Genomic DNA, 288,358 nt, shown 5'->3' with positions numbered 1-288,358 from the left:
AATAACAGAAATATCGATTTGCAAAAGCTTGGCATTTCGTTATACTTTTGAAAAAATACACATATATTTTCCTGGTTCTGAAGAAATTATCCAGTTCTCTTGTAAGTGCTACTTCAAACTTCTACTACAACAAAAGGAAGTCAGACTTCTTTCACACCACGACTGGAGCTGTACTGAGATCTAACAGTGTGAACAGCTGCCTCCAGGACAGCATTTTAAAAAAGTGCATATTTCGCAAATTTGATGTGCACATGTGGGGCGGTCTTTATTTCCACGTATGTAGAAACTCTCGTACTTTAAAGTAACACCCAAATAGAAAATAGGTAAAACCTTATTAATGCAGCACCATTTAATGAAATACAGACCAAATAGTGCTTCACAATAAACACCAAACAGGAAATGTGAATCAAAAGCATATTTTAAAAAACTGCTTTTGCTGATCTCAGCACAAAAGCCACGGAAGTAAAGGCTTTGTCTCCATTTGTTTTCAGTTTGTTCTGGGGGACTGTCGGCAGAAGCCGAATTCGGGATGGAAAAGTTCTCTGATGCCCATGAAGATCTCTCCAGGTAAGAACAAGAATCCTAACATGCACTCTGAAATGAATCAGGAGCCACTGTAGTTGCATTAGCAGTTGAGTCACATGTGAGCCGAGTAGTTGCCTTATGACAACCTGCATTCAGTCTAGGGGGGGTTTGGTCAGACGTGTTAATTCATTATCATAATCTAGACATAACGCACAAAAGCCATATTCTAGTTCAGGGTGAGAAACAGTGGAGCTAAATAGTTTGGTAATTACCTTATAACCCTTCTTAGATTGACAGAGGGCAACAATTGCTTTTCTGAGTTATTTGTTGCTGTTTTTCAGCCTTGGTATTGTTGAAGCATAAATGTGTGCTTTTAGAGAGGTAGGTATTGACATTATTGGGAGCTTTCATTTTCCCCATTCTGTAAGTATTTTTGAAGGGGAAAAAACCCCCAAAACTTTTTGCTGTTGTTGGAAAAAGAGAAAGCGGAGACCCATTTCTGTTAAAGATCTCACTGTAGACCCTTTGATTTCGTCTACTTCATGCAAAAACAGAATAAGCAGTTTAGAGCAGAGGAGCTTGTGCCGCTCCCCTTATCTGCCGTCGATGCCTCTGATGACTCTTGATTGAAATGCCAGCTCTGAAGTTCTGTGCTCAGCCACACGTGTAAACGCCACATCAAAATGTAACTTATTCCCTCAAAGCGCTTGTTTTCTCTCCCCAGGCAGCTGCAGATTAGTTGCTTCAAATTCTGAACGAGTGCCTTTGTGAAGAAAGCTGTTTTTCCAGGAGATGCGTGTGGAAAAATTGGCAAGCGAGCATTACTATGTATAATTAATTTTGTTGTTATCCACATATTTGAGCAGCGACGGGGGACGCACAGACTGAATTCGGAGCTCGTAGAAAACCAGGGACAGCATGTGGATCACTTTTAACATTTACATTCCAATTCAATTTACTCAGCTGGAATTATCTGGTTCCCCTTCATGGCTGAGATTAATTCAGCTTCCTTGTTGTTCATTTCTAGGTTTAATAACTTAACCCGAAGGTATTCTTGTTTCATTGAACAGAGGACGTTTTCTGCGCTGTCTTCGCAGTTGTTTTTGTTTCTTTCCGATTTCAAATTTGTCCGTTTTCCCTGTGCACCAATACATTAACAGTCTTCTGAATATCACAGCTTTCACATCTCAGCAGGGCACCAGAACTTCACAAGACAATCGGGCTTTGTAGAAAGTTAAACATCACTTCTCACAATTTATTTTTAGAGGTCTTTAGGTTCATTCCCATATACAGTACTGCGTAAAAGTCTTAAGCCCATTACAGTTTCTTTATATTTAGCTTCTAAGTAGCTGGACTTTGTTAAACTCTTTTAAAGTTGTCTTGATCAATAGATTGCCGTGGTTTGCATCTTCCTTCCTTGTGTTCATCCCTGGAGAAATGACAGAGACCACTACTGTGGTGTGTTTATGGTTATTTAGTTTATACTTGTCATGTTAGGTTTTTTGATTCAAATGGCATTTTATGTTATAATCCCAACGCATGTTTGCTGTGTTCCCTGTAAGGCTTGTGGAAAACTTTAAGCTGGACTCATGGCTTATAGCTTCCGTTCAACAATGACTTTCTTCTTGTCACAGTAATAAAGATGGCTGGTACGATTGCTGGTTGTCCTCAGAATAGTTCTCTTAGACAGTGCGCCATGGCATATAAAGCTTGGAAAATTGTTTTATAAACAAATCCCTGTTTTAAACTTCTTCCTACCTGTATTCCTGATCTATCAGCTGTGTCCATTGGTCTTCATCACAATGTTTCTTCACAAATGTTCTCCAACAAACCTGAGGCCTTGAAAGAAAAGCTGGATTTGTCACTGACACATTACACACAAGTTTGCTCTATTTTCAGAGAACATGTTTGCACTGGATTTTATTGAAATGCCTCAGACTGAAGAGGGCTGAACATCAGTACATTAAACACCCCATTTTTTAAATCAAATTTTCCCTCAATTTCTAATGACGCTCGATTTGTCTTCTCCATATTGGCACAACTTTGTATAAAATAGGATTAAGATGCGCTGAGGTTTGTGCCTGGAATCCAATAACACGTTAAAAAGTTCAGAAAGTTTGAATATTTGAATAACTCTGCAAGTAAAACTACATGCAAGACATATTCATAAAATTGGAAATCACAGAACAAATTATAAGCAGAAACTAGGACATCTGTTCATTCATGTCTTCTCAGAGAGGAACGATGTGACAGCTGCTTGTTGCACTATGCTACCTCAAAGGACTTCTTGGTAAGTGCACACAGCCCGTTTCCAGGTGTCTGGAGGCCTCGGAAGAAGTCGTCATTTGTTTCATAGGTGGTGCGAAGCACGTCGGGGTCGCTGGCCCCTTCTCTGCCACCCCCTCATTAAGATAATTAAACTTTCTCAGCCTGCTGCACACAAATGGAGAATTTCAGCAGCCCCTCCAAGTTGTAGAGATAGTCTGCAAATTGCCTCTGATTCGCCACCTGATTGTGCTATGATTATGTTGTCACTGGATGCTGTGATTATGATGGCCTGTAATTGCTGGTGTGCATTAGCTGCTGCACGACAACCCACCTTCCCCGATCCTTCTGTCGACCTGTCTCTCTATCTATTGACTTGGTCTCAGTCCATAAATCTTAGGATTTTTCGCCTCACTCTGTCAAGACTTTTGGGATTTTTTTTTTTTTTTTTTGTCGTCCTAAACTAATTCAAACAAACACACAACGATTCAAGTTGTGGATCACTTTGATGTTCTTTCATGCAGGGCTGCATGCTCTTCTAAGAAGCTGTTTGAAATTTGCACTTCTCAGTGCACCGTCAGTCCTCTGTTGATTTCAGAGCTTTTGCCACAGGACAAGATTAATCTACTTTATTTATTTATGTATTTTTTTCATTTTCCATTTCTATTTGAATTGCACTTTATGATTAAACATCTTGTTGTTTCTTTTAATCAGCATATTTGCTTTTTAGAACTCATGAATCTTACCTGAGTTACATAATGACTCAGCTTGAGGAGTGTCAACTTTTTTTTCAATGAAGTGTCATTTCGGGTCTTGATTTACAAGATGTAAATCAACGCACGTGTGCCACTGATGCGTATGCCAACCAAGTGCTTCCTCGTGGCGCAGAATGTTCATTTTCATGAAAATTATTAAGTCACCTGCAGCAAGCCAACGAAATGTGCCAGATCTTGGCGCAAGGGAAGCTATTTGTTTGGAGAGCTGTTTGCTTCAGCTTGTTGGACTGACAATGCCCCCCCTCCTCCCCGCCTGAGCAACGCTTGAGCTGTCAGCTTCTGAAAAAATAGGGACTAATTTGCATCCCATTAATCCCACCTTCCCCACCAGACCTTCTTTCTTTTTCTGTCTCTTTGAGCTCTTACTCTGTTTTGTAGCACATTACCGTCCTGAGTCAAGTTCATTAAAGGACTCCACTTTTCTTCAATTCAGAATTGTCTTAACTGTTCTCACTAAATGACTGATGGAGATCTGTTTTTTTTTTCTTCTTTCTTTTACTCTGTTCAGGTTTAGAAGTGCTTAATTAAAGCTATGACTTGTACCCTCGATGAGCATATGGATTAAAAGCGCTCAGTGATTGTCCGGCTATTCCACCCACTCTAATTGAAAGCCTAATGTGCGCCAACCACATATTAATTAAAAGCAGAGGTTATAGGCCCTTGGGGCACACTGTTTAGGTCTCTCATTAAAAATTAATAACCTCAGTTAATTATTATTGTGGTGTTGTGAATCACATCGGCAAATAAATACGACAATGAAGTCATCTTGCTTTGGACCCCCACCCCTAGCATTTTAGTTGGATGGGTACCAGACAGCTCAGTTTTCAATCAGAGAATATTTACCTTTAATGACAATGGTCTTCAAGCTTTCAGCTCCAAATCGATGACACAAATTACAGCATGAATTGAAAAGTCAATCCAGAAGTCCACTCAATGTAGAGTGTAGAATAACGTGGAGTAAGTAATGATGCTCCCAGAATGTAATACAGCTCCATTGTCACCCAAACAGCTTGCTATCCTGGCTGCATTGGCTCAGATGGGAGGCTGCTAACTGGATTAGCCAGGCTGTTAACTGGATTAGCTACGATGGTCTCCACTACACTTTCGAGTGATGAGTAGAATAATACTTCCTCACACTCCAAAAATAAAGTTTACCAAGAAAAAGCGATAACAGTTTATGACGCGAATGTTGCACTGGGAGAAGGATTTTACTGACATTAAAGGAGCTACATTAAGCTAGAAATTGTTGCGCACACAGAGAATGCAGAGAGTTACAAGACATGCTGTGCTTGAGGAGTGAGGAAAAAATGAGTTTAAACTTGTCTGGAAAACGTTTGGATAATACCTCTTATGGATCCCAGTTTTAACAGTGAGATGGCATGTGGCAGGAAGGATTTCCTGCCACATGCCATCTCACTGTACAATAAAAGCTAAATCATTGTTCTGCACTAATCAGTCCAATTTTGCACAACTGCACTGTGGCACACTTGCTGTACATATATTTACATATACATATCTGCATTTTTTGAATCTTTTTATATTAACAGCATTTTATATTTTTACAATTTATAGCATTTTATATTTTATTTTTTATTTTATCTACAACTACTACTAAGTGGTAGTTGTTATTGTGTCTTGTCTTTATGCTGTAACTGCGAAGTAATTTCCCTGCTGGGATGAATAAAGTACTTCTATTCTATTCTATTCTATAATATAATTTGTGACTTTCAACCAAAGAATGATGAATTTCTTAAGGTTAATGAGAAATGTGACTTGCTATCTTGTTCTCCACTGTTTGAGAGATTGTTAAAGGGTTCCTTCAGAGTTTCAGCTCATCTGCATCGTTTGTTGTTTAAAGAGATTTGCACCAACTCCTTAAAACTGTTCTACTGTGGGTACAATGCATTTACGGCTATAGCTGTGGGGGGGGGGGTGTTACAGTGGCTTTTTTGTTGCCACACTTCTGTAAAGACCAGATTTGTAGAGTGCACTAGCTTTCCTGTGGATATCCGAGTTGAGGATCTTTGAAGCTTCTTGAGGGTAACCATCAGCCTGTCTCTTTGTAGGTTTACAGTTGTGTCATACCTAGTTCTTTTCTGCTCCACAACTCACCTGTCTGCTGTATTCCTAGGGATTCCTGAAAGTTTGTGGTTGTAACAAAATGTGGAGAACTTTCAAGGAGCAATAAATCTTTTACAAGGTATTGTAATTCGTAACAGGGCTGCACAGTTATGTTGAATTATCACAAAAAATTATGGGTTTGTGATAGTACACCTACTTATACTGACAATGGTCAGCAATTTCATAGTTGTAGTTCTATTTGCGCGTGGGTTCTCTCGGGGTACTCCGGCTTCCTCCCACGGTCCAAAAACATGACTGTTAGGTAAATTGGTCTCTCTAAATTCTCCCTAGGTGTGAGTGTGTGAGTGCATGGTTGTTTGTCCTGTCTGACTCTGTGTTGCCCTGCGACAGACTGGCGACCTGTCCATGGTGTACCCTGCCTTTCGCCCGAAACATTTGCTGGAGATAGACACCAGTACGACCCCACTAGGGACAAGGGTGTACAGAAAATGGATGAATGGATGGATAGTTCTGTTTGCATGAAATAAACTGTGTGTACAGCAACAGACCTCCGAAACATGTGTATATTTCAGCGCGCATCTTTGGCATTGCCATGACTCTGCACTTTTATTTCTAGAACCAGCTCAAATTGATTGATTTTTTCTTGCTTTTTTTTCTTTCTCGCATATCACTCAGTGCTGATATTTTATTCATGTAGATTGTGGATCTGTGTTAGAGGCACAGTCTTGTTGTTACACTCTACAAGTTCCGTATTAGATCTGGGTGAAAAAAAAACACACCTATTTTCACTTCAGTTATTTTATTCCCTCCCACTTGAGGTTAACCTGTGGCGGAACGGCAGGATGATTTCCATGCATCTATATATGATTAATGATGTGCCGACATCACTGTCAAGTCCAATGCCACTCAGCACTGCCTGTAAAATAATAAAAAATAAAAAGATTATCTTCACCTTGCCACAGATGATAAAAAACATGGAAAATGAGTGGAACCATTTGTTGCGCTCCATTTAATTATTTTAGCCTTATTTTATATAGTCATTAATCTCCCTTTCTCTGTGAATAATGATCACCTCACTTACCGGCATCATCAAACCTGTCAGCCTTTTTGCCTGCCTATGATGTTCAAAGCGGGCCAGCACAAAGCATCTGTTTACGCGTTTCTTTTCTAAGAGATCAAAGACACAAACAAGTTCAGCAGATGACAAAAGGTGCCAAATGTTTCCTTGGCATCGGATGGGCTTGCATTTTGCATTCAGGGCCAAACCTTCCAAACGGCAACACGAGAATTTCCCTCGAGGATCCTCTGCCTCTATTCATAGTCGGGAAACATCCTCGGGTCGAGAGAGGACCATGTCACGTGAAGCTAAACGATTTTGAAGAATTCCAATCACAACATTTGAGTGTTGCGAAACAACACCCCCACTCAAAAAACGTAAAAAAAAAAAAAAGAAATTGAAGGAAAGGGAATGGAAAAGATGATACAAATTATGGCACAATGGTGGAGATGCTGTCGGACTCCTCATAAGTATTATTCAAGGAGAAATAGCACCTGGCCTGGGGGAAATCACCACCGCCTTCAGCCGTATTACTTCTGGCACAATCCGGACACAGTCTTGTTTGAAGTCCCCCGCCCATCCGTCTTGTATGTAGTCTTTTATCTCACTCTAAAGTAATATAGTCTTCACTGAAATTCAATAATGGCCCGGCCGAGCCTGTCAGGCTGCGTTTGCCCGTTATCTCACAAAGGCCTGTCCACTCCAGCAACGAGCCACCCGATATTCGCGAGTGGGCGTGTGCGTGGGGGTGTGTGTGTGTGTGCGTGTTCACGCCTACACGCACTTCGTGCTTGTGTATGTGAATGTGAGTATGAAAGACAGAGAAAGAGGGAAGAGAGATGCCAAATCAATTGATGTGTGTCTGCACCATGTGGCAGACATGGGGTAGGGTGGGGGGAGTTGCGGGTAGAGACAGACGGTCTATTTATCCTTCAGTGTGTTTGTATGTGTGTTTTGACCGGTTATCCTACTTGAGATCTAAATTAAGAAATAGTGCGGGTGATGGGGCAGATGCTGTGGCCAGCACCTGTGTGCGTGGGTGTGTGTGTGTGTGTGTGTGTGTGTGTAGCTGCATCCTGTCAGCACAAGTGAAGGGTTTTAACTCATTTCCTAATTGGATGAAAGGAGCAGATATGGCCCGGTGTGACCCAAGCCTTGCTGCAGGACAGTAGGAACCACAGTAATTTACCCACAGAGTGACAACCACTCTGATGTGCTCAGGTTTCCGCTGCTGGATTCAGGACATCAGCGCATCAGATGGCTGCGCGGGTGAAAGATTGACTGACTGGGACAAAACACCATTCCGTGAAGGTTTTTATCCTGATAGGTTGACATTAGGCATGGGCTTCTATGGGATTCTGACAGTCTTATAACTCATCAGATAAATTCACAATGGTTATGATGTTAAATTGTGCTAAAGTTGCTGAAATTAAAGTAATGACAGTAGCCTCTGTCAGCCATGCCAGTAGTTTCTATCATGTCATTAAAAGCATTTTAAGCTTTGTGAAGGGTTTGATGAAGACAGTTTCCAGTTTTAAAACTAACTTTTTAAGACTGTGTTGTGCTTCGACACTGTAACCTATGCAAGGTTGATTTGCGGTTAAACAGAATGTATGAAGCAATCAAGAGGGCGAAAAATACCTAAAATATGTGGATATCTATCTCCCTAATGTCGGGTGCTTCTTTGTCTCCATCTGCATAAGCAAGCAGCTTTCATTTACCTCACAGTCATGAGGCATCGTGTCCCACAGCTCATTCAGTGCATGCTAATATATGGCTGCGCAGGCCTCCCCATCATAATCACCCATAACACTAAAATGAGATGCATGACAGTAAATTGCAGTCGAGCCTTACAAAGACCATTTGGCATGGGAATGATTTTTGTTGCTAGCAAACACTTGAGATGCCAATAAATAAGACAGATTTCTTTGATATATGAAGCTGCTTCTTTTATAGTCCTGCTTGGGCACAGTTCACGCATGCAAATAGACATGTATTTACAGTACATACGGATGTGAGGAGGGAGGGCGTGAGAGAGAAATGCAGTTCCGGGAGTCAGATTGCAAATGGTGTGATTTGTTTTTTTGCAATATAAAGCAAGAGTTTGATTTAAGAACTGCATAAAAAAACAAAGCATAATTGAGCAAATAGCAATTTGAAAATGGGGCTACGCGTTCTACATTATTGTTCATTCAGTTTAACATAACTGAATCCCCACATGATCGTATCATGCATGCTAATGGTCAGTTCACACACCAGAACCTAACAGCATTGTTTGTTTTGTCAAGATGGTCTGCGAGCATTAACGTTGTCTCCTGATACACGCTTGTATTATTTAACATACCAAACATGAAGCAGCCATATGTGCACAGTGTGAGACACGTGGCAAGGGTCTGCATATAGAGCTCACTTGTGCAAGCATCTGCACGAAGCTGCACAACGGAAACACCCCACTGATGTCGGGGGTTCTGAAGGGTCAGCTAGACTTAATTGCACTGAGGGAACATGTGTGCCAGTCCAAGCTGGCAGAGTCACTCGGTAAGGGGGTCAGCCATCTGCCACCCTGCACCTTCAAAGTCTAAAGAGTTTTGTTTTAGTAAAAGGAAACGACAGAATTATCAAAGAGCAGAATGTCATTGCTTGTAGAAAAAGACTTGATGGCGTGGGTTACATTTGAAACACATTTCAGACTCTACAAAACAGAAAGCAAGAAACTTCTTTCTCATTTCCATAAATATTGTAAATAGCTTTTTTGATTATACAAAGGATATAAACTAAGTAATATTTTAACCATACCTGTAAAGTCTCCTGTTTTTTGGGGAAACTACCATATTTTACCTCCCTCTCCCACTGTCCTCCCGTATTCGTATTTGATTTGTGTTACCCCCCGCTCTCACTTTAACTTCTCTCCCTCCCCGCGTTTAAGGAAGTCTAGTACCCTCTTGTACATTACTTGCCCCCTCCTGCCCCCCACCCCCAACCCGCTCTTACGGTAGTATCCCCCCACTGATAATAGCACCGAATGGTTCCCGTATTCTCAAGTCCAACACTTGACAGGTATGATCTTAACATAGGCATGGGAAGTTGCCTAAGGAATGATTGTAACTTCTAATGGCTAGTTCACACGGTGTGTATGTTCCTTAAATACATGCCGAGTTTTGTCCCAATTTTTCACTTCCTTTTATCGTAAGGACTATTAAGGATTATTGGGACGGCTGTTAAGATAATCTTAAGAGATATTCTTGCCATGTGTGGTGTACTAAGAGTGATCTGGTCTGCTTGGAAAGATGTCAGGACTGTGCCCATCTAAAATCAGGCATATTCAACATGTTAGATTGTGTTGGCCTGAAATCGCAGTGTGTGGTGGTCTCCGCGGACAAACGAGAACGCAGTCCATTGAATGTGAAGTGTAGCCAATCAGAAAGCGAGGTGATGGAAACACGGAGAGAAATTTTCAATAAAGAAGATATAGCAACTACCATGCTGCACCAGAAAGTCTGGCGGACGTCTGAGACATTTTTTCTTTTATAATTATTCTTTTTAACACGCTCCACAAACTATTGCCATTGCTTCTTCACAGTCGGCCATATTTGTTTGAACTCCTGTTTGGTTTTGAGGTTTTGCAAGTTTTTCCGTCCAACACCTGAGTGAAATTATTTCGTGTGTGGTGTGCTGCTCCTGCCATGTGGCACTGTACTACCAAATCCGGTTTCTTTAACATCAGCATTAAAGAATGCTGATTCTGTTTTAAAAGGTTGTGTGAACTAGGCATTAGTCAGCAATGTCTCTTCCCCAGCCTGTCTCCAGAATCTCCATGGTAACCAACTGCTATAGTGTACAGATCTATAGTTCTAATTGCATTGGTTAGTATTACAGAAGCTTGTCACAGAACCAATGTGTTTTTCCTGCTTCAAAAGGTGTTAACTGACAATATATCCAGCTGGATTCTGAACCACCAGTGACAAACACTGCTGTCTATTATTTGCTGGTGCAGAATCCATCTTATTAGCATCATGGTGATCATTAGAAGGAAAAAATGCCAAAGTAGCTTCATGCATATCTATGCCTCACTTGGCATAGATCGTGACTTGGTCTACTCAGTCAGCTGACCAACCAACCAGCAGTTTACATTAACAAAATGTTTATATTATTTTCATTGCTGAAGGTTACCTCTTTCCATAATGATGTAGAGAATTGTTTAAAGCCAGAGATCAAATTTTAAGGGAAGAACTGAACTGGTTCCATTGCTAGAACAAGGCTGAGTAAGAATTAGGAAAACACACCAACAACAGCCAATTGATACATCTTTTGACCACTATACATACACTGTATGTTTCATCTTTTTACATTGAAAACAGCAACAACATTGAAGCACATTGTTCAAAACAAAAACAAGTCAATATATTATCTTACCTGGGTATTTGATTTCATTGTCTCTTAAAACTGTCCAAAGGTGATTGCCTTTAAACATACCAATACACTCAGTGAGAAGATGACTCAGAGCCTTCAGCAGCTTGGCAGAGATTGAATTTTTCAACATGATATTGATCCACATCACACTGCCAAATATTATACTTCTAAAGCAGGGAAAACTATGGCCCATCTCACCTGATCTGAATTCATGAGAGCACTTTTTATTGCTTTTAAAAGAGCAATGTAGAGCAAAACAACCCCAGCAAGATGTCAAACTGAACATCTCTCCAGAAATTTGGATAACATTCTGTGTGCTGAGAATGATTGAGTATCCCCATAAAAACAAAAATAAACAACTTTAAAGTATTTAAAAATATGTATAAGTTATTGCATTGAGATTTGTGTTTTGTAACTCAGCTAGTTAATTTGTCTCTGATTTTTATAATCTACTTTTCCACTTGGACGTAATGCGTCGTTAAGGTTAAAACCATAAGGGGGGGATATGATATTGTATGCATCGCACACTGTCACCTGCTATCTTTAGCTGATCACAGACCCAGCATTTCCTATGTGTGTCCTTGTAGACTTGTGTTTGCCTCTCTGTATGCTGCAAAACATGTCTCCTAAAATAAACTTCAACAAGCTAAAGATAACCGTTTGGACACAAAAAGACACAGCTATGTGAACTGATAAGAGGTGCAAGTCTCCAACTGTCAATGCCACTGTAGCCTGTTAAAGCTCACATTCTGACTGTGTGTCTTTGTGTCTATTTTTGTTCTGCACCCTATTCATTAGGGCTGATGACTGATAGGCTACTTTGTTGGCAGCAGGAGTCCATAGCATGATGCAGTCACCTTGGGTCTGAGTTAGGGTGACTGGCTTCTAAATAAAGAGATGGTTGCCTCTCAGTGGATCTGCCTATTGTGCAGCACTCAAGCACAATTATCTAGGTAATGCCACATGCTGATGAATGCATGAATACTGGTGGTTGCATCAGTGATGGGACTGAAGAAAGCCAAACTGACAAGAATTTAACAAATGCAATGGAATGCTGTTCTCTTTATCACTAGGCATTAATTAAACCCTTCAACATATTGCTGTTACGCACAAATCCATATTGAGATAAAGTCCGATTTTAATACAAAATTTTGACTACTTCAACATACAGTACATATGTGAAATCGCTCATCTTACAATGAGGATTGTTTTTTAAATTCTTTTTGCATTTGGGTCTAAACATCTATGGACAATTTTCAAATTTCATACCAACAGCATTCAGTTTATTATGGAGCCACCGACTTTTAATTTCAGAATTCAAACTTCATGGGATGTTTGAGATGCTTTTGACAACCTGGAATCAGAAATCCCAAATTCTTGTAAAAACGGGATTCACAGGTGTAAATGTTTTTCTTAGCATTTCATGTGGTCAAGCAACACAAAGTGCTGATTGCACTTTGTTCTGAAAGTCGTGAACCTGGATTCTGACTGTGAAAGCTAAACGTTAGAACACAGTTATATTAAAGGGGGGTATTATGTCAAATTTACATTTTGAAGAATTTTATCAGAATTTTAACGTTATTCCATCATCAAAAACATGCCTCAAGTTTTGCTTTGATTCTTTCATAATGTTTGAGAAAGCCTTTAGGCTCATATGACAAATTGGAGATTCATGATAACCCCTGAAGCGAGTGCCATTGGAGATTCACAAACTGTTGCACATCACAGAGCACCCCCAGGTCAACCCCACCAGACTAGCAGCAGCAGCAATTAGCAAACATCTATTGAAACTGTGAGTAGGCTGAGCTTGTTATACAAGCTACTTCTCAGGCCGGAACCCCTAACTATGGTTGTGATGGCGTGCTGATGGCGGAGTGTTGGAAAGCGTTTAGTTCAACTAAAATAAATAATTGTCATGTTTACAACAAAATAGCTGTCTGGTGTTGGTAGAAATGTGGCTCTTATCAGTCACATAAACACCACCCTCCTGCCAGATTGTTGGTCCCTTTTCACATAAATGAGTCATTTTCAACTTTGAAAACCAGGTTTCATCAGAAACTAAGTGACACAAATGGCATATGTAGAGAATATTAGTCACTCCTTAATTAATCCACTCTAACTCGTTGAACTTGCATGTAATATTGACGATGCATCTTATTGAGGAAAAACATATGTTAAGATCTGATTGCGCTAAGGCTGCAGAGCATTGCAGCACTGAAACCAATTCAGAGCCTAAGATGGTCTTTGGCAGCCTAACAAACTTTCAACATTCTGTTGCTTCTTGTGGATAATGTTCACCATAATGTTTAGAAAAAGGTCCAAAGCATAAAGACCAGCTACATAAGAACAAACAAGAATAGTCTTCATTTCATTTTATTCTACACATTTCTATGGCAGCCTAAATATCTAAACATTCCACATGGAAAACCATGAATAGCACCATGCAGAGAGGCAGCAAGACTTTTGGACTATATTTAGAGGTTATGACATTTGCATTGGGACGTTTTTAATAGGTATAGTTGAAAACTGTTGAGCATTTTTGGAATACTTTTGCTTTTTTAATCATTGTTAATAACAGTAACAGCAGACAGCAGATGCAGAAAATAGGGCAGGGAACTGAGGTCGCATAACTTGCCCTTTTTCTGCCAGTTCTAGTGAGCTCTAAATAAAAAAAAAATCTTCTGACTGCTCACAGCAGTTACATCAGCACAGCAGCTGAATGATTGCTTTTCCTGCCCTGGTTCTGCTAAACTAATTTGCATGCTGAAATTACTATCAAACTGACAACTTGCAGTTAGACTGCTGGTTTAGATATTATCCAGATAAGACATGCAGAAAAAGATGATATTGTTTAGAGTGCAGCTGTGAGTGCAGCTTTGTTATTTAATCTGAATGTGTCCGTTATGTTAAATAAAGCCGCAAAGGGGAAACGGAGCAGGTCTGGGTAAAGCTGCTGCTCTTCTGCATTGAAAGACCTCAGTTGAGGTTTTTCTGACTGTGTAGAATCCCTTCTGTAGTGTCGCCTTTTGGAGGTTTTATGGGTAGATTGCACTGGTAGGTGTTTTCCACCAATGTTGTTCGGAACCAGTTCTGCCCGTAATTGAGTTTTGTTTTTTTTGTAACTGTGAATATTCTTCATACTTATTGTATTCTCCACATCCATACTGTTGGCTAGAATATTTACTCCAGCGGTTCTCATTTTTGTGAGTTTCCAGTCTTGTACTTTTATGTCCAGCAATCAGGTACAACACCTTGCATGACTGCACAGATTGCACTCAGAGAAAGGGGAGTTTTAACCAAAGGGACCCTTAGCGTTAATATCTGTTTTGAACTGGGGAGGAAAGACTTAGGAATGAAAGCTTTCACTCATATAACATCGCTGCCCTCCCACTTCTCCATTTCCACTCAGATTTCCCTGACGATCCATAAAGACACATCCATTTGAGAGGGTGCATTGATTTTCAGGAATATCTGGTGATAAAATGCACTTGTGCACCCATAGCCCCTTTAACTACTCAATTTGAGGGCCCCTGATTTGGCTGGGCCATGCAGGAACAGTAAACAAAGCCACGGATTGGAAGGGAATACTGTAGACAGGAAGTCAAGACAATGTTGCTATTGAAGATGCTTACAGGCAGGGATGTGTTTATAGATTTCAAAATTTTTTAGAGTTGATGGAATGATAGTTAGAACAAAAATAGTTCTTCTCATCATTAACTTGTAAATTTGCTTCTAACCTCCCAAGAAGATTTGGGAAACAGGGGGGGAAGTTGTCCATTCTACCAAACTAAAGTGACTGCATGTCAGCCATATCTGAAAAAAGATGTGTAGTCGACCGTATTGAGCCGAAGGTAAGAAAAAGTGGTTTTGGTTCAAAAAAGCTCTGAATCTAGCATCCCTTTCTGGCTATTAATGAAGCGCCATCCCGGTCGAGCCACTTTATCATGATCAATGAATCTCTGATTTTGATGCAATAGAAAACCAATCACTGGCAGCAGTCTCCAGGCAAAGCATTACTCATCATGTCTTTGACACCACCTACGAATTGGGTCATTCTTTTAAATTAAAAGGGCTCATTTGTAAATATACACTTGCAGCCAAAAAAAGGAGAGAAAACACTATATTCTTATTTTGATGTATGAAAGACTAAAGCAAAGGGCTCAGGTGAATTAATGCCTTTCCAGAATGGTGTGCCGCTTACTTCACCTGGGCATTAAAACTAGAAGGGATGGGTGTGCAGATGATCGAGCACTTTTGTATAAATCTGGCATTTCTGAATTTATGCTGTTTATTAGAGTTATTTGTCTAAGCTAGTGCATCCTACTCACCATGTCAAAGGGAACATTAATGATAAAGTGCTGTGAGATGTCAATAAGATGCCAATATATGTTCCCTCTACATCCATCTTTGTCTCATTTCTCCATTAGGTCTCTCTCCTCAACAATAGTCGGGTATAAATCTTTGTTCTCAGCTGGAGAGGCTCAAGTCAGGAGACTGAATCGTCGTTGCTCAATAGAGAGCCTCTGTCGTCTCATAGGGTCTGACTGTTATTGAGCACCTGGGGTGTATTCAATAAACTCAAAGTTTGTGCCTACTTTAGCCCAATAAAGGAGCCCTCTGTATCAATTTGCCAGTGAAATATGGCACACATAATTTGTAATGATGTCTTCGAAGATAAAGGCATGTTTTTTAGCTTCATGGAACGAGCTGAATAAAGGAGATTTGCAGTCAGTGGCTTCTAAATAATATCTATTAGGTATGATTTTCTTTTTTTAAGGTACTCATGTGTCGATGCTTTTTTGCTTAGATTTATCTGTTTTCAGGACAGAGTCACTGATGACGACCTTGGAAAACTTATTGCTCCTCTTAAGTCAATGTGTTCACTTTTTCCCACAGAAAGTACTTCTGGTTCAGAACTTCTGAGTTTAACTGTGTCTCTCCTGCTGGATGGAGCCACTAATATTTTACAAAAACATCTTCTCATCATGTCACAAGTACAGACTTCTCTCTGATATCTAGACTTTCACAAAACCGCAATCAAGAACACAAAAACACACATGAAAGCCTTCAAAAAATGAAGCTAGCATCACAGCACCAAATAATTGTTGGACATCATCTACCCTGGTGACATGTGACTACATATTAGTTACTGTTACTAAAGAAACTACTCATAATCCAGGGATCTCTTCTAGACTTCAACTCGTTTCTTGTGTGGCAAATTAAAATAAATTATGTGCTTTATACGGTCTCTATACATTTTAGTATTTTTGTAAACCAGGGTGTCAAAATGAAGAATCCATCATTTCTAAATCAAACCCCAAAGCCATGTTGCCATCTAATCCTCTCATAAACTAGCCATTATGTAGGTTGATACTACTTCACCTTCTCAGAGGAATAACAGTTGCAGGTTGCCTTCAACCACCATTGCAATCCCAGTTTTGCAAAAAGAAAAATTAAAAAAAGAGGTTTATGCACTTTCTTCGTCTATTTTTCATAGAAAATAATCCTGCCTCACTGTTTGTGCTTATGATTGTTTGTCTTTTCCTCGAGCAACTAACAAAGTTACTGCTGTCATTAACCATGTGTACTCTGTTCTCTTCCCCATAGAAAGTATGACTAGAGAAGTGCTTCTTTATTTTCTCACTTCTTCTTCTTCCTTTTACCCTGAGCTAATCATGGTAGTTAGTTGCTGGTTTTAATGAGTTTACTGTTACCCCATGGTTAGTCAGGATTACCACAATGAAGCCAAATTTGAGTTTTGTAATTAAGTGCCTTTAGATGACAATAGTTGTAAGGTCAACTGAAGAAGACTAACATAAATCTGATTTTGATCATAACTTTAAAAAAATATAGTCAGCCAACAGATTTCTTCACCATAGCGGTTAAATCTCAATCTGAAACTCAGAGCTGTCATTTATCCTTCCACAAGTGGTCCAATCCATCTCAACACCAAGTGCTTTGGCTTATCCACACTTCCCAGACCCAATGTCAGACTAATCAGGTTATTTCCTCTCGATCAATGTCGCAGTGCTGCCCTGGCACAACTATCATCAGGACTTGTGTCATTGAACGTGGGGGAAAAGCCCCAGACCTTGAGGGTTAGTCCCCACTTGAGTGTGGTGAGTGCCGTAAGATTGTCACAAGTTCAGCTGTTGTGTATCATGTTGGTGGTGAGACCAGCAGCCACAAGAAAACGAAACACGCAAAGATGGAAGGAAAGGAGGGGAAAAAAGGCCATTACAGCCCTCTGACAATTATTCCATACCGAACAGGCTTTTTGCTCAATCCAATAAGGTTGCTCCAGGATAGCTTCGAGTGAGAGTAACAGTGATATTTGTTGGGCTCATTATTGGCAGTGGTTGGCAGGAATGGCTGTATGAAAGAATACATAAGTGAAAACGAATGGCAAACTATTGTGGTGCTGTACAGTATGAGGGAGTTGGGGAGTTAGCTGTGGAATGCTAATAAGCCTTCTGGGGCGTTGAGCTGCAGCAAATCAACTCCTCAGAGCGCATCATGGCCCGGACTGACATTAAAACCCCCTTCCCTTCACCCCCATGAAACACACATTCTCATCTTACTACAGTCACACAAGGAGACAGGGTGGTGAAGGAAAGAGGGAAGGAATATGAAGGTTTATGAGTGTGTATGGGTGTGTGAGGTGTGTGATAGGGATCCAAACAGTTAAGAGAGGAAGAAGGAAGGTGAGAGAGCACAAAAAAAGCAGCAGAGAAAAAGAGAATACAAAACAAAGCAACAAAGTTTGGGGAATTTAGAAGAAAACAGCTCAAGTCGGAGCAAACATTTTGGGCATTTCTTATGGCCCACTGCATTTCAACTACCCATTTGCTGTCTTTTATGTGCTTTTCACTCAACTATTCAGTTTTCAGTGTGTGCATGGCTCATTTGGTGTCACATAAGATTGGTTACTATTCAAAATTGGTGAGTAGCAAAACTCTGACCCTCAGTTTCAGTAAAACTACTGTTTTACTTTGCTTGCTAATTAAACTATTCCTTTTTTTATCAGCATACATATCCAAATTTGCAGCTGACAAAAGTCCATCTGACAGAATACTGTTGAATCAATCCTCTGAAAATAGAGCTAGTTACTTCAAACCTACCAAGACATGGATATCCACCTAAATGTAGGAGAGCTTTAATCGAAGTAGCAGCCGAGAGCTTCAAGGTAATTCTTGAAGAGCTGCAGAGATCCACTGAATTGTTGAAGAGATCACTATTAGTTGGCAACTCCACAAATCTGTCCTCGGGGGATAACTTTATAGGAGAAAGGAGTTGGTGAAACATGGCCAATAATTCCCATTTGCAGATTGCCCAAAGCCAAAGATGCTCTGGTCAGTCAGTCTGGCCAAAATGGGACATTTTATATGTGGAGAAAAACTTATGTTTTGCTTGCTTTTCATGAGAAAAACATGTTTCACAGGCCTGTGGAGCATGCTTGAAGAAAGTCAGGGAAGATGCTTGAATTGATGGAGCTAGCTATATCGTATCTTAGGAAGAAAACCCAAGTTGCAACAGATTGGAGACTGCTGCTCAGATTCACTTTTAGCAGGACAATAACCCTAAACACACAGCCTGCAACAAAGTGGTTTAGATTAAAGAATATTAATGTATGAGAATCGTTCAGACCGAGGTCTAGTTGAAGAGTTTTGGCAAAACTTGAAAATGTTAGTACACTAATGATTCCCATCCAATCTGACTGGCTTTCTGCAAATACTGAGGCGTCTAAATATGCAAAACTGATAGAGACATGGACCAAAAGCACTATTAGCCACATCCCAGAATTTCCTTCCACTTCACAGTTATGCTCTACTTTTTATTACTCTGTCACCTAAATTACCAATAGAATCTATCATTTCTGGTTGCAATGTGACAAAATGTGGAAAAACTTGAAAACATGTTGGTACTTTTGAAAGTAATCGTTTGACTGCACTGTCCTGGTGACTGTTTTGCTAGTGGTCAATCACCTAATGGTTTTATAATTCTAGCCTCTGTTCCCATAGTTTGAAGGGCATTCATTTTCCAAAGCAGTTCCTTTTGTTTATTTTATGTGTTTAGGAGGTTTTTTATTATCATTTTCTGTTTTAGTCAAAGAAAAAGATATTTAGAATGGAGGATCAAAATAACCTGTTCTGGGATCTGAGCCAAGGAAGGTCAGCACACAAACAGGGCAGCAGACAAGACATTTTATTATCATTTTTAGTCCATTGCAATAATTGTACAATGATTTTATGTCAAATTCACCAAATTCTGTTTAAAAGTCCACAAAACGTCTTATCTGGTGGCTGACATTTCCCTGATAGCTATCAAATACTCCAAACCCCTTCTGATGAGTTTGAAAGATTGCATCAGGTTTTGTCCTCTAGGTAACTCCATACCTGCACAGTCATATGTGAGTGACAAAATGGGCGATTGCGCCATTCTTGAACGCCTGCATGAATCCATGCGAATTTGCCGACAATCAAAGACAATGACACACAAACAAATTGCTTCGCTGTGTTCTGCTCTTTTTAGAAGACATGCCTGCATCAGCATGCTGAGCCCACAGCATCCCTTCTCACCTGGGAGCTGTGTCGGACCATTGAGGTGTGCTAAGATACTACACGCTCCAGGGCGTCCATGACCTTTGCAGTACAGCCATCAGAAACTCTGGATGTGTAGGGGAGGGAGACAGAAAGAAAGCCATGCAATAAAAGGAACAGAAGGTTGTGTTGCACCAATTCCACTGACAAGTTAATGTTGCAAATGACTCCCTCCAAAAAGCCCCTCCATCAACCAGCATAAAAATCATGTGTTTATAGCTGCCTCCAAAGCATCAGTGCTCTTACGTGTAAGGGTGCTCAGCGCCCTTTTCTGAACCATAATCATGTTCGTACACCGTATACTGATCCCATTTATGTCCAAGACTCCGGGGACTGTAACATTGTAGTGGCTCTATCTCTTTGTAGTGTTAAAGTACCTTACAAGGGCTGTTACTTTAACAATGACATAAAGGGAATGTTATGCTGATTATTTAGACAGTGTTCTTTGAAACAGCGTTCCACAATTCTTTTCATTGAGGTGGTGTAGAACAAGTGTCTAGGAAGTTGGTGGGTAGACCGCATCAGCAGTAAATTTGTGTTTCATGTTGGTGGAATTTATTCAATGACATCTTCATTTCTGCCTTTGTTGATGAGAAGGAAAATGATGCATACTTGGTGTCTTACAATTTTCCCTCTTAAGCTCTTAAAATAAGATTTCAAACATGATTTGACTGAACTGGAAATGAATAAAATGGATCAAATAAAGTCTTGGTCTGTTCACGAGTACAACTCTAGAGTATGTATAAAACTCCAATAACAGGGAATTTCACATTACCATGCAACTTACAAAATACCTGTACTTGTGAATGGTCATGACACGACCGGAAATAAGTCTTCCTGTGGGTGTTTTGAGTCATTTATAGACTCTCAATGTATGGATTCTAAACTTTCCAGTGATGTCAAACACATTTTAATACAACAAAAGGAAGAAGATATGGCAATTTGAATATTGGTGCTCTGCAAACACGATCAGGGAGAAAGCAGCCCACAAAATAACTGTCCCCAAACCTGATCAGCTACCTGGTGGTGTTAATGGAGGCTGTTCATTCACATCATTTATCAATAGCCCCACCCCTTAGCATTGACTGTCAACAGGCATAACTGGGAAGGCGTGCAGACAAAAGTGAGCTTTTAGGGCAGGCACGGAGGGAGGGTGCGCTCTGTGGGGCGGGAGAACAGCAGGGGAGATTCAAAGATTCCTCAAACATGCATGTATCAGTCAAAGCAGCACTCCAGGTATGTTTTGGATGAGTGAATAACACTATTACGTGATATAAAGCACAAAAAAGTCGATTTGGCATAATACCCCCCACACACACATGCTCCCCTTTATGAGGCAACAAAATTAATCGTAGAGGTGCCAGTTGTTTACAGAAATGCATAATGCAAACATTTTATTCATGTGACGGCGCTATTGTAATAAATGAACCTCCCTTTAGTTTTTTCCTAGAGATACATTTATCGTCTTCATTTGACAAGCAAACGTTTGCTTTTAAGAATTCATCTTAAGCAAGAAAACCTGAACATTCTTACCTGAATGCATTCACTTTGTCAATAACTGAACAAGGCAAATAAATTTTCTCCTTCTAAGACCCATCAGCGTGCAACATAAAAACACAAATCTGTCCCCCCCCCCTGTTTTCTTTAAAAAGGTGGTGCTGCGAGGTTCCCTGAAAATACTCAATGTTTTGTTACTCCCACGCACACAACAGCAGCGACCGTCTCCCTTATGATGGAAAGCAATCTGATATCTCTAAGCCTGCTTCATTTAAAATATAGTAGTGTGCTGCTTCGCTTCTGAGAGATGCTCCCTGTCTTGTGCATGCGTATGTTTGTGTGTGCCTAAGACTCTGAGATGATGCATAGACTCTGACAGTTTGACAGATGAACAGATTTAGAGAGCTCGAAGGACCCCGCCTGTTCAATGTAGGCAGGAGCAATAGTGTATCTGTGTGTGCGCGTGCGGGCGTGTGCGTGTGTTTACACTAAGTTTTGCTAAAGGTGCATTTTATGCATTTCATTGATACAAAAAATTTAATAGCTAGACATATGGAGGAGTTTTACCTACTCCTACTGCGCTACAAAATATGTAGTTAATGCAGACATGAAGGTGAGCAAGGTTTTTAGGATGGACCAGCCAAAATTAACTTGACTTTTTTATGGAATGATTCTAGAACAAAACACTTCCTATAAGCATATGTTGCTGCCGGTAATGTTGAAAGGCTTGACACAAATTCATCTTTTGTTGCGCTGTCACAATACAATAATAATGGTAGGTTTCTGTTAAATGTAGCATGACAAAAACTGTTCAATTTCAACCATTCAAAACAAAACTTTTTGACAAATACGCTTTGCTCTTCTGTCCAGTTAGCTGGATTTTGATGTAATCAAAATCAAACTTAATTTACTCATTAGTGTGGCTCTCTCAAAATGATGTTCTTGTTTTTAAAAATAATTCATATTTTTCTGAACTATTACTGAACCATTTTCATTATATAGAAAGCATTCCTGTGACTAGGGTCAATGTTGAGTCATTCTAAGAAGCCATAATGAGAAGTTTGTTTTTTACGCGATATGATATCGTCTCTCTTGGCCACTTGTTGGCATAAAAAAACCAAAATCTGCTCCTGATTAGCTGATCAGTGCCTTCTGAGAACTCTTCTCCCGAAAACTGGAAACTGGAATCTATTTTGTGTCGTGAGGCACACAGAGAACTGGACTTACTAGAAACCAGACTCATTAGGCCCCAGCGACAAGCGTTTGGCATTATAAGCTCTGCTAGTCTGAGTGACTCTGTTTTATTTTCAAGTCACTGAGGTGTGTATAAATCTTCAGTAATATTTCAAAGCTACTTTAATTATTTATGAATCCAAAAGGAGGAGCCTTCGGACATCTAAACATTCAGTCCCGAATAGAAACACTCCACTGCAAAGGTGACCTGCCGGCTGAGCAGCTACTTTATCTAGAAAAAGGTTTTGCATCCTGAAATCGAATGTGTGAAAAAATCGATGTGGTTCCAAAATGAGAGAGGAACAGGTGATGGACCAAAGTAAGGCATCTTTTTCTAATTTATCCCTGACATCTTCTGATAAATCTATTGGCAGCAATGAGCTATAGAAACCGACTGGGATACATTTAACCAAAACATAAACACATTGCATCTTTCAGTAATATATTGTCCTAAACTGTGAGTAAATTTGTCTGGTCAAAATAACATGGTTGTATTTTCTAATATGCATTATAATTATTAATTCTCTTATACTTCTTGTTTTATTTTCAGTTCTTTTAATTGAAATATACTTGAGTTCATTATGTTTAATCATTTATTTTAAGGGAATATTTTACAAAACGGTTTCAGGATCAATTTTATGTTCAGGGTAATTCATTGTTCTTCAAGTGCAGAAAATGTATATTTTCTCAAAATGTAAGTTTGAGTTTTAAATAACTGATTTCGGTCTCAACCAAAACACATTTTCCCCATAAATGAACAACTCTAAACACTGGGGCCTAATTAATACCATGAGCAGGTGGTATTAGTTTTATTGATGAATTACAAGACTGGTATATTTCTAAATAACGTGACTGAGATTTAAGCACTAATATCATTAAAAGTTGCTGATTTCTGCCACTTGAGTTTAGTTGCTGCATCTTTCAGCCAACACAAGGAAGAGGAATGGAGGCCGCCTACTTCATTTATTTAGTTTCTGCAATGTGCAACCTTCAGCAGGCATTACACACAGAGAACAGAGATTCTCATTTCCTTTACGATAAAAACGCTATTTACGTGCATTTACTTTGTCATAGCAAATGGGACTTAAAGCTTACAGTTGTGTTTAAATATGCATTTCTGTGTTTTTAGTTTCTCTCCACATTTAGTCCTAGGAATTATTCATTCTACATGGAAAAATACACCTCGGATGATCAAAGCGGGAAACCTAGGCATAATATCTTCTTACCCTTTTCCTGCAGAGGGGAAAAATATTGTAGATACACAGTAAAATGCTTACGACTGCTGTCTGCTTCAGCTCCTCCCAAACCTTTATAATATTGCAGCTTGTGGGAGTGTTTCCTCACAAAACATTTTCATGTGTCCAAAAGGATCACAGTTGTTCAATGCTGTATGACAGATAACATTTGAAGGCGTGGTATTAGTGTCTGCCCGTAAGGACAACCGAAGTTGTATTCTTCCAAATTCCCAAATCCCAGAGACATTGACACAGTTATCTGACACACAAGTACTAACAAAATATTTTGGAATTTAAGAAGAAAATGTCTTGCATTAATGAGTCATCAGGCCTACTTTGCGCCCCCCTCCCCCACCCTCGTCTATTCCTCCCCTCCTCTCAGCTTATCATGCTCAAGTCCCAGCGTCCTCATCCGGACACAATGTTCCTCCTGTCAAAAACTGCAAGACACAAACAAAACGCTCACTTTGTCTGGCTAAGCAAATAATTACTCCGATTAATTAGCCATGCCGCAGATAGCTGGAGGCAAAACTTCCATTTAAGTGAAATAATTAAATAAATAAGAAAAGAAAAAAAAGAGTTAAAATACTGCAGAAAACAGCCGCAGCATCACCACTGGAGGGTGCACTCTGGTGCCCTTCTCTGACAAAGCCTGGGAAAGCAGATGATGTATGGTATGGGCTTTGTTCAAGCAGGGAGCTCTTTACCTACATTTTTTAAGTTGACTTTTTGTTGCTGTATGTCTCCGAAGGGTTTGTTCTGAGTGAATTATTGGAGAGAGGAAAGTATATAAGATGAATGAATGTTTTTGTTTTATGAACAATGTTCATTCAAATAATAGTCTTTTTTTCATTTCCTGTAATCTCATTTAGATTGCAGCTCTTAGTAAGCGTCTAACATTTAAACCATGTTAAAGTTTTAATTAGAGCAGGGTGCCTTTATTTAAATAGTTTATTATTTAGTTTCCGTCAGAAGCTACTTGGCTAGTAGAAGTTATTGGCAACCATGAAATATCGTAGTGGCAACATAATAATTTGGAAATGCCTGCATTGAGCATGGATAGGGAAGATGGCTGGAGCTAAATATGTTTTTCATGTTATTACGTGAACAACAAGAGGTGGGGGGATTTCAAGGTTTGTAAACATTTGTTGAAAGTGCTGTAAATATGCAAACTTTCTGTCATAACTAATGCACTTATATAAAAACTGGATGTGAGCATATTCTGCTTCTTTCTGTACGCAAGATTATCAGAAACATTAAAAAAAAGCATAGTGCAGAGTGAATACTCATACTTCTGATTTCAGTTTCATGGCAGGGAATCCACTCAGAGAGACATCTGCGGTCATAAAAAGCTGCTTCAGTTAGGTTTCCAGTAAATGTGCAGCATATAAATTCATAGTTGTGCAGTTTTTTTTGGGGGGGGGGGGGTTCTTATTGCTAGGTTTCTATTACATGCTTTGCTGTACTTCGGTGGGTTGTCTCTCTGTGTTTGCTGCAGAAGAGAAATCCCAACTTTGTGACTGTGTGTGTGCACACTATCCCTTCAAATACAGTGTTTTATTTGCTCGTATAAAATGTTTCACTTCTTTTTATTATTATTTGTTGTTGTTGTTGTCTTTCTGTGATCTTGTGTCACCCTTTGGCTCCATTAGCTGATTTAATACTAATAACTCTTGCAAATGCATATTTGCAACAAAGAAACCATTGGATTCTGACTGGGATGATGCACCAAAAACTTTGCTGCACCAACGCATGGATTCATACTTGGAAAAACAGCAATATGATACACTATTGTTTGTTTGTTTAAAACATTCAGTCACATTAAACAGAAATCTCTTCCTTTTTCGTATCTAGTTTGTCCATCTAATATTTTGCCTAAATCGGAGATAAAATGCTGATTTGAAGTGGAAGATTTCACAGTCCAGAAGAGGATCAAAAGCTTGATTTTATTTTCTTTGGGATCTTTGGGACCCACTACTTTACACCTCCTAGTGGATCTTTAAAGAAGCTCAGTCTGTTTCACTAACCTGAAATGTGCTTTCTCCCCCTCTGGCTGGTAATCCTAAGAAGTTTGTGATTTTGATTATTGTGACAACTAATTCACTCCACTAACTAAAATGTATCTAATTTCACTTTGAAACGCTGCATTGAACTCTTTAGCTTTTCAGTCCACCTGCTACATGTAGTTTCTGTTTCCTTAATTTTGCTTTTTCATCATCACCAATATTCCAAAGATAATCCTCAGAGCTTGAGACGCCAGCTTTCCACTCGCAGTTCACATCACACTTACAAATGAAGGATTGAAATGTATATTTCAGTTATTCTGATGATGCTCTCACACCACCAGGTTAATCTGTAAGGAGGCATATTACCGTTTCTGTGTCCCAGCATAGGTGGGTGGATAATCGAACCAAACATATTTGCGGTATTAAGACGCCTGGTAACCCTGTCATGGCTGTGGCAAACATAATTTAGAGCTCTAACAGGTGTGACAGAGAGAGCTGTGCATATGTGTGCGTATGCACTTGTTGATGTATAACCCAAGTTGAAATGAAAGTCTTCTCACATAACGATGCATGACCCAACATCCAGATTCCTATATGTTGCATATTGCCTGTGGTCAAATAGTTGTACTGTATCTTCTCTCCAGAGATGCATCTGGAATTGGTAAGGACAATTTTAAGTAAAGTATCTTCAGTCCCTTGCAAAAATGTTCATGCTACTTTTTTATATTAAAGCCAATAAGTGAGAAGCAGATTTGCTGTAATTCCATTTGTTTTGGGGGTATGTAGGTGTCTGCCAAATTTTCACATCTAGAGATTTGAATTTTTTGCCTGAGTTTAAGACTAAATAGAGAGTATCTGAGATCATCAAAAGACTTGCTATAGACACTCATTGTGGATTTAGGCCTTGACTTGGACTATACCATTTAATCACATAAATATTTTGTAAGACCATTGCATCATAGCTTAGGTTCAATAGGCTGCATGATGTCACCATCAAAGTCTCAAGTCTCTGCAGTCTCAAACAGGTTGTCCTGTATTTGATTTCCTTTGTGTCCCTCGGCCATAAACAGCAGTTCTGCATGGAGTGGAGCTAGAAGTTGTCCTGTCAAGAGATTATCCTGCGTTAGTTGCGGATCTCTGTAGCTCCTTTGGCGTTTCCGTTCCTGTTTCTCTGATTAAAATCTGTCTGTTTAGGTGGATGGATGTGTCGTGGTAGATTTGCAGTTGTACCAGGCACTTCTTGCTTTTCATGCTGTTTTTTCTCATGTTTTCTCAAACACTTCCTTTTGAGATCTTCGCAGAACAGCTGAAATTATATTAAGATTACAGGTAGTCCCTATTTATTAATTATGGGACGTCTGAGGAGTGTTGGCTGCAATGGATTTTATTTAGAGCTTTGAAAGTGGTGTGAGTACTTATACTCGCCATGCTTTTTAGATTTTTAACAAAAGGAAGGATTTCTTATTATTCTACTTCCCATTTGCGTACTAGTACTACTGTTTTGATTTATCACATGACTCATAGCAGAATCTAAAAAAACACCAAGAAGTGTAAATACTTTTTTAAAGGCCCTGTATATTCACATTAAGAATGGCTCTTCACTCTCAACTTTTGTCTCTGAGACAAGCAGCGAGCAGCATTCGTCTTTCTGACTTTGCAAAGAGACTTCATGCTCATCTCCCGCGCCCCCCACCTCTCCAAAATCTCTCTACCCCCACGTCAGGCATCTCGTCTTGATCCAATAGATGGACCGCTTCTAGCACCCCCCAGGAAACAGCAGAAGCCATCTTGATAAAATCTGTCATCTATTTTATTTTTTCCTTATTCTTATTTTTCAATTTGGCGGCTGGGGAAAGGTCAGGATTAGTTATCGACGTGACTGTGTCTAAGCCAGAGACAGGAAGCTACAACCGCTGCTGTGGGCCCCTAGAGCCATTTTCCTCAGCCTCAGCAGTAGCCCTATTCTGTGTAGTTGTGTCAGGACATGATTGTCCTAGCACCTGTGGGTTTGTGGTTACAGTTTTTGTTGTTTTGTTTGCACTTAAGATGAGTACTTGTGTATTTAATTGGAATCATACTTTCATCTGTTCTTATTCTGCTCTTGATGCTGCTTTCTTGTCCAAGCCGGGTATTACTTGTATGTTTCAGCACAACAAAACTGAGGAAAGCCATTCGTCGCCATCCGTCATTAATCTCAAGTGCCTCTCAAACGCTGTTGTTTATTATTTAAAATCAGCGTATGGACTCAATTGCTGATTTGTGTCAAAGGTTCCTTAAAGTGGCACCATTCTGCTGGCCAAAACTGATTACATTTCCACTTTCTTGCAACATCCCACTTTTCTCCTTTTACCTTCTGCCATCCATCCCGAAACGAGCGGCGATTCCCAGAGTGAACGGCTGCTGTCTCACAGTCCCAGACCTGTGAAATGATGATGGAGGAGCAGGGGGTCCTCACCCATCAGTCTTTATTTCTGTTTTTCGCCCTCCCTCCCCACCATGTCCACACCCACCCATACCTAAAGTATGCCACACTGTGCTCTGGTTGTGGTCACTCCGACGGTGACAGATGTTCCTGGTCGCACAGTTTTGGACACCCATCCTCCCCGAGAATCCACCCAGACCCTATTTTGACCTGCTGGCCTGATCCCCCTGGCATGGCATCTCTAGGTCAGAGGTGAGAAAGAGAAGACAGCAAACATTATTCGGAGCAGAAGACTTGCATTCGCCTCCTTTCTCTTCCTCAGATTTGAAGCTACCGCCATAGTAATTCGTCTCTTGCTACCAATTTGTTTCGAGCAGAGCATTGCATTATTTAGACGATGCTTATCTCGCCCTCAAAATCGCTATCTTGTCGAGACCGGTGCAAAACGCCGTCCGTATCTGTGGCGCTCATCATCTCATTTATTAACTAAAAGGAAATCTGAGTAGAGGCAGATATGCAAGAGTGATTAGACATTCAAAAATGTTGATGCTATCTGTCTGCAATTGGTTTTTTCTTCATCTCTCAGCGACTGGTGGATTTTAAAAGACATTAGCCACATACTGTAAGAAATAAATCAAACAAATGGATTAGCAGAGCTAAATAGTTGTCAGGAGCCTCAAAAGGCCTTATGAAGACAGATCTGCCTCTTATGGAGGCAATCAGGTATGGAACTTATCATAACAGAAATTAGGACTGGGGCCCATTTTTTATTCAACAACCCAAGGCTACATTTCCATAAAAAAAACTAATGGCCAAGTATATTATTCAGCTAAGTCGAGCTACTGCTGGCTCCCTTATATTTTTAAACGCACACACTCTCATATGTATATATGGTATGATATGATGATGGTCTTTTAACTAAATGTTGTTAGCAGGCCTGATGAAAAGTCTTAACTCCAGAACTATATCTCTCCTGATTCAAAATGAGACATGGATACTGGTTGTCATCAATCGCCTTAACTGAAGAATCAAACTGTTTATTAGATCATTATGGAATTATTATATTACATATAACCACATAAAACAAATGTATACGTGCTGACAGTTTACAATTGCTACATATTTAAAATTCCAATAAAAAATATTTGTCTTCCAGTAAATTCAAGTCTAAATGAGATTCTGTACGCGATTCCGACGCCAGAAGAGCTGTCGTAGTCCAACCATCGCACCGCAAAATTCAACAATCCTTTTTTCTCCCACAAACCCTCACAAAACGCCGCACAATTCAACACCGTGCTGCTAGCGCTTCACAACAACTCATTGGCGGAAGAAAGAGCGTTGCCCACCACAAACAATCATCCGGCCAGAACACGGTGCGCTACATAATAAAACGTAATTTCACAAAGCTTCGAGGCAAATAAATTTTCCTCGAGGAATTTTAATAATCGAGGTACTCGAATCATTCGAGGAATCGTTTCAGCCCTAGTAAGTTTTTATATTTTGTGAAAAAGACGTTTCTTAGAAGTTGAATTAGAATTTTTATTAAAACTACTATGACCAAAAGACAAACGCAAGAAGGATTTTGCGAAAAGCATTCTTGTTTACTCTGTACTGCTTGAATTAATTGAAAAAATATATTAAAAATTCATTTCTTTATTTCTTAAGCAGATGCTAAATTAGGTGCAGATTTGGATATTTATAGTTGATATGCACACAACTTTAACTTTCTAGTAGAAAAGTGTCTCTAATGTAATTCTTGGTGTTTGCACAATATGTGTCAGTTGGCATGAAGGAAATACCTATGTCACCTTCCCTTCTTTAAGACAAGTAGTGATGTGAAACAAACTAACAATAGTCTATGGTGGGTAAAAGCACTCAAGTTAATTTCCAGGGCTCCGAACAAGGCCTATACTTACAGTACATTCCAATAAAGAAGCAGCATACTGACTATAACTGGACAGTCTTCACTTTGAAAAGATATATCATTTTAGTCTCATTACACCTCATACTCCACATATCTTTAAGTCATTATTCAAGCTTTTCCACTGTTTTGCCAAATTGAGGTTTAGGATAAAGTAGGCTTTTGATTCTGAACTTCTTGGTTTATGCAGACCTGCCCGTGATTGCTCCTAAACTACAGAGCAAGGAGTCTTTAGTTCAGGAACCTGTTTCCATTCAAGCGTCATGCATTCGTAACTTGGAAGATTGTTTTTAGAGTTAAACTCCGACATTCAGACAACTGGCATGTGAAAATGTCATCACTGCCCCCACATGAAAATGGGAAGAGAAGGGAGGTAAACCAAAAGGCTATTAAAATCTGTGATCATTTATTTCCACTCCTTCGTCTAATCCATCTCTCTGGGGAATGGTTCTGTCCTTATCCACCCAAGGCTACCAATCTATTCTCCTGTCTGTATCCATGCATCAAAATGAACCTGTGAAACACTCAGATGTTCTCCTTTTTTTTCTTCTTCTTCAACCCTTTCTTGTCTTCCGTCTCTGTCTCCGGATGGCTCAGCTTTCCTGTTCTGGTTACTCCCCCCCCTCTCTTTCTCTCTCTCCTCCTTTTCATTCACCGGGTTTCTGTTGGGCTCTTTGTCTTTCTGTTCTCACCTTTTCTCTCCTCAGCGCTCGTTCTCCCTTTCTCTCTCTCACCCTCTTTCCATTTCATCGTGTCAAAAATGTCTTCGCAAATCCAATCCAAATCGTATCCCAACAAAAAGGGAGCAACGATGACACTTTGTCAATGCCAATTTAATCCGCGGAGAGCAAGGTGTATGTAATGCTGTGCGTGTTCCGGGAAGCTGTCCGATTGCATTTGGATTTGTGCAGATCTGGTACCTGTTCAGATAAAGAGAGAGGAAAATTACACATACCAGGCTCATTTTTCATAATGTACCTTTATTTTCTTCTTCTTCTTATGCATAATTTTAGAGACGTATCTTTGTGCGAGTTTTGATAGATTTGTTTTCCTGGAAGATATCGGAGCACTTGAGGGCATCGGCGTGGAGGAGGAGGCGGCTTCCCTCCCTGACTAACCTTGTATTTTGGGATGATAAGAGTAAGAGGTCTGAGGCGTGCGGCTCATCATTCAACACCTCACCAGTCATGAAACGGCAGAGGATAAAAGCGTTGCCTCAAAACCAAGGTCCAACTCCCCATCAGGTTCGGATCCCCAAGGTTAGCCACACCATTGCGCTGTCACGTCAGGAAATAAAAAAGTACCGCCTGGCTTTTTGTCCAACACAAAATCCTTTCGCTAATGCCTGCCACAAAGTCCCAATAAACACTCTGTGAATATTTATAGACCATTAATAACCTATGTGTAAACCGCTAGTGTCACCAAACGGGTGAAGCGGATGGTGGGGAAAGACTGCGAGAGCCTTAATGTCGACCGAGGCTATCCTGAAGGTAGATAAATGAGCCTCGGTGTCTCGGAATCGCGCGCACGTGGGATCAGTTGCCAGGAATCCCAGACGGAGAGGTCTGTGATCTGCGCCGGTCCAAACTCCAGCAATATAATTGGCGAAATTGTGTGATGAATTGCAGCCATTTAGCTTTTCTTTTACTATCTGCAAGCTTCAGCAAGTTTCCTGACTAATGTACAGCCAGCTGGGTTTCTAAGGGTAGAGTTGGGAGAGGACTGGGGCGATGTTAAATATGTACAATTGGGCAAGTAATTAGATTAATAAGGCCCTAAATGAGCAGTGGACCAGGAACTGAAATCCAAAAATCCCTCATCCTTTGAGAGACCGGAGCACAACTTATTGCAGTATCTGCTAAAAATTTAAATAGAACATTTTTTAAAAAGTTTGGGTTTTTTATGTTGTTTCTCCTCTCTGGTTTTGAGTTCTCCACTGCTAATCTCTCTGCTCCATCAGACTAAGAAAGAGATGTTCAAGTCTCAAGCAATAATGAAGCAAAACCTGTGAAGCCTTTCAGGGTAAGAAGAAAACAAGTCATTTTAAGATGATTTGCATTTAATTTATCACTAGCTGCTCAAGGTTTGTGTAGGATCATGTCTGGTTTTACTTATTTACAGTACATTATAGATTCCTTCAGTACTTGGGGGATTTTATTGACTGAAATGCATATAGAGTGTTTATACTGAATGCAGAGATTTACTGCGATGGGGAGGCTGCACTGTTTGTTTCAAATTGCTTAAGTTAATCTGCCAATGCTAAATAGTCTGTATTTAACCGGTGTCTGAACAGTTTGTTTGAATTTAAACTTTTATTTTAGATTCAATACACAAAGAGTGATGCATTTCAAAAATGTGTTCATATAAATATGGCTTAGAGCTAATGAAGCCCGAAGTTCAGATTCAAAGATAAACTTAACACAATATCAGTAATGTAGAAATTACATTTAATAGCCACATAATTGCAGACACAATAATAGGAAAGACATGACTTGACAGTTGTCCAGCAGTCACTGATATTGTCCACAGGGAGTAAAAGTCACAAAGGATGATTGAAGAGTTGGCTGGTCAGATTGCTATACCAAAGCATAATGATACAAAGTTGGGTGGAAGGAAGAAGTGTGGTAGTCATGAGATATCATTAGGAATCATTCCTTGCCCTAACTCAGAGCGATATCTTACCTAGACTAAAGAAATGAAGGACTGTACTTAGTTTCACAGTTTCACAGTCAATGATGATTTTAGGAGCCATGTTTGTGTCAGAGTCTTGGGTTGTTTTGGGTTCTTAGTTCTGATTTGTTTCCCTTTATTATTCTGATTAGATCAGCCTGTTTCTGTTTTGCTTTGGTTCAGTCCTTTCGTAGTTACTCTAGTTTTATTGGGGCCTGCCATGCAAAGCAATGGCAGGAACCTATTACTATTGTCGGAGAGAAGCGTCTCTTTAATCTTTATTTTTCTTCCGTAACCGTTAATGCGGCTCATACCGCTGGGTGCACACCTACAAATGAGGTATCAAAACGTGCAGAAAATTCACGCCATTGGAGCTATTACTTCTGGTGGGATTTGGGCTTAACGTGGCGACATAATTCGCAAAAAACTACGAAAAAAACCCCATTATAACTCAATGGGAAAAATCCTAGAAATACCCTATTTTTGAGGATTTGCTGTGTCGTCACAAATTCACCTAGAAATGCCATTCAAATTTCATTTTGTAGATACGTCTGTGATCTCTTCGAAAGTGAAGACGGCTCGTCGATACCAGTTACGGTTTGTCCACAATTTGCCTCTAAGCGACCCAAACTTTCTCATTTTTGCTCAAATTACAGTGACAGCCGATCTCGGTTCAGATCTGGGCACAACATTTCTTTCTCTCATCGCTGTAAATGTTCTGAGTGAGGTACAGATATGAATCTCGGGACTATCGCAGAAGACACATTGAACTGTCATACGCTTAAAACGCTTTTCGAATATGTATTACGGTTCCCGAACAGGAAGGATTTGTTTCCAATGCTTCTTTTCAGTAAAACGTGTTTGCTCAAACACACAATTGTGTGTTTGAGAGCTCAGAGCTCAGAGCTCACACCCTGCTGAGACCATTATTTGCCATAGCAACGGATCTCAAGAGGCTATTGGCTGCTGGTTTGGACTACAAATACGCATCATTGTAGTTCTATCTATAGTGGAACCCTCAGTTGAAACAGAGGTTGACTGAACTGGCCTTTACAACTAATTGCTGCTATGGGCTGTATATAACTGATTTAACTCAGTAACTGTTACACATGGGATTAGTTTTGAACTTTAAAATTAAGCATACTGAAAATTTCAAAATAAAAGCCTTGAATATTTTACATGACGTAATTGCTCTTTTTGGCCGTATATGACTTTTTCATCCAAAGCAATGTTACACATGGGATTAGTTTGGAACTTTAAAATTAAGCATACTGAAAATTTCAAAATAAAAGCCTTGAATATTTTACATGACGTAATTGCTCTTTTTGGCCGTATATGACTTTTTCATCCAAAGCAATGTTACACATGGGATTAGTTCGGAACTTTAAAATGGAGCATAATAATAATTTCAAAATAAAAGCCTTGAATATTTTTACATCAGGCAATTGCTGTTTTTGGCTTTATGTGACTTTTTCATCCAAAGCACTGTTACACATGGTATTAGTTCAGAACTTTAAAATGAAGCGTAATGAAAATTTCAAAATAAAAGCCTTGAATATTTTTAAATCATGTAATTGCTGTTTTTGGCTTTGTGTGACTTTTTCATCCAAAGCACTGTTACACATGGGATTAGTTTGGAACTTTAAAATGGAGCATAATAATAATTTCAAAATAAAAGCCTTGAATATTTTTACATGAGGTAATAGCTCTTTTTGGCTTTTTTTGACTTTTTCATCCAAAGCACTCTTACACGTGGTATTAGTTCGGAACTTAAAAATGAAGCATACTGAAAATTTCAAAATAAAAGCCTTGCATTTTTTTACATCAGCTACTTGTGTTTTGAGCATTATATAACTATTTTAACCCAAGGACTATTACGCATGGGATTAGTTTGGCCCTTTGAAATGAAGTTTAACAAAACTTCCAAAATAAAAGCCTTGACAACATTTTAAATCGTACCGAATGGTGCACGTCCGCCTCACTTAACGTTCTTGCGGTTCTCCGCGTGCCACTGATTACGTCACGGCGTTCTTTAGCGTCGACGCCGATTTGTGGCGTGACGACGCCGGGCCCGAACCCCACGGGCGCGCCTTGGCAGGCCCCGGCTAAATTTCTTCCGAAATTTTCTAGTTAGGTTTTAATTTTCCAACAATCTTGTATCAAAGCAGGAACGCAATGGGACAAATAGAGCCAGGGCAGGATTTAGAAACATGAAAGTGCTCCAGTTCCTTGGGGGCCCCAGGTTTTCTTTATGAATGTGAAACAATATTCGCGGACTAACATGGGGCGAGAGCAGCAGTCATCAAAGGTACCCCATACTTCCGCTCATTTCCCGTATCCCCAAACCCTCCTTCTCCGCCAGTCTTCTTACTTTTCAGAACTGACATGGATTAATTACATCGCGGCACAATTTACACACCGCTGGAAGTGCGGCAGAGAGTAAAGAATGGTTGAAATGTGAGCCCGGTGACACAGCGTTACAATGCTAAATTGCTCTGTGTGCCGTCCATGTTTCGCCTCTATTGCTTTTGCGGGGAGCGTGTTTACGAGGCCTGACTCGGAGGTAAACATCGGGGCTATACAGTTAAAAAAAAAAAAAAAAAAACTCCCTCGCTTATATCAAGACAGCCGCAGTGTTTTATGTCCGCGCTGGATCTTGAGCTATTTTTGTTTTTCACATGCTGGAAACTGCTCTATTGCTTCATTCAAATTACAGCATGCATCAAGTAAGAAAAAAAAAATCCAACATTTCAGATTTCTGCCTGTATTACAAGTATTTATATGTGCGCTTATTGGTAAGAAAGCTCTAGAGGAAAGCTCCTCCAGTGCCAGCATGGAGCTGCCTCAGAGGTGTCAGGAGCAACTGGCGAAGTGGGCTTCCTGCCAGCTCCCCTGGCTGCCCTGCCTATGAATGGTTCTTTTGTCAAAGGTGGCAGTGAGGACACTTCAGCAGGCAGCAATTAACACCACCTAAAATTAGAACACATGACCAGTGCATCTGGTGCTTAAAAAAAAAAACTAAAACAAAAAAGAAAAAAATTATTTTTCTGAATACAAATCATTTAGGACATTAAAAACGAGCTCTGTTGCTGACACGAATGTGATCTGAGCCGTGTAAATGGGGGCAATCGCATGTCGAAGGCCAGAGGGCCAAAGCCCCTGGGTAGACTCACCGAGTTCAGTCAGGTGAACTGAGAGAAAGCAAGCGACACAAGCGAACGCAACTCTGTTTAAAGTGACCGCTGGATCAATGTGCTAAAAGACAATGTCAAAGGTCAGACTGCTCTGACGGTGGTTGCTAAGGGAATTACTGTGACAGCCACCAAGATGGAAAAATGCGTTCTCTTTCTAGTGACCACACGTATAGATTTATGTATAAAAAAATTCCTTTTACAACTCTTGAGATTTTCCTATGAAGTGTTAAACATGCAGAATACAGACAAAACCAGTATAAAAGTATGAAATTATGAAAATCTTACTAAACCTTTCCTGTGTTTTTGTCAGATAGGACTATTAAAAATAATTGCACTTAATTAAATTTTGGAAAGAATCAAGATCCAATTTAACAAAAATGTTAAATATGATAACCGTCATTTTGGAAATAGCAGATGTTGTCTTGGCTTTGCCAACTTCTGATTGGCGAATTCAATATGCTGAAGTTATTTGACAGAACAGTTGAGATATATTTTAATGCAACTCAAAATGTGTTACCTACTAACCCTACCTGCTGGTGTGGATTGATGGGGAAAATAAAAAAACAATAATGTTCTCAAGATTTCATGTAAAGAATTGTAGATTTCCACAATTCTCTTGGTTCATCGTTGGGAACAATTTCCAGATGTTTAAAAATGTGAGGTTTACATATGCACACAAATAAATATATGCAGATATAAAAAGGATGGCAATGTCCAGGTATGGACATGTTTTGGTGAAAAATGTGTGCATAGAACAACAGCAAATGTGAAAATGCTGAGATAAGAAGAGTGTCATTATCCACTGTGGAACCAGTCCTGTCCTGAAAAGCCTCTCTGAGAGGAAGAATATATTATTCTAAAAGTAACAAGAGAAGTCAATATTCAGTTTACAAATGCACTCCGTGGCACAGCTTTAATATTTACAGAAATGTTCAGAGTCAAGAAGGTTGATGAAGCTGAAATTCAAGTATTTGAACACTATGGCTGCCATTATTTTGTGGAAACAGGAGAAGCTTGTAAACCTAAAACAAGCTTCACACCCAAAATGTGAATTATTTGGAGTATTTGTAGATGTGACATCATTTGATTTGATTTGATTTGAAAGAACTTCTTCTCTGATCAGCTGTAATTCAAAACAGACAGTAGGCAGAGGGGACAAATATGATCAATTTAAGATCTGGCATGCTGGCAGTCTTGGATCAAATAAAACTGAATGTTGAAATTGAATCCAAACATGATTTTTTTTTTAATAGAGGTTTGGAAATCATTTATTTTAGTATACATTTATGTTTTAAAAGTCTTAAATTTTACCATCGGTTTGTGTATCTTTACTTTGGCTTTAAACATACCTTAATAAGTAGTATTGATACCTTATCTAGTGAAAGCCTTATGTTTTTCTGAGCTCATATGAGAAAGATAAAACTACTTCATCTGAGTGGCAGTCCTCACCAAGAACAGCAGCACTGATTGTAGGCAAACAGAGAAGGGAACATTTGGTCAATGAGATTCACATGCTAAGAAGAGGAAACGGTAATCCTTTAACTTATAGTTATTGCTGCATATTTGAGTCCTCGTCGTCTTCTCTTTTTTTTTTATTGTTACATTCTCTTTCATCATTTAGTCTTTGATTTTTCCCTTCATTTCCTAATTTCGTTCTCCATATGTCTGCAATCTTTTCCCTTATTCTTCTCCTCAGCAGACTGATATAAAACTCCTTCATAAATTAACTGAATTATGTTTGTGTGGCAGGCAGTGAGACGCAGCTACAGTGCGAAATAAACAAGATGCCCGTGGAATTGAAAAGAAGGACGCTTTCCTGCTGTGCATTCAAATTGCTCTGTGCGTTCTGACAGGCCGCTGTCTCCAGCACGTCTGGGATATTGGCCGTTGTGGAGATGCTGTTTATTTGTGTCCGTTCAGTCTCAGGATATCTTCAGGTTTGTCCACAGCTTATCGTCCCCTTCCTTGGCAGGTGCTATCATGCGGCTGTGCTTTCAGTATACTGTGTTGCTCCTAGAATGCCTTAACCCTTGAGTCATGCTTTGTTCTAGTTCGTTTTTATTCCATTTTTGCCGTAAAACAGTAGTTTGTCATTGCCTTATTTTGAATCATAATGGTGTTTAATAATATCTAAGTGCTCACCTACTATATTTTTGTTTGCAAAGGTCAGCCAGTGAAATATTAAATCGCGTAACTACACAAAAAATAACCAAGTGTCTTAATCTATCTCCTGTTTCGAATTGTGCTGCAGAAACACGGAATTGCCCCGCTTCGAACAGCCTCTATTATCCCCGGAATCGCCGGACGACAGAACAGGCAAGAAAAATGACCGGCGCGCTCTAGCTATTCCCCGGAGAAGTGAGTCCTACACATAGGGATGCAGCTATTACTTATCATCATCAAAAAGTGCTTGTTTGCTGATAATAAGGGCCTGGGATAGATATCTCAGCTAAAGCGAGGGAGGGGAACTACCTGAAGTAGGAGCTGAGGAATCCTTCCCCTGCTTACTCCAGCAGTTTCTGTCTTCCTGCAAAACGGAGGGCCAGCTCTAAGACCCGGCTTAGCCCTCAAATAGAGGAAGATAGGGAAACCTGCTATTAGCCACGGTTAAAAGGACAAAATAAGATAAAGAATGTCCAAAAACAACTTCAAATGTGCTTACTGTGCAGGAGACAATCGCCACGGAATGTATGGGAAAGGTATACAAAAGCATGAGGTCGTAGAACCTTGTCTGCAATGGTAAATGGTGAAGAAATAGGCACTGAAAGGCAAGCTGGCACATCTTTACAGTTGCAGTAGCTAGCTTTTATTAAAAAAAATATTTTTTTGTATGTTTAACATGCTGTCACAAAGTTATAAAGGAAGACAGATAATCTGTGAAAAAAAATCAAGTTTCTCTGTCTTCTCCCTGTGGTTCTACTGCTATCTGCAGAAATGCACCGCTTCGGGTCAGAAACCAGCAATCAGAGCCAGGAGGAGGGTCTTACCGCTGTCAATAATCCCTGTGAACGCACTGCTCACACCTTCCCCTCTCCGCTCTCTACGACGCAACAGCAGCAACAAATTTAGGATCTTTTTTCATGTGTTGTTGGAGATTCCAACTCAAAAACACATTTTGTTCTTACTCTATCAAAGTGTGTGTGCTGCTCTGGGCTCCCAAAGCACTAACAGGCAGCCCAGTCCTCATGCAGCAGTCCCATCCAGCTGCAATCAGCTGAAGTGATAGTCCCTTTGCATCTACACTGCTGGGGGATTGCACATGTTATCGCTGACTGATTCACTTACCTTTAGTACAGGACGTAAATGCAAGGTTTTCTTGCGTTTACGTCAGTTCAAAAAACTTTATTTATCCCTAGTTAAAGCACACGCTCAGCATGCATATGTAGGATTTGAACTCAGGAGCTATCATACAGTCAACATGCAGGAAATGTTGCATTTCCTGTTTGAGTTGCACTGGATTTTAACTTTATATCAGCTGATACTATTAGTAAGAACATTCTCAGCAGTAGTCCCTGCATCCTAATTACCTTCTTCTGCAAGCCCCGCACGTTCCTTGTTTGTTTTTTATCTGTCGCCATTCAGCTATTTGAGTTTGACATTGGGTTCATGACCACTTCAATTCACATCCCGCTATCTGATGATTCCGTCGCTCACACTCCTCTAATGTATTCTGAGGAGAGAGGGGATACATGTTGGAGAGAAAGAGGGAAAAGAAAGCCCCACGTTTCATCTGATTGCAAGGTCTGCTGCGATGAATCATGCTGCTGTGGACATCTTTTGGTTTTATCAAAGAGTGCTTTCCACCTCCCTAGCGTGATTAATCAGAATGGGACTTTACTGTTGCCATAAAAAGTCCCTGTAAGACTCATTAAAGTGGGTGTTTATGCACTCTGCAGATGAAACTGAGAGCTGAGTATAATGGAACAATTTGTAAAACCCAATGATTTCAAAGTGCGAAGTCAATGTTGAGGAATAATTTTAGCAAGTTTGAAACAGAAGAGAAAGCAGGGTTCATTATATATATATATATTTATATATAATGTGAGAAAATGTTGCAAGATCATATATATATATATATATATATATATATACTGTATATCTCCTTCTATCCTTCATTTTTCCTCTTGCCTTCCCTTCCCTCCAATCATCCGTCTGCCGTTCTTCCTTATTTTCTATCCTCCGTCCTTTGTTGCTTTTTTCCTCCTTCATGTCTTTCCTTCCTTTTCCTCTTCCTTTCCATCTTTTGATCCTCCATTATTGCCTTTTTTAAATCTTCATTTTCCCCTTTCTTCCTTCATTCTCTCTTTCCACCCTTCCTTGCTTGCTTCTTTTTCTGTCTTTTCTTCCATCATTTGCTCTTGCCCTTCGTCTTTGCCTGCTTCTTTCTTTCCTTCCTCCTATTTGCTCATCTTCCCTTTTAGACGATCCTTAATTTTTCACTCCTTAGCTTCTCAATTTGCTCTTTCCTTGCTCTTTTACTATTCATCCTTCATATTTTTCTCCCTATCTTTCTTTCTTGCTTGCCTCTTTTTTAATTCAACCTTCCTTACTTGCTCCTTCCTTCAACACCTCTTCTTTCCTTTGTTCCTTCCCTCAATCCTTTTTTTTTTCCTTCCTGGTTTACATCCTTCCATCCTCCATTTATTCCTTCCTTCCTCTACCACATGCTTCCTTAATTCTTTCCTCTCACTCTCAAACTCTTAATTTTCCCTCCTTGCCTTTCCTCCGTTAAATAAATGTGTGGAAATCCTTGGAAAGATGAGAGGGAATGATTCAAATTCATTGAAATGGAAGAAATAATTGTAAAACATTGATGGAAATTCCTTCCAAGCTGAGCTTTTCTGTTGTGTTTCGATTTTCCCACTAGTTGGAAGCAGAAAGAAATACCTGTAGGACCGAAGGGATGAGGAGGAAAAAAAGAAAAATTGAATGAACGAAATAAATATCTACTTAAAAATAGCCTCTCAGCATGGCAAGGAGAGATTTGGAGATATTATCCTCAAAGGCTGCTGTGAGTGAGGCTGGCAGACAGGAAAGCTGTCTACAGTGAAATATGAAAAGCACATACTCCCTGACAGCCTATGGCTTTTCCTGATACTGCCAACACCAGCCCACTGGAGTGATCCATAGACCCTTTGTGGAAACTTGTGATATAAATGCTGAGGGCTAGATGTTAAAGATCCTTCGCTTGCTGCAGCCCCACCCTCCCTCGTCATCCTTTCCCGTCGCCTCGCTCGCGCAGCATGGGAGGAATTTGTTATGTGTTCTCTCTCGTCCCGCTGCCTCAAAAATATCACAGGTACGGACAGAGAGAAAGTCAACTGACTTGTCCTTGTCCCTTTTCAATTTGACAAGGCAAGCAGCCTTGGGGACTTTCCAGTCTATTTTCAAATTGACCATTTATAATCAGTTTTCTAAAGGAGACAGAGAAGGGGCGGAGGAGTCGGGCTCGGCCCTCTAACGCTGAGGACGGTTTAGAGCTGGGGGTTGGTGGACGACAATACAGCACCATGTTGTCAGATGTGTCAGCAGGCAAGATGAATGAAAATGGGGAGTGAATGCATAAAGGAGAAAGCACAGCGGGGAATTGACCTACTAAAAAAAAAAAGAGCGAGAAGACGTCTATATCCTTAAGCATACTGTGGCTTGCAAAACTATTCATGCCCCTTGAACTTTTTCATATTTTCTTATATGACAACCACAACGTTAAATGTAGTGATTGAGATTTTGGGTTATAGACCAACACTATAGGATGCATAATTGTAAAGTAAAAGAAAAATATATATCAAAATGTAAAATTTTGACAGTTATCATGCGGCATTGATTGGTACCAACTTTAGACATCTAGAGACAGCAATTCTTAACCATTCTCAATTGGATTGCATGGAGAGAATCTGTGAACAACAAATTTTCTGTCTTGTTAAAGATTCTCAATTGGATTAAGATTTGGGCCAGATGGGCTGATGTTTATCTCCTTCAAAATAGTTCAAAATAGATTATAAAGCGGACTTGATAACTGGAACCTTCTTTAGGCGTCTCCACAGCATTATGCCTAAATTCATGTTTTTCTTGGTCTTCATGACGATGCTTGTTCACTCAATGTTCACTATCTCACACCCAGACAGGACAGAACACCTAGATTCATCCGTATTACACAAAGTACCTCTCTGTTCCGATTTCCATATGTAAATAAACATACTGAAAAGTTTGAATACTTTTATAAGCCACTGTATAAAACCTCACATTGAAATATGCAGCACCTTTCCATGAACCCAAAAGAGAGGGAAAAAAAAGATGCACCGGTGGTAGCTAAAAACCTTCACAGAAAGACGACACGACCGTTGTCCATTTGTTGAAACCAATGTGGTTGCATACATCAGCACCTGCAAGGTCAGGCCAAGTCGGGCGTGCCGAGCACGGCGAGGGTCCCGTCCCCGGAGACGCTACGGTATTCTGTCACACTGCTTGCTCCATCACCACCACACGATGACATTTCCACAAGATAGCTCTTCTGAATTATGCGGCCCAGCGGAAGGGTAAGAAGAGAAAGGTGGACGGGGGAGTAAGCTCATTTTCTGGATGTCTGCTCCCGACCTAAAACCGCCACTTGTTTTCATCAGCGCCTTTTGCTGCTTATGCAAAGTGGCGTGCGGGGCAATAGGGGAACGATCGAGCCGGCCCACTGTTCTTATTCTGTGTGCCACATTTGGCTCTCTCTCTCTGAGCTGTAATGACAGAGAGTCACCTCTACGCTGGCCCTCACCCACCCCATATTAATCCCAATTTGGCCATCGAGCAAAGGCCCCTTCAAAGGTGCAGGGGATGGGTAATTGACATTCTCAGGTGCATGAGTTTTGTTTATGTAGCAACAGTAAGCCAAGGCCTTTCACTTTGGATGACAAGCAGACCGAGTTTGCATACGCCGCTTGATTTGAGAGCTCTGCATGAGTGACTGCTCAGTCGCCCATGGCTCCGTGGCATTTCAGCAGAGGACGTTCCGGTAAAGATCGCCTCAGGTGTCAAGTGGCTCGGAAGGTGCGGGAGGCAGCTGGAGGTCGTTTGTCCAGCACATTGATTCCATCGTGACCCCGTCGCTCTCTATAGCTATTGATCCATCCCCCTGGACCCCTGCATAATGCCCATTGCACACCAGGGACTAGGATCCCCGGCATCCATGTGGCCTTCGCTTAAAGAAAAGAGCGGCATTCTCAATAGGATGTCACACATCACTATAGGAAATGGGCATTGCTGTAATCACTTATCTCTAAGGTCGTTGAGACAGAAGTCCATTTTGGTTATTGGGATTCTATGAAAGAAGGGCGAGAGGAGTTTATAAACAGAAGAGCATACTTTTAAGGGGAATTGACAGTAAGTCATTACAGCTTCCTGGGGTGTGTGTATGGACTATGGGGGTTTTGGCAGTCATTTGTGGAATACCCTTCCCTAAATGTGTCATGGGCTGATATCCCATGCCTTTTAGCATGTCACCCAGGCCCATGAATCACTATTTCAGCACAAACATATTTACCTGGGAACCTTGCAGACTTTTTCATTAGAGTAAAAGGGAACCTAGGCAGGGACAGGGTTGCAAAAAGAGATCGGCTGTGTTTGTGAGAGGGAGGGTCAGGGGGCTTGGGGAGAGTGGGTTAATTACAATAACAATGGGGAGGCCAAAAAATAGAGAAAGGAGGAGGAGGAGAGGGGGAGAGAAAGCGAGGGGGGAAAAAAAAGGGAACTGGAGTCATGGCAGGGCTGAGCTGTTCTCATTTGTTTCAATAAGCTAAATTGATTCTTATGTCCTTTGGTTCCATTTGCATCGCATCCATTTTGTGCACACTACTGGTCCCGGTCTCCTCCCCTTCTATTCAGTTCGTATGTGGAGGGCACAGCAGCTTCGATGGTCTGGCATTGATTTTCCAGAACACCAGACTCAAAAAAACAGACAGATCCACACAGTTCAAGTGTACATATACAATCTTATTTTGTCGGATTCTTAAAAACATGGAACACACATTATAACTTTACAGAGGCATTTCAAAATTAAAAATTTGGACCACTCCCATAATTAAATATATACAGTACTTCTCACCAGTGTGTTCCCATTTCACCAGTTGGGTGCTTTCTTAAAACGAATCAAATTTCTTTTGTTGAGTTTTTTCATAAGACAACCCAGTACAGGATAGACTTATGATCATCCATGTATTGATTTTATATAGCAGTGGTGAATTGTTAATACACTTAGCAATACGTTTATACGCAGTGAACCCCGGCCTATTTGCAGTTCAGTATTTGTATATTTTCCTGTGGAGCATGACTCCAAATTATTCACAGAAAATCTGCCCATTTGCAGATTGTCTTCGGAAAGCCATTTCTAAAATATTCAAATAAAATGGAGCGTGTGAAACTGAAATATCCGGGATAATATTCCTTGACATGAATAAAGCAGCCAATCCTAGAGCACCTTTTTTTTCAGGTGCTGATTGGCTGTACCTCAACGGCCAAGATAAGTAAAACTAAAGATGTTAGCTTTTGTGATTCTGCCAAGATGGTTTCCACTCTGCATACCAATACATATTAAGGTTTATTTGATGTTTGAACTATTAAATTAGGCTGTTATAAGGATTTTTAGAGGGTCTCCCAAGTATTCACAGATCTTAGTTCCTTGCAGATGACTGGTGAATAGCAGGGATATACTTTACTTTGGTTCTTCCATCTCTTGATGGAAAAGGTTCTAAGCCACTGATTTATGTCTCAGAAATATGACATGCAGTATTTCTATTCTGGTGTTATTGTCATCTTGTTCATGTAACAACTGATCCATCAGGTCAAGACTGCTGTCCTTGTGATGCTCAGTGACTCCAGTGTGGCTCACAGCCATGGTCAGTGAACACGGCTAACCAAGCCCACAGTCAGGGTGGTATCTTTCTTCCCTCTCTTCCTCTTTGGTGTAACACACTCGTCTGCTTTTAGCACACACGCCCCTCCATTCCCCACTCCGGTCATCAGTCACCGTCGGGCCAGATAGGAGCAGCCATCAGGCGTTTGAGTGACGACTGGATCCGTTACCTGAATGTCTGCATGACAATGGGCCTGTGCTAGAGAGAAGCTGCACCTCCAAAACACGCACAGATGATGCAACATTCTGGCAGCTCTTCGTTGTTTGCTGTGTAGGTAGCTGTAAACAGCTGATGTAAAGATGCTTCGTGCAGTGCACCTGCCCTGGTAACATGTAACTGAATGCTGTATACCTGCCTCTACACAAGCAACAAAACTTTTCACCTGTAATGTTTTGACATTGAAGACACACACAAGAACTATAATATGCGCACCTCTTGAGGTTTTTCACGCTTTGTTGCCTTACAGCCACAAACTGGAGAGTATTCTGTTGGGTTTATATGCGACAGACCACCGCAAAGCAGAGTGAAAATAAATTGACATTATGGCTTTCAAAATCATTTACACATGAGATTCTAAAACTGTGGCATGCATTTGTTTTCAGATATCTAAATACAATCCAGTGCAAGCAATTGGCACAAAGCAATATGCCATGCTTACAATATTTCATAAAGTACTGCTCAATTCATCATCCACAAATGGAAACAGCTCCCCCAAAACAATTCGGTTAAAGTTTGTCAAAGGTCATGAAGAGGACATGGCCAACAATTAGGAAGGAGGAAAGTGCTCTCAGTAGATGAAACTAGTGCGTATTTTTTGGGCATACGTTTAAAACCCTGCAAGTGGAAGAAAACTACCGTGGTACATTACCCTAAACACACCATCCCCACTCTGACGTGGGGTGCTTTTCTCCAGCAAGAATGAGGATGAAGTCAGAGTTGATGGAAATAATGATGGAGCTAAATACAGGGCAATCCTGGAAGAAAACCTACTAGAGGCAGCAAAAATACATAAAACTGTTGCGGATGTTTACCTTCTAGCAAGACAGAAACCCCAAACATTCATTGTAGCCAGAGCTACAATGGAATGGTTTAGATCAAATCATATTCATGTGTGTTAAATTCCAGACCTGCATCCAATAGAGAATTTGTGGCAAGACTTTAAAAATTTTAAATGTTGGTCTCTATATGTGCAAAGCTGGTAGAGACATGCTTGCAGCTTTAAATGCATTGAAAGGAGGTTTTACAAGGTACTAACCAAGGGGGCTGAATACAAATGCATGCAACAATTTGCAGATTTTCTACTGTCACAAATGTTGAAAACCATGTATTGTTTGATTTGCACTTCATGGCTTTGCACTCCTTTACGTTTATCTACTAGCTATTACTTCTTATTATCACCACAGCTGTAGAATATAGTATTTAATTCATATTTGAATAGGTAAAATGTAGCACAAACACACCTTCTAATTAGAAATAGCCTAGTTGTATGTTTGCTATGTGCCTCATCCAAACAAATCCAGAATAGTTTTGAACTGTTTGAAAAAGTCAAGTCTAAACATGTCCTTTAATCTTGAGAACAGGTGGTGGGAGGTTGCAGACCTGGAGGTACTGACCCTCAGAAGCTTCATTTGTGCGTTTATACATCAAATATTGCTCTCAGGATAGAATTAAGCATTCTAAGCACACCAGAGGATTTACAACAATGAAAGTCTTCCCAAAAGGCACCAAAATGCACATATTATTTCATACGTTCCCTTGAACTGGAGCTGATCTGCTATTTGTTACCTGAAGCATTTGGCAAAACACAAGAAAATAGGTGCAGCCCTAAGACGTGAAAAGCTTTACTACTAATGTCTCCCACTAGTGCAGTGCTGTCTGGCTGAGAAACATCATCACAACAAAACTGAAAATACCTTGATCCAATTAGAAACGCAGGCTTATTTGGTTGAGTATGAATGCTTAAATCAGTGATACCAGCAGGTAATTATCAAATTTTCCCCCAACCCACCCCCTGCGGCGTGTTTGTATGGCTCTGACTGAGCGCAGCAGGTCGGTCTTGTGTTTGAACACCAGCGGATGATGATTATGCTAATTTAACAATTCCAAAACACTATTGTACGTCGCAGACTTTTGTTGCAGCCCCCGTGACCTTATTAACCTTCTTAATCCTCAGCTGAGTTTTCATGATAAGGGACTTTGAACCACACATAGAAGCATTCATAGACTTCAGAAGCCCCGTCCTGCACACCTGAGATTCTCTGCACATTATCAACAGAAGCCCTGAAGTAATCCAAGACAATTAACACCACCTAAGATCAACAGTGGGGCGGGGAAGCAAGTGGATAGTGATGCTTGGAGCAAGGGGTTCTCCCAGGGTGGGCACATGAGAAATCAGGTCTGATTGGTATTAAGTGGTAAGATTAAAAAGCCAATCTTACAGGTCAGGTCGGCCAGCGTTCATTTGAATGCGTTACCAGCTTCTGAGTCTAGATAATTCTCTCATTAGTGCCACTCACACCCTGAGTGACAACACGGGTGAGAAAGGAGCATGTCTTACAACACTTTGAGTTAATTAGTCCACACACTCTGTTGTTCCCTCTCCCATGCCGCTACTCTAAGCTCATCCTCTTCAAATGGCCTTAACTTGAAGCATTTTTTTTTTTTCAAGGGAACCACTTGTTGTTTGAGGGGGACTTTAAAAATTAGCTTGTTTCAAGAACAGGCTAAATTCGCCACGATGATGAGCAATCCTTGTAATGTGAAAGGCCTTTAGGTAAATGCATTGTTTTTTGCAGGAGAATAATCTCATCTTGAGGTATTTCTATAATGATTCTTTAAGTTTATAGCCATTCCCAGTACTTCCTGTTTCTCCAGTAGAACTAAAATCATGTGACACAGATTTTACTTTTAACCACTCTTCAAAATGGGAAAAACACTGGTTGATCAGGAGGCATGCTTTAGGGTGGAGGGGGGGGGTACATTTTTATTTTACTCATCAATTTAATGTGTACATTGATGAGGTTTTACTATGAATCAGATTTTTCAGCAACAAACACTCCATGTGAATCTGGCATGAAACAAATAAACATTTGGGAAAAGGGCCAAATTTCAAGTGAAGTAAAAGATATGTGATGCTATGGGCCTGTTTCTCTAGCAAAGTTTCTGACTTTGGAGAAAATGGCTTAACTAACTTTTTGAAGGACCAGAATATTTTAAATAAGTGAGTGGATAATGATCCAAAGCATATTGCCAAATGCCTCACCAAACTCGAATTACCCAGAAATCCATCCTACAGAAAACATGAGTGAGCTGAAGAGAAGAGGGATTTAAATGGAATCCAGGACAAAAATTGAATGGGACTTGTGAGAAAACTGAAAACTTGAACAAGCACACCTTACAGGTCCCTCCTGGATGCTCTCTACTGCACTGCATCTTTCCCTGCACTCCAGAACTCCAGAAATGGACAGATTTCCTGTAACATTAAGTTATTTCTGCAGGTGGCTGTAGGGCCACAAGGAGGAAGCAGAGGTGACTGAATTTTTCACAGCTTATCTGTCTTACATAATGTCACAACGTAGTGAGCGTTTTAACGACATAGTGACAGTTTAACGGCTTTAAAATACAGATTGGGTATTTTCTTAAATTTATGAAAATGTTAGTCTTTATTGATGATTTTCTGTATTTGGGGTTTGGGAGCATGGAGGAATGTCCACGCCATGAGTCTCTCTGCTTGCGTCCAAATCTGTTAACCATCCAGTCTAATAGGTATGTTCACCTCAGCTCTAAAGGTTTTATAAAGTGTCTCGTTGCTTCCCTGCTTTTGCACGCATATACGCTCCTGAAGTTTTCCCATGAAACACAGCATTAGGATGAATGGTCACCACAACACACACACACACACACCGCTCAGAGGGGGGGTTCTCCATTGCTACCACTGCTGAGTTTACCCACCATGCACATTTCCCACCCAGAATACCAATCTCTGCATCTGCACCCCCAGCGGAGCGCCCAAGGAGGGCTGAATATTCCAGGAGCTTTCAATTTTTCAGGCAGGTCTGTGAACCCCCTCCCACAGCGCAGCACCATCACACTCAAGGGAGTTGGGAGTTTTGACAGTCATTAGCAGGGTCATCTGCTCTCCCTGAGGGAGGGGACTTAAAACAAAGGACTTAAATTGTCTTCCTTTCCGTTTATTCTCTCTGCTTCTACAAGGCTCTCAGTATGGGACTGGCATTAGGTCTTCGAGGCCTGCTAGCTTTAACCCCCCCCTCAGTTTTGTCTCTGCCACCAAAATCCATCAATCACGAAAAGGTCTCTCTCCCACAGCATCTTCTTATAACTCCAATGTCATGCTTCTTACACCACTGCAGGAAGTGGCGACAACGCTCCGAAGTGTCGGCTGTGCCACTGTAAGGCGTTTATCCACTTGTATAATGTGCTGTTAGTGGTGGGGGCACAAATTCAGGATGCGAGGAAAATGGCCTCCAGCTGAAAGAGAAAGACGAGAGTTTTTGAGGAAGACATAAGAAGCAGTGGGGGGAAAAGAGAAACATTTTTTCTTCAGACTTTTTCTTTTGGCTAATGTGAATTCCCAGAGAAATGTCTGGCAAAGTAGGTCAATGGGATTTAAAAAGTTTGTGCTCTTTTTTTTTTCTTTTTTTTTTCCACCCCTCTCCATCTCATTCTCACTTGTCAATGGGAAATGAGCAATGCGATTAGGAGAGGGGAAGATGATGAGTTGAAGAGTGGAAGAAAAACAGCAAGAGAGAAGGGGGGAGGGAAGAGACGCAAGGATGGGCTGAGTGGTGGTTTGGGGGCTCTCGCAGGTCCCTCACCAGCTGACTGAGAGACCGAGACAAAGGAGAAGAGGGAAGAGATTTGTATCTGTGCTCCAGAGAAAGGGAGTGGCACACATCTCATCATCTGGATATTGAAGCAACAATCTAATTATAGCATTCCTCAGGGGGATCCACATAAGAGAGTAATCAGTAAATAGAAAAAGGGGCAATTATTTTCTAAAACTTGCACACTTTGCACCTGTAAGTTCTGCACCCACACATCAGTCGGCACCGTTCCCAACGACAGTAGTTGATTATTACAAATTAACCTAATAATATTGGTCCTGACTCAATGAATTCTCCAGTTATTGAATATTTCATAGTGTCTGCCAAACCATAATGAGTTAAGTTTGGTCAAATACAAATGAGCCCCCTCAGTGTTTTTCAGGGGGGAGAGAGATCTCCGCCGGCGAATGTGATTGAACGTTGCAATTAAACGTGCCAATTTATTGTCAAGGGCAGCACATCTATACACGTGATATATCTGACATTTAATTGGAGAGCACATTTGGAAACGGCTCGTTCTGCGCCTTTCTTCATCACGGCCTATAATCAGGGTAAATTTCGCCGGAACGTAATGAATTGAAGTCGAACGTTCACATTTGGGCTGTTAGAAGACACTCTAAGTGTGAATTATTTAAATGCTAATTAATGTTTTAAGCTCTCAGAGTAGCAATAGGCACATATTATTCTCCAGCTCCTTTTCAAATGACTAATTTTCAACATTCGCTAAGTGCGGGGTAACTTCTCGCTCATATTTCATCCAATCAATTCAGCAGCAGTTGAGGTTCTTCTACCTATGGCAGGTGCTTCTACGCAGTGATAGAAGATGGAATCCATCAACACTGGGAGACAGCTGCTGGAATTACTAATCAACTCCTAGCTGGGAATTCAGAAGAGCTGGAAGAATGAGTCAAGGGAAGCCTGATTCAAAGCTACTTGACTTATGATGTTGATTCTGATGCATTTTTTTATTATTCCTTCCAGTTTTTTCAGCTTTTAGATCACATAATGCTAATCTTTGTAGTTGTGCAGTTCACACATTCTCAAAGGTCCTACTCTTGTGCTTTAAAGAAATATTTGCTGTATTTTGTTCCCATTCTTTGTTTTACTAAACATGATGCTTGTGAAAGCTATTAGATACAAGAAAAAGTGGAAGTTTTTTAGCTTTTATACAGAAATCATATCATTAGAAACAACAGATTTCTAAAATATTTTGTATATCGCCTGTCACTCCAAGTGTTAAAATTATTTCAGTTTTATTTGGCTTTCTGTTACTCAAATAGAATCTATAAAGGTACCTCATGTGCCTTTTTAAGATACTGCAAATAAATGTAAAACATGCAATACATTCAAGTTACTCACACACATTTAGAAAGATACAGATACTTTCTGATCCTTCAGAAAAATATCTAGAGTCTTTAGATTTGTCACGCAATTTAGAAATCAAACGAAAGCAATCTATTGTAGGAAGCAGTTTTAGGCATTTTTTCAAACCTTGAAAAAAAAACATTACAGTTGATCGACTCCCTCACAAGATCAGGTTTCAGGTGTACTAATTAGTGCTGAAAGACTGCATGTGGCTCAACTCTGTCCTCAAGTCATCCTGCAAAGAAATCATGATGCACACAGCAGCACCCGCATTATTCATGTTTCCACTATAAGCTTGTTATTCATCACAAGACAAAAGAGATTCTCACTTGTCTTGACGTAGATGGAAACGGGGCACGAGGGTATTATTCACATCTGTTGAAAACGATGAGCACAGCCAACTGGATGTCACGATACACACCACGCTTATTAATGCAAACAGAGCCCCCGTCCCCTCTACTCAGAATATAAATGGCATTTTCCTTCACATTGAAGCCCTAATATTAATTGTGGTAACTGTGAGATGTATTGTGGTAAGAGAGCTACTTCACTTGTGTATTGTTTATCCAACATGTCATAAATCACCACATCATGTCACACAATACTGTCGATTGTGACACAAGGAGTTGAGGGGTTGAATTCTGAGCTGTACTTCCTGTTTGAACCACAAGGTGGCAGTGTAGCCTCACAGATGCCATCCACGTCCTGATTTCTATAAAAGCTCTTACTCTTTCTTACTAAATATGTCCTTAAATGCATCATCATCTCAGTCTTTATGGCAAATAGATACAGCAGGCTCTTAAATCTCCAAGGGAAAAGCATGTTGATTCTTCTATATTGTTGGATTTACCAGGTTTTAGAAAATTAACTAATCTTGTTTAGATTCGCTTGGGTGTATGTCCATGACCCTGCAAGTATAAGTGGGTATAACCAATAAATATAAGTCTGCAAGACTATTATTAATTTGGGGATTTTAAATATTTCTTTCAACCATTTTGTTCGTTTTTTGTTGTTTTTTTTTTTAGACTTTCTTAAAAACTAACATTTATGTTAATTATAATATAACATAAATTATAATATGTTAAAAATGTATGTTAAAGTTATAATTTGTTAAAAATTACACATAAAATCTCAAATATATACATAGACCCCCAATAATACCAGGATAGATCTCCAAAATCAAAAAGTTTTAAGGTGGAATCATATGAGCTCAACAAATCTTTACTTTCTGTACCTTAAACTCCTCACTTACAAAATGCTTCTTGTATTTTTTTAATCACCCCGCTGTAATAGTCAGCTTTAAAAAAAAACAAAAAAAACATCCACTTTGCCAACTTCTTCTCATGTGGGTCAGACAGATTTGTATTTTGAGATGATCTTCGCATATTCCCTCCCAGACTGGTAAATGGTTCGTCTCAGCTCGGGATCGGAAATGTCGACATGGAACAGGCCGAAACGAACGCTGAATCCATCTGCCCATTCAAAGTTGTCCATCAGTGACCATGCAAAATACCCACGGACGTTGACCTCATCCTCTTCTATAGCTAAACACAAAACATAAGAAGGACATGAAATATGGGACTTTTTAATTTTTATATTCTTTGATTAAATATTCACTCATCGGTTTAAACAAGTCAGAAGACTATCACCATGCAGTTTTAGGATATATATATAACAGGAATATATATAATTACTTAGATAATTATATGCAGAGAGCATGCTGGGAAGTTTTATAATATACAGAGTTGCATGATATTCTGAAATTATGTAATTGCAATGTTACTGTTGCATATTGCCACTGGACTGTACCACAGCTTTCTCAAAAGGCTGTGGTACATTTGCAGCTCTAAACTTGTTTTATTTAGCTGGTCTGAGGGCAAAATGGCTCTTTGGACTGTAGACGATGCTTACCCCTGGACTAGGCACAGGCCAGTTACTGGCATCAAGCTTAATTCTTCTGTTCCACAACCTCATAAATGTATTGCTTATTCAAGAAATTCTGTTTAAAAGAAAATGTAGAACTCCACCTAAAGAAAACCTTCGATAAACTGCTGCAGAGGGAAGAACAAGTACTGTCAAGGTAAAAAGAAGAAACACCCCCCCAAAAATCTAAATGTGTTTAAAACTTTGTTCCAAATTTCTTTTTTTTAAGAAGTACTTTGTCTTTACTTAATAAAGACAAAGGGGTTTACACTTGAAATTAGATCCAAATATGGTGAGGTGAAGACCAAAGCAATGATGCATAAAAGGGTGTACTTTTTTTGTTCTTTTATGATTGTATAGATCTAAACATCTTATAGTTATGGATCAAAAGCGAATAAAAAAACAAATATACTGACCATTGGCTGCCCTAATTTCAATAAATCAGCACAAGACATTGAAAAAATGTAATCATGTGAATTCTGGGTGTTGCTAAAGAAGTATGCTAAGATCTTCAGCTTTCAACAAAAACTAAAACTAAACTGAGTTCAAGTATACTGTTACTACAGTGTGTAAGCACTTACTGGGGAATACTTGAAAAGTCTGTGCAAGATTTACTCTGAAACATAATTTCCATGTTGGACAACCACAACCTAAACTCCTCCAATTCACTTTTTTTTTCACTGGTTTGAAAAATGTTTTCTTCACTGCAGAGCAATTGTCAATACTACCTTTAGCCACTTCCAAAATGGTGCTTTTGTAAAACTTGCATCGTTCAACATCCTCAATTTGCAGCCGGCCGACCTGAGCGAAACCATTCTCCGTAATGTAGATTGTCGGGTTGTTGAAGACATCCTGGAAAGTCACAGGGTAAATGTTTTTGTCAAGCAAGTCATCATGGTTGTCAGGCATTCAGAGGAGACAGATTGGCTGCTTTTAACAGCACCAGGTTCAAGCTAATGGCCTGTGACGAGCCACAACTGCAGGAAATTGCTCGTTTGCAAACACTTTTTTCCAACAAAGTAACCGTTTCACACGATGTGACAGCACTAATGAGGCATCATTGTGCTTCTGGAGGTGATTATTGAAAGGGATGAAGTTTTATTTTACCTTTATATATTTAAGAAGTTTCCTTAAGCCATTTGGAACAACAGCCAACCATGACACCCCACAAATGGGCCAGGATGGATCTAAAACCTCTTCTGCATCCAAGTCCCTCTTCATACTCAACATCTGATCGTTGCATCCGCCTGACTTGACCTTCCGGGATGTGTAATAGTTCAGTGCAAAGAAGTCAGCAGTTCCTAAAATGGGAGGGTCATCGATTGAAAACCTGGGGAGCCTCAAGTCATCACTGTATCCCATCATCTTGGACTGAGTTTCTATGGAAAATCTCATCAATTCTGGATAATCTCCGGTAACAAACACAGGCCAGGCAAACCACCCCAGAGTGAAGATGAGGTCACGTTCAGCAGAGGTGATGTCCTCACTACGACCTGGCTCTAAAGGCTCAAGCCAGTCGCTGTTGAGGGCCAAAGACACTGCACCATTCTGCGTTATCCTGTACGTGGAGTTGTAGCTGTGCCAAGCCATGGCGTGAGCTCGCAGCATGTTGTGCCCCACCAGGTAAGCAGCGGTGCCTTTTTCTTTCAGCCCCGGGGCATGGATACCAACTTCGTGACCTAGTTTGGCACAAACTTGTGGCTCATTGATGGTGATCCAGAGTTTGACCCGATCCCCAAACGTCTGGAAGCAAAACTTGGCGTAGTTATCGAAGAGAGTTGCTATACCAGGTGATTTCCATCCTCCAAGGTCTTGAATTGCTTGGGGCAGGTCAAAGTGGTACAGAGTGACCATTGGGGATACATTGCATGCCAGCAAGTCATCTATCACTCTGTTGTAGTACTGCACGCCTGTTGGAGAAACAGTTATAATGAAATCATCCTCTTTAGAGTTGGGTTTTATTCTGCTATCAGTCTTTTAAGAGTATGGTATTACCTCTCTGGTTGACATTTCGCGTCGTCCCATCAGGCAGGAGGCGTGCCCAAGACAGAGACAGGCGATAGTGCGTCAGGCCAAGCTGTTGGATGCATTCCAGGTCTTTCTCCCACAGCTCATAGCTGTTACAGGCCACATCTCCATTTTGATTTCCAAAAACTCGACCTTTTTCATGACAAAATGTGTCCCAAATGCTTGGTCCCTTTCCATCAGTTTGCCATCCACCTAAACCAGAACATATATGTAAACAGAAGAAGGGACTGAAGGTACTAACATGAAAAGAAACTACTTCTAAAAGTGTTTATATATATATATATATATGACACCATATATATATATATATATATATATATATATATATATATATATATATATATATATATATATATATATATACACACTAAATTGAATATGATTATAGCCAAAATAAAATCTGGTACTGAACTGAAATAAAATGGAACTGAACTGAGTTTTAATGACTGAACATATATGATTTTATATTTCTGTACATTGTTTCATCTGTTGGTCCTATAAAGCAGCTTGCAATTGCAATTATTTGAATTTACCTGGAAAACTTAGATGCAGTTTGACATTTCGGTTTAATGTTTTTAATGTCCACTTTTATTTTATTCACAAAACTACTTTAAAACTTAGAATTTTACATAATAAAATTAAACTTTATTAAAATACAAAATAAGGCCATTATCTTATAAGACAAAATTTGTGGTTTTATTTTATGAACAATAATTTTATATTAAAAACTAGCTGTCTCCAATCATTGCTGTGAACCACGTCGTGCAACATGCTTTTTTTTTTTAAGTGCATCATAAATAAAGTAGACTCTTCCTCGACTCTGATGATTCTATTGCAACTGTAATGTTGTTACAGACTGCAATAGATTGGTTAGATCATTTTGCACTCTTCCGACCAGTTCTGTAAGACAAGATATTAGTTGGTAATCGTATACAACCCATGAAATTCATTAATTTAATACTCCTTTTAATAAGTTGAATGTACTGTATATCAGCCTGTGTATAAAGACCTACATGCATTTAGCTTCCTGTATTTGCTTAAACTGAACTTAAATGAGACATGCATTCTCACAAAACCTAATCAGCTAGAACAAAGTTAAAGTCTCGTGGCTGTGTTTACCTTCTATTTGGTACGCAGATGTTGCCGCTCCCCACGCAAAGTCTCGCGGGAACATGCTTTCTTAGCTGCCGTACTCTCTCTATCTCGCTGGTTTATATAGTTTAAAACCGAATATATCTCTCAGTAATATACGTAGAAAGGTGTCGTATATCCTTCATTGTCTGTTGGAGAATACCATGCTGGTCTCAATCGGACAATGCAGTCGTTTTTGTCACAGGAAGAGCTCTGTGTCGTCCGTGGCCGAGCCGGCTTTTTGTGCTTACTCTTTCGGGTGAACGATGAGATCCGAAGGTCCTCTGAATGCTTGTCTGCTACAGCGTTGCATTTGTTCACTATAGTTTATTATTTAGTGTATGGCGTCTTGTCTTTCTCTCATTCTGAGCTGGAAAGATTGCAGTCTTACTAAGTAAATATCTTACGGAACTTTTTGTGAAGTTTTATCACAAACATGCCCCAAGAAACGTAGGAAACAATAGCAAAGGATGAGCTGGAATAGTAAATTATTTAAAATTTCAAACCACAAAATCATGTTCAGAAACCAGGATGCTACCATCAGATTAAACGGTTAACTGTTTTTGCTGAGGTGCATCGAATGATACGGATCATATAAAGACTCAAAATTCCCATAGGGGGTGTGGTCACAAAGTTACATGGAGAAATATAAATGAGACTGATCCCAATTACACGTGGTAGACTTAACTCGATAAGATTTATCATTTATCCCCCCCAAAAATCCTAAAAAATAAGTTATTTTGTCACAGTTCCATATAACTTTATTTACGCAAGTTTTGAATTTTACTTTTAAACCGTATTTACAGCCATAAAATTCAGCGAGTTTTGAATCAGTAAAATTGCAGTCAATTATCAATTTAATAAAATGCCATTAAATTAACTGTCATTAAATACTAATAAAGAATAAACAGTAGAGGTCACCGGTACTTGCAATAGCAACCTCTGCCCACAAGGGGACACGCCAGGTTTCATATTAATTTACTTTTACTCTTTTTTTTGCAGCAGCAATACTGCAATCAGTCAGTCTAAAATAGTGCGCCTAATATTTGTACGTAATTATTTTTTTCTGAATATATAAAAGAATAGAAGATCTCAAAGACCATTTCATCTTAATTATATTCAGTTTATTTGCATTGTCTACAACTAAAGTCACGTCAGAACATTTTGGAAGGCTACAAACTCAGTTTAAGCATTTAAGATTATATTAAATAAATCAGTTAAGTCCAACAGTGTTCAAATTTTAAAAAAATCTATCTACAGAGTGAATCAATTGCAACAACTGTTTAATTTTGTTTAATATTCGGTTCAACCTCCAACTGAGCTGGTAATAAGAAAAAAACAGTTTTAACAGAGTGAGGTACATCAAAGCCAGATGCTTGAGAGGGAGCGAGTAAGGGACCACAAACCAATTTCTGTTAGCAATTTGACTTGAGCCATGTATTAAAACTTCTTTACCCTGGACATCCCCTTGCCAACATGAAACATGGTGGTGGCAGCATCATGCTGTGGGGGTGAGTTTCTATGGCAGAGGCAGAGATGCTATACATGGTTGCATGGAGACTGGGACAGAGGTTCACCTTTCAGCATGTCAACAGTCTTAAACAACAAGCCTGTGTTTGTGCTTCAGAATGACTCAGTCAAAGTCCACACACCTTTAAGATTGTGTGGCAATTGATAGTGTCCATTAAACCTGACAAGTGTGCAAATCTGGTAGAGGCACACCTTCAAGTAACTTGTAGTTGCAGCAAATGATGGTTTTACAAATTGAAAGAACAAAAATATACCTTGCAATTCTTGGATTTCCATTTCCTAATAAATCTGAAAACAACCAGGTGTCATTTCCCTTCCACCATATGCACTACTCTGTGCTGTTTACTACATAAAAGTCCAATGCAGTACACAGAATTTTGTGGTTGTTAAGTGAGAACATTTTAATTAGGCTAGAGGCATATAAATACTTCAATAAGGTACAGTTTATACTGTCACATTGTGTGATCAAAGCTGATTCTTCAGCCTCACACATCCTGCAAAGTTGAAAGTATCGGTTCAGTATTGTCCACTTGTTTGCATTTCTGTGGATTTAACGATCAACTAAGCATGAGCATAACAAAAGAAACTACACAGTGCAAAAAAAAAAAAGCCTGAACTATCAAAACCGTATCAGTTAATGTTTCTCCTCCCCTATTCTTTGCATTCAGAGTTTGGGATTTTAAGACCCCATGTGACTTCATCTGTCATGGCGACAGCAGGCTAGACAGAACCTGTTTTTGCACTCAGACAAAAGGGAGGAGCAGGGGTAGATAAAGAATCAGTTGTTCAAGTCGAGGCACCAAAAAGAAAAGCATGAAAATTCCTTCTAGTAGAGTGAAAGTCCAGAAAGTTGGCCTCAAACACGGAGAGAGTCGTCTACAGAGTTTTATGAACTGGTTAAAGAGGAGTTTAGATGTGGACAGTTACTCCTGGCTTTTTTCTTTTTTTAAAGCATGGTTTCATTTATTAAAAGACATTGTCTGTTACAATCTGCCTCAATATACAAAATGTAACAGTCCATGTTTAATTAAATCATAATTTAACTGGGCTTAACCACATTTTCTGGAGAGCTGGTTTAGATTTTACAATCCTTACTATGAGGAACTTACTCCAAGGTCACTAGAATCCAGATCTTAAGCAGAACTGATCTAAAAAAACCACACAGCACTGCAATATTTAAAAGCAACAAATAGCAAATACTTTACTAAAGATACATTCAAATTTAATTTATTTTTATCTCCCTACATCATTTCCAAATCCAACAGATTTTCTTTCAGTCGTAATCTTTTTAAATTAACAACCAGTTAGCTAGCTTTAACTAGTTAGCTTTAACAAATTGTCAATTGTTTAACAAGTAGTTTTCTTAGTGAAATCTTACAAAGGATTGTATTATAACAAGCAAACACATCTGTATCATATTCAGTTATTGTTTTTTGGTTCAATAAAAATAAAAATAATAAAAATTATATATATACTGTATATCCAAACTCTGAATTTAAACATAATTCCAGTTTTTACTTGAGAAATATCACAAATAATGTCAGCAAAAGTATAAAAAAAATGAAGATAAGTTATATCAGCGTTACAGCAGAAAGCAGGTATGTGCTTTAAAACAACAAACGTAACCTTTTCTATGTCTGACACAAGCTTAAGCTAAAACTGTCCTCTTTTAGGCTGGTTAGGATTAATAAAATTATTTGATTAATTTTTTCAATTTATTTATTTATTTGTTAAATGGAAAATTACTTTCTAAAAACTTTCTTCAAACACAAAAAATTACATATTTTTCTTCAGTATCCTGCCATTGTCTCAAACGTACTGATATTTACATTTACTTTCCCCTTTGCCTCGGAATTCTCTTCTCTTTGTTAAGAGCTTGGCATACTGGCACCTGTGGTCGGAGTTCATCCTACAATCGGTAGGTTGCCAGTTTGGTCCCTGCACTGCTAAAGGGCCCGGTGGCCCCAGTGAATGGCAGACTGATCTTTGTCATACTGCCCCAGGGCAACTGTGGTTACGACCCAGTAGCCTACAAACATCCACATGCGAATGACTGAATGTAGTGTCAAGGGCTTTGGAAACCTGGTAAAGCGCTATAAAAGTGCAAACCATTTAACATCCAGATTTTTTGTGGCTATTCCGGATGGTGTAATTTTTCATCAGTCTTGTATTACAAATTTACGGAAGAGAATTAGGGCCACCGGAAAAAAAAAAAAGAATTCTGAGTTTAAAGTCAGAAATCTGACTTTTTTTCCCCGGCGGCCCTAATCCTTTTCCGTACAAATTTAACGAGAAACTTCTTTTTTTATTATTGAATTGAAATCAAAATTTGTTACGAATCTTTGCACCGGAAGCTTATTTGTAACGGACAATCTAGTTCCACTCCTGCTTTTACGCTGAAAGGCCGACCGGATATAGTTTGGAATCTGACTGTGATTGATCACAGTGGAACACCGAGACAGGACGAAGAAGAGATAAGGACCGAACTTTGTGTGGGCGACTCATTTCAAACAATTATATCGACTTGACTTTGTTTTAAAAGCAGTTTTTTAGCGTTTTGTTTTTTCCTTAAAACTATCCGGGAGTTAAAGAACTTGTCCAAGTCTGCTGTCGGATTATTTTCCTGTTGTTCAAAGTAAACGCTGACTTAGTATTTTGATTAGAAAGCTAACCAAGCCGCTTGGAAGTTGATGCGAGTTTTTTTTTTTTTTTTTTTAAACTACGAAGACATTTCCTGAGTGGATAACCTGGAATGTGTGTTCAGCTGCTTCCCCTGGAAAAGACAGCACTCTGACCTGGACACAGGCTGTATGGGTAACAAAGAGGAGCTCTAACGTGCGAGAATGTTCCTTTTACCAGGTTGTCTGGCTTTTTACAGTCAAAATAAAATGACCGCCACACCAGGATGGGATGGGAATTATAAATGAGGCTGCCCCCCTCCCTTCAAACAAAGAAGCACACCTCTGTCGGATTGGAGCAGCGTCGAGCGAAGAGGGAAAACCTTGCGGGAAATGGAGCAGGAAGGCTCGTTGGAGCCAAACAACACACAGGCTGAGGTTTCTGTATTGTTAGCCCCGTCCGAGCTGCTCCTTCGCCCTGTTTAGTACCAGAGCATTCCTCCTCGTTACCAAATGCAGCAGCCGGGTTTCCACTAGTCGTGTGTGGGGGTTAAAGAAATAAGAAATGAGGCTGGACTGGCTGCAGTTGGTAGTGGTTTTGCTGCTGAGTGGCCTCCGTGGCTCCGCGGTGCCGTTCGCCTGCAAAACCTCCGACGAAGGGCCGAAGAGCGGAGGGAAAATCCCGGCATCCGACAGGAAGGTGGTCTGCAGCAACATGGAGCTCCATCAGGTGTTGCCTGCGGACTCCTTCCCCAACAGAACAGTCATACTGTGAGTTTCAGTCACTGTAAAACACCCACACACTTCAGTTGTAGTCGTTGTTGATCTGTAAAACATGTTATCGATACACTTTTTACAATTAAAATGGTAAAAGTGTCGCTTTGTCAGCCTCTTTCACTGTTAACACTTTCAAATGTAACGAGTGCACCCAGCCTTCTCCATGAGCAAGCTAATTAGTAAATACGGTCCACCTGTGTGTAATTTAATTTCAGTGTGAATGCAGCTGCTCTGTCATGGTCGTAGGGTTTATTAGAGAACCTTTAGTGAGTAAAAAGCATCATGAAAAAAGAGGGAACACCGTAGATAGTAAAGTGCTAAAGTTGTAAAAGAACATTATTCTGGGAAGAGTCCCAGAACAACTATTAGCTCTGCATGTCACAAGTTTGGCTCTTATGAAGAATGCCAAGGGAAAGTTAGTTAATGAGGAAAAATGTATTAAACTTTTAAAAGCCTAAAAATAATTTAAAAACAGTTGATAGATTCACCTTCCAAAGGGACAACAGCACCAAACATTCAAGCGGGGCGTGATAAGTTTAGATTGGTACATATCAGTCTTTGAATGGCCAAGTCAAAGGTCAGATCAAAATTCAATTGAGAATGCGTGGTTCAGAGTTGAAATGTCATCCAATCCAATTTGACCGAACTCCATCTCTCTTACACAAATGGTTGGCAAACATTTCAGCCTCTAGATGTGCAAACCTGCTAGAGACATTCATCAAAAAGACTTTCAGCTATAATTGCAGTAATTGGTTCTTCAAACTATTGATGCAGAGGAGATTTCTTAGTATAAAACACTGAAAACCATGTATTGTTTTATGTCCGCTACACAAATATGCACTATTTTGTGTCTGTCTCATCAAATCTCAAGAAATGGGTTGAAAACAGAAGATATGGAGAAATTCAGGTAGTGCAAAAACTTTTCATCAACGTACTGTCTCTCCAGTCATGCTACTGAATTCATGTGACACCCCATCTATGAGGCATTTACAAGAGCTTACAAGTCATGAATTAAGCCTTGTGGGGATTTTACATCAGGATGTGACTCAGTCTATGATGGGATTATTTTTCAGATTTAGCTCTTGACAGCACACACCTGAGTAAGCAGCATGCTTATACTCCTTTAGAGCAGTACTAAGTCTTGTTTTTACTTTCATTTTCCATGATGTTTTATTGGCTGTGGGCTTAAAATACACACTGTACACACTTCATATATATTGGTATTTGAACTCATGTTATGGTTTTGTGTTGTATTTCATGGATTCCAAATAAGTTGACAGAACCAGTCAGGATTTCTTAGATGACTTTTTCTAATTGCTGCTAAGTGATCTTTGTTGTGTGTAACCAGCGTACACACATTGTAGATTTTTAATTCTGCACAGAAGCAGTGAATTAATGTTTTTGCAGGAACACTGACACTTACCAATTAGACTGGTGCCTGAAGCCACTTTTTCCTTCCTCTGGAACCGAACATAAGCTGGAATAGGCTCACTCTGGTGTGAACCTGGGTGGAGCTGATCACCTGGCCTGTCTATAAAACAGACTTTATACTTTTTCAGTGCGACTACCTTCCTCTGTCGCTGCCACGAGGGTTTTCTTTGGTGTTTAACAGTGTTAAACATTCATTAACAAGTCACCTCAAAGTGCTGCTTGTGTTTGCATTGACTACATTTTGTAAACTTTTATTTCTGGGAAACAATCTGACTTTATTGTAGGACACAGTTTTGTGTATTGGGAGCCTAGATTTGCTGTTGGTGCTTCATTCCACCAGAAATGGTTTTCTTTAATTCAAAATTTCAACTCGCGTCAAGCTCCTGAACTTCAGTGCAGCTCAAATATCTTGTTCTTTTTACTTGTGTTTACCTAAGTAAATTTAATCATCTAGTTACTATGGAAACAGATTGACGTGTAGAGTTCCTGGTTTACCATGCTTGACCGTGGCTTGGATACCGTTGTGTGTTTGAACTTTGCATAAAAGTCAAGGCTGTCGTGGAAACCTTGAAAATGGTCTGTCGTTGCTTTTCTGTCTCACACTATGAAGTTTTTTTCACTTTGTCTGTGGATATAAACTCACTATGTAGTTTTTTGTTTTCTAGACACTAGAAAATTATTGTTGAGTATTGGGTAGAGATAATTTAAAATTAAGCCTTGACTTCAGCATGTGCCTTTTTTTTGTAAACTATTGTTTTGTAAAATACCGTCTCATTTTGCTTTCTTTTCTTGTAACTTGGCAAATTGATCAAAATATAATCTGATCTAAAAATACTCTTCCTAACTTTTTTCCTCCATCATGACAATACCCCCATCACTTTTTGTGAACTTTAGTATCTTAACCATTAAAAATATACATTAATTTTTTACTTTTTATTTGGCCATAAATATTTATACAGCATGCCTGAAGTATATTCCAGTTTCAAAAGTTGCAGACGTGATATTGATGTCGATTATGGCACAATATCTTGTGGAGCTCTAGTTGATGTATTTTGCAAACCATTGACTATCATGTTGGAAATTGGGAGATTTTGTTGTTCAAAAAGACGCTTCATTTTAATTATTGTTTCCACAGATCTGGGAAACACAGTGATTTGATCGTTGACCAAGAAAAAAAATCATTTGTTGATAAATGCTCAATTAAGTCTTAATTTCATACTCTTGCTAATTTTTGATTAGTCATAAAAAACATGAATAAATTTAAGTGGGAGATTATTTTGCCGATTATAAAATGAGGTTATTGATGCAGTGCTCTATGGATTTGAGACCAATTTTACTACCCATGTGATGAATTGGGGCGATGCTTCCCGTTCTTTAAATATTTGGAATTGCTTTTCAATTAACTGTGCATAAATGGATAGGAAACCAACAGTTCTTGTTTTTTTCTGATAAGCTGCTGTGCATTTGGCATCACCTTTTGAACGACAGATTTTATCTTTGCCGTCAATGAGCTCAGTCACAGAAATCTCTGCTTTGACTCTCCGTAGAGAGGCCTGACCGTAAAGAGGGTAAAAATTTATGTCTCAAAACCTTCTCAGTTGAGGCGACTGGGAAGCATGAATCCCGCCTCAGAGCTTACATTCTTGGTGTAAACAGAGACCCGTTCATTAGCCGTGGGCACACATCTCACAGACGATTTCCTGTTTTCACTTATCAGGCGTTCCACTTTTAACAAACAACCAGCAGACTTCTTGAGTTGTGCCACAAAACCTGCAAATCTATCCGTGCGAGTTTGTACCTGTGCAGTTGCAAAAATGCTCAACGTAAAGGACTGATGGAGTGGCTTTACCCTGACATTTGGTGTGTGAAGTTGTTGACTGCAGTTCAGCTTTGGAATCAGAGACAAAACATAGAGAAAAACCCGAGTAATGCATTCCCTGAACTCGACCGCCTTAGTAATCCGAGAGGAAATGACACAAATGTGTTTACAGCTGGTCTGTCCACCCATGCCAGAGGAGGCCCTCTGCTAAGTTACGAGTGCTCCAATTTGGCCTTTAGCTCTTGAGAGTCGAAAAGTTTGAGTGGGCGGGTGTGTGCGCAGGAGTTCTTATTTCACCCTCCATAACCTCTCACACAGGAACTGACTGATCCAGCTTATATTTCTTTTCAGGACTGGTTTTGTGTATTCAAGATCTCTTCCCCTAGAGCAACCGGGTTGGAGCTTTGTGAATAAGTGCTCCTGGTTTTATCTCCTGCAGAGCAGTGCAGGATTTATGTGAGAAACATCCCTGGGAAATGTGTGCTTAGCGCAATGGCTCATCAGGGTGCTATAAACTAACTGGTTTCACTGTCCAAACTGGGGATAACAACTGTTTCTTTTTGGGTTCCACGTAGTTCACCTATAAAACTGACAGTACTCAGATCTGTGTAGAGTTGGACCGTTCTTCGTGTCCGTGATCTCTTTGATTTGCTTCGTTGTTCCAAATGTCTTTGAAGTATTTGTGCAAAGGGAACACAGGCGCTTTCAGTCTCGTATTTGTTTTGTAGGAGCGTTTCTGCCATGCTTTTGGTGCACACTAATGGAATGTCCCCTTGTGGTGTTCTTAAGTGGTTTTGCAGGGTTTGCAATGGAAAGCCAAAAAGTCCTGAAGATGAGGCCCTGACAGCTGCATATCCATTCAGTTTTCAGACCAACTGAGCTTTTATTTTGTAGGGTCGTCATTCTCTCCGTCCCGCCCCTTTGAAAGCAGATTCGTCCAGTGTCCAGACTTTACTTGGCTTACAATTGTATATTTTGCATCAGTTTTTTCCCCCCCCTCAAAACCAAAATGCGAATCTAACTTTTAGGTTATTTTTATATATTTAAAAGAAGATGATACAGTTTTGTAATTTAACAGAATTTGTTTTTGTTTTTAACCAGACCCTAACTGAGGTAAATCAATAGTCCTTTTAATATAGTGTCCTAGAGTTCTAGTTTATTCTTGTTCGTCACAGTTTTAGTTGTGATAAACTAGAGATGGGAAGTTTTAATAAATATATTTGTTTCATTCCACTTTGTAGCTTGTGTTCAAAAGCTGCTCTTTTAGTCACTAGTCACTTAATGTTGTCTGGCTCAAATTTCAGATCCTAGGTTCTCGATCATATCTAATCATCTCTTTTTAATGTTAGTGTATTATATAATTTTATTTTTTTACACAGACGCTAAATACGATAGGCAATTGTATTTGCTTCTCATTTATAGCTTGTTTTTGCAGATATATTCCCAATCAAATGTGTCTTTATTTGAATGTGCACAGCCATTTTCAGCTTTTTGGATCTGAACAGGTCAAAAGTCACATAATCCAACAGTTTGGATTATGTGAATAGTTGGATATTGACTTGACATTTAATGTCGCATTAAAGGAGTAAAGATATTGCAAGGGATCAAGAACAATTTCTAAATATTTATATATATGTCGTGTATTAACTCTAAACCTTAAGCTGAAATGCAGCTGGAAGTATTTTGAAAATCTGCTGAATCAGAAGATGCAACAGACGCTCATACTTGTGGACATTTATACATCAAAAGAATGAAGAAAATGTTGCATGAATTTTTAATTGCTTTCTACTTATAGATGTCACCCAAAACCATAAATTATGTTATGTAAAACCAATTGGGACTTTTATTTGCACTTATCCTAGGCTTTAAGCTAAGATAAAATCCAGGCTAAATTAATCTGTAGGGGAAATTGCACATTTAAAGATAACATATTTGATAAACATCATTAAGATTGACAAAATCTGTAGAAGTAAACACAGGATGTGAGTGTCGGCAGGATCATTTAGCAGATTTTTCTTGGCATAAAAACAAGCATGTTTTACTTAATATAAATGCCTGAAGACTCTTCTCTGCTGTTAGAGGGCTGACCTGGAAAAAACTTCCCTTCACTATGAACAGGGTCTGGAGACGTCAGGCTGGCGTGCAGAGACAGGTCCGTAGAGAAGTAGATGAATAGAGTGCAGACTTCCTTTCCACAGATTCTGAGTCAAATGGGTGGTATTTTTTTTATTTTTTCACTTTGCTTTATTGATAAAAATCAGACACGAGACTTGCCATAAAAACTTTCTTCTTTCTGCAGTCAAAGCAGAGCCCAGCATTCTGTTGTCACTACCCTGTCATGAGGAACAGTGTTGGATAAGGTGGCGTGCAAAGACTTAACGAGTGGAGATGGAAAGAAGCCAACACAAGGCCGCATGACTTTTTGGAAATCTCCCATTATTAAATGTAAAGAAACTTCGGAATCACCAGACATTGCATGTCCACTTGATCTTTGATTAGAATAACATAATCTAGTCCCTAGACTTTTTTTTTTTCTTTTTACTTCTTTCTTTGAAGATTAAAGAAAGACGTTTGGTAATATTAAACAGCTTCCATCAATTTATTTGCATTTGAGTTTTGTAGATGTCAAGAGAATCAATACATACTACTGCCAAATGTTGGTGGATTTAACAGTCAAATTCTATGTTTGTTCCCACGGAGAAAAATAGAAAACCTTAATCAAGTCTCCTCTGTCCAACACCGGTAATGAAACCCCTTCAACACCCTGTAATAGCTCCAGGATTGCCTCAGGTTGTGGGTGCAGCTGACATGCATGTCACTAACCAGCATGTTCCCTCCCTGCAGGCCAGAAACAAACTCTGACCACAAATCCCTGCTGTGGATTTCTAGCCTATTGGTTTTTAACACCCTTCAGGGTGAAGTTTAAAAAGAGACTGAGCAGAACACAAAGTTTGGTTTGTTGTACGTCAGCATTGCTGAAGCAAATTATTTTGTAGAATCCAGTTAGTCATCCAAAAAAAACGTGTAGATTTTTAAAAAAGATTTCCTCTTAGTTGGAAATGAAATAAAATTAAGAGGTATTTAGTCCCTTACTTGGGGTGTAATGAACAAGTAACGCAACAGTAAAAGATTTGTTCAGTTTGTCACCGTCGCTATCTGTCATTCCAACTGGAAGCCCAAAATGACTTAAGAATAGTAGAGAAATGTTTTACAGCTACAGTGAGGTGAAGCCATGTTGACTGCAACTAGCCAGAGCTCAAGAAATATTGTGATGCCTTAGCAATGTGAGATTTCATTGTTACATCCTAGTGGTTACATATCACATGGAACAGTCGATGTTCCACATGATGTAATGTGTTCAAATGAGCATGATAAAGGCAGCCATCCTTCCACCATTTGATAAAAGACACTGCATCCCTTTTGAATCCACTTTCATACACACATTCACTGTCTGTGTCCGGTTGGCTCAGAGGAAACATTTGTTTTCCTGCAGCTAATGAGTTGAACATTATGTGTGATTATTTTGACTGAAATTCTTGCAGCATAATATACCAGGAACGCACATCTGAGACTTGCATCCTTTTTTTCCAAAGTCAGCTGTGTTTTAATTGCCTTTCTTGCTTAGTAATTTCCATCTTTGTTGTCTCCGCAGAATTCTAAACAACAACAAGATTCAGGAACTGAGAAATGGAGCCTTCTCTGGATTGTCTACGTTGGAAAAGTTGTAAGTACGGCTGCCGAGTAAAATTAATTCACTTGAATCATAATCTGCTTTTTGAATGTCTCTGCAAAGCAGAATAGTTGTAGTAATGGACTCCAACTAAAGATCACAGTTGGTTTACTTTCAGTGTGTTTCAATATGTGCTCAATGCAGCCACTTCTGCATCTTCGCTAGCATCTCATTAAGGAACTTTAAACCATGTAAAAGTTGTGACGGAAAGTTTTTTGCAAATTTAAACCCATCGTTTTTGTAGAACTTGCCTGCAGGCACATACTGAAAATAGTAAAGGGAGTCTGCTACTAAAATAGCAGCATGGTGTCTTGTTTGTAATATTTACTAGCAAATTAAACTAGATGTTGTGTTTACAAGAGTTTTATATTTGAGCCGTCAGACAGCGTAACGGCTCCAGTGAGAACATGTCTACACACTCCATCCTAAAATGAGAATTTTTATGTCTAATCTAATCTTTGCTTATTCATGAAGCAATCGTATTCAGCCTAATGCAATCAGTGGAGGCTGCTTACATGGCAGCCGCTTTTTAAACTTAATCATGTAGGGCACTTGAACTTAGCCAAAAGGTTAGATTTTAAAGTGAAAGAGAAGATGTAAAAGTAAAGTGGGAAATAATGAAGAATGGTACAGTACAACAACATGTACTTGACCTGTATGTGAGGTGATAAGAAGTAATTTAGTTTTGTTTAGAAATGTTGATGTGAAACCTGTCGTTTCTGTTCCTAAAATGTATTTTTCAACATACTTGTTTTGTATATAAGATTATTCCAGAAAACTTAAGACTTTTTGTGGAAAACATTTTTAAACCTTACCCAACAGATAACACATTTTTATTGTCAAAGCCTTAAATTTCATCCAAAAGCGCATCAGCAGAAGTAATCCATCCCTCCACAAGAAAAGCTTTGGCATGCAGAATGGAGGGATTCACAAAACACAAGCTGGGATCCTGCCAATGGAATATGAAAGACCCAAAAAATATGAAGCACCCAGCAGCTCTGAGGTTCAGTCAGTCAGGGCTGTCTGTCTATTCTGGAAGACTGGAGGTCGTAGTAGAAAGGGGCTAATTATAGGAAGTGTTGTCTGCCTGGTGACAAGCTCTTGACAAACAGCTGCTTGGATATTCCTGGGATTCCATTATTTGATAATGGGAAGTGGGTGCCCTGAGGATTAGTCAAAGTGCAAAAGAATAATTTCTATATTGGCCATTCAAGGTAGCATGAACTTTATGCACAAATTTTACAGAACAACTTAAAATGGTTTTCGCAAACAAAAACCATTGTTTGCGAATGGCTTTTACCGTTTAGTAACATGAAGTTTAACACTAAATGTTACCGTTTAGTGTCAAACATTGCTTTCATCTCGCAGGTTCTGCTTTCGAGAGACCTGATGAAATGGGAAGTTAAATAAGAAGAGAGCTTCTTATTTAAGAACCTTCACCAACATGAAGGTGATTGGTCAGATTTGCGGGAAAGTTGTGATGACAGGTGAAAATAGCAATTTGTGCAAAATTTGTGAATGATTGATGAATTTGCATTCACAGTTGCGATCGCAACATTGAACTTCCTGGAGGGAATGGTTGAAGCAGCCAACAGGGCCACAGTTAACTCTGGGGGAGCAGCAGAGAACCACAGCTCAGGTTGACAGAGCTTGGACTATTTTGCGAAAAATATTGGGATCAAGTTTACAGGAGACTCTGAAAGACTGAAAATTGTTCTGATAAATGTTTTTGAAAACCATGCATCATTTTCTTTCCACTTCACAACTATGCAGTGCGTTGCGGTTGGTATTCATAAAATTTGTTGCTGCAATGCTCCATTTGCTTTCTTGACTTCCCCAAGAGACTCATATAAGACCTAAACCAACGCAGGGTGGTTTCTGACATATCTGTCGGTTTTTCTCTTGGCTCCCTTTACTGATTGAGAAACATCATCCGTGTCATCCGACTCTGCTGCTGCGGCCTGGAATGTTACAATCCGTACTTCCTTCCTACACAGAGATTCAGAACGTGGCTCCGGGCCTGAGCATATGGGCCACCAGTGATTTATCACTCGGGAATGGCTTCATGCAGATAAAATAACCAGACCATTAATGGCCCCACTTTTACCCAAGGCTACAATAACACATGAGCTCATTGATATGGAATTTTAAGTGCACAATCCTCCTCGCTTTAAGCTCAGGCTGCCAAGAAAACGAGCAAAAACTGACTGCTGTTCTCCCTGTTTTAGGGAGACTTTCACTATGAGCACTATAAATTACATAAGTCATATTCTTCCAAATTCTTGCTCATTATTTGTTCCTCCTGAATCGCATATTTACAGAGCGGCCTTGATTATTTCCTGTGTAGCCGAACGGCTCTCCTGGGGGCGAGTGGTTAGTTTTCAAAGCTCAGACCTTGAGGATAAAACGGAAGATCTGCTCCGAATGTGTGAAATAAAAATCTTTGATCTTTCTTAAGGAAAGCCTTGTTAGGCTCTCGTAAGTGATGTTTGTGAATAGCCAGCTATTCTGCCCGTCTTTGTCTCATTGCAACCCCCTCCCAGCCAACCTACTGCAGTCCATCTGCAGACAGAGAACTGAGCCTGCTCGATGGTTTGCTTGCTTTTGTGATTATAATGAGGCCAAGCCGAGGGCAGAGGTGACAGCCGTGAGATTCCCACACACACTGAGCATGCTCCGAAACGGCACTCCTGCCTAAAATCTAAAACTCCATCACTTTGTGGGTCGAGTGGTGGGTCGCTTCACTTTCACCCTCTGTTTTTTTTTCTTTTTTTCGTGTCTACAACGAAGTGCTCCCTCATTTAGAGTGACTAAATGCAGACTGAGACAGAGAGGGGTGGAGAATTGATTTCTGTCTGCACCGCTCTCTGCGTGAAATTGAAAAGTAACTCTAGAGGCCCCTGTTTCTGCTGGGGGCCAAAGATGCCACTGCTTGTTTTTATAAACCACTCAGAATCCCTCCTGTTGCCCCCGGACTCTCTGGAAGCAATGCTATTGAGGACAGATTATTAGATGGATGAGAAGGACCCTGAACGAAAAGGCAATTTGTGTTGCTGTAAATAATACATTGATGGAGTTTTCCGTATATATTTTACTTTGACAGAAAAAGTGTTTAATCTGTGGGAATATTGTGATACTGTTCAGCTTTAAAAAACACAACAGGTTCAGATAGTAAATCAGAGAGTAGATCTGCTAAATATCCCGAATGGTATTCTGCATTCAGAATGCACAATATATGACATATTTATAGTCACAGCATCAGTTTAAAAAATAATTGTGTGGAGCGCAATAATTATTAGCTATAATATTCCAAGTGTTACAAGCTTGTATTTACAGGCTAATGTTATATTTAGCTGTTGGACAGAGGCCCAAGGGAACAGCCGTTCCCATCGGACACAAAAGACGTCGTCCGAAAGATCAAAGGTCATAGAGTGATGGATGCCCAGATGAGAGAGAAAATATCACATCTCATACTGTATCATTGTCACGATATTGGCATGCGCTGTGGAATAATCTTTTTATGACTTTTCACAAAAAATAAAAGAAATATGATCCAATGTTGCTGCCAATTTTTGGCCCAACATATTAATTTGTATATATGGGATGGGAAAAAAAACAGCTTTTTGTCTGGGTGTACTTAGGAGTCTTAATCAATAAATAAAATAACAATTTATAAATAATATAATTTAGCTATCTGTTTATCACAACCCATAGCAACATTTACCAACATTATCACACATCAGATGTTTTCCTGATATTATGCAGTGTTATCACACAAAATATTGGCTATTGACAATTAACGGCAGTATTAATATCTGATATCAAATAAGCCCAAAACTTTTCATATTGGTGCATTGTCACAGTAAATCTAAATTTTTATTTAAAATTAAACATAGGGTAACATTACCATATGTGACCCTCATGACTCTAGAAATCTACTTTCCAGAGGTTAGAAATTTGACTTATTGATACATTTACAGTTTTCCTTTTTAATTGGAGGCTTAAACTGGCTCTGTCTACTTGGATATATAACTCTGAGAGTCTTAGACTCTTGTCCTTCTTTTCTAATCGGAATGAAGTGAACAATTACATAAAAGCGACCTGATGTGTAACAACTGAATTTTGTGCATCAACACACATGCTGTAGATTGTTACCGTGCCAAGACACTGATTTAAAGAAATGAGCTTCAGGTCATCTTTTTGTCAGTAAAACATTATTTTAATGAGAGGAACATAGTTAAAAACCAATAGCAGTTGCTGAAATACTATTATGTATGGAGATAGTTCAAAAACACTTTTGAAACACAGCTTTAATGCTCTGCCAGCTGTTTCAAAGCGAGAATGTCCAGAAAAGCTGCATTTTCTCTGTGCAAATAGGCTTAAAAGGTGCCAGGTCATGTGCAGTCTTCAGTCTTTGAAAAATCAAGAGTGCAGTTAGGAGTGGTTCAACATAGTTTTTCTTAACCTCATTTTAAAAAATGTTTTAAAAATCCAAGTTCATTTGCATTTTTTTGGTTTGTTGCATCTGGTTTAATTTTATGTGTATTTCAGATTCCTTAAAATTGCAACAAATGCAAAGTCTAAACAGAACAGCAACTTCTTTCAAAATGTCCTTTTACAATGGCTCTAATCTAAAACTGGTTCTGACTTGGCTACGAGGATCTTCTAAAAATTATTAGCAATTTCTTCATCCCCTCGTCTCATTTCTCACTCAGCACCTCTTTGTGGGAAGACCATCTCTGCTTGCTCACATCAAAAGTTTTCTCGAGCAATAGATGTTTTTGTCTACCGCTCGTTTGTGGTCTGGAACCCACATGTAGTTGACAGCCCGTCGACATCAAACGGGCAGAGTTACCCAGCGGTGTATTGTGTGGGTTCAGGTGGCGAGTAGAGAGCCTCTTCTACCTCCGCTTTAATGAGTGACGAGGCAGTGCTGGCGCAGGTGAGCGCCGCGGGAATTCTGTGACCTCAGTCCTTTGAACCCCGGGAGAAGCAGGTGTGTGTGTGTGGGCGTGTGTGTGTGAGAGAGAGAGAGAGCCAGAGTACGACTTTGAGGGTCGGGTCATGACAACAGTTGTGTAATGATGATAAGCGTTTGAGTTTGGAGGGAGGTCTGGTTGCTGCTGGATTAAAGTGCAAAACTTTTTTTTTCCTGCTCTCCTTTAATTATAGGCATCTGTTTCTGCACCCTTTAAGTAGGAATTTTCCAAGATTGGTCTGAACTCATTTCCCTTCGCATTTTTCTGCTAATGTCTGTAAAAACCATGAAACTGTGGTTGACACGTTTTGAAAGTGTCAAAAGAAAGCTCTGGAACTTAATTAGATCCTAGTATTATAGAGTTTTTTTGTCAAGAATTATTGATACTACTGTTGTGTAATAACTTTCTTCTTTTTGGTTTTTAGCTTCAATCAGTCAAAGGAAAAAAGTGCAACAACAACAAAATGGTCATTACATCTATTTTCCCCCATCCTGCTGTACAAAGATTTCGTTATAGGGCCAGATAATTTTCTTTAGATGGAATACATACAAAATTGTTGTTTGAAAAGTGAAATGAAATGCAAAGTATAAAGTATTGTATAGTTTGTTGATGCGTTGTGATCCTATTTAATCAAATAATAACTGTGGGATTTTGCTGTCAAATTAAGAGATTAACAATTAAGAAGCAGGGAAACCCAGTCCTTATTGGTCATTGCAGCTGTGCTTGTGTGTGTTTGGTGACCTGTTCAGCTGGGACTCCTTGCCTCAACACAGCTGTTATTAAATTTGCAGTTTAGTCAGTAAATGGTAGAAATAAATGACAGTGATTTGTTCAGAATCAGATTAAAGTGCTTTTTTTGTTTTGCCTGACACGATTTCTATAAAAAAGCTGTGGCAACAAGGTGCTTTCTTTTTTTTTTACCACTGGGAGCAGCTGTAGTCTGTAGCTGGGTTTCTCAGCATATCAGAATCAGTATTTGAGCAGTTGTAAGGAGTTCATTTATGATCTTGTTGAAGCGATTTACTTAAATGATTAACTAACTACAGTACAGACCAAATGTTTGGACACACCTTCTAATTCAATGGGTTTTCTTTATTTTCATGACTATTTATAAGGCAAGAAATCCAACTTATTAACCTGACAGGGCTCACCTATGAAGTGAAAACCATTTCAGGTGACTACCTCTTGAAGCTCATCAAGAAAATGCAGAGTGTGTGCAAAGCAGTAATCACAGCAAAAGGTTGCTACTTTGAAGAAACTAGAATATAAGGGGTATTTTCAGTTGTTTTACACTTTTTTGTTTAGTGCATATTTCCACATGTGTTATTCATAGTTTTGATGCCTTCAGTGTGAATCTACAATGTCAATAGTCATGAAAATAAAGGAAACTCATTGAATTAAAAGGTGTGTCCAAACTTTTGGTCTGTACTGTATGTCATTGCTGTTTCTACTCCTTCCAACCTAATGGGGGGAAAACATTTTTTCTTTCTCTCTACAGGGACCTGCGGAACAACTTGATCAGTCGTATTGAGCCGGGAGCTTTCCTGGGATTGAAAACTCTGAAGAAACTGTGAGTATCGGAGCATCTGCTGTTACTTTGTTGACTAGTTAGTCAAATGTTTTGTACTGTGTACTCCACATTTGAGCTGATCAGACTTTAAAGCTTTAAAGCTTTTGAGAATTGTATCTTATCTTAAAGAAAATATTTTGTATATTTTTATTTTCCCTAAAGTCAGACTTCATACAAAGAGTTAAGCACCAAGAAGGAGGCCTGATTGGCACATAGTGTGTATGGCACACAGACCAGTGACGGTCTGGGTATGTAAATAATTAAAATTGCAGGATGCTGAAATTCAGACTATAATCAAAATTATTGTCATACCCTGGTATGACACCCCCCCTTGTGAACGCATAAACATCACATACCAAGCTGTTGAATGATGTGACCACTCGGCCTCCTGCAGACCGGTGATCGTTACCCAATGTTTTTAATGCAAAAGCTGTCTGTAACTCATTACACCACAACTTGAATCCTTTCCTGCCTGTTCTAGATGTTTCCAGCTACTTGCAAATCAAATTGTTTCTATTATCTGGTTTGAATCAAACAAACTGGTTCCCCCTAAAATATGTTGTTTGCTGCAAAAATAAATGTTTTTTTGAATCTTTGCAGTTCCATCATCAAATGGACTTATAAATTTACTCACTGGAAAAATAACATTCATTCCCTGGTCCATTTCCATAAAGATGAGAATTTATAAGAATGAGTTGCTCTTAAAATTTAAAGTGCGAGTAATCCATGTCATATAGTGCCACCTTACTGTTTTCATCATGAAGCCTGGAGACTTGAGGCTTCACCATGCTACAGAGAAGCACATAGGAATTGACTTTTGATTTTACTTTTTTTTTTTTTTTTTTTTACCCCTCCAGGGGGTCTTTTGTGAGCTCTAGTCCCTTATATGAAAGTAGGCTGACAGGAAAGGGAAGGAGAACGGGGAAGACATGCAGCAAATATCGTCGGGTCCAGGAGTCGAACCCGCAACGGCCGCGTCAAGGACTCAAGGCCTCCAAACATGGGTCGCGCTAACCGCTACGCCACCACAGCACGCCCCATTTGATTTTATGTTTGATCAGTCCGTCAAATCAGAATCTGCTCAAATCTGTATGAAAGGGTTGGACAGAATGAGTGATTAGAAATTAGCCTAAAAATCTGTGATTGGTTCATTTGTACAAGCATAGAAAATGTATGCTCACACCTTCCAGAACACATTTTGGAGATAAAGAACTGGCAATGACATTGGAGAACTTTTGCTGTATTAAGACTGTCTCTCTTTGACATCTTTTTTTTAATTATTCATTCATTTTTAAAGCTTGGCCACTGTAGAAACATCTGAACCCCATTTATAGAGTCTGATATCTTAAAAATGCCAAAAAAAATATATATTTTTAAATAAAAGTGGGGCACGAACCCCATATGAATCACCTTTTCTTTTTAGTTGCCCTTTGTGATGGGCTGCATGGGAATTTTTCAGGATAAAGGTGCATCATGAAGCAGAAGTCTATTGCCAGCCTTTTGTTTTCTTTGGCCTTCTTCCAGAGGTGTTCAGTCTTTGATAAAGTTAAGAGGACTTGACTGTATTTATGTCCGGATCTTATTCAAATGTGGAAATCTAATCTTAGGTGGCGTGCAGCTGTTCTCGTTGTGACTCGTGGGTGTAAAGCTGTGCATCTGAGTCTGTTGCATGAGACTGAGGTGGAACACAGCTTGAGTTGGATTCATCAGATAGTAGCCAGCGCCTGCCAACACAAACTTTAGCTTGGCTGCTGCTGTGGAACAATAAAGAGCTCAACATGAAGGCAGTCGACTCCCTGGTTCAGACTTGCTCTCATTTCCTGTCCAATTCTTCTTCTCAATATTCACGCTCTGTTCTCAGATCAGCAGTGACTAAAACTTTTTGTCTTGTTTAGTTTAGTTGTTTAGTTGTTTAGCTGTGCAGATGCAACACCTTACATGGAGGCGCTCGCTAAGAATGAGGTCCGATTTTTACCTAAAAATAACTGCTTTTTAATCGTACCCCCAGTACGTCTCAGTTCATTTACAAGGATGGATCAAAATCAAAAATTGGAACACGCGTCTTCAAGTTTTTGGAAAAATTTAAAGGACTTAATTGGCAATGATGAAAAATTCCCCAGCTTCTAAGTAGCTCATGATGTTTGCCAAAGTTTATACCGTCCAGAAAGTCTTGGAAAAGCTTGAAAATTTTGCTCATAATGTTTTTGCTTTTTCTCTCGGCTCAAGCTGGTTTTTAATTCCCCCATCTGTCCCTCTCCTTCAGCAGTTCTTTAATTAAAATTACCTCTGCTTTGAGTGTGCTGGCAAAGGCCATTGAAAAGGAGATTTAAAGTAAAAGCTGCTGAGGTTTTGGATTTCAGCTTTTCTGCACACAGTATGTATAGAATGATTTCCAAACATGCCCTGCATTTGCAAATTATAGGAGGGAATTATCAAGTTTCAGATTTTTCTAAACTTTGTGCAGTACTCTTTAACTCCTCTTATATTCTGTTTAAACTATTACATCACACATTCTTAGCACCCCAAAAATTTTGTGTTTATCATTTCTAAAATAAGTCTTTCTCCTCATTTTCCCCCGTTTTTTGCCTTAAGCGTCAATCATTTAAAAATTAAAATTAAGGAAGGCAAAAAGTGAACTGATGTGTAAATGGTTTGGGTTTTTTTCCAGGTATTGAATCTAGATTGAAAGTATATAAATTCAATATGTTATCATACTAAGATTAAACTAAAATGAGATTGAAAACACAAACTGCAAACCAAATACCCCCAAGGGGGTAATATGGGTGTACTTCCTTGTCATCATGATTGTGTTTTTTACCTTCCGTTACCCACAGCTGATACGGTTTCCTCAGTTTGAAATGTTTGAATCCATTTTAACACCCTTACTTTGCTCAGCAGTGGATCCTTCTGGCTGCAGCCCCTTTTTAATGTGCATTCCTCCAACAGCTGAACAGGCTCTGCTCAGACCTAATCACATTAGGCTATTTTTGCTTCTCCTCAGCATGTCATACGCAGCAGCTGATGTGCTCTGCTGAATCCATCCTTCATGCTCTTAATTTGCTATATTGCAATGTCTAAAAGCAGTGATTAAAATGTTCTGGGAACCCGGTCTGGTTTGCACATTCCCAACATAGTGGCTGATTATGGTAACTATGATCTCCCGTCTTGTGTGAAGTTTGTTTAACTTTCTTTATAATATGAATCAAGGCAATAAAAAAAAGAACTGAAGGGGGAAAGCCCTTCTCTTTCAAACCTCCACTTTTCCATCCCCTGCTCTGTCCTTACCGCGGCGCACAATACTCGCTCAAATTGGCAAGCCAGCAACAGGCTGTTATTCATTCTCTGTCAAGTGGAACTAATGACCTCACACTGTGAATTCCCCGCCTGCTACCTTGAAGACAAACACCAATAATAAAAATAATAAACACTTTGAAGTTGGCACATGACGACCAGCCAGTTTCCAGGTATAACTTTACGCTTCTCAAGCACTCCAAGGTGTAATTCAGCTGCTGGGTAGATGGCTGTTCTTGCATCATCTCTTAATTTTTTTCTTGGCACAATTCTAAAATTCAATCATTACTGGAGGAATATTTATTTATTAATGTGGTCCCGAGACTATTACATTTTACAGTTTTAAATTTAGTCTCTTGCAACTTTTTCTTCTATTTTCTGTATCTTCTCCGTGGTTGTAGCCAGAGGTGTTGGTGGGACGGTGCCCGCCTCCAGCAGGTGATTGGGCTGGAAGAGGTTTTTGCAAGACGCAATGATTTTAAATGCCAACAAGAAATACAATTCTATACAAGACTATTTAAGGTTTGTTTTATTTACTTGTCAAGAGCAAGTGACACTGAAACCAATTTAATAAATCAATGTACAACAAACCACACGCACTGGTATTTGTGATAAAACAGTTGTTTGAATTTTTTTAACTTAGTCTTTATTTGAGGAATAAGTTGGAATTGGTGCTCTTGTTTATTGCTAAAATAGTTGTTTGCTTTGAATTGCCATGTTGCTGAAATGTGCTGTACAAATAAAGTTGCCTTGCCTACAAGATGGTATATTCTAAATTTGTACTTTCACGCAAAATGTTTTAAGTATGATTCTGCTGTTTGTAAATGGTAGTTTAAAAGAAGGAGGGCTTTTTACACACATGCACACACACCCACACACACACCCCGACTGTACTAAAGGTTGCCGTGGAGGTGATTGTGGGTGAATGTTGACTTTCCTCGAGGTTCTAAACGATAGAGACATAGCTAACTGACAGTAGCAGCAACATCCATCTTCTTTGCGTGTTCATCTCGAGATTCATCCGGTATTCCTCCCATGAGGTGTGTTGGACACTTCTCTCTGATGTTTTCCTGAGACGTCGTGTCCCGTCACATCCAAAGTTGAAGAAAACAGACACTTTTGATGCGTTTGACATTAATCATAGATGATTAATCACCACCCACCGTGCCGCTTCACCTTTTAAAGTTTCGAATCCCCCTGCAGGCCCACACAGACATTATCTAGTACCGTCTTGGAAGTTGTTAACAAGTCTGCTGAATGCTAGACATCCCTGTCCCAACCTGCCTGCTAAACTTGGTGTTTTTACTTTTTAAATGGAATTTCTTTTTCTTTCACTAACTTTCCCTTTATTTTGTTATAAAGAAATCTGTTTATTGCTCTTTTTTTTTCTCCCTTCTCTCCATGTTTTACAGGGACCTGTCCAACAACAGCATTAGCTGTCTTAACGGGGACGTCTTTAAGGGCCTGGAGAGCCTGAGTCGACTGTAAGTACTTTGTGTTATCCTGAATATAATGAGTATAATTGGTGAAGGGCTGACATCAGCTGTGTTTTTCTGCAGAATCCTTTCAGGAAACATGTTCTCCTCATTGGCTCAGGGAATGTTTGACAGGCTGGTGTCTCTGAAGGCGTTGTAAGTATGCTAAGGAGATAATTCTCATCTGTTTTGCTCAATTTATCCATCATGCATTCATCCAGTAAAAGCCGTGTTACAGACATCATGCTCGTTGTTGATTACAGAGAGTTTCAGACACCTTACCTGCTCTGTGACTGTAACCTTCTGTGGCTGCTGCGTTGGATCAAAGACCGTAATGTTTCTGTGAAGAACACAAAGTGCTCATACCCTCAGTCACTCCAGGGTCAGCTCATAACGTCTCTGAGGCCAGAGCTCCTTACATGCGGTAAGGACACAAACTGGAGCTACACAAAATCAGACTTTTCTGTTCAAATGCCCTCACATTGGCCTGGCCATAAAGATGTTGGCTTTTGTTTTAAAAGCAGCCAATCCGTGAGTGCCATTTGTTTTTCTTGGCATCTTAAGCCTTTTTGTCTTTGCCATCAGGGGTCATGACAAAAATTTATATGAAAGCTTTATTGTAGGGTTTATAGGGCTGCGGTCTTAGACATCTAACAACCCTATGAACAGTTCAAATGCAGTTTTTAATAAACTTGGTTATGAGCCTTGCAAGTTCTTCAGTTTAATTGGCACAGATTTTGTTGTCAAAATGGTTCGCTTTGTGTATTTGTGGAAGCGGGGCTTGTGCAATGACACGTCAGATAAGATGTAGCTTGCCCAGGCCGGCGCTGCCTTTGTTTGTACCTGCTCATGTCTTATCAGTTTGGCTCTCGCCTCCTTCTGGGATTATAAAACATGACACAGATTTACAAGGAACTCGTTTCCTGACATGAATTATAAGTAGCTTTAAAATGCACACAAATTCAGCTTCATTTTCCTTTCATTCTTTTTGTCTTTTGTTTGCCCAAACTAAGACATTTTTTTAAAATATTATTTTGGTGTTTTTCAGCCCTAGATGTGTTCACGTTTGTCCGACCGTTCCTCCCTCTCTTACATTTTCCACATATACAGCAAGAATCTGCTGTAAATTTATAGTGGACTTTTGCATTTATGCTTAAAAAAAAAGAGTCTGGAGTTGTCTGCTATGTTGATATGAAAAATGTGTGGAAAGCCTTTAAATATCACACTGATTTACTAGCCGGCTCCTTGCTTCTTTCCAGATGCTCCGCTGGAGCTGCCCTCCTTCCAGCTAACTCCGTCCCAGCGTCAGGTGGTCTTCCAGGGCGACAGCCTGCCGTTCCAGTGTCAGGCTTCGCTCGTGGCCGAGGACATGCAGGTCCTCTGGTACCAGAACGGCCGCATGGTCAAGCCAGATGCCACTCAGGGCATTTTCATAGAGAAGCGCATTGTGCAGAACTGCTCCCTCATCGCCAGGTAAGACTCGCGGCCACGTTTGCCAAGCATTTGTAAGTCAAATGAACATCTAATTTCCGTTCCCATTTTTCCAATCAGTGCCTTAACCATCTCAAACATCCAGCCTGGTTTCACGGGGAATTGGGAGTGTCGGGTCCGGACCAGCCGGGGGAACACAACCAGGGCTGTGCACATTGTGGTGCTGCAAAGTTCTGCCAAGTACTGCGCTCCTGAACGCATCTCCAACAACAAAGGAGAATTCAGGTGGATATTGAAAAGTCACGCTGTCACAAACTTGAATTTAATGTTGAACTACAAAGATGGCATTATCTGTCCAATACAGTTTTGTGGCTTTTACTGAATTATTTGAACTGTTCCATTTTAGGGAGAAATGATTATACAATTTACAGCTTCAGTTATGAATCAAGTCATCATGGGACCCAACTTATCAAAAATGATAAACATTTTTAGAAAAAATAAATAAATAAATAAAACATGACAACCAGGACTGTATCAAAAATGTTTATTTTTGGTAAATTGTGCGTCTTTTAATTTGACTTTTTACCAGCATGAAAATCACTCTTGGAACTGGCTAATACTAAGATCAATGTGAAAGTCCAAGGAGCTCAATGAAGAACTAAGATGGAAAATTGTAGATTTGTACAGACTTTGAGTTGCTTAGCTCAAAGTCTTTGAGCTAAGCAATTTTAGATTGAAGTACAAGTTATTCAGAAACATCACCACTTGGCAAAGGGCTTGGAGACAAACAATGAACTCCTGATGAAAAGACATTGGTTAGGATGTTTGGTAGCAACCCAGCAACCACACAGCTCTTTTGTAAACTGCAGTGCCTCTGTCCCCAAAGAAGTCAATTTTAAATTAAAAAGCGTCTTGTTTAAAAAGCAGTGTCTTCAATCTTGACTCAAACATTTAGTTTCCCACATGGATCTGGTAAAGCCCTTCTGGAGCTCAGTATTATGGTCAGATGAGGCAAAGATTAACCTGAATGTCCATAAAAACAGGAAGAATGTTTGGAGGAGTGAAGGTGATACTTTGAGTTGTAATAAAAAGTATAGAAGTAGCTTCTATCATTTTCCAGTCCTTGATAAGTTTGGAGCAAAGAAAACTGACTGTAATTTTCCAGACACTATTCTTTTTCTGTTTTTTTCTTAACTTTTTATCTCTGATTTTCCTAGTTATTGTCCAACCCATTGACTCTTAGCTCCAGAAAGCACAAAGATGAATTTCACTACCTTTGGGTTCTAGATCAGGTTTTTGAATTTGAATCTGTGTTCAAAGTGATCAAGATCACAGACTGCATTTTAAAGAATATTAAATAAATGTAATTGGTCCCAAATCTGTAGATTTGTAAACATGGTGGTCTAATTTAATCAAGATGCCCAGAGTAAAATTAACAAAAGCATGAGGAAATGCTTTAAATATGATTAAAGGTGTCTGTTGTAGTCGTTCATCTTGGAAAGGAACTGCTCAGGTTCATTGAAAGCCCAGAATAAGAATTTACTGCTAAGAAAAAAACTGATTAATCGAGGTTCAAGTTTAATAGTCAAGTCGAGTTCAAAATACATTTGAATGCATTTATATCAAAGCATAGACATGTTGCTGTATGAGTTCATCTTTGTTGCTTTGCCAGCAGTGCCACCTGGTGGCTGAATGTGAAAATGACAATTGCATTATACACACATTGAAATGTAATTTAAACGAGGGTTAGAAAGAGCAAATTGAAAACGTTACACAGATAAGTTTGACTAGAGTTTAATTTATCCAGGTGGCCCCGCACTCTGGCAGGAATCAAAGCCTACCTTCCCTGCAACTTACCGACGTCCAGCGCACGTGCTTACTCAGGCATCCTGAGTGAAGAACGACAGGCATGGCGTCACTGCAGCCCCGAGGGGCTGTGGACAGAGGGCGACTACTCCCAGTGTCAGTTTCAAAAAGAGGTCACCAGGGGTCTCTACGTCATCAACCAGGTTTGTATCCTACTGTTATTTTTCTTTCCCTTTTCTTTTGTTTTTTTGTTTACACAAAAAAACTTTCTTTTTGTGTTTCTGACAGATGCCTCTAAACGAGACCAATGTTGTAATCAAAGCTCAAAGCCTGTTGGTGTACACGATCGATGCTGCCAACCTGTCAGACAAGATGGACATCATCTTCATGGCTGAAATGATTGAGAAGCTTGGCGAGTTTGTGGAGAAGTTTAAAGATGTAAGTTGATGACAAGATTTGATCAAAGCAGCTGTTTGTTGTAAGTCAGCTGGAGGTCAAAAACACTGAAAAGCTTTTTTTAAAGCTGGTTAGACTTTCTAACGTCGAGCCTGTTTTGACATGACAAGTCTCTTGTGAACTTTTTCCGTCTCATCTTTAGACATTTGAAATGGTAGTACGTCATTGTGAAGTGGAAATAAACAACAGCTTAGCCTCAGTCTTACTGGACAATTAAAAAAAAAAAACTTTATTTATCCCAAATGGAAAATAAATCTTGTCATAACATCCGAGTATCTTCGAACAGTTGTGGATGATAATGCTGTGGGAAGAACAGGGGACTCAATTTACCTGTTAGATGACTTCTGAAGGTAGTTGATTGTACTGGATTTTGTTAGCGTTTTGATAACACTTCACAAATATCCACCACTTTGTTTTTGCCTATTATATAAAACCCAACTAAATGATGTAAAACTATTTGAATGGATTGTGTCACAGTGAAAAGGTTTGATTGTGTTCTTGATGAGATTTATAGTTTCTCCTCTTCACTTTCCCAGCTGGGTGAGGTGATGGTCAACATGGCCAGCAACCTGATGCTGGCTGACGAGAGAGTGCTGTGGATGGCCCAGCGTGAAGCCATGGCATGCAGCCGCATCATCGCATCCCTGCAGAAAATATCCGCCTACCGTCTGTCCACGGCGCAAGCTTTCTCCCTGGTTGGCCTCACTCGCGAGCACTAAAACAGTCACCAGGTTTTTGTTGATGGAGACGAGCATTTAGTTTTTCCTGTCGTCCTCTCAGACGTCCCCCAACATTGCGCTGGAGGCCCACACGGTCAGGGTCAACGACTGGAACGGCATGACCTGCATACTGTTTCAGAGGCCCAGCCCGGAGCGGCTGCCAGGCCACGATCGCCAGCTCACGTTCAAATGCAACACCACCAGCTCCTTCGCCTCTGGCCTCTACAAGGTCAGCTTCCAGCAGAAATATCCACAGTGTTTGCGTCCAATCGGGCGTCCTAGACGGCCAGGACGGGGCGCGTTCTGTAAAATATGTTTGTGTCCAAACAGAGCACCATAGTGGAGGCTTCGCTGCAGCTCCCGCGGTCTCTCTTCAGTCAGGCTGCTACTCCTGGGCAGACGGACGATAACGTTTACAAGCTCTACCTGCTCGGCTTCCGCAACGGCAAGTTCTTCCCCTCCACCTGGAACACCTCCCTTCTGGCTGACGGAGGGAGGAAGAGGAGCGTGGCCACGCCTGTCATCATGGCAAAGATGGGCAAGTCCTGTATATACAGTCTTGGGGGACTTTAAAATCATGTATCATCTAAAACGGACAATTTTGACCCCGTAAATCTCTCCGCCATCAGACGGCATCTCTCTGCGTTCCCTGAAGACCCCCATCAACATCACCCTGCGGCGCTTCGCTCGCGGCTCCGATGCCGTCTCTGCCCGCTGGAATTTCAGCCTGGCTGGGGATCAGGGAGGGTGGAGGAGTGAGGGCTGCCGCATCCTGGAGAACCACGACAACTTCACCACCATGTCCTGCAACTCTCTGGGCAATTACGGTCTGCTCATGGTAGGTGGAGCTGCCCCCATGTCGTTTTAAATGTTTAAAAGAAGCAGAGTCACTCATAATTTTATACAATTGTCTCGCCCTCTAGTGGCCATTGATAGTTAGTGCTAGAATAGCCTCTAGGGTTCATACACAGTGTGAATGAAAGCTGAAGCTTCTCCATATTTCTCTGTTTTAGGACTTGAACACTGTTGAACAGTTCTCTCCAAGCATCCAGCCGCTGCATCCAGTCATTTACGCTACAAGTGTCATCCTCCTCCTCTGCCTGTTCACAATCATCATCAGTTACATCTACTATTACAGGTAAACACCAAAATAAGTTTGTAATGGTTAATTTAGTTGTGCAGAAATATTTAAAGGTTTGTTGTGGTTGTAATGTGAAAAAGTGTGCAAACATTCAGAGCATATAAAATTGGATGCTTCTGGGGGTTTTTTTGCAGGTCTGTTCGTGTGAGTCGCAAGTTTTGGCACATGCTGGTCAACCTCTGCTTTCACATGGCGCTCACCTGTGGGATTTTTGTAGGCGGCATCAATCAGACACGATATGCCAGTGTCTGCCAAGCAGTAAGTGGGAATCGTCCTTCCCTCTGCACTTCGAACTCCAACTCTCAGGTGTTCCTCTTTCAAGCTTCGTGGTCGACAGTAATAAAAGAACCAGGGATTTAGATGTTTTCTGGGAGGGAAAGAAAATGCCGTTGGCTAAGATAACTGATCTTGTGAAACATGGGGAATTCAGTAAGAGATGCGTTTTCTTGGCTTGAGGTGAGCCTGTGCATCTTTTCAAAGTGCGTTATTACTATTTCACTTCTACAAAACCATATATGTTCTTCTAAAAATGAAACAGAGCAGACTGTTAATTTAAACAGCTGCATTTACTGGGCTCCTCTGTTTTTTAGGTTATTTGTCAAAGAGTATTTATTAGCAGCTCTTTTTTACTAGTAACCCATCAGCTTTAGGCATTTGAACCTTTTCTGTTTGGTCAGGTTTTGAATCAGAGACCCAATGAAAATATGGGCAAGTTTTGGCCATTAGCCATCTTGTTGTCACTTTTTATTGACATAATGTAAATCTATACAAATCTGCCTGACCTAAACATGGTTTTTATTGTCTTCCCCAGTTTGAAGTGCTTATAAAAGTTGCGCTGAATAAATAAACTCAACTTAAATTTTGAATTTCACAAATTTTTTTATTGTGAGCTTATTTCTGCTGTCTCTATTTAGAGTTGAGGCACTGATTGTTGAATTTACTGTGATGTCATAAATTCACAGAGCTGCTTTGCCCACACATGACACTGCAGTCTAATCTCTTTCAGGTGGGTATTCTGTTGCACTACTCCACTCTGGCTACCGCCCTGTGGGTGGGCGTGACGGCACGCAACATTTACAAGCAACTTACACGCAAAGCCAAACGCTACGAGGAGCTGGACGAGCCGCCGCCACCCCCTCGACCGATGCTCAGGTTTGTTTCTAACTTCTATAAATGATGAAAGCAGAGTTTCTGGGCAGGATGGGAAAGTCTGGAATTTCACTATTTTCGTGTTCTGGAAAAGTATTTTGTTTTTCAGACTGTATTCCCCTTTCCCATGTCGGTCTATTTGTCCATATTTCCGCCAAACCATTCAATTCTGAAGCCACTGTACAAGTTCAGTGGGAATATTTTCCTTTATACGTACATTTCGGAAGAATTTTTACCAAGAATTTAAAATTTGAGTCTTGTGCAGAACTCCTGGGTATGTGTTTAATAATCCAACTGCATTTATATAAGTGTAATTTATATAACTTTAACATGTTTTCTGGTTTATTAGTAAAGGGTTGAAACATAACTGACCTGTTATGAAAATCCGAACACTGAAATGTTCCTTCTTGGCTTTATTTTCCAGGTTCTACCTGATCGGTGGAGGAATACCCATCATTGTCTGTGGAATCACTGCTGCAGCGAACATAAAAAACTACGGCAGCCAAAGATATTCACCATAGTGAGTAGGATCTCTCACTCTGCAATTAAAAATTCCCAGCTAGTGCTTATGGAAATGCTGCCATTAAATCTGGACATCAGCATTTAGTAAGGAAGCTCTTCAAACCACAATTCCTCTAGAGATCTATTATTAGGACAACCACGACTGCATTGTTTTTGAGAATAATGCAGATTTTTATATGAGGTAGGGAGAACGTTATTCCCCCAAGTTCCGATTATGGAATCCTGTTAATGATATGTGCATTCAGGCAACACGCCACTGCTCCCTGTTGTGGCAGCTGTTCCGATCAGGCACCATGGCTGACTAATTGAGAAATCTGTCCTGGAGTCTTTAGAGTTTAATTAATTTCTTGCGTGCGAAAGACTTTCAGCTCTTGTCATTAAATGTGACGGGATAATACCTGCAAAGAGTTGGAGGCAAAGCTTGCATAGAAAAAAAAAAGCTAGGCACTTGAATTATTTATTAGATCTGTAGTTTGGACTTTATTTGGCAACTTGTTCATTTGATGTGCACTCTGTATTTAAATAATAATAAAAGAAATTGACAGGTGTCTAAGTCTTGCCGGTCGTCTTCTCTTTTAGTTGCTGGATGGCCTGGGAGCCGAGCATTGGCGCTTTCTACGGACCAGCTGGGTTCATCGTCTTTGTGGACTGCATGTACTTCCTCAGCATCCTGCTGCAGGTGCACCGACACCCTGAGCGGCGCTATGAGCTGAAGGAGTCCAGTGAAGAGCAGCAACATCTGGCTTCAGCCGACAGTGAGGTCACGCCTGAGGGTCCCAGCAGCCTCTCCCACCCCCTCACCGTGCAGCTTCAGCCGAACGAGGCGTTGTCCTCCGTGGGGTCGGCTCCCCACGCCGTGCCCCTCTCGGCCCTGGAGAACGAGCACACCTTCACCGCCCAGCTTATCGGGGCAGTGGGGGCTTTAGGTTTGTATTCAGGCCTGTGGGTGTTCGGCGCCATGGCGGTATCACAGGATCATCCTTTCGACATGGCGTTCACCTGCCTCTTCGGGTTGACTGCGCTGGCGCTCGGGGCGTTCATGATGGCGCACCACTGCGTCAACAGACAGGACATGAGGCGGTTCTGGTTGCAGGTCTATTGCTCCAGAAGGCGGGTGTACTCAGCGCAGGAGGAGGTCCTTCTGCCTCAGACAGGCATCGCTGTGACGGTGACGGCTGAGAAGGCCGACGACAAGTCAGTAAAATGCAGCCACAGCAGCGCAGATTCTTCGTACACCAACAGGAGCGCCCCGACGAGCATTCGCAACTGCGGCCACGGCAGCAAGCTGACCAACCTGCACGCGGAGGCGGCTCAGTGCAAGGCAGCCTCGGCCCCAGCGACGGCCAACGGCACGGCTGTTCTGGACAACAGTCTGACCGAGCATTCGTTAGACAATGAAATTAAAATGCACGTCGCACCGGTGGAGGTGCAGTTCCGCCCTTTGAGCAACATTAGCAATCCGGCAGCTAACGGAAGCACAAGCAGACATCAGAAGAACAGAGCGCGAGCGCACAGGGCAAGCCGGCTGACTGTGCTGCGAGAGTACGCCTATGACGTGCCCACCAGCGTGGAGGGCAGCGTGCAGAGCGCCCCCAGCAGGCGGCACCACTACTACGACATGGCGGCGCGCAACAGTCGCCGCGCAGCGTACATGGCCTACAGGGAGCGTCATCAGAGCCAGCTGCAGCAGGACAGCAGCGACAGCGCCAGTCTGCCGCGCCGCTCTCGCTTCTCCGAGAAAGGAAGCAGCACTCTGCTCGAGAACGGTACCGCCGTGAGCGTAGAGGCAGAGCAGGCGGCTCCCGCCGGGTCACCAGCTGCCAGTAAAGACACCGTAGTGCCGCCAGGGAGCTCAGAATCAGAAAACAAAAGCAGCAAGTGGTACGGACTCAACCTTGTCACTCAGAACAATGGCATGCTAAGAAAAAACGGACAAGCGATGCCTTTAGTGAACGGTGACGGCGCCTGCATAAAAACAGGTCTGTGGAAACATGAAACTACTGTATAGCAACAGTTTCCCTCCTGAGGACTGCATAAATAAAACTCTCATGCCTTGAAACTGTGAAATATCTCTCATGTTGACTTTTTTCAGAGAAAATATTGGAAATTAGCAGGAAAACTGCCACTGAGCTGTCCTTGTAGATATGCTTTTGTAAATGTTTCATTTTTTTATAACTTTTAATCCAACACTGTTGATTTGAGAGTTCTGTAAGTGAGATTGTATGTCTTTCCCCTCACGCTTTTTGCTTCCTGGATTAGTAATAAAATGGTTTTGTTTACCCATTTAAAAGTTTTTTTTATTCCTGCAGCATCACAAACATTCATCTTTTGTCCCTCTGGGACTCGGAGCTCTTCTGCTCTCCTCCCATCAGGACATTGACAAGCTGGTAATTGGGTTCCTCGCTGACCTTCAGGTGGCCTCGGGTTCCCGTCTCCGCAGCGATGCAGCACTTTAATTGCGACCAGCAGCGACGTTGGCCATCCGTAGGTGTTTTCTTTTGCCTGCTGACGGAGCCGATGAGATCGCCGCGCGTTCTGGGCTCCAGCCGACTTCATTTCCCCTCAGGATGTGATTGACAGCTGACTCTCTGGGGCAGGGAAAGGCTGCAGGGAAAAGAGGAGATAATGAGAGACGAGCCGTCTTCCTTCTCCTGCAGCTCATTCCAAGTGTCTTCCGCAGCAGCAGGCCTGCTGAACCTGGGTCCCGCGCGCTCAAATGAGACACGGCAGAGCATTTGACAGGAATCAGCGTCACTTTTTGCTGTGGGAGCGCCGTGTTCCTGATTTACTGTTCCAACAGCAGCTAATTTAAATCTCATGCTGAATACAGCCAATTCTGGTCAGGTGGTTGAATGCATAAATTTAAGGGGTGAAATGCCATCGGTTTTATGATTTTCATGATTTATTTGAACAGCTTTGTTTTCCAGGGTGGAGTGATTAACAACCTGTGGCATCATTTCAGCTAAACTGGTTGTTTTTCTGACAGAGACCATGGAGCTGACTTGATTTTCAACACCACTGGAGGTCAGCTGTCTTTGTTCTGACCATCCTAGACAGAGGGAAGGCAACCACCTGTTAACCGATGTCATGGTGGCAATGTTTCAGCCTTATGAACCAAACTGTCTCTCTCACATGAACCAGGTAATAATAAAAGCTTTTGCTGATCGAAACTGGAAAACGCTGAAACTCAAGTGCTTGTCGATCAGTGAAGTTTGTAAGACTTTGAAGTTTTATAAACAACCATGTAAAAAAAAAAAAAAATGTTGGTAAAATTACACATCCACAATTTCCTATTTTAAAGAAAACCTTTTTTTTTTTTTTTTTTTTTTTTAGTAAATGCCAATTGAGCCTTTTCAATTTTTGTTTAAATTAAAAAAGAAAATAACTTTTTTGGTCTTTTGATCAAAAAACACAAAGGCAAAACTATCAATAAGAGTAATGGCAGATTCACAATATAAGACCAGGATGAGCAGGACCATTTAGAAAGACATACAAAATGTTTACATGTATATTTGTGCTTAAAATCCGACAGACGAGTGGAAATGGAGAAGAACTGGAAATAACGGCAGATATGTGAAGAATTAAGTTGGGAGCAGTGGTGATTCTAGCAGCAGCTGCGAGGAGGGATCTTTGATAACGCTGCTTTGTGCACATAGGATGCAACAGTTCTGCAACAGCTTCATGCATGGGAGGGTGAGAGACACTGTCCAAGACTGAACATGTTGGCATAAAGAAAACAGAACTGCTAAAATTCCTTAATGTCTTTAGTTTTTGAAAGAATGACTAATTTCTTGGCTGATGGATCTCCCAAAGATGACTTCCACCTCGTCGGAAAAACATGACTAGGTCTGGAAAAACTCCTTAAAAGTCTAGACGTATTCTGCTGCAGATCCTGCTTTTGACCAAATTCTCATCAACCTCCTAGCCTAAGACTCAAAGGTCAGGCTGATGTTCACGCCCATGTGAAACCTGATCAGCCGCCACTGCTGATTTTAGTCACAGCAGACACGCAAACGCATCACGGCTCCTGTAGCTTCAATTTTTCATTAAGGACACATTAATAAAACACATATTTCACCCTGGCAAAGATTTATCGCCCAGCCATCCTAGACGCGACAAGCCATAATAAGACTTTTGAATTATGAAAAGCGCAGTTAACACCTTGGTTAGTGACGGCCTCGTTGATTCCCTCTAGGCATCAAGAAGCGTTCTTCAGATTATCGCCAGGATTCTGACGCTCCACCATCTGTTGCGTTTGTCCAAAGCTTGACAAGCGGAGAGGCCATGACAACCTGGAGGCTTTTGTGCCTGAAAGTAGTGAAAGGACTTGCGATCATCTGATAAAATAATCACTTGGAATACTGGGATTAATGGGGAAAATAGATTTTTGAAGAAGTTAAATTTCAACAAATTTTTACTGTTTTTTTTTTCTTAAAGGCACTGAGATGAATACAGTTACCTGCATCCTGGTCATGATGTCTGGAGGCAACATGTGTCTTTGATGTAGAAATAAACCTTTGCAAGGAAGAACATGAATCTCACGCTGCAGATTGTAACTTGGGAGCTCTATGTCTCCAGGACATACCGACTATTTTTAGTTTCATCTGTGTTAACGAGGGAAAAAAGTAGAGCTTACAGAACTGACATATGGAGTAAAGCTTTTAATTAGCTTTCAATGTTTGCGGACTTTTAAGCGACCGTCTGCTGAGATAATTGGTGAGTTTTCAGATGGGGAGGGTTTATTTGCAAATTAGTCAAAGGCTTTTTCAAACATTTAACCACAAAAACTTAAAACACATGGTAATATCTGACTTCAAACTGGATTTGTGTGCCTTTAAAGTAGGGAGGAAAACATTGTGAAATACAATTATTCACACTGATGTCTTCCTCATGGGGGATAGAAGCATTTAAAGGGGGAAATAAGCATGCTTCATTTTTCAGATATGGCTAAATCATAGCCATATCTGTCGAACACAAACTGTCCCGGTTTGTGTTCGACGGTGCATGTGAGGCGTTTGTGCTGAAAGGCTGCTTTTGGTTTTCTCCAGAAATGGATCCAGGAGAAATGACCAAATATGGATATCGGTCTCATCTGTTTAAAGTTCTTGTTCTTGAAACCTTGTGGTTCATTTAGATGTTTTGCAAACCTCAGCCATACTGCTCATTTCATTAGACTTCAGGATGCTTTTTAATGTTAGACTAAAGACATTTAAAATATTTGAAATTCAAACATTCTGACAGTAACATTGTTTATGTTATTTCCATAATGGCGGTGCTAAGGAGCATGTAATGGAATCAAGTTACTCAGAAATAGACATTTCCCAGCACTTACTCTATTGTATTTGCATCAAAGCTGCTTCTCAAAAGTTGTTTGTTGCATTTCATAGGCAGTTGTGTGGGATAAAGAAAACATTTAACCATAACTCTTTAAAGAAAGTACATCTCTTTTAAGTCTGACTTCACATATCTGGCTTTAAACAGATTCTAAAAACAAAATTTCAATCTAACCTCAGCTGTACAAAAATACATTCATCACACTGTCGTTGTGATTTAGTTTCTTATAGGGGAAAAACACCATTAGCAGCAATAAACCAAACCAATGTTGAGAATTTTTTGGTCTCTTTTTGTTGTTCTGCATTTTCATTAATTGCATGATCCAGATTCATCCAAGTTTGGAGCTTGTGTTCAACTTAATGACTGCAAAAATTAGCCCACATCACTACCCCTCCACCACTGTGGAGGTAGTTTGTTTACTGTTTTTCAGTTCCTTTGAGCACTGCAAAACAATCAATGTCGATCAACGTCGATTTAATGTTTCATACTTGTGAATAATCCCTCTCACTGCAGATTGATGGACTTCAAACAACCAAACCCCTCGCAGACTAATGGGCGATCAAAACTGCCAAAACATTTTTGGTTGATTTAATTTTGTTGCATCGCCTCCGACAAAATTAAATCAAGTTAGAATTTAATCATTTCAGAACCTGGTAGGTTATGCCTTGATATGTAAAACCCTAGAAGTGAATCGGTATGCTTTCGTTTTACCGCGACTTTACTTGTGGAGGACGTTCCCTGCATTATGACAGTATAAATGACTTCTGTGATCACTCTCAGCTGTGAGCTCTTATGAGATTAATGCCCTAACCGTCTTGTCTGATTCCATTCAGGCTGATTAATTCATCAGAAGGACTTATTAGCAGGAAAGCTGTCTGTAAGTGCCATGTTGAGTAATGGAATCTTCCAGGCTTCGGTTGTAAATCGCGTGTCCTCCTATCATCCGTCATGCCTGACCGTAAAATCACCTTATCATGGCCTTTCCTCCAATCTAATGCCGGAACTTATTTATTTATTTTTTCCAAAAACTTTTCATAAAGGTATTTTGCGTTCGTATTCTATCTGTGCTCTGTGATGAATCAAAGTTATTCATGCTAATATCAGCACAGTCTCCTCATTAAATACACTGCAGAGGCCTTGTGCAAGCCCAAATATATCATGATTAAACTTAGGACACCGTCACAGCTGAGGACAGAAATAGATGCTCATTTGGTGATCTCGCAGGCGGGGGGTTCTGCTTCTAGTATGGTCATTAGATCCAAATTATGCTTGCGTATATGCAGGACTGTAGAGTCCAGGACATTTTAAATGCAAATTGTTTACAGTGAGACGGCTAAAAAAAGCATTTCACTACAAAAATAGGCTCCAAAATTTCACTTGACCTAAATATGTAAGCTGTTTTTATTGCATTGAAGTTCACTTTCAAGTGCAAGTGTAACCCAAATACACACACACACACAGCCTTGAAATTATGACATGAAGCCATCTGCTAATCTCTCATCGCCATGTGTCCTCATTAATGTCCTTCTATTGCCATTATTCTACCTGTGCCAGTCTGTCTGGAGATGTTTGGCTTCATTTTTCTGTCCAGGTGCTCAGATATTTATAGTAATCTCAACAGAAATACGAGTGACAGCTGCCGACAATAATATCCCTTTCTCATCGACACACATCTAATAAACTGAAAGTTGTCTCTTTAAATTAGGTCTCATCTGAAATGTTTGATCTTAAGTGTAAAAAAGTCACTTCATGACCTTTTTTAATACCAAAGGATCAAAGATTCCAGCAAAGAGAACTTTATTATAGATTTTCTTTGGTTTTGTGGCATTCATCAAGGTCATTACAAATCGCCAAATGTATTGGTCTACAAATAAATTTGTTTCTTTACTTCCAAGTGTTGCTGGAGTCTTCACCTCACCTGATTATATGAAGCAAATGAGTTCTAGAGGCACACTTCACATTCTCTTATCTGCATATGAGAGAGCATATTCCAGAAATAAATGTCTAAAAATTACTTTCAGAGGCTGAAACGCACATCAAGGCCAGAACAAGGATGAAGCTACAGTTTTATGATTTTATTTTAGAAACGTCAGCCGTTTCCACTTGGATCTGCTGAATAAATAGCTTCCTGTTTGTCCAAAGCCGTCTACTGTGTTTAATTGAACAGAGGAAGTTTTACTGTCTGACGGAAACCTCTCTTGTTTTGTGGTACTTTGGGGAGACAGAGCTAAACAATCATTTGCATTTGCTGTTTTTGGCTGCCAAGACGGATATGTGCAGTGTTCATGAAAAATGTTTTGATCATTAGATCAGCTGATTTGCCACGAAGCACGCCAGGCTTGACTTTCCATAGTAACGTTTTATTCTTTGCTGTTTCGAGCAGATGTTAAGTCTTTTTTCCATCAACTTACGTAATTGGTTGCTTATAACACTATGTGTGTGCTCGCACGTTTTTGTAGTACCTTGTGGGGACCATTTTCCTGACGCATACTACGTTGTGGGGACCCACTGCTCCTTGTGGGGTCCGAAGCACTGTTTTTGGCTCAGGGGTCAGATTTAGGACTAAGGTGTGAATTGAGTTTTGGTTAGGGTTAGGTATGTAATGGTTAAGGTTAGGATAAGGGTAAGGTTTAGGCTGTAGAAATGAATGGAAGTCAATGGAAAGTCCCCACAAAGATAGCCACGCAAACATTTGTGCGTGTGTGGGTGGATGTGTGTGTGTATACAGGAAAAAGCCAGTGAGATTACTAAGCACTGACTGTGCATGACCTGTATCAACTGTTATGCAGAATCCAGAATCCCCTCTTCGGTGGGCGGCACCCAGAGGAATTGTTTGGTGCAGAATTATATAACCCTTGAAACCAGTGGTATATCGAGAAGGCTTCTAAAGATTTATGATGAAAACACAGTTAAAAGACCCCTTTGGTGGTCTCAGAAGCATGGTTTGGCTTTATTACAGCCTGCAGCATGCCAAACAAACACCACAATAGATATGCATGTGTTTAATACTGTATATTGCAATGGATACAACTGTTTTGGACAGTTTCAGCAAGGAGCACCTTTCAGGAATAAACTTGAATGGGAAAGTGATGCAGAACATTGAGACCAAACATTGCTGAAGAAGAAGTAAATTCAAAGCAGAGAGTAAATGCATCTCTTCTTTTCGCCACGGAAAATAATTACAGAAGTTTATGGAAACTGGCTGCAGGCAGCACAAAGTATTCATATGTCTTGAGCTTTTAAACTATCAGATTAAAATCTCAACAGATTTCCAATATTTTATTTGGATTTTACATGATACTGTTGGGTAGCAGAGAATTGATATGTGCAGTTTTCATTTTTCCACAAATAATTTAAAAGTGTGATATGTATTTGTATCCAACCCAAATCACATGCAAAAGTGCCTTCAGAAGTTCCACGTCATTTGTGAACAGAGCAAACCAAAACTGTAATTTTTAAGGACAATATTTTAACTGAACTTTCAAAGAAGATGCAGTCAAACAAATCTTAAAATTGAAAACAAAACAAAAAAATCCCGGTATAACACAAGCTATTTGTCTTTTATTTATCAGATGTTGGGGGTTTGGAAAAGAAGATGTGACCTGTGTCAGTTCTTGTTGCTTATAATTGACTAAATAATGATTCTATCTAGACTAAGAAAATTGAGAACAGTGGACCCAAAAAGTTTAGATTTCCTTTTTTATTTTAAGACAAACATGTCTGACATTCCAGCCAGTACTTGGATGATTTTGGTCAAAGTGGCAAAATCCAGGGGTGTCCAAAACTTTTGTCACAGGTGCCAAGGTCGTCAAGTAAAGCACTCACAGACCAAAAGTTTTTTGTTTGTTTGTTTAACCATAATTTATGGGGTGTGAGGGTGAAATAGCAACACATTTAGCTTATTCATAATAGTTACAGAATTTTGGTAACTCTTTATAACACAACACAAATACGTTTCCATTATGGAAAATATTAGAAGCTTCCATCTGCATTAATTTGTGCTGGTGGGTCAAATTTGTGTCTTTTTGGAACTGGACCCAGGAGCCACTCAGAATCAGTTCAGGAGCTGCAAATGGTCAACGACCCCACACTATGAACTCTCTTGGTTTAGGCACAGCTGTAATACAGATCAAATCATATTCATGAGTTAAGTGAGTCAAAATATGTGACAATGCTTGAAAATTGACGTCTTCATACAACACTGCGCTTTATTTATCTTGCAAATTAGGAATTGGAATGCGTTTTAGTTTCTAGATGTGGAGAGCTGGTAGACATACTTCTCTTGCACCTGTAATTTAAAGTTAAAAGCGGTTTTTACAATGTTTTCACTCACAGTTGACTAAGAACGCGAGTCTACGGTCCAACCAACGTCAACGTCGTCACCTTCCAACGTACACGCCTACCTGTACGTGTCGTGTCTGAGAGAACCGCGTGCACGAACATGCGCCCCTCAACGAAACTTGAGTTAAGAACGAGCAGCAAGTCCTCGTCTCTCATCCGCTCCCTCAGTTTCAGCTTGGTTAAAGCCCCCGTGGCTTAGAAACAAAACATTTTCGACTGGAACCAGTTCCTCTCCTGTCTGGAATGGATGCAAAGAGAGTGGTGACAGTTTCTGCCCGTGTGGATGCTGCGGTTTCATCTACTGGTAGGACAGATGTGGCATGTTTTAACCCCTTTGCCATTGTTATGAATATTATTTATTAATTTATGATCCGTCTGCTGGCTCTAGGCATGCAGTTGGTTTGACATAAACGCCTGTCAGACACCAGTCACTTTAATATTGCCTCGTGTAAGAAGATCCGTTGTGGGAAAGTTTTTTTTTTTTTTAAAGAATTGGAATTTATAAACTCATTTAAAGTACATGTTTTTAATATAAGGTAATTTTCTGACAGGCAATATTAAATTGACCTTTTTGTTTATGTTTTGCTCAGGTTTATTTGCTTCTTAAATTTCGGTTTATTTTTCTTTTTTCAATCAATTTTTGTCATGTCTGGACTTTTGCCTTCTCTGAAGAAATAAATACACAATGACGCATGTTAAATTTATGAAGCTTCATGAACTGACTTCAAAAAAAATCTGGGAGTTGGGTTGAAGCGGGAAGGACACAGGTGTAAGTAATAACGTTAATTAGGAGATGACGCGCCAACAATATGAGCAGCTTGATTGGAGAAGCCATAAAGTGCCACCAGCACAGAGAAGCGAACACCCTCAGTGTGCTTATACAACAGTATTTTTAAAATAATTACATGCTTAAATAGCCTATCATGTTATCTGTTATGTGTCTGTTAAGCAGATTCATTTTTGGTCTTATAGGTGCATCTTAATGGGTTAAAATACTGGTGAACATTTAATTCCTGTATTTCTTGTAAATAGAATAGAAATATCCTGTATTGTCCCATAGTGGGTAACAGCTTGAATTTACAAGTGGTTAGACAACTTTTTTATGTTGTATAACGGCATAGGCTGCAGGACTGCAGTATTTTTGTTACAACTCGTGAAAAAATTCTACAGTTGTAATTTTATTGTGTCATAGCACTGATGCATGATCCAGTTTCTTATTGTACAACAGAAAAAAGTATTTTTGAGAACTTATTTCTCTTTATTTAAACTGAGGTGCTCAGGGCGTGATCTGCTGCACTCCACAGAATCCTACTTCAAAAATACAACTAATCATAAACGTGACAGTTGTTTTGCACTAATAGTTAATTTCTCAGCTTTGTACAAATGACCTCTAGGTTCTTTTGTATTTAAGAGACATCTTGATCTTGAAGTTTTTATTAAGGGAACATGTTTAAGTAAACATGGAATATGAGTAGAAATAGAAACATAAATGAAAATGTGAATTAGAAGAAATTATAATCCTCATAAAGCCTAATTTTAGTTCACAATCAAGACAGAATAGGGTCTGTTTATTTACATGGCTTCATAAACATCATCTCTGTGTCTGACTTTTCTCTTGTTTGCATAATAAAATGCAGAGATGGGTCCACAGTGTCCCAGAAACTCATTAATGTTAAAGTAATAATAAAAAAAAACAGGCCCAGCAGCAGAACCCATTTTTTAGGTAAAATTCAGCTTTAATATGAACACTTCTGTGCTTCTCTACGATAATCGAAAGCAACGCTAAACTGCAAAAGAATGTTGTTTTTCATATTTATTTGCTACTGCAACTCAATAATGACATCCTATGTCATATAAAATATGAAACATCCTTGTTTCATATTTTATCATTGTTATTGTAATGTTTTATATAGTTTGACTATCTTTTAATCTCGGCAAATTATTTGGATATGAACGAGTTTGAAAGTACTTTTTCTGTATATGTGCACACATAATTTGCATTAATTCTCTGATGGTTTCCCCTCTCTGCAGTACTTGGCTTTCATTCAGAAAAATGATGGCTCAGTTAGAGTCCATAGCTTTCCCTCAGGCTCCTCAGTTGTTTCACATAAGCCAGAAGGTAGTTAACTCCCAATTATGCCTGACTCAGGAAAATGTTTATTTGCTCACCTAACTGACTTCTCATTATCTTGTGTTAAAGATAAGAATTACAGATTCAGCATTTGTACCTGATTTGACATTTATTTTGTGCTCTTAGATCTTTTTCAGAGTCATTATTGGGAAATGGCGTGTTCTCATTACCAGCAATTACCATACATGTTGTAAAAATGAGAAACAATACTCATTGCATCCACAGATCTAAGTGCCGTTAAGGAGTAAAGCTCTGCAGACTAATGCATTAGTCATGAAGGGATAAATAATCCAGACTGTAAATGTGCACAGTACGATCACAGAGTTGGAGGAAATGAAGACGTCTTGCATTTTGTCGTTTGTTGTGGTTAAATATATTTTGGGTGAATTTATGATTATCTAAGTTTTTTTCCCTTGAATATCTGTAGTCATTATTACAAAGTTTGCCTCCTTTAGTATGGCCTGCATCGCTTTTTGCTCTTATTCTATTTTCTGTTTGTGTTTCTTATAATTTAGGTGGGAGGAATATCATGAGCACTACAAACTTAGGGTTAAAAACATGAGAAGATGTTTGCGTTTTCTTTTCTAAATCATTGTGATTCCTCAATTCCTTAGCATTTACTCTTCAATATGTCCCACATGGTATAATGGGATAATTTTTTTATGCCTTACAACCACCACCTATTAAGATTATTGTTGATCTGCTGAGCCATGAGGTTTGTTACTAACAGCTGCTTCTTTGGTGCAACAGTTCTTTGCATCACTGCCTTGACACTCTTTTAAATCATTATCATAACTTTCATAACATCTTTGCAAGGCATTTCCCTTTTCTGCTGCAAAGTACTGTAATCTGCATCACTCATGATCTCCATGTTCTGTCCTTCATGGCAAACTGTTATCAGTGACTTTCTTTACATATAAATATTTCTTTTTTGTTTGTCTTGTGGCTTTAACGTTCTTTGATTGAAAAGTTTGTATTGGCAAACTGGGCTGCACAGTGGTGCAGTCAGAAAGAAGGCCCTGGGTTTGAATGGTCTTTCTGCATGGAGTTTGTAGGTTCTCCCTATGCATGCATGAGTTCTCTCCATGTACTCCAACTTCCTGCTGCAGTTCAGGAAACATGACCAAGATTAATTGATCTCTTTAAGTTGTCTAGTTATGAGTGTGTGTCCATGGTTTAGTCCTTTATGTCTCTGCATTTCCCTGTGATGAACTGGCATCCAGAGTGAGCCCTGGGTCTCACGTAATGGTTGCTGGAGATGGGCACCAGGTTTTGCTTTATTTATGGTAGTTATCCTGTTGAGTAGTGGACCTCTGCCTCTGTCCTGTGTCCTTTCCATTCATGTTTTCATAAACCTTAATTACACACAGGTGTACTTTAGGCTGTTGACTAATTAAGAGAGTTTTGAAGCACAGTTTCTGCAGTGGATTTGTTGTAACAGGTAACACAGTAAAGGGGGCTAAATACAGATGGTCACTACACTTTTTGTATCATTTTACTGTATATTGAGTCAGAGTTCTCTGTTCTGTTGTTAATCTTGTCCCTTTTACACTAAAGATGCTTTGTCATCTTATTTCAAAGTCTTTCTTTGATATTTGCTGGTCTTCTGCTGGGAAGCAGATTTTGTTTGCTTTGCTTCCAGCCTTTGTTTGTTCCGTCATGTGGATTGGGTGGAGAGCATCTGCTTGTAAGGACCATCTGCCTTGGGAATCAAGCCATAAAACAATAAGGGAATAAGTAGTCCAAAGTAAAGAGGGTGGACGCAGAGACAAGAAAGGGAGACATGGAGCTGAATATATGAACACAAGCTGGGTGACTGGGATGTAGAACAGATCTGCGAAAGACATCATGGTGATTTTTGTTGCTATAAATGCTCTGAGGTGTGTGAACACTGAAAAAAGTGGACAATCTCAAATGTTTGTTTCCACCCACTGGCTTGTTTATGCCACAGATCCACTCTATTTGCCGACTTTGTATAGAGTGCCAAAAAGTTGGTGCCAACTGGGTAGAAATGCTTAGACACAGCTTGAAAATGTGTTTCTTTTCTGTTGCCAAGGTCATGTTATAGATGGACTACATTCACTTTGGAAACAAAAAAAGAAAACATAACACATTGTTACCCATTTATTTTTGTCCTGTCAACTAAAAGGCATCTCTAAAACTAGACAGCTACTTCTTAAAATAGATATTAGTGTTTAAAAAAGTCCATACCCTTCCATCTCAAGCTATCCACATTAGTTGTAACATGATTGGTCTAACAGAAAGGTGTCTCTTTTTTCTTCTCAAATTTGTTGCCATCTTTCTCAGTACAGATGGTGTCAAGAAAAACTTGGGTCGTCATCCAGCTTTCTTTTTCATAGTGTCCAATGTTAAGCTTCTTGATTTTTTTCTTTGACATGTGAGTTTAGTCAAGCAGCTATTTTCTGGTAGTTGATTCCTGAATTTCTTGGATCAATGCATTTCTGACTCATTTGAAAAACATGTTCTTTTGTCTTTTGTAGTTTGAAGTGTGGATAAGAAAAATAGTGCTCTATGTTAGAGGAATGTATAAACTTGTGGGGCTTTTTACACAAGTTTATACTTTCCTTGTGTAAAGAGTTTACGAAGAGTGCAGTTTTTGTGAAGGGTGATGTATATCTTAGTATTTCTTCTGCATGGTAATTCAGGACTCATATTTGTATTTGTCCAAAGCAGCCTTCTTTAGGTTTGGGGAAAATGGCTTACAGTAATGTTATTATTTATTATTGAGGTTATATGATCTTTATGAGTGCAGCATAATGACCACTTTTAGCCAGAACTGATAAGAATATTTTGTTTGTAAGAAAATATATTGAGATTATTTGAACATCTGGTCCCTACATTAAGTGCAACATTTTCCTTGAATGCTTTCCAATGTGGAAAAGTATGAAAAAGTACATTTGTATATCCAGACTCTCTTCTATGTTCTAATTTATGAAAACATTTTAGAGAATTAGAATCTAAAATAAACAGTTTTTATTTGCTGAATCAAAGTAAAAGATGTAATTGAAATGTTTGAGTTAATAGATTAGACTTCAAGTATGTTTGTTTGAGGATCTGTGCTATTTTGGAGAACAGGGAAAACTGTACATATTCTAAAAAGGAGCTCACTAGTTGACTGTAAATGTTAAAGGTTTTGGAGCTCTGATGTAAATAAATCGATGGGTCTATTTTAAATATTAAATTGTACTTCTACTAAGCTATTTCTAACTAAAGTGGGGTTTTCTAACTTGTGTGCATCAAGAATAGAAAGTACTTGTCAGTGCTAAGTGGTGCTTTGTCAACTTATTTTAAAGTATTTCTTTGATATTTGCTGGTCTTCTGCTGGGAAGCAGATTTTGTTTTGTTTTATTGTCTGTGAAAAGATAATGAAAGTATAGCCTGCTGTTCTTAACATACAAAAGCAGAAATTGGCTGTCATTTAGCTTTTCGACAAGAAAATCTGTTTGTAGATCATCTTAGTTTTTTACGTTTTCAAACCAATAGAACAACTTGACCAAGAACTCCTTCATGAAATGAAATGGTGTCATTGCTGAACATCATGCAGGCCATATGTGGAGTCATGAGCGGCCAACTGAAGGGTCCGTCTGTCTCGTCCCAGTAGACGGGTGGCTCATAATCCTTTTCTGGAAACTGGTTTCTCCCAAAGTCCATGTCCTACAAGGTGGCTGCCAATGCTTAATATAGATGGCCAACAGCACAATAATAAACATATCTTTGAATCCATCTGGAGACTATGACATGTGGAGCACACAAACATGTGCAGTCATAATGAGTCTGTCTTAATAATTAGGGTTAGTCTAAAAATAACTCAGAAGAAAAGCAGCAAAATGCATCAGTTAATGAAACTCGAATACATTTTTTTTACACGATCGGTAGACTAAATCAGATCTGTGAAAATAAAACACCTAGTAAAAAAGCAAGGTAAAGAATTATCTGCTGTACGTTTTTTCTATTCAGTGTGCAAGGCTGCCACCATGTGGTTGATTGTGGAAATACAATAAAGTATAAAGAGTTCTCTTTTTGTTTCTGTTCCTTTTATGGATTCTCTCACCAAGTGCTTTTTATGTTTTTTTTTATATATCTTCAAAATTGTGGGTAATTCACTGACATGGTACCTGTTAAAGAAAGCATCTTTCTTTAACAGAAAGAAAAATGCTTCTTTCTTAGCATCAAAAATAATCATCTCATCTTCTAATTAGCTTTGTCATTTGTTATGATTGTTGGTTTGGATTGGCTTTTATGTAAAATCAAGCTGAAATTAATTATTTAAAACTGGTTTAATTTGGAAACAAAATATAGAGTTCTGTTCAGCCATTCTAGTTTATTATTTTCTCCCAGTTCAACTCTGAACAGGGAAGAAGTGCTTTAGGGTATGGTAGGGTGCAATCGACTTCACTGTGAAGCAGCCAAGGCTTCCTGTTATGCCAGATGCTGTTTGTGGTGTTCATGCACTGGATTTAGAGGGTGTATGGGTAGAGACTGTGCACATCTTGTGCTTTTTGCACATTATACACCATCTGCTGAAATCAGCTGGTGAGCAGAATCGGACAATCAGACTTAGCAATTGGTCTGAAATTCAAAAATCAGATCTTTTTCAAATTAGCAATATATATAACCACTGCCACGTTTAACTGGTCGAAGCACTGTAGGGTATGGGTACAGTTACTAAGCAGAGATGACTTGTTGTCTGCCATTATAGTATCAGTCAGGTGCTTGAAAATGAAGTTAAATGAAGAGACAAGATATAAGAAGAAGTCGACATCTGAAATTTATTGTTGCTGAAGGAGAGTCGGAGTGAGCGAGACTTTAAGTAGATGCAAAAAAGGCTGACCAGTACAGTTACTCTATTTTATCCGGGGGTTTTATGACCCGTCTGTCAAAAAACACACTGGATTTGGCAGCATTTCAGAAATCTGAAATACAGACACTGCTGGTTTAGTAATTCTTACTATGCTAGTCCCCAATGTAAGATGCAAGACATTTTAAAATGTCAGCCTTTTGTCATTGATTAAATTATTTACAGCACAGCACATGTTCGCACAGATAGTTTGACTTTGTCTTTTTAATGACTATTTGTAGCAGAAAGGTTTGAATGAATGCTATTCCAGTATTGTCTCATTAGAAAATGGGCATTCAAGATTGTAATCTTTGCATCTCTAAATGATGCAGCTTTGTTGGCCTATTTGTGTTACCCAAGTGAGTTGATCTCGATTAGCAGAAAACCAAAATGGATGTTATAGTGTACAGAGTTTAATTCAATACATCGAAACATAATTACTTTTTACTGCAACTTTGCACTTTTAACTTTGCTTTGTTGAGTGGGTACTTGAGCAAGTTAAATAAACTTGAAATTCTGCATTAGTTGCTTGTATAGTGCTTTATGGTACTCCAAACAATTAGAAATGGTAGGCAACTATCCTGATAAGCCTGCATGCAGTGAGAAACAACTCACCCCTTTTGTTTAATGACCTGAAAATTAAGTGTGTCTCCTGAGAAAATGAAAGTGACCTTACAACATAAACCTCTGGATACGATAGGTCCTTTTGTCTGCTTGACTACCACACTGACACGCATCCTTTCACAGAAAGTGGCCCCGATTCCCTCTAGACACTTGTATAGCCTGTGTACACACTGACCGATAAAGACTCACCGTTATCTTCAGATGGCAGACGCTGTGGTTCAATAATTTATGGAGACATTCCAACACATTTTTTACAGAGAAATCTGCACACACTTTGCATACATGTCACCATTTCACTTCAATATTTGTGCTGTATGTAAAACTATGTGGTAATGTTTAACTTGTCTCTTTTATGTAGTCTAAATTAGGTTGTTACATTTGCTATAGTATTAGTATACTTTGTATAATATACCAAAATAAGGCTTTTTTTTAAAAATTGCAGAAGAAATAAAATAAACCTATATTTACTTCCCCCAAATACAGATGTTTTATTCAAAAGAAGATGAACTGAGTTTTGAATGTCATCAAGTCATTTTTTAATTGAAATCACAATAAACCACCAGTAAATAGGATTATATTTACCAACTGAAGGCCCCTTCCCTGAACTACTGCATTACAGTTTCCTTAATCCCTCAGGCTGCCTCCCTCATGTATTCTAATTTTAGCTTCATCGTCATAGGACAAGGGCACGGTCAGTGTGTGAGAAATCAGGAAGAAACAGGTGTGTGTTTGCTGAAATATCTTTCTCTGACTGCTAGCTGACCCAGTAACTTTGAACCACAGGGGCTCTACCCACCTTCACATTGGAACTAGGAAGTTTCATAGAAAGGAGCAGCTTGCTTCAAGTAATTGTAGAAGAGAATAACGAGCGCTCTGGTTTATGGCTCCCAACTGTGCTGGGTGTTCTGCAGTCTCTGTGTAATTCATGTGGATTTTATAAAAATTTATAAAAGGCTCGGAAAGATAAAGCAGCAGTTTTTAAAAGTTTGCAAATTCATTACTTGTTCATCTGTTCTGTCAGATGTTGTCAGTTTACATTGCAAAGAGCAAAATGTTTAAAGCTCCAGTAGGTAACTTTTATAAACAATATGTTTTTTTTTTACATATTGTCTATTTTCTATGTCTTGACTGTATAAGAGAAAGATAATCTGTGGAAAAAATCAAGCTCCCCTGCCTGCCTTTACCGTTTTTCATACAGGTAAGTTGTCGCTATTAGCACATTGAGTAGCAAGTACACAAGCATGATTGACAGTGGTGATCTTTCTCCTTGCTCTGATTGGTTGTTTCTGACTGGGAGCAGATGGCAATAGGAGCATCAGAAGGAGGTGGAGCAGCTTGATCTTCAGGTATTAAGAAATTGAAATTAGGGCATGCCGTGGTGGCGTAGTGGTTAGCTCGACCCATATTTGGAGGCCTTGAGTCCTCGACGCGGCTGTCTCGGGTTCGACTCCCGGACCCGACGATATTTGCCGCATGTCTTCCCCCCTCTCCTTCCCAGTTTCCTGTCAGCCTACTGTCGTATAAGGGACACTTGGAGCCCACAAAAAGACCCTCTGGAGGGGTAAAAAAAAAAAAGAAATTGAAATTAGACCCAAAGTCTAAGTTTCAGAGACACTGACAGAAATTTCGATCCAGCTGACTTTCTAATCGGGCAATGACGCCAAGAAAGCTCAGTCTCAGTTAATTTTTTAATTTTCCTTTTTGTTTCTATTTTTTCTTAAATAATTGCTAAAATATGATATTCACTCTTACATCAGTTGCCAACTTTATATTTACCACCAAACTATGCTCAGACTGAAAGTTATTTCAAAGACAAATATCTGTGCAATTTACTGGATGGGTCATATATTAGCCTACTACTATTACTGAAGCAGTACAAACATTTGACCAGGAACATTAATAAAACTCAACTTTTTAGTAAAATGAGCACCACAGATGCCCTGGCACAAGCCAAGGAAATTACATCCATATTTATATCCAACCCAATCTTACTTCAACTTTCTGACAAATTAAATTTTCTGGGGATTTTTATTAGGCCAAAATAAAAGTTTACTTCCCAGAACCCCAAAAATTTTGTTTCACTGATCCATAAAATTCCTTACTATTCAGATAATGAGTAAAAGAAGCTAACTATGTTCAGTAAAGTTTTCAGTGGTCGTTAAAGATAATAGAGGTGAGCATGTTTATTTCAGTGGACACTTTTTGGTTTTTCTGTCGGTAATGGCCTCTGTAATGAGCCTGTTCTTTATCCTGGATGACTCTCGAAATGCACTGCTTGTTTTAAACAAATACCTTTGTCTTTTGTCTGCGTTTTCCATTCTTTACAATATTCTACATTATTAATATTCTCCAAATCCATATGTGGATTCTGAGGTTTAGAATCCCTTTAAATCCTTACAAATATTTAGAGGTTAACAGAAAGAACTATAACAAGACTCATAGTATGATGTTACTTTAGATTACTTGTTTCTTCTGGAAGATGTTTCTAGTGTTTATACTTTTCCTCAGTACTCTGAGAATGCTTTTTAACAAGGTGAACTGCAGTTTCAATCAGCATAGAAAATGTGCTAGATTGTTTTTTTCCCCTTTACATTCCCTGCTGTTTATGCATAGATATATCTAGAGCTTTCATATAGAACACAAACATTTCCATTACGCATGAGCTGCATGAATTGATTTTAAGATCAATCTTGTAGGTGGATGTCTGTATTAGAGAGGCAGTGGAAAAGTGTGGAGGAGATCCAAAGCTTCACTCTTATTTCTCTTACACAAACCACAAAGCATCTTAAAGACTGCTGTTAGCATCTAATGTATGTGGATTATATTTCAGGAATTTTTCATTGGGCATCTTGAGCAGGACAGACAATCAAATCTGAGAGGATGACTTGTGATTAGGGCTCCACCCCACTTACATATTTGTAGTCCATTTTAGTCTGCATGAAATATGCTGGATGTGCTGTATTGCTTTCTGGTTCAGCATGTAATCTTTCAACCAAGCCTGGTTTTAATACTCATCTGTTCTGTTGAGAGTTTTTAATGGCTTCATTTTGGCAGCAGGCTCTGGTGATTGTTTACCACTTATTATCTTATTGGAGTTAACAGGTTTCATTACTGAGAGTCTAATTTCCACATCTCTTCTGTGGTTTAGGTACTCACTGATGAGTCTGTGCTGGCACTAATTATCTCCATTTGTGTTGAAAATGTATAGAAAATATGCATTTTAAGTATATCACCCTTGATTTTTTTCAGTTTAATACAAAATGCATGTCTTTAAATAGTAGAGGTGTGAAGACAAATCCAGCTTACTGAAAGATATGATACACAATAAAAAAATTACGTTAGCAATATTTTCTTAAAACTAAGAATACCTTATTTTTATTTATATTTTTACATTGTGAGTTGGAGTTTGAAAATCACTCATTTGTACATAAAATCCATAGCTGTTGTAGAATAATCAAATTTAGGTTTGACTGGTCTATTACTGTCCTTATGAATGTCTAATACAGAAGTGGTCCTTTTGTCAGTCAGGATTTGAAAATGCTCTTTTTCTGATATTACTAATTATTTAAATATTTACTTTATTTTAAGCTGAATGTAAGCTAGAGATGAACAAACACACACTCATAAAAAAAATTAAATAATAGCATCATTGGTGGTTTACAGTTACAAATGTCTTTTTTTCTGTCAGATGCCCAAGATGTTGCTAGATAAATTATTTAAATTGGACTTATTCAATGCTTTTTGTAAGAATATACTGTTGGGTAGAACTTAGTAGTTTACTGCTTCACAACAAAGCGGCCCAAAAACTACTTCCTGTTTTTCCTCAAAATAAGAGTTTCACATGTGGATGTAACATGACGCCAGGCTGAAAGCACTCGCCTTCATATCCTGAGCTCATAATAACAGTTTAGACTTGCCCTCAGGGCATTCCCGGAAAGCTTTGAGTTGTGGGCAGACAGAGCCCATGAATATTACTGGTATGCAACATTAAAAACTAGTAGTGTTGTTCAGATATGTTTTAAGTCAATTTCATAAAATAATATACTGATCATCACTAGGATTATTTTTTCAAAAGTAAAAATAATTTGAATTTTGTAGTCCTTTGTCTCTTAATTTCTGGTCTGAATATGTGATTCTGGTATGATTTTTAAATGGAGCCAAGAATTGTTGACATGCATTCAGAATGGGTTATTATGAAACAATTTTTTTATTTTTCTAAAATTTATACATAAAGACCATGCATATTGCATAGTTTGATTGCCAGTGTGGGGTATAGGAAATTTCTAGGATAAGTATTGATCTAATAATTACTACCAAAGCTAGATCAATCTACAATGAACCTTTCACAAAGGGCTTAAATCTCATAGTTTAAAGAGATTCACTAAATCCATTGTTGGAAATGAGAAACCAAGGGAAACATTGTACAACATTTTGCAGTTTCATGTTAGGACATTCTTAAAGTTGTCAAAACAGACACAGCTACAACCCACTGCGCATTCCAAATAAACTTTACTAAACATTACTTTGTATAGAAAAAAATGACATTGCTATTGAGTTTGAATGTCTGGACTTGAGAGTAAAAGATACCTGGTTTACAGTTGATATGTTGTGAGCTTGGGTGGTCTTAAATATCAGTGAGCTGATATCAGCTGATGCTTGTACATAAATAATTCAGCATTTGGCACTAAGCTGTCCAGGCCTTTTCAATGCCAGTTTATCTTACACGTTACGACACAATGAACAAAATATCTGTACATACATTCATCAGCCCACATCCCACAACAAGGGACCAATCTGTTCAGTCTTGAGCATGTCTTGTCCTGCTGATAAACTGTGGCTGCATTCCCGATTCCCTGTTCAGGTTCCCCCCCACCGTCTTCTCAGGTACAGAACATCCCTTGATCCACTCAGTGGAAGCAATTAGAGAATCCTGCTGTATCCTGTTAAGCTTAACTATTTATCAATGTACAGGATCTGATGTTTGTGAATTCATATACACTCAATGCCATCAAACAGTCATAATTGTATTGCTTACAAGCACAAAAAAGAATGTGAGAAAACTGGTTACATGATCACTTCACTGGTTTATTATTAAAATATTTTAAAGAAAGGATGTGGTAGAATATTGCTTTTTAAATCACAGGTTTTTAAGATCCGTTATGTGTTTTCTGGAAACTGATCGTCTAGTTTCAGTGACTTACTTTGTTTGGTGCCACTGTTAATGAAGTTTCTTTCAGCTGTGAGTTTTAGTAAAGGTAAGATTGTATTTCTGCCCAAGCACCCATACTCCCATACTTTATCTATTACACTCTTTAGAATATTGCATTTCTACGGGTTTGATCAGTCCTTCCATCGTTTACAGGTTGTTAGAAATGCTGCATTTTGCTCCTTGAAGATGTGCAAAAACGTAAGCTAATAACACTGGTGTTGGCTTTTTATAGGATCATTTCAAGCTTCTCTTAGTCTTCAAGACTCTTCATGGTCTGGAACCATCTTTTTGCTGTGACCTTTAACAATCTGCAGAACCCTAGGGCCAAATAACCAAATTTATTTGGGCAGCTGGCACTGTTCTCTATATCAACCTACCTCTTCATATTAATTTGTTCAGGGCATCAATCACTTTAAGAAACTCTCAAGACCATTTTTACTCATTGACTTTGAACCCTAGTTGATATTGATAATCGGATTTTGCTTTTCAACCTTTCATATGTGTTTAATGTATTTCACAGTCTTTTGATCCTTTGTCTTCTCTTTGCCATCTATATTGCTTGCTGTAAATCACTTTGGTGCAGCCCTGGTTGTTATAAAGTGCTATATAAATACAATTGACATTGACATTGAAATTGATGCCACTCTCCTCTGTATGCTGCCAACCCAGTAACAAACCACCTGCCTTGCTACTGAAGTTTTGTTAATTGCTCAAAAAACAACTGGGGAACTCCCAAACATTAATTGTACAAACACTACTGATGTGCTACCTGATTATCAATGTCATATCCTGACCTTAATCAGGTGTAAAAAACAAAAAATAAAAGTTTTATGCTAAGAAAAATATTTATTTCAGAAATGTGATGCTATTTTGTACAATCTGACAAGTGTGACCCTGAAAGTCCTGCAGATAAACACAGTTCCTGATAACAGTTCCAGATAAATTGGCCAACAAATTAATTGCATAGAATTGAAAGTATTTTAGCATAAAAAATATCAGTGTTAGTTACGTCAAAGAATAAACTACAGACCATTGCTGATCTGTTTCAGTAAAATTTACAATTTTGTGACCCTAATGTATTGGAGGGAGCTCAGGGACTCAAGAGGGATGATCGAAGACTTTTCCTGTCAATGGAGCTTCCAGACACTCTGAATATCACCTCTAACTTGTAGCCACAGTGTCCTTTAGGAAGTGTATCACTCTCTCTTCCATTCATTGATGCTGTTTTATTGTACAGCCCCCACTCTCCTCTTCCTCCTCCTCCTTCCACCCGCTTTACACTCTGTTGATCAGCTCAGGAAAGGGAAAAAGCTTGTGTGAAACCTGAGGATCACTTGCAGACCTAAGAAAGCAGAAGAAACACACACTCTCTCTTTTACCTCAAGGTAAGGCAATGCCTGAAGGAACAGCTGATAGTTGCTTGATCTAAATTTCTTTGCATAGAATGATGCTAATCTCTGATCTGAGGGAACCGAGCAAAAAGCTCTGCAGTTGGAGCAGCTGAGTGATCAGTGATGTTTGGATTTAACTTCTGTTTGTGTAATTGGACCTTCAGGGTGATGCATTCATGGCTCATCCAAGGCTGGGTGTCATTTGATCGTGTTTTATTTAGCATTGTTTTCATTCTTGATGTATTATTTTTCTTCCTTCTGATCATGTCAAACATATTTGCTGCTATTATTTAAAAATTCGATGTTGTCAAGCAAGACGTAAGCAAGAGGGTATTGCTTGCTTTATTTATGTCTTCTAATCCAATGTGAAAACATTAAAACAAAAATGTATCTTCTTGAAGCTACAGCTCAGTACACATGAGATAAGGAATTATTTTTCTTAGAAAGGGCACACTGCAATGTTTTGCACTTTATTATGCTTGTGTATAACTGGAGGGTGAAGCATCCTAAAATTAGCATCTCTCCCAGTAGAGGCACATCTGGCTCTGGAGAATTCGGTGAAATGAGATTTTAACTATTTTGGGGAAAACCTAATGTTTTGATTTGCCTAGAGTAAATCTTTACAAATCATAAACTGGCTTTAAGGAACCTTAAATAAGGGGTGTAAAAGAATTGTGGACATGTTTGACTTGTTCACATGTTGTAGATTCTTGTCTAATTTTGTAGTAGAAACGAAACTGAACCTGCTCCTTGTTTTGTATTTGTCGCTAGAACAAAATTTCATGGATTGCAAACAGTGTGCCAAATCTGTTCAGAGAATAATCCAGTTCAGGTTTCATCAGTCTAAGCATTTTAGTTTCTGATCTAAAGATGATTAAATGCAAGCTGGACTCATTAAAAACTGTGGAAAAGCTCTTACAATCCTGATTATTTTGGCATCCAATAGAAACTAAAAATCAGATGCCATCTTTATCATCATTAGCAGCTTATGGTTTGCCAAACATTAAACTTTCACAGTGCTTACAAAAGCCAATGAAAAGTGGCTCAAAAACATTAGCTGATCCTTTTTGTGTTTTGCATGAATAAAATAGAATAGAGATTTAATAAATCTCAAGCTGTTTTTTATGATTATCCAGTTTCTTGTTGAAGTGTAAAAGGGAATATATATATATAACTAGTAAATAGCCTTTTAGATTAGCACTAATTAAAAAAATGCTCTAAAGTAAGACTGCACTGTATTAGGCAAACCCATGAGATGTTTTGCATATTGATGTAATAACTATTATGATAATAATTGTTGATGATTTAGGAAATTAGGACAGAAGTTATTTGTGTTAACATGTTAAAAATGAAGTTACAAACAGATACTGTCTTTAGCGTCAGTGGCTAACTGTTAGCCAGATTTGCATATTCACCATGCTTAAAAATGGTCTAATATGGCTTCTGACTCAACTAATTTGAAAATGCTCCTTTTTACTTTCCATAAATAGAAAATGTTTTATAAATCTTATACTGTATTCAGTCTGGAATTAGTGTTTACCCTTTAATTTAGCATTAACAAATAGGTCCCGAAGAGACACTACTGGTTAACCATTAGCTTTGTGGCACAGACTTCATTTTGACAAAAGAATATCGGGCTGTTTTAGTAATTCACAATATTAAGGTATGAGATCTTGTAACACCCTTGGTTTCAAGGCATAGTTAAAGTACCAGGTATAGTACTGGTACATTAACTTATAACTATTTTTGGAAACCACCTTGGTAGGAGCTGTTTGTGTTCTTATTAGCCAGTGTAAATGGTAAATGTTTGATTAAGCTTTCTGATGATTACTTTTCTTGCAGAAAATTCACAGAAATCTGTTTGAATGCACTTTTTGCATGCTTTTTATATAAAGCTGTGTATTTTGTTTCCACTGATACATTAGTGAGCTGTGAGGCATGTGTTCACCAACCAAGGGGACCCAGTGGATGGAAGACCAGCTGCACTTACGTAAGAACCATGGCTTCTCCAAGAAAGTCCTGCTTAATTGTTGGTTGGTGCGCCGCATCGTAACCTGGGCCTCTCCAAACCCTAAAGGTATTATAGCAACAAATTAATCAAGATAAGAATGATAATACAGATGTAAAAAGGTGAAAACCTTTTTGATAATTAACCTATTTGCAGTTTTGTGTTTTTGGATTTTTCTGTAGAACATCAAATCACAGAAATTTGCCAATTTACTGATGTTTTGTCAGAGCAAGACGAAAGAGTCATGCATGGGCACAATGCTATTTGACACACTGTTGGCTGGCATTGGCAAAGAAATCATTAGCATAAAGTAGTTCATTTATTAATTGACAGTTTTAACCTGAAATTAACAGCAACAGAATTTCAGATCCAACAGCTAAATCTAAATTAAAAAAATCCCTCTGCTTGTTTCATTGTAAAGGATCACCAGTGAAATATGACTAGAACTGATGGTGCCTTGAACAGGTCCTGTGAATTACTTTCGTTTGTATCTCATTCTGTATTGATTCCTTGCCAGGACATATAATCTCAACAGACCTCTGACATTTTCTGCCGAAAAAGGGTATTATGAAGAAACCCTTCAGTACAGAATTAAAGCCTTTGTCTTTTATGAAAAAAAGACAAATCTTTTCTGCTGTGATCTTGTTTTTAAAAGTCAATTTTATAAATTGATTTGTATTTAAACTTTAAATGAGTTGTTTAATTCACTGACAATCGTAGATGCATTACTTTTTAAACATACAAATCAAATTGTTACCGTAGCGTTAAACCCAAAAAGATTTAATTGATGTATGCAGATTTATTTGTCTCCTAAAAAAATAGCAATTTTTCTTTCTACTTTAACTTTATTGCTGGCCACTAGTGTAGTCAGAAAAAAAATAGATAGTTGGAGAAGGCAGTTTTGTCCTCATCAATCTAGTCGCTTCCTTGGATTTGCTGTGTATATCAGCTGCATTTCTGACATTACCATAAAACGTGGAGACAGATGTTCTCCAATTCTGTTGTGCCTTGTCAGTTGTTATGATAAACGAGTTGAGTTTGGCTTTAATTTAGCATGCTAATAGACTGTGATGAATATTACTGTAGGGAATCCTAAAGCACATCTGTGATTATTTGTTTCCCTGCAGAGGAAGGAAAATGACAAAAAGCCATTTTCTTGTCTTGATTATTTGTAGTTGGTGCTGATTAAGTTTATGTCAACAGGGCAGGTGCAGTTTGTAGACCACATAATCAACCTTTTCTTGTTGTTGTGTATATACTCCATTTTTGTGTGTAGCTGTGAAGTTGTCATTTGAATCTTTATTTCTATTCATATTAGACAGGCACCTGGAACTGCAGCAGGGTCCAGGTGTTGCTGCTAGCTTTGTTGATATTAGACTTTCTTTTCTTACTTATTGGAAATGAATTCTTCTATCCCAAAGCAGGCTGCTTTTCTTTGACTGTGCTATGCTGTTGTAGTTATAGGTAGCTGCAAGAAACTGTGACAAACCACTGCAACTTTTGTCAAAGGTATTCATACCTCTTAAAGTTTACAACATTTTGTCACATTACTGCCATAAAGCTTAATGCATTTAATTGTGCTTTATGACTAACCCAACACAAAGAGGCAAATAAGTGTGAAGAAGAAGGAAAATAATACATAGTTATTTTTTTCTGCAGTTTTTATTTTGAACTTAATTTTAATTGTGGGGTGTGCATATATTTTTATAAATAAATTTGTATTTGTAGGAAATGTATTAAACATTTTTCTTATTATTTTCAACTTTAATGTTCACAATATTCACTATTTTGTGTTGATCTATTCAAAGAAACCAAAGTTTATGTTTGTAAGTCAAAGATATAAGGGGTACAAAAATTTTTTAAGGTTCTTTATTTTTCCACAGGTCACTATGAAATCATTGCATAATTAATTTTTTTCTCCAGTTTTCCATGTAATGGAGACATGTTTTTGAGCTGCGCCTCACAATTTTCCCGCTTGTTCACACAACATATGGGTCTCTTGTCTCTTCTCATTAGGTGGTGTCTTATATTAATGATATCTTCCCTCCTGTGTCGCTCAAAATAACCTCTCAGCAGGCAAATGATCATGCTATAAACCTGCCAGGTGGCAGTAGTACCCTCTGGATGTTCTGGCTCCCGAACATGGCCATGTTCAATAGAGCGTCCAGGAATAAGCAAACCCCATGTTGTTTTCTCGTGCTTGAAGAGGAGATTTAATGAATCACTGCTGTCACTTCAATGCAGGCTTACATAAGAACTGTAATATTTTGGGTTAAAGACTGTCTGAATTCTGATATTCATGTGTGACATCACAAGAACTGTATACTTATTAGTTAACCAAAACATTTTTCTTTTCATTTGAAATGAATCAGTTGCACAGTACAGTTCAGTGCATTGGTGATTTAAACTCAGATAAAAAATGTTTTTCAATGTTAGATATTTTGCATATATACATGTATTTATGTAAAGAATTATTAGATAAAATGCAATTAATTTATTAAAATTTATTCAAATGCAATGAAAGATAATAGGAAAAGGAACAACTTTCAACTTGTTTTAGTCCAGATTATTTCAATGAACTTACTGTGATGATAGGGCAGGTTAAATTACTTTGCATACTGGCTGAATTGAAGTTGCTTTAAGATATAGTGGTGCTTGAAATAATTGTTTTCCTCAACTCGAAAATATTGAAAAGTGACTTCACTGGTGCTATTGATATTTCAACCCATTAAACCATTTATCAAGTCATTGAGAACTTGAGATTTTTTTTAACATGGAGTGACATGTCATAAGGCAAAAATGACAAATAAGTGGCTCAGGGATCAATATTTACATTTTTATGGTCTGAAAACTTTCCACATCTTCAAAGCATAAAGAAACTGTGGTTTGTCCCCAAAAAACAGTTGCACAACAAAACCCAGGCATGTGAAAGATGTTCCCTGGGCAAACTGCAGAAGTCTCAAAATGGAAAGGTCAACACTATGAATATGTATTCTTTACATAAACATTTCAAAATTAAAGCCTGTGAAATTATTATGGAACTTCATTATTCCATAGAACTTTCTAGAAAAGATGAAGCTGTTATAAAACTGCAAATCTTGTGAAAAATAATGTTTCTGTGTGACTGTATGCTTGAGACTCTTTCATTGCCACCAGTGGTAGATATACATTCATGCTCATAATCTCAGCTGCCAGGAGATGGCAGCAGAGCACATGTAATTTTGCCAGCAACTGCATTCAGAATTGATTGCGAGCTTAATTTACTAATTTAACTCATAAAGTATAATATAGAGTAATTGTTATACATGTCTGTAATTTGCTGCACACACATTAAAACAAAATTTAAAACTCACCAAGTATGCACTACATGTATGTTTGTGTCCACATAGAATCACTGTGGATAGAATATCAATATCATTGCTGTGCAACAAAATTTAATTCACCAGCTCTGCAGGATGAGACCCTCCCCAATATCATAACAGCCCCTCCAACAGTCTGGTTCTGAAACTGTCATAAATTTTCTAAGTCGCTGCACTGCACCAGTAACTCAGTGGCTCTAAAAGCTCCCCCTGTTGCAGTGAATAGTGATTCAGCCCAGAATTTTATTATGAAGATCAGGAGATGCAAATAAGGGTACTATTCTGCATTCTGCTATGCCTGGACATCCATAACAAAGGACCATTAGCTTTGATTCATGGTACTTAACTGCTTTATGGAGCATTCAACATATTAAAACATGGTTTGCCTAACATCCTTTAAAAGATTTATTTAACCTGAAATTTCATCCATGTTGCATCTTAATCCCACTTTTTTAAATAGCTTTTTCACCTTTTAAACAATGTGGCCAGTATTACACAGATCAATAAAACACTTCAGACGTGCAGGCTTTGACACGCTGTTCTGCAGACACAGAGTATGTGCAGGCTGTAGTTCACTCTGGAGGGGTGTGCTGCAGAATACGTTCACCTTCAGGCTGCGGCTGAGGGTCGTGTCCTTCAGGGAGCAGGGGGAGTGGGCAAATTGATTTATTTCTGCTTCAACCAATTTGAGGTTAATGAATCCACATGAGAAAGTACATGTGGTACTCTAATATCTTCAGCATTGTCCAATTCAAATCCCACAGTTAGCTGAGAATAAGTTGAAATGAGCTGCGGAGAATTTACAGCCCCATCCACAAGTTGGAATATCAGATGCCTACAAGACCCTTGAACCTTGAGATCCAATGCTACATTATGCAGAACCTGTAAGCCTTTATTAAAAGACTCCTGGGAAGTTTGTCCTTGATTAGCATATTTATGCCCACTGACACAGTGGGAGTGAGGGAGACCCACAAACCGCAAAAGCAAATCTCTTGCTGCAGGGAAGCAACATTTTTCCATTTTAATCTTTTTCCCACTTGGTCAAGAGTCCAGGCCTCTGTAGGGCCAAGGTGGAAATTGAAAGAGGCAGTGATGAATTGGAGGAGAAGTTGAGGCAGCATGCAGCCTCTCAGTTTGGAGTGTAGGAGAAAGAAGAGCGATTGCCAGGGGGGACCGCTGGCCGGCCGAGATGCACACATCAGGCTGTTATTTGATTCATGTGTTGGGAAAAATTACATCTGGGGAAAGAGTGAAGGGGATCCAAAGGTGATACTTTTTCTCTGACGTTGGTGTTATTTATAGAGCTGGCTTATGCAGTTAATAGCCAGAGATGGGATGTTACATCAATGAGGAAAAGAAATAGTTGTTGAAATACCGTCTCTGCATTCTTGTATCCAGAGATGCATAAATATCAATCAACTGATCCGCCGTTGTTTAAAAATAAATTTTTAACAACCGTTCAGACTTAAGTTTAGACTTATAAAACTTAGTCTCATTTCTTTGAATAGCTCCAATACAAACTTTTTTTGTTCAATTGCAAAAGGTAGCTTAAAGGAGGAAGACAAGCTTTGAATTTATTTATTTTGGTTTAATTTATAAAATTAGAAATATTTGGCATTTATTATGGGTTATTTTGGAAAATAATTGCTAGCAATTGTTTGATTCTGATGATACACGCTTAAAACTTTACAAATGAACAGCTTTTAGAAGCTACAAAATTCAGGATTCAAGAAGGACTTTCAACAAAGTTGCACGTGAATGAGCCCTCTGATTCTTTACTGGCATCACCTTCAACCTTCACGTTTCTGTAGATAAATGGGGATTAGCAGCCAACAGCAGGGATTAGCAGGGAACGGGCAACTATTTGCTTTTTTTGGCACCTTAACTAGCATGTTGACAGACGAAAACTCTCGCACTTTATCCTGTCGATTGAGTTTAGAAACTGAGATGCTTTTCAACACAAAGACAGTCCACTGGCATTGGCTGAAACCAATCTGGGTCTTATTGTCCAGGTCATTTGAGGAGCTCACTGTTCATCATTAAAGATGCATTTCCTGCTACACGCTGTTCATTTTGCACAAACCGGGTTTTATTTAATTCAAAGAGTGGTCAATTAGTGCTTTGTAGGTTCTTTGTTTTCTTAAATAGCCTTTAAGTTGCTATTTAAAATACTGAAAATAGTTATAATTGTGAATCTGGCTTTCTGACTTAAAATAATAAATATAGGAGCAGAGCAGAATAAATGAATCACAATTTATACTTAATGCTCTACATTGTATCAGTTATCTATTGAACCATTGCAAGTTGAGCTCTAACCAAAACAATCATGATAAATCTTAAAATAATTTTGGAAAATAAGATTTTCTCTGTAAACTATTAATTCATTAAGTGGAACAACACAAAATCTTCAGAGATTTGAATGTTCTGCATCTATTTAGAGCCTGCAAGAATCTATAGAAGTTGGTACTAAGCTAAAACTCATTAATCATCAGCTGCTTCAGCAAAACTGAATATAAACTTTGTGACTTTCTTTTCCACATTTATACAGGTGATAAAGTCTTTTGCCGGTAACCTACTTCAGTCAACTTTTTGTAGCGCCGTCCTGGGCCATCTATAAATAGACTCTCCTGATTAGTTCCAGGCACAGTGAAACCATGCAAGACTTTGGTTGCTGCAGGGCAAAACTGACTTTCGTCTCCATGCATCACTCTGCTGTGAAACACCTGTGTCTATTACGGCCTAATTTATCTCCCTTGCTCTGGTCAGGCACCAGTGCAGAAGCAGGCCCAAGTTTACCACCAGGCCTCAGAGAGCGGGTTGCTTCCCTTTCCGACCTGGTCGTTCCCCCCCCGAGATGGTGTATATTAAGAAGTGATGTATTTAATGTGCAACACTGCTGATGAGTGTCCCTGGCCAAAGTTAATTAGGTATTTCAGAATGAGGGTTAGGTGATCCACTCTAAATATCATATGACTGTTGCGTGGGATACAATTACAAGCTGAATCACACCCACACGTTTGGGTGAGCATACATGATAAGTGGTGCATCCTGCTACAGCTCATTTATAATTCCATGTCGGTTTGTTCTGCTCTTGTTTGGAGCACGTTATCTCCTTCACATCAGAAAATGAGTGGAGAGGGTGACATATTTCTGCTGCAATGGCAGTCCATGCATCACATGTAAAGTAACGAAGCAAAACTTTATTAATAAAGAACATTTTAAGATAAAAATTACTAAGTGCTTCAACGACCAGGTAATATAAACTTAAGATACAGGAAACATAAGCAGATTTATAGATTACTTTTAGAGAAAGTCACCGAGTCTGTTGATCTCTTACAGAGATTTTATGTTTAAGTGTGAGGTTTTTATTCTGTTTGAGAAGAGAATAGATAAATTATTCTGAATTAAGTACCACAGATAACGGTTATTTTATTCATTAACACTGCTTTAACAGTATGAATTGCTCAACTAGCTGTTGTATAGTTTCTAAAACCAACATGGTCTCAGTAAAATGAATTGATTTTGGTTTTAAACGAAGTCCTAAATGCAATCCTACTGAGGTTAAAATATTAACATGATATTGATTTTTTTTTTCTGAAAGAGGAGCCTTTGTTTTATTATGTCAGTCCTCTTCATCCTGTACTCTGATCTCAAAACAACAGATTAAGTATACATTTTTTATTATTTCAGTGTTCTGTTCAAGTATCCTGCAGTAAAAATTTTGATGTTCTCATCTTCATGTTGACCACTGCACCAGAGAAAGACATGTGAGGCATTATGTGATATAGAGAAAAGAATAGAAGACTTAAAGGACTACATTTGAGACAATGGAGCGGATGGGAGGAAGGGTCGAATAAATAGGAGGAGTGGGCGGATTGGATAATGGAGCAGCACAGAGTGTAAAAAGAGACAGATGGCTGAAGGTGGATGCTCTGTCCAAAGTGGGACAGGAAAGTGATATTTTATGGGGGGAAATTGGATGATTCCCAAATTCCTTTTGGCCGAAAACTTGGCATACAGTAGGTTAGTGCATTCCAGCCCTGGTCATCAAGGCATACTGCTCTGCATGTTTCCGATGTTTTCCTGTTTTAACACACCTGATTCAGATGATTACAGTTCAATAAAATCCTGTTTATCGCCCATCAATTGAAATTGGATGTGAAGAAGCAGGGAATCGCCTCAGACATTGGCTTGAGGACCAGGGTTGGGTTGCAGGAGACGATCAAGTGAAGTTCTTGTTGTATTAACTTTCCACTTGTTCATCTTCACCATTTTCAAAGACACTTTACAGTTTCACATTAAACATAGCAGTTTTCCATTAATGCAACGACACATTAAGGACGTCCTCTGTCTGTTTCTGCTCTCTTAACGCCACCTATCCTATTTTCTTTCACTTGAGGGGGGAAACCTGGAGTGCCGGTGCTCCCAGCAGGCGAGGCCCATCTTTCTCAAGTAACCATTGTGGCTTATGCATGTCGGTCTGTAGCAGAAGCACGCCCTGTTGAAATTAGGTCAACAGACCACACCAGGCCTGCTGCGGGACACCAAACAAAATGAGGTCATGGAAAAAGACGATTCCCTGTTGGCCTGCGGAGCTTTTTAGCATGGCACAATATATTCTTTGTTATGACAGTTAAGTCCATCTCAACACTAACACGACGGCTCACCAGAATAAATTGCCTACGAGTTCTCTTTGTGTTTGACATTGTTAGACCTCTTAAAATAACAGTAGCTATTATAGAATACTAATACTTCCTCATTACACCCAGAATAAAGTACACAAGTCAGGAGTTAAATCTCTAAACGTCTCTTCATTGATTGAATAGCTGTGTTACACATGAAAACCTTTGCATATCACAGTGAAACTGAAATTGCTAATGCTGTTTACAAGACATGGTGTTATAACAGCTAAATGCGTGTTTGGTAGCACATTAGCCCACCACATATCTAAGCATTTCCTTCTAGTTCTTAAGAGTGTTACTGGCAGTACACTCCTACAGATGAATTTCGAACATGATGGCCCCCCCAGTAATTATAGCACTAATGATCATTTGTACTGCATGGTGGCGGGTGTAATTTGACCATTCCCTTGGCGGCAACTAAGTTATTTTATTTTTCTCATTTTGAAGGCAGTCATTCAGTAAATAGCCCCTTGGATGAGAAATTACAGTTTTGCCCTAAAGTGACAAAAGGGTTCAAAGAAGACACTTTGGTTGCGGCTATAGTGAATTAAAAGTTTGTTGATGGGATGTGTGTCTTACTTTAACTGGGAGCCGCAATCCAATTTAGGGTTACTTTTTTCTTTTTTGAGACTAGATAGTATGAACAGCAGCTGCATGGCTTCCAGCTATAAATTAGATAATCAAACAAATAAGGAAATGTCTGACCCATTTCTCCTTCAGCGCTAATATGGTAGCCCGCAAGTAAATAAGCTGCAATATTACCCTTTAATCAGATATTAGTCTCTCTCACTACAAATTCCCTCTACATACCTAACAGCATGCATACATTATTGGAGCAAATGGCTCACTGTGCCTAAAGTAGCTGCTGAACACTAGTGCTGCTTAGCTGCACATGTTAAAGTGATGGACGAAAACAAGTTGAGTCAGCTTTATGTTTCAAGAAAGGATCAAATTGATTTGTTGGGAGTAAAGTGTTCCTCTTGGTAGAGGTGCGGCAGACAGTATTTACGGTCTGTTACACCCACCTCTGGGCTCATGTTTATCTATAAATAGCCACAGATGGGTACAGGGCCACATCTGGCAGAGAGAGGCTGCGGGCCACCATTTTACAGACGTGTCATGTAATCAGAAATGTTTACTTCCTTCACACTTACTCAGGCAATTCTACTGTTTAACACTATGCAGATCAAACTATTGCAAGCAAGACGTATTGCTATGGCAAACCTAATTAATCGGCCTGTTCTTTGTTTTTATGTTCCCAAACACTTGCGTAGCTAATTAACTGTAGTTTGACTATTTTGCTCTACTGCTATGTTAAAAATAACAGTATGTTTAAAAATTTTGCTAATATCAAAACTCATGTAGCTTATATTTTCATACTAATTACTATTTTATCACTCTCCACAGAAAGTAAGGAAAAATGCAGGGTCTTCCCTAGAAGACTTCTCGAAGAATGCACTCTTCCCTTACATATTATGGGCTGTGACGCTCCTATAATTTTGAACATTTTTTAGAACATAAATGGTGATATTGTTTGTTGTAGTGGTGGCAGAAGATAAGAGTAAAGAGCAGCACTGGTCACAGTGGCATCGTGCCAGTGATCACTCCCAAACTGCATGTACAGCTCTTGGCACAGTTGCTGTGTTCATTGCATTGCACCACACCTGTAGGTGGAACAAATACAGTACAGTCTAAGCAAGAAGCTAACAAACCTGCATCAATCATGTCAATGAGTAAAGTAACGCAATAAGTCCCTTGTTCAAAGAACATTTCCAATAGTTATTTCTAATACTTGTTAGTGCAATGACTTAAAAAATTAATTCTCATTTGTGTTTGTAGGAGCTTTCTATGTATTTTTAAGGGTGATGCCATTAAAAATAAAAGGCAATCTTAGATTGCACAGCTGCTTATTTCTGTGTAATGTAATTTTTATCATGTGTACTATTCCTCAAGGGTTGCAAAAAGAGAGGAGGATGATTTGAAAAACATGCACAAAAACATTTTCTTGTTTGCTCCAAGATGCTAACACAGTCCTCTGTGGCATTTTGGTTCTTTTCATTTGGTGAAAAAAAAAATCTGTTAAAACTTTAAATAAAAAATATATAATTAACTCTCTTTGGTTCTACAATATCTCTAACTTCAGGTCCATCACAAAGTGTAAACAACTGTTGTGGGTTTGAAGGAGTTAATGAAATAACATCCTGATTTTTGTCCATTCTTTAATGAATTAACTATTCCAGGCACGCACTTATTGATAATTTCATTGAAAAAACCCCCCAAACCTCAAGCTGCAGTGGAAAGTGTTTTTGTTCTTCAAAGCAATAAAGGATGAAGAAAACAGAGTTGCTTCATGCGAGGCTGTTTATTCTTTTATTTTTTCCAAAATGGGGGGAAAAAATATCTCCTTTCTTCTCTTGCAGCGCAAAGTAATTTTCTCTCTGTATTAGAACGCTGTGTGTAGCTCCTTTTGCTCTGGGCTGGTTAATTATAAAAGGGACCATTCACCAAATTCTAGTTGTTCCCTGGAGACCTCCAGACTTTGATTATTAAGCAAGGTTGTTTCACCACCCTTACTGTAAATATTAAGAACACATTTATACCTCAGATGGGGCTGAACACTAGTCTGTGAAGTAAAAAGCAGATGTGTATGTACACATCTAAAGAAACTATGCACAAGTGTCGACCTATCTCAAAGATTAAATATTTTTAAAATGTTTGAGAATAGTTAGATTTGATGTTTTAGTAAAAAAAATTCCAGGTTTGAGTTTTGTCATGCAAGTTTCCTGTGACAAGTGTCATAGATATGGATGTAATAACCAGTAATATGTGATTTATAAACAAGAACAGGGTGCAAAAGTTTGAAATTATTCATTTCTTTAATCACTCAAAATCATGCAAAAATTACTGTTATGGCAACATGACATCCACATTTTATTTAAATTTATAAAAACTCAACAACCAGAAGTAATTTTACTGTTTTTACATCTGAAATAAATGTTTCTGAAATATAGTCTATTGTTACAACTTAGCTTGGAGCCCTTCAGATTTCTTGGCACCTGTCCTGTCAAGCCAAGTCTGTGAATTTCCTTTAGGATTGAGGCCATTGCAGTAGCTTAATTGTATCCATTCATATATTGGTTTTGATTTCTGCATGAAACTGGTCAAACATCCATTTGTCTTCAAAATACAATTTTACCATTTAGTTTAAGAATTTTGAGGTGCTGATCCCTTATCATTTACTGTGTAGTGTACCTGCATCACCAGTAGGTAAACATAGCATAGTGTTGCTACCACATTGCCTGATCTACTAAAAAGCTTAAAGAAAACATTAGCTGTTCAGCCTTTGTAAGACCTTTGCCAAAATTGAAATATGTGAAATATTCAAGATTTTTTGCAAAAGAAAAAAGAATGAAATCCTGAATATGTTGATGATCATTTGGTCATTTAGAGGAAATTTGTCAATACGAAATGTATTTTATTCCCACACTTCTTAAGAAAATGTTAAGAGACATGCAACACAAATAAAAATAAGAAAATGATGAGTTGGCTATTGAGGTGTTGCTGTGAAGCAGTAAACCTTCAGCTTTGTTCTCTTTTCTCCTCTCCGTCGAGGCTCGAGGCTGCGTCTGCTACATTATTAGAGAGCCATCCAAAAGGTGGCCTTGGTGAGTTTGCTCCAGCAGACAATAGTTCTTATCAATGATTTAGAGTTTCAGGATTAATGTTCTCACTCGAGCCTAATGTCCAATCTATCCTGTGCTTCAGCGACTCCAAGCTTTGCAGGAAATCTGTTGTTAAAGGCCATACAAGGAGGAAAATGTCGCTATAAACAAAAGCTGCTTGGAGTATGCAGTCCTTCACCAAGGCCCGTGCCTTGTCTTCCAGTTTTAGAGACTGATCTGAATCTGAACCAAAATGTAATTGGTTCTGCTTGCTCCACCTCTGCACGCTCCCCCTCCACTCTCCTTCCCCCAGCTGTGAAATGTGGTTCGGGGCTGAAGCTTTTTTTTTTCTGTGCTATCTTGCTGACAAACACACAAACACCTCTGACAACACATCTCTTCCTTTCTATGCAGCAGGATGCAGCACTTTCCTGGTTGTTGTACCAATATGAATTCTGTGCATGTAAAGTTGTACTTTTACAGGTGTTCATCCACATACGACCAATTTCATAACAAAAAGCCTCTGTTTTGCCCCACATTCAAAGCTCTGGAGAGTTTTAGTAAGACCAATTCACTTTTAATCAGTTCTGTCACATAACAAACTTCATTATAAAACCATGAAATTATTTGTTTTTCATTACCTAAAAGTAGGAAGATATAAAACATGTTAATTCAGTCCTAAAGGACAGAAGTATTTTCTTCTAGAAAAGCGAAATTGAGTTCAACCTCCCTGATCAGTTTCCTTGGCCAGAATATCAAGATCAGTGCCCTAGAAAATCTTTGATTTTATTCACATCCTATATTTGGACATGTTTTCACTTAATTCCACACACGCAGCAACATTTTTGAACTTTCCTGGGCTGTAAATAAAAATACTGAGATTAAGCTGTTTTCCTATGCATCATAATTGATTATGCTGTCAGTGAAGGGCAAACCTAATGCATCATCCTCATTTCAGATAAAAGCAGCAGCAGCAGCAGCAGCATAAAGCCCTTAAATTTAAATGTCATTTGCATTTACCTGGTGTCCTTTTCGCCCCATTGTGTCTCTGAACGTCCTTTGAAATTGCAAATGTTTCTCTTTTTAGTTTGCCAATCTAAAGAGGTGGTGGGCATCAGCTCTGTAAACATGAGGTGCTGGCAGTTTTAGGATCACTGTTAACATGCGCAGTCAGAATGAGTGAGATTGTGAAAAGGAGGTTGAAGTTTATTAGTTCGTCAATGAATTATTGCAAGTTTTCTCACTTTTTAAAAAGTTTTTCTTAAATTTTTTTGTTTGCACTACCTTAGTATTAAACAAACCCCACCAAGTAAAATATAAGATTGGTACAGCAGTACTTTTTTGAATGCTGAAAAGCCGGTGTAACGTTTTGAGAATTGTTCTAGGTGCTCTTCACTTGTAAATAATGTAGCAGATGCAGTCATCTCTCATTCACACCTTGGTTTCTCTTCTTGCTATACACCTAATCTAAGTAACACTGACAGAAGATCACCTCACAGAGGAAAGGCTGATGGTTTGTGATCTGGTTACTTCACCCTGTGTTACTGTGGCTAGGTTTCCTCAACAGTTCATTCAAAACCTCTGCAGCATTGTTTGTGCTAGAGCAGGGGTGTCAAACTCCAGTCCTCAAGGGCCTCTGTCCTCCAGTTTTTAGATGTGCCACAGGTACAAAACACTGAAATGAAATTCTTAATTACCTCCTCCTTGTGTAGATCAGTTCTCCAGAGCCTTGCTAATGACCTAATTATTCTATTCAGGTGTGGTGCAGCAGAGGCACATCTAAAAGTCGCAGGGCAGTGACGCTCCAGGACTGGAGTTTTACACCTGTGTGCTAGAGATTTTGATAACTAAACTTTGTTCTAGAGTGGGGCTTCTGTTCTGTTGAACACTAATATTTGGATTTGGTATTACATACTTGATGTCATCATTCACCAGCAACTTTTCCTGATCAAATCCCTTAAGCAAACTCAGACACTTGACCTCTAATTGTCATTTTGAGATAATTTTTAATCTGCGATCCATGTGTTTTTGTTTTTTACACTTTGTTTTTTTACCCCGATAAAGAATGGGGATAGAAGTTATTACTGTGCTCAGGAGATGCCTACTACATCACTGTGTGATGTAGCGATGAATGGCTGCAGATGTCGATAAAGTACATAGTGTGCACAGAGCAGAGGCACATTATGATCCACCAGAGTCCAGCTGATCTGTTGCTTTGGAGATAACATGCTAGTAGTACAAACAACTTTCTTTGTATTTTAGGCACTGAGCGGATTTGAAAAGCTTGCATGGGGATCATTAGGCAACGTGTTTCTCTTTCTGCATTGCTGAATGCAATGAGTTGTAAGTCTTTGTTTCTGCAGGCTCTGCAACATGCTGTGAAAGCACACACTGGCCATGCTTTTGACAAATCAACTTTTGTGATGTTAAAGAACAAACTGATCCGTAAATTTGGAATTTTTTTCTGTTTATTTCAAAACAAGGATCTCAAGAGAGTCTCTGTGTTATTGGTGAGATATTCCGTAAAAGGCAAATCTTGGGTGGTAATGACCATTCACACTCGCAAGAGTTATTATCCAACGCCAGACATTAACCAAAGGGTGGTCATTGGTTTCTTTCTTTTTTTATTTGCATACACTGTTCACAGAAAGTTAGGGATAGCGGCCGCCACATCAGTTCCAGTTTGATGACAACGTCTCTTGCTGTTCGCAAGTCTTATTTTTTGCTGAGGCATTGCATCCCACTCAGGTCACTGAGGGTTTTGGGGTACAGAGCTACAAGCAGCTTTGTATTGACTAGACAATACAAGTCTAGTCAACACACTTATTTATTACCACACTTGGGCCAATTTTTCTGTCTGCTTGAAATCTTTGTTGGTGCCAAGTCTTACCTAAATTGTGGTCTCCTAAAACGTAGCTAGTAGAATAATAAAGAGCGTAAGGCTTACAGAAGGAGGGATAGCAGAGTGTTGAATCTTGAAAGTATCCTCAGTAAGCCTTCAAGCACAATCCAAAGGAGTTTAATTTTGACTGCCCAGTATTTTGAAAAGTATGAAAAGAAATGGGACAAAGGTGAAAGTGATTTCAGTGTTTCTGCACATTTTAAGAGCCTTAGGGTTTGTACCCAACAAAAGAAAAATTGCTGGTTGATATTGCACATCTAACCCTTGCAAGCCCTACTGGCTAGTATGCTGAGTTCACAGTGTGTGTAATGGAAAAATGTGATCCCAACAGTGAATGTGAATTGGGCATTAACCCTCGCAGTGCAAAAAGTAGCTTTTGTCAGCAGCCAGTAATATAAGACCTAATGCCCCTTGGAAAAGAGCAGGAAGTTAAGTTTGCCATTTCAAAGCCAATCAAAATGCCAGCAGGAGGAAATAAAGCATTCATCTTTAAAGAGGTGTCTTATCCTGTTCCGGGCTGAAATTTCTCTGAATGGAAGAGTTTTCCAGTCGGACTCCTTTTCTTTTTTTTAAGCTCTGTGTGAGGGGACACAAAGTACAAAGCAAGTCACCGTTATCTGCGTCTCGTTCAAGGGCCTTCATCTCCCCAAATAGCCCTGCAAGATATCACAGTGTAGATAAAATGTCTGCTGTGAGTCTGAGTAGTAATGACAGAGATATACAGCGGCGTGTTCTCACTGGAACGAAGTGGAGATAGCATTTCAGGTTTCAGGTGCCGTTCTGAGTATCCCATCAGCAGATTTATAATGAAGGGGATTACATTAGGTTCCCATAATGACCTTTTTAAAAGCAAACTAAAGTCTAAAAGAATGGTCTTGAATGCCAATGAAGACGGATCGCTGTAAATATCTTTACAAGCACATGTATAAAGCAATTTTTAAGCTGTCATACATTTATAATGATAATGTATCATTCTTAAAGCAGAATACATACAGTTAGTGTTTTTGTAAAGTTAATAGGAAAGTAAGGGGCATGTCATAAGCTTTTCACGGATGCCGAAAAGAGCAGTCAGGCTAACATTAGTACGCTGATGTCATAAGCAATTCATTACTGTCTTCAGATATCGACCAGGTTCTTATCTCCTGAAACATTCTGCATTTTCACTGCTACTGTTAACCTTTTGTACAAGAAAAGCTACAAATGGATGTGTTCAACATTTGTAAATGACTTCAGAATTTCCTGGAGGTGAATTTATTCACGTTAGCTGCCTTTTTTAAATAAATTGTCACTGTCCAGTGGAGTGGCTTTAAGAAAACCCATTCATTTAATTCTTACATCTATTCTTGTTTTGATAAACTATCAGTGCTTTATTCTTCAATGCCAGTTCTTCATGTTTTACACACCTACAGCCTGATTAATAAAGATTGCAGTGGACCTTATGTTAATGGTTATGCTTTCATAGTTTTTGCATTAGGTTTGTGCTCCATCAGTTTCTCGTTGACAAAATCAATAATGAGGATTATATTAAGTCCACCATACCTGAGCAACCCATCATGGATAAAAGGGAAAGACGGATAACATGGTTCCTACAGTGAAATCCATATCCCGACTAGCAAATTGGAGGCATACTCTTTTTATGTGTTCCTTTGTATTTTATTCTCCCAGTTTTCAGGAGACTAAATGTTTCACACAGAAAGACTTGCTCTTTGATCATTTCAAACTTTTTGCTTAAATGAAGATAAATAAGGTAAACATTTCTTGAAATGCATGGAAAGCAAGATGTATATGTTACTCAACTGCTTCATAGCACAGAGATAAAGGCTACTTGGTAATGCAATTTAATTCACACATCTTTCCCTGCAAAAGCTTTGAGAATGTGTCAGATCCTTCTGTTTCAGATGCCCAGGCCTCCAATCCGTTACTGCAGGGGTTTTAAACTCCAGTACTCGGTGGCTGGTAGATGGATATCTGGTCCAATGCAACTGAATCAAATGGATGAATCACCACCTCAGCATGCGGCCATTTTTGCGGGCATTTGTATTTAAAAGTGGCAGGACACTCTCCCTGAGGATGTATTCTGAGACTCCCGCGTTCATAAATTATGCGCTTGCTTTGTAGTTGAAAATATTACTCAGACAAAAAAACAGAACTTTTTTTTTTTTTTTTACTTTGGCTTCTCAAATTTAAAGAAAAAAACTATAATGATGGAAGATGCTGTCTGTCTTATATTAAAAATATTGAGTCAAATTAAATAATTTTTATTGTTCTGTTTTGTCTTATGCAGTAAAGAGCAACAATTATTTGTCATGAATCATTGGTGATTTACTTTTATACTGTCTACCACCTGTACTGGTTTGTCATTGTTGCCTTCAAATTAATCCCCTGAAGATGTTAAGCAGCAAAATACAGCAGCTAGTAATCTGGTTTTATTTGACTGTTTATATTCTGAAGCCCATCTTTCTTCTTAATATGCATAAACAAATTGACTCATTTTTTCCCCTAATCACATTTTAACAAAGTGAATCAGTTGTGTTCCTTTTTCGCTGTGCTTGGAATGATGATTTTATATTTGTCTGTGTTTTCTCGTCTGTACAGTCCAAATGCTGAGTGTAAAGTGAGTTAAGCCTTGCATGCTGCAATACATTGCAGCTTGGATCATTGACTATTAAATTGAAGCTGTTTTGTGCTGCAGTATCAATGCTAAAGACGTGTGTACTTAAACGTCAGAGCACCTCACAACCTTTCATCTAATGTAATATTTTTCCGGTTGTATAATCAGAGATGTGGTTGAATTATAGTTTCTAAATGTTTGACTGCATTGATGTCGCAGAGGTTAAGTTGTTTGTGTGTGTGCGTGCGTGTGTGTGCGTGTGTAGGTGTGTGCAGTGCAGGGCTGGGAGGATATCATTTTTTCTTGTTTTACTGTCATCGTGTGTCTGGTGATGATGCATCATATAACCACCTTATTTTTAAAATGATGTGTACTCGGTAAGCACATCTGGGCAGGAAGCCCAGACCTAACTGTTCTATTAGGAACTGAATGAATCCCCGGGGGCCTACAGTATATCCACTCTGTCCAGTCATATTTTTCCTCTTTTAGTACTAAAATTGTCTGCAGACAGGTCTGATGATTTGTTTTGAAATAAAACAGAAAAGTAAAAGTGCAGATTTCCAGCCCTTGTGTACGCAGCAGAATACCAAAGGTTGAGGTATGCTTTTACCATTTAGGTGACTTTTTAAGGTTGGATTGTATTTAGTAGTATCGGGGAAAAGAGGATGAATTCCTCCTGTATTTATTTCCATCTATCTGCAATTTGACTCAGACCAGCTTCCCTTTCCCTCCTGGAGAAAAAGCCACAGAAAATGACACTAGGTTTTATTGTGGGAAACCTTCACAAAGTACTGAGTTTAGGAGCTTAAGACCACAAAAAGGTCAAAATGTTGTTTTTTTTGACAAGTTATTTTAGGATATTTGTGAAACACTTGATCTCTTCTGGGATACAGTTAAAAGTTTGCATGAAGATTTGAACACGTTTGTCTGTGAACACTTTGCCATCTGGTTGTTTCACAGATTTCCATTTTCTGCTGTTGGCATATTGGCGTTCATTTTGTTTATCAAAACTCAGCTTTTCTGAGCTGCAGAAGACATTTTCCTCTTTCAGCAATCTGGAGTTGAGCGATAGGTCTAGGAGCTGGAAGACTTTAGGCTTGATGCCTGTCCAGTGACAGCCTGCACTTATTGTTGCTGCAGGGTTGAGTTTAGCTTTTCTGTGAGGTTTCCTCTGTCATTTATGTGTGGAAGAAAATTTGAATTGTCTTCATTTTTCATATCTAGTAGTTTTGCAAATGTTATTTACAGATGGTGTAAAAAAATCTACAGTAGTCTAGGAATCTGAAGTAAAGATTTTCAGTTTTGTAAAATTTCTGTTTACATACGATGTTTTTTATCCTCCGTCTTCAATCTGGAAGATGTCTACTCTGAATATCTGTTTGAAAAAATAGGTTCTTCAAACTATTTTCATAATCTTAATCCAAACTTCATTTCTATCGGTCTTAAGCTTTTTATAGTTTCTTTTCAGTGTCCTACTTATCAATTGACTTATTTCCAAGACCAACTCGATAACTGCTTAGCAAATTTCAGAATCATATTTAATATCAAAGATACAAAATGCATTGAGAAGAGGTGGATAGTGAGGAGATCAGGGCTCAGAAGCATTTTTTGCGCTATTGCCAGGCAAACCTGGTGAACAGGTGGAGCTGTTTTCGAAGCTCATTAAGTCCCACTTGGTGATAGATTTGCTGTTTAACTCACTGCAATGTCATTCCTTATGGTCAGTTTTCTGACCACTTTGCCTAAATGTACCTGTTTCTTTCCAGTTCTGAATTTCTATTGTGTGCCATTTAGCCATTTTATGAGCAGTTTTCCTCTTTATTGCCATTAAAATAATTTAAGGTCGAGCATCTGTGGGTTTGAGCTGAGGTAACGCGCCGCATGACAAGCTACTCACTGCAGTGTTTTCCAGGAAGGTAAGCTGCTATGACATAGTGGGAGAAACAAAGCCTCTGTGGTAATCATGGTTGCCACCGCAGGGCACCTGGAGTTTGGGTTTTCTAGGTGGATCAATATATCTGTCAAGTTCTCCTTGAATGGCACCTATTTTATGTTCGTTCAGTCACTGCTGCAGAGTGCAACGCTGAAGCCTCATGTCTTGCAAGTCTGCAGGAAATAAAAGGTTTCTTTTGGGCTTCATAAAGATTATTTGATTTTTGAGTGTTGTGGAACAATTAAAGTAATCATTTTATTCTCCTCTTTTATCTCGCTTCAAAGAACCGGCAAAGACACACTGGTATAGTTAATGTTAGATATGCAAAACAACTTTTACATTAGGTAATTTTCTGCAGGAAAAGAAACATCATTCCTCTTTATTCCATCAGGAGAGTTGTTAAACACCGCTTAAAGGCATTTTTCGGATTTTATGTTCTGTTACGTCAGCAATCAGATACAGTTCACTAGCTGTATCTGTCTATACAGCTGAAATTAAAGTGGTTATCTTAAACTGAAGATGATATGTTTGAGCAAAACCCCGAAGGCTGCGTATGCAGCAAAACTGAAGATGAGGCTATTTTTTAATACTGATATGGTTTAGAGGGCAGTTAAGTTTTCAATTTCACTGAAAAACAATTCAGATTCTTTTGATCAAATTGCAAAGCACACTGTAACCTGTGAACTGCAGAGTTTTCTTTATACACACCACTTCATATGGTGTCATAGGAACATCAATTCTCTTAACATGAGGAGGCTATGGTCTGGCTTTGGTTTCTGTCCATTTATCTAAATGCCTCACAGCATATGTGATCATACCTCAGAGATAAAAAAGAATAAAAGCACTTTGAATGTCCTCAGGATCACAGATTTTATTAAAGCAGGGTCTTATGCACAGAGATGGAACCTTTTTTATACGAGGTTTGAAATTGAAACAAACCTTAACCAGTCCCAGATTTTAACTGACTGTAATGTTAATGTTTGTGGACTACCCATGAATCAATAGGAAGATTTCTCATCCGTTAAATTAGCAATGTGGGTCCATTGTGATTTAGAGTTGGGATCATCCAGATGGTCTGGCTGACTTGATTTTCCTCAGATCCAGTTCCTGTAAGCAAATATTTTTAAACATAAGCTCCTTATTTACCTAAATGAGACAATTACAGTTTTTGCCTTTAGAACCTACTTAAATCTATCAGCTTCATAACTTTGATGTCACTTTTTATTCCGACCCTACTTATTAATCCAAAGAGGATCCCCACTGAGTTTTTCTTTATGACTATATTTGGGCTTGGAATACTGTGATTTGTTCCACACTTAACACTTTCCACCCAACAAGGAGGCTGGGAAGGCCTTGAGAGTGATCTCCTAGTTACCTTTAGACTTGGAAAATAACACACTTTCTAGTTTAAGTAGAGTGTTTGTCAGCAACATAGTGTACCTGAACGCTGTGTTTTGGTCAGAGTGTGTGTTTGCCACTGCAGCGCCCCAGGCCATCTGTTCAGCTCAGAAATAGTGAGGCGACAAACCTCACTGAACTCAATTTGTCATGAACACATTTGGTGTTTTTTATTCTCATTGTTTGACCTGAAAATGCTTCAGTGTCGCTGCTGCAGAGCGTCTCTGTGGACATTAGAGACTCCGGGGATGTGTGTGTTTAATGGGAACCCGGATAGAAATGGAGTCTAGGGGACTGTGTGACAGGTGATGGACTTGCTCAGATATTAAAATTAGGTTTTTATTTTCCCTGGGGCTAATAGGTGGGTGGGCTGAAATCAGATGCAAGCTGATGTCTTGCAATGAATGACTTAAAATTTAGTTTAGTATTTAGCATTTAGTTTTGACACAGAATACCAGAATAAATGTATGATGATGATAATTACACTTTTGCAGTAGAGCTCCACTATGTTAGGAAAGTGGGGCATTTAAATATTGTTGCTGGATTTTGCAGCATGATATTAATTACAATTACCCCACCTTTTTCTCAGTAGGCTCTCTTTTCAGTCCTCACCACTCTCCCTAGGCTTTGAGTCACTGTGATCTACAGCAGTTGTGGGTATAAAGGACAGTAAAAATTGATCCAAGAAGCAATATAAGTTATCGGAAGCAAAGTTTTACTGCATGGAAGCTGAACTTTTTAAATGGTTGAAAATATGGATTTTAATCAGTCCGACTATGCAATTGCAGTATTTGGGATAATGAAATTGAGAGAAATATTGTAATTTTATTAATTGTTTAGCTCCTTCTGAAGTATTGCGTGTTACTTAGCAGAATATTCTGTTTTTTCTCCAATTTAACTCCTTACAAAGTGAAACTGGAAAACATGAAATACTGAGAAGCAAACTTTAGGAGATGAATACATTTTTGTTCACAGACTTAATCAGGGTCATGACAAAACAACAGCTTATACTTGGGTAGAAATGGTGTAATTCTGCAATAAAACACTTACAGGGAGACCAGTAAGCATGTAAGGGGTTGGAATTGACACTAAATGGTCATATAAAGAAGCAAACAATTGAAAACATAAAAAGAAGATAAAACAAATCACAAACACATTGATTTAGAGATCCATATTCTATAAATGGCTGGCAGGAGGAAAAACTCTTGACTGTCTTAAATCTTACTAAGAAAAATGAATTACAACAACGTTGATTAAAAGACGGTAAACTTGGATTCCTAAACTTTCTTAAACAATGGTACATTTTTAGCCAGAAGCTGACTTAAGTTTAATTTACTTTCTGAGGTGGCATAGTAATACAAAAGCTGCGTAACTTCTCAAACCTTAACATTACTTTATGTTCAGACTAATGAAAAGTTCTATAATATTTGGTTCATTGTTGGATTATAGATACTAATTTAAAGTTTCACTTGTTAATTATCACTGTCTAAACTCTCTGGATTATGAAATGAATCTTCTGGAAAAAAGATGGAACTCCTCTTACTAGATTTCAGAAATATGGCATTGAGGACTTAGAGTTAAAAATTCATGGACTTTCAAAACAAAATCAAATGAAAGATGAGGCTCTTTTAGAAAAAATATATGTATATATTATGTATCTTTTTTCATATCAGTGCCATTTCCTTATGTCAATTAAAATAAGTTCAACCACAAAAACTCTTCATCTCGCCACAGGTACCTCGTAAATTATTCACCCAGTGGAGACGTTGTACTACTTTCCTGTGGCACTCTGGCCCAGCAAAAAAGTTTCATACATTATTTCAAGTTCTTGAAATGTGTATTTTTCTCCAAGCACGCATTCACTTTTTTTTTTACTCCTGCCTATGGAGAAAATCCCTTGCTGCTCGTTTTGGGTCTGTAAAATGTGTGCAGTTACAAACCTTGGAAAAACTCCAAGGTCAGAATCTGCAGAGTCTCTGCACTAAAATAGAACAATGCCTCTGTCTGGTGACCCATTGAGTCTTAGACCCATTTTACCAGATGTTTGGGCTCAATAAATTTCACAGCTAAGTAAAGAGATCCTTCATATTTTACATGTCAAATTTCCATCCATTTTTGGACTTAAATTATCAGTGTTCACTCCTTCCTCAGCTTATTCTTAGTGTAAATAAACCAATTATTATAGGTGGTAAATAAGTGAATAATGGAATGAATCTCTGACAAATGGGTGGATGAATAATGGGGAAACCACGCATTGACGATTGGATGGATTCTGGACAAAAGCTTGGATGGAAGGACTGATGATTGAATGATTGGATTTAACTTTTCAGAAAATAAAAAATCAGGAAAAATAAATATTTTTCCATTTTGTAGGTTTTTTTATATTTACCTAACTTTTTCAGTTGTTGTAAGAACCATGGGAATCTTCAGTGTGGTCAGGTGATACCGAGATGATGTTTCACGCTTTGTTTCTGCAATAGTTTCACTTCACCAACACTTAAGGACTTCACTTAATGACCATCATTTCAGCTGGGAGAGGTTGGCATTGATGGATGAGCACAACTGAGGTACAGTGTAGACTAATTAGTGGTGATGATGTTGCTCTTGGCTCTTCCTAGCGCCATCACAGATGTTAGGTGTGGCCTGTCAGTCATTATTTGCTGACCTTGATGTTGGAAGGCAGGGGCTCTAAAACCTCGCTGCTTCGTTCTCTCCATCTCCTGGCTTTTAAATTTATGGACACAGTTTCTCATCTTTTGAGTGTCACTATAGTCCCTGCTGCGATGGTACAATTGTCCATTACTGTCACCCATTGAAAAAAATGTCCAGTTACACATCACACAACAGGGCTATAATGTACTGTCAGTGCTGATTCATTGAAGTGGACACTTTCCCCTTAATTCTCCTTTATTTCTCTCCGTCTCCTGGCGTACCTTCTATCTCTCCCTTCTCCTCCTCCTCCTCTTCAGCTTGAGCCAATCAGGCCACACCTCCATGGCAACCGTCAGCGAGGGTAAAACATCCACAGATGGTGTTGAGTAGAGCGAGCAGCAGGCTCACTACGAGATCAAGTGTGGGTGTGTGTATTTGTATGTGAGAGACGGCAAGGGAGAGACCCACTGTGTTGTAAAGCCAACAGGATAGTTTCTTGTTTGAGCAGGGGAAAAGTGTGAAGAGGAGGTGAGAGTTTTGGAGGAAAAGAAAACAGAGAATCTTCTTTTTATCTTCTGACGGGTAGAGAGCTGGAAAAGCAAACATTAATGACCTGACAAAAGACCACACTGCTTCACGGTGTTGATCAGCCAGGCATACCGTGGAGCTGAACTCGGACACCTTTACACCCTAGCCCCCACCACCCGCTGCCCTCCACTCACTGATGAGCATCTCTCCAGCTGCAGGCGGACTCAGGGGCCACACTGACACAGCCAGAAGTCTGGAGGATAGAAGTGGACACTTGCCCTTTTGTGGCAACTAGTCTTCCCTGGATAATTCTCTCCTTTTAACTTGACGGCTGAGTTCTGGTTTTGTGCTGGCCCCTTCAAACATCCCCCTTCCTCTAGGAGCAAAGATGAGCTGCAGGAAACGGTGCAAGCGTGAGATCTTCAAATTCGCACAGTACCTGTTCAGACTTATCACAGGCACGCTCAACACCGGTAAGACTTTGTGTTGCCATTTTTTAATTAGATCTGCTGAGGTTTTGTCCAAGTTCATCAGTCTTGAACGAGATTTAAAATATGAGTGCCTGCAAAGCCTGCTTGTGAACTTTGAGGATGTCCAGAGTTGGATTTATGACTCAGGATGTATTGTGGAAGACTTCTAAATCTAGACATATCATGAAACATACTGCACATCTCATTTACAGTAATCAGGGTATTAGCATTTCAAGATATCCGCAGACGTAAAAGTTTTCACTTTTTTGTAAATTGTTAATGCATTGTATCATGTTAAAAGTTCAGTACAAAATGAGAAAAATGTAATAAGAATAAAAAGTTGTTTTCTCCTTAATTATTAAAACTTGAGCAAGTTAGACAATTAACATTAGAAAATAGGAGTCAGAATCAATTACTGCTCCAGTGCAGAGCAGTGTTGTGTTGAATAGTTTGATCCCCACAACTGTGACAGTATAGTTGACATCCTGCATGAGAAGATGAATATAACATAAGTACTAATGCTAATGTAAAATGCAAAATCAACACCAAACACCACAATCTAAAACTGTCACCTGGATAAGAACATGCATAAGATGATTAATACAGAGAAAAATTCTGGCAAAATAGATGAGTCAACATATTTTTACCTGTATAAATATAGTTCCACCTCTCAAAGTTTGTTATTCTTTTAATTAAACCTTCAGATTCATTACATACATTGCTAAACATATTTTACATAATTACAAACCTTCCAGAAGCATAATGTATTAGATATGAAACACAAAACTCAAGAAAGCCAGTTTGGTTTATATTTAAATTATCCAAGGAATATATCACTTTTGTAAAATCAGATATCTTTACCCAATTATTCCTTCAGGCTATAAAAAGTTTAAATAATTATGTAACAAAGCCACATTCATCTGGAGACAAGTTATTCTACAACCTTAAAGACTTGATCCTTTTTACTTCTTCTTTGTGTAGGAAATGAACCCAGCATGAGCAAGTTTTCTTTAGTTAAGCGGACAGCAGAAGAGGTTCCAGTTTTGTAATGTTTTCTTTACTTGGAAAAAAACAGTGTGAGGGATGTTGCGTATGAATCCAGAGTTGGAATAAAAAAATTACTCCAAAATAATAAACACTAAGTGGATGTAGAGGAGGATACAAATTCTTGGCTAATGCTGGAGTGTGTTTCAGCTGGGCTGTAATCATTGTTTCCGTTTCACTGGAATAAAGGTAAAGGTGATTATCAGTGATTATCAGCCTGCCCTTTATCAGAGAGCAGCAGCGGATCAAGTTGGATAATTTATTCATCTGCTCTGGGTTAAGACACAATTGAATATATCTGGTATGAAATAGGAAACTGATATAAACAATCATTTTAAGCCCATCCCTGAGGAGAAAGTTCCCAATCATAAAATGTGTGTTGGTCTGATGCAGCAAACTGTAAGAGACATTGGGAGTTTTCTAATAAGACATGTAGTGAATCAACAGCTTTAAAAATAAACCTTGGATTATGGAGGATTATAGGTAGATTGGTTTCAATAAAGAATAAGGGTTAACATCTACTGAGCTACAGTTCTTATTAGTTATTGAACATTATACATTAAGTTTGCAGCAACCATTTATGCTTATACTGAACATGCAAAAAGTGATTTTTTTGCTGCTTCTTATTGTGGAATTTTGTGTTTGTGAGAGGCTACATATGTGGCCTTTCTCTTGCCATTTAAATGTCTTTTTTTATTCAAGTTGACTTTGGACAGTATTACAAAGATGTGATCAGAGTTTTATGGCCAAATTTCCATCCTCTGGAATGTTATTTACTTTGACCTGTCACTTTTATCCAACTCGTATTTTCAAAATATTTATTTCTAGTCATTCTGGTGTAGCCTTGTCTCTCCTTATCACTGTGAAACATTGTGTTTCTATTTAAAAAAAGACAATATCGTTTTAAATTGACACTTTTAAAAGTGTGTTTAGGGTTAGGGCTTTATATTTGCACATTTAACATGGTTAGCATTACGAGATTAGTCTGTATTTATAGTCCATGTAGAGAATGTAGGTCCATCCCTTAATTTTCAGGCTGCCTATGTAACATAACACATATTTTAAAGCAGAACCACTTTGCTCTAAAATGTTCACATTGCTATCTTCAGAACTTGTCTAAAGATTGCATATCAATATTTTGTGACACACAGCTTTTTGTCTTTCCAAAAAGTCTGGAACAAAATGACCAGAATCCAGTAACTCTCCGTTGTGTCAGTTTCAGTGAAACGCCCCAACATGCTTCTGTGTAAAATAGATTTATTTTAAACATTGTATAACTGTTTTTGTACTTCTTGTCATTTTTAAATGTTTTCCTGATACTGCAAATAGATTAACTTATCACACAGCAACATCTTCTACACTGAAGAGTGTTTTTAACACAATCTGGTAAATGTCTTGTTGCATCTCTTCTCAATTGCATCATGTATATGAATTGTACCTGTCTGTAAAGATGTTGGAGAGTACATTTGTTGTAGTTTTAGCTCTAAATAAATTGAACCAAATTAAGATGTGGTTTTGATTATTTTAGATGCAGAGATTTAAAAGATTTTTATCTAAGGCTGCCTCCTCCATCAACATTGTTTTGATTGCAGAACTAATCTAAAGTGAGTCAGGTTTTTTGAACTCAACTGTGACCTATTTTCTTAAGTCTCTTTGACCTCAGAGATGGGGAGGAATAGCAGAGGATAAAATAAGTTCCCACAAGTGGACAGTCTGACAAAATGAATACAAGGTCTCTGATCATATTAATGTAGCAAGGCTCAAAATAAATTGTTCACTACATATTCCTCATAGCTTGTTTTCATGGATATCAGCAAGTCATTTTGAGTCATATTGAAAGTCCCAACAGATAAAATAATTTTTGTGTTCTGCACTAATTTATATGGATAATTTCAAACCTCCTGTTGTGAAATGTGAAATTAGTTTGTCCTTCTTCTGTGCTTTCTTGGAAATTTCATTAGATATTAATTATTGATCCTGTAATATATGAGACTGGACAACATTTCCCCTAGGACTAACGCTGTTCAAGGCATGAGTCAGAAAAATATACTTTCTTCTGGGGGATTGTATTTCTCTAAAACAATCAAATATCCGTCAGAGTTGATTGTGTCCCAAAGTACCAAACTTTAAAGGACTGCAGAATCTTATTTAAAATGATTTGATGTAGATTAAAGCTGGATTTGACATAAAATGGATTTCTCTTCTATATTATAACTTTGGATCAAAAACCTGAATTCATATGTGCTTGTGCTGCTCAGTTGCTTGTGGCTAACCAAGTAGAAGTGGGACATTCAGATTTAATAAAAATAACTGAGACACTTTTAAATATTTCTCATGAATCGGGCAGGAGTGAGAATGAGATTTTCACAACCCATCTGTAGGAGGGGAGAGATACTAGAGTTATGTGCTTAACATGAACGCACCCCTGGTTGCTGAAAAAGAAAGCAAACACTGATATGAGTTCCCGCTGCAGAATCTGCTTATTGACTTGATTATGAATTTACATCCATCCTAGGTTTTCTATGTGAAGAAAACAAAACCTCTACTAATCAAAAATTCTTTATTCTTATATTCTTTAAGGTTTTTTCACTGTGATCAGACAGAAAAACAGGTTATGAGAGAGAGGGGGAAGACATGCAGCAAAGGTCAATGGGTCGGGACTCGAACCCGTGAGAGGTCCTTCACAGGCTAATACATTTGTATATGGGTTTACCCGTGTACCATCCCTGTGCCCATAATTCGAAGATTCTGATCTATTTTGCTGCATATTTACATTTTTGACTAAACATTTTTAATAAATGTTGAATCTCTCTTACTTAGATTCAGTTTATATAGCACCAAATTAAAACTAATTTTATTTCAATGTACTTTACAAGATAACTGGTTCCAATTAATATCCAAACATAATATAAATATTTAATTTAAGTTGTGGTGTTACAGTAGACTGGATGCCTCATGCCCAGAGGGTTTTTTGGGAACATTCAGGACTAATGTGGCGTCATTTAGCCACTTCTGACTCAAAAAATACTAGGGCCCCTTATTTACAGTAAATAAAGGGCCCTATTTACTGGGCTAACCAACGGTTGCCATTTGGTTTTTAGGGCAACCAAAAAATATAATTAATCTTATTTTAATACTATACTGTAGTCAAATTCAAGTATATAGTATAGAGTCCAATATGATTCTGATGTATGTAAAGGTGCTTTAGAATAACATTTCTGTGGGGAAATGTTCAAACCCAGCACCTCTCATTTACTTTATGGTCTTCAATAGGGTAGTTTCATTTATCTATAAAACATCTTTTTTTTTTACCCATTATAAGTTGCAGATTAATATAAATGGAGTTTGATCAGAGTGAAGCAGGAATGGTTGTATCTGGGTGACCAATGGACAAGAATAATAGATGAAGTAGGTTACCAGACTGGACGGGGGGATTAATTACAGTGTTCACTGTCCTAGAACATCCCTATTACTTTCATTGATCAATTAGTGTTCAAACCCAGTAGACACACATTCAAGACCAGATTTAGTTTGTCTATCACATTTGTGCCACCATGTCTCCTCCTTGTACTTAAACACATATGAACAACGTGTGTGTTAAATGTTTGCTCCTGTCATTGTTATTCTTGTGTGCACAGTCATCATCCTGGTATAAAATCAATAGGATATAAAATCAATAGGAAGAATTCGCCAGATATCTTCACTGAGCACAGGAAATCACTTAATGATGAAAACAGATTTACAGAAAAGCCGATTAATAAAGACTACATTAGGAAATCATTGGTATTCATCCCAGTGCTGCAGCACAGGCGGACCTTGAAGTTTTTGAATGTTGAGGAGTGGGGAAGCAAATTACAGATGCGCATGTTTCCAGGTTATAAATCCAAACAGCAGTGTCAGCACATTTTCAGCCCTTTTGAAAAGCAGAAAGTGATTGGCTGCACACACCAAGACAAATTTTCATCATCTCCAACATCTGCAGCATGGCCACTGTGATATATGAGCAGTTAGAGCTGCGGGCATCCATCAAGATCATGTCGATCTCCTAAAGCTTGGCTATCTTAAGACCCTTTTCAGCGTCAGTTTGTGATTCAATCAATACCTTTTGGTTGTTCAATGCGTTGCTTTTAAACATTTTTTCACTACTAAGTATGGCATTTACTCTGGGTTAATAGGATTCTTTTCTTTAAGTCTTTCACCACCTCTTTACACTTTGCTTCCTCCCCCAGGAGCCTAGCTGTCAAATGCCTAAACATCTGCAATGCATCATTCTTCTCCTCTCATCAGGACCAGCTTACACACATGTACAGGCAAAATATTTTAGATAACAGGACTTGCTCTCCTAAATGTATCCCATTACTCGTTTTTAAAATAAAAACTAGTGAAGGTTTGTTGTTGCTGCACTAACTAAGCTTTGCTAAGCCTTTAAAGCCTTCATTGATCCTGTTTCGTTCAACTTGTCTTTGTTTGGTGTTCACTGCAGCTGAATCATTTGTTGGCTGTGTTCTTCATAATTAAACAATGTTGGACTATTACAATGTTTAGCATTCAAATGCCTGCATATTGGGTGCAATGGCCCGCAGTAAATCCTAAGCAACTTTTTCACACTGCTTTTTCTCAAGATGCTTTATTGCCAAGTCAGCTCAATTGGATTTCGTTTCCACATACTGCTTCTTGTTATTTTTCTAAAATCCATTTGTCCGTGAGTTAATTGACAGCTCAGCTGCTTGATGTTCCTTATGTGCAAAGACAGAGCTCGAAGTATCTGCATAAATAATTTCCTAAGAGAAAAGAGGTTGTACATCAGCAACGTATAAATTAGTGTCTTGATAATGCTTCAGAAAATGGTCAGTTGCACAAATATTTCCATCAGTAACCATGTGTCTCTTACAAATCTGATGTTCTCTTAAAGCCAACAAAAAGCAACACTGAAAAATGTGCAATGCTTCCATGCACAAAATTGCCCCAAGTAAAGCAGGTTTAAAGTGCAGATGGCAAAAAGTGTCTATGGATCATCTTTACCCACTTGACCATGCAGGTTTTCAGAGGGGTTGTGGGCTTAGAGACACCAATTTACCTAATAGTCATGTTTTTAGACTGTTTTAGGAAGCCAGAGTACCTAGAGAGAGCCCATCTATGTGCAGGGAGAACATACAAATTTCATGCAGAAGGCCTGAAAAATTTCAGGCCTTCTGAAAACTCATGGATTGGCCAAGAGTTCAATTTATGACCACTTTGCTTCAAGGCAACAGTGCTGTCCAACTTCATCACCTTGAGGTATATAGGCTGAATTTGAAACGTAAAAACATTGGTGCAAATGCTACCATGCTTCTGTAAGCACTGGTATAATCACTTGGCTTATGAGCTCAGATAAAAATGCCCTAGAAAGAGGGCCTATGCTCCTTCACATTAAAAGGAGTCTTCTAAGATTGTTTGGGCAGGTGCTCAAGATTCCTCCAGGGCAATTTCCTTTGGAGGTTTTCTGAGCACGCTCCAGAGGGAAGGAGACCCTGGAGCAGTCCTCTCTGCTGGACAGGAGCTCAGCTGGGAACTGAAGCTCCAAGGCTGTGACTAGATGGTGCATTGTATGAGCAGGCGCTAAGGCATCTCCAAATGGCTGCCAAAGGTAGCTAGAGAAACCTCAAGCTTTAATTTTCAGCTCTAAAATTGGGTTTCCAATTCTGTTTCTTGTTCAATTGCAAATACAAGTTTTTAAATGTTTTAATCCAGGAACACCAAGAAGCAACTTGCCAAAGAAAAATGGCTTTCCACTTTAACTTTTATCAGCTTCTTAAATGTGGGATTATCCTCATTAACAATTCACAGCAGGAAGTTTTCTTATATTCTTGACGGTTTGTGTTCAAAGTCTTTGAAAAATGTTGTTGAAAGGCCAACTATGTTTTCAATTTTGTTTGGTAAATCTTAGAAACTGAACTTTGTCATATTAAGAAATTGTAAAATATCTCAGTCTCCTATGAGAAAGTAGTCTTGTGCTTTTAGTGCCATGACATGTTAAGTTACTCATCCAGTATACCGCTATATAAAAAAAGCATTCACTTACTCCTCAGCCAGCACTTGTGAGCGTCTGTGTGTGCACAATGACGCTAGAGCCCGTCTTTGTTTCCCTCTCTTTGGTTTCCTGATAGCTATTAGCAGTTCATGTTCCACCTGTCCCATGAGGACAGCACGTTCAAAGCCCACAATCCCCAGCCAAACACTGAATATTTGATACCTGGAGGCAGCTAAGGTTGGCAATCAAGTCTGCCAAACAATACCTTCTTTCTGGACGTTATAAGCAGTGCGGTTTTATGCCGCACACAGCATTTATGGCCAGTGGTTTATAGGTAGATTGTTCTTTTAGTACAGAGTCTGTGAATATTGATTCATTCAGTCAGCAGTAAGGCATTGTACTCAGCGATTTAATTTGAGCCATTCTTCGAAATCCATATACATAAATTATTTCATGGAACCTTAAGACCTTTGATTAAAATGATTTTAAAGTAAAAATCGCTTTTAATGCCGTGTAATAAACCAGTGCATCTCTGTGTGATACCTGAACTTTTCTCTTCTCTTGCTTGGATAAGCAAAACTGCAGCAGATGGTAATCTGTGTTGCGTAACATTTCCTTTCTAGTTCAGTGTACCAAGATCAGATCTTCCTCACTTCCTTTAATATACCCCAATCTAAGTATATTAAGATCAGAAGTTAAATGTTTGTGCTCCTGCTGGTGCACATTCAGCTAACTTGGAATGCAATATGTTTTAAGTAAACCCGTGACTCTGAAACTATCCCCAAATAAATCAAATATAGTGCCTTGCAAAAGTAGCATTTTTGCATTCTGTCATGGTACAACCACAACCTTTAGAGTGTTTGTTTTTTATGTGAATCGATTAGAACACACATGGAAAGTTAGGCTTGAATTTATTTTTTATTTTTTTCCCCCACCTTTTCCCTCTGGATTATTATCCCTGAATAAAAATCTAGTGCAACCAGTCCCATTCAGAAGTCACCTAATTGGTAAATAGAGACAAAAGAACAAAGGAGAACAATATTCCAAACTTTGAACATCTACCAGAGAACTTCTTGGTAGATGAAAAATGGAAAGAACATAGCATGATCTTAAACATAGTAAGAAAAGCTGTTCATTTAATCTAGCTATTGAAGGCAAGGATAGCATTAATCAGAGAAGTCAACTCTGGAGGAGCTGCAGAGAAAATAAAGATTTCAGGTGCCAATCTGCGACATCAAAGTACAGCTATTGAGTCTCTTGCAAAATGGAAAAAAGGACAGTATCGGTGTCAACTGGAAACAGAATTGTTTTAGCTTCTCCCCTTAACCTTTCACCATGACTCCCTTTTCCAGCTTGACCGCCTTTGTCGGCCGCAGAATGATGACTGTGATATGTGTAACTGAATCGGCCTCTTCACAGGTTCGTTCGCTGTCTCTGTTTCAGCCTCCCTGGTTTCTGGTTTCTGCTTCCAAACCAGAGGTGCACAGATTCTTTAGCTCTCCTCCACTCGGCTGCATCGCAGATTTTATTGAAACTTGCTACTGATTTTGCTTAGAAACCAAACTTCCACACGGTGGTTGCTTTGTCTGAACCACTGGTTGTCATGCTGGCTTAAATACATTTGTTCTTGTGCTGTATCAAACAGTAATAGAAGAAAAGAAAATAAATCATCCACTTAATTGCCCATCTAACACTATTTTCTCTGCCGCAGTCAAACTCTTCTATTGCAGAAGTTTGCGTCCTTCAGCAGCCCTCTAATTATAAACCTTATTAATTACCAGAAGCAATTAGCTAATGATTAGCTTGTCACTTAAGTGTCACCATCAAAATTGAAAAAGGTGATTACAGTTTTACACGTCCAGGGACTCCTCTCAGGAAATTTGTGTACAGTACAATCTCATACATTAACAGCAGTTGCTGAAATGAATGCCCTTCTCTTCGTTCTCCAAATCTGCCATCTTGTTTTGATTTGGCTGGGTTTTTCTCATATCTTATTTTTTTGTTTTGTTTTTTTTTTTTCTCATGGTTGTGCTCCGAGCCCACTGTGCTGTCAAGCTGATCTTATTGAAATGAATGAGGGGGTTGTGGCTGCACAGGTACTCAGCCACAGGAGTCGTGTTTGTTTGCACTTGTATCAATTGGCTCCATGTCGCCGCCGCAGCTTCCAGCGATCCTTCAGATACCCTTGGTGGCATTTCTGCACTTTTGCCTGGATTTGCATTCATCCCCAGCCTGTGGGGTTGTCTCTCTCTTATCTTTTTTTTCACTGCCCATTTGATTCATCCCTGGCCGGGGCACATAATCAGTTTTCCCATTTGCTCTAATGTTTGTAAACGAGAGTCCCTTTGAGTGGAAGGAATGGCGGGGTTATTTTTAGTCGGGTGTTCATCTGTTGAGATGTGAGCTCTGGTGTTCAAAGAAATCACTCTTGACTGATTTCAGGATAAAATTTGAGGTTTTAACCTTTAACCAACCTTGTTTACATACATTTACTTTAAAAAAATACTTGAATCAATACATATTGCACCTTTTATTAATTCATTCATTAATCAGTACACCAAGTATCTGCTCTGTTCAAGCCAGTTAGTTTAAAGTTGCATTTAAGAAAACTTCAACCATGTCACATCACTGAGCTAGCCAGTAATTTTCTTCAATTTCCTAGTTGTTTTCTTTTTCATCTCTTTCACTTTGAGCTGCTCAAAAGAATATAAAGCATAGCTCCTACTGGTTAGTTTAGATCTGTAGCCTAAATGGGAGAAGTTACACTACTCTGACAGCAGAGAACAAAGAAAAGGGTATAGAACGATGTTAAAACGAAAGCAGTTTTAAATATATCAGGTTTTCTTTGGACTCTGCCCTCTAAAAAGAGTTAATTAGTTGGGTTTCACTTTTGGCTCAATCCACTGTTCAGTGGTCAATGCATTGGGGGGTATACAAAAACTACTAAAGTCTGAAACTCCTCAAAGTCTGAACATTTCCTGATTAGGAATGCAATACATTCTAAAATGAAGAGTAGCTCCTAGAAAGGAAATTTAAAAAAATAATTGGGGTGGTTTATATCTTTTGCAGCTCTACATGTAATACGAGATGTAGTTCCTTATTTGCTAGACTGGATGAGTTGCATGAATATTTTTGTTGAAACCTATGATTATACCAATCACAACCAACACCAATCAGCTAGATCACAAGCTCCTGTTGTAATTACTTGTATAAAAGGACAGAGGACTGAAATATGGCCTTAATTTAACTGAAAAATGTAAATAAAACTGGATTGCTTCTTAGTTTATTATTGCAGTTTGCACTCTCATTCTTAGTCCACTGCTCAATACTGTTCTCGTTCTCATGCAATCATTTTCAGGTCTGTGTGTGCTCAGTGTACCCTACTGTCAATCGTATTTCCATGAGAACATCCTTTTTGCACCATGAGCTGTTAGTTATTGTAAATATTCAGCGAGTTTCACCAGTTTATATTAATTTAGTCATGCATAGATGCTGCACATTCTTGGTAGTTTTAATAAAGTTCAGAAATATTTGTTGAAAATGATATTGAACATCAAATGTTTTATTGAAACACTTTTCTTGCTGCAGTCCAACAAGAACTCTGGTTCCTGTATTTTTTTCTTCTTCTTTCATATTTTATTTTCCTCGGGCACTGCTTGGATCCGTGGATGAAAATGACTCCTCTGAAAATGGTTTCCATGTTCTCGGTGATTGGTTGCAGATTGAAAATTTCTAAAAGATCAATCTTCCTTAAAAGAAAAGGAGGGGCTTTGTGAAAAAATGTCAAACGGTTGGATAAACATCTGGAATGAAGAGATGGACAAGAGGTGGATATAAATGACAGGCTGTTGTTTCCTCATATGAGACTTTTTGACATTTACGCTATGCCACACTGCTGCTTTGACACAGTGACTGAAGCTGTAGCCAGGAAATGATGTTTAAGGCCAAGACTTTATTTTACAAGAATCTGCAAAATGCAGGTTAAGGCTCCCTTACACAGGTATTCATACCATTTGAAATATATTATGTTTAGTAATAGTTGCAATCTTCAATGAAATTTACTGGGGTTTCAGTTGACAAACCAGCACAAAGTAGTCCATATTTTAAGTGTAAGGAAAATCCTAAATGTTTCTCAAAGCTTTACAAATAAATTAGCATGTTTTTTTTAAAATTTTATTAAGCCCTCCTCAGTTAGCACTAAAACCACATTTTGTTTCAATTACAACTTTATTGTTTCTAGTTATATCTCTACCCGCCTGGCAAATTTGAACAGTTTTTTGTCCATTCTTCTCTGTAAAAAAATTAAAATAAATAAAAAGACATGTTGTGATGGACAGCAGCTGTGAACATGCATTTTTCAGATAACTCCAGCCATTTTAACACTTGACTCAGCTTTGATGAAAACCATTTCAGCTATCACTTTATGTTTGTGTCCTGCTGGAAGGTAAACTTCAACCACAATCCTCTGCAGTTTCACAACTTTTTCTGGATTTCTTTCTATTTACCTCTATCCATCTTTGCATCAACTCTGCCAGCTTTCCTCTGTGTTATGAAACATCATCCTCACAGCATGATCCTTCCGACACCTTGTTTCACCATGGGGGTAGGGTGTTCTGTGTAGATTCTGCCATCTAATCTGTGGATCTCTGCAGTTTCTCCAGAGTTACTGTGGGCCTCTTGGCTGCTTCTCTAATGAATGCCTACACTGCCAGAAGCAAGGTGGTTGTTTTTGTAGGTTTTGGAGTTGTGCTATGCTTGTTAAACTTTATGATGATGGCTTGAACAGCACTTTGTTTTATGTTCAAAGCTTGAGATACTGATTTAAAACCTAACCCTGCCTTAAACTTCTCCACAACTTTATCTATGACATGTCTGCTGTGTTCCTTGCTCTTCATGATGCTATTTGTTAATGCATTTAACATTCTCTAACCAACCCCGGAGGCCTTCACAGAACAGCTGGAGTAATACTGAGATCAAATTAGACACAAAATTAAATTGGGCGTCTTCTGAACACAATTTGCCGCTCCAAATTTTATTTTGGAGGGATAAGAGTGAAAGCAGCCGAACCCAAATACTGTGATACAGTTTTGATTTGCAGGCTGGCCACAGACAGAGCATGTGTGCTCCTTCCTGTGTCAGTTCTGTTAAGAACTAATCTAATCTCAGATTTTGAATGTGTGCATAGATTTTTCTGTCACGCCTCGCCTTGTGTTTTAGTTTAGGTGTGACTCTGCTCTCTATAATTAAATGATTCTCTTGATTGTAATTGCATTTGAGTAACCGCAGATGCTCTGGAGGTCAAACAGAGAAAATAAACTCCCTATGTAACTGTTTGATTGTGCTATCTCTCCAAGAGAGGGTGTAAGAAATAAATTGTGTGAACAGAATATTTTCATCCTATCCTATCCTCTCTCAGCGGATCCATGATCTCCACATTTTAAGCTTTAAGTCAAGGGCACTAAAACCCTGTAGGCTCATATTTGCAGGAGTATGTTTCTGCACATCATCTCTTCACACCTTTGCTATAAACCAGTGTAATCTCCTCCGCTCTCCTGCAGAGGTTGTCCTGAATGGCTATGTGGGAAATAAAGCCCCGTTTCCATTTCTCCACACATTGACCCTTGGCCTCATCTCTTACATGACTGGCTCTGTGTATCACACCAGGGAGGTAAAAGCTGAGGGAATCATCTGTGGTCAGAGTTGAAGCCTAGTACAGAAGCACAAATGCCTTAATTGAAACAATGCAAATTAACTAATTTCTCATCCTATTCATCCTCATCACCACTACAAAATCTGCCTTATTGTTTCTATAGATTTAAATTTTCATGATTTGTTGTTCTGTATATCTGTCTTATACTGTGTTGCTCTAACTGTTCCATCAGAGAGACAATGTATTGTCTCCTGGCATTGCATTCAACTTGAGCTTGACATTTAATATTTGGTCCTCCAAATGTTGTACAAAGCTGTAGATCAATCCACATTTACTCCTAAATTCAGAATGTGCAAAGCTTTTTGCTTGTTTTGCTTCTTCACTCAATCTTGCTGGTGCCACAGGATGCCAAGCTGTTCCCTAGGGGTATGACGGTGGAAAATAATTTTAAAACAGATTGAAGCTGTTAATGTAGCGACAAGGACTGGATGTGATGCATCATGCTCTGAGCAGCAGCAGCAGCATCCACCATGGAAGCAAGGTGTCATTTGAAATTTTATCTATGCTGTGTTTTTTATGCACTGCTGCAACCATAGTATATTCAATTTAAATGCAAAGCAACAGAGGAGGAGGTTTTTTGTTTGTCATTTACAGTAGGTCTGCCTCAGCAATCCTCCAAGCTTTGGCCCATATAGAAAATGTCCATCTGCTTTTATACCATACCACAGATCACCCTGACCAGTCAATTGCCCCTGACTGGCTGCTCAATTTATTAGATCTCGACCTAATAAGGATGGATCACCCTTTTGGTCTTCTTCTTCCTTTCAGGTGTCTCAGCCTATTTTTCCGTTTGACATATTCTGTGATTAAATGGTGCCTCCAGAGGAAATCCATGGCTTTTGCTCAATCTTTTATTCTTTTTCACCTCTCTTTGCATGCTGGATTGGCACAGATTTGCACTAAATAGGTCTGGGATTGATGAATTTCTAAGTCATTGATTTGGATGACTTAGAAAAACAAATTCCTAAATGTCTCAAAATTGCAATATTTAAATTTGCATTCTTTTGTGTGGCCTGGGCATAAAGGTGGAGGACAAACCAAAGAGATCCCAGAGAGTTGAATAATCTCCATATATTCTGAAATATCAAAGGCCCACTGTGTCCTCAGAAATCCTGAACATTTCTTGAACACCTTCGACTCACCAGGTTCATCATGGCCCCCACTGTGTCCTCACAATCATTTTCATTAAATGCAAGACAAATGTTTTCTGTTTGACAAACACCTGAAGCAAAAAGTCAGTAAGTCTTCTTTCATTGAATATTGCTGTTGACTCTAAATGTCACATCAGATTAGACCACAGTCTCTCAGGGCAGGTCAGGTCAGTGTGAAGGTGGTGTGAAATTTTGTGATGAGATCTTTGACAAAAGCTAAACAGTGTGATGTGTTAAAGGCCACCTAGACCAAAACACGTCTGGTTCAATTTGGGAGTTGTTCCGTCACTTTTTAGTAAAGCAGTAAAATGCAGTTTTGTAGAACTAACCCACTGCTGACTTCACCTCATACCATGAGTAGGTACAATGGTGGAATGATTTTTGTTTTGTTCAGAGATTCAGCAGTGTGATCATATTACTGTCACACTGTTGTGTATCTGCCTTTCCTTTCATTGGCTCACCCATCAATTTATTATGTATTTGAGACCAAAGTATCCACACTTGAAGCCACAAATAACCCAGGTTAGAGTGGATGTTTTATTAAAATGCCACATGAGCCCTGAAGGTCCAACATGCCGTGTGACAAAGATCCAATAAGAAAATTATTATTAATCTGGACACTCCAACATGACAATGGCCCAGAAACTGACCAGTGAGTCCACAAAGACCAGATGAAAGCTGAGGAATGGAAAATCTTGATCATTGGGATTTAGTGCACTAACATAAAAAAGGGCTGTACCTGAAGAGAAATCCCCCAAACATCTCACTGCCAAAGGTGAAGAGTAAAACTTTCCTCTGGTGGATGTCAGAGTCCAGTAGGCAGTTACAAGAATTGAGTAGTACAGTGTCTTAACTTTTCTTCTGCTAAAGAATGTTTTTTTTATCTCACTTTTCCTAGATACAAATTTATGTTCCTCAAAAACACCTTCACTTCCTTACATTTACATCCGTGCAACACAAGTTGTTTAATACATCAACTTAATGTTGTAGATCAAAAAACAGTTCTTGTAGCTGCATGATGCCAACGCTTCACATGGTTAATTTTTAAGCCAAGAATGTCATCTCAAAATGACTTGCTGTGCAATGAGCTGCATTATTTAACCACGACAGGTGAGATAAAAAAAAAAGAAAAGATAAACCATTTGTGATGATTTTATGTACAAAATGCACTTTTTTGGGCTTAAGTTTGACAAAGCTATGCTCAGTTTGGCTTTGTTTGAATATTTTTCTATCTTTTTATATAAAAATGTAGAATGACAAACTTTGAACTGTAAGAACAGAGTGACTTAATATTTTAAAATCTTTGTGTTTCTGGTAAACGGGTCTGTAGCTTCATGCTTATGCTAGTGACTCCATGAACCAATTGAAAGGCAAAATGCTACATCACAGCTAATATGACAAAAATAGATTGGCGAGCTTTTTAAGACTGAAGTATAAGAAACTGATGGAAAATGAACTTGGAGAACATCTCCGGTAAATGCTCCGCAGTAATAAATATCATATATAGTGGAGAATCGCATTTTCCTTGAAAATTCTTCTAATCTCCTACAGACGGTGCAGAGACAGCCCAGTTATTGAACAAAAAGACATGTGGTAAAAAGAGGGAAATGAGTAATTTGAGCTTTGTTGGAGTAAACAGAATGGAATCGCTGCAGTGGAAAAAGCAGAGATACAAGCAAAGCCTTTATTTCCATTCTTGTCGTTTTTGTAAAATGTTTCGTTTCATGAGTGTGAGCCAGCAGGCTGTTTTCAGAGTTGCCCATTTTGTAGTAGCAGGTATCGGTTTCTTTTTGTAAAGTTAACAAAAAAATAAACCCATAAAAGATCAAATATTTTCTGTACTTCAAATTTTATTTTCTTTAGCTTCAGACAAAAAGAGAACAATAAAACAAATATAGTATCTTATGTAAGTTTGTAATGAGCAAGTTGGAGTTTAGGGTCTCATGAGATATTCTGATATTTAATAATGGCAGAAAATCCTTGGAGACAGAAGAAGTGATGGAAGGACGATCCAAAGATAATTTAAATAAATTTCTAACTAGAAAAAGATCAAACTGAAAGCATTTTAAACAAGTGTTTCACATCCCACATAAAGTTTCATATAGAGCAGAATCTAGAAGGTTTGTAAGATCTTCTACAAATTTTCAGGCTGCAAATAGTTACATTTTGAAAATGTGTGAAATGTAAACAAGCGAGGGGAGGGGGAAAAGTCAGCACAAAGACTGCAAGAAAGCAACCAAAAGTTCAAGAAGGGATGATATTATGTTTGAAATGCAAAACTCTGGTGTCAAAGCAGAGAGCGATGTTTACCCAAGACAAAAAGGTGTCCAGCTTTGATTTGAGTTCATAAATTAAACATTTATGAGGTAATTACAGAAGAAGACTGGATATATCTTGTCTGTGAGGAGTAGCTTAGAGAGCTAACCTTATAGAGGGAATTAAAAATACTCTCTGGTCATTTCAACCTGCTTGTAATACACAACAGCCAAAAATGAACATGCATTACAAAAACAGAAATTCAAACTTCTACACCTCTGGCACCATCCAGATCAGTTGATAATGCATTTTGTTTAGATATAGTTTTATTTTAAGGTCTTAAATAATTTTAATTTCTTCCCCATATCTCTTAACCTCATTTTACCTAATTATTTATCTGTTTGATTTGAATATTCTCATTTCTGTTAAATTAAATGATTTTGTCAAACTTGTTTTGTTTTTTTTGCCATGTAAAACAAAGAAAACGTTGGCACAAATGTAGGTCCTAAAATTGTGTTTATTTCACCTAAATGTCTGGGCTGGATAAATTTCTTGATTTGTTCAGTGAATAAATGTTTATCTCTGAAAAGGTGAATATTATCTGAGAAATAAACAAGAGCAACATTTCAGTTTGGTTGCATATATATATATAGACTTGGTGACTTTAGATATTAACCTTCTTCATAATGCTGTGCCCGTCTGTCCCAAAGTTTGCATGTCACATATTGTTATAAGATTTCTTTTTCTTTGAACACCAATAATCCTACCTGATGCTGCTTGATGATAAATGTCCACAATGTAGAGTGTTGCATGCATTTATGCTTGTGTCTGATGTAAGCATTTGAGTGACTCCTCTAATACTTGGCAGAATAATGAACAATACTTTAAATTTAAATTATATATTAAGGTGCTTCAATCACATTAGCATTACTTTCCCACTTTTACCTTCTTTGGCTGCAGATTAGCCTTTTATGAATTTTTATTAGTTCTTTTTTTACGCTTTGATTAGCTTTTTGATTTAGTGTCTGTCACTTCACTCTGGCTGACTGATGAGCGATGACTTCATACATAAAAGGCACATATTAAATGCTGATGTTCTTTCATTGGCTGGAGCTGAAACTGTGTGATGATGGGAAGTGCATTAAAGACGAGGTCCTCTTGAGGATCGCTGATATTGTCTGTTATAGAGAGAGAGGCAAAGATGTATGATTTCATCATGGAACAGGAGGAGACTGGACCTCATGTTGGACATTGGTATGGTCGATTATGAATTTATGTTTAACATTATGTACAATAGCTTGACCTCATGGTGTTATTCATTATATCTACCCAGCTTTGATACATTTTAGAAGTGTTCAGAGGGATATAGAAGCTGCTATACTGGGGAAAAAATAAAAACAATTGTCTGATTTAAAAGGCCTAATTTAAGCTTCATGCAATCTCTTGAAGTTACTTGAAGTCTAATATCATTCTACTTGACACTGCGTAGGTCCGTGGGTACTTGAGGTGAATCAAAACAGATGTCTGCTGGATACGTCAGACAAATGTCAGTTTTTACTCCCACACACTGTCACACAGCAAACTGTTCAGTGGTAAACTGAGGAAAGTTATGGCACATGTATACATTGATTTATTATATGCATTTTTTCAACAATTATTGGTTTAATGTATTATCTAGTGTATTATCTAAGTTGCCATAATTATGGTGACTTATTTTTATTATCTGAGTCCAAGTTGAAACCTTGGAGTTTCCTGCATGTAATTTTAAAAGTGGAGTAGTAGCTTTCTTTTTTTATGTTCACATTCTCTGCTCTGCTAACTTTAAAGTAAATTTCAATCAACATAAAAGAAACATCAATAGTTTCTTTACAAAACAAGTACAAATGCTTTGAATACCAGATATAGTGCTGAGTACAAATGTCTCGATCCGCCTGCATGTACCTCTGTTGTTCCTTCCTTTTAAGGTTTTAAGGGTCACCTCACTGGGACCGGACTGGAGAGACACCTTATCCTTTCTAGCCTGGGAACATCTGAGGATCCCGGAGGATGAGCTGGACAGAGGGATATCTGGATTTCCATCTCTGACTTGTTACTCCTTGATCTAACAAAAGCAGTGGCTTGATTCTTGTGCAGACAGTGATCATAGCAGGTTGCACAGCATGGAACTTGTACTGCGGAGCATTTTTATGCAATCACTGCAAGCTGAACAGATCCAAAGTTTAACAAAGAAATGCAGGTTTAAAACAGACTCAATTAGTTAAGCTTTATTAACCTGGGACAAAATAATATCTGTATCGGTGTATCCCTAGTTCTTAGTTTGTCTTCAGCAGTTGCACACATCTAGTTTCTTAATTTCCTTTATAGTAAGGTTTTAAGATGTCTTTGGTTAAACCGGTACTGATATGAGCTTTACTGCTTTTACAGCTTTCGGGCCACATGCTGTAAAATATTTGTGATTTAATATAAGCAGCCATTTTATTCAAGCTTCTTTTTTTTTTCTTAGAATGAAACTTTACCCTTTTGCCATAATTTTCCACAGAAAATCTTCTTTTGTAGCATCTGCTGCTGGTTTGTATAAGCGATGGCGCCAAGCTAAATGATAGTACCTCCTGGTTCATGTTTAATGGAGGACCCTATTACAGATGAAAAATGGCCCCTGTGCCGTAATGGCTGAATAAATCCAGGCCCTGGAGCAGCCACACAAGATGCTCTTAAGAGTCACGATGCAGCATAGTGAGGTGAAGATTTCTCTACTGAAGATACTGCCCAATATTTTCTGATGAGCCTTTGTAAGAATGCATTTTCAGATGCTGCCACGCTGAATATTACCCACTCTAAATGTTGTAGTTTTTTTATTGGAGAGAAAGACCAACGGGCTGTGTGAAATTTAATTCATCCTGCAAAAGATGAGCTCTTTATGGATTTTTCATGGTGCAGAAGTGCAAGGTTAGCATCGGCATATTGACGGATACCTTTATAAGATTCTGCTGGTTTGATACAGGTTATTTGTTTAGATGAGGTGAGGTTTGAAATCTGTGTTGATTACTGACTATAAATAAAAGAAACTGAGGAAGAGTCTATTGACTTTTTACTCTCATACTTCTGAAATTACATGATCATTTTTTAAAGATTGTTGCCAGTCAGTCTGGGAAGTTTAATAAGAGAATTTATGCAAAATTTTAACACCATCATTCCACTGTAGGGGAGGATTATTCACAAGTGTGAAATATTGATTAAGGTTGCCCAAAATGAGTCTGAACAAAGCTTAGATAAATGACAAAAAAGCAAGTGTCTACCTTATGTTTGATACCTTATGATCTGACCTATAATCTGTAAATGCATAACCTTTTTCTTTGGAGGAATGTGTTTTTCTTAGTATGACGTGTGAAGTTTTTAGCGCCAAGCTTTGTAGCGTTGGTATTTCCTGTTTTTAGTTTCTGTTTTCATTCAAGTTAACCTTCATAAAAAATAACAGGAATTTGCAGATTTAAAAAACACATTTCTGTAGCCACTCAGGAAACAAATGGTCATAAAACAATTTGTAAAGAGTTTGGGATCCACCAGTTCACTTTGTGACAACTGCTGTCTTTCAACTTCTGAAGACTTTTAATAATTATTTTGAACGTAACACATTCTTTTTGTCAACATGCATTAAAAAGAAAATAAAAGATGCATTTTAATATAGAAATATCAGCCTCTTGGGGGCAGGGGGGTAGTTTTGTGGTAGTTTGAGCTTCCTCTGCGTCATCTCGACCGCAATGTCTTTGAATCGTTAATGAAGGAAGTAGGACTTAAAGCAGTAAGTCGTGAGTGGAAAATGTGTGGACATGAGCCCAAAAAGCCACATTGTTGCATCAAGAAATTGTTAGAGTAAAATCAATGTCTTCTAATGGCCAAGTCCTGACTAATCCAATAAACATGTTGTGTTGGGATGTGAAGTGAGTACTTGATGGAGTAAGCCCAACAACCTAATGGAGTTGAAGCTGTTCCGTGTGGGAGAACATCGTCCATTAACTTGAGCTGTCTATTGTGAAAATCTGATATTATTTCATATTCATTCTAAAGTATGAATAATTAGCTGGATATACTAACATTCACACATCACTGCATATATTTTTATATACATATATATAACATACTGTACATTGAACATTTACATGCCTGGCAGCCCGAGTTTTACCCCAGAACACTATGCTGTGCAACTCTTCAAACAGAAACGCAAACAAAGAGATCTCTCTAGCTGCCATGAGGGCCTAGATATACACATAATAGACTCAGGAAACAAACTTTCACAAACAAAGAGAGAGTACTTTACACGTCAGGAGATCACATTTCCCATTAGTCTCCTCCTCCCCTTGCTCCACGTAGAGCTCAGAGCCTCACCCCCAAGTGACATGCAGACAAATTGGTCCTGAAGAAGCCCAGAAGCAATCAGAGCTCACCACTGGCCTACAATTACACGTCCTCTAACAAAGCGATCAATGTGCTCACTGTGTTTGAACAGCACAAGCTGGAACATGCTAAAATAGACTTTCTGGTTGCCTGAATGAAGCTGTTAAATAAAAAGGACGAGAGGAGTTCAAAAGGTAATTTTTTTTTATGTGCAAAGACGGTCAATGCCTTCAGCTTGAAATGGCAGTGGGCTTATACGAGTTTCTTTAACTGGGGCAGCAGATTGAGTTTTCTCCCCCTTTGCCTTTGATCTAAATGTGCAGCCTTTAGAAAATAAAGTGATTACTAGACTTCCTAATTACGTGTAGTACAACACCAAGGGAGATTAGCTCAATTTGGGTTGTTAGACAATTAAAGCAAAAGCTATGATCCTAAATGAAGCAACAGGATTCCCCTGTGGTCAGTGTATGTTCTCACCTCACATGCATCTCATTTTGCACACCACTGTTTTATAATCTAGGCTGATATTAGCTGCCCCATGAGTGATTCTGCTCAATCTACCATAACGATGTAATGTGCTTTTAGAATAAGTGATAAAAAGGGCAATGAATGTCAATGTTCCCTGGAGTAAATGTATATAGACATACAGTGCAAAGATTGTTCACTTTTGGAAAACTTTCAAGTGACTTGCAAATTTTTCCTGGAGTGGACATCTTAAAATTTGCACATAAGCATCAAGTGTAGAGAAATTACCAAAAAAACATATTTTCTTCTAGTTTCTGACAGCAAGTTAAGTTACTTTAAATAAATTTTTACCTTTTGGTTGAATCCGTCTAAAGATATGATTGAGATTTAGGCCAGTACGTCCCAGTCGAGTTTTGCAAGCCGATGGAAAGCTCAATGAAGTGCAACGCTGATGCGAGAGACGCTTGCAGATTTCACTGCCTGTCTCCAACCACAGATGTTTGAGGTCTTTCACATAAACAAGCGTACAGAGTGATGAGGTCCACTGCCTTAAAAACACATTTGTGTCAATAATAACTATATCTGCTCAGTTCTTATCCGAGCTCATAAATTTTGGTCAGTTTCTGTTGCAGAGCTTTGAAGTCAGAAAATGAAATTCATTGATTGCCTATTGACCTAAAGCCCAGATCTGGAGCAGGGCTGCGATGCCAGCCAGCTCGTGAAATAGGTTTTTATAACCCTGGGAAAAGCTGCACATTTATTCTGGCTTTTAATAATTTCTGTAAGATGGTTCGGTTAAAATGCTGATTCTCTGTAGAAAGCAGGAGGTAAAGATTTGTTTATGTCAGAATGTTGTTTAAAAAAAGCCAACAGTGCAGCTGGTACTCTACAGCATTACACTTCAGCAACTTACACACCTGCCACAACCAGGATGCATCAAGGTGAAGAGCTGTATGCTTGCAGAATGAGTATATCGCAACCATGTTATCAGATGTGTGACCTTTATAATTGCTGTTTAACTGCTGTCACAAGCTTCCTGCCAGCAAGTAGCTCTTCTTATTGGTTGTGTGCGTCTGTTTTCCCCTCCTGATACAATAGGTGAGGAAGTCTAACGATTCAGGTGATCCAGATACCAGTTTGCAGCCTAAACACGTCAAGAGATGATTGCTTTTAATAAATTAAGCTTCATTTATAGTAATTATTCCTGAACATTCACTTAAGACACTTGATTAGAAATGAACAAAAATCCTTTCAGCAGAAATCTTAGACCTCAACTACAGGATATTTTCTGTGACTGAAGCAGAAATTCAGCCATATTGCAATCTTTTCACTCTAAAAAAAATCTGATTTGCACCACGTCCGTCTGTGGTACGAACTCGGATAAATATCCAATAGTTTGCTAGGCGTCTGGTCATGTCACATTCTGACTGACTTTTACCTCATTGATGTGAGACATAATTCTGCACCAGAAGAAGCCAGATGTGGTAAATCTGAACATAAACAATGGCGTAAGGAAGTAGTTCTTATGATCTTGTGACAATACAGTCTGCTCTTATTGCTCATCTCGTTGCTTTAAAATATATTCACAGAAGGCAGCACCCATTTTTAAACACAGGAAATAATCAACATAATCTATACTAAGAACAAACTATTTTGATCAGCATTTTTTCTGTTTTAATTTACATCAAAGAATAACAAAGGCAAAACACAATCATTTTTCAGAGCTGATTTTTTTAAAAACCTTTTGTTTAATAGCCTTCTTTCAATCTCCTAACTTTTATTTAGTAATTTTGAGGATAACAAACATGGCAGTTCTTCAGTCCTGTCTGTATTCCTGCTGCTGTGAACTCTGATTTAAACATTTTTCTTACTCAGTCCTTCCTAGACAGCACAGGAGATGACTGGCTCTGAGGCTGTAGTGGAGAATCACAGATGAATGTATGTCCTTCACCAGACAAATCAGACTGCGCAGAGCACTCTAACTGCATTAAAAGAGCCCAATTTCAACATTTTTCTCCTCTAGGGAGCAGACAAATTTAAGTTCTGGGGTAAAAAAGAATCACCTTGGGTGTGTGTGTGTGCGTGGGCGTGTGTTTGTGTGTGTGTGTTTTGGGGAGTTCTCCAGCTTCAGTGTGTACGTCGCTGCCTGCATCGTGAAAAGGAAAATTTCCTGTTCCCTGGAAATAAATGTATTAACACATGAGTGGTGTGTGCTTGTACCGCCGTAACGAGTGAATGCTAAATGGCACTCGCTGCAATTTGAGGTGACCTCGCATTGAAACTAGGCTGGGGCCAGTTAGCCTGTAGAATGAGTTACTTTCACAGTCCGCTTCAGTCATCTTCATAGAACTTAGCTGCACAATAGTCCTGGGAATTTCTCGTTTCCGACATTGTTGTGACTTTTAGAGCTGAAGTCATGAAAAGCCCGCCTCTAAGCAAGTGTTGTCATGGCTGACGGTGTTGTGGCGGCTGCTTGGGGAAGATGAATTCTTGCCTGGGACGACATGCAGGAATGAATTCACCTGCTGTATTTGTCAGATACAGTCAGTGGGTGGATGCAGGGGAGGAGTGTGGTGAATGTGAAGGGGAGTACAGTGAAAAGAGCTCTCTGCTTGTGTTTGTGTGCGAGTCTGTATTTACATTAATAATAATGGACAGACCACATGATTCAGAGACTGCATCAGCCTGACGGGGCTCGGTGAAAAGGAGTTTGACGAGAGGGGAAAAAAAGGCTGACTGGTTCCATGGATGAATTAATAGAAAACACGCTCCATTGAAGACTGTTGCAAAGTGGGTTTGTTTTTCCTTTCACATCTCTTTGTAATTGCTCTGCATCGGTTCATTTTGTCTCGCATCTCCCTCAAGGAATATTTTCTTTTTGTTGTTTTCACATTCAAATTTTCATTGTTCCCTAGTTTTCCTACTTTTAATAACCTCTCATAAATATTTGTTGAGACATTTTGTGGCCTTTTAATTATAGTTGTCAGGCAGGAAAAGTGGAGAGAGAATCACCAAGGTTGAGCTACACCATGCACCATCCACCATGTGAACAATTCTTACTGTTTCCATAAACAAACACTGTCACAGCAAAAATCCTATTTTACTTTAAAGATGGTAATAAAGTCAAATGATCTACAAACCCCCCCATTTTTTTAAGTAATTACTTCTCATGCTTAAGCAACCTGATCTGGTTTCACAATAATGTTGATGCCGTTTAAATCAACTTGATAACATGCAAAAGTAAGGGCACAATTTGCTTTACTCATAAAAAGCTCTAGTAGCTGATATGCTACGTTGAACATTTTAGTTTGAATATGCAATAATTTTCTAATAGGCTCATAAGTTATTCTTTTGTCTTTTGAATACATTTTTCACCTATCTCAGGATCTTTATCTCAAATGTTATGAGAAAAGATTTCTGCATATTTCTCAGATTGTTTTACCTATCAAATGTATTATGTGTCATTTTTATGTATGCATAAAAATCTAAATGACAAACATGTATATTAAATATAGTTTTTTGTTTTCTATCTTAATTTTAAATAATTCAAATTTTGATTGTGGACCTGTATGTTTCTCTCGTTTTGCTCTCAGAAAAGATGTTTTGACTCACAAACTGACAGATGCCATCACTTCTTCCTAATTGCTCTCACCACATGTTCCCTCGCATCTACATATGGATCCTCAATGAGCCATGACCGGATCACTTAAACACAACCCAAACGCTTTAGTTCACATTAACGGTCTCGGCTGCCATCATGGCAACGTTTCCGTTTACCTAATTCATATCTGTTGAGTAGCATTTGCCACCTGGCCCCGAGGGAAGCGTTTTACTTTCACCTCAAACTGACCAGAAATTATCTTTGTAGCCGTGAGGTCAGTGTTTACAATATTGTGCATAATTCATGCAGTTATACTGTATCTGCAGTCATGTTGGCATCATTTAAATTTTATGAGCTCGAGCTCATCCTGGTTCTGTTACTGAACTGATCTGCTGTTTATGGAAAAAGCTCGATGGGGGTGAAAGTTCAGCCACTGCAGGATAGTGTGAAGGTGAATTTCAAAGCTTGGAGAGCTTGTTAAACTCGCATATAATCCAATAGTGCGCATATCCAGCTACTGAATAAAAAAGTAGATTCATCCGTTTTATCTCAATGATATACTTTGTTGAAAAAGTTAACTATATCTGCAGTTTTGTGTAGTTTCTTGATGACATCTAATGTCCTAATAGATTTTCTGCTCTATTAACAACAAGCATCCCTAAATACATTACTGCCATAAGGCTGTTTCCTTTTACTTATATGATTAGCTAACTTTAATTAACTTTAAAATTATACAGTTTTTTGTTAAAAAATTACCTTATCCACATTGAGAGTTTGATAACAGTATACATATATTGTGCAGCCTTAGTTGCCACATGATTCAGGTGAAGGTAATTTTATTTATATAGCACATTTTCAGCAACAAGGCAATACAAAGTGCTTTACAGGAATTAAAAGGAAATGAAAACAAAATAACAAACCAAAGGAAAGAGCAAAAGAAGAAAAAGCTCGTAATGTTGATCCAAAATAAACAAACTAGATACTACTATTCAGGGTTGGTAAATAAGTATAAGTAAGTATCCTCAGGTCTAATTCTTTTTCTGGGTTGCATGAATACGAGTCTAAAAAGTAGTTGCTAAGGTAGTTTTTCTGGGTTCCAAGTTCTAATCCCTGTTCTGGGTTGCTAAATAAGTGTAAGTAAGTAAGTATCCTCTGGACTTCTGGGATGCTTGATAAGTATAAGTAGGTATTCTCTGGACTTTCTAATTATGCTCTAAATTTGTAAAAGTAATGAGTACTCCACAGTTTCTAAGTAATAATAACAACTAAATGCTCCTGTTCTGGAAGAATTTTTTCTGGACTCTATGTTTGTTCGAATTCCTTTTCTGAGTTGCAATAATATTAGTCTCTCTACATCTAAATAGTGAGTACTCTATAGTTTCTAAAAAACAAGCTAAAGAGTGACTAATGAACTTGAGTCTCTGGATTCCAAGTTTGTTCTAATTCCTTTTCTGGGTTAAAAATGAGTACAGTTTCTAACAAAATAAAATAAAAAAGAGGAAAGGACACATTAGGGCAAATGGCAATATTCAGACAAAATGAGTAACTTTGACTGATTATACAGACTGATTTACAAAAGCTTTTATTGACAAAATCTAGATTTAGTTGATAAAACATTTCTGAAGACTCCCTCATCCCACTACACCAAAAGGCATGGCCGGGGTGCATTGTTGTCCATTTCTATCAGTTTATGCAACATTCCTGATCTTGTTATCAGCAATACAGACTACAGTGGAGCCCTCTTTTTCAGTTTGTTCAGGTGTTTAGAGTCTGATTCTGCTGTACCAGCAAACTGCTGCAAAGAAAATTGCTTTCTTCTTCACAGACTTGCATCTTGCTGCAACCCCCAAAGAACATAGTATTCTTTTTCAAAAAGTTAACTGCAGTGTCAGTTCTTGTAAACTTTCTTAGTTTTAAAATGTGAGCTCTCTGTTTGGTTGAGGTGAACAGTAAATTTACTTTTGTCCTATTACTGATCTTAAATAAATAGTATTCAGCCTCGTTGGCACTACTTCAGCATCTCACGCCTAAGTAGTTATCAGATGTTTGGATTCATTTGTTTTGTAAGTTGACATTTCAAAGATTTAAAAAAAAAACTACTAGATAGTCTAAAGCGTCTAAAGCCTGGTGCTAATAATGCTTTCTAAATTACGTTCTCTTCCACACTCAAATTTCTACATGTCTGACATTGATCACATGCGTGAAAATGTATCCGAACTAAAAATCCATTTGGTGCACTTGGATAAGAAATATGGTGAATGTGTGTTTTTGTGGTCTTTTATTTTTTTTGTAGAATAAAGTAGAAATGTCAATGAAAAAAAAAATTTATTTAGTTTTGTAGATAGTCAATAAATTAATACTTTTGAATAGCTGTTTCATTACTAAAATAAAAACAATATTGACATATAAACCTGAGATTCTTATGAAGAATTGGGAGAATTTTGCAAATGCAGGTTTGGTATGAACTGGAACACTTGCTGAGTGAGGAGAAGTCCAGTTTAAGAACAAACACAGGCCCTTGAGCTGCCCCTGTGAAGATTACCACCCACTCAGACACCCTTACACTCGTAAAATGTGGACAGGCAGTAAATAATTTACGTACAAGTGGATGCATCCGTCTATGAGGTCTGGAGACTCTCACACATAAGTGGAGGAAATACACTACAATGGCTGAACAAAACAATCTCTGTGCCTTTTCTTAAGATGACCTGGAGTTTGTTGAAGAACTCCGTGGCAGAAGCTGCACTGGGTTCTCTTAGCAGAGCCAATAAGAGTTTTAAGGCTTGCATGATTTTGGACACTAGACAACATAGCAATTAAAGGAAGATGATTATAATGATGAGACCCTTTTCTGAACCAAAACACAAATACTTCTAATGACTCTTCTCAATTGATTAAACAGTAGATAAAATAATTTTGAATCCTCACAGCATAATACTGCCATCACCAAGTTTTATAGCAAGGATGGTGTGTTGAGCACAAAGATAGATTTCCATCAGACACTACATTTTATATGCTGGGAAAAAAGTTGTTTTTGTCTCGTTTGAGTATCGAACCTTCTTCCACAGTTTCGCTGCGGTTTAAAGTTTGTCACAACCCCTGAATTGTTGTGACAACAGGACTACTTCCATATTTGGCTTTCTTATTGACGCTCTTTCAAAAGTGCATCCACAAGTCCTGGGCTGTGGATCTCTGCAGCTCCTCCAGAGTTACAATAGGCCTCCTGCTGCTTCTGTGATCACTGCTCTCCTTAATCAGTCTGTGAGTTTTAAGTGGATGGCCATGTTTTGGTTTGTAGTTCCATTACATTCCTTCCATTTTTACAAATAGAAAATGATTTTTTTTTTAAATCAACACTTTGCCAAGTACTGTATATGAGCTAACTTTGAAGAGAAAAAAAAAATTGGAAACCAGAACATCTTAATTTGGTTGGCATGCATATAGAGGAGCAGTGCATGAAGAATGGAGTAGAAGATTTCTATTGAAATGAAAGCATGTTATGAAATTACCTGTTTCCTGCTTTTGGTGTGAATCTGATAAGGATGTAATACTGTAACAGTGCCTCTGTACAACAGTCACCATCAGTGGTTTGTTTTTGTCTCTGCTTCTGCAGAGTTGGGAAACTTTTGCAGTAAAATGGATGAGCTTAATCAGGTGATAAAGAATTAGAAAAAAAATTGCAGTCCTCCTGTGTGCAGATCATCTTCTCTTCTAAAGATATTAGGTACGGGTTAATTAGACTAAACCTTTGAAAACATTTTTTGACAGTCTTGTTGGATGTTTTACATTGACTTCTGTCCTTCATTACATAAATGATTCAGAGATCTTCAGAATCCCACCGTCACGACGAGTATATTAGTACCGACAAACTGTGCTGATTTGGAGAAGCATGGAATAAAGACGCTCTCTGATATCCTCTTTTCAATCACACAGGATTAATGACCGAAGGCTTCTGGCTTGAGTTCAGCTTTTAAATTGGATACTGAGCTCATCTTCTCAAACAATGTGCATCTAATCTTATTTTGCTTTGCTGCTATTTGAATTCTTTGTCTTTCTGCAGTCCATCAGATAAAACAGATGGTAAATTAAATACCCTTTCCAGTAAACATCATCGTTTTCCCAGCCTTTGAAAGTGAGCTGAAGGCTGGTTTCTCATTATGATACTTTTGCTGCAACAATCCCCCACACTGACATGTAATGTGTTCCAAAATATGATGAAAATAAGAGTATAGGAGCACTTGAGTGCTGCACAATGAGTGTTGGATTACGTACTGAAGGTTTCCCAACTTGTCTTGCTATTTATGTGAGTAAGAAGGATTTCCCCTCTCCTCTGCGGTTTAAAAATAGAAAGCTGTTGGCAACTGCAGCCCGTCGTCTGTGTTAGCATCATTTACACGGTTTGTGTTTCCCCTGTCACTGCTGCTGATAAGCTGTCATCAGAACCAGCCTAATAGGTTTCAGATGAGACGGTGGCCCGATGCACTTGATGAATGTGTCATCCATGCAACTTCATGTGATCCAAGGACCGTTCAAGGGTGCCTGTCGAAGGCAGAGGTGGGCAAACGGTGCACTTCAAAAAGCCATTTCCCCTCAGTCCTGCAAAAAAAAAAAATTAGGAGCCACATAAGTACTGAGACATAAACTTTTACTATAAAAATGTATAGTTAATTCAAAGAGCAGTTTCTTTTTCCAAGTTACATTCTGATTCAACTTAACACAAAGTTCTATCAAAATGATTTATACCTGACATTAAGGCAGATGTATGATAGAATAGAATAGAATAGAATTCAACTTTATTGTCATTGCACTGTCACAAGTACAAGCAACGAGATGTATCTCAAATTAGGAAAAACTATATGCTATATTGCTTTTTCTTTCTTTTTGCTTTTTTTATTTAATTACTTCAGTGTCTAGCAACTACAAACCGTATGAACAGACCATGATGATATATTTAGAACAAGCAAATATTGGTCACATACATCTTAAGGAGCTAATATTATGTATTTTCCTGTCATAGTGTCATTTCATAGCACAATCAAGTAACTATGTTATCTTCAGTTTGTATAAAATTACTATATACAGTATATATCAAATATAACTTGTATATAAATATATTTCTGGACATAACATGTTAAAAAAAAAAATTGCTGTAACGGCAAGTTATTGTAAAACCAGCATTTTTTTTCTTGTTTCTCTTGTTTTAATTGTCACCCAGTATTGCACAGGTGCCATTAAAAAGTCTTATTACATATTCGGCATGAGCAGCAACCACTGCTGCTCTTTCCCCTGGTGTGTTTATACGTCCTGAATAAATCCCCACCCTCTAAGCTGAGCAAGATATGCGTCTTAAACAGAGCCAGCTGATTCAACTGTGCATATTTAATACTGCCTTTTAGAGCTCAGTATAAATCCTCATGCAGTGGACTGAACTGCTCACTTACCATCTCAAGCGGAACATAATTGGATGAGATAATGTGTTGAATGGTAATGTACAGTATATGGAATATCAGTAAACCGAAGCAGAGTGAGGAGTGATGTTTATTGCTGCTGGGGGTTTTGGACCGCACCGGTTCAAAAGAGCGTTAAATCTTACTTTCATCTCGCGTCCGAGCTGCTTGTTTTGCAGCAATTTTGTCCCCCAAATAAATGCGGCAACCACGCAGGCGCTTACTGTACCGAAAGGTTTATTTTGCTCCTCTTCACATTACAGTGTGAATTTCATAGCTTTTTATTTGGAGATGACTCTGGTGTGAGAACACTGCTCATTACGACAGTGGAATGCAATATTCACAGCATTAAGAAAAGACAAAGGAGTCTGGGTTGCAAGAGTAGAAACAGACTTTCTTTTTTTATCAGCTCAAGGCCATCTGTGCTGATTTTTCATTTGGTGCTGCTCACTGAAGATTTATTTTGGCATGACTTCATAAATTTATAACCGAATTGGGCAAATTATTGCCTTTCTTGTGTCGTCTTTGACTCTCTTAGACGATTTTTACATGTCATCCAGCTCAGTGGACTGTGACAATTGGATGGGTATCACACTGACAGAAACTTTGTGTTTGTTTGTAACAAAAGAATGTGACACGGGACTAAAGGGTGCACAGCGCCAGTAGATGAGGTTTCCTTAATAACAGATCAAGTCAAGCAGGTGCAATCGAACCTCACGCCTGACAGGAACTGCTTGGCCGGCGTCCATGTTGGAGATTTAACTGCTGGTGCAGGATGTTAGCTTGGGACTTGTGGGATGTGGCCGAGCTGTCGGCTCACTGCAGTTAAAGAAGAGTTAGTTTTTAACTCATTTTCCAGCATTCTTACGAGAGTGCACCATTTGCAGTTTTGTGGTAAAGTTTTGACTTTGATTTCTCTTTAAAAATTAGAGATAGCCTTGACTAGTTCACAAAGTACTACAAAAAAAGTATTTTTTTTTTACAGTTTATTCATTTATCCACTTTGATTTGAGATTAGTAAAACTTAAATTAAGCTTATGTCTATCTGATATGTGGATGATCCTGTAGTTCATTTTGGTTGGATTTAAAGTTACAAACTATCAAGAAATTTGCAGCATGTCTTCTCTTATGCTCAATATTTGTCACGTTTACTTGTTGAATGAAGTCAACATTTACACAACTGCCGTTGTACGAGTTACAGTTCAGAATATGCCAACACTGGATTTGAAAGGTCACACAGTAGAGGCTACATCAAAAAGTAAAATAATACTGGCAATGACAATTTTAGTTGCTTGCCTTTTTCTTAACAGCTATAATTTGTGAAATATATACATATATATAAACTGCATCTAAAATATATTTTGAACCTCTCTACATGGGGCAATCAGTAATTATTTCTGAAACAGAAGCGATGTCATGCCAGGTGTGAGCAGTCGCTGTTTTCAAGGAAAAACAAAATGATTACAGTTCAGCATCTTATGTTAGCATGGTTAGCACAGGTATCTCTAAAACAGCAGCCTTAGTATATTGTAGTGAACACAAATCGTCCCTTTAAAACTGAGATTTTCAAAAGGCTATCAACATTTTAAAATCCAACATGATCCATGACAGAGACTGAAGGATCAATAGGAAAAAATAGAGCCAGTTTTCTGTTCTCTGCTTAGCTTTCCTGGTGCATCCTCTCTCAGAGCCTTAATGAGCTGCAGACATTGAAAACCGTTTCTTTTTACAAAGCATTTTGAATTTCTGTCTTTCCTCTGGCATGACCTTTAAACACCTCTCTGACATAAATTGCTAACTTCGAATGTGGTTCACTCAGCAACATTGTCAACCCCAAAATGCGTTTTCAGCACAACCGGCTGGCACTTTCCACATGATGTGTTTTTACTGATTAGGAAAAAACAGGTTGACCAGTGGAGCCAATATTCTACCAGTTGCTTTCACCAAAAGCAAGCCCTTGTTAGATGTGTTAAACACACAATTCATTTTAAAGGCTGATTGATTTATTCAGTTGAATGTAGTTTTAAAGAAAGTCATCTAAAACAGTACTCTAACCCCATGTATTATGGTCTGAAATCCCCTTTTCCAGTGATGAATTATTCTCAAATAATAAAATAAAATGACTCCTTCACATGCATGAGTTGATTTACTGTTATAGAAAACCGAATCTTCTCCTAAACTTTTTCTTTTATCAATAAAATCTCTGACCTAACTTGCTGTGAATATGGATGATTATAATCATATTATTTTTTATGATCTGGTAAAGCAATTATTTTATGCTTAACCAGAGCATAAAATAATTTGTGCTGTGGTCAAGCATAAATAATTTCTGAAAAATAAATAAAAAGTGAAAAACTTTCACTTTTTCATTCAGTGAACGTTTTTACTGAATGAAAAAGACTGAAAACTAATTTGCATTTTGTCATGGTATTCAAAACTTTTTAAATTTTAGTTAACCTTTATTTAAGCAAGAAGGTGTAATATTAAAAACCTCAATTTCAAGGAAGACCTAGCCATGATAGGGAGCAGCAATTATCAAATACAATTACAACAATTACCCTCCTGAACAAGGACAAATAAATAAAAAATTGCAAGCAATCTGTTTGAAATCATCACATGTTTGGAATTGGCCTCAAAGACTCTTGGTTTTGATTTAGAAGCACTCAATGAAATGAACTCTGACATTTTCCAGTCATTATGGAAAATGCTAAAGCTGCTGAGTGGAAAGAATCTCTTTAACCAAGTTCAGAGAGTCCAAATACAACATAAAGCAACAAGTGAATAACGACCAGCATGTGTCATGGTAAGATGATAACATGGACAGGATTGAGAGTAGGCCTTATATATAAAGACATAAAAACAATGTTCCTGAAGGTGAGCAATCAAGACTCCTACATATTTATAAGAGTGAACAGCAACAGAGCCAAAAATGAAATTACAAGAAGCACAAAAGCTTTTAGTAGGTTACAGAAAGAAAACCATTTTCTTCATAAGCAGCTCTGTTGTTTATGATCTTCAGTCTGTGTAGGTTGTAGACTGCTTCTGAGATCTCCAGAAAACTCACAGCATTTCACAACACTCCATGACAGATGGGAATTTAAAGCGCCTAGCCTAGACTAAAGTTATCCGCTGAATTCTTACTCCGTAAAAAAAAAGCTAGATAAATTATCTGTGAGTGAATATCTGCCACAAAATCTCTCAAGATGGTAGAAAAGTTAACTAGTGAACCAAAAGCAATAAAAACAAAAACATGTAGTGCCAATCTTGGCAGTTTTTTTTTGTTTGTTTTTTTTTTGGATGTTTTTTCTTCACAATTAGCAGTTGTAAATGAAAGATGATGATGAAAAAAAATCACATGCACATATGATATACCTCTGAAAGCATTATTATCACAGCCACAGGTTTCTGGACATGAAGTGTTTTGTTTCCTGAAATGATTTAAACATTTGGTGATTTATTGTCATTCATAAAACACATTTTAATAAGTAGCAGAGCTGTGGCGTTTGAAAATTAGCATTTTAATCTAGCTCCGTCATCAGAGGAGAAATAACCTTTGTTCCCAGAGAGCATTTGTCTGAAGTGATGGCAGGTGGATGCAGGGCTCATCATGAGGCCTGATGGCCACTGATTAGGACCATATGGGGCAGGATATGCAGCAACATAGCCAAGTCACTTTACAGATGAATGGGTTGTAGACAGCAGAGGAACGGTTGTGCCACTCTGGAGGCATAAAACTGCTGAGCATGCAAATTTAGCTATTTTTATTGCTGCATTCTGTGATGTTCTTTTTTTTTTCTTTCACCACTCAGTATATGATCTGTACTACGTTTTAAAACCCATGTTTACTGTAATTTTTATGTGTTTTATATAGCAGAGTTTTATAACCTGGAAATATTATTGTTATTCCCATCAGTCCTTAATATAAATATGTAGAACAGAACAGAACAGTTGCTGCTTGGACTACAGTGGCCATCTTGTTTCCTTATATCTCATGAAAAAAAGGCTTTTTGACTTGTATTTCTTCCTTCTTTCAGCTCACCCTGTCTAATCACCCACAAAAACAATATAGCGCCTTACATTTTCTTATCTTTTCTCAATCTTATTTTCTCTGGCTTTGCTTGCAGTTCTCAGATAGTTTCAGGAGAGTGTAGCTGGAAAGTACTGATTGTTCCAGAGAGCTTCCCCTCGTAGCTCTCTGCAGCCATCAGACAGAGTTGGTCATCACGCCGTGTCTTTGTGGTACATTTGTTCTCTCATCCAGAGCCGACGCAGAATTCTAGTTGGAAAAACAAAAAAAAAAAGATTTATAGTTTTTCTGACACCTAACCTTTCTGACACCTCGCAGACTGTGTGTAGACGTCATGGAAAATAAAATAAAAAACCCAGGGATGTCTGCTCTCTGTTATTTACATTGTTCCTTTTGTCAAGGGCTTCTAATCTTGGTTGTAAAATCCGTGCTGCGAGTGATGTGTGTTTGTTTGAAGGCAGTGTGATTTTCATCTACGTGCTGTTTATATGGGGGGAAATGTTATCGCAGCATGTAGGCTTTTAGCAGGATAACTTTGGAGCTCTTTACTTTGCAGTGAACCACCAAAGAATTGACTCCATCCAGACGGAGCGTGTACAGGAGCTCTGAAGGCTGTTTGAAGATCGTTGGCGCCCTCTTCTGTTTGGAATACAGCAGTAGTTTGTGGTAGTAGTAGCCAGAGTTATACATTGTTACATAAGACAAAATAATAAGTATAAAATATTGTTTGAAATGATCTTTTGTTCAGTTAAGGCTACATTTAGTCTGTTTTTTGTTTTGTTTTTGTTATGTGACTTGAATGGAGTTTGGGGGAAAAAAAGAAATGGTTTAGGTTTTATGTAGATAGGTAAGACTAGTTGGGTTAGTTTATTTCTTGGTCACACAAAATCTGCAGAGAATTTTCAAATGAAAAATAACATTAATTGTTAAAGGATTGCTTCTTGTTTATGCATCATTTGTAAACAGAGCTATGACTTTGCTCTTCTGAAGGAAATGTATTTTTCCCTCATTTCATACTGAAACCAAACACAAGAATTGAAAATTGTGTTTAATTTCCTGACTTATTTCAGTTTGGGCAGCAGGGAAAAGATGGTTCAATACAATCTTCCTCGGTGGGAAATCTGGTATCATTGTTATAGCAAGAAGTTCAGAGACTGGTGCAGTTTTGCTGCCCCTTAGTGGACAACAAGACTAGTGTTTGTTTGTGAGAGGTTAAATTAAAGGTTGTAGATCAAATATAATAATTTAGAAATATATCAATTGTTTAAACTGAGAAATGACACACGAATTATATTTTTCAGTGGTTTAATGTGAGCTCTACATTGAAACACCTTCTCTCTATTCTACAATAGTACAGTAATGTATTTTTATTGTTTGCCCTTCATATCCTGAACTGTCTGCCAACTGGTTTCCTATATCTGTGTAATCCTTTTCAAGGTCACATGTCAGTAGGTAAGAACCATGGTATACCTCGAATACTCTCCATATGTGTTCAGTTTTTGTTTCATTGTAGTTCAGGGTGTTAGATTAGGAGTTTGTTGTCTCAGCTGCTTTGCGGTCTCTATCAGGTTTTCATGGCGCACCCTGTATGCAGCTCCATCCATCTTTTCATCAGCTCTCACCCGCTTCAGGTGATGAACACAGTTAGCTTTTAGCTGCTGAAAGAAATTGCTTTTAGGAAAAAATTCAGTGTTGATCAGACCTGACCTGTGGCAAACATCAAACACGTTGTGTACCGTAGTTTTCTTTCTCTTTCACCTGAGCTGTGGACCTCTGCAGCTCCTCCAGACTCACTAAAGGCTTCTCCGATTAATGCCGTCCTTGTCTGCCCTTTCACTTTAGCAGGGAGGTTTGCAAGCTGAGCTGCACTCTTTCTATTTTCAGTTGAATTTCATCACCTAATCCCGCTTTCAGCATCTCCACAACCTTCTCCCTGACTTTGTCGTGTTTCTTGGTCTCCATTATGATGTTTGTTTACAAATCTTCTCTAATAAACCTTTTCGAGAACCAGTGGATTTATAATGAGAAGGTATTGCACACACGTTTACAAATTAGAAGGCAATTTTCCTGCACTGGATCTTATTTAGGGGTATTAGATTAAAGAGAAGTGCATACAAATACATACTTTACACCGTTTTTATTTCTGGAAACCTTCTAAAGCCATATGTCACTTTCTACTTCACAATTATGCGCTTCTCTGTGTTTGTAAACAAAGAAAATGCAAATAAAATGTACTGAATTTTCTGGCAAAATTTAAGGGATGTTAATACTTTTACAAGGCAACTTAAATAGACTCCATTCAGTAACTGCTTGGATCAACAGTTTGTGATAAATGCTATTACATCTTCTGTCCTTAAGGGTTGATTACTTAGCTTTTCCTATTTTTATCACCTTTTAAAAATTAGCCTCAACCAAATCTTACCAAAGTAAATAATTTGAAAGTTTTTTTTTTTCATGATATAGTTTAAGGACATGCGCATCTTAAAAGCTTGATTTATTTAAAGTGGCGCTTTATTAGGTACTTATCTCTAGTTGGGGGATTAAATTCAGTGAAAGTTCATTTTAATTGCCTTGAACAAGAGAAAAGTGATATTAAGTGAAGGCTATATTCAGAATAATATGACCACTTTAAGAGCTTGATTTATATTGCCGGCTTAAAAGGCATCCGAGTGGTTAAACAGATAATTCCACCTCACAGAACCAGGACACAATTCGCAGCTTTTATTTTCCACAAGATGAAATTACTGCTTTTGTTGGAGTGTGATGGTTTAAAGAGAGCAGTAAAACCAATGCAGCTCTTTATTAGAAAACTCTGAGCTGTTTCTGCATCTCCTAATGGGGATGGTCTAAAGATAACCTAAATGGGTATAAGCACGCCTGCATTTAAAACAAAACATCTTTATCCTTTCTTTTACTTTTTATTTAAATCTCCTGTCTTGGTCTGAACCCTCAACTCACCGCTCGACTTATCAGATTCACGACCTCTGTCTAACTTTAACTGCTGCTCATAAGCTTGCAGGAGTCGTGGCTGGGCTTTATTTCCTTTTTTTCGTTGTTCGCAGTTCAAACGACAGTGAGGGCAAGAGCCCACCTGTGGCTCACCATTCTGTGTGAGTCACGAAGAGCTACTGACTAACAGGATGTCTCTTAACGAAGTGCTGTACAGCATGAGATGAACGGAGGACAGAAAGACAGACAGATGGAGGAAGCAGCAAGAAAAAAGCCCATAAAACCCATGATTTAGCCTGCATTTCTATCAGTGTTCTGTATTTATTATTATTAAATTAGTATTATTAAATTAACTGCAGTGTCCAGCAAGAATGGTGTTCTCCAGACTTCATCTTGATTTTAAAACATGTTTTTATTCCAGTTTGCATCTCACACAAGTGGTGATTCTGACTGTTTACAGCCAGTAGATTGGTGTTGTGTAAGCCTCGGAGGGGACATCTGTTTAAAACATCCCAATTTGTGGAGCGTCTCGTCTAATGAAAAGCCATCACAGCTCCAACATAATTAAGCAACTCTTTGAGCAGCCATGCTCATCTGATTTCACTGATGATTCATTCTATGCAGTTTATTATTTTTAATAGAGAAAATAAGCTGAAACTACAGTGTTTCTCTGCAAGAAAATGTAAATATCTGCTTATTGTTTGGTGGCGTCTCTGTCTTTCATGGGTCTAAAAGGTATCATGTAAGCTCGCTTATTATTATGTCAACCACCAAACAAAACCGAATGTGTGTTTTGGAGATGTTTATAAGTTAACGGCTTTCTGAACATCTTCATCTTTAACTTATGAACATGCTAGATTTCTCTAATTAACAGGATTGTGGCCGTGGCTCTGAAAATACCCATCAACTGCAGAAACACTAATCTGCAGAGATATTTTTTTTTTTCTCCATAGCCATCAATACATCAGATAAACTAAGACAGAATGCACTTTATACTTTCACATATGCTCTCAATGTTTTTTAAACCAATTTAAAACAGCTTACACATTCTCTCAGCTTATAAGATGCAGCAGTCCCAATGTACATTGTGCGTAGTAAGTGGCAAACTGTCTTTGTTATATCATTTATCAAAAGACAGCTCTCAAATTTGTTAATCACGTCTTGTCAAAACCCTAAAAACGATCTTAATGTTAGGTTCATCATGAGTGACGAACTGCAGGCAGAAAGTAAGTATTTTAACACTTGTTTAATTTAGCATACTGCTTCAGTTGATCTTTGCATTTCCATTTGATAAAGGCAATCTTTTGCATAAATCATGTTTCTGGTTAGTCTATGTTTATTTTATTTAAGTACCATTGGTGTTATGAAAATATATGTGCAAATGTGGCAAATATAGAAGTTGTTTAGTCATTTTATTCATTATTTTATGTTATTTTGCCTTTTATTTTAACAGCAAAGGGACATAATGAATCACTGTCAAAGCAAAGCTTCCTAATGGACATAATGCTATACAGACAACATGCTGTGTGTAGGTGAGAAAAACTGAGTCAGAATTTTTGTCAGGTATTTTTGCATGTTTTCACGGATTTTATCAAATCCATAATTTTGATCACAGAGATGAATTTGCACAATTATGCAGCCTCTGACTCTGTGGGGGGGCAATGCCCCTTAATGCCCGCCCATGCCGCCGGGCCTGTAATTATGATACCAAACTTCCTATATTGTTACATCCCGAGAATAGAGGATGAGGATGGTCATCTCTCTCTGATGTTCTCCACTTCCTGTTCAGACTAAACCTCTCATTCTGAGACAGCGGAGATACGCTTCTACACTATGATCCTTATCATCATGAAGCAGGGTCGAAAATCCAATAATGAGCACAATTATGCATGTGTATAAGCAGCTGATTAACTGATTATCAACCTCACATTATGCTCTTAATTCACTGTCAAACATGGAGCTGGGACATGTGCTGCTGTGCGGCAGATGTTTGATCATTGGTTCAAAAGCTGAGAGAAACATGGCAGAACAATTTTATTGTTTCCCTTCAGATCAGAGGTTAGCCATTAGTTACACAAGGAGAAAATGTGTTTTACAGTCAGATTAGCATTTAAATAGCACTGGTTCTCTATTTAGTTTTTGGGGCCTGCCATAGCAATGCATGGAAGGCACCTATTATTCTACCCCCTCAAAGTAACTGCCACTTCCTTTCACATTTAATGCGGCTCGTACTGCTGCGTGCCCCCTCGCATGATATATTTCAAAATGTGCGGCTTGATCCCATGAGTGGTGCTATTCCTTTTGTTAGCGTTTCGAGTAACCATGGTGAAGTAAGTAAATTCAAATCAAAACAAAGTCTAACTGACACTGTTTTGTGTCAGTTGGACTCAAAACAGAGGGAGAATTTTGTCTGCCCCTCTTACACATGACGGTTTTCAGAGACAATTAATTACCATAGCAACAGAGGAGGGTAGACGTACTTAAGAGATGGCAGAACAACCAGTACAGAGCAGGCTGAGCAGAATTTTTGAACTGAAGTGACGCCACCTTGACAAAGCACTTTTGTTCTCCTTTCTACAAAATTCACCAACTGCACAATTCCTAAGTGATATTTCAAAAGAGCAGAGGAAATCTTATGTTTTTTTTAACAATAATATTTGTTATTAATCTGTTGCTAAGAGATGAGCGCGTTTTCTGGAAACCAAGTGCCACAAAGTAAACATTTGATTTCTACTTTTGCAAAATGTACCAACTCTAAATTTGTTGTGTCTAAGCAGATAAGCAGTATTTCAAAAGAGCTTGTGTTTTATAAGCAATAATGTTACTTATTAATTTGGTGTTAAGACATGACTGTTTCTTTTCTGCTAATGAACTGCCACAAAGTATAAACCAGGATTTTACTTTTGTGTTAAATGTCTGTTTTATAATGTATTCATCACCAATGACAAAAAAACCCAAAACTTTTCTCTTTTCTGCAAAATTCACCAACTGCACAATTCTTGAGTAGCATAAGATGAGTAGTATTTCAAAAGAGCAGAGGAAAGCTTGTTTTTTTTTAACAACAACAATGTTTGTTTTTAATCTGGTGCTATGAGATGAGCTCGTTTTCTGGTAATCAAGTGGCACGAAGTAAACAGTGCATTAACTTTAGTACAAACGTTAGCAGGCAGTGCCTTTTCCCTAAAATAAGCTTTTTAGGGTTTTTTTTTGTTATTTATTAGCCATGTTTAGCACAGTGAATGGAGGAAGTCAATGTGAGACAATATGCTAGTTATACCCAACATACCACTGGCAGCATTTAGGCTAACATTAGCATTTTGGCTAATTTTAGCTTATACACTTATTTAAATCCATGTTACTCAACATGCTTGTAACTCTCCACATGCTATTGAGTACATTGTAGGTTACTTTAGCATTGATGCTAATTGTTAGCATGGGTTCCAACCGACGAGCACATTTTGGCAGGGCCGGCTTAAATTTCTTCAGAAATTTTCTAGTTCTTTTATTGCACTTCACATATTGCTCCAGTCTGTTTTCTTGGAATTTCTGTTTTCAGTCCATTTAAAAACAATAATTTTATGCATCAGCAGCTGATTGTTGTTAATTCTTCTTAAAATGGTGTGTGTATCCTTCATTTGCAGAGTTGTTTATATTTGCTGATGCTTTACAAAGCGTTCACAAACGTTTTTTTTTTAAACGGCATCTATAAATCAGACAGTTGCTGACATTAGGTCATTTGTTTGCAGGAAAAAACAAAAGTTTATCTTTTTCTTTAATTTATTTTTTTTCTTTTTAGATAAATGTTCCCACTGCACTGCAGTCATCTACCAAAACGGAAAATCAATTGAAGGTCTTTTTTTTAAAGATCTGTTTCTGTGTAGAGGTTTTCAGGCTGTGGAAAAACAGTTTATTTTATTTTATTTTGGCTCTGGAACTGCTTTGTAGAAAAAAAAACCTTTTAGTGTGAGAAATGTGCAGGTTACCTGACAGCTGTTTGAAAAGTTGCAGCAGGGTTACGAGGTGTCTATAAAATTGGCCTGCGAGGAAAAAGGAAATGGAAAGTATTTGTTGTTCAATTCTCTCCATGGGTCCCCTTAGAGATAACCTTGAACATCCAAAACATCTAGGGAGTTCTGCTTCTTTTAGAACAAACAACCTTAAGAAAAACTTTTTTCCAGTTCACTTTGGCTTTCTGGAGGCTGCAAACTTCTCAGGTACAGATTGGATTTGAGAATTTGCTGTAGTGCATACACAGAAGGAGAAGTGTATTGTTGCTGCGCAACACCCCCCCCCTCCTTTCTCTACTCTCTCACTCTCTACTTCCTCTTCTGAGAGGGGAGATGTGCTACCAGCTCTCCTTCTAACGGGTTAATTGAGTTTTCTAAATCTGCTGGGATTTACCCTGTCCAGAACTGAAGTAAACTCTGTTTAAGCTGGTTTCGAGAAACGATTCGCCTGGTTTTCTGACGGCCTACATCCAGGTGTCCCACCCTTCTTCCCCCTGTGAATTAGCCAGACTGAGCAGCCTACAGCCAACTAGTTTCACAGAGCACACCTGTTAACGGTCGCTCGTTCTCTATTTTACAACTTGCATTTGTTATTGAACCAGGTAGGTTTTAGTGACTCGGGCGAGTCCCAAGGATGACGTTTTAAATTTGGGCTACCAGCAACCTAAAAACATTTTAAACTTTTTCCTCTCCAGAATCAAACATCACAGCTATTTTACAACCATCAAAGAACTTTAAGGTGACTCATTAACTGAATGTCCACAACATCTTTTAGATTTTCTTTATGCTAAATATTTTATTAGTAAGGCATTTTTGCAAGGGTCAGTACAGCTTAATTCAGTAGCAGAAATAATCAAATAAGTAAAATCAATCATCTAGTCTATCTTTCCCTACTGCTGACACTGAGAACTAAAAAAGGGAACCTTTGAGAGAGACGGACGGAGTTTGGCGTTTTGAACCCCAGACCTGGCCTGATGATGAAGAAGGTGTTGCAGCAGGAGGAAGACGCCGATCGATGAAGGCCAGGATCTCCGCAGGTCTGATGAGCCTCCTCTCCGCATGGATGGTGAGGTCACACAGGACTTGGTGCTGGCAGGAAAAAAGGCACCAGTTCTTCTTCTTTGTCTTTGCCTTTGTCTTCATCTTTGTCTTTGGGGTCTGAACCCAGCTGATGAGAGAAGTGCGATTCGAAGCCACAGGTTGTGGGCCAGACGGGTTGGTCTCCATGGCAGGACAGTCTTCGCCTCCGTGGCCCCGGCTCTTCTTCAGCTGCAGAGTTCTTTGTCCATCTCGATCTTGGCTCGAAGCTGCCCGGAGGATCCAACGAAAGGTTCCTCTTTTGCACCTACCTTTTATAGGGTTTATCCACCCTTTTGGTGCGTTTTCATTGGCTGTCTGCTTAGACAGATGACCTCACATCCATCACTGTCCTTCAGACATTATGTCCTGATGTCTGTGCTAATGTCTCAGGGTTGCTCAACCTCCTATGTCCATTGCCTGCACGACATTTTCTCTAAATAAGGCGTTGATCATCTCTGCTCTCCTGTTAGTTCCCCTTTTTCCCTTCCATCTACCTCCAACATATCAGTGATGTTTAATTGCAGTTACACCTTTTACACCATTTCAAGTTCAATGTCAAAATCACATTTATATCACATTTATTTTCTTTAGCTTCTCTGATTTAGCATTCATTTATAATTTTATAACCATAACTTATATCACATTTATTTTCTTCAGCTTCTCTGATTTATCATTCATTTATGATTTTATAACCATAACTTATTAATTATCCTTATTATAATCCTAATGTGAGTTATTACAGATGTTTTTCTGAAAAGAAACCAAGAATAATCCATGATTCTAATTATTTGATGCCAAAGTTACAGTTACTTGTTTTTCTTGTAAGTGTTCCCACAAATGTAACTGTAAGTATTATTACAAGTAAACCAATATTAATATAAGTATTTTACTTTGAATCTTATCAAATTACTCAAAATGTTTTAGATTTCATTCTTTAAAACTTTCATGTTTTAAAATAAGGAATAGTCTCAGCTATTTTTATAAATCTGCAGGCTGGAAACTTACTTCCTCTTTTTCCAGGAAACCTGCTTTTCCTGTTTAATGACTCTCTCTGTCTGACTATGATTTCTTATGATTAGATAGAAAAAAGTAGAATTAAAGCAAAGTTTGCATGAGACAAAAACAACACACACAACCAGATTTATTTTATTGACACCTAAGTCTACTGTTGGGCCTAGATGTCACTTGAGTGATTCATTTTAAAGATAACTTTATTTATTATTACTGTTAAACTAAAATCTCCAGCATGGGGAAGTGGGATGAGCTCGGATTTTCTTGACAGTATCCTTGGTAATGTTGTTATAGACAGCAGGAGCCCAGCAATACACAGGAAGCTCTGCTTCTCCTTGTCCCTTCCTGGTCTGTTCCATCACTTATTTTTCACCAGTTCTGAACTGTAAGACACTGCCTGATGTAAACTTTGACAGTGTATGATAGCTGCAGCTTCACTGTAAAAGGCTGGAAATCTAATGAAGGGAATGACTAGTTTTAGTTGGCCTGACTTATGCAGTTTATAGAAGTTCTGTTCTGTGTAGAGAACTGAGCAACACAGCTACAAATTCCCTTGTCGGAGTTTCTTGCCCCATTTCTAAGGAAGATGGGGCGAGATGGGGTGTGGAGTTTTCTCCACACTCTGTGGCGAAAACTTCACAGGGTGTGGAGTTTCCGCTTGTGAGCGGACAACATTGAGAGTTTTGCCTTTTGATTAATCTCTCTTTTCTCCACTACAGCGCTCACATAACCTCAGATTTTAAGTTCTGAACCTGGAGTAGCCATCTTGCTTTCCTACTGTGGTGATCCACTCTTTTAGATTTGCAACTATTGTGACTGCACAAAGAAAAAAACTGCATTTATTTCAAAAGGCATTGGGTACAGCTTAGGTTTGTATGCTGTTTCCAGTAAACTGGAAGGATACAGTAGATGCTGGTAACTGTACTGTTTCAGTCTGACCTTACCCTGCGTTTCACTAAGACTTCCTGCAGCTCAGACAAAGCACTTGCGGTTCACAGGAAGCAGGTTAATGGAGTGGGCACAAATTGGTGCTTGATTGCAGTTGTCGGTTGTTCCGCTCCTGAATTGGACCGCCGTCACACAGTTCATGAATTGAACTGCGCGTGGGAGGCTTGAGAGCGGAAGTATTTTTCATTCTATTTTCTCCTTTTGATGTGACACATCAGGCTCATGTCTGTGCCGCTTTTTTATTTTTTATTTTATTTTATTTTTTTATCCCAGCAGTATAAGGAAAGAGTTGAAACTGGAAAAGATGTGGGAGCTGCTTCTTTTCTCTGACCTGTAGACCCTCACTGTAATCCCCAAGTTTATTCTGAAAGTCAGCCAGTTTCTGCAGAATAAGCAGCAAAAAGGATCAACACCTAGGAGGTAATCTCTTCATTTCAGTGGGTGTGTGACAGCATGGGAAATATCTTTAAGATGAAAGAAGGAAATCAAGCCAGTAGATGCTGACAGTAAATCAATATTCTGTTTATCTCTTGAATGTGATGTTGAATTTTTAGAGAGCTTAAATCAGCTCTCTGATTTACACGATGGCTGTATGTTCTGAATTCCACAAATCTGGACTTTTTGGATAAATGGAAACAAGTCGGCTAATGCTAACAGAGATAAGAAGTCATATTTGCAATATGCAATCATTTTGTATGGACGCAACAAAAATGTGGAAGAAGGTGCTCCACTGTGAAAGATGGTGATGGCAGTATTGTGTTTTAGAGATGCATTGTCTTTATTAGTAGGAGAGTTAATAATTGTTGATGGGAAATCAGTGGAGCCAAAAACAGGTAAATGTTGGAAGACTTTAGATCGGAGCAGGAAAACGACTCCAAAAATACCACTAGATCTACAGTGGAATGGTTTTTATCAAATGCTATATGTGTGTTAGAATGATCTAGTCAAAGTCTAGAACTACATTTCGTGAATCTGACTGAATTTAAATTGTTTTGCAGAAGAATAATGGGCAAAAATTTGAGTCTCTATATGTGAAAAGCTATTGACAGTATGAAAGTATTGACTCAAATTGCTGAATACATGTGTAGGCCACACTTTTCAGATAAAATCTCAATATAATACACCTACGTTTGTAGTTGTTACATGAAAAAAGGGGGAAGGGGGGAAAGGTAAAGAGGGTGTGTGGTGTTTGCAAGGGACTAGAATTTGGGACATCCATAATGTTTTATTCCTGTTTTCAAGGGTTCAAAGGTGCACATCATCTGCAGTGGGTGGATTGAATAACATCCGCGAGCACAGGAGTGCTCCTGTTCTGTCATTAATGTGTTGATGAAATGGCTCACCGGTGATTGCCTGCAGATAATTTAAATATTTACCCAAGCTGCTCCCAGGTGAAGCCCTCAGCTCCCGCCGTACGCACTCTGGGTCTCAGAGTCAGCTTGATTTCTCCCACCGTCCACCGCAGGAGACGTGGTGAAAACAGAGAAGCTCGTACGGAAAACGACTATCTGCAGCTCGAGCTCGCCCTCTCTCTCTTTTCCCGAGAGAGGAGTGCCAGTAACAGTGCCCGTTGCTGGCTTTCTCTCCAAGCGCTCGAGTACTCCGAATGCTCAACTGGTACAAAGTAGCATTTGCAGAGCAGAGATCAGCTGGCAAGCTCTCACTTCAGAGTGGGAAAAAAACGGGGGAAGGGAGGGAGGCTGCAGAGCGTGCGCGTCAAATTCAAAACTCAACCGAGGGCTTTTTTTTTTTTCTTTTTTACACCCACTCCTTTCCCTCGATGTACAGCCCACCTCACAAGGTGGATATAAAGGAGAAGTTTGGAGTGTATTGGACTGGGTTTTCATGCGAAGCTCCAAGCATCTTTCTCTATCCATCTCTCTGTGTTTCTTTTTTCCGCTCAATCTGAAGCTTTTGAAGCCTGTCAAGTGTGGGAGTGAAAGTGTGTGAAAGCTTGCAGGACTTGGAGATCAGTAAGTGAGAAAGTCTGCAGGGCATCATGGGAGCTTTAATGGTCATCTTCTCTCTTCAGCCGAAACAAAGACGCAAGACGACAGGTAGGCAAGATTCAAAGAGGATGATGTAGAATAATTTGAGATGTCATCTGTTTGCTTTTTAGCTTATTTGTCTTAGGATTAGAAAATGTCATCATCTGGTCCAGAAAATTCTCTTGTTAATCTTGTTTTTTTTTCTCTGCAATCCCAAACATTCATGTTGCCACATCAGCAGTGCATGAAATTACCTTGAAATTGGCTACATTTTGCTAAACGCCACACGCCGAACTCCACAAACTCGCTTGACTTTTTCCCCAATTTGCTTTGCCTAATGTTGCTTTCGCAGTAAGAGCACACGCAGCACACCAGAGAGCTGACGCTTGTATTGTGTTTTTACTCCCTGCATTATTATTCCAATCAACATCACGGCGTGCCACCCATAACAAAAGACATAGAAGTCAGTTCTTCATTAAAGAACGATAAAAGATTTAGTGGGGCAGCTGGCAGACAATAACTGCCAGGGGTTATATTTAGTGGTGTGGTGGGGAAAGACAGAAGAGATGACACTTAAAGGACAGTAAATCATATTTCACTCGGGGGGATTGTTGGAGAGCCAGAGAGCAAAATGAATGAGGGACTCTGTAAAACTCAGTGAAGCAATAGATCACTGAGCTTACGGTAATGTGCTATGTAAGCATATTTCATAGAGACCTAGAAAGGAGAACATGGAATACAGAAATAAAGTCCTGCAGTGGACTTCATTAAGATAATATACTGCAGCTTGGATACAGTAGAGGTACAATTATCTCTACTGTAATAAGAGATACAGCAGATTAATTGAGAATTTTCTCATCCAAAATGGTGGTTCATGTTTCTTTGATATCCCTAAATAAAAAAATAAATACAAAAAAACATTGTTTGCTATTAATTACTGGGGGAAATGTAAAAATAAGTTCAGATAAAAACCAAATATGAATATTTGTTTTGCTCTGCTTTATTGGTAAAAGTAATAAAGATTTATTAAATGAAAGTGTTTTATAGTAACAGCCAATAAAAATAGACATGGCTATAAAAAAAAAACGTTAAAATACAAATATAACATTTATTTAGATATTTAAAATTAAAAAACAATTTAAAAAATAAATATACTGTTATATAAACTCTAAAACTGCATTACAATAATGAGAGGATGTAAAGAAATATTCAGCTCACAAGACGATCCACAATATTAGGCTCACAGCAACGAGAGAGGATTTTAACAAGATAGTAAAAGATTAAGAATGAACCTTTTTTATCTTTTCACCAATAGAGCAAACTAAATGAATCATTTCTCACTTGTACAGGCAGGTGTCGGAGTCTGATGTTTTTGTTGACTTTGAGTGAAAACGCTACTGTTCTACAGTAATGCAGTAAGAATGTGTCATTCAGATTAAACAGAGGGTTTTTTTGAATAAAATGATCAGATTTTGCTGTATTATTTTTTCCAATAGCTTTTTATTTAAGTTTTTTAGCAAGTTCTGGTTATTCTGAATTTTACCCAAACACACACAGGAGAGATATGTCTTGTACAGGAGAATTAGAAAACAGTGGGTTGATTGACATTTACACAGGCCACCAGTAATTCTAATGCTTAGGCAAAAGGTGGTGATATTTATCACAATAACATAATACAATTTGTAAGATGGAACTTTCTGAGCATGGCTAAAGCAGTCCTAAGATTAAACAATAACTACTAACACTAGCAACATTGAAGGTTGGGTTATGGAAGGTAGTCTTTTTCCCACAACTGCACTTAATTAAAATGATTTTTTTTTACTGAAGTAATTTGAACTTGCACATTTCTAGAGCCAACATAATGCTTCAACTCTCAAATTATAAAATTAATTTCTGAGTAAGATTTAGAAATGTCACTCCAATCAGTTAAATAAAATGTAAAATGCTGTGCGCACAATTGTTAAGCAAATGAATTTTGATTGAGTATTTTGACTATATTATTATTTTTAGGCATAGTTTCTTAATCAAATGCTAGCGAGATGGAGGTGGGGTACTGATGTTTGCTGGTACGATTTATGACCTTTTTGGGTTGAATATGGGCTCAAAATAATCTCCCAAACCTTCTTCCAGTTAGAAGTGACTTTCTTCAAACTATCTGCATATTTCAATCAGACAATGACGCTCATGCAGGGCAATCTTCCATCACATGCATCCAAGTACACCTCTGTGTGGCCAGCCAGTAAAAATATTAAATATGAAAAATGTACGACTTGGCCACCATCTGACCTGAACCCAATCGAGAAGTTCTGGACAGTTTTCTTTTTTTAAATGTGAGATTTCCAGTGAAATAAAACAGTCTCTCTGAACAGAGAGTGGGAGCCTGTGGTTGCTGCTGCACAAAAAGTTGATAGTCAAAAGTTCAAGAAAATGTCAGAATCCCTGAAAGAGTCTGATCACTGTTACTGGAAAGAGAGGTCTGAAATGTTTATTGGAAAGTATTGAGATTTGTTTATAATTCTCACTTAGATGAAAATAAGAAAGTGAGGTAGGAAAACGTCCTTATTTTCTTGCTTAATCGTTATGCACTAGTTGCCCCAATTTTAACCTCACTTTTAGTTTATGTATTCATGTTTGAAGTTTATTAACATTTTGGATTAACTGAGAGCACTGTAGTTACTGATTAATAAAAAATAATTACCAAAAAGAAGATTTTTCTAATAAATGTGCACACAGTATAGTTTATTAATAAACATTTGTAAGCCTTTATTGGTGGTTCGCTCTGTCACCATCGCTAACGTTACTACCTGACAAAAAACACTGACTATTTAAATCTTTATGTACAACTATTTTGGCTGTAAGCTTAAACTTTTACTGTAAAATCAGCTTGAAAACTACCTGCAGCAACTAAAGTGTAACTGATTCTCGGTTGCTTGATTGATTGGTGACCTGAACCCTATACACGATTAAAGAATGATATCAGTCTTTGCATGGGTTTGTAGCATATAGAAAATAGAATTTTCTATATGCTTGCAAATGGTGTCGCACTCTGCCTCACACCATGTAAGGCAAATAATACACTCACTCTTTAAAAGCTTGCAGTTCAGGTTCTCTACCCACTCTGCTTTGAAATAATTTTTTTCTCCTGCTGCATTTATCCTTGTGTAGAGAAATGATAGTCCAATAAGCACCTACTCAAATTGTAACCTTCTCCAACTCTTCTGGCTCAGCTGTGAGTGTTCCCACCGTGCGTGAAATGCCCCGAAGATAAGAGACCTGCCGGTGCTGCTGTGGTGGGTTTGTCCTTGCGCTTTCAATCATCTGAAATGTCTTGCCTGTTTGTGTCGTTGGGAGCTGTTATGAGCTGAAATCTGTGTAGGAGTGAGAGAGGTACGCTCAGCTGCTCAAATGGAAGCAGCAGAACATTAAATACAGTATGAGTCACGTCGCCACTCTGAAATGTTGTCAGTCAGAAGCAGCTGCCTGAATTTAGAGCAAACTCTGAACTTTCGGTGTCGTCTTTTCGGTTGAATTTTTAATGGCGGTAACTCGTAGGGGTGATTGGGTTGTCCAGTTTTGCTGCTTGTTGCTGGCCCTCGTCTCCTTTCAGGCCTTCTGGTGTTTACAGGACTGATTGAAGACGGTGGCCAACCACGGCGAGAGCAGCTGTCACTTTAAAGGTAGCCATCCCACCAATTTCCCATGTTCGCTTACTGCCCCATCTGATCGCATTACACAAAAAAACAGGAAAACCTTGGAGGAATACAACAATCGTCTGTTATGTAAGCTGTTCCTGACCCTCTGCTCACTGTAACAACCACGGAGAAAGCGAGCTGAACTTGCCGTATTAGCTCTGCATAAATTAAAATTAATTTCAATTATTGCTTTCCTCGAACTTGAAAAGACCCCAAGTCTTTCAGTCAAAGGCAAATAATGACTGTAAAATTTAAAAAGAACTGTCTGCCAAAGGCACTTTGAATTTATCTCATTAATTTTTCTTCCAACCCATCTGTGACATGCAACACTGTTCACAGAAATACTCCTCTTGTTCAGAAGTGCCTTGGTGTGATTGAGGATTGAGAGAACAGTTAGCATTCACATGATAATTTATTGTTCATATCTTAGCAGATATGAGCCTATTGATGCAGATCGCATCATTAGCCACTGAGATTTGCCCTATGGACTCCTATAAAAACAGAGTAGTTATTGATATGAGGTGTGTGTTTTTTACTCCTTAATTATTTCTGGATGAATCACTAAGCTGGATCTCCTGTGCAGCCATTTATCAAAAAAAAAAAAAACAGTTTTCCACTGAAGCAAAGGCTGAAATCTAATTTAACAGAACAAATGTTAACACAAATAAAGTGATCTCTTCAGAAATCCAATTGGAATTGCTTTAAAATTTTTGATTTTTCTGCTGGGGAAAAAGTGTTTTTATTAGCCAGTGTGGACATTAAGTATTTGTTTTCTGTTACAAACTCCAGTGCTTTTCACTGGGATTGTATGTGACAACCAAAATAGAGCATAATGGTTAAATGGAATACCAATTACACAGATAAAAATAGAATATAAAAGTGTAACAACCATTTGCATTCAGTCCCCATTTGATCTGATACAACTGATAAAATCCAGTAACAGTAATTGAGAAGATTTTGCAAGAAAGAATGGTCAAAATTGAACAATATATTCCTGTTCTTTCACTTTACAACACATTATGACTTTGTGTTGGTGTAGCAAATAAAATCCCAGTACCCTGCACTGAAGCTGAGGTTATGTTACAAAAGGTGAAAAAGCTCAAGGCGTTTGAATACATTCAGGACACTCTTTTCTTGAAACAAACTTAGCAGGGGGTAAATCAATTTCCTTTCTAATTTTGATTTTATTCTTGATTTTAGCAACATGTAATCTTTGCCCTTTTAAAAAGGAGCTCTTTCATCATGTATTGCTTTTTTTAAATTGCTAACTTCACATTTAATTTAAGAAAAGCAGCGACACACCACGGGTAGAGATTCACTGATCAGAACATAGTGGCTGATTTCTGATCTCTGTGAAACTTTGACCTGGCTTTTGGTTTTGACTCATTTTAGGAGATTTAGATGTCTTGAACCATAACAAAATCAATTATGAGAACAACATTAAAAGGATAGTGGGTCACTGACTATCTGAGGTTCAGTATTAATGTTTTTTTCTGTGTAAAGTAACTCCAAAATATTTAACAAAAAAGTTGCATATTTTCTGGAGGAGGCATTGTTTATTTTTATACGTGGAAGCAATACTTCTTGACATGTTATTGGCTGGCGTTTCCAATCAGGGATTGCCATTAATGTTCCTTGGTCCTCATTGGCCCCCTAAAAGCAGAAATAAGGAAGATTGTTAATGTTAGCTTTGATGGCAGTGATGAGATGCTTTCAGTGGTTTGAATTAATTGATATTGGTGTAGTTGGTGATTGAAATATTAAAATATTAAAGGGTATTATCTGTGTTTTTAGAGGGGGGTCTAAAAACCCCTTATTGTGATTCTTAGCTTAAACAAACACTGAGGGTCCACTGAGTTACATACGGTTTAATTTTTGATATGAGAATCAGGGATGACTTCCTGAACTTTCACAGAAAATACAATTTCCTTTTAAATTACCTTTTACATCTCTTTTCTCCTTTTAGACTTTATTTAAACAACTTAAAAAATATTTTGCTATCAGTAACAACATCCACTACAAATGTTGTTGTTACCACCACCTGTGTGGCGGCATAGATGAGCACTTAAAGATTGGAGCTCAGAGTTTCTGTCAGAAAACTCAAAATTGGACAAATTCTAGGCCCAATGCGATCGTCTGGTGCATCTCTAACCCCAAGTTTTGGATGGAAACTTGCTTTGGTTTCTGTTTGGAGGTTTCAGTTATTATTAGATCACTTGTCTGTGGTCCTGACCCCAGTCCTTAGATTCTCAAATCAGTACTTTCATTTTTAATTGCACAGACGTAATGCATTCTATGAGTGTGATGGTTATTAAAATGATTACATGTATATCACTCAGTAGCTCTAGACTTAGAAATGTTCAGACGAGTATTTTTTTTTAGTATTGCTCTGATATTTTGGGGCAGCCTTTATCGCTGCATTCCTAAAGCACAATGAAGATAGTTCTGTTAGAAGCGATGAGCAATCAGCATAGATGAGCTCTGTGGGTGAATAAAAATGGTCTTGCCTTCCTCCAGACTGAATTTATTGCATATTGGTAGATAGAAAAGTGAGTCATCATGAAGACCATCCACTGCACCTGAGGATGCAGTCCTGGTGTTAGCAACACTATAATACTTATGATAAAAAAGAACAGCATTTAGTAAAAACATGCCAGGTCCAAATTGGTTCATCTGAAGATGTTGCCATTGCTCTGTGTGCTAATTGTAGGGTTAGCTTCATTTAGATTCAGTGTGTCCCTTCAGCCGCTACAGATGGATGCTCAGAAAATTAAGTGTTTGAATTGACTTTCTGCAAACAGACAGCACTGAGTGTATTGGAGACATGCTCTACCCACAGTGATGTTTTTCATAAGCCATTAAGTATTTAGATGGAGTTTAAAATGCCTGAATGCATTACTACAGTTGAAAAACAATCAACTACAAAGACTTGAGTTGTGCCTCATTTTTTCAGGTTTTAACCTCAAGGAGCCAGACTTTTAAGGGGGATGCAACCAATAGATCTTCACAGTTTCTGAAGCTCTTTTAAAGTTTTTCTTTGAACTTTTGCTGCCTTGCCATTTTTTAAAGAAAAAAATAGATTTCCGAAATACACCATAAACAAATCCTTGCTTATACCAATAATAGTAACTAATTATGAACATACTGTACATGTTAATATTTTTTCCATACTCTTTGTGTTGCTAGAGATTCACAAATCAATCGAAATCAACAGTACACATTGTTTAAACTGTAATACATTTAAATGAAAGTCAAATTAATAAGTCATTTATATTTTTTTTGTTAGACATGGACATATGTTTGCTGTAAATATGTCTTTACAGGAATATTTTATTGCAAATCTTACAAGCTGACACATATTCAGCCAGATAAGCTGCCACACTGACAGTTTATTAGACCATCAAACACACTAACTCTCATGTGTCATGGGCAAATATATTTCCAAACTATCCACTTTGTCTGACTTTTAATGAAGGGAAAAGTGTGACAGTATTCCCTTTAGCCAGCTAATTGACAGCACACAACGTAGTTGACTGGGGGTGGATGTCAACTCTACTCTGAGCTAGAGACAACTCTCCAACCCTTTCTTTGGCATCTCAGTTAAAGTAATTTTCATGGGAAGAAGCAACAAGATGGTAGCGTTGAGACTGTCACTATTGAAAATAATGATAATCTTTTACATTATGAAGTAGCCAATATAGGGTTTGGGTTTTAGTTCAGTTTTCTAAGTCAGCTGGTGTCAGACAGCTCAGGGTTATCAGCATTGCACTCAGAAAACAAATTATACAGTCACTAAGCAGAATGTATATAATTAAGTAATCACTCCTGCAAAACAGATTTGTTGGCCTGTGCTACATTTGTATTTTGGTTGGTTTTAAAAGTTTTTGAGTAACTTTAAACAAAAAAAGAAAAACAAAAGAAAGGAAGACAACTTGTGAAATGGTGCCAGAAAAGTCCAGTTCCAATTGGATAATTTTACTCTCACTGTTACATGCAGTAACACAGTTAATCTTGTTTTAATGACAGCAGCTGTGATCCAACTTCTTCAACACCAAGATATCAAGGCTTGGTGTGAAAAAGTGTGATTTTTTTTTCTTCTTTTTTTTTGCTGATGCATTTGAAAAAAAAGAAATAATTTTAACACCTAAAGGATACTCGCTGGAATCATTTCTCCAATTATATGACTTTATTATGCAAGTACAGAGACAATAGGACTCTTAACTTTCAATTTGATTAAAATTAAGTCCATCTGTTCATGTCTAGTAATTTTTTATTTTTTTAGTGTTTAGTATTGAAAGCCTTATTGTAGAAATGTCTGTAATGTATGAACTTTTGTTTTTTTATCCCTAAAGTTACTTACTTTAAATTCCACAAAAACTGACTGAACTGTGGAAATTGGACCCAGAAAACAATATGGAGTCTTGACGTCATACACTGTAAAATGATTTACCATGTACTTGGTAGATCTCTTCTGGCAATAAAGTACTAGTACATCTCCAAAAATAAAATACTGTGTAAAATTGCAATATTTCTTGCTAGTCATCTCAGAAAGGGAAACTAGAATTATCAGTCTTAGTGACACAGTCCAAGCCTTTGTTTCTTAAAATATTGCAGATTATGGCTTTCAGATAAAGAAAGCCAAAAATTCCCTCCCAGAAAATTTGAAAACTATGAAAAAGATCATTAATAGAAACTCATGGTGCCTCAATAAAGCTTACTAACTCATAACACCTGCGAAGGTGTTCCAAGCCTGTAAACAGTCTGGGTCAGTACGATGCACAATCATGGGGAAGACTGCTGACTTGACAGATGAGCAGACGGCAGTCATCAACAGCGACACACTAAGGAGAAAAGGAACTGGACTGCTGCACATTGCTCTAGAGTCCTGTTTTCAGATGAAAGTAAATTCTGCAGAATCAAGATTGCAGGGTCTGGAAAGATGGAGAAGCACAGAATCGTTGTTGCTTGAAGTTCAGTGTAAAGTTTCCACTCTGGGTGCCATGTCACGTGCTTGTGTTTGTCCAGTGTGTTCTCTGAAATCTACTGTCAACACAGCCATCTACCATAGAGCTAGAGCTCATCATGCTTCCCTCTACTGACGAGCTGTGACAAGACGCTGACTTGCAGGACTTAGCACCTGCTCAGCCTGCCAATGACCATAGTGTTCCTGTTCTTGATTGGCCAGCAAATGTCCCTGACCTAAACTCCATAGAAAACCCATGGGCTGTTGTCAAAAGGAAGATGAGACACCAGACCCAACAAGGTAGATGACCTGAAGACAGTTTTCAAAGCAACACAGTGCCACAGGTTGGCCACCTCCATGCCATGGTTCATTGATGCGCTAATTCATGCTAGAGGAAACCCAACAAAGTATTGAGCTCATGAAAATGTGCAAACTTTTCAGAAGCCTGACATACATCTGTTTTTGATTTGTCAGTGTGCCATAATCACTAGAGAGGTGAAAAATAAAAGCTTGAAATCACCAGGTGATGAATAGGTCATACTTTGAGATGTCTGGCAAGAAATATTACACTTTTATGCTATATTCATTTTTTTAGATGTACCAGTATGTGTCAAAATGATATCAGTTATTTTTTTAATATCAGAGTGTGTGAAGTGTTTCTTCACACGTTCACACCAACAGGTTTTTAAATTGTAGACTCTGATTGTTTCCACTTGATGGCAGCAAACTCAAATAAAATACAACTACTGACTTTCCTGCAAGAGGCTGAGATTTGGATTTAGAATGAACATCAGGAATGGACGTTCAAAATGCTGATAGATAAGAGCTACTTGTATTGTGGGATGTTTGATTAGTGCAACTTAGAGCTGTTTAAATCTGACCTAGCACAAAGGAATCAATTTCAATGAAGCATCGGAGCACATTTAGAAGAATATTAAGTTACTTTATTCAGATCTTATTGATACCAGCAGAATACTGAAGAGTCAGTGGTTTTCCCAGTAGAGTTAAAACACCTTTTTTTTTCTCATCTTCTTCAATTTGATTACCTGTGAGGAGCAAATATAAGGTTGTGTTTTCTTTCCAGGAAGATGTTTTGTCTTCAGACCAACTTGTGCCTGAATTTAACACGATTCAAATCACATTTGTTTGGAATTAACCATTTTATTTTTAGAGTTCTGGTCACGCCGGCCTACGTTGACAGTTCCTCCAAACAAATAAGACATTCATTTGTTTTAGTGTCAGGTTGCTGACCTGTGCTTTGTCTCCAGAAGGTCAATCAATTGTAACTGGATTTATTGAAAACACTTTCTTCTTAACAGAGGGATTTACCTTGCTGCATGCCATCTTTTTATAAGTTTCAGTTTATTCCTTGTTCAGGACAAAGAAGAGAGCAATCTGAGCAGCTTTAGTCTTTCACTAAAAACTTGATGAATTATCCAAAGAACAAAATTAGTTTGAATCTGGCCAATGAGTTCCTAAACAGTGTGCTCCAAGTGGAGTTTGAGAGAAAGGGGAAACTGGCCATGAGGATGGATGTAATCACTAACAGTACTCTGGTTGGGTGGTGCATTTCAGTCCCTTTAATTAAAAAAAAAAATCCGTTATTACTTTTAAAGTGAAATTATAGGTTGTAATTCATACTGAAGTTTCTTCAAAGAGTTGTTATAGATGCTGATATTTGAGGGCAGGAAGGATCTTCTATTGCAGCATAATACAGATCCTGTAGTTACTCAGTTTTCGTACTTGTAGGTACAGTTTCCTGTTCTCAGCAATTTAACACTTGTAATTAATAAACTGACCAGTGAGTAAGAGTACTGAGATTATTTGTTCTCACCATCAAATGCAAAATACTTGCAATTAAAACAATGAACATACTTTTTGTCTCATTTCAAATGTTCACTTTTAACTTTCTATAGGTAAATCACTTGGCCAGTCTGCGCTTCATTATTCGAGTTCACTTTTCCTGCTAGTATGAGTCACTTCCTTCTCATATTTAGTCTTAAACCTTTCTCATGTTACCATCTAATCAGTTTGCAGGTGCTACTGACGTTGCCACCTACACCACAGAGCAACCAAGCTCCCCCGCTTCAACCAGCTCACCACAATGCTATGCAGCGGCAATTACCTTCATCACCAATCATACACTGATTGATGTAGCATACTGTGTGTGATGATGACATGCAAAACCTTGATTATTTTCATTACCATTAGCCCAAGGCCTTGATTATATCCTGCGCCAAGTTCTGAGGTGATTGGAGAACAGATGTTAGAACTTGGAGGAAGATTCTCTGAGATGAGCTAATGTTCTCTTATTAGAGTTGAAAAGAAATGTAAAAAAACAAACAAACTGTAAAATCTTAGATCTCTTAGGTTAGAAAAACTGAAAGAAATTCTATTAGCTTGGATGTGCCTCCTGTCTTGCTACACCTCCTCTAAGCAGACTTCTACAACATTTTTCTTTCACCTTTCTAATCTTTGCTCCCGAGAAGCTTCCCACACAGTCGTGTGTGCCGCATAGTTCATTTACAGAGCACACACACTCAGTGTCTGCTATATTGAACAAATACTCGGCTTTCACAAAGAAACGGAGGAAACACGAAGAATTTCTTTTGACCACATTGTTTAGGCTTCTTTTCTGAGAGGATCTTATGTGCTGAGCGTATTCAAAACATGCTTCAAGTCTCTTGAAAAGATGATCTTCCTGTGTTCCTCTGGATAACAACAGTCTACCAAGATCCAGAAATGTTCGGAATTGATTAGAAGATGTTTTTTAAGTCTGCATAAAGAAAAAGAAGACTAACTTTCTTACATGTCCCGTTGTCTATTTCAGGGATCTTCAAATCCAGGCCTTGAAGGTTTGTGTCCTACAACTTTTAGATGCATCTCTGGTCCAACACACCTGAACCAAATGGCTGAATCGTGTCCTTAGTCAAGTTCTCCAGAGTAAAAGTAATGACATAATTATTTGAGTCAGGTGTGTTGAAGCATAAACACATCTACAAGTTGGTTTTTCTTTTAGTGTCTAATGTATCTTTTTATCCATCCATCCATCGTCTGTGGTTCAAGGCCAACTACTGCAGAAACGTATGCACACAGAAAATCTAAAACATCCAGAGATTCACTGTAGATCCATGCCAAAACTACTCATGTTGAGAAATATTTGCAGTATACATTCCAGAAATGTTTAGTATCCATGATATTGAATAATATGAGTATAGATTGCTTAAAAAGGATAAAGTCTATCTAAACCAGGCACTTGAAAAAACTGGAGTTATATCTCCAGCTGAACTTTAAAACATGTCATTCAGGAGCCTCTTCATAAACTCACTGCAATCAAAGCTTTGAAACCCAAAATAGCAAAGTTTGAAATGAAAAAAAAATTCAAAGGTTCTTATAAACAAATGAAAAATAATATTTCAATCACTAGATAGTCTATCCTAATTTATTATTAGAATAATTTTTTCGAATAAATTAAGTAGAAACAGAGCAGAAGTGGGTCTAGATGCCCAGACTTGCTAGTACCCATTTGGATTGTGGGAAATGAAGGAGTTTGTCGCAAAAAAATTTAGGCAATTGGTACACTTGACTATGAAATTCCAGCCGTCCGCTGACACCAGCCGTCCAAAGAACACACACAGTTTTGCCTGAGGAGGTCGGAGCTAACTAAAAACAAAAGATCGGAATGGAGTGACCTGAAAAAATGACACAAGTGGAAATTGTGAATCAAAAAGGAAAAGTGATGTCACCAGTTTGGCAGTATTTTGGATACTTGAAACAAAAAAAAATCCAACAAATCAATAATAATTATTGACTTGTGTCGAATTTGAGTCATATTGCCCTGCACTGTAAGCACAACTAACTTTTAGTTAGCAGTGCTCACCACTGATAGTTTCAGAACAAAACTAAAATGAATCATATCAGACCCGTCTTGCTTAACGATATATAGTTCGTCATAAATTCAGTTGTGACCTTGCTTAAAAAGATTTGTTAATCAGAGTGTGCCAGCCAATCAGGCACCACTTTTTTTTAAAAACACACGATCAGGCTTCAAGTCAAAGCTGAAGCATTGTAATGCGGGATTATTGTGTTGCACACTCTAACAGGGGTGTCAAACTCCAGTCCTGGAGGGCCGGTGTCCTGCAACTTTTAGATGTGCCTCTGCTGCACCACACCTGAATAGAATAATTAGGTCATTAGCAAGACTCTGGAGAACTTATTTACACAAGAAGGAGGAAATTAAGCCATTTCATTCCAGTGTTTTGTACCTGTGGCACATCTAAAAACTGCAGGACAGTGGCCCTTGTGGACTGGAGTTTGACATCTGTGCTCTAAAGCAACAGGCTTGCTGAGCTCAGAGAATGACAGAGGATCATAAAGGCTTGGCCTGGGCAGCACAGCAAGTTGTTTAGCAAACTGTTTTTGTTTTTCTTTGTTTTGTTAAGGAGCTTTCCAATCAAATCCATTGTGCTGTATGTGCTATAAGCACAATGGATTATCGTACAGTCTGAATATCTAGTTCGCAGCTTATAATTTGGTGCTGAATTGAAGGGCTTTATTGACTAAAGGTAGAAATTATGTGAGGTGAACTGATGGAATTTATTGTAGAACTTATCAAATACAGGGGAAATGTATTTTTGCCTCCCTTACACTTTTCTTTTGTGCTGGCTTCATTTATTATTTTGTCGTGCTTAATTTTTTTCAGATTGTTAAAAAAATAATAGGAGACAGAGACAACATGAGTAAATGTAAGGGAGGATAGTTTCCGAATCAATATGGCCCTATGTGGGAAAAGCAATCTCCATCCCTGTGAAAGTATGAATTAAGAATAATTAACCACCTCTTTGTAAAGTTTCGTCAGCCACACCCAGGTCTGATCATTGCCAAACTTGTTGAATTGAGAAATCGGTTAAAGAGAACCAGCATGGCACACTTTAGATGTTGTAAAACTCTGAGTCCTCGCATCGGATTCCCAGCTTGGGCATTTCCCTCCATGTCCTCCCCTTCACTCTGTGACCCCCTTCCCAAAAAGAACAAAACAAGCAGTGAAATTTTAGTTTGATGTATTTTATAGGAAAGTTACAGATTTTTCCTTTAACCTGCTGATGAAACCCTATCCTGGGAAAATCGACTGACTTAAATCAGTGGAGCTGAGTGGAGGCAAATTGACACCGAAAACTTTTAGATTAATTACAGCAAAACTAAAATAACATAATGGCATAAAGTAAAATAAATAAACCAGATTAAACCAAAGGCAGCCTCCACATTGTGCGGTCAGAAAAATTGTGGACTTTGAGTGAGTTTTGTTCAAAACAAAACTCAGCTGCTAATCAACATGAAAGCATAGTTTAGGTTGTCGCAAATGTTGGAACAAACTCCCCCTGGAAAAACATAAAAACAAACCCATCTTAATTTTAGGTAAACATCAATGCTTTTCTCAATCTCTTGTGACTTAGATCTCACTGCTAGCATCTGTCACTGGTGACTTGCACTGAAAGTGAGCATTAGTGGACAATCATCCATCATTAGGATGCATCTTCTCTTCTGCCCTTCGGTCTATTATTTATCTTTCTCAATGTGATTACTTCATTCATTCTCCTTTCTCCTTCACCCATTCTCCCTTCACAGCTCTGCATGTATTTTATCTTTGCCTCCCCCCTCCTCCCTCTTTTGCTACGTCTCTCTACCACTCACTTTTCTCCCCCTCGCTCCCTCGCTGACTTGTGCCGGTCTCTAATCAGAGCCACAGATGCAGGGCTCTTAAAGTGGAGCTAAATGGCCCGCTAGCAGTGCTGTGCACTGGGTTTTTAAGCGTCACCGGCCATGGGCAGGCTGTGACCCGAGCGACATGTTGACTATGAACTTGGAGGGACTGGAAATGATCGCCGTGCTGGTAGTTGTGGTTGTGTTTGTGAAGGTGCTGGAGCAGTTTGGGCTGCTGGAAGCGGACTATGACGGTAAGGAAATGATAAACTGTTGGTTTTACTTTTTATTTCTCCTTTTGGCGAACTTGTTGGTGACCAGGTTTTGTTTTTGTTTACCTTAATGGTGATGCATTTGCACTAGTTGGAGGAATTTGATAGTTTGGTTTGCTTGGAGGTCTTTCAGAGATGCCACATGTTGCTCACAGGAAGTTGTTCTTCGTTTATAAATTTCATGATAGAATTATTCTACAAACTCTGAGTTATACAAGTGGTATGTTTGGAAGAATGTTTAGTTTTTGTTTGGCTGTGTGATTGTATAGTTTAATATATAATTAAAAGGCTGGTTTTCTATCTTCTGCTCATTCAGTCACCACACATGTCCTTTTAGCTGTTTTAATTTCCCACGTTCTCTCTCCCTGACTCACCTGACGGCTGCTTATTACCTCAATAGTTAAAGATGACTCATGCGTTGCACATTTGACCAACTATTATGATTTACCATCCTCCTTTTAATGATTCCATTCCTGCTTCTGGTGTTATTTCGGGATCATTTTTCATATTTGGCAACCGTTGTGTGATCCTGTGCTCAGTTTGACGGTTGCTGATCAAATTAGGATAAACGTGGATTGTTTGTGAAAGCTCGCATCATCTGTGAGCTGGATAACCTGTTTATCCAAATGAGAGTGAGACAGCTGAGGACCAAATGTCATGCTGGAGCAGCTGGAAGCTTAAAAACTGGAACTATCTGGAAAAATTACATTTCTCCTGTTTGCTCATCATAAAAAAACAAGCTGGAACATAGCAGAAGTGACTGTAAATAGTGGAAAATCCTACTTTTCTACAAATAATCCCATGTTTTACTTGTGAGAATTTACCAAACTGTTGAAGCTACGTTCTACGCTACTTAAACAATAAGTCCATCTACAGTTACTTTTCCTCACACCAACACACTGCTTAGCCTTAAAAAGAAAGGCTAATGCTACACATGTGATGGCTGGGAAAGAAGTTAATATGATATGTTTTGTCCTGACGCAAAAAGAAACGTAAATACTGTAAAACAAGACATTTTCTCACCCAGGAAACCTCGTTGACAAACACCTGTGGTTGCTCCAAATGGTCTGGCTGCTGACTCACCTCTAGAGGTATAATTTTTATTGTATATTGATGAGAAGGATAAATCTTATCTCAAACTGAGTAAGATGCTGTCCATTCAGAGAAAGTTCTCTGTTTCTCACTATAAAGAAGAAAATTGGTCCAGAGTTGCAGTAAATCAATGCTAAGGTTGTAGAGTGAGATAAGTTAAGTAAATTGCAGTCACAGTGAAAGGTGCCTTTTTTCATGGAAGGACTTTTTTGGGGGTAGTTTCTGTGTAGCTTAATGGGGAACAATAGCTGAAGCAATGCCCACTAGAGATTTGTCAAGGTGCCACACTGAATTTTTGTCACCAGTGTGACAATCTAATATTGAGTAGTTGGGTCTCTCAGGCTCTGAAGACCACCTGGTATTTATAAGATCTGTTTTCTGCACAGGCTGCCAAGCTGCTTGCCGTATGGCTGAGCTTTCACATGCAAGAAGCAAACGTGTCCCCTCAGAAATTAGATCTGGTGCTGGTTTTTGGAAAGCAAATAAAGATTTTCTTATGTCAGTAATATGGTCGATCCTTAATTATTGTTTTCTACTGATCTTTTTTTTTTGTTTGCTATTAAAATTGAAGAAAAAAATCACAATCCAAGTTCATTCACGATTTATCAAGGAGGGTTTTCACTTTTTTACAAATGCAAAGCAGCTAAATATTGTGAACAGACCTGGTAACACTGATTTAAAAATGCAAAGACCAAATGAAAGAAACTTAATTTTTCTCAAATTGAGAGATTTTTATTTTACTTTTTTATTGTGCATAATTCACTTCTTAACCTAAAGTATGTAGGATTGACAGTTTTCCTCACATTTCTGCCAATAAAAGGTCATTGTTTTAACTAGGATGGCTCGACGGTATAAACAACAGACTTTTACAACAGAAGCCCAATCAGCCAAGATGTTGCACAGAAACTTGTAAAGGTTGATTATTACTCTGTGGTATTCTCTCACTTGATGGCTTTTAGATAAAAATAGACTTGGAACACAGCCTGACGCAAATGACTCTTTTCATTCTCTGTGCTCCTCTTTAGTTGTGAGACAGTGAGTGACAGTGGAGTACCACCAGTGCATGGGGATGTGACAGCTGACAAGGACGGCAAATTATCCTGCTGAAGGTGTGGCTTTTATCAGCCGGCACTTTTGAATTAGTGGCTTTAACGATAATTAGTCAAGGCCACACTAACATGTGTATGCTTTACATGTTGTCTTAAAATAGCTGAGCTATGTGATGAATTACCCATGCTGCCGTAATGGTTTCATTTAACTAACTGAAACAATCTGGGACCTCTCCTGCTTTTGCTTCTGTGTTTATGTGTGTTCTTTTTTTTAAGCATCTTTTGTTTTATCAATGATCTCAGGTGAAGGAAGGGGCTAAATTTGAGTCAAATGTAAATCAAGCTTAGTTTACTCAAAAAAACAAAACTCTTAAACTGAAATTTTCCTAGCGGACGTAGCATTCAGAAGACCCTGCTCTCTAACACCTAGTTGTACCCTGTCTGGTTGAAGTAACTGCAGCTAGACACTTGGAGACATTGTTTGTCTCGCCTTCTATTGTGAGATTTTAAGGGGCATCTTGTTCTGGCTTTGCCCAGGACTTTCACATTCTTAGTTGTCAGCCAGTCATTGGACAATCTGCTTGTATGTTTGAGTAATTTGTATGTTTAATATGCCTAATTTCATCCAAAGATGCCAAACAAATCATTCAGAACATGAAACTTGACCTGGTCTGAACAGAGGCTAAAGATAAAAGTTTAAAACCTTCATCGATTTGCAGAAAAGGAAGATGATCCCTCCTTAAAGTTCAGGGTTGGCGCGTGATGACGTAGAATTAATTGGATGACCCAATCGTAGGACAAACCAGAACTACCTAAGAGGATAATTCACATAGCATCCATTCCTGCTCTGTCAAAGCTTGAAAGGTTCATTTTGCATGTGTGTCAGTGCACCATGACGGAGAGGATTTAGAGTCTGTGTGTGTATTTTAGAAAGAAGTCTGACACCAGAGCCTTTCTTCAGTATATTCTTACTCTGTACAATAATCACAAGTAAGACTGATGTCCAGGTTTCATTTAACTGTCGCATTTTTAGTCATTTGTATGTTCTGAACCATTGGTTTGTTTTGATGTTCAGCAATTCTCAATCTAGCCTATTCAAACATTTTCTGGGCTCCACCTGTGATATTGACATGATAGATTTCCTTATTTATATATTTAGTTTTTGTACTCCATAGATATGTTGTATTTGATATTTGGGCTCAGTTAATGTGAGAATTTGTCAACCAAAGCTGAGAGGTTCTAGTTGAATATAACTTATTTATTCTGCTCTTGTTCAACTGCGGTAAAACATTAAGTGGATGTTATCACTTCCACCTCTTCTTCTTCTTGGCAATAAAGAGTTCGTTGAACTGCTGGTGTGAAGTCAGCTTTAATGTCAATCTTTAAAGTTGCTCTTGTTACAATTTCCCTTGACCCACTGACACCAACACCACCGTCGAACTAAAATACAACATAAACTTAAGTGAGACGGTGTCATGAGTACGATAACGACATAAAATGATATAATTACATATAAACATACCTCGCTGGCTGACCCTTCCTTTCGAGGTAGAAATGAGGTTATTAAATAAATTCTTTAACTTAAATGACCCTTTTACAGTCACTTGCTAAAGCTATGCTTTCATATCGCATGCATCTTCTTTTTCTGGTTCCCTAGCAATATGCTGGATTGCACTTCCTACTTTAACCTTTCAAAATAAGAGTCGTAATAACAAAAAATTTGCATAATACAAAATAAAACATGTCAACTAAAATTATGGCAGTAAAAGATGTATAATTATTGAATCATACAGTGCATCAGTTAAAGTGATGAGGATGGGCAGGATTTGTGACAAATATTGCCAGAGAGGGGAGGACTAAAGGAAACAGACAGAGCAGCATTTAAAAAACAGTTGTGTGCAGAGCTCTAGTTCCAATTGAGCAGATGAATTAACGTAACTTGGTATCTTATTCACAAATAATACTAGAACAGACTGACTGGGGTTTTGTCTGCCGTTTGTCTGATGATGCTGCTTGTGACAAAAGAGCCCAATCAAGAAGCAAAGCTCAGTTTGGTTCCCCTTCAAGCCCTGAAACAGTTTACTTCGGAGTGGGATGTCTGTGTTTCCAGAGAGGACGGCTGATATTAAAGAAAAATCAAACAAAACGTAATTGTGGTATGAGAGTTGCCAACTGGATGTCCAAATATGAATAGGAAAGTTCAAACTTTCTGAGCGGCAAATCCCAACAATAGTGGGGCCAGAATTAAACTTTAAATGTGTGCTGAAGAGGTTGCCTCAGCAAGTGAGAGAAAAGGATAAACTGTATCAAAGAAAATACAAATTTTCAGCCTTGAATTGCATCATGCATGATCTTCTTTTGAGCTTCTATTGTATTCAACTTAATTATTTTCCCACCTACTGGTGAAAAAGAGATAATACAGCCTGTTTGATATTAGTTCCAGGGACCAGTTGGATTTTCGTCTCACTCCTCATCAATGTATGTGTTACTAGAAAATGCTTACAATGTGTACGGCTTCGGATTAATGTGGGGTGTGTTGCATCTAGTCTATCCGGTCACATCTTCTATAAAGATAATTTCCCACATTCGGAATGCCACGTCGTACAAAAGGTTACAGCTAATTTAGAGCAGGTTTACTCTTGCATGCATAAAGGGATGATTACTGTTTACACCTCATAAGCCTGTAATGTTAGGAATGTAGAAAAGAACAGATAACAGGGAGGCTGTTTGAATAGAGCAAGTTAATCAACATGACAAAATGAATCACAGCGGTGCTCTTTTATTAAATATTATGTGACTAATCTGTCTCTTTTTCATATTTGTCCTATTATTGCTATTCATAACCTGGGAAGAGTGTTCCTTATTGCTTTCATTTTACTATCTGGAAAATGTTATTCAATGAAAGGGTAATAAAACAAAGTGAACTCCAGGACAATTTGCACAGTACTTGGCGGGGGTCTTGAGTAGACATGGAAGCGGTGGTGTTGTGTTTTATTTCTCTCTACTGGATTTTAACAATGTTAGTGATGTTTCCACCAGCATTAACTCTAACATGTCATTAATCTTAGCAATAAGGGATCTACATAACCTGAGAGTTTTAAGAAACTGAATGAATGAAGATGTAATTTTGTCTTTGCCAGCAGGATCTCTTATACGTGCAGAAGGATTTGTTTTGCCTACCAAACGTCTAAGGCTGGACTTTTAACCGTACAGTTTATTTGCACTCAGTGACCCTCTTAAACCAAGGATTACAGTTGGCTTCCTTTCAGCTCTGGAGAAACAACTATCTCAATTACAAATTTAATATTGGCCTCTCTTATCAAGAACATGATGCTAAGGCATTCTCCTTTATTATAGTCTTAATATTAATTTAACTGTAGGGCTGCTTTTCATTTAGTTTTTTTCATGACTGTTTGTACTCAGCCTCTCTAAGGGTGTCTAATTCTCTTCTTGTTCATTGTCTGAATGTCTTTCACTAGCAGCTATTTTGGTAACTTGTCAACAAAGTTTCATGTGTACAAAATTTGTTATATTTTATGAGCTTGGCTATATAACTTGCAGAACAAAAATCTATAATTTTGGATATGATCTCTGAGAAAGGTAGTTTTCATCAGGACCAGGTGGTCCGAAGAAATAAAGCTGTCTTTCAGACTCAGCGGGCTTGTTAATACATTTAATAAATAGTGCTATAAAAACAATTTAAATTTTACTGAATTGAATAGTTGCCCTTCTTCTTAAAGTATACCTGACTGCTTACACTCTAAGTGGAGTAAAATGTAAGAACACATGGCCTTAGTGGATTTAGACCATTAGACATGAATCTATGTTACTTAGAATGGGTTCAGTGGAAATACTAGTTTATTCTGTGTACTGTTGTAGCTTCATGTCCTCTCTGTTCCTGTGTTTGTGCAGAATTCTCACATAACTTTGACACTTCCCAATATAACACAAAACCTGTACAACAAAACCATGGCGCTATGTATTATTCCAAGCCTTGGTGTGATTCTTCACTCTTACTGGAGCTGAAAACACTGCAAGTCCTGCAGAAGATAGTTCATCTACATTTGCCTTGAATTTTAGAGACTTGTTGGCTCATTAAATTGCTGAGGTTTTTCCTCCACAGGGCTTCACATAATTAAATGTTTTTTGGGGTGATATTAAAATCTTTGATATTGTACTTACTGATTTCCCCCCATTTTTCGTCCTACTTTTTAATTGTCTCTAAAACTGTTTCTCATTAATATCTTCTTTGCTTATTAGTGTTATCTTACTCGGTTCCTTATTAGATTCATGGACCAAATAGATAAATTATAATATCTAATTTAATACTCTTCCAGCAATGAATGTCTCCACACAATTAAATCAAAATAAGGCACCCTATTATTTTCAAACATAGATTATTAAAATTGTTTAAAAATTACCTCAGGAGTCCACTGAGCCAGATATATTTCTGTTTCTCTGCAGAAATGGTTTCAAAAACCTTTTTGAATTTTGTACTTCAATATGCCATTTTTTATTTTTGGTTAGTTTATTTGGAAAGCTCTTATACAGCACTATTTTACGTCACTTGGAAGGATGTGTGAACAGATAGCTCTCTGCAGAAATGAATCTGATTTTGATTACAAAGGCATTTATTTAACACAGGGTACTTTACTACATTTATGAAAGAAGAACTCAAAACCTGAAGGTTTCAATTACATGTTTTTGCCATTCATTATATTGTTGTGAAGCTCGGTTGCAGTGGTGAAGTGCTTGGTAAAATGTTTTATGATCACGTTGCTTTTTTTTGTAAAAACTCCATTATTTATACATACTGGTTCCATTAAAAGCACAGAGTTTTGTACCAGTCCATTATTAGCAAGAATTATATTGAACTATTCAGGTTAAAATAGTTCATCACCTAAACTTTCCTGACTAATTCATTACTCCAATGTGAAGAAGGTTATTTTCATTAATCAAATCAGAATTAAAATTTTAAATAATATACAAATGCTGACAATAGTCAATTATTATCAGTGATGTATGTTTTTCAACATTATTTGAAACCTAGCCTTTACCAGATTTGTCTTTCAAAACTACTTTTATATCATCTACATTTTGAAATCAATATAAGGCTGATGTTTCTTTTAAATATATCCAATATCTGATTAAGCATATAAGATTAGGAAACATTGCTTACTTCAGGGGCAACAGGTGAACCTCTTCTAAAAAGGTCTGAGGGAGAATTAGAATTCATTAAGCTTCAGCTTCCACACCTTGTCTCAACTGGATATCAAAAACTCATTCCCTCTTAAAAATTCAGGTTACATTTTTCATTCACTTCAGTGCCATTTTGAGCTGCACTCACTTCATGTTTGTGAAGTAAAAAAAAGTTTTGTTAGAAGATCTCAAAAAAAGGGAGCATTTGAAAGTGTTCCTGCGCTGCTCTGATATAGGTATAAGATGGCTGCTAGTCATTATTTCCTCAAAATCTCAGCTTGCCAAGAGCACATTACTATAGTAAAAAACAACTTTCCACAAAACCTTGTTTACAAGAAATAAGTTGTACAAAAAAAATGTATTATGCATATTTTCAGCTCTGTTGCCTCCGTCTCTTGACTTTTTTTTACCTCTGTGAAAATTTTGCAGTATTTGTGTTTAAACAGATCAATGGGACTCCTTCAAAGGAGATGCATCTACTGTTGTAGTAGTGCTGATAAAACAGAAGCAGCTATTAAACACTTTCATATCTGCAATTACATAACCTCATAGCAAATATTCCACTTGTATTGATTTCCTCTCTGTCTTGCTGGTGAACTGTGCTGTACATATTTAATGTGCGGACAGTGGCTCCAGCCTTCCTGTTTTCTCTCTGCCATTTCATTTCACCTTTGCACCACTACATTTACTGTCCCCAGCTAATGCTTGTTTCGCACTGCCTTTTGCACCTAAAGGTTAATCATCACTGGCACTTTGCTTCTGAAGGATACTCCACTGTAAATTACATGACAAGCTGTCTCCAGAGAAACCAGATGTCCTGCTCTGTGTCGCAACATGTTGCCTTTACTGATAGCAACAGTGGGGTTGATGTTGGAAAAAACAGGGAGACGAGCAGGTCAATGTTATCTGCTAAAGCACATTGCAGCAAGCTTTGTGCTGCTGTCCTTTTCATCAAGGCATTGACTTTTCCCTGTAACACTATGATGAACAATCTGAGTAGAACTGCTGCAGGACAGATGTTGTCATTTTACTTCAGCACAAATATATTCAGCTTCTTAGTCCTATGAAACTTCTGCATTAACCTTGATTTGTGGCTGATGTTCAAAGGTTTTGTTACTATTTTCTTTATGTAGTTAGTTTTCCTACCGACCGATCATACAATAATAACACATGGACTATCCTCACACACACACACACATCACGGACTGTTTTCTTCACACACACATACAACCTGTAAATTTTATCTGCCATTATTTATCTATAATCCATTCCCTAACATTCTTGTATATTCTGTATAATCTGTGCATATACTGTAGCTCCCGTATTTATATTTATACACAATATCTATATCTCTTGCTATAACCCCTTACAGTCCATACATACATAGTCTTGTACATCTGTAAATAAATATTTATATCTCGTAGAGCACTTCTGGATAGATGCAAACTACATCTCGTTGCTTGTACTTGTGACAGTGCAATGACATTAAAGTTGAATTCTATTCTATTCTATTCTATTGGTTGAGAAAAATGAGAGTATGCTTAGCCCAAACAATCCAACAACAGCACAAAGAAAATATTCACAAACATGAGACTCCAAATCCCTGAGAGAACAAAGTAATATGAGTTTGAGCTGCTGACTGGTCAAAAATATTGACCATATTGTCTAATCTAAAGTAGACTCTGGCCTATATGGTAATCTTGAATAAAATTACCCTGGTCTTATGTTGTCTTGGTGTTTACATTGTACAAAATTATGTAACTATGTATTTCCTTCCAAACAGAGACCCACTGCTGCTTAAGCGCACATACAGTGACAACAATTCTATCCATAACATAAATAATTTAAATTTAATAAATAGGTTTAAAGGGGAGGTATTATGTAGTTTACTTCACAGTTACACACTGTTGATCTCATCACAATAAAAATGCCTCAATGTTTCTGTTTAAGTGACAAAATCTGGAGTACTTTCAGCTCTGTTTTACTGCAATCACTTTCTATACTCTCTTTAAATGAACATTTTCAGAACTTTCTTACTGTACTTTTTTTACAAACTAATAAATTGACCTGGTCAGGCCTCATTTTAACAAAGAATTATATGAATTAAATTTATTTTAGAAATACCTTATTAATCCCAGAAGGAATTTAAAGGTTATAACTCACATTATGAATTTGTTTTACAAAGTTGTAGATGCTGTGGGGGGGGAAAGGATCCTCCTGTAGCAGACAGGTATACAGCGAAGCCTTTGAGAACAATCTGGTGTTGTGTAATAGTCTCATAAAGAGGATATGGTCTGTAATTTCTTATTTTATGAAGAATCGTCCTTTTCACAAGAAGCTCTCAATGTTCCCCACTAGCCAGCCGTCTTTATTAGCTTGCTTAGCCTTTTGAAGTTTCTGGCTCTGGTGCTGCTAGCCCAACAGACGATGGCACGGGAGACTACACTCCACAAGATCTGCAGTATTTTGCTGCAGACACTGACAGTCTGCTTCTTACTTTAATGTAGACATTATTATTATTATTTGTCGCAGTTTGGAGTGGACCTGTCCTGTTTGGACAAACACAGGACAGACTGAATAATGGCAGTGTACTGTAGAAGACGACCAGCAGTATCTGTGAAATGTTGCTTCTTGATTTGCCACAGGATGAACAGTCTCTGCTGGGCATTCTTCCAAGCTTTGTCCCTGTGTGAGGACCAGCTCTGGTCCTGAGAGAGGGGTTTCTAGAAGCTGAAAGTGATCCACAGTGAATAGGATGAGCTGAAATCATGAGCTGTAATCCATGTTCAGGTTTTCGTCCCATCTATTGTTTTAGCATAAAAAGGGTAAAGAGATGAAAATGACAAATTTTTATGTGCAGAGAGACAATTGTCGGCGTGAGCCCACAAATAACTCAGTGGTATCAGTCACCCCGTGGCACTCCATGCCTGATTGCCCATGCCGCTTCACCGAGGGTTGCTTTGGTTCACAACACATAATTGCCAACCCCCTCGTAGGCGCCACCTCTGTAAGTATGACAATCTCATTTATTTTGCGTTAGGGAAAAAAACAGACTGAATGCTTACTGCTGCTTTGCATGCCTGAGCAAACCCCCTACAGGTGCCACCTAATTATACCAAACTTTGAGCTTAAGCTGATGTGTAAACAACAAGACGACCTCATCTCTGCTCGTCCGGCACACCGACTTCACTTTGATTGATGATGTTTTTAATGAAAGCTACTTTATTTTTGCTGGAATAATTTTTTCACTGAGTGTTGCTCTAAGCTATAGGACAGATAAAACTTGCTGAATTATGGAAATTGAGTTGTTTGGTGGTACTTAGTATCTACATTTAGTTTCTGTGTGGAACAAAATAATACTGGAAGTTAAACACCACAGTTTATTATAGCTGTAAATAAAGGTAGGTATAAAGCTAATGCTGCTCAATTTAGGTTTTATCTCAATTTTCTGCTGTTTTCCTCAAACTTGCTTTCAAAATCGTACAGAAGAAACAATGTTTGCAAGAAAATGGTGATTAACAGTAGTTCCCAGTATTTATTGCATTTAGTGTACCTTCTGTTCACAGGAGCAATTTGTTCAGAAGAATGTGGTTTCAAATTGGTTTCTACCTGCCATGAAAAGCAGAATAGTAAAATATCTTGGTTTTATGAGTGAAGCTGCTGCTGTGTGTCTAAGATAAAGGACTTGCCCAGCAAATGGGAACATGTTGAATTTCAGTGTGGTTTGATTGCAGGAAAAGTTCAAGTTTTCATCAGTCTAATCATTCTTACGTGAAGAGTTTTAAATTGTCATACTTAAATATCACAATGACTGATTATTTAACATAAAATCTAACCTTAGGACTTTTTGTGTGACTTTTTAATAAGCTTTTCAAAACAACCTGGCTCGATGTGATTGCAGCCCTCCTCCCCTTTGATAAATGATGAACTATTTGTTGTAAGCAAATTTGTAGATGGCAAAAGTGCCATCTATGAGAGTTCTGAGGTGAAGACCTCTGCTGACCCAAAAGAACACAAAGGCAGATGACTTTTATAAAACTAACAGCATTTCAAAAAATGAAACTCGTAGTGTTGGATTTTATAATCAGATGTATTTGCATAGCGAAAAATACTTAAATCAAATTTTTCTTACTGCTTTTCCATCCAGTGTAGGAGTCCTAATACTTGTACCTGCAACAACTAGCAGGGAAAAAGTCTTTTAAAGTAGTTTTAAGCCCCAGTGTTAGATAGACTGCACCCAGAAAAAGTTACAGTTCAGGTGTTTTCTGCACTGTCCGGTGCATTTCTTTACGTTTTTGTTTTACTTTACCTCTTCAATGTGAAAAATATTTGATCGAAGAAAAGCAGAATCCAACCTATCTTGCGTTCCTTTGTGTGATGTGGTTTGGAGCGTAGACCAGGTCTGGGCCGCTGAATGTAAATAAAATGTGTTTGTTAGCTTTTCCATCCATGCATCGTTTATCACAGGGCAATTGAATAAGCGGTGAGTTACGATTCCTTTCAGGGAGGCAACATAATATTCTGCAGTGATGATTGCAGTTAAGCTGGGAGGTTTTTTTTGCATTTTACAACAGGGTTGTGTGACTGAAGCAAGGATGGGAAAGCAGAGCAGTCAAAATAATCAAATAGAGTGCAGACATATTGTTGTTCCAGCCATAAAGTGCTACTTATTTTACTCAGAAAACATTAAAAAAAAGTTTGAAAGTATGTTTTAGATACTTTTAGAAATGGTGCATTGCAGTACATTGAAATATGAATAAAAAGTTCAAATTTCAAGTTGCTGTTAACTTTGATTATGTTTTTGTAACATGTAATTCTTTGTTTTTGGTCTGCCGAGGTAATATAATTATATTGTCTCTGGTTCCAGAGAGGTTTAATACAGTTGGAGCCCACATGCTGTGGCTCTCGCAGCTCTGCAGTCTGTTCCTTGTGAGTGGGGTTTACTTCACAGTCATATCCACGCCGAAGTTCTCCCTGTTGCTTCTTCAAGTGTTTTTACCAAGATTTTTTTTTCCTTCTACTAAATTTTCCTCTAATATGCTTTTGCACTGTGAGCTTCTTTAGCAATGGCCTGTCTTTTGTCTATTCCTCCTTGTGAAGAAAACAAGAAGTAATAGAACGGCCATTGACCAGACTCTGTCATCGACTGTCTGCTGAGTCAGACATCTTCCTTCTGATGTTGACTGATGTTGGGTCATAACATTTCTGTTTTAAATATTCCTTTTTATTGCCCTCGTCTAATATTCAAATTGCTGACAACCTGCATTTTGGGTTTTGTATAGAATTAAGTCATCAACATCAGAACTAACAGGAAGACACACTTGAAGCGTGTCACTTTATGACTGTAATGCCATGTTGGACGTTTTTGCCTTTTTAACAGAATCTTTAAATTACATTACTTTTCTGTAATATTCTCATTTATTAATATGCACTTGTAGAGAAATCACTGTGGATTAGGAGAAAACAGACTCTCTGGAGAAGGCCAGCAGATGGTAGTATTTTCTCTCCTTTGTTGCCAAATACTAACCACATAAATCAGCCACTTTCTCTCATTGAGCCACTTTCTGTATCTGGTTTTCCTTTTCTCTCTGCTTCATGCAGGTGGACTTAAGGTTAAGTCAGCTGTTTTAATGAAACCTGTTTCAGCAGACACTTTCTGACTCACCTCGGACATTTTTTTCCCCCAAATATACACTTTTTAAAAAATATTTTATTATTAAATGTGTTTGTTTGCTCTCACTTTGAGCTTCCTTTTTAGATGAGCTGACAAAAACATTGTGTTATCAACTGTTGTAAGTGAGTTGTGCATGATTGATTAACATGCACGCTTTTCAGAATGGTCTGTTTGTTCAAATGCAATTATCGTGCTCACTTTCATCTTTTTGTTCCCTGTTTTCTGCTTCCTCAGTCCTTTCTGCAACCACAGAAGCGCACCATTTACTTGATTTATTAATATGGCTAAACAGCACAGTAGTCAACGATGGTATTATAATCTTGTGACACTTTCTGGGCTCCCTTTCATATTTCAGGAGCTGCAGTTGAAGTTAATTTAAGCACTTCCATAGAGAAGTTCTTGCAGAGCGCCTCTTGCCGCTGCCCTCCCTTCACCGCTCCCTCGCTCAAATCCACTCCCTCTCATCTTCCCTCCCCTTTACATCGCAGAGAGGCAGGGTGTTTGCGTGGAGGAGCAGCAGAAAGTCATAAACTGTCAGGAAGGAGCCAGATTTTCCTCTGTCCTGCTTTTACACAGCTGCCACTTCTCTCATTTGAGGGGGAAGACGTGGACTTTTAAGGTCATCTATTCTAAGTTTTAACCGACTTCTTTGTGAGTTTATGATTCTTCTTGTCTGGCTCTTAACCGGAAGGGAGTGGGCTCGGCTTAACCTGACCCCAGACTGGATTTAGGGAGCAGAGGGGTAGAGGGAGGGTGCTGGGACTCGCCCGGCCGGTGCTCGCAGGCTGGGGCAGCGCTGGAGTGGGTGCAGGGGAACTGGAGTGCAGGACCGGGTGGGAGTTCTGGTCCTGGTCCTCGTCCTGGTCCTGGCGACGGCTCGGAAGGGGAAGAGGCCGGCTCGGGCTCCGGGTTTGGGTCGGGGTATGGTGGCCCAGAGTGGGCGGAGGGTGGAGCGATGCTGAGTGCCATCTGGGAGACAGAAGGACTGCAGACGGTGGGCATTGTGGTGCTAGTGTTCGCCTCCATCAAGCTCCTGCACATCCTGGGGCTCATCAGCTTCTCAGAGGGTAAGACTCAGAGGATGAGGGCGAGAACAAGGGACTTAAGGAGAAAGATAGAAATGAATGTAAACACTGCCACCCTGGATTCTTGTGTGTTTCTTTAAGTTATAGGGTTTATTTGTTTTTTTTTAAATCCTCAAAAATATGCCAGATTTATAAGAAGTAAATCATCTTTTATTTTAATATTAAAACAGAAAATGTGTCAGAAATCCTGCTTTCTTTGAGCTGCCTTGAGGTGAGAAGTTATCCTGCAGATCCAAACTCTTGAGAATATCCTAATTTTTAGCCTTTTTTTAAAAACACTTTGCAAACTTTTCAAAGCCAGCTTCCTTGAGAACTTCTCAATAAACATGTTTTAGATTTGTCTACTTAGAATGATACATCAAATGCTGCAGCAGCTCTATTCTGAAAGCGGATAAGTAAACAGAAAAATGTGAAGCAGGAAAAGGACCAAGCTTTTGTGACCCGAGCTGAGAGACGTGTTTTTATGGAGCTATTTCAAAAGGAAAGACATTTCATTGAAACTCTTTTTATATGCTTCATTAAACAGATACAAGTTGCTTTCCCAACATATAGACTTCTGCAGGGAGCTAACGCTTGACATGAAGCCTCCCTCCCTGCTTCTGTTTCGCCTGTCGACGCGATCCTTTTTTCACACACGTCCCAAAGTCTCATTACTTTCAGAAAGTCCCTGAAATCATGGAGCTTGGCAAGCAGACGGTTGAGGAATTGATGTCTGCATGCGTTTCCAATCATGTCATCTGGAGAAAGAAAAACCGGCTGTGGAATAGAAAGGGAGAGAGTGAAGGATGAGGAATGGGATTTAAAACGAGGCTGAAATGATTTTTCACTGTGAGGTGAATAGTTTTGAGTGTGACATCACAGATCTGTTTGATAACAATGGTCTTAAGGTGATTTAATAGTAAGTGTGATAAAAATCAAGCCAGCAGTGCTTAAAAATATAATCTTACTACTATGTTTCTGAGACTGGAAGTATTTCAGTGGCATGAAAATGGGACTTTGATTATATATATTTCTTCAAATGGTTCTTTTATGCATATTTAAAATGGTATTTTTATTTTATTGTAGGTAATTTTCTGTTTAAAGAATTTACAAAAAATTATTTCTGGTCATTTTGTCTTATTTTTTTAATCACTCAATTAAAAGATAAAAGACTTTACCATTTTGTTCAAACTTATCTACTCTTTAAAGGAAATTTAAGTTTCAGCATTTCTTATGTTAACAATACCCAGATTATATTAGTTTGATAGAAACTGTAGTGTCGGCTATTTTGTAAAAACAATATCTTAACACAGTATCTCTCTCCATTAAATGCTCATATTAAAATTAAAATAACACATCATCTACATTTTTACAGCTCATACATCTTTAGTAAAAAGATTAATTTATTTTAAGGCTGCTTACTTATCTCTATCAGTAGATGTGTCAGTAACTATGACAGCTAAACATCACATATGATGGACATTTTGATTTTCTTAATATTATGGCTACGTTTTTGTGCATGGGATATAGATTGTAGATGATATGAATGAAGTTGCAATGACTAAGCTTCTGGCGAACATATTTTAATTATCAAGTCCTGATCTGATTTTAAATATTGAGGTATATTCAGTTTGTCAAATTGTTGACTACATCCTCATGTTCATGTTGTTGAATTTCTCTAATAGGTTTTATATTTTATGTAATGACAGGATTGACCTGCCAACATGGATGTTAAACATATTAAAATAGAAAATGTTATTTCACCGTAACGCATTTATTGCCACCAGTAACAAATGCATCTCTGTCATTTCTTGACTTAGAGTTTGCAGACATTTTAACTTTGTTGATCATTTATACATGCTCAGTTTTTCTTTACAGCACTACACACCTGAAGATTCTTGATTTTGCTTTTATGGTCTCCTTTAAGTGTTTGAAGCATAGCCAGTATTTTGCAGTCAGTGTTTCACATTTCTAGAGAAATTTTTTTTAGCACACTGAAAACTGACTTTTTAAACACTGACTTTTGAGTCAACACCGATTGTTTTCTGAGCCTGAACTCCCTGTTAAAATTGCAACACAGCATCTTAGTGGAATTTAAGCTTGAACTTTGACTAGGACATGGAACAACCTCTTGGGGTTGTTCCATGTTGGACTTGTTGGTCTGATCTGGAGCTTCATAACTAAAATACTTCTGACCAGAAGGTCAAGAAGACATTGTGCTGCAGGATTTTCTGGTGAAGAGCAGAATTCATACTTTCATCAGTTACAACTGCGGTTAGTTTTAAGCACAATTATTTATGTTCTTCACTTATCCATAAATCCAAGATTTGTGGCAACATTGCCTCGTGTCGTACCTCAGAGTTTTTATAACTTTTTGTTGTTTTTATTCAATCCCCTATGGACACAGTTACATTGAAAATGCATGCTCTGCTTGGCATTCACACCGAGCGATGTGTGCACAGCTGGACGCTGCCCAGTCCGATCACGTCTCTCCACTCTCGGCCACCTGAGCAGCTCCATGGGGGCCTCTGGGGGGAAGAAGATAGTACTTGAAAAGACTCAGCGGAGTAAATGTTTTAGGGGGCTTCACAGCTGGGCTTCAGATTTGAAATGGTAACAGCACAGAGGCAGCAAGCTGAAAAGCATGTCCCCCATGTGTTTTACATTGCTCAGATTACTGTATAGCGTCAGTTGGCTGCTAAATGAAACTGTACGCTTTGTAAAAATTGAGTCAGAGCAGATAAGCACATTGAAATTCCAGCAGGGATTTTCCTCTGTTCCTCTGCTGCAAAGACTGGAAAGGAAGTTTATCATCAGCCTCTCCCTTTCACTGACATGCTTTTATTTTCTCAGAACCTTAACAAGGTCGTTGCATCAGACTCTGCACTCACCAAAGCGTTCAACTGTAAATACAGGCAGCAAAAGAGTTTATGCTCCTGCTGCCTGCCTTACGAATGGTGTTAAAAAGTAATTGTAGCTTGGTTTTCCTTAACCTGGTGTGGAAAATGATACATGAATGTTTTTTGTTTGTTTTGGTTTTTTTGCTGTTTCAAATTTACTTAATTTTTCTAACATGTTTAGAGACAGTCTATCCCGTTTGTGTTTGAGAGGGTGAGACGTGGAGATCGACGAGGCAACCAACCCCGGTAGATTGCCATTTTATCTGTGTGCTGGTATTAGCATGAACACATGTTCAGAGGTAGATAGTAACACAATGTACCTCTGGGAGTAGTTTTACTGCGTTGTACCTTTCACTTTACTTGAGTGAAATTTCTGGATACTGTATCCAGTGCAAGTAGTTTCACTGAGTAAAGAGCAAACATGTTTTAACCTAATATTCGCACCAAAGTGAGATCTCTTGCTTATCCATGAGCTTTGTTCTTCTGTTTTCTTCTATCTGAGTCTTTTGTGCCACTTTGTGACACAATAAACACCATATACATTGTCACAAGGAGTACTATAACCTACATATACCTGCATTCATACTACAAATCTACTGTAAATATCAGAATGGATGGCTACTTTTTATGTTTACTCAAGTCAGAGAAGAAGGAAATGAAAATAACCCGAAGAAAAAAATAAAAGACAAACTGTCAACACAGTTTTTGAATCCATGTTATCTTTGCCGTTTGGGTACAGATGATGAAAACTGTCATTCAGGACTTGCAACAGAGTTTCTATGACCAGAAATTTTAATCCGTTTACCATTTACTTTTTCAGCGTTCAGTCTGGTTTGAAAGCCTAAAGACTAACTTTTTAACGCAACGAGACTGAGTGGTCTTTTTTGCTGCTGTTTGCTGGTATTTACCGTGATCAAGCAGGTCTGTTGTGTATGTCACAGATGATCAGATCTTCCTGGTAGTACGCCCTGCAGTCGCTCTTCGTTTTGTCTCAAACACAGTAACCCACTGTGATCGTCACGCTGTTCATGTTCAGTTTAATATTGTTAAAAGTAAGCAGTGTGTGATAGATTTAAGAACCACCACAATAAAACATCAGAGCCATGTTTTTTCATTTTGTTAAGTGCAGTTGCTGCATTTTTATGCGATTGTTTCGAGTCGAGCTTTAATCATTGTAGTTGAGTAAGCCGAGTTTGCTTTTAATATTTCAGCTGTTTGTATTCACCATGCATCCATCAAACCTAACTGAGGATGTTTAGCTTGGCAACACATCTTGCTTAATAAAAGACTTAAAAACAGGTAATTGAGTTTAAGATGGAGTTAGTTTTTTTAGTTGTTGTTGCAAGCAGCTCTCTTACAGCCTGCAAATGTTCACCCACGAGCCAATCCGTTTAAGGATTTTTCGACAAGCTCAATTACCCTTAGGCTATTTTCCATGATGCCTATTTAGAGGAGCGATTTGACCTTTGTCTGAGCGTCCTGGCGGCAGGTCCCTCTGGAGTCTTTAGACACATGAAGGACATAGAAAGAAAAAAGCAAATTGAAAGGAAGAGACCTGTCAGTTTAGGTCAGGAAAGAGAAGATGAACATCATCATTCAAGCAGTCAGTTTTGATTAAAACATCGCGTATAATATATTCCGATAGGGGAGGAATTTGAGATGCATCAGAGCCAATTATCTAATGTGGAAGATTGCAGAATCCCGAGCTTGTCTTTAAAGATTTAGTTCTCGACCTAGTGACTACATAAGAAATATTTGAATTTCTACGAATAAGTTGCTTCAGCAAGTGGGCTTGTGACAATGGGTTCTTCATATAGTGCATGGTCCCTATGAATACATGTTTTGTTTTTTTCTATACGCAATTGCATTTAAAGCACAATCTGGAGATATTTAACATGAGATTGGTTTTGGAGTTTAAGTTGAGCTTAATTCATACCTCATGCAGCAGGTGTAGATGAAGAAGATGTTTGTGGTCTTAAAGGTGTTGCTGAAAGAGAAACCAGTCAAACCTTTCACCACCTTAGAATGGATTTGTTGTTTAGCTTCTATCAAGTCTCCACAACCAGGATCATCATTTAAGACGCCCATTGTGTTAATTACGTGGCGATATGAGTAACCTTGTTGCCACATAAATCAAGCAAGAATATTCTCCATATTAAACCGAGGACATGGGTTCTCATGCATAATGCAGTAATCATTGGCCTACCTTACTGCTGATTATGATCTGTGTTTTTGTCTAGATGGACCGATATGTTACAGCCCACGCTGTTTTTCTGTAACAACGTGAACTAAGAAATGTCATGAAATCTAACGTGAAAAAAGTGGATGTATATTAACTTATTAATCTGGTGTAATTAAAGTTTTATCAGCAAATCAAAATGCTAATTTTCTACTTTGGGCAACTTCTACTTCTCTGTAAAGAAGAGATAACCATAAAAAAGAGGAACATTGCAGTAGTATTGGCTGGTGTTACAGAGCATAAATCAGGCTGTCATCTCGCACCTTTTCTTCACAACAGTAGTGACAATTTAAAAGCCTCACTGTCAAACATGTAATAGAGGCCAATTCACCATCAAGGCATTTTAGTTTTGCTTTTGGAGATTTTTGACTTAAGATTTTCCACATGGAAGCTGCGTTGTGCCACTCTGAATGTAATTTGTGTCTTTTGGTAGAAAATCGAAGTGATGTTCTGAAGGACATTTTTTGGGATCTCAAGCAGCTCTTTTGGAGTGTAAACACTGTTCTGTCCTGTCAAAGTAAAATGCACTTAAGTGAGTGGAAAGGTTTATTCTCAGCCTCTGAAACAATGATGACACACTTGAAAGTAAATCAGACAGAATGCCTCTTTCTTTATAAATCAGTTTTGTATTGAAAGCACTAAACTCAAGTTGGACAAAACATCTTCCAGCGATGTCCTCCCTTTCAGTCTTGGAAATAATTGTGTAAAGGGCAAAGAACCTTCCCCACTGTACCTGCTGAAAGGTTTTTCATTGAAGCACTTCAACTTGACAAATTATTGCAATTAAAATCATAGACTGTTCTTTTCCCTGAGATACCAAGAAATACTTCCACTCTCTGATGGTGTGTCATTATGGCCAGCATAAGTGTCCACATTTTCTCATAAGGAACCTTGAAGCCTAGTCTCTAGACCATTATTCAGTAAAGTTAGTCTCTCACATCTGAGAATAAATGATTGCTTTTTCTGTCTTAATGCCTGCCGTAAGCCTTAAAAATGTCATTTTGAAAGTTCCCTTTCCAAATTTGTGTGCTCAGAAGAATGCGACGATTTATCAATGCTTTGAAGACCAAAAACTATTATTACAACTGTACAATTCAACAGTTAGTCAAAAGAAAAATTGCTGTGATATTTTATACAAAAGGTTGAACGTCAATGTCTTCAGTAGAAAAAAAAAAGAAACGGCAACAAAAGACCTCCAGCCGTCTATTTTCTATACCCACTTATCTTTGCAGAATTGGTCCCTGTCTTTAGTGGTGGAAAGTGAAGTACTAACCATATTCCCAAGTTTTGAAAAATCTGGAGAATTTTTTTTTTTTAATTAATAATTTTCCAAGACTGAAAAAGTATTTTTTTTTTTTTTTCCCCTTAACTCATATCAAATATTTATACATTTAATTAAAATATATTTTTGGCCAACTGTCTGACATTAATTCATTTTTAGGTCAGTTTGGATTCCAAAAACTATTTATAGTCCACAGTGTGATCAGAACTTTTTAATGGCCACTAGCAAACACTGACTTTGTCATCCATAACTTTACAACTGTTTTTGACTTTAGGGTCATAAATCATTTAAGCACTAGCTTTAACTTTATGGGTGATTTTCTGAAATTTTCCCAATTATTTCCACACAAAGTTTTTTACCCATCATGTTGTGAAATATTTATCCAATATTTCTTGCATCAAAACATCCACCTAACATAGTGCTCTCAGTTCGGATAACATTCCAAGGCATCCAAAATGTAGTGATGGCCAAACACCCGAATTTTGTCTCAAAAACGTAGATTTTAATACTTGACTTCAATTGCAAACTGCAAACTGGCTTTTTATGCTGCTGTTTCAGTGCTAGCTTATTCCTCTCTACTTGGCCTTTCAGCTTGTATATTTGTTTCACTGTGGATAAAGACACTAATCTTCAATCATCGTCAGTTGATTGTTTTGTGGTTGACACTCACATGTTGTACCGAAACACACTCAACTCTGGGGACACAGAACCAGGAAACAAGTGGTGGTAATTGCCTCTTTCCAGTGTTCCCACATTCTAAGTTATAAAATTTGCCTTTCATCTCATCTCTGACTGTAGATGGCGAGGAAGAAAATTTTGTGTCCTAAGATAAGTAAATGTGTCTTAGCAAAAATCTGCACTTGCATTTGTGATCTCTGTAGTTTTCTCCATTTGTTTGGTTTCAGAACAAACCAGAGACTCTGCTTTCCTTTCCTTTCGATCTGTCAGTCAGATGAATAACCGTTTTATTCTCAGAGGTTGTTTTTATTAAATAAAAGCAATGATATATCGCTTTACCAGACTGCAGTCTCTGAGGTTTATTTGTTTAGGGGTTGTTGTTTTTTGTGGCCCACCAAATGGGAACAAATAGCATATCTGTATCCTTCTCCTCCTTGGGTTGTCTGATTTATCTGATCTTGAAATCAGGCTTTCTTATTACGCAGCTCCTCGCTGTGTTCAAATTACTTTTCTCATATCACCATGAATGAATGTTCTGCTCCAAAAAGCCAAAGTGTCGTGTCTGCTGTTGTCATCTTTGGCGTTCTGGATTTTTGGCCGTCATTTATCTCGCAGTGCAAGAAAGTATTTTGCACAGCGATAGAGGAATTTATTACATTTCAGGACAGTCTGTCACTGCAACGAAGCCTGCTGTTTTATCTTCTGACTGTAAGCAGATCAGAAGAATCCAGCTTTGCCACAATGCTTCACCTATACTCATACTTTCAAACACCCCTCATTAAATTAAACAGATTTGTACTGGGCTGATGCATTCTGTGACATAGTTTTGCATTACTTGCAAAAGTCAAAAAGGATAAAACATGCTGACGGTTTAAATTCTGAACAGAAAACACTTTAATTGTCACATTATTTCCGTCTTTCTGGTTTACCTACAAGTGTAAGCGGGATTTACGTAATCATTAGATTTCCCCCTTATTATGTTTAATGCCTGAAGCCGAGGGATCATCTGTGAGAAAATGCCTGGCGTTGACAGAGGCGTTCTGTGAACAAAAAGGCAATACAGGCTCCGCAAAGAAAATCCTTCCCGTTTTAGCGCTCATCATTGAGATCGTTTGTGCCTGTAGCGCCCGTGAAACATCAGACCTCTCGGTCACTTTGATATCACAAAGAGATAATTCTGTCAGTGCAGGTTGCCAGACTCATCCGCTGCTTCTGGTTGAATTTCATCTAATTGCAAGCTGCCAAGTGTCTGTCACATTTCCTCCATTTTGAGTAAATCCTGATTTTGCTGTTGGTGATTCAGTTAGAATTAATTGCACCAGATGGTTTTGCCTCTGCATTTGTGCATCTCGTCATTGGACAACATGGCTTCCTGCAGAAGCTATTGCTAATGCCGAGTTGACCTTTACAGAGATGGTGGAGTCTAAATTAAAAATCGAAGCTCTATTGACGACTGCTTCATTAGCTTCAAGCCTAAATATCATGCAATCAAATAATTTTATTAAGTTCTGTTGTTCTGGTTTAATGTGAAACATGTTGGACCAAACCAAGTAGCTGCTTTGGAGCCAATTACTCAACATTGATAAAAAATAAAAAAAAAGAAAGTATAATTTTGATATCCACTTGATTTTGCAAGTGCAGTGACTTTGTCAGGAAGCAACTCTGATTTTGACTTTGATAATGTGTAACTGGGAGTTTGATGGAGAAAAAGGAAGAAGCTGAGATATCGACTTTCAAACCTGATTCAGAACTATTTAGATAAAATAATTAATCATACTTGATATTTCTATTGATTTAAAAGCAAATTGGGTTTTTTAAGTTTCCTTTTCTCAAAATAGAGCTGAAAATGGCTACTGTAGCAGATTGCCTCAATAGTCCCAGACAGGAATATCTAAGTTAAGTTTATTCCTGTCCCTGCAAACTGAAAATATGTTTTTATTCAAGACATTTATTTGTGATGGAAAATGAGACAGACATCTGATTAGATATTAAAACAGTTGTAAAATGCATATCACGCTTGGAAAAAAAATTATGTACACGTTAATGAAAGTCATATACAAATAATTATTTATATACTCTTGATAAGAAGCAAAAATATATTTATATAATTTTGGCATTGCAACAATCAGACCTTTCCTATAATTTCTCACCAGCTTTTTACATTCTTCAACTAGGATTCTGATTACTTAGATCTGATTATTCACCAGTTAAAGTTGTTATAGTTCCTAAAGTTGGAAAAAAAAGGAAAACAATTGTTCAGAAGTTAAGCTGCTAACAAAAATTCCAGCCTTTTCAAAATTGACGTCCAAAAGTACTCACTGGCAGCCAACTCTGCGCTGAGCAGTCCCTCCCAGCTGCAATCAGAGCCTCATTGGAATTATGCTGTAAATTAATTGTACATGCATGAAGCTGGTCTGCTTTTGGTCCTCTCTATAACTGGGTGGATGTAAATATAAAATATACCTTGTTAAAAAATATTTTTCTTATGCTAAGATAAATCACTGCTTAGTAATATTCGATATTAGTGTTTAACTCATTGTTATAACAACGAGGTCAGCCGACACTGTCAGAAGTGAGGTTCTTTAGGAAATTTTCACTTACTGCAATGTATTGCAAAGACATTTTTGGCTGCCAGTGCTTGTAATCTGGAGTCCTAGAAAGAAGCTGAGAGATGATTTGTGCCAACAATTCCCAAAGCCTGATTACAAAACTCATCTTGGATGACGACTGTGGTTTGTGAAGTGCCTAAAGGAAATGAAAACATCAGGTTAGCACAAAACAAAAATTATTGAGTCTTGACACATTTAAGTCCTGAACACATCTAGGACAGCTAAACCACCATTATAATATTCTACTATGTTTTCTTAGCTCACCCTTAAATGGAAATGAGCACCAGAGTGCCGCGATGAGGCCGATACCCTCAGAACCTCAGCTGGTTGCTTCTCTGTGATTCACTGCCAGAACTCAGAACCGGCCATATTAGGAGTGAGCCCAGGTCGAGATTAGATCGGTTTGTCAGCATCAGTGGGATGAGGTGTCATCAGGAGCATATCAAGGGCTCACAGCTTTTTGCTGTGTAAATGTCAGAAAACCGATTCCCTCCTTCGGTTTCTCGTGACACAACTCTAATTAAAATATGACATTGTAATTGGAGACAGGTTCATTTACTGTTAAATCTCTTCAGATCTTAATTGATTTTAACACCACCTACGTATGTAGCATTAACGTCACAGTGTTACAAGTAAGTTTTGTATTAATGTAAAGCAAACCCCTCATAATGACATTGCTGATGTCCAGAAAGTTTCTGAAGTTTCACACTGAGTGAAATGTCAAAAGTAAAGACTTAACTAACATTTTAACTTAAAAAAAGGAAAGGAAACTTTTTTATGACTTCAACTCTCCTCTGTTCTGTATTAAAGACTACTCCAGTGCTTATTGTATCTTTTATTAAAATGATTGAACATGCGACTCCACTCCAGTCTTGAAATGAAAGTATAAGAACAGCTCTCTGTTGGTCAACGGTTCATTCGGTGAACATGGTTTGAGCCCCGGGCTGAACCAAGGCCATTGTACAGTAGTTACTGTATTGAGCTCATTCATTTTTTTTCCACTGCCCTCAGTATTAATACATAATATGCAAGACAAAAGAGGTTTAAATCTCAAGCTGAAGCTGCAAGCTCAGCAGCACCGTTCATCAAGACATGGCCGTCGACATAAGCACTGATCCAAGATTTATTGATTTTTAAGGAGCTTTTTGAATAATTCTAGTTTGTGCTCGATGTAAATGTATGTATTATTTAAAAGCCACTCTTTTCAGGGGGGTTGTGACATTGATTTAAGGCTTGTAAGGTTTTACCCTCCAGCTCGACCTTACTTTTAAGAGCTGATTTATGAAGCTCTAGAGAGTAACTCAGCTGGGATGGGGAGAAAGGGGGAAAGTTCTAATGCCAATTTTTTTAGGTTTTAAGGCAGTTCTGTTGGCTTGTTGGAGAAGATGACGCCAAGTGGTAGACTGCTTTATGGCTATAGACCAGAAAGCTAGTTACACTGTGTCCCATGGTAATTAGATTTTGCTGAGAGATTTTTCTTTGTTTAAGACCCTCATGGGGCTCTCGCAGCCTCATTCTCTCGCAGCGCTGCATGGCAGAATGGCTGGGGCAGCATTGTTGCTTTGAGGTAGCTGTGAATTATAAATTTGATGAGCTGCATATTCTGCTAAAGCATCCAATTAAAGAGCTGCCACTCAAAAAGGTCCAACGATTCGTTTTTTTTTTTTTTTCTTTCAAGGAAGGCAAAAGTACAGCATGATGATATTTGTTTGCGGTTCACAACTAAATAATTAATATATGTTTAGAATTTGATCACCCTTAACACGGATTCTTCAGGACAACAACACCTTTTGTACCATTTTGCATCAAAATGGAAAGAGTATCAGGGTACAGTGATTCTTCTTTGTCACATGTTTCTCAGTAAAACAAACTTTAGAGGACCAGTACTGTTTATCTGCTCTCATGACTGCCTTTATCAACCCTGAGTGACTGAACTTTGGCTGTATTTCTCTCCACCTATCAGTCCTTATGAGAGATGCTCCAGTCAAATTTATGTAGGTCTATTCCAACTTCTGATTGTTGTAATGCTCTAACCTGCTCATAAGGATTTTAGGAAATGCAGATTTATCTACTAGAACTAAAAGTAGTGTTTTTCAAATTACTTCTCCTCAATTTCTTGTTCAATTTAAGATTGGTAATTTTACAACAAAAATAAATAAATCTTTGAAGAAGAGATTACTTGGTCTAAGATTTTGCCCCAGATAATAACCTGATCCATTTAAGACCTGACATTTGTCAAATTCTCAATCCAATGTTATGTTGGAGTAAAGTCGAAATCAAAGCCAAGTAAAGGCTTCATTAGTAATTACATGATTTTCATTAGTATTGTGATATTTTGTTTAACTCACTCACCAATGGATGACAAAGTGTTAAGGCCATCATAGATAGAAGAAAAAAAATGTACTGCTAAAAACTGAGAAGTTTTGAAATTAATTTCACATAATTTCCAAAAAAACTAGGAAATTCTGCAAAGTCAGAAATGAGCACAAATCCAAAATAAACGAGTGCTCATTTTGGAGCGCACGTTCCCCAATGTGGAGAGGCTGTAGACTTTGTTCCCCTTCTTTGTTCCTCCCCGCTCCATGTAAGTTTGCTATTTAATAAAGGCCACTAAAACGGAAACGGACTGTAAAGTCAGACATTTTATTTTATTTTTTCTCCGAAGAGTTTTTGCGGCGCTAGTGGCTCGTATTTTTTCCACAGTAGGCAGACAGGAAGGAGGGTGAGGAGAGGGGGGAAGACATGCGGCAAAGGTCGTCGGGACCGGGAGTCGAACCCGCGACGTCCGCGTCGAGGACTAAGGCCTCCAAACATGGGGCGTGCTAACCCCCTGCGCCACCACAGCACGCCCCAAAGTCAGACATTTACGGCAAAAAGTGACAAGACATGTAAGACTGAAGTGATAAATTTAGGAGATTTGGGCTCTTCCTGTCTCACAACAGCATTTGTTGTGAACTTGGTGTTTGATTGATCCAGGGTAAACACCTGAGAGAGTGGGGAAGAAGCTGCTGTGTTGAGTTATCATCTAGGAGATCTTGAAGTCTCCAGATCTACCATTTATTCTCTTTTGCTACAGATGTCTAACTTGTGACACTAAAAATGGCTAACTTTGAATCATCCTCTCTCAGTAGAAACTTATACACTGAAGAGTGTTGTAGTTTTGAACAACCTGTCAGTATGATGTTTTGACCGGCTGAAAAAGGCTGGGTTTTTGCAGATTCTGTCAGGGCCAATTCATATCACCAACTGAATTTTCATTTCACCTTCATGAAACTGAGTGTCCCTGGTATTGGTTTGGCTTTTTGTCAACTGCCCTGACTTTAGTTTTTTTAGCAGCAATATTTTATGCAACATTTTTCTTCTAGCCTCATTGTTTGTAGACACTCGTGATCTCCAACCCTGCCACATCGTCCTTGAGCTCTAAATTTGAACGGATGTTCCTCTGTAGTAACCTAATGCTTCTGAATACAGCCAGTCAGCTGTCAAGACTAATATATCTCTGTTATAAAATGAACATCTGTCCAGTTCAGTCTCGGTGAAGGCACTGAGACGTGTCCTCTCCAATCAGGTTAGAAAGGAAAGCTGGCAACGAGGTAACGGGAACCTATGAGTTTCATCCACTAAGCTTTGGAGTTACTGTGCTATTATTTACTGTGCTATGAAGCAACCTTCAACTGAAGTAAAACGACTATCTTTCAAGGTAGAGAAGTTTGTTTTTTAACAGTTCTGTTCGTCATTATGAAGACTGTGTCAGTCCCGATTCTGCCTTTAGTCTGTTGACACGCTGAGCAGGACCTGCAAAGTCTAGTTGTGTTGGAATGAGAAGCTAGTCTGGTCAAGTTTATATTATAGTCAGCTGAAGTAGTCTTTGCGGTTTTACAAGTCGACTTAGCATAATGACAAAGGAATAATATGAAGTCTAGATTGATTTATTTCACCTTTCCATGTGTCATTTTCCTCCTGACAAGTTTTCCTCTTTTCCCTGAAACCTCCACAATGTCGCCAGGCCAGACTGCAGATTTATGAGACAATTTTCACTGCCTCTACTCTGTGAGGTAATTGTTTCTGCGACACCTCTTTATAGCTCAGGTTTGTAGAGGTTTATCAGCACTCCTGGTGTCGTATTGACTAGCCACAAACACGCTGTGCCCTCTGCCCTTGTCTCCACCAATCATCAAATGATTGAGAAATAGTTTGAAGTACCAGAGGCCTTATCTGAGCACCCACAGGTGTCATTAGAGACACACTAAATCTTTAAGAATGGCTCAGAGTAGGAGGGGAAATGGTGTTTAATTTTAAACAGCAGTGTTACTTAAACTGACAATGTGGTGCTGAGCGTGACAGGTGTACGATTTCAGTTTTAATACTTGGATGCTATGGATTTTAACTACTTATGTACTAATTTCTCTTGGTTCTAATGGCCAGATGTGAACAATTTCAGCACAGTGATCCTGGAGTTTGAATTACAGTATGTAACCCAATGACAGCAAAACCTCAATCAAGAAATCAAATAAGTAGTACCTCCATGACAAATTGAAGTAGGCTAATAGATCTCAAAAATCACTTTAAGTAATGATCTTAAGGAGTTCAAGAATAGATGAGGAACATTTTATATTTATCAGATTGGAAAGGGAGAAAAATAAAGCAATTTCTAAAGCTTTGAGGCTCCAGAGAACCACTGAGCTCTTATCCATAAATGAAAAAAAAATCTATAGCCTTCAAGGTCTCAGTTTGACCAAAAACATGTTGGAGACTTTTAGGAAAATATTTTGTGGAATAACAAAATAAAATTTTAGCTTTTTGTTACATCTGGTATAAAAGTAAATCATAATTTCACGTTGGCAGTTTGAGAAACTAGAACAACTCCTGGACAGCTTGATGTGATATACTTCATAAATTTAATGCTTAATGCCTCTAAAGTTTAATGAGTTGTGTTTTAGCACACTCACTGTATTGCAGTAGCCAATACAGTCTCCAGCTTAGCTGTAGTAAGACTAACAAACCCACCAGTCACCAGTTTTATTTAAAACCAGCTAATGTCAGTGCTGGTCTTCTGCCCTGCCTTTAGGCCACCAGCTGTAACCTTAATACTTGTGGTGTTGTCCTGAAAAACCAGAGAGGCCAATTTTGTCTCCTTGAGCATTAATGCACCCCTCATCTCCTGCATGCCCAGCTTCCTGTAGCAAATGTACCTTAGGCTGTTGCCTGGGTAACCACAAGAGATGATGCTGTATTTCCCAGGTTACTCTCAGATTGTCCACAAGCGAGGGGTGAGAGCTCGACTCATGAGGCTCTTTCCATGCTCCACAGGCAAAAAGCCATCCTCCTGCAATCAAAGCAAGTGGCTGTTCCTCTCTATGATGATTTTTATAGGTTTTTTTTGTTTGTTTTTCTCCTTGTGGCCTTCAAGGCTTTGATTATCTGCCTTTCACCAATTCACTGAGAAATGTTTGCAGATTTATTTCCAAACATAAAAATAATGCTTGAATGTTCAAAATGTTATAGGTGCTACCTGTTTTCTCCATTTCATCTCGACCAGGTTTAGGGAAAACATCACCTGTGACAGCGCCGCTTTTGCTCCGCAGCAACAGGTGAAATGTGGTCTGCTGGAATATTTGGCTTTTTATTGTTGGGTGCAGCAAAACTCTTTGATGCTAATGAGGCACTTAGACAGGATGTCACACTTCAGGTGTATAAGAATGGAGCGCAGCGCTGCGAGGACACTGCGGTGCAGTGACAGTGCCCAGACAGCGTCTGCCATCATAATAAGCCCATTAAAGCATTCCTCAGGGTTTATTACTGTGCACTCTCATCCAGAGGCTCTCTGCCACACTGACTTGTGTTCAGGGGTCTCAACTACACTAATTACTTCTGATATATTTGTTGTAGAGAAGAAATGAGTGTTTTGTTTGGCTTTCATCAAAGGCTAGATGAGAAACCTGATAAAATAAGGTACAACAGACATTTAGCCATAGCATTTTATGGCTAAATGTTTATCCTCAATTTTGTAGTTTTGAAAAATTACAGTGTCTTGAAATGTATTGGTTTTAGTAACTCTAGAACGTTTTCACATTCTTGAAATGGGATGAAAATTGTTGCCTAAATAAAAATTGTTAAATTGTTCATTTGCGTCCAACCCCTGGTGGTCAAATGTTGCTAAAACAGCTGCTACAGATATTTTGGAGTTTGTAACAAACTTTTTTTTATGCCGGTTTATTTTAGCAAAATCAAGTTCAATCAGATTGTCACTTGGATTTAGATCTGTACTTTGACTAGGTCTTCTTAACACCCCTAACAGCCTATTAAAATTTTTCTGCCATGATTGACCTGTGTTCACCTCCCCATCAGCTCTGACCAACTTCAACTCTATTGAAGAAAATAATTCCCACAGCATGATGCTGCCCCCACTATGCTTCATTAATTTTTTTATGTGGTTAAAATGTTTCTATTTCTAATCTAACCAAACTGGATTTTATAGGCCTTTCATATCCTATCGGTGCTTTAAAATGAATCACAAATGTATTTTGACCTGTCTGCTGTGCCCCTTGACCTTCATGATGTTTGTTTACTGATGTTCTCTTACACACCTGAGGCCTTCATGGAACAACTGAATTCATACAGAGATTACATTAAACACATGTGGACTCTTTTAACACAGAAAGTGACTTTTAGGTTGAGCTTAAATTTTATTTGTGCGTATCAGATCGGGGTTGGAAGGTGGGGGTCGAATACAAATGTACGCATTTCATTTTCTTTTCTATTCACGTGTACGCATTGTTGGTCTATGAAAAACACTGGATTGTGTTGTTGTTAAAATGCTAAACTTTTTAGCTCATTAATAGTTTTGCAGAGCGCTGTATATTTGCTTTCCTGGTTGCAGATTTATTCCAGTGAGGGTTTGATCTAGTTTGACCGTTGGCTCCTTCTCTCTTTCAGACAGCGTTGAAGATGAGCTGGAACTCTCTGCAGTCCGTCATCGCCCCGAGGGCCTGGAGCAGCTCGAGGCACAGACACGATTCTCCCGGAAGGAGCTCCAGATCCTTTACCGCGGCTTCAAGAATGTAAGTGATACACCCAGATTACACCCACGTTATATGTACAACACTAGTCTTTCGTCTCTATTCCAGCACCCCTCTCTCCAACATATCTAAAACATTTGCCTGTCTTTGTTTTTTTTTTTATTGATTTATTCTTTCACAAGCTCCACTGCAGAAGTTGACTGGAGGATTTCCTCCTTAAACTAACATACCTAATTTTCTTTGCTGCATTCATTACATTTTGCACCAATTGTTATAAAAGCTCAATTGTGCTTATCTGAGGATTTTAAAGTTACTTTCCGTTATTAACTGTATTTTGGATAAATAGTTCAGATTACCTATTATATACCTATAATTCAGGTTAGGGTTTCAGGATCGCTGCAGTCTTTGAAACACTGAGAAATATTGGAATTACTTTTGATCATTTCCCAAATCTGGATAAGTATAGAAAGGACTATTCCCGATCCCATTAGTTAGGAGATGAAAAATGTGCTTTTAGCATTGATCTATTTTTAGACACCTTAACTTTTCTTTTTGCTCTTTATTTGTCACGGCATATTTCTATTGATCACTTTAGTTCCTGACAGAGAACCAGCAGATAAATAGTCAGCCATTAAAAGAATAATTAAAAAAGGGCAATTTTACAACTTTTTTTGTCTCTAGACCCAATTAGATTTGAAATGCCAGCCTATTGAACAGTATGCCCATGTACAGCTCAGTATACATTCACTCTTGGCTTTTTTAAATGAATGAATCAGCCTGTTGTTCTTCTGAAGTGTTCTGCAATTCCGGGTTTCTTTAATACTGTTTATCTGAGTTACTAGCTCTGGTGTCTTTCATCTCCCTCTTGACAATTCTCCATAGATAATCTATTGGGTTTAGTCAAGTGAGGGTTATGGCCGCTCTAGTACATCGATAAGGTGGTCGATAAACCAGGTATGGTTACTTCTGGCAGTGTGAAATTGAATTTAGCGTCTTCCTAGAGCTTGTCATCAGGGAACCATAAAATCTCTAAGTTTCCATTGATTTCCAGTTTTATAAAACACAGTGAACCAACATCAGCAGGTGATGTGGAAACTTTCATCTCAAGCATCTTGGACTCTGTGATTTACTTTCGTCTCTTCAGTTATATCACAGATGTCAAACTCCAGCCCTCGAGGGCCGTTGTCCTGCGATATTTTAGATGCGTCTTCGCTTGAACGCGCTTGAGTCAAATAATTAGGTCATTAGCAAGACTCTGGAGAACTTGACCAAATGCTGAGGAGGTAATTCAGCCATTTGATTCAGGTGTGATGGACCAGGGACACATCTAGAAGCTGTAGAGGACTAAAAGTCTCTTGAGGACTGGAGTTTGACATCACTGCACTAAATCATGTCAATGATTCTAAATATTTGTCAGATGTGAATATAGAGCTTTAGCCCAGCTTATGTAGAGAGAGAAAATATAAAAAAAGATATTTCAAAGTATTAAAAAGAAATTGCATCCTTGTTTTAATGTATCAGGGCGTATTACAGATGATCTGGTTGTTATGAAATTTATTTAAACCTAGCCATTGGTGTATGAAAACTCATAACAGATTGTATTGTTTCATTTTTTCTTATCAAAATAGAAACTAAAATGGAAAAACTGCAGTTGAGATCACGTACAACAGTATGGCCTTTATGCTGTTTGCTGGTCAGGAGGATGCAGGTGTGTGTTAACAGTCCTAAAGAGGAAAGTCATGAGCATCGACCATAAAGTAGCACTTGCTCATATCCCATGATGCATTGCAATATCTACTTTTGACTCAAGACGTGACTGCAAACAAGCTCACTTGTGTGACAGATGCATTAAATAAACCAAGTTGTTCCCACTTAATTACCAAATGTACAGTTTACTGATAAATCGAGGTTGTTGCACAATAATTTACAGGGTGACTATAATATCTTTGAAGTGCAAAAAAATACGACTGTGAATTGTGCACAGTTTGAAACAATAACTCAACCCCCCTCAAAGCAGCTCAAATACTCTGCATAGTTGGTGCATATACCTGTGAGAGCAACAATGATGAAGCCAATCTACTGATGCTTTCCTCCAAAGGATGGTAAACTTTGCATTATCAGTCTCTCTCAGGCTTCTCTTTTCCACTTAAACTTCATAGTTTGTACAAATATTATTTAATGTTGTTTACGCATTATTTATCCCTCTTGTATAATTACATTATGCTGGAGCAAAAGTCTTTGTAAAGAAGCAAATAGTGATGGCGCTCGGATTACTGCTGCTGAATGTTTTTCATCCCTCTCCCTCGTTGAAGCCCCGGAGACAAACAGCTCCACTTTGTCTTGTTCTGGTGTCATTGGCAGAGTGAAGGAGAGCTTTTAAGGGCAGCAGACTAATAGAAGCTGGCCGGCTTCCCATGATGAGAAGTTTGGCCCCTTTGTCCTTGTTGTCCAGAGATTCGAGGCAAATCGAATGCCTCCGATGCAGGTGACAGACGGAGGGCGTTTATTTTGACAGCTGACTTTATGAAGCAGCCGCTCGGAGCTTTAGCTCTAGATCTGGAAATGAACCTAATGGGGAACAAAACAAGCCCTCTGATTCTGACCTCTACTCCTGCAGGTCACCTGAGGTCATCAATTCAGGCACTTGACTAAGAGCTCTCAATTTGTGTTGCATTGTTCCTGATGTCTCCGTTCACATCGTGATTTCACTCCCAGATGTCACGCCTGGTCAGTTTTGTCTTTCAGAGATTGTGTTTGTGATTTGCTCATCATGGAAGACAAGCATGCCAAACAAATACAGATGCATTTTTTGAGTCGCTTGTATTCGCTGACAATGTCAATGAGATATGAGCAAACTAAATTAATTACATAGTCATTTCTTGTTTGTTCTTGGTTTATGGTTACATTTATGATTACAAAATTAAAAACATTCAAAACAAGGCTATGAGAACATTGCTATCCTGATGTGGCCAATCGTGATGATGTCGCTATTACCGTTAACCTCAAATTGAATTGCAAGAGCACTTCATCCTAACTTGATGACCAGCGGGCAGCACTCAGTTGATAAATTGCCTCTAAAACGAGCGTCGTCACGAGAATAAAAATATAAAATGTAACCGCTGATGAATTATGTCATCGGTGTTGTTCGGTAAAACATCACTCTGATTGCTGACCTTCAGGTTCCCAAAGTGTTTGTCGCAAAGAGCCACACATTTCAGAGGAAGCAGAGGACCCAGAGAAAGGCTATGTTAGCAGGATACATTAGCGTGCTAATGGTGTGGTAAGCTGTAATCTAAAGTGCATGTTGAAGTGAGGTTAAACTGTGCGGGTAAACATCCCATTATCTCTATAAATATTCATTCATTGGCCAATGGGAAACTATGCTCTGAACAAGATGCTCTCATTTTTTTTGTCCTCAATATCCTCAAATTATACAAATTATGTTAAAATTGAAATACAAAGTCTAGAGTTTTTTTTATTTGATTTAATAATGAGGGTCCATCTGAAAATATTGGATGAGTTTATAGGGTAGGAGTTCATAAGTTTCTTACTTCTACCTACTGCTTTTTGAGCATGTTAAAATTATTGTGTCTTTTGCGTTCCTTGTTCATGCGTGTGATTTTATACATCTATCATGTTCTAAATAGATAAATAAAATGTAAGTTCTGAGCTGGCCAGATCCAAGCCTTTTTTAAAGTAACATCATTTCTGACTGAATCAGATTGAGGAGGAATTCATATGTGGCAATTTCGTTCTGCTTTACTGAGCTTTTAAATCAAGTGTTTAATGTCATAAAACAAACTTTAACCTCAATGATAACCTGAGTTAAAATTAAAAAGTTATGACTTCAGTTATTAAGAGAAATAAAGTAATTCAAACTAACCGGGGTAATGTTAAAACAGCCTAATCGCCCTTCTGCCATCAACTTGCCCAGGTGTTATAAAGCATTTATGATCTTTTATTTTAGTTCAGTCATATTAGATGTTTTTGAACTGAGACTGCTGCTTGGAGGCCAATGCAAAACCTTCATTGTGTTTTAAACAATTTAGAGGTGAACTTTCTGATCATTCTTGTCCTGAAATTTGAACTTGAGGTCACAAACCAGAGGTAATATATTCTCCTTTAGTATTTCTAATAGAGAGAAGAAATCATGCTTAAATGAGTAGCACCACATTGTCAGTAGTCCTTGGATGGTGTTTTCTGAAATGATTTTTTTACGCCTTTTGGAGTGAGAAACACACTTTGCAGAAAGTTCAGCCTTTGTCTTTTCAGTCCACAGAATAATATCCTAAAAGTCTTGAAAATCAGGTAGATCCGTTTTTATGCAAATGTGAGCCAGGTTTTTGTGTTTTCCATGATCAACTGTGATTACTGGGGGTTAGCACGCCCCACATTTGGAGGCCTTAGACCCGCGGATGTCGCGGGTTCGACTCCCGGTCCCGACGACCTTTGCCGCATGTCCTCCTTCAAAAATGGCGCCTGCTCAGCTGGCTGCCTGCAGACGCAGCTCCTGTCGTGTGCTGTAACTGCGAAATAATTTCCCTGCTGGGATGAATAAAGTAATTCTTCTTCTTCTTCTTCTAATACAACTTTTGTGAGATCTCTGTTTCTTTGTTGTTTGAATCGTGAACAGTGAGGTTAACTGAGCCACATGAGGCCAGTAATTCTTTGGGACCTCCTGGATGAGTCGTTGAGGTACTCTTTAAGTATTTGTCATCTCGTGGAAAAATTCACCACTGTTTCATATTTTCTCCATCTGTTGACAATGGCGCCCACTCTTGTCCACTTGAATCTCGACTCTCCTGGAAATGCATTTGAAACACTTTTCAGACTGATGGATATTAGTAATTATGTTCCTCATTTGGTTTTTGAGTTTTTATCCTACTTCCAGCTGTCAGAGAAGTTGAGTTTATGGGTTGTCTTGATTCTACGTGCTCTGCAGTAATCAGTCTTTAGGATGGCTAGTGAAATGTATTCTAAAAAAATGTGTGATGGGTGTCTTTTTTACCCTAAACATCATTTGAAACCTCCATTTTGCATTTACTCTGTTTATAATAAAGTTTTTTTGATGTTCCAAGTCTGAAACAAAAGCAAAAATAGAAGATATCAGTATGGCACTTCATTGAAGATGGCCAGATAAATGAATGTCTCAGTTTGCTGTAGACTGATGGAAAATATTAAGGCTGACTTGTCTTTCCCTGACTTCTGTCTTATCTAAAAAAAAAAAAAAAATCCTCTCTCTAAAAGTAGGTTAGACACAAAAGACTCTCAGAGGAATTGAGAACTTCCTCTTATTCTTTGAGATTCCAAACATAAAACACTTGTTTAAAGCAGAACTATAATGTTTTATCTTTACTTTTTTATTTCTTCATCTTTTTTCCTAAATTTTATGACCGTAGCTGGTAATTAATAGCAGGGGGGGTTAAATCAAAATTTCTTATACTCAAAGATTTTCTTATATTTTTTTACACTCATTTCAGCCACAGCAGCATTGCTTTATAGTTGGAAAATCTCAGAGGTGTTGAGTCATCTGTCATCTTTGATTTATATTGTTCTTTCAAGCAGCCAGACCTTCTTGTCAGCTTTTAAAGTGACAAGAAGGTTTGGCTTCTTGGTTTTCAGACAATCTACTGTTGCTTCTTTTTTTGTCAGTCTAAAATATTAACTTTGTTCTCCTTGTTAGGAGAGGTAGGTTTTGCCTTCCTTCCTGGTTCTTTTATGAGCTTTAGCTTGTAGACAGATGTCCCTGTGTTTGCTGGAATGCAGTCTAATCTTCTTCCAAACTTTAGCATTCCTTAAAGCTTTCTATTTCGGTCTCGGTTGTTTGCAGAACGATGTTTTTCTGGCAGCTTTCTGACTTGTTTATTGAATCTAATGTTTAGCATTAGATTCAATAATGCTAAACATTAGCATTATTGAATGCTAATGTTTCAATAATGCTAAAGTCTGACAACAGAGCAGCAGCTTTTTCTCTCCTTTTAGCCTCGGCAGTCGCACCATTGTTGCTCAGGGTTCTCTAATGGTGAAATATGAACACAATTATTTGCTAATGCGAGAAAGGAATTAGACGTACCTTCTAGAGAGAATAGATTCACATTTTCCAGCTTGTTCTGAACCTTACAGCCAAGCAGTTGAATCTAAACTTTGTTGGGTTTTTTTTCTATTTTTCAGCTACTTTTGTTCTTCTGGTCTTTATGAATGTCCATCTTATCTAAATCCATGCAAAATGTCAGCCAGTGACACAACCCTGCTCTTCACAGTAACCTCAGTGATAACGCACAAATTTAAATGTTTTGCATCTAATTTTGCCTTCGAACTAAACACCAATCAAAGGTGTTTTTACAAAAATCCAATGTTTTATTCGCTTTGGAGAAAAAGATGATGATTAAACATCATTTGTGTTGGTTGATTTTCCTTTTGAGCTACTGGGACTTGTTTTAATTCACAAAATTGTCGATCAACAAAATGTCAAGCATCTGACCGGCACACAATCTTTCTCAAGAGTGATCGGGCAGAATTAATTGTAGCTTTTCTTTCTCCAGAGGAAAATCTGATTGTTTTGGGGCTTCTAGAAATTGGGAGAATAGTGATGTTTCATAACTAGTTCTGGAGGAAAATATGCATTGCCTGCAGAAAATGGCTACAACACCTCCTTTTCCTATTATTGTTTATTCCTTTGATATGACGAACAAATCAGATGACATATCTAACAGACTGCTGTGCCTTTGATTTTGACATTTTTGTAGCAGTCCCATTAAATCCCACTGTATTAAGCAGTAAGCTGACATCCTCTTGTACAGAATATGAGGCAATCCTTCTGCTGGGAAACTTGTATCCAGATGTTGTGGTGTATAATTGCTTACTACCTTCTTAAGTATACCTGCATAGTTGTTTAATGACAATTGTGAATCAGCCAATCACATAGCAGCAACTCTTCCTACAGTGATCTAGGAAGAAGCCTGTTAAGTTTACAGCTACTACCTCTGTTTTGGTTATTCCTACATGCAAGAAAAAAGAGAAAAGAAATGGTTTCCACTCTGAAAAATCTCAAGTATATTCAGAGCATTGACCTTGTTCTCTCCATTTCAGTTCCTTATATCTTAAATATTCAGTGTGCTGCAGATTTGCAGCAGGAGAGCCAAACCGAGCCTGCAAAAACGAACTTTCTTTCAGCGCTCTGCTTCTGACCAAGGTCATCTGCAATATCTTTGGTTCTCTAAAATGGCACAAAAGTGTCTTTCTTGGAGGCGTTACATAAATGTCTTTTCAGTGAATGCCACCGGCAAAGGTGGGTGGCTTCAAAAGGCTCTAGATAAAATCTCTGTCGAGGTGTGGAGGGTTTGCAGTTGAATGCCACTGGTCTTAGTTTGGGATTATGGCCGGCACAAAGAGGCACAGAAAGAAGAAAAGTGAGGGAAAAAATAATCAAAACCTTCCCATTCAGAGGAGGTTGTTCAGTGCAAATGTGTTTAGAATTGGCATGTTTAAGCCAAGTTTCAAACTAGAAGAGTCTTTTTTATGATTGGTAAATGACCTTTGTTAATTCACCCTGTCTTTCAGGAGTGTCCAAGTGGCGTCGTCAATGAAGAAACCTTTAAAGATATCTATGCACAGTTTTTTCCACAAGGAGGTACGGAGTAGGACGTAACTATGTCCCATTTCCTGTGTGACCTGTTTTAATAACAAGTTCATTTGTCTCATCAAGCCCAGTGTGCTAAAATTCTAACCACAGCCAATGCTTAAAAAATGGAGATTATACATGTGCAGCCTTAAGCTTTCATCATTATTGTTCCCACTCAAGGAAAAATAGAGGAAGCATTAGGAGGCTTTGATTCATGCACTCAGAGAGAAGACAGGCAGACCAGTAAACACATAAGCTCCCCCACACAGGAAACCAGGAGAAAACTCTGAGCTCCAAGTCTGTGTTTTCTTCTTCTGTCTACAAGAACTTCTTTTCTTTGAAGCTGCACAGATAACTACTAAAGAAAGTAATAATAAGGCTTTGAACTATTTTTCTTGTTATCAGAAGGTGCTACTTTTGATGTTAGATGAGCTGTAATGGTCACGAATGATTTTTGATTTTGTGTATTTATTCCTCTTTATAGATGCTTCGACGTATGCACATTTCCTGTTCAACGCGTTTGACACGGATCACAATGGCTCTGTGAGCTTTGAGGTGAGCAAGATGCCGGAAAGAATAATCCAGTCTAACCAAAATAGTAATATTCTCATAGTAAAGAATTCCCTCTATATTAATTAACACCCCTGGTAGATGTGACAACAACAAAAAAAACCTTAAAAATATCAACTATAGCAGTATAGACTAGTATTATTCTGAGATGTTTTTTACAAAATCACCACTGCCACACTTCTTGTCCCCCTGTTTAGAGTTTTTGCAGCTCCCATTTACCAACAGGACATTACTCTGGGTTTCTATTGTGACCATCCATTTTCTACATCCATCTTAGCGATGGTTCTTTCAGGAACATTGCTCCTCTCTCTCCTAGCATCGACCTCCATCATAAAACCTACAGATTGTGTTTCGCAAGAAAATGGCAAAACACCCCCGACTTGGCCTTTAAAACTAGTAACACACGTTCATAATATTACAAAAACAAATGTCACCGAACCTTGAATACCCTTTTTACTTTTTGCATTAGTCTGTAGGCTTGTACGTGAATTGTATGTGAGGCTTTTTCGTTTGACTTGCGAAACGAATTTCAGCCCTAACAAATTTCTCTATTGTTGCAGAATTTCTTTCTGGTTTTGGCTGCATCACATAAACTCACAGAAATGGTCCCACTTTACATATACAGTACCTAAAAAAACATTGTTTTTAAAATGTTCCAGATAGTTATGGGCTCTGCTAAATAAAGCTCCCAGACAGGGGAGAAAGAAAAAAATAAGAAAAGATACATAAGATATCTTGAGCATCACCCCTTGTGTGCAGAGTGTGATTGACAGCATCTCCACAGTAGATGCCTGATCTCCCTATTTCTTAGCAGTAAGCTGAAGGCATTTTCAACACGAGCGCCAGCTGTCTGTTGACGGCACATTCATGAAAGCAGTGGAAAGTTTGCAGCTAAGATAAGTTATGTTTTATAACATGTGGTGCAATTCCTCCTTCTAACTCCGCCCTGGGCAACTGCCCATACGGCTAATAACAAAAACAATTCTTAACTCACCTTTGGACCTCCATGCTGCTTCATATCATGAATTTATTTCATCTTCCAGGAGGACTGTCACTGTTTTAAAGTGCCGGGCGAGTTGATCTTCTGTTGGGGTTTATGTGATTAGCAACAGTGGCAATTCAAATTGCTTAATGATGGACTGTGGAAAGTTAAATCAGAAATATTTATACTAACATTGAATTAAATATACATCCTTTTAAACTTCAAATGAATTCAATTTCTAGTCAGTTAATTTCTCTTTTAATTATTTGGGGGGTTTTTTACCAAAGTATTAACATTTATATAAATATTGACGAATTTTTCACTTATCCAACATTTATTACACTCAATTTGTACTATCTAATATGTAAATATTTATTTATAAATGATGTATTTTATGGATTGTGACACTTCTACTCCTCCTTATATCGGTAGATTTCTGGGTCACTCAATGTATCAGGTGAAAACCAAATTACTAGGCTAGAAATTTACCTCAGAAAAATCGCCTGTTGAAGAGCCATCGCTTTACATGCCCTGATATGTTTGGATGGAGTTTTGTGGAGAAAAAGTTCTTTAATTTAATTGGCTTACTCACTTAAAAAAAAATGTATAACACTTTGCTGTCTAAGTGGATTCTACTGAAGAGAATCAGGCCCCACCATGCAGGAAGCATGAGGTGTTTTTCCACACATACAAACTTTTATTCAAAGGATGTTGAATGTTTGTTACCAGAAAGCTTAATCTAAAGTATGTGTTTACTTCTATGAGGGCAAAATATGATTTTTTTTTTTTTTTCAGAATAAGTTTCCAAAACTACTGGTTGATTTCATAGACAGCATCATTGTTTGGCATGGTACGTTTATTTAAGTAGTAGTGGTGGAACTCAAATAATATTTGACTTAATTGTAGGGTCTAACAGTTTATTATAAAGTCCATCAGTACACTAAAGCTGGATTTCTCCCAAGAATCAAGTCAAAAATGTCTCTTCTATCATTTTTGTATTCAGCCCAACCAAATTTACTTGTGATGCTGGCAGCATTTTATTAATATTTATGAGGGACAGATATTTGCTTATTAGGACAGAGGAGCTGTCATGACTCCAAACTAACTCCCCCCCTCTTGCTTTTTGCTCGGTTAGTCCTGCAGAAACACAGTGATTCCCTGTGGGGTCCCACACAGAGCATAAGCTTTCTGATCATTTGAATAATTAGGTATTTTTGATTTATGGCGTCTCCACTTTTGCTGTTTCATCATTCATCTCTAATTAATAACCGACGTGGATTGTGTGCGCTAGCAGAAATGTAGTAGCGGCATCAAGGCTGGTTTTGTTTACCTCATGGGATTTTAAAATCTGAGATGTGTTGTTGTTGTGTTTAGTTTTTTTGTTTTTATTTTTTCCTGGTGTGATATTTTGTACACGTGTAAGCAGTTCTTGTTTCTGTTCCAGGATTTTGTTATGGGGCTTTCGATCCTGCTGCGAGGCACGGTGCAGGAAAAGCTCATTTGGGCTTTCAACCTTTATGACATCAATAAAGATGGATACATCACTAAAGAGGTATGATATAATTATGATATTATGATATAATTATCTCTTTTAATAAAGGAAGACCGCAGGAATGAATGATCAAAACATCCTTGGTTTCAAACAATCTCGGGGATTTAATCAGTGGCTCCAACCTTTTGACTTTTTAATATTAATTCCTGATGTTTCCAATTCATCTCAGTTTTTTTTTTTTTCCATTATGCTTCAGCCAGTATAATAGCATTTAGGAAAACACATATCGAACATAAGTTTGGGAGGGTCTTTGTTTTTTTGGACTTTATTCATCTACATAGAGATTCTCTGCTGTTCTTTCTTTGTCCTGTTCTAAATATTGTTCATTTATTAACCACTGTTGCTAGCTTTGCTTGTTTTTAGAGTGCTGTGTTAATGGACTTGACTTGACGTCAGCCAATCAAGGTCAAGCATTTTGATTAACACTTTAGTAACCTGTAAAACTCCACAGTTAGATTTGTTATGTCATTAAATTGGCACGCTATGTTACTTTTGTTGTTCTGAAAACAATGTCTTGAAACCAGAAACTGACCCATAGTTCTCGCTGAGAAATATCCTGTCTCTTAGATTGCCGGGGTTGTATTTATGTCATGTTCACGCCCCTTCAGCTTAGTCCGTAGCAGAGGTTGATTATTTAACAAGTCAGTACTTTCATCTTTATTTGAAGCATATTTCAAAGTGCTTTGCAAGAGACAAATAAAACTTAGAAAGAAATAATTAACTTTTAGCAGCCAGCACTCCAAGGATTGCCAGTAGTTTTGAAGTTCTTGGACAAAACTCAAAGTGTCTGGCAGTTGATTGCTTTATCTGGCTCTGGATGAAAAGCTACTGCCAACAGATATAATTCACAAAGGGATTAAATGAGCATGAATTAAACTTTGTGACTGTTGATTCAGTGTTTATTGATGGGCTTCAATTTTATATAATGTCTCCCATCTTTGAACAGTGTCTGAATAATCCACAGTCTCCTTCACACTGGGCATACTTCAGCAGCATCACTGTTGATGCTTTTAATGTGGAAAGTTTATTTCAGTTGAATGGAGGGTGATTCAAAAGACACATCACTACTTTTTGTAACCTTTCCTTTGCAGCTGTGTTTGGGCTTTAAATCCCATGAACACAGACAAAAGTTGCAGAAATGCAATGAGGTTGAACATAGAACACCAAACTCTGCCATCAATAAGTAGGACAATAAATATACAAGAAATAGTGAAGAAGAAACTTGAATGCGTGTTCATAAGGTGACTATTTCTGTGGTGATTTTCTCAGGAAGAAGCAGGAAGTTAAGTAAAAAGCCCTCTCATATCATTTAGCCTTTAAAAGTCACTTCAAGCAAATGGCGCATGTGGTGGCTGGAAGTGAAGTCATTACACTGATGTATTATTTATCACTCATTTGGCTCAGACACTGAGGAAAACTAAGTCACCGCTGTAAACATAGTTTGACAGAAGCTGCATACGAAAGTAAAACCACAGTAAGGCAACATAGTTTGACCACTTTTATGCTCAAATTTTTATTTGCTTTGGAAAACCACAAAAGGCTCTGTTTTAGTAATTTGTGTTAGAGTTTAAATTTTATTTCCAGGTTCTTGTTTTTTTTGTTTGTTTAACATTTTAGGGCTTTGTCTGTGTGTGCGCATGACAGGAAATGCTGGACATCATGAAGGCTATCTACGACATGATGGGTAAATGCACATATCCCGTCCTGAAAGAGGAGACGCCTCGTCAGCATGTAGAAGTATTCTTCCAGGCAAGTGTCTTTGTTTGTTTTGTTTTTTTTTTTTCTGTATTTATAGTTTCTGAAAAATCAGCCCCCCCCCCCCCCCCCCCCCCCCCCCCTTTAGTGTGTTTGTTTTGTTCATCTTTTCTATCCTCCCTTTCTAACAGAAGATGGATAAAAATAAAGACGGTGTGGTAACCATAGACGAGTTCATTGACTGTTGCCAAAATGTAAGCTGGATCCCCCACTCCCCGACTTTTCACTACTGTTGGCTTAAACTCACTGTTGTCCGTCATATTGTCTCCCCTTTTCTTTTTTATAATCCCCAGGATGAAAACATCATGCGATCGATGCATCTCTTTGAAAACGTTCTCTAACTTTTGGCCGCCAGCCGGAGCTTTGGAGAGGAACATCATCTTTAGCATGGCCCAGTTACTGACTTGGACTCATACTGTGTACAGTGTGCTATGCAGACTTTTGACCATAGATAAAATCTTGTTCATTATTGCTGTTGGGCCACAAGTAGAAATAGGCAGCATGTTGGGAACACTCTGGAATTCATCGTTTGTTTTAAGTTATCAAAATAGGGTTCAAATTAATATTTAAAAATGCGGTAAAATAAAATCACACATTAAATTCAAATTTTCCGCCTTGTTTTATTTACTGCCAAGTGAAATCCCTGTGACTCACAGCTTTAGGAATGTTGAACAACCTGCTCTAAGTTCCAGAGTGTTCTTACCTGACTTAGACAAGTGTGGTCTGTGATTTTACTCTTAATTTAGAGAGGGAAAAAACCAAGTTGTACCATTTTAAGATGTACATTCAAAGACATGACATTAGATGAGAAGTCTATTTGAAAATATCTCAATTCTGCTCATGTTTACTTGCCAACTAGACAACACAAGGATTGTATCGATATCAAAGTTGGACCATAACTTAAGCACATGGGTACAGACGTGGACAAATTTGTTGGTACTCCTGGTAAAGATGTATATAAAGCCTTAAAATAAATTATTCTCTTATTGCAGTAGCACAATCTCACAGCAGAAAATGTTGCAAAATAGAGCCTTTAACATGACTATGTTGATTCCAAGAATGCCGTAAATTATTCACACTCTAAAGATCCTATTCCTCCTGATGATTTTTTTTTTTTGGCTATCTACTTTTTGTACAAAACGCCCAGCTGTTTTAAGATTTTTCAGCTGTTTAACTTTTATACCTTTTAAAATATGAAACTCTTCTTAAACAAGTAAACCTATTGTGATGAGCGAATCACGCTTTCAAATCATTTAAACATCTCTGATGTTTTTGAATGAGTTTGTAATCTGTAACTTAAGTGTTTAGCATGCACTTTTGACCAGACTAGATGGTTACTGTTTGCAAAGAGATAATTTCTTCAAATTTCCCAGTCAGGCATAGTTATCCATGTAAAGTAACAGACTTGATCTCTCTGCTCCTCAGCAACAAGTAGGGTTGCCTACTAAGCCACAGAATGACTCCATCTACATAAAAACATCAGAAAACTTATTCAATGCACAACTGACGGATAAAAACAGTAGATTTTCTTAATGTACTCGTCCGCCCTCTTTCTAATGCTCTCCTGGGCAAAGGCCCATAATGACCATATCAAAAACTCCCACTGATTCTTTCTGCCACATTTTGTTACAGTACATCACTAATTTTAAATCTCACATTCTTGCAATTCAAATAGTTCAAGATGCTTTAGACTCTAACAACATTCCAAGGCCCGTGGAAAACAAAAATGCCCGCAGCATCACAGATCCTCCGCTGTGCTTAAAGAGGCGCTTGTTTTGTTCCCCCAGATATTCATCTTGAGCTGCAGACCAGAACCACCTGGAGTGGTTTTTGCTAAAAAAATAATAAATAAATAAATAAGGATAAAAAAGAAGGTTAGACTCATCTGGTCCAAGTGCACATTTCCAGTTAAAACTACTGTAGAGTTTAACAAACACCATCTTTACATTTCTGATGGTAAGACAAACATGCTATCTGTACAGCGTCCACGGTTGTAGAGATTATAACCTTGGTTATTTCTTGGTTATTGCTCTAACTGTACATATGGGCAGGTTTGGGTGATTGTTTTTTCTTGTAACTATATCAGGCTACATCAGGTCTTATGAAGTCATTCCCATGTTGAAGAGCAGCTAATATGTCATGCCATATTTATACCTAAGGAGGTATAATACTCTTCTATTACAAATTAAGAAACTCAGTTTGACTTTAAAAAGTTGCCAAGATCATATTTTTAAGAGATTCTTTTCCCAGTTTGAAAAACATTACAAGGAATCCAAACCTTAATGTGAGGACATTTCTACAGAATTTCCACATTGCAAATGAAATAAATCTACCTATTTAAAGGTCTTTTGGATATCTTTACTGGAGGTTGCAGCAAATTTATTTGCATCTGTAGCAAGATTTTACCGCAAGTATCATGGGAGATGACAGCAACTTTATAAAAATGAAATGGGAGGATAAGCTGCTTTTGATGTATTTTTTGACATGATGTATGTAAATTTCTTGTAAAGCATCAACATGTTTTTATTTGATTTTTACTCTTCTTTTCATGTAGAGGAGTTCTCGGCAGCATCGTCTCCAGGTCATGGTCATTGTATAAAACAATTGTCAACTGTACAGTATTAAATGAAAACTTGCTCTCTGAGGAATTCCAGGTCTTCAGACTTGTTCTTGTAATTTGCTGCTTTAACAGTAAAAACCACTGGAGTTTGGTGGGTGATCTCAGATTTTATGCATTATTTCTTTGTTGTCTGCAAAGTTGTTTCTTGCAGTTTTTTCCCCTCCTTCATTCCCTGCAGGGCAACGTCTGGCTCTGGATCAACGTGATTGGTTCCTGAGTGAAGGATGTGAGTGGCACTAAATGGAGGAAAAAGCTAAGCATGCTGGGTAACAATCTGATGGATGGAAACTACTTGTCTGGGCATTATAGCATTATATATGTACCGATTGGTTTTCATTAGACAATATTTCTGTTGTTTCTCTCTCACACAACCTGGATATTTGAAATCAAAAAGACTCCAAACTATCTATAAATGCAGGTACACTTAAGAACTTTAGTATATTTTAATTTTGACTTTTAAGATGTCATCTTTATTTTTGTTTTAGTTTTAAAACAGTTATTAAATGTATTTAAATTTTAGCTTTATTTTTTTAGACCTGAAGTATTAAAATTAAAAACGAATTATTTTCATATACATTTCTTTAGAGTAAAATATTTTTTTTCTTTATTTTTTAGGGTTTTGAGCTTTTTGGTTTTTTTATTGAGTTTAAATAGTAACATTTATATTATTTTAATTTATTTACTGATGTGAGCCACTGATTGTTGGAGGTTTTGTCACAACAGAGAACAAGGTTTAGTTGCATTGAGTTGGTCAACATTGATTTTATTGGATTCACCATTTTAAATATCATAGCTTGTCATTGATTATTTTCTGACCACTTGTTATTTTCCACTGTGTGAAAATAAGAATCGTCCATGAAGTAGAGATCATGTCATGTGAAGGGTTCATCTCCGTTTACAGAATAAAAAGTTATTCATTTAATTAAAATTATATTAACACATTTTTGATTTTCGGGTTAAAAAGCAGCTGAGAGTTGCTTCAAACTAAATAAAGATCAGCTCATGCCCCCTTGTGGTAGCAACAGGTTATCACACACGGAAATTAAGACTCACGGTGCTAAGGTCGTTCAAATGTTTTCCAATGCCTGCAGTTTATTTTCATGGTCATAATTTTATTTTTTTTATTTATTTAAATACAAACTAATGAGATGTGTTTTTCTCTAATTAATTAAAAACGTTTACTTTAAAAATCAGCTTTCACTAGCAAATCATTTGTCCCTAATAATTTGTGAAATGGGCAGTTATAAGCATTTCAAGAGAAGACCTCAGATATTCGAGGATTTCAGCTGTTTGAATGGTTGTGGTTCATTATCTGTACATATCCACCTTATGGACAGCCAGACGCTTGACATTTTGTGACTTAAACTCCTTGTGTAGTGTGTCAATGCCTGTCAAGTCGGCTGTTTTCCCCATAATGTTTCTAGACAGAACATTTTTGTATTAAAACATCTTGATCTTATTCAATATTCTAAATATTAAAGATAAAAAAAAATTTTATTAGTTGTAAATCATCAAAATGACCAGAAGTAGAATATCAGCGTGTGCAATGAATCTAAATGAGTATTACTACTTGAATTTAATTTTTGACGATATCCTAATTTCTTTACTGTAGTGACTGTAAAGAAACAAATGAGCGAAACTGTTTCAGTCAAAAGTTTAATTACCAAAAACAAAAAGTTGTTTACAGTCAGGAAACAGAACGAGCGTCAAAGACCGTTGAGTCACTCCATCATTCCAGCTCAAACCAAATCACTGCTTTCAACTTGAAATGGACAGAAATCACCTGAGATAAGTTTGCATACAAACTAATGTGACACAACTGCTGGTCATTTACCTCTCTGGCAGAAATATTAACATATAAATCAACTTAAGGCATTTGGTAATTTTGTGTAAATACAAAAAAAGAACGAATATACTGGCTGCATCAACACAGGGCAGGATAATATCTTGAATAGCAAAAAATGCAATACAGTGAGATGATACAGTACTGAAAGCTATTTCTACATAGATTTAATGGATCTATACACTGAAGGTAGGCTGACACTTTGGCTACATTTGATTTTGCATTTATTGGATAAGTTCGACTGTTTTTAATTTGGTTTTAAATTAACTTTCTATAAAAATGTGCAACTCATGACAGGAACAAATTAAAAATCTTTTTGATGTCTTCCAGCCATCCAGTCTTTTGTCTCACTAGATGTTTTCCCTTTCAGCAGCAGCAGCTCAAGGACTTGAGGGGAGAGGAGAGAAGAAATGTCTTTTCTCCTCCTGCCCTTGTTTGCTGCCGAGCGACAGCTGCGTTCGCTTCGTCGTGAGCTCAGAACAGCAAAACAAAGCTCTTTCTGCATCGCTGCAGGTCGCATGGAAGCTCAGCCATAAATGGACAAAGAATGCGACTTTCAGAGGAAGCGCGTGAGAATCGAACACTTTGAGTCACTCCTGGCGTAAAAGCAGGACAGAATTTCAGCTCCTGCAGCCAGAAGCTTTTTTTTTTTTGCTGTCATCCTTACATTTTTGAGTTTTTCATCTGGTTACTGTAAAGCACTTTCCAGTTAGATGATAAAGTAAACATGATAAACATCTAAAAGCCATTTAAACATTGAGTATTTATTGTTTGAAAAATAACAACTTAAATACTTCTTCTTGGAAGATTAACACAGAATGTCTACACAAATAACCCTTTGTCTTTTCCAGAAAATAATTTACAAAGTAATGAAATTAGACTGGATTATGTATTGCTGAGGCCCAAGTTGATTTTAGATCCTCATTTACTGCAAGTTCTTAATGAAAAGATGTTATTTGCACATCAAACCATCCCAGAGGCAGCTTTGGGCTCTGGGCTTCATGAAGGCTGTCTGCAGTCACGTTATCATTCATATCTCTTAGAAATTTGTTGTGGATCATCTGAAATGTTCTGAGGCCAGGTGTGTCAGCTTAGGTGAGCAGCTGCCTGATTTCCCGGTGAACGTAGCACAGGAAGTCCATGTAGGAGGCGCCGCCGTGCAGGCCTTTGTCCTCCACCAGGAACTGACGGAACAACATCTCCGGTTTGTCTCTCTGCCTCACGATCTGCAGCTGAGCAGGAGGAGAGAAATGTTACAAGTTTGCAGTTTGTGAAGGAGCTGGAAACTTCATGATGATGTAAGAACTCCAGGTAAACTTGAGGAGAGGAGCCTCTGCTGTGGTCGTCACTTCACAGTAGTTTGTAACTTATTCATACTGTTACGATTTTCTCACTTCCCCTTATTTTACTGGGATTTTATGTGGCAGAGTAGTACAGGATTAATTCTACATGATTTTTTAAACTAATATTCTAGAAACTGTGTAGTTTATTTATTTTACTTTACATCTACATGTTTCTCACTAATACTGACACTATACACCGCCTTACAAATGAACTTTTGTCACATTACAATCGCAAAATTCAATCTATAACACAATGGTAGATGATTGTGAAGTAGAAGAAAAAATATGTATGATTTAACTTCTAAAAATATCTGAAAATCTGTGTGCATTTGTATCTATCCCCAAAAATTAGGTCCGTGTAACCAGTTGTCTAATTAGTAATTGGAATCCAGCGGTAGGTAATGTAAACACAAACTTATGCAGACATTTGAAGAAGGGTTTGGTTCTAAAATAATATATGCTTTGAACAATTTATAGCGAAACAAAAAGAAAACCTGTTAAGAGGCTCCAGAAGATTTGAGATGGGCTGGAGGTCCTCATTATAGCAGGACAACTCCAAACTCACTGCTAAAATGGAATGGCTTAGATCAAAGTGTTTGTGTGGCCCAGTCAAAGTCCAGACTTAAATGGAAATTTAGAATCGGAGGCAAGACTTTCAAATCATTATCCTGTCCATCTAATCATATTTAGTTATGTTGCAAAGAATGGGCAGACATTTCATTCTCTTAAAGCTCTGAGGTTCATTTCAAGCTCAAGGTGTTTCTACTAAAGTATCTTGGGTTGAACACATATTACTAGCATGTATTGTCAAAAAACATGGAAACTACAAATTATTTTCCTTCCACTTTACATGTATGATCTCTTCTTGTAGGTTGCTGTTTTATCATTTTAAAGTGTATATTTTATTCTTTATCTCCTCCTTTGAAAGCAGCTTGTTGTTGTTTTAGTTGTTACCTTCATAGAGTTTGGCCTTTGCTCCAGCAGCTCACTGATGATGGCTCGGACCTTCTTTGACAGCGGGTTGTCCAGCTCTGGCAGCGTGAACTAACCACACAAAGAAGGTTAAAGTTTAAAGCAAAGGTTTGTAATATTGATTCAGCTAATGGTTACAAGAGCAGAAGAAGTGGCATTTGTGATTCTAGGCCACATTAACACACCCAGTCGTTCTAATTCCCATTAAATTCATCTGGAGACTAAAGAGACAAACTGTTTCATCCTGTGTGTAATGAGATGACTTCTCACCATGTGTTCTTGCTGCAAATGGGCGAGCGAGGGCGCGTTGAAGAGGCTCTGGATCAGATCCGGCGGGCTCGCTTGGCCCAGCCACAGAAAGATGGAGTGCCCGTTCTCCAGCAGAAACAGGCCGGAGTCTGAGAGGCGTTCCTCAGAGCAGCGGACCGGATCGGGCACCGCCTCGCTGCCAACGTCCATGTTGTGCTGGGAGACAGGAAGCATGGTTCGCTGACGTTTTGATCAAAGAACCGCTGACCATGCACGGTTTGTCTGCCTGCACCTACCAGCGGGATGAGGCGTGGGTAGAGCTGCAGCTGGCTGTCCTCCACCCCCATAGCCATGACGGACAGCCGCTGGTGGGCCCTGTCGTCTGTGGAAAGCTCAGTGCTGCCCACTAGTGGAGCAGTTTTCATCAGGCTGTTCATGTAGACTGGGAACACTTTCATGGAATCAGGCAGGATCAGCTGCATACAGAAAAATACAGTTAAACAGGAGCTTTTTATGCTAAAATGAGAATCGCTAAATGTTTTTTCTTTATTTCTCCGACCTGGCTTGCAGCTGATGGGCTGGCGCAGTTCTTCCTGTAGCAGGCCAGCATGTGGGCCGTCTGGTTGACCAGGATGTCCCTCACGTTCTTCACAGGCTGGTTCAGTATGGCACGGTAAGCTGGAAGCAGTAAGGCTGAACTTTTAAACACTTATGCAATTCTTTAAAAATGACCTTTAAGACATAAGTTCAGTGTTCCTTCACATTTACTCCAATTTCAATGAAAAGAAGAACATTCTTGTCATCTAGGTAGAAATATTTACAGTAAATTTGCTCCAATCACCTTTCAAAAAAGGCTGATATAGCAGAAACTGTAAGAAATAAAACTAATAAAGTTTGAAGAATTGTTTTGGAAACCTCTGTGTCACATACGACGAGATGTTTTGTTTGAGTCTCGTCTGCCTGAATGATATCCGATGCCTTGTCCTCGTTTTTGTGATTCAGACACAAATAGCTGTTTTCACATTCCTGACTGGTGAGCCAGCGTGTGCCTGCACCAGCTTCTCCTTTGTGGGTTCAACTAGGATATTTAACCCTCTTAAGAGGACACTTTTTTTCTACTTTAAGCATTAAAACAGGAGCTGACCTGATTTGGCGAAAAAGTTGATGAGCGAGTCCGTCTCGCAGCACTTGTACAGCTCAGACAGCTGTGAGGTGCAGTTCAGGCTCAGGTTGTGGATGCGGAGGCGTCGCTGACCGCTGATGGTGGTGTACAGCAAAGCACACTGGGAATTAAAGAACAATGAAATGTTTTCAACAGGATCCGTCGCCATGTATTAAGCGGATTTTGTTTCTGAGAGGCGGACCTGCATAAAAGCCCCCGACTCCTCGCTGAGAGTGTCATCGTGCTTGAACTCCACGGTCACAGCCTTGTCGCAGTCCACAGCTGCCATCTCCACGTCTGTGGTGTTGTTCATGTAAATGGCCCCGAAGAAGTCTGTGGCCCTGAAGCCTGGAGGATCACACACACGGCACTGTGCAAAAAATCTGGTGGCCAACTTTAACAATAGGACGTAAAGGTTTGCTTTTCTTTACCTGTACTGGTGCGGACTCTCATTACGGCATCGAATCCCAGGCTCTTCTGCAAAGCCTTCCTCAGGTCTCTGAGGAAGTGCTCCCCATCGGTCGCCACCTGTCAGCAGATGGCACTATTGTCACTATTTGGTCTTGTTCGGCTAAACAGCCTGAGAAATTAGTAAAAGTAATACATCCTGACATCTCAGCGGAATTTAGATTTCACTTTGTGACTTAATAAAACTCTGCATGAAGAATATGTTTATATTATCTTTAAAAAACTGGGTACAAGAAATAGAAAACATCTTTTAGGACTTTGTTAGATGCTGTGACAATTTATTTTTATTATTTAAATGTTCTTGTTCAAGTATAAATCAAGGTGTAAATGTTTTACGGTTTTTACAAATTAAATCTAGCTACTAAATAAGAAAGCTCTAAAGGTATATTTTATGGACCCCTGCATAAATTAAGCATCAGAATTAATGCACATCTTTTCAGTTGTTTATGAAAACAATCCTTATTGTTTATTTGTTCTGTAACTATTAACATTTTTTTTAAATAATCTTTTTGACATTTTACTTTCTGTCACAATCTAAAAACTGGACTCTGTTTCCTACACAGTGAGTGAATAACCGTCTTGAATAAAACTCTTCTGCTACTTGTAATACTTAGATACTTCACCAGAGGGCAGAAGACAAATAAAAGATCTGGACTTGCGAAAACAAGAATCAATTATTTTATATGTGGCTTTAGAGAATTCAGTTTTACTAACAAGATTGCTGCTTATCGTCTTCATAAGTGGGTTACTTTTACAGAACTATTTGAGGTTTGAATTATTTCCTCTGAATTATGTAGATATTTTTGTAGCATAATTTAGACATTTTTCTAGATCTGTTTAAATTACAAAGTTATTCATTTCATTAGTTTAGTGCACATGTCGTCTCAAGGCACTTCAGAGAACAAACCGATTCCATTTGTAAAAGAAATTTAAGGCCATATCAATCAAACTAAATGGGTTCCACTTTAATCAAAAGCCTTTCACTTTGGTTCTAGTGAGAATACAAAGCAGCCAAATGCTAGTTTTCCATCTCAGGAAGCACAGCTGTTTCCATTCAGCTCTTTACTTTGCAGCAATCCCTCCTCCTGTTTGAGCATAAGGTAACACTTGACAGCTCACGTAATCATAAAAATGACTCAGAAGAGAACCATAAGAGTTGCAAATTGTGTTTCTGCAGTGTCTTGAGAGCTTGTTGTGCAACAAGCCTGGAAGTGTTGAGGCTGAGCTCTTTACCTGGAAGTTATTGTACTTGTAGACGGAGCCTCCGGTGTGTGAAGGCACATCGGCCATGGAGGCCAAATCAAGGTACTGGCTGGGGAAGAGGAAGAGATCAACGCAGCATCCTTGTGCCACGCAGTCTTTAGACAGCTGCTCATACACTCCTTTCTGAGGCTGGAAAAGGGTCTATTGTACAAACAAGGCCATCAGTGTTGGGTAAGACATCGTTGACTCGTAATGAGCAGGTTATAAACCGACATTTAAAGAAAGTTCATCTAAAAAAGGAGCTCACTTTCTCCTTGTCGGTGTTGACCAGCTTTTTGTCGTCTCTGTTCTTCAGTTTCCCTGGAGCCTCAGCGGTGGGCATGGACGAGTGGAAGATGAAGAGCTTCCCGCTGCATTCTGCTGCCTGGAAGGACGACAACAGATTACATGCAAATCTGACAGGGTTGTCACAATTTGGTTTGTGTAGCAACAAAAATCTGTGCAAAAAAATCCAGAAGTGGGCAAACTGATATGTAAATATTCTAGTTCCGCAATATTGTGTTCCATCTACTGCTTCAAGTTAACCATAAACCCTGATCTTACATCAGAGAAACAAGCCGTCTGTTAGCTTTAACTGACCACAAACAATAGATTGAGAAAATGCTTGCCCAAGTGGACTCCAGTGTCAGGGTCTGTAGTCCCATAAATCTGAAACAATGAACACTAAAAACACTGGTTTCAGTGTTTGTGTGTGATTTTAGTTTTTATTGTCCTGTGGTTTTATATTTTGAATTGATATTTTTTTATTTGTATTCTGGTTTGTCTAATTTTACTTTGTGTAACCATGGACTGCTAATAAAGTTTGAATGACTGCATGCAGTGCTATTCAGAAGTACAGGAAGATTGACTGGGAGAAAGCTCTAAGTACTAAAGTTTTCCATAAGTCATGGAGGGGACCTACAAGAGCACATATTTCTACTTCTACACAGAGAAGTAGAAATATAGAAAACAGAATCCTTCGACCTCTGAGAACCCAACACACAAATGGAAACACGTTTCAGGTTACATATAAACTCAAAGCAGTGCATGACGACATGGATGATGACAGGAAGTGCCACCGTGTCCCCCTACATGCTGACACATGTCACACTGTTGCTAACCTTAAACGCCTCCACTCCAGCCTGGATGACAGGAGCGAAGACCGTCTCACTTTCGTTGGTGTCTGCAAACATGTCGGGGATCTGATCCAAGAGGCTGAAGAGAGGAGAGATTAAGAACTGGTCAAAGCCAACAGCTGCCAGCCCTGTTGACTGAATGGGGACAGTCAATGGAGACATTTGCTTGCTTCCAACTTGCAGTCCACGGACACTCATTTTTGAGATATGTTATAATACGTGTCTTACTTGTAGATGACGGCCCTGGAGTCCTGGTAATTCACGAGAAAGCCATCGAGCAGCGGGACGAACATTTCGGCTACGTCTGACACCACCATCATCTGCGGCTGGGCCAGAGCGCTCTTCACGTTGTAGAAGTGAAGCACCTTGTTATAAGTAACAAAGCCCACTTTTATTGCTGAGGCCTCTGCTCCATCCTCCCTGGAATCAGCCAAAAACAGCAATAGAAGACTTTAAGAAGGGCATCAGGTTTCCTTCAGGGTGGCCTTAACTAGTATCAGGCCAGGTGCAGTGAATGAAGGAGAGGAAATATTCTATTAGTTAAGAAAACAAATAACTGGATTAGTTCTGGGGGAAAGTAAGTTATTTTCTCTCATGAAGACACAAATTTGTTAACCTGGATATCTTGGATATAGCAAACCTACAATTCAGATCCAAATGTTAATATGCAAGGTTTAATAATTTGTTCTTTTGTTAGGGTGCAGTGTCATAAGAGCCGGTTGCAAGTCTCTGATCCACACAGGGTAAAAATACAAATATAAACAGACACACCAACAATGGGTAACCATCAAACTCATAAACTGGAGCATGTGTGTCTTCTCCACAGTCAAATGGATGTTACAACACAGCTGAGACGGGAACTCCTGGCCCAAAACCTTCATACTGGACTGAACTCCAGAAGAACCAGCTCAAAGGTGAAAGGAGACAAACAATTAGTTGCTTGGCAACACTGAAGGCAAGTTCCAACTGTTGCTTCTTGATTTTCTTTTTCAGAACTTCCTGTTACCCTTTTATTTGTGTGGATTTCCGATGCTCCTAAATTGAGAGATTAATTACAGCAGTAATTACAGTTACATGAGCTGCCAATACTGTCAATAGAATAACCAAATATCCTTCTACAAATATACTAGATAGAAGTTTGTTGTTAGTGGTTTCTCTGCAGCATGCTAGAAAATATTTAGCAAAATATTTGAGCTTTATTCAAACTTGTATTTGTATTTCTGACCCTGTAAATTAAGAAAATCCATCATAAATTCAGAGTTGTACCTTAAATTCTTACTTTTAAAATTCATTACACTTTTGTGATGCCGTCCAACAAAACGGTTAAAACGATAATAGAACGTCTACGAGACTATGAAATCATCTAGACCTGAACTGTAAATTACAAAAGAGGATTCGTACTAAATCTGACTTTGAAAACCTCTGAATCAAAAGGTTTTAGCTGTATGAGGCAAAACAGAAGAACAGTTTAGACAAGAACCTGGCTTATCTTTGTGCTTCATTGTCAGGCCTTGTTTCGTTTAACAAGAAGACCTTCCAAGTCAAGTATAAACATCCCTGCAGGACTGGAATACGATCCAAGAGGGGTTTGCTTGGTGATGTTTGGATTCTTTTGAGAGCTATATTTGTGATTCACCGACACACGAATAAAGAACCTCTTAATCTCACCATTAGAGTTGGCTCAGTCTACAGATATTCTGCGAGTCTGCAGATATTCCACAAAAACCCACTGATATTTACCACAACACAGAAGAAAATTATACTTTGCCAACACTGCAAGTGCCAAATGCTATTTCCATATAGTTCTATTTAAATTATTCACATTCACATTAAAGGAAAAGGTATGACTCATTAACAACTCTTCCATTATAGCCTAGAACATCACTTCAGAAGAGCTGATGTTCAGCTGGGTCCTCAAACTACATCATTTGGTTTGCTTTTTAATGTGACTTTTTAATGAATGCCATATTAATTCAGCACACATTTGGGAGAACAGGTGACCAACATAAAGCATGTCAAACTGAACTGGCAGATTTTTATCCACAGTGTGAATTTGCCGTCATGTAAGCTATAAAGTCATGACAGCAAAAAGAACAGAGATATTGTTGCTGGCACTAAAGAAGCATGTAAGGAGTAACCTGGAGAAGAGCAAGCTGTTCTCAAAGATAAATCGAAATGTCAGCAAAAGGTGGATGAAGCTCACGCAGTTCTGTTTTTTATCATTTCACTGATAGCAAAACTATGAAACCTTCACTTGACTCAAAGAACAAACAGTTTTGTCTTTTTTTTAAATCAGAAAAGTGCTTTTTTCCCCCCCAATTAGTCACATGTTGGATGCGAATTGTAGCACTGATTTACTCGGCTGGGAATAAACAAACCAGTTGTTAGTATTATCATTTGTACCTGGGCAGCTTCTCCAGCAGACTCTTGAGCTCATCACATACCAGTTTGACCAGTCCGCTTTTGATATTGGTGTAGGACACATCAATCATGAAGATGTAGGCAGGAGGATTGGGAGGCTTATTGTTCTGCGAGGGGAAAAATGCAGTTGTGTTGATCAATATTTTTATTCTCTAAAGGTGGACAACAAATTATATAAAAGTGATTTCCTCTTGCTATAAGCGCACAGTAACAATTTCTTAAGTTGATACGTAAAGAGAGGTGGTCACAAAACGGTTTCCATGACAATTCTCCGTTTAACTAATGGAGTTAAACAGATCAGTGTAAGCCCCGCTCCTTGACTTGCGAGTTTGACAGATAAAATTATTTCATGGTGTCACTGCTGGAACAGGAATCATGAAATAAATACACAGTTAATTAATTATCTGCATCACCTTTAATAAGGTTGCATTTTAATGATTTTATGACATATGCAATAATTTAAGCACTTAATTAAACTTTATTTAATTGTACATTTAGTTATTAAAGATGCATTTATTTAATTTTGTCCGTTTTGGTCCTCCATATTTTACCCATCAAGTGACTTCTGAAGGCAAATGATTGGTAAAAAATAGGTTTTATTTAGCAACATCAAAGGAAGGGGGCTGAATAAATATGGATGTCAGAATTGTCAGACTTATATTTGCAAATAAAAAAAGATCCATGTCCACATTTTGTTTTAGATCTGTAAAACACTAGAGTTGTACTTGTGTTTGAAAGGTTTAACTCTGATTGCTTTGTTTCATTTGTTGTAAGCAGAATAAAGATAGATCAGTGGAGTGACTAAGTTGAAACCTCTCATGTTGTTTACATTAGTAGATGTCCTCATGGGGGACACAATTAATTTACATCACCGTCTCCCCATTGTCCTCTGTTTTCGGTGTGCTCAAGACTTTTGTCCAACCATATGTCCTTGCCAGACTAATTTGTACAATGAATAACAGTCTCTGGAAAATCTTGCGCACAGTATTGAAGCTCTTATGGTCGGATCCAACCGTGGTGTTTATAATTATTGCCATAAACAGGAACTGAGCTGATAAATGTAGTTATTTGTCTGTATTAATCAGATCATTTGAAGTCAGCATTTTGTAAACAGGATAACTGCAGCCAGATCTGTTCTTGTAGTTTACCTTGCAATAATCAAGCGTGGCAACAAACTCATAGGATCCCTGGGAAAGCTCAGGCCTCTCATAGAAGTCCACTCTACGGCCCATGTGGTCCAGGTGTTGAAAGTAGAAGACTGGCACTTGACGAGAAAGCAAAGAATAACACTTAATGTAAAATTTTCTCATATATTATTTCACTCCTCATTATATTAACAGAATTTAACACAGTCTCATTTTCTTCATGCTATACCTTCACTGACACAGTTGCAGAAACTACACTGATAGCGACGACCGCCGTCGATGAACTGCATGTAGGGGCACATGTAGGCCTTACATCGATTGCAGCGTATTGGGCCCGTCTCACCATGGTTCACAACATACAGAGGAGTCTGAACAATAGAAGAAACCTGTTAAAAGATGTCCTACAAGGTTGCCATATATTAAAGTTTTTGGTTGTAATGTAAAAAGTTCAAAGGTCATGGATTCTTTTGCAAGGCACTCTGCCATCTTCATATCTACTGAAGAGTTTTCCAGTGATTCTTTTATGCATGAGAAACTAAACGTTGCTTTAAATTATGTTAAGAAAATAGTTTACTACTAGAACTACAATATTTGAAAGAGTTTTGTATTCTACAGGCGTTTTCTAGATTCACATATTAAAACCAGTTGCACAAAGTAACTCTTATGCCCGGTAAGATGATTTTTGAGCTATGTCCAAATGCAATGTGCTCAATAAGTGAGGAGAAAATATCACCTTTGAGACTTTTTGTCTAAACCACATTTGTTTTTTATTTGCCCCAGCAGATCTATCGCTAAGTGCTAGGTCTAAAAGCCAGATGAGGAGAGGTAACATTTCCTAAAAAGGCCATGTAGCATCTGGGACAGAGTGAGTGGAGGTGGAAAATATCTAAGTGAGTATTCTTCTTCCAATAATCATCTATAGGAGGTTATTCAAAGGACAAATTAAGTCCTTCAGAACAATGACAATTTCTTTAAAAAAAAAAAATAAGTGAAATTCAGGCATATGGTAATTATTGTGTTCACTAATTGAATAAAACCAAGTGTAAATGCCACTACAAGCAGATAGATATAAACAGCTTTCCTGAACTCTGCATAATTTAGAGTTCATGCTGCATTGCAAAAGAAAAAGTAAATTTCTTTTGTAGACAGACAAAACAGTACAACAAAAGAACCATCCAAGTGTTGAATAAACGCTTGACTAACATCAAAACATTGCTGTAATCTTATCTTCCTTCTCTGTGTGATGGTCTGAGTAAAAATGAAGCTTACCTCATTTTTTGGCAACTTTGCAAATGGTTTAATGATGGAAGCGAGAGGCACTTGGCACTGTTTGGCCAGCTCAGCGGTGCAGGGCAGTGAGTAAGTCGTGCAGCGTATAAATCTTGGACTGGCGTTCCCTGAAGTCAACAAAACAACATTTCAATATCATTGGACACATCAAAATGAGAAACACTTTTGTTCTAATTGTATATAATCTATTTATCACTGTCAAAGTAATGTTGCAACTTATCCAGACATTGAAAATGTATTAAAAATTATATTTCATAGCATAATAAAATCCATCTTAAATCAAACACTGCTGTTGCTCTAAAAGGGAAAGAGAAGAAATGTATTTCTGGTAGTTATGATACTTAAAACTAAGAACAAATGTTCATATTGAATACATTCCTATTGGTTGACCTGATAGCTCCCATTTCTGCATTAAATGAAAGATTTTTAAGATTACTGCTTTGAGGATCACTTTCAACCGAAGCTCAGACACATCAACCAAAAATAACAAGCCAATTATATTGGGTATGTTGGACAATGTGGGATATACTTCATATTCATATAATCCAGCCAGTAGATCAAATGGAGCTGCAAACAAGCCAATCACAGGAGCTTGTCTTCTGTGTCAGAGAGCCTCACAAACCCTGACAAAAGTTTCCCTCAATTGTGAAGCATTTGAAGCAACCATTGAAACTTGCCACTGAATTAACAATGTATGAATAAAACACAAACCAATACCAGTTAACTGAATAGTCATTTAGGATTGTTTCAGATCAGAAATATTAGTACCTTGATCCTGAACTGTGAAGTCAGTGGTGACAAGAGGTGGGACCTGTCCTCTCATGTTTGTGCTAAAGACATGTCCTCCCAGCCTCGCTTTGTCATCCTCAATAACCTGGGTCTAAAAGCAGAAAGGTTGGAGTAAAAAAGTTTACTTGATAATCCTTCAGAATTTGAGAGTAGAACAAACACGCATATGAAATTAAAGAGAGATTGTTTATGGATTTGCCAACAAAACAAACATTTGGGTCAGAATGAACAACTACAGCAGAAAATATTGTAATACAGCAGGTGTAGTTTATGCACACTCACCGTGCTCGGTATAGAATCAGGATCCAGTTTCTTTTGAGGGGGACCAGCAAGTCCTCCTGGAGTTCCAGGAAAGCCCCCTGACATGCCTGGCTGGGGTCCAGACATGAGTCCCCCAAACTGACCTGCAACTTTAAGAAATGCATCATAATCAGAATAAAGAATCAAAGAAAATTTTTTTAAGTTATACTCAAAACATTTGCCTTTGATTAATATTTTAATTTTTCTTATGGCTTATGAAGACTTGGAATGAGTCCAATGTTGCCAATCCTGCTTAAGATTCTCTGGAGACCAATTCATAGTGGTAAACAGACATCATGGATAAGTTTCCACCCCTGCTACCAAGCTCCTGAATGCAGAACCACAGACAAAGATTTGCTACCTCCAGGAGGCCATGGTAGGAACTTCTTGCTCCGTCTAACTCTAGAACTATGCAGACTAATATTCTGCTCCATTTTTAATGGGAAGATTTTACATGTTGTATGTTTTTAAAATCTTTATCTGCATGTTAACATTTTAAGTCTTAACAAATCAAAACCAGGTTTTTCTTTCACCGGTGTACTTTATACTTCAGAGTCAGTGATGTAAAGTGATTAGAGGGTCTAAGTGTAGGAAGACTGTATGTTCTGTCCTATAAAGGGTTTGATTCTTAGTTCTGACATTATAGTGAATAAATATAAAATTAATATAATGCATGTGAAAAATATATCATTTAATACAACAAAAAACCCTGCTGTGAAAGTCATTGCAAGCTTTTTACCTGATTGCTGTGGGTAACCTGACGGAGCAGCGGGTCCTGTACCATGTTGCTGGAAAGCTCCTTGGCCTGAAGGTGGAGGTCCAGGAAAAGGCATGTTCATGCCTGCCATTGGCGGCCCAGTCATCGACTGTCCTCCCATTGGCGGCCCAGCCATCGACTGTCCTCCCATTGGTGGCCCAGCCATCGACTGTCCTCCCATTGGTGGCCCAGCCATCGACTGTCCTCCCGTTGGTTGTCCTGATGCCAGCATATTTGTAAGGGGTGACTGTGGCGGAGACATCTGATTCTGAGAGGCCATGTGTGGTGCCTGTGGGGCTGGATGCATCTGTGGCTGACCCATTGCTGGAGCTGGTGTCTGGAAATGTTGCTGGGCAACAGAGCTTGTTGGAGGAAGGGGTTGGCTCTGCATGGCACCTGGAGCTTTGAGGACAAGGCAAAACATTAAGATATGTCAGGTGTTAAAGATAATGTAAAACTGAAGCATCAGTAAACAACAACTTTACCATAGCTGCCCAGGTTCATAGCACTCATCTGATTAGCAAGCTGCTGCGTTGGAGGGGCAGGCGATGCCATGCTGTTGTACACAGAGTGTGAAGGCTGACCATAGGGAGGAGAGGCAGCTGATGGAGAGGCATACCTGTGGAATGTTAGAACAGATGAATTAAATAAAACTGATTCAGTGGGTTCTCCTAATGACAGAATACCTCCTACCTAAGGTATTTTGTCAGTAGTAGTCTTAAAGTAATATTTGAAAGTATTTGTGCTCATGACCTTTTATGGTGTAATGTCAATGTTTTATACCGTAGTCAAATGTTATGATTTTCCTTTCTATCCAGCTGCTGTTCCAAGAAATTTACCTTTGGGGATGAGCACCGTTCTGCTGCACACTTGGATTGTACTGACTGGATACAGGAGACGGTGGCATTCCTGCAGGCGATGTAGGTGGTGACTTCATCATACCTGCAATGAATAACAGATGTTCTTTTGCTGCTATGTATTACATAAATACATATTATCAAGCTTGGAGGAAGCAACACTTAGATGGTTTTGGTATGTGAATTGGAGGTATGTTGATGTATTGGACAAAAGATGTTAAATCTGACAAGAAAAAAAGAAAGACAACAGAGAAGGTTCATGGATATAGTGATGGAATATCTGTAGAGAGATGTGGCAGAGGAAAATGACAGGATTATGTTTGAAAAATTATTAAAACACCCTGCAAAGTGAAATTATTTCATGGAATGACTCTTTAAACAAAGCTTGACAGTATTAGAGAGATCCTAAAATGTATGTCCAGCTCTGACACTTTTTCCTGTGGCTGGGAAACAGATGCTTTTCACCTAGAAGTTTGTAAAGTCAGGAGATTTGTTGAGTAAGAAGCTGTTAACTTATGTAATGGTTTATAAAAACATAAACAAAATTATTTTAAAATTAACAGGGAGAAATACAAGGATGCCTATGCGAGTGGGTTGAGACTAGTTTAGACTAGACTATTGCAAACATCCAATCCAGTGTAAATTCACACATGAATCGCTGTCTGTGTTGAGGTTTGAGATTAACATGCACACTGGCTGACTAAGAGAAATGTAGACAGGGCTAAGCAAGACCACTCATAGCTGACATTAGAAGCTGTCTTGTGTGATCAGATCTCTGTTACCCACTTTACATGCAAATCAGTGCAGAGCAACATCACTTGGTGAGTTGTCAGCAGAGAAATAAACAGGTCAACAAGTCTGCTGATGTTTTCAGTCAATGTCATTTCACAGCTAGAAAGAGATGAAGATGATCCACTGTGGATCATCTTCATGATCCTTTTGGCACTGGCAGTGGCAAAAGGGAGAAACTAAAAGAAGATGTACATACATACAGTGCTTTGCAAAAGTATTCATAACCGTTCAGCCTCAGCACTGATGCAGTGTTAGTTTTGTGTCACTGATAACATTTCAAAGGTAGGAATAAAGCTTTTTGCAGTAGCATTTAAATTGGGAAAATGTCTGAATAATTCTGTACATAATAGCTGGTTGCAGCAGTGATTTAATGGGACAGGAAAACTTGCACGCAGTGGGAAAAAATGAAATATTTCAATAAAATATTGACAACATGAGCTGGATTGAGCAGATTCTATTCACACAAACTTAAACAACATCTCATTTAGCATTCTTTTGTAAATGTGATCGTACCTGCTGGTGGAGCATTAAATCCCTGAGGTGGTCCTCCATAATGTCCATAGAGGGGCTGGGCAGGGGGAGCTCCAAATCCACCTTGGTACCCCCCTATTCCCGGCTGGGCCTGGGAGTATGGGGGCGCAGCTACGTAACCCTGTTGGCTCATTCTGATGGGACGGCTGTCACTGTCTGCTCATACCAAGCTGGAATGGTAAAACATAAAGTTTATAAAATACATGAATTAGTTCTTTGTGGATGCTCATTTAATTTTGTATTTTGCGTGAACCAAACGTAAACAAGCAACGTGAGCCTCAGCTGAGATTTGACCTCATTCTGTTATCAACCATGTGTGGCAGACCTTTGACTTTACTTCCTGACAGATAAAGCAGCATTGCTTTAGAACACCACACTGTAAAACCCAGTAAGTTCAACTAAAATCAAATCAAACAATTAAAGTGTTGACTCTTTAGCACTTCATGCATTAAAGCATAAAGTGTATGCTTTAATGCTTATTCAAAACCGACTGTCACTGCTTAATTTAAACATACTTTTATTAACCTAAAAAGAAGTTTTTATTTAAACAATTAAAATAAATAAAAATTAAATAAGAAAATACATTTAAGGGAAGAAAACTAGATGTACCAGCTTGGTTCATTTAGGACAACAGTTTATGTTTTATTTATTTGATCCAAATTGAAAATATGTTTCAAAGCTTAAATAACTTCTACAACATATTGTGAAGACTCTGAAAATACCTTCACAAGTGAACTTTTAGCAGACGTACAGTAGGTCTACAGTCTTTCACTGTGAGGCTGAAAGCTTTCGAAATTCCTTTCTAATCCTTTTTTTTTATAGACACTAATGACTTTGTTTGAAACTGATCTTATTTCTTAGATTAGGGAATTATTGTTGATTTTCAATAACTTTTAGCCTACTTCGTGCTGTCAGATAGGTTCGGCATCATTGATTTCACAAGTATGGCAGTAATCAGGCATGGGTGTGCCTAGTGAATATAAACAACTATTTCACAGACCTGTACACATTTTCTCAAGATTAGAGAAGATAGTCCTATGTGGGTTTAAACTCCACTAGCATTTAAAAAATATGCAAAAAAGCTTAGCGTTCACTGCTGTGGGAGGTCCCAGATAAGAACGGAGTCAGCATCGTTTCATGGTGTTGTTTTAACAATTGCCATATCTACTGCAATTTGAGATTGGAAATGTAATTAAGATTACTCTGGAAAAAACGTTATAATACCATTACTAATAACTGGTTTATTAGAACACAATCAGCTGTAATCAATAAAAACTGTATTAATCTTAATCAGATTATGGTGAACTCTAAGCAAATCAAGCAGAATTACAAATTATCTCAAATGAATTAAGACAAAAAAAATAATATGCGAGTAGACCTACAGTTAATGAATGGAAGTGACTATATAGTTTTAAAGTGAAAAATTAACATGTGCTGTTGGGTTTTTTAGTGCACAGGCTCGATGCATAAATTACAACACAAACACATCACAATATTTGTACGGGATTTTGCAATTTAAAAATCGTGAGTGGATAAGTTTCAACTAAATCTACGTATTCAAACAGAAAGATTATAACGCTGCAGCTATAATTAACTTTTTAAAAACCAGCCACTGGGCACAGCTGGGCCATTGAGCAACAGCTGCGTATTAACAACTTCATCTAATGCTTTTAAACCCCGGAAATATGCTATTTTAAACACAATTCGACCTATTTAACATGTACATTGTGACAGTTTTGGTGGGGTTTGAGGCTCTGTATTTGGAAGACTGCGCAACTTCCGAAAATTGCCACGTCAAAGTCCGTTATGATGAGTAAAAAAAACGAAAGAAAGGGGCGAAAAAAGGCGTTACAACTCTTCATTAATCAAAACGCAATTTACCGAGCATGTTTACCATTTTGTAGATGGAATTGTACTTTTATAACATTGACCTTTATATATGTTTTATAAAAAACATGACATCACATTGTTACTAAGGCATCTTTGCGAGTAACCGGAAAGCGCTGCAAAGTTTCCAGCTGTGAGCACACGCTTTCAAATTAAATGTTACCTGAGGACGAAATATTATTCATTTGAGCTGTAATGGTGTCACCATTCCTGGTTTGTGTTATTTACCTGAACAGCGGGGCAGAGAGAGATCCTCTTCTTCTCTGAGAAAATCGGAGTGCCACGTCAAACTCGACAGAGCACCGGGTCGCTCCGCTGCCGTGACGACGACAAACCAGCCATCTTTACGGGGCGTGAAAGCTTTTCAAAATAAAAGCACTAATGAGGAAGACACGCTCTCGCACGAGGGAATTAAAGTAAACTCGACGTCGTTTTCTCAAAGAATCACACTGAACCTGTCTCAAATCAACAGTTTACAGCCAAGTAAAATTCATCTAGTGTCTTTAGATACGGACACTTTATCATAATCTGATAGTAATTTTTACTCTGAAGAGTTCGCCGTCTAACTTTCGTTTTTGTGTGAAGCAGTCGAGCTAACTTTACAGACTGAGCTTCTGGTGTGCGCATGCGTGGAACTGAGGGAACCCATACACGTCAGCACAGTGAGCGTTTCATCACCTCAACAGCCTACCTACCTTGTACTTAAACTAGTTTTCAGGTTTATTTATTATGCTAAGTAAACATTTTTGATTTATTATGTATTAAATCTTCTTAAAAACGTTCAAATTTCATACGTAGTTGTTTTTGTTTTACTATGGTAATTATCAAATAAATTCATTTATTAGACATATTTAAACTAATTTTAACAAAAAATCCCCTGGTCGTTTACAGGTAGAGTTGAAATAATGCTACTTTTGCTAATTTTGTGCACCATTCACCTTTAGTGCAGATGCAGGTTAGTATCTATTAATAAATCAATCTGTACTTATGTAGCATTATTACACATAACAAAGTGACCAATGTCCTTCACAGGTAAAATAAGCAACAAAGCAGGTAGAATAATAAGAAATAAAAACACCGGATAAAACAAAACGATTAACACAAAAACAAGCCAATTAAGTGAGTTTATTTATAAGGCAGTTTAAAACAGAGCTTGGCGCCACCTAAGGGTTGGTCAACCAGAGTTGCATGACCTCTTTTATGATGACCACATGATTTATTTATTTATTTATTTATTTATTTATTTATTTATTTATTCTTTACAACAAACTCCTGACAAAAAGTTTTCTAAACTTTTTGGAGACCTTTTATGTGGCCAACGTGCTGTAGCTGACAAATAATGCTAAAAAAAAAAAAAAAAAAAAGAATCTATACATATTAAATGTTTAAAATGTTGTTTTAAAATATTTAACTACATATAGTTGACGCGCAACGCTCAATTTAAATGTTAAAGATGGGCTTGGATGGTCTGCAGCATGATGTGGATTTGTGGATGTTGCCCCTCCAGAAGCTTCGCGTGAACCCACCAGTTGCAGGCGGGCGGGTCTCTGCGTGGTGACGTTCCCAAAAAGCGGGCCGGACTCAGTCAGAACTCAGATGATGGGGGGATTATTCGGCGGTGCGGTGGATGTGGTTACTGTGGAGCGCTGCTGGCAGGGTTGACATCGCTATGAGCGCGCCGTCGTAGCTTGGCAGAGGGTGGCTGCGTACAGCATGGGCACCGGGGACTACATCTGCGTGACCCTGCGTGGTGGCGCACCGTGGGGGTTCAGCCTAAGACAGGGAGAGGGGGATATTTACAGACCTTTACTCGCTTCCCAGGTATTTATCTATTCTTTTTTTAATAAAATAAGCTTGGTGTATTACCAGGTAGTAACATACCTGTTAAGAAATAGCAATGAAAAAAAAAATTCCTAACTACTTATTGAAAATCTGTGAGGTGAAACTTTTTCTATTGGGTGCATTTTTGTGTGCTTTGGTCGTGTTTTGGTGAGAGATTCCTCAGCATCCTTATATGGGCAAGGCCAAAGAGAGAGTGCGAAGCTCAGGGCAGTGTGATCTTTCATGGGTTTGCAGAGGCTCTTGTAAGAAAACAAGGCATTATTCAGGATATGGACTAAACTGGGCAAGAGAAACGTGTGTGTGTGCGTCATGCACGGATGGAGATGAACTAAAAGTGATGAAGGTAGAGCTGAAACCTTTCCAAAAGGGTGAAGGTAAGAAGGAGGGAATAAACATAGCAGTATGTTAAGCATCAAGACTTTTTTAATGTGCAGCAGACTTTAAAAAAATAAAACAATATAGGCATGATCTCAGATTTTCATGGTATGATAACGCTCACAGTTTCATGATGTAAAACACAAAGGTCTAAAATAAATGCTTAGCATGATGTAATTGCTTTTATTTTTAAACCGTTATTAATCAACCCCTTGCTTGCCAACTTCGAAAACAACTTTGCTTTAACTGGGGTGGGACTCCTTCAGTTTCAACAACTTGGCCATTTGTGTTTTTTTTTTGTGACCAGAAGCATTTCCAAACAGCCAAATAGGTCTTTTGTCTAAACAAGGGAAACGCTACTCTTTCAGCCAGCTGAGCAGCAGAGTACAGCAACAAGTGGGAGAGGTGCATCACTACTGATCTATGTTTTAAAAAGCCAGAAAAACCTCCACACATTCTGGTACTTTCTGTCAGACCTTAAAGGGACTTTAAATAGTAGAAACAGTATGACAGAAAGTTTTAGGGGTTTTAAGGCTGGAACTTTTAAAGTGCCTTATACACCTTGGTACCAGTATCTGAACTGTGGTTTTAGCTTCCACAGCTTCACTGTCTGTGTTTTCACAGCTACCTTAAACATCTTTGAGCTAAAAATATGAAGTAAAATTTTTAGCAATTTTGAAATGGTAACTGTTTACAACACACCTTTAAACAGGTAACTACAAGTAACGTTTTTGTTTCTGCTCCTCTACTGTCCGTATTTTTTCATGAGTAAGAATACTTTCAGATGGTCAGATTGGTATTTCCTACATTTATGAGGGAAATAAAAGAAAAATCTTAAATATTTTGAACTCCAGTCTTCAAGTAAAACAACAAATAGCAGCACATAGCAAGAGAATAACAAAAAAATCTAGTCCTCTCCAAATTAATTGCTTTAGTGTTTCAGTATCTTTTGAAAAAGAAATACACAGCATCCAAATAACTTCTTGAAGACTGCTTTCTGATACTACAGTGCAGTCACAGTGGCAAAACCAGGTGCCTTTACCCTTGAGGAGATGCTGTGGCTCTATATATGGTATGGTAATGCAAGCTGCAGTGATCACTCATCAACTCGTTGTCAAAATACTGAAGATGGAAATGTTTTTGTTAAACTTGCAACATCAAAGCTGTAGTTGAAAGAAAAGCCTCAGAGACTGAAAAAAAAATGGCCAGGGATTATTTTTAGTGACAGATGAACATGCAATAATCAAATCATGATGTTTGTTTCTGACTTTCATTAAGAGTTTTCTGCCATTTAAGGTCACGTGTTCATATTTCTCCTTGGGAAACGGTCCATTTTACAGGCACCCAGATCTCTAAACAATGTTCAACAGAGAAGACTGTATTTTTCAGCATATTTTGGATACGTCTACCCCAGAGGTAACCAAAAGAATATGAAAATATAAACTCAGGAAAAATTATCTAAAACCTTTACAAATCATTTAATTTCCACCCATAAGTAAACAAATTCTGCACCCAGTCTCGCAAAATGCTGTGCCAAACACAGGGCCCCATATGGGGACAAAACTTCGTATTCCGAAAAGCTTATTTAAGTTTTACTTCCCCACTAAAATATTATGGTCCAATCATGGTGCTAAACACTGAGTTTGACTTCATCGGTTTGCTTGTCATCTGGAGATAAGTCTAAATCATCTGGAAGCCAGGACTCTATTAAGCTTTTATTTTTAGTGGAAAGGACACAAAGCCAGATCAGTAACCCAGGAGAAATATAAAGAATAGATTTTTGCTGTGTTTGGTCAAATTCTGCTGAATTCAGTGGGAGCAGTGTTTTGTTTTGTTTGCTCAGACTCAGTGAATGCTCAGAGCTGTGGAGAGGAGTGTAAGTGCATGACTTCTTAATTCTCCTTTCCTTATAAGGGAGGTTGTATTTTTCTTCTTATTGTGAGTCCTGGCTCCAAGTAGGAAGCTGATGAGGTCACTTTTTTAAAGCTACAGAAACAGCAAAGTATTTGAAACGAGATCTTTAAAAAAACTACTAGCTTAACAATGTTGCTGCCTAATTAGAAAGGTATTTCATCCTAGAATGGAACGTCAACATGGATCAGATCAGGTATAAAGCAAACTGTGAGACCTTAAATCTGCCAAATGTGTGTATTATTTACAATTGCATATCTCTACAGCAAAATCAGATTCCTAACATGGATAAATACTACTCTTTGCCTGGATTATTGAATTAAATGTGGACCAAGAGGCCTCTTGTTTTGGTTATTCAAGCCATAATAGTGCACCTTAGGAACCTTATTAAGCTATTAAAAAGTCAGCAAAATGCCACAGCTTCAGTCATTCAGGGGCGTTTTCCTGCTCCCCTTAACAACTTGAACTGCACAAGTAGACTCTGTACTTCTCTTCTGACAGAAAGTCATGAGGACTATGTGAAAACTTTTTTGTTTGTTTTGTTTTCACATGTAAGTAAATTAAGATTAGGTCTCCATAGCAGCTGAATCTGAATGATGCTAGAAAACAATAACGTTTGCTCTGACAGGCATAGTTTGGCCTTGGTCCAGTTTACCATACATCATGCTGGTTTCTGCAGACATCATGCTTTCCTCCCACAGGTAAAAAAGCATACTATGTTTGTTTTAGTAACTTTAAATGACTAGGGTGAGTGTGTACGGTTGCATATCTATGTCTTTGCTCCTTGATACACTGTGATGCGTCAACTTTGCCCAAAAACACTTTATTTAGGCTTAAGTAGATGCTTTATGTAGTTAAATTACCGTACCTTTTACAATGTTGATGCAAAACCAAAATGATTGAGTTTAGGAGGTGGTTCGGGCATCTGGGCCCTTTGGAGGCACATCCTACTGGGAAGAGATTCAGAACTCGCAGGAGGGATTACAGTATATACCCCGTCTGGCCACGGAATGCCTTGGGATTCCCTGAATGACCAGAACGATGTTGCTGCCGAGAGAGATATGTGGGGTTCCTTCCTTTACCTTTTGGATAATTAAACGACAATAAATGGATGGGATCAGGGCTGCAACGATTCATCCAATGATTCGCGTACCTCGATTATTACAATTCCTCGAGGCAAATTATCTGCTTCCGAAATTTGTTGTTTAGCGCCAGGTGTTCCCGCCGGATAATTATTTATGTTCCTCCCACTTCCGCTAGTGAGTTGTTGACGAACGCAAGTGCGCCTGAATAAACGTCCTCTTTCCCATTGACATGTCCAGGTTTTCGTCGTTATTTGTGGGTCTAGTGGACATCCTTAAATTGACTGGCGTGATGCGTGGAATAACCATAGCCTTTCTTCCGGTGCTGCTGCATAGTAGCTGGTTCGGAGTGAACGGCTGCGAAGAGCACGGCGTGTGACGCGGATAGACGGACGCATACGGAACAAACGCAATGAGCTGCGCTCTAGCAATGTGGCTAATGCTTAGCATGTGCAGCCCATATAGACGAAGCGGAAAATACATGTTATACCATCCTGGTCGCAACAAATGCATGGCGGAGACTGCTGTTTTGTACAAAGCTGACATAAGAGTTTCTGTGTATGACGAAAGCGCCAAACATAATTGACTTTGTCAGCCTGCTGCTTTATTATTTTTAGTTGAATGTCATTTCAAATTTTTGGATAATTTTTGTCCAGGTTGACTTAAAAGTGAACTATTTTTGTAAGTTAATTAATAGTTACGAATGCATAGAAAATTCGGCCCTATATTGATATCCGATATTAGTACTCCATTTATCAGAGCAAAGGAGGATGAATAACATCACACATTTCAGCTGTTTCAGGAAAAATAATATATAAAAACTTTTTTTAACGACTCCCTACTTGGTCTATCACATAAAATAGACCAAGTGAAATAGATTAAAGTTTTAGGGGTAAAAAAAAAAAAAAAAAAGTCCCAAAGAGTGTGAAAGCTGTAGCGCTTTGCAAGGTGATTTTGAATTGCAGTTTCAATCTGCCTAGTTGAAACTTGGAGAAAACATGTTTCCTTGGCATGTTTAATCAGAACCGTTCACAAAGACAGCCGTAAATGTGATTGTTTCTGGCAAGTCTTTACTTCCACAACAGTGGACACTGCTCCCCTGTCATCACCAGCTGTATTTACCCGTTAGATTTCCAAACAAATGACTCAGGCTTAGCTTTTATGAGCAGTAAATTTCAACCAGGACAGGGAGAGGGAAAAATGGGTCGGACTGTGTATATTTGGCTTCCAAGGAGAGCAGCGACAAACATTCTCCCTCCTTTTTTGGAGTTTGGATAGGTTACGGTTAGGTTCCAGCAGGACCCATCCTCCCTGTATTGAGGTGAGAGTCCTGATGGATCGCTGCGCCGACTGCCTTTTTAGGGTCTGTTTATCCAGTTGTAAAAACTGGAGATAAAGTCAAGGGGCTCATATTAAACCTACCAGCTGTATAACATAACATGTAAAACACTTTATTATAGTAACCAGGCTCAAGATTTTTTGAAATTTCCTTATGCAACACAAATTCCTTTGTGTTTGAGTTCGTTGTTTTTAGCAAAAATGTGAAATTCTGCATGCTATATTCAAGTGAATAAAAAATGGAGGCAACAATCCCAAAACGAGGAAAAAGCAGTTTCACTTATTCTATGCTATTCGCACGCCATCTAGTGACAAGTAAATGTTACTGCAACTATTGATGCAGTAACTATTGATTTTACTGCATCAAAAGAATGAGCCGTTGTTTAAGAAATACATCCATATCTTTCCCCGCATATCCTTGCACTATACAGTAATGGTAATTATTTAAAGTGTATTCAAAGTAATAAAATAGTTGAAGGCTACTGTACCGTTAAATGCTACTTTGCTGGATTTGTGTCCACTTAAACAAAGGAAGCCATTCATCTATCTATATACGTACTCGTGCTTAGTGTCACCAGTTAACTTTTTTATTCTCATGTCATAACAATTTTTTTTCGCTCTTGCTTACTGTATTGAACTCTTGAGGACATTTGAGTATGATCTTATTTAGATGAATATATATAATCATTTTACCTGTTTCCAAACCCCAATAAACCTACAAACAACTGCAGTCCTTGCACACCATACAAAATTTAAGAAGTTATGCTATTTGAAGTAGATAGGTCCTACATATCTAGATTTGTATCATCTAATTGTGTGGTACTAATATGATAATTTGTCTCCATATGTATGAGTGGCCTTTTCAGCTGATTTAATAGCTTATTGCAGCCTATTACAATTTCTTATTAATGAACCATTAGGTAGTAAGAACCGATTACTAGAAAATGAGGCCATCAGTCAATAGCTTAACTGGTTAAAGAAATGCCCTTTAAATGGATTTCCACTGTGTTGGCCTGCACAGACAGTAGGTACAGCATAGTACAGATTACAGTTCTTGTTTAAAAAAAAACTGCTCAAATAATAATTATGATGAGTAGATGTAAATTTTTGTGTTGTCATCTAATTTTAATAAAATTGGTGGAAATCATCCATATTAGCCCTTGAACACGATTTTCATATATGTTCACTGACATAATTAAGCTTCTTTGAGTACTTAGAAAAGTGCTATACAAATAAAATGTATTATTATTGCCATGTCAAAAGAAAAATACTAATATTTTCTTCTTTCTCATATATAACTTTAACTATAGTAAAAGGTTCTAATATGTAATCCTACATCTGTGTCTCTTTTAGCTCTTCCTTATTTCTCCCTCATCAATGTGTCGTACATCCTCACCTACCTTCTATATTTCTGCAACTTGGTTTGCAGAAATATAGAAAGTATTATATTTTGTTTCAGTTTTGCCCAGGTCTGGATAAGTATGAAAAGACAAATTAAGTTTTGGGAAAGATTTCATTGCCCTTCCTGGCACCTTTGTTGCCCTTCCTTCTTTGCTCCTTCCTGTTATTCCTTATGTCGCACCTCCATATCCTCATTCATTTTATTTCCCCTCATCCAGTATTTGAAGTTTTCAAATTCCATTATGCAAAAATGTATTTTGAACATTTTTATTTTATGTTTGAAACAAATTTAAAGAACAGAGAACTCTGTAAAAATCTTAAATTTTTATATACTTCTTAATAAGGTTTTAAACTCACATTGTTCAGAGGCAGTCTGACAGTGAAACAATTGTTGATTGATTGGGATGAGTGATAGCTAGCAGTTCTCACTTGTAGGTCATGTTCTCTTCCTCTGTTTGCACCAACTGTAACTGCAAGTTATGTTCATGCATGTTGATTCACTGTTATCAGATCAAATGTCATTTGATTGGAGATACATGTCATCTGATGGTGATTTTGTTCTCCTTGCTTTTTCCCTCTGCAGGTGGAAGATGGCAGTCGCGCCTACCTGGCTGGAGTCCAGGAGGGTGATGAGGTGGTGTCGATCAACGGAGAACCCTGCGCTGATCTCACGCTTTTGCAAGCTTTAGCACTCATCGAAACATCTACCAGCATCCTGCAGTTACTTCTGAAAAGGTTGTTCAGCCTTACCATAATTTGCTAAAATGAACAGTGACTGGCAAAAATAATACTTCAATTTTTGCTGCATAAATGAAAGCATAGAATATATTGTCAAAAGTATTCACTCATCTGTCTTCCTCCATACTTGTAGATGATCTTGTGTGGCATCTTATTCTTAATCCATTGAAGTTTGTGCTTAAATTTATCCCTAAGGTGATTTTTCATTTTGAAATCAGGCCTCTAGGCTGTAGTCAATTTTTTCTACATTACACTGGCTCATTCATTGTGTTGAAAGAGTCATTTCCAAACTGTTCTCTGTCAGTTTGAGAACAGTCAGTTTTTAGGATTATTCAAAATGTTATGGTATGCTAAGGCATTAAAATTCTATTTTACTGAAAACAGCTCCACACCATAATCCACTGTGCACCAGACTTTACACTAGGCACAATGCAGTCAGGCAAGTTCTTTCGTCCAGACAGCTAAAATGCCCTGACTTGTTCGTTGGTTTGCCACAAAGAGAGGCATGATTCATCTTTCCCGACAACACATAATTAGTGGTTTGGATAACAAAATAATAATATGTGTTTGTGTAAACTGTAGCATTTTATTACAAACATTTCAAATACAAGCTTCAGTGAGTCTGAAGAAACTCATTAAAGACTGAAGAGCTTTAATTGGCTTTCAAACTGCCTAAGCTTAAGAACATATTGTGAATCTGCACATAATACACCTCTATGATTAGTGATCAAAACTATTGTTCAAGAAGGGACAGTCGTCCTTATTAGGAGGCCCTCCAACCACAAAGAATTAGAACTCAACATTGAAGAAAATACTTTTGAAAGTTCTCTGGCTGAGTTAAAGTTGGACCTTATGTTTCGCAATGGTCTTTGCACTGACTGGCCAAATAGTTTGTATTGGCACTGGACACACTAACTTGACAGTACACTTAAACTTAGACATGTACGGTACTCAAATTATTATGGCTAATCTGTGAAAGACACCAATGTATGTATTCATATTACTATTTTTTTCTTTCTATTTATGTTGTGTATGCACAGTGTAACACCCCTTATAAGGGACCTGTATACATTTTACGTCTAGTAATATAAAATACATAAAGATATTGCCCTCTGTTTTATTTATAGATAAGATCTGGTCTCTTTAAAATCGCATTGACTGGAATTCACTGACCCCAGTATGATAATGACATTTTGTAATGCTCTTCACGGAGCTCATTTAAAGTGGAAATTAGTGCCAGTGAGGTGTAAATGTAATTACGTTTCACTTTATGGCTCTGACATTTTGGTTAAGGTTCAGACTGAGGATTTGGTCTATTTTATTGCTTTAACCATTTGTAACTTGCAACTTATTGCTTCTGCCTAAGTTCATGCATTCTGCCTAAGTGCTACTTTTTAGATATTTTTTCTGTCTTTTACAAATAAGAAAATAGTTTAAATTATTAAAATAGCAAAAATATTCTTTATGTTATTTTCATTAATGTTCTCCCTTTTTCCTTTCAAAGATGCAATTTCCTCCCATCTGAAGACAGCGACTCAGAAGGGCTGTCCCTTGGTGAAAAGGTCTCTTCAGATGAGAATTTAAAAAGCACCACCCTCCACATCATTTCCCCAAAGTCTGAAATCCCAAGGGAGGTCTACATATCTGATCCCCAAGGTAAGGTGCTCCATCGGGAGTTGGACAGCGACACAGAAGCTCTCCCCAGAGGTAAATTGTCAGATGATTTGGGAGGCCATGAGCTGGTTTTTAAGCACAACAAGGAAGTGCAACGATGCTGTACCCCAGGAGAATTTGTGGAGCTTCAGGTGTCCCTGTCTGACCAAACCTTGACGTATGGGGGCTGCACCTCTCTCGGGAGTGCTCGAGGGATTGAGGAGGACTTCTCAGCAATCGAACCCGTTCACACCATCTCATCCCACCATGTGCAATGCCCCGTTAGAGAGCCGCTTGGGCAGCATGGTGTGGTGGTCCGCGCTCCCACTGTGGAGGACATTTTTCAGCCACCAGATGCATCAGGAACGGGGAGGAGCACTCTTAGCGTGGGTGGCCCCGATGTCACCGAAAACATTGGGTCGCAAAGTGAAGAGGAGGAAGGAGGGGGACCCAGTCAGCCTGTTCCTGCGTCTTTCACTGTGTCATTCGAAATTCCATCGGACGAGGCAACTCTAGCAGAAGAGCAAGAAGACTCCGAATCAGAAGGGGATCAAGAAAAACCCAACAAGCATCGGGCAAAACACGCAAGTAAGTAACTTTGAAGAAACTTTTTTCTTTTTATACCATGTAGTATTACATCACTAAACTGTGTTTGTTAACATGTGTGCATTCCATAGACTGATGCCCTGTGTGTGTAAGCCTTAAAATAGGATGTCTCTTACTGCTCATGGAGGAGGAAGCTCATTCCTTTCAGTGAAAGCAGATATGACAAAACCAGAAAGGATATTTTTAAGAAGCATAAGATAAACTGTTAAACTTTTATAAATGAAAAAGAATGATTACACGTAACTCCAGTAAGTTTTTCAAACACTATAAACTTTATGGGGGGGAAATACATATAGTGAGGAGCTCTTCTGAGCTGTCTAAAAGACAGAAATATCACAAGAGCACACTGATGATGCCTGCAGAAGTGGCTCTTTGACAGACACCAGCATATGTCCCCTTCATCTGTTACCTGATCCTTTCAAACTGGGTGCTTTAACAGGGCTGAAAAAGTGCGGGTGTCGTTCACTCTCGTTGTCTTCTCCACCCTCTGGTTTCTCCTGCGTGAGCATTAAGAAGTAAGACTGTTTGATTTATTTTGTAGGAATAACTTTTCATTGTCAGTTGTTGCGTTGGTTATATGGTGTGAGTTGTTTGAGCAGGTGTCAGAAGTCTAAACAAAAAAGGAGCTACTTTAAAGTTACAAATAGCTACTTCTAAGGATGATCAGACTTAAATTTATTGCGTGCAAGTTATTTTTGTGGTTCATATTTTTGGCTTGTTTGTCTGAAAGGTTAATTTGATGTATGGCGTTGAATGCTTAGTGGGTGAACCAATAAAAACATTATATACGGGTCAGGAAATTTTACTGCTTCTTTCATATATTAATATTTTCTTATCACAAGCAGGACATTTTGTTTGAAATAAGAATATAAGCCATGATCATGCAAATGAAAAAGTTAGCTTATTTTATAGTTCATTGCATGTTTAAATAATTGCAACCATATTCTAAGAAAACACTTTAAATGTCTAAAATATAAGCCTTGTCCCATAATTTGAAGTCTTCTCTGGAGCACTGCTTGTGCTTCCAAGCTCATGTTGCACTTTGTCATACTGTCACTTAAATTACTCTCTCCTGTGTCCCAGTTTGTAATAATTATTTTCTTAGCTTTTCATGTACTTTGGAGGTTCCAGATGATTGCACTATAAAGCAATATTTTATGTCCCTGCCTTGATTTAGGTTTGGTACGTTCCCAAAACAATTTTGGGAACGTATCTCTTTTTCTACATAAGACTTTTTATGTAATCTCTGATATTTTTGCTACATTTCTTTTTTTTGTTTTTAGATTTTTTGTAAGTGATTAATAGCTTTATACTGAGATGCAATCTACTCAATATTAATATTTTCATTAATATTAATATTGCCAAATATATTTAATTTGGCAGTGTAATTGTCCTTTTTGCTGAATATGCTTTTTTATTTTCTACACAGGGCTCAGACGTAACGAGAGTCTGTCAGAGAAACAGGTGAAGGAGGCCAAATCCAAATGTAAACGTATCGCTCTCCTTCTGTCGGCCGCTCCTTCAAACCCCAATAATAAAGGGGTGTTGATGTTCAAGAAACATCGTCAGAGGGCCAAGAAATACACGCTTATAAGCTACGGCACAGGAGAGGACGAACCAGACTACAGTGACGAAGAAGACGAAGTGAACGGAGACGACAAGCAAGAAATTCCAGCTGGTGAATTTAGCTTTGAAGCTGCTATCGATTGTGAATCAAACGGGCCTTTTCTTTTGAATGCTCCAGGTAGTAAAGGCGTGCTAACTTTTAAGTTAGGAAAGAGTCTTGTTGAAATTAACAACAACTTGAACAACCAAGCTGAGATGGAATGTTTGCCTGAAACCAAAGGCAAGGGTGCAGCGATGTTTGCTCAAAGGCGTCAGAGGATGGATGAGATCACCGCTGAACATGAGGAACTCCGGCGTCAAGGACTACCTGTGGAAGCAGTGCAAGAGTTGGAGAAGAAGGTAACGGAGCAGTCCTACATCCAGTCCGCAACAGAGGGTCATGGTTATTTGGATGTGAATATGCACCAACAAAAACAACAGCAGTACCAGCAATATCAGGAGCAACAGTATTATGAGCAACAGCAAAACTACCAACAGCAGCAACAGTATCAACAATATCAGCAGCAGCAGTATGAGCAACAACAATACAAGCAACAGCTACTGTATAAGCAACAGCAACAATATCAAGAGCACCAGCAAATGCAGCAGTATTCTACAAATATCAATGGTACAGTCCAGCATCAAACTAATGAAATTCAGAGTTCTTACAACAATCGTACTGCCAAACCTTTCACAACAGAAAACATGGTGGCAACAACTTATTCTCATGGAGCAAGTGGGACCAATCAAGATTCTGTTGGCCAAGGAGAGCAGATAGCTTCCCGTGATGAGCGCATTTCTACTCCTGCAATTAGGACAGGCCTGCTGTCGGACTCTAGGATAAAGACTACCGGCAAGCCTATGTTTACTTTTAAAGAGGCCCCAAAAGTATCACCTAACCCTGCATTGCTGAACCTTCTCAATAGAAGTGACAAAAAAGGTTTTGAGTCTGGTCCTGAAGAAGACTATCTTAGCCTTGGAGCGGAAGCTTGCAATTTCCTCCAGTCCCAAAGACTTAAACCTAAGATTCCTCCACCAGTTGCGCCAAAGCCTTTGATCAACCCCAACTCTCCTCCTTGGTCTGCTCAGATAGAAGCAGCCAACCAGGACATGCCTCAATGTGCTGAAAATAGTCTGTCCACACCTGCTGCAGCCCCCACCACAGAAACTGCCCTTGCTCAAGAACTAGAGCCAACTCCTGCACCTGTCCCTGACCCCTCTACCCTTCCTACCCCTGAGGAAACCACTTCCAATCCCACCCCAGCTGAACAGCATTCATGGACTCTCCCTGAACCAGAGTCTCAACAGCAGCCTGCACAAGTGACATCTCAAGAGACACATGGCCAAGTCATTTCTGCTCAGCATTGTGAGTCCTCTCAAATGGCCACCTGGGGTTCAGTACAGGTACAAGCACATCAACAGTCAGCTGCTTGTCCATGGCAATCAGCCCAAGTACAACCTCAGAACCCACCTCCAAGTCAGTCCCCACCACAGCCACCATGGGTAACACGTCAGTCTACTCAAAGCCAAACGCAGATTCAACTAAGCTCAAATACTTGGACCCCTCAGGGGCAACCATCCTGGACTCCGCATGAAGAGCAAGCACAACCTCAGACAAACGCTCAACCATCCTGGGCCCAGCCTCAAGAGCAGCTTCAGTCCCATCCACAGGTTCAGCCACCATGGACTCTCATGAAGGAGAAGCAACACTTGCAGCAAACACAGGCATCCTGGAGTCAAGCCCAAGAACCAGTACAGACACAACCCCAGAATCAATGGATTCAGCCTCCCCATGCAGACTCTCAACAGCAACTGGCATGGGTTCAACAACCTCAGCAAAAATCTCAAGTACAGCCACCATGGGTTCAACAAGTTCAGCCAGAAATACAACCACAACCCCCTTGGGTTCAACAAGTTCAACCAGAAGCACAGCCACAACCATCTTGGGGACAACAACAACATCATCAGGCAGTCCCACAAGCATGGGCAAATGCCCAAGTTCCAGGTCAGCCTCAACCACCCTGGGTCTCAACTCCACCTCAACCTCAACCTCCTGCCAATCCATGGGCACAATCGCAAACACAAGCCCAAACTCAGCCACCATGGATGAATGCAGCTCAGGTACAACCTCAAGCACAGGTTCAAGTTAATCTGAATCCATGGGCACCAGTTCCTGCACATACTCCATCTCAGACATCATGGGCTCCACAACCCCCAGAACATGGTGGTGAGCAACCTATAAATTCATGGGCTCAGGACCAAAGTCAGGCCCAACATCAGCCACCCTGGGCTCAATCAGTTCCTTCACCGCCCACACCCCAGTCCAACTGGCAACAGTCCCTTTCAAATACATCTCAACAACCACAACTCAATACATGGCCATCAGCTCAAGCCCAGCCCCCAACACCAGTTAATGACTGGCGACCACAGCTACAGCAATCATCTTTGAATGTTCCATTGTCTACAGTAAACAGACAACCTTCTCCTAAACCATGGCACCCACCACAAAACCAGACTCCTCCCCCTCCACCACGGCGAATGTACTCTTATGCTGTTGGTCAAAAAGCTGCATCGCCTGTCAACCCAATGGCCACTGTCTTGAATCCTAAATTGTCCCAGGGTCCAGCTTTTGAGATGCCAGTGGTCAAAGGAAAAGGGGCTGACATGTTTGCTAAGAGGCAATCTCGCATGGAGAAGTTTGTTGTGGACTCTGAGACTGTGGAAGCCAACAAAGCAAGTCGTTCAACATCACCAGCTGCATCCTTACCAAATGAATGGAAGTATACACCTAATGTACGTGCTCCGCCTCCCAGGGCTTACAATCCTATTCAATCTCCTTTTTATCCCCCAGCAGCAACAAAACAGCCCCCTGCAAGTAGTCCTTCAATCAAAGCAAAGAAAAAAGACCAGGAGAAACCAACACCTGCCCCTAAACCACTGAATGTTATTGATGTCATGAAGCATCAACCATATAAACTAGATTCTTCACTCTTTATCTTTGGTACAGGAGCAGAGGCTGCTAAGCCCCCTGTACCAAAGCCCAGCTCACCTCCTAACTCACTTCTTGACAGCCAAACAATTAGATATGATCAAATGGCTCCTGCGCAACAAGTTGGACCATTTACTCCTCCATATCCCCCCCAAGGGTATGGGATACCCATGCAGCCTGTAATGCATGATCCCCACTACCAGCAAGCCCAAGGTAATATTTATCCTTATCAGCCATCTCCGGGTAGTCCATACCAACAAGAATATAACCAGCAGTATCTGCAGGCTGTTCCACCAACTTATCATCCCCAAACCCCTCAGCCTTTAAACCATCCCTACCAACAGGCTGCTTACCAGCCAGCCAGCAGCCCTCCCTATCTGGCAACTCCATCAGTACCATACAAAGCACTGCCTACTAATAGCTACATAGCCCCAAGTTTTCCTGTGGCTGCTAGGCCTGAATCTGTAACTGGTGGTGGTACTGGAGCTGCCCCCAAGCCTAAATTTACTGCTAACAAGAGCTCAGCTCAGGTGTGGAAGCCAACATTGGTTGAAAAAGAGTGATTCTCATAGGCAAATGGCAGGTTCATTGCCTAGTTGTGTCAAAACAGTGCACTTACAATACACTGGCCAGTGGAAGACTTGAAAAGCACATTGTATAAACTTATTCAAGCAGTCAATGTCTCTGACCTGTTGGCTTTCTATTGTTGTAGAACAAAGTGTGTCAGATCACAATTGTTCAGCACTTACTTAAATTAGTTCAGTAGCACATTAAGACCTTTAGGTTACCCACAAGAGGGTCAGCAAAGGTTGATGTTTTTTATACTAAACAAATGCAGTTTTGTGCAAATCTAACTTGATGATGTTAGGAATGTAGGGGAGTATTTTGGTCAGAATAGGAAGAAAGCAAGAAGAAGGGGTCAGAAGTGAATGGTGTATGGACTGAGAAAAAGGTTTAATTTAGCAAATATGAGATTGCTGAGTTTTATATAGTAAACTAATAAAAGTGTCTTAAAAGAAAATCAAATCTAAAAAAAAATGTAAAATTAAGCAGTTGAAGGAATGGTGCAGTGGGAGAAGGGTATGGTTTGTATGCAGTAATACATAATCAATAAAATCAAGTAATGACATTGGCAAGCAACTTTACTTATGTAGGTCAACTTAAGCTCATGAGACACAGAAACTCTTTGTGATAATTAAAAAAAGATTGCTTAAAATAACTTTAAAAGATTATTAATTCGGGGGTAGCGAGGTTGTGTTTCTGGTTGTGTATTTTAATTTTATGTTGTTGTTTTTTTCATGTCTCCTTCTTAGGCAGATTGGTGTTATTTTAAACTCCTTACCAGCTGTTGCGTCATGTTAGATTCTATATTTAAAGTGCCTTAAGAGAAGTCCAGTTCTGAGGTCCACATACTATTGTAGGCTTAGATTTCAGCCCATGCAACTGAAAGCTACTATCATTCAAACTTTCACATGTCTGTGTTAATGCATCTTTCCCCCATCTTTCAACAATATAATATGGTTGCATCAGAATTAATTTTCAAAATAGAATTAATGAAGGTGTAGGTTTATGAGTAAAACTGAGTTAGATGTATATTTGGTGCAGGGCTTCTTCTTCTCTTGTTTTTGTTTTTCTCTCTTCATTGTGCACTTTATGTATGATTTACTGCAGTGCCATTAAACTATCTCTTTTTCGTGTTTGGTTTCCCTTTTCTTCTCCTTTGGGTATTCTTTATGTTTTACTTTCTATTCCCAACTTTTTCTTCTGATCATGTTTTCCATCTATGCTATAAAAAGCAATGAATAGTGCTATGTCTTGGTTTTACTCTGGTGATCTCCTAAAAAGACTTTGTCAGAAACTTCTGACCATCCCAATAAGCTGGTTTTGTAAAAGTTAGGCAGGTTTGTGCTTCAGAAGCACATTCCTGTAGAATGACAACCTGATGATGTTTTTATGAGAGGATTAATAGTTGATTTCAGTATGGTCTCATTAGGAGAGGAGGTCAAGTGTGTCATGCATTTTTCAAAAGATGAGCTATTTCTTATTTAGGACTTTTACATCACATGTCTCTTCACTTTGATCTTATAGTGTCCATACAAGAAAGAACAAAGAAAAGAAAATATTTTAGAAATTTAAGTTTGGAATTGATGGGCTTTTTTTTGTTTGAAAACTCTCTTATCTCTCTTATCTTGTACATCACGTTTTAATCTCTTACACATTTCTGCCACATTTCCAAAATCCACTATGTTAATGTTACCCAGACAGGGAGATGCAAACCCAGATATAGAGTCACTGGGTAGTTTATTAATATACTCAATTGCTAATGTAGAATAACAGTACATGTACTGCAAAACTTTTAAATTATGTATTATTTTTTAATATTCTTTTTCCAAGGAGCCAGAATTTCTTATAATTTCATTTTCAAAAGAATTAAAGCCCCTTAAACTTTTGCACATTTTGTTTCATTACAACCCATAACTTTAATGTACTATATTGGCATGTGATGTGACAGAGTATCATAAAGCCACGTGCAATTGTGAAATAGATGGAAAGTGGTGCAGTCTTTTCTTACTTTCTTTACAAACAAAATCTGAAAAGTTTGGAGTCAACAATTTTTCTCTTTTTGCCAACAAATTTTAAAATCGTGTCATTTTCCTTTCACTTCACAATTTCACAACCACATATGGTTCAAAAGATATACATATTTAGGCAGGCTCCTTTGTCTGGATTGAGAGTTCTCCAGGCTTTCTGACAATTTTTGAGAGTTTTTCTTCTGACTTTGGCTTCATTTTCTATTGTTTTCACTTACTTGCCATTGTTTTCCAAACCTCAGAACACTGATCTATGAATCATTAGGCATAAAATGATCCATAGATCCACAAAGCCTGTGTTTTCATTACATAGCAAATAACTGAGTAAACATAATTTTAGGTGTACCTTGGCTTTTAGGCTTACCTTGCATCATTTTGAGTAAGAAAGACACCTCTGACATCTTATTCTCTTGCTGTTGAACTGTCATCACTGCAGAGACATTTACTGCTCTTCAAAATAAGAGACGTGTAATATCTTATAACCAGTGAGGTGACGTTCAAAGAGCTGTAGGCTGAAACTTCTCATACAGTAGATCACGGATGTCAAAATCCATTCCTAAAGGGCTTGTGTCCTGCAACTTTTGAATGTGTTTTAAGTCCAACACATCTGAATCGAATAACTGAATCAACTCATGACTTCAAACCTTCAAAGTTCAGTTGATGACATAATTATGTGAATCAAGTGTGTTGATGCAGAGACATGTCAAAAGGATGCAGAACACCGCCCCTTGAGGACTGGATTTTGACTGAAGGATAATGCATTTCTCAGGGTCTGTTGCAATATTTTTGCTATTTCTTAGGCTTGACTTTCATTGCCTTTTTAACTCTTCATCAACTTCTTCTGCTTGATGAAATCTTTAGTTTCAAACAGGGGTGTTTTTCTCTTTTATTTTTTGTACTTTCACATATTTTGCTTTCCCCCTGTTATTCTTGAACTTTCTTCTTTCCCAAATATAGCCTGTGTTTCTGACAGTACATAAGACTCACCAGAAGATGGCAGCACCCACCGTTTGTTTGGTTCACTTTTTCACAGACTGTACTGTAATCAAGGAGCCTATGAGAAGCATAGGAGTGCCTATTCATCTCAGACCACCCTTCACTGTTATCCCTTTGACACATATTAATTAAAGGGCAGACAGTAGCATTAATCAGTGGAGTGCCACAAGTATGAAGTCTAGCAAAACAAGTTCACTGAATACAGTCTAAAGAGGGCCTGATCTTTAGCTGCTTGAGACATAAGGTTAGCCTATTATGTTCTGATAAAAATGGTTATTGTAGCCTACAAGTGCATTTAGTTTATTATTTCTAATCATGAAATACAACCCTTATGAGAAACATTTTAATAAGGATTTGCTTAGTTGCTAATGTTTTCTGAGTCAATTTGCAGCCAAGCCCCATAAAAATATGCCTTTACTAAAATAAGCCTCTATGAATTCCTCTCTACAGGCAACTGGCAGGGGCTACACCCTTTCTCCACCAGCCAGGGTGCCATTCACAGGCCAGATTTCGGCGTCTGCTTCTTCCTCTCCCAAGCCTCCAACCCGAGCCTCCACCAACCTCCCGGTGAGGCAGACATCCCGTTTGGACAAAGGCTTCAAACCCCTCACCCCCTGGGAAGCCGCCTCCCGCCATCCCCTGGGTCTGGTAGACGAAGCCTTTGCTTTTCAAGATCTGCAGCATGCTCTTGCCTCAAATGTCCACTTTGCTGCCCGGCGTAAAATCCTACCTGAGCCACCTGTAGAGTGGAAAGGAAGAATCTGTTACACAACCCAACCGAAACCAGGCAGCCGGACTTGGAGCCAAAGCAGCAATCAAAGCCGAGCTCTGATTCCATCGTTCGTGTCTCCGTCGAGGAGCCCTGCCTCCAGCCCAGTTGGCCTGCAAGGTTACAGGTCGCTGCCAAGGCAGTGGCAGCCTCAGAAGTACGTGGTCGAGGCTAACCAGAGACACTCTGTGTCTTCATCTGAGAGGCCAACATACATGTCTGCATACCCCAGCAATACCTGGAGCTGGAGGCGGTAGAATACAGCCGAGACGTTTGGTAACGAGTGTCTCATCCCATATCCTTTTCACCTCTGAACAAAACAAGCCAGTAGATGAGAGATTGTGTGACAGTTTAGCTTTCAAAACGATAATTTAATGTTTCACTTATTGTTTCATCAAATAAGTGACAATGCATGCTACAGTTAAATGAAGAAAAAGGTGATTAACACAACTAGCTTATATGAATGTAAATAAAGGATATCTGTAACATTCAGTTGGATTCTAACTAGACTGAGTCAGAGACTTCTACAACTATTGGCACCTCCTGGTTAAGATGTGCACAAAATCCATAAAAAACATGGTTTTGTTCTCTTACTGTGATCTTTGGATGTTTTTTAACTCCCACAGCATCGTCCACATTGTGCTTGGTCTTCTTACCCCGATGCGCCCATCACTCTGGAACAGGGTAAATCTGGACTCATCAGACCACATGACCCTCTTCCATTCCTCCAGAGTCCAATCTTTATGCTCCCTAGCAAACTGAAGCCTTTTTTTCTGGTTAGCCTTACTGATTAGAGGTTTTCTTACGGCTACACAGCTGTTCAATCCCAACCCCTGGAGTTCCCTTCGCATTGTGCGTGTGGAAATGCTTTTGCGTTCACAATTAAACATACTCCTGAGTTCTGCTGTTGTTTTTCTTCGATTTGATTTGACCAAACGTTTAAGTAATCGCCCATCACGATCATTCAGGATTTTTTTTCCGACCACATTTCTTCCTGGAAGACGATGGTTCCCCACCATCCTTCCAGTTTTTAATGATGCGTTGGACAGTTCTTAACCCAATTCTAGTAGTTTCTGCAATCTCCTTAGATGTTTTCTCTGCTTGATGCATGCCAATGATTTGACCTTTCTTAAACAGACTAACGTCTTTTCCACGACCACAGGATGTGTCTTTTGCCATGGTTGTTTAAGAAATGAGGAGTTACTCATTGCATCAGCTGGGGTTAAATAACTTGTTGCCAGCTGAAAGATAATCGCCTATGCAGTACTTATCCAATAGGAGGCTTGTACCTATTTGCTTAGTTAAATCCAGATGGCGACTTTTTTTTTTGGCCAGGCAGTGTATATCTGGGTGCTTTTCCAGCCTCGTTTTTCACAGTTTCGGTTCTTTTAAACTTGTCAATCATTGCTCTTCCTGTAGATGAGGGCAACTTTAAATAAGAAGCTTTTTTCTTGATAATTTTTTATTATTAAGTACACATCTATCGTACTTGAATGGCATGTTCTCTTGTTTTTCCAATGTTGAAGAGTAGCAAAGAGAAAGTGGGTACTGCCATGTTTTACATATACACTGCAGCAAAAGAAAGTGTTTGCTTTCCAAATTCTTTTCAGGTTTGCTTTTCTGTCATTTTAATATATGAGACAACTGGAGTAAATACAGTAAAGGCAGTTTTTAAATACTAATATACAAGATTTTGTAAATTACAAATGAAAAGTTCCTACATACTGATCAACTTTTAAAAAAAGTAAATTGTACATTAAGAAGATGCTTCAGTTACAGTTCTTTTATAAATTATTAGGTCTACAGTGAACTATTGTGCAGATGATTGTGTAAAAAAACCCCAAATATATTTGTGAGGCAATTAAATATTAACTTATTTTTTAAGCTTTTCCATCTTTACCAGGAGGGGCAGTAATATTTAAGAAATGTGTACCTTGTTGAAGGAATGAGTATGTTGGTTAGAAGAGATGTATGAGTGAGGATGGACATCCATCAGCTACGTTCAGCTTTGTTATAGAAGATGATTTGGACAAATTGATATAAGCATGAGAGATTAGAAAAGATGTCAATAACTGTGCGTTGTCACCATAATTAAATAACCGCAACAGCTAATTTTCGATATTTATTGTTAGTCTTAACTTGTTCCACTTGAGTTTGGACAGGACAAATTCAACATTCTCTTGGGTCCAGAAATGATGAGTTATTTCCACACTAAAGAATGTAAAATGAGGCATATTTTTTGTTTGTCACTCAGTTTCCCATAGAGAAATGCACAACCAAAATATAGTAATGTCTGTACATTATTGGAATTATTTGTGACACTCAAAAACAAAACCGACCACATGGAGCACAACACACAATACATTTGGAAAGGCACTACCATGCTATATAAGGTCTTTTAATTTCAGACTTTTCCTTCACCCTTAAGGATCTGCTTACTCCTCTTCAGGGTTGCGGCTGGGTCTCCAAGCATTCAGTAGGTGAGAGGAGGGGTACACCACAGTTTGTCAGTCCATCACTGAATCCTCCACACAGTTTCTGTTTCTTGTTGGATATATTTCAATGTCTAAAAACTTTTCTTAGATGGATCTTAATCTAAAGAAATTTAACACATTTTGTGAAACATAAAATGCTTTCACATTAATTATATTATGTGTTCATGTATTCCACAGTGTGTGTGTGTGTGTGCTTTTTTTCATACAAAATGTTTACTTGACCATCTTGGGATGAAGGTCCAATCCTTTAAACACAGTCTATAAATGTACAATTGTGGTTTAATAGGTATTAGCAGAATTACTCAGATAATAGGTTGGACTGCCTTACCACTGGAGCATGAAAGAATGTACCTTCATCAGTGCAGACAGAGTTTCTGCATAGCGTAACATGTAAGTAATGTTATTACTGGTAAATTTTTGCAGCATTCATATAAGTTCTTTTACATGTCAGATTTTTTTTATATCCAAGCTGCCATGCTGCGTGGAGATTAGATTATTAGATTAGATGTATTACACTATCTTATGTGTAGAAAGGTGAAGCTGCAGGATTAGATTTTTTTTTTCTTTTTTTGAAACAAGGTAAATATTCAATGATTTGAGTAGTTTTGATGTTGGTAATTACCCTAATATGCTTCAGTCTGCAATGTGAGACCAAACCTGAACAAAAGTGCAAGTAAGCCTGTGTGTCCAGGCTTACTTGCACTTAATAGCCATATGAAGTATGGCTATTAAGTGCATAGCTAACATGTTAGCTATTAATAGTCATAATTCATAGTACTGTTTGATACAAACTTTACGCAAAGGCCCCAACTAAGATTTCAACCAGTAAATGAAGGAATCCATTTCAGCAATTCTTTCTGTTTGATGTTTTTGAGAAAAGACATGAGGCTAAAAAGTAAGGAAAATAATCTATAGCCCATTTGTCTTTTTTTTCTTTAAAAATTGTGTTGTATTTTATGCATCTGCAACTCACCCCCATTTTGCTGTCAACCTTTTATATGTGTGGTCATTCTTGAAGTGTTTATAAATTTCTAATTAGTCATTTTGATTAGTGTTTGAAACACAAAGCGTGAGGAGAAAGTGAAGAGTTGGCTAGATTTCTCCACTGGTAGACATCATCATGTCATTTTCCGATCAGGTATGTGTTTGAAATGAGACCTTGTAACTTGAGAAAAGGTTAGCACCACAATTCGATTCGCTGAAGGCAGATATGTCAAGTAACCTCCAAACAAGAAGAGGTCTTTTTCTTCATTTTTTGGAGTGCTATGCTTTAACATGTGGCCAAAATGGGCTTAAGAGGACTTAATGACTGCCCGACTGTTTTCATTAGTTAATTGGAAAAAATGAGTAAAGGCTCCTTTGGAGTTTGTAGCAAATGGAATAAATCAACTACACTATTTCGAGAGGCAATGGACTTTAAGCTGGCATTAAGCGTTGGATCAAAAACTTTGCTTAGATAACAGGTTCACTGTGAAAAGGTTTTATGAAAACTGTGTGCGGGGTGTGCTTTGTTAAAAATTTGTAATAATCTCCAAAAATTAAAGTGTGGTTCGTGTGTTTTCTGCATAGGGTAAGTGTTGTTTTGACGTGATTCTCTCTGGGCAATGCCAGTAACATGAGTAGGATTTATCTCATAGGTCACTTGTTGTTTTCACTTGATGTTTTGTTTAGCTATAGTTTATTTGATTGGTGATTTATGCTACCTTCTTATAAAGATGTGTGAAAACCTCTAAAATATCTCTTCCTCTATTGCGGTAACAAAATTAAAGTTAAGTTTGGGTACTTTTATTTAGCGGCGGAAATACAAAATGTAAAATATATATACATATTTAATCTTTTTTGACAAAATCAGTCCTGTCACAGTAATATGTACCTTACTTTTTACACATACATGTTGATTGGGGTGGGGTGCTAATTTTTAATTAGCAATTCAGTTGGCAACTATGGGAAAGTTTTTATTAAAACTGTTTATTTTAAGGGGTTTTGTGCACATCTTTACCTTTTCCCATTATTGTGGGGAGGTTGTGATAGCACAGGTTGCTTTCAAATAATAGCCATAATTCATAGTGCTGTTTGATACTGAAACATTCGTTCTGAAGTGTTTTTTAACAAAATAAACACAGCTAAGTAGCACTGCTTTTCAACCTGTAATTATTTGTGTTTGTGTTCTTTGCATTTCACTCCAAGCTGAAAAGAAATTTGCTTTGGGCCATTTGTTGCTTGCTGTACCTCCCCAGAAGGATTTCTTTTAATAAGAGTTGCTCCACGTACAGCGTGGTGGGGGGCGGGGAGCAGGACTCATTTCCATGGTGACCGCTGGTTATGTAAAAACAGGGTCAACCTACTGTAGCTGGAGCATTAGAGAACGAGAGATAACAGAATAAGGGGAGGCTATAAACAGAAATGTCCCATAACAATTTAGATCTGGGAAATGATTTGCCTTTTGTAGAAATGGAATGTGAGCAAGCGCCATACAGAGCAGCACCAACAAATTAGAAAATGTTTAAGATGGCAGTACATACAATAATCCTGTTGCTCTGAGGTGAAAACTCTGTCGCCCTCCCTTATGTCTCTTAAAGTAATAAATAAATTACATATAGGTAAGACTTACATAGGTTAACAAAAACATAGAGATGATCATTTAAGACAAATGAGTGACTTTTTTTCCCCCCCATAACTGCATTCAAAACAAACATTCAAGACCACATTCCCAACAGATTATCACCACTTATTGCACTTTTCAAGAACTGTTTTGGAAGATTACAACTAATTCTGTTTTAATTCTTTTGAGCAAAGTGTTTTAAAGTGCATGTCCAGTATGTCAGTTATGCCCCATGTTGGCAAAACACTACTGCACAACAGACACAGCTAAAACCAGATACTTACATAGACTCCCTAGGGGGACACAACCGATTCTCGCTGTCTGTTGTAAAATCAGACAAAACCTTTGAAGTGTTAGGTCTGCAAGGATTATCAAAGCAATTTATATTTGCTAAATGTCAGAAAATAAGATAAAAATTTCCAGAGATTGTTGTGCTTTTCTACAATTGCTATTGTTATTTGCAGTACAAAAATTGTAGTATTTTTTTTCCAAAGTCAGAAGTCTATATTTCAATATCTTGTTGAATTACCTTTAAACTGACTGACTTTGGTTAAAAGTTTTGGATATTCTTCAAGCTTCTTACAATAGTAGGTAAGAATTTTGTCCCACTCTTCCTGACAGAACTGGTGCAACAGAGTTTGGTTTGTCGGTCACCTTGCTCACACGCTTTTCAGTTCTGCCCATAAATTTTCCATGAAACCGAGATTAAGGCTAATATTCACTCCTGATAACAGAACCCCACATAGAAAGAGCCTGAACACTTTATGTTTTCATTTCCAAGATAGCGAAACTTAAAAGATTTATTAAAAGGTACATGTTCAAGTGACTCGGGGGGTTGTTAGCTTAAAATAAACACATTCAGTTTTGGTTTGTCATCCTTAAATGAGCTTTAATTGTTCATAGCTACTTTTAAGGCATATTCAAATTCTGTTTCCATTTTTGCAT

General features: G+C 38.4%; 5 protein-coding genes across 15 annotated transcripts; 3 read left to right on the top strand and 2 right to left on the bottom strand.

Moving 5' to 3' along the window:
- Positions 1–52,171: 52,171 nt before the first annotated feature.
- gba3 (glucosidase, beta, acid 3) lies at positions 52,172–56,299 on the bottom strand. 2 transcript variants are annotated; one of them, XM_032582102.1, is made up of 5 exons: positions 56,070–56,299; positions 54,918–55,142; positions 54,030–54,832; positions 53,651–53,774; positions 52,172–52,543 (listed from the first exon to the last, which is right to left on the bottom strand). In XM_032582102.1, the coding sequence occupies exons 1-5, from the start codon at positions 56,122–56,124 to the stop codon at positions 52,350–52,352; spliced, it is 1,401 nt and encodes a 466-aa protein (XP_032437993.1). In that variant the 5' UTR covers positions 56,125–56,299; the 3' UTR covers positions 52,172–52,349. The 2 variants fall into 2 exon arrangements, 1 of the variants encoding a protein (XP_032437993.1); XR_004341713.1 differs by having other exon boundaries at positions 52,364–52,543; positions 52,911–53,774.
- Positions 56,300–60,039: 3,740 nt separating this feature from the next.
- Positions 60,040–88,809, top strand: adgra3 (adhesion G protein-coupled receptor A3). Its single transcript, XM_032583525.1, has 19 exons — positions 60,040–61,000; positions 67,909–67,980; positions 74,464–74,535; positions 79,239–79,310; positions 79,386–79,457; positions 79,565–79,725; positions 80,561–80,774; positions 80,853–81,017; positions 82,540–82,741; positions 82,827–82,976; positions 83,531–83,689; positions 83,775–83,942; positions 84,044–84,251; positions 84,343–84,551; positions 84,727–84,851; positions 84,989–85,112; positions 85,861–86,006; positions 86,428–86,523; positions 87,105–88,809. The coding sequence occupies exons 1-19, from the start codon at positions 60,795–60,797 to the stop codon at positions 88,531–88,533; spliced, it is 4,050 nt and encodes a 1,349-aa protein (XP_032439416.1). The 5' UTR covers positions 60,040–60,794; the 3' UTR covers positions 88,534–88,809.
- A 7,488-nt stretch (positions 88,810–96,297) lies between these two features.
- On the top strand, positions 96,298–243,342 carry kcnip4a (potassium voltage-gated channel interacting protein 4a). 8 transcript variants are annotated; one of them, XM_032583040.1, is made up of 9 exons: positions 96,298–96,504; positions 226,359–226,454; positions 228,054–228,178; positions 235,697–235,766; positions 236,242–236,312; positions 238,754–238,861; positions 240,506–240,610; positions 240,748–240,810; positions 240,910–243,342. In XM_032583040.1, the coding sequence occupies exons 1-9, from the start codon at positions 96,444–96,446 to the stop codon at positions 240,955–240,957; spliced, it is 747 nt and encodes a 248-aa protein (XP_032438931.1). In that variant the 5' UTR covers positions 96,298–96,443; the 3' UTR covers positions 240,958–243,342. The 8 variants fall into 8 exon arrangements, with proteins under 8 accessions (XP_032438931.1, XP_032438924.1, XP_032438928.1 ...); XM_032583033.1 differs by lacking the exon at positions 226,359–226,454 and adding an exon at positions 112,339–112,490 and having other exon boundaries at positions 96,299–96,504; XM_032583032.1 differs by lacking the exons at positions 96,298–96,504; positions 226,359–226,454 and adding exons at positions 110,307–110,407; positions 112,339–112,490.
- A 552-nt stretch (positions 243,343–243,894) lies between these two features.
- Positions 243,895–262,777, bottom strand: sec24d (SEC24 homolog D, COPII coat complex component). 2 transcript variants are annotated; one of them, XM_032583030.1, is made up of 23 exons: positions 262,649–262,777; positions 260,516–260,703; positions 259,193–259,295; positions 258,839–258,972; positions 258,336–258,755; positions 257,579–257,706; positions 257,276–257,387; positions 256,487–256,614; positions 255,447–255,585; positions 255,221–255,336; positions 254,055–254,179; positions 251,880–252,071; positions 251,637–251,730; positions 250,784–250,900; positions 250,507–250,677; positions 249,237–249,333; positions 249,008–249,153; positions 248,788–248,926; positions 248,203–248,321; positions 247,940–248,119; positions 247,665–247,859; positions 247,377–247,466; positions 243,895–246,311 (listed from the first exon to the last, which is right to left on the bottom strand). In XM_032583030.1, the coding sequence occupies exons 2-23, from the start codon at positions 260,664–260,666 to the stop codon at positions 246,171–246,173; spliced, it is 3,237 nt and encodes a 1,078-aa protein (XP_032438921.1). In that variant the 5' UTR covers positions 260,667–260,703; positions 262,649–262,777; the 3' UTR covers positions 243,895–246,170. The 2 variants fall into 2 exon arrangements, with proteins under 2 accessions (XP_032438921.1, XP_032438922.1); XM_032583031.1 differs by having other exon boundaries at positions 257,579–257,700.
- Positions 262,778–264,034: 1,257 nt separating this feature from the next.
- Positions 264,035–283,012, top strand: synpo2a (synaptopodin 2a). 2 transcript variants are annotated; one of them, XM_032583348.1, is made up of 5 exons: positions 264,035–264,241; positions 270,953–271,104; positions 272,612–273,348; positions 274,796–277,764; positions 281,998–283,012. In XM_032583348.1, the coding sequence occupies exons 1-5, from the start codon at positions 264,134–264,136 to the stop codon at positions 282,571–282,573; spliced, it is 4,542 nt and encodes a 1,513-aa protein (XP_032439239.1). In that variant the 5' UTR covers positions 264,035–264,133; the 3' UTR covers positions 282,574–283,012. The 2 variants fall into 2 exon arrangements, with proteins under 2 accessions (XP_032439239.1, XP_032439238.1); XM_032583347.1 differs by lacking the exon at positions 281,998–283,012 and having other exon boundaries at positions 264,038–264,241; positions 274,796–279,657.
- Positions 283,013–288,358: the final 5,346 nt, after the last annotated feature.

This window comes from Xiphophorus hellerii, chromosome 14, assembly GCF_003331165.1.
Source record: "Xiphophorus hellerii strain 12219 chromosome 14, Xiphophorus_hellerii-4.1, whole genome shotgun sequence".
Classification (NCBI taxonomy): Eukaryota; Metazoa; Chordata; class Actinopteri; order Cyprinodontiformes; family Poeciliidae; genus Xiphophorus; species Xiphophorus hellerii.
Note: the sequence above shows the minus strand (reverse complement) of the source record. Positions and strands in the feature narration are given on the sequence as shown.

Excerpts from the sequence above, each read along its gene's own strand:
- adgra3 (XM_032583525.1), top strand. The coding sequence starts at position 60,795 with ATGAGGCTGGACTGGCTGCAGTTGGTAGTGGTTTTGCTGCTGAGTGGC. Across the intron at positions 83,943-84,043 it reads TCGCCTCTGGCCTCTACAAG|AGCACCATAGTGGAGGCTTC; the intron begins GTCAGCTTCCAG and ends GTGTCCAAACAG. Across the intron at positions 84,552-84,726 it reads GCAATTACGGTCTGCTCATG|GACTTGAACACTGTTGAACA; the intron begins GTAGGTGGAGCT and ends TCTCTGTTTTAG.
- gba3 (XM_032582102.1), bottom strand. The coding sequence starts at position 56,124 with ATGTTCCCGCGAGACTTTGCGTGGGGAGCGGCAACATCTGCGTACCAA. Across the intron at positions 53,775-54,029 it reads AACTTCTTAAATATATAAAG|GATGTCTTCAACAACCCGAC; the intron begins GTAAAATAAAAC and ends GTGACTTTCCAG. Across the intron at positions 52,544-53,650 it reads CATTTTGGAAGTGGCTAAAG|CTATAGAAGAGGATGAGGTC; the intron begins GTAGTATTGACA and ends TTTTGTGTTTAG.
- kcnip4a (XM_032583040.1), top strand. The coding sequence starts at position 96,444 with ATGGATGCAAAGAGAGTGGTGACAGTTTCTGCCCGTGTGGATGCTGCG. Across the intron at positions 96,505-226,358 it reads TGCTGCGGTTTCATCTACTG|GTTACTCTCAGATTGTCCAC; the intron begins GTAGGACAGATG and ends TGTATTTCCCAG. Across the intron at positions 226,455-228,053 it reads GCCATCCTCCTGCAATCAAA|ACAGCGTTGAAGATGAGCTG; the intron begins GCAAGTGGCTGT and ends TCTCTCTTTCAG.
- sec24d (XM_032583030.1), bottom strand. The coding sequence starts at position 260,666 with ATGAGCCAACAGGGTTACGTAGCTGCGCCCCCATACTCCCAGGCCCAG. Across the intron at positions 256,615-257,275 it reads CTTCACAGTTCAGGATCAAG|GGAACGCCAGTCCAAGATTT; the intron begins GTACTAATATTT and ends TGTTGACTTCAG. Across the intron at positions 249,154-249,236 it reads GAGAGTCCGCACCAGTACAG|GCTTCAGGGCCACAGACTTC; the intron begins GTAAAGAAAAGC and ends GTGATCCTCCAG.
- synpo2a (XM_032583347.1), top strand. The coding sequence starts at position 264,134 with ATGGGCACCGGGGACTACATCTGCGTGACCCTGCGTGGTGGCGCACCG. Across the intron at positions 264,242-270,952 it reads GACCTTTACTCGCTTCCCAG|GTGGAAGATGGCAGTCGCGC; the intron begins GTATTTATCTAT and ends TTCCCTCTGCAG. Across the intron at positions 273,349-274,795 it reads GCATCGGGCAAAACACGCAA|GGCTCAGACGTAACGAGAGT; the intron begins GTAAGTAACTTT and ends TTTTCTACACAG.